At 37.7% G+C, this 267,097-nt stretch overlaps 3 protein-coding genes and 1 pseudogene across 23 annotated transcripts; 2 read left to right on the forward strand and 2 right to left on the reverse strand.

Moving 5' to 3' along the window:
• Positions 1-30,289: 30,289 nt before the first annotated feature.
• Positions 30,290-61,352, reverse strand: LOC131504437 (calcium-activated chloride channel regulator 1-like). The gene is made up of 14 exons (XM_058716714.1): positions 61,176-61,352; positions 56,266-56,406; positions 55,952-56,099; positions 53,278-53,383; positions 47,763-47,940; positions 44,709-44,927; positions 43,910-44,137; positions 41,123-41,297; positions 39,170-39,276; positions 36,928-37,143; positions 35,801-36,062; positions 34,363-34,533; positions 31,656-31,895; positions 30,290-30,794 (listed from the first exon to the last, which is right to left on the reverse strand). Exons 1-14 carry the CDS (start codon positions 61,335-61,337, stop codon positions 30,406-30,408), a joined length of 2,742 nt encoding a protein of 913 aa, XP_058572697.1. The 5' UTR covers positions 61,338-61,352; the 3' UTR covers positions 30,290-30,405.
• A 29,528-nt stretch (positions 61,353-90,880) lies between these two features.
• LOC131504438 (calcium-activated chloride channel regulator 2) lies at positions 90,881-161,728 on the reverse strand. Of its 10 annotated transcripts, XM_058716718.1 has the most exons (21): positions 160,981-161,325; positions 159,153-159,367; positions 157,532-157,619; positions 141,141-141,317; positions 139,782-140,013; positions 138,645-138,878; positions 134,082-134,211; positions 133,704-133,854; positions 132,692-132,829; positions 123,594-123,744; positions 120,362-120,470; positions 119,009-119,168; positions 116,647-116,874; positions 113,396-113,626; positions 112,424-112,601; positions 111,452-111,558; positions 109,216-109,440; positions 106,157-106,427; positions 102,654-102,824; positions 98,867-99,100; positions 90,881-91,419 (listed from the first exon to the last, which is right to left on the reverse strand). In XM_058716718.1, the coding sequence occupies exons 7-21, from the start codon at positions 134,111-134,113 to the stop codon at positions 90,974-90,976; spliced, it is 2,832 nt and encodes a 943-aa protein (XP_058572701.1). In that variant the 5' UTR covers positions 134,114-134,211; positions 138,645-138,878; positions 139,782-140,013; positions 141,141-141,317; positions 157,532-157,619; positions 159,153-159,367; positions 160,981-161,325; the 3' UTR covers positions 90,881-90,973. The 10 variants fall into 10 exon arrangements, with proteins under 10 accessions (XP_058572701.1, XP_058572702.1, XP_058572703.1 ...); XM_058716719.1 differs by lacking the exons at positions 157,532-157,619; positions 160,981-161,325 and adding an exon at positions 161,529-161,728; XM_058716720.1 differs by lacking the exon at positions 157,532-157,619 and having other exon boundaries at positions 138,645-138,870.
• Positions 161,295-231,020, forward strand: ODF2L (outer dense fiber of sperm tails 2 like). Of its 12 annotated transcripts, XM_058716734.1 has the most exons (20): positions 161,562-161,674; positions 163,408-163,508; positions 167,551-167,713; positions 169,772-169,904; positions 172,350-172,409; positions 172,534-172,605; positions 173,344-173,460; positions 177,287-177,472; positions 179,960-180,069; positions 181,248-181,383; positions 186,205-186,315; positions 188,609-188,713; positions 190,995-191,153; positions 192,589-192,674; positions 192,757-192,919; positions 195,732-195,857; positions 198,389-203,859; positions 221,164-221,230; positions 222,515-222,669; positions 228,985-229,872. In XM_058716734.1, exons 3-17 carry the CDS (start codon positions 167,571-167,573, stop codon positions 198,515-198,517), a joined length of 1,836 nt encoding a protein of 611 aa, XP_058572717.1. In that variant the 5' UTR covers positions 161,562-161,674; positions 163,408-163,508; positions 167,551-167,570; the 3' UTR covers positions 198,518-203,859; positions 221,164-221,230; positions 222,515-222,669; positions 228,985-229,872. The 12 variants fall into 12 exon arrangements, with proteins under 12 accessions (XP_058572723.1, XP_058572722.1, XP_058572719.1 ...); XM_058716732.1 differs by lacking the exons at positions 163,408-163,508; positions 167,551-167,713 and adding an exon at positions 228,116-228,210 and having other exon boundaries at positions 161,454-161,674; XM_058716729.1 differs by lacking the exons at positions 163,408-163,508; positions 167,551-167,713 and having other exon boundaries at positions 161,454-161,674; positions 228,985-229,162; positions 229,308-229,872.
• Positions 210,259-210,906, forward strand: LOC131504440 (large ribosomal subunit protein uL22-like; annotated as a pseudogene).
• Positions 231,021-267,097: the final 36,077 nt, after the last annotated feature.

A 267,097-nucleotide genomic window follows, 5' to 3' on the forward strand; every position in this document is an offset into this window, starting at 1 on the left:
CCAAATATCCTTAGTTTCTCTGCAATTAAGTCAAAAGCAGATAAATCTTATGTTTAGTAATTAAATTTTTTTAAAAAATTATTTATTTATTTATATATATTTTTTTCATGAAATGTATTGTCAAATTGGTTTCCATACAACACCCAGTGCTCATCCCAAAAGGTGCCCTCCTCAATACCCATCACCCACCCTGCCCTCCCTCCCACCCCCCATCAACCCTCAGTTTGTTCTCAGTTTTTAACAGTCTCTTATGCTTTGGCTCTCTCCCACTCTAACCTCTTTTTTTTTTTTTTATTCTTCCCCTCCCCCATGGGTTTCTGTTATGTTTCTCAAGATCCACATAAGAGTGAAACCATATGGTATCTGTCTTTCTCTGTATGGCTTATTTCACTTAGCATCACACTCTCCAATTCCATCCACGTTGCTACAAAAGGCCAGATTTCATTTTTTCTCATTGCCACGTAGTATTCCATTGTGTATATAAACCACAATTTCTTTATCCATTCATCAGTTGATGGACATTTAGGCTCTTTCCATAATTTGGCTATTGTTGAGAGTGCTGCTATAAACATTGGGGTACAAGTGCCCCTATGCATCAGTACTCCTGTATCCCTTGGATAAATTCCTAGCAGTGCTAGTGCTGGGTCATAGGGTAGGTCTATTTTTAATTTTCTGAGGAACCTCCACACTGCTTTCCAGAGCGGCTGCACCAATTTGCATTCCCACCAACAGTGCAAGAGGGTTCCCGTCTCTCCACATCCTCTCCAGCATCTATAGTCTCCTGATTTGTTCATTTTGGCCACTCTGACTGGCGTGAGGTGGTATCTGAGTGTGGTTTTGATTTGTATTTCCCTGATAAGGAGTGACGTTGAACATCTTTTCATGTGCCTGTTGGCCATCCGGATGTCTTCTTTAGAGAAGTGTCTATTCATGTTTTCTGCCCATTTCTTCACTGGGTTATTTGTTTTTCGGGTGTGGAGTTTGGTGAGCTCTTTATAGATTTTGGATACTAGCCCTTTGTCCGATATGTCATTTGCAAATATCTTTTCCCATTCCGTTGGTTGCCTTTTAGTTTTGTTGGTTGTTTCCTTTGCTGTGCAGAAGCTTTTTATCTTTATAAGGTCCCAGTAATTCACTTTTGCTTTTAATTCCCTTGCCTTTGGGGATGTGCCGAGTAAGAGATTGCTACGGCTGAGGTCAGAGAGGTCTTTTCCTGCTTTCTCCTCTAAGGTTTTGATGGTTTCCTGTCTCACATTCAGGTCCTTTATCCATTTTGAGTTTATTTTTGTGAATGGTGTGAGAAAGTGGTCTAGTTTCAACCTTCTGCATGTTGCTGTCCAGTTCTCCCAGCACCATTTGTTAAAGAGACTGTCTTTTTTCCATTGGATGTTCTTTCCTGCTTTGTCAAAGATGAGTTGGCCATACGTTTGTGGGTCTAGTTCTGGGGTTTCTATTCTATTCCATTGGTCTCTGTGTCTGTTTTTGTGCCAATACCATGCTGTCTTGATGATGACAGCTTTGTAGTAGAGGCTAAAGTCTGGGATTGTGATGCCTCCTGCTTTGGTCTTCTTCTTCAAAATTACTTTGGCTATTCGGGGCCTTTTGTGATTCCATATGAATTTTAGGATTGCTTGTTCTAGTTTCGAGAAGAATGCTGGTGCAATTTTGATTGGGATTGCATTGAATGTGTAGATAGCTTTGGGTAGTATTGACATTTTGACAATATTTATTCTTCCAATCCATGAGCAGGGAATGTCTTTCCATTTCTTTATATCTTCTTCAATTACCTGCATAAGCTTTCTATAGTTTTCAGCATACAGATCTTTTACATCTTTGGTTAGATTTATTCCTAGGTATTTTATGCTTCTTGGTGCAATTGTGAATGGGATCAGTTTCTTTATTTGTCTTTCTGTTGCTTCATTGTTAGTGTATAAGAATGCAACTGATTTCCGTACATTGATTTTGTATCCTGCAACTTTGCTGAATTCATGTATCAGTTCTAGCAGACTTTTGGTGGAGTCTATCGGATTTTCCATGTATAATATCATGTCATCTGCAAAAAGCGAAAGCTTGACTTCATCTTTGCCAATTTGGATGCCTTTGATTTCCTTTTGTTGTCTGATTGCTGATGCTAGAACTTCCAGCACTATGTTAAACAACAGCGTCGAGAGTGGGCATCCCTGTCGTGTTCCTGATCTCAGGGAAAAAGCTCTCAGTTTTTCCCCATTGAGGATGATGTTAGCTGTGGGCTTTTCATAAATGGCTTTTATGATCTTTAAGTATGTTTCTTCTATCCCGACTTTCTCAAGAGTTTTTATTAAGGGTGCTGGATTTTGTCAAAGGCCTTTTCTGCATCAATTGACAGGATCATATGGTTCTTCTCTTTTTTTTTGTTAATGTGATGTATCACGTTGATTGATTTGCGAATGTTGAACCAGCCCTGCATCCCAGGAATGAATCCCACTTGATCATGGTGAATAATTCTTTTTATATGCTGTTGAATTCGATTTGCTAGTATCTTATTGAGAATTGTTGCATCCATATTCATCAGGGATATTGGCCTGTAGTTCTCTTTTTTTACTGGGTCTCTGTCTGGTTTAGGAATCAAAGTAATACTGGCTTCATAGAATGAGTCTGGAAGTTTTCCTTCCCTTTCTATTTCTTGGAATAGCTTGAGAAGGATAGGTATTATCTCTGCTTTAAATGTCTGGTAGAACTCCCCTGGGAAGCCATCTGGTCCTGGACTCTTATTTGTTGGGAGATTTTTGATAACCGATTCAATTTCTTCGCTGGTTATGGGTCTGTTCAAGCTTTCTATTTCCTCCTGATTGAGTTTTGGAAGAGTGTGGGTGTTTAGGAATTTGTCCATTTCTTCCAGGTTGTCCAATTTGTTGGCGTATAATTTTTCATAGTATTCCCTGATAATTGCTTGTATCTCTGAGGGATTGGTTGTAATAATTCCATTTTCATTCATGATTTTATCTATTTGGGTCATCTCCCTTTTCTTTTTGAGAAGCCTGGCTAGAGGTTTGTCAATTTTGTTTATTTTTTCAAAAAACCAACTCTTGGTTTCATTGATCTGCTCTCCTGTTTTTTTAGATTCTATATTGTTTATTTCTGCTCTGATCTTTATGATTTCTCTTCTTCTGCTGGGTGTAGGCTGCCTTTGCTGTTCTGCTTCTATTTCCTTTAGGTGTGCTGTTAGATTTTGTATTTGGGATTTTTCTTGTTTCTTGAGATAGGCCTCGATTGCAGTGTATTTTCCTCTCAGGACTGCCTTCACTGCATCCCAAAGCGTTTGGATTGTTGTATTTTCATTTTCATTTGTTTCCATATATTTTTTAATTTCTTCTCAAATTGCCTGGTTGCCCCACTCATTCGTTAGTAGGGTGTTCTTTAACCTCCATGCTTTTGGAGGTTTTCCAGACTTTTTCCTGTGGTTGATTTCAAGCTTCATAGCATTGTGGTCTGAAAGTATGCATGGTATGATTTCAATTCTTGTAAACTTATGAAGGGCTGTTTTGTGACCCAGTATATGATCTATCTTGGAGAATGTTCCATGTGCACTTGAGAAGAAAGTATATTCTGTTGCTTTGGGATGCAGAGTTCTAAATAGATCTGTCAAGTCCATGTGATCCAATGTGTCATTCAGGGCCCTTGTTTCTTTATTGACCACGTGTCTAGATGATCTATCCATTTCTGTAAGTGGGGTGTTAAAGTCCCCTGCAATTACCACATTCTTATCATAAGGTTGCTTATGTTTATGAGTAATTGTTTTATATATTTGGGGGCTCCAGTATTCGGCACGTAGATATTTATAATTGTTAGGTCTTCCTGATGGATAGACCCTGTAATTATTATATAATGCCCTTCTTCATCTCTTGTTACAGCCTTTAATTTAAAGTCTAGTTTGTCTGATATAAGTATGGCTACTCCAGCTTTCTTTTGGCTTCCAGTAGCATGATAAATAGTTCTCCATCCCCTCACTCTCAATCTAAAGGTGTCCTCAGATCTAAAATGAGTCTCTTGTAGACAGCAAATAGATGGGTCTTGTTTTTTTATCCATTCTGATACCCTATGTCTTTTGGTTGACGCATTTAATCCATTTACATTCAGTGTTATTATAGAAAGATACGGGTTTAGAGTCATTGTGATGTCTGTATGTTTTATGCTTGTAGTGATGTCTCTGGTACTTTGTCTCACAGGATCCCCCTTAGGATCTCTTGTAGGGCTGGTTTAGTGGTGACAAATTCCTTCAGTTTTTGTTTGTTTGGGAAGACCTTTATCTCTCCTTCTATTCTAAATGACAGACTTGCTGGATAAAGGATTCTCGGCTGCATATTTTTTGTGTTTAGCACACTGAAGACATCGTGCCAAGCCTTTCTGGCCTGCCAAGTTTCAAAGGAGAGATCAGTCACGAGTCTTATAGGTCTCCCTTTATATGTGAGGGCACGTTTATCCCTTGCTGCTTTCAGAATTTTCTCTTTATCCTTGTATTTTGCCAGTTTCACTATGATATGTCATGCAGAAGATCGATTCAAATTATGTCTGAAGGGAGTTCTCTGTGCCTCTTGGATTTCAATGCCTTTTTCCTTCCCCAGTTCAGGGAAGTTCTCAGCTATAATTTCTTCAAGTACCCCTTCAGCACCTTTCCCTCTCTCTTCCTCCTCTGGGATACCAATTATGCGTATATTATTTCTTTTTAGTGTATCACTTAGTTCTCTGATTTTCCCCTCATACTCCTGGATTTTTTTTATCTCTCTTTCTCTCAGCTTCCTCTTTTTCCATAACTTTATCTTCTAGTTCACCTATTCTCTCCTCTGCCTCTTCAATCCGAGCTGTCGTGGTTTCCATTTTGTTTTGCATTTCGTTAAAGCGGTTTTCAGCTCCTTGTGACTGTTCCTTAGTCCCTTGATCTCTGTAGCAAGAGATTCTCTGCTGTCCTGTATACTGTTTTCAAGCCCAGCGATTAATTTTATGACTATTATTCTAAATTCACTTTCTGTTATATTATTTAAACCTTTTTTGATCAGCTCATTGGCTGTTGTTATTTCCTGGAGATTCTTCTGAGGGGAATTCTTCCGTTCGGTCATTTTGGAGAGTCCCTGGAATGGTGAGGACCTGCAGGGCACTTCCCCTGTGCTGTGGTGTATAAGTGGAGTTGGTGGGCGGGGCCGCAGTCCGACCTGATGTCTGCCCCCAGCCCACCGCTGGGGCCACAGTCAGACTGGTGTGTGCCTTCTCTTCCCCTCTCCTAGGGGCGGGATTCACTGTGGGGTGGTGTGGCCCGTCTGGTCTACTTGCACACTGCCAGGCTTGTGGTGCTGGGGATCTGGCGTATTAGCTGGGGTGGGTAGGCAAGGTGCACGGGGGCGGGAGGGGCAGGCTTAGCTCGCTTCTCCTTAGGTGATCCACTTCAGGAGGGGCCCTGTGGCAGCGGGAGGGAGTCAGATCCACTGCCGGAGGTTTGGCTCCACAGAAGCACAGAGTTGGGTGTTTGCGCGGAGCGAGCAAGTTCCCTGGCAGGAACTGGTTCCCTTTGGGATTTTGGCTGGGGGATGGGCGGGGGAGATAGCGCTGGCAAGCGCCTTTGTTCCCCGCCAAGCTGAGCTCTGCCGTCCAGGGGCTCAGCAGCGCTCCCTCCCTTTGTCCTCCAGCCTTCCCGCTTTCTGAGCAGAGCTGTTAACTTATGACCTCCCAGACGCTAAGTCGAGCTTGCTGTCGGAACACACTCCGTCAGGCCCCTCCGCTTTTGCCAGCCAGACTCGGGGGCTCTGCTTGGCCGGCGAGCCGCCCCTCCGCCCCGGCTCCCTCCCGCCAGTCCGTGGAGCTCGCACCGCCTCGCCGCCCTTCCTACCCTCTTCCGTGGGCCTCTCCGGGCTTGGCTCCGGAGACTCCGTTCTGCTAATCCTCTGGCGGTTTTCTGGGTTATTTAGGCAGGTGTAGGTGGAATCTCAGTGATCAGCAGGACGCGCGGTGAGCCCAGCGTCCTCCTACGCCGCCATCTTCCCTCCCTGTTTAGTAATTAATTAATGCTGTAGCATTCCATTCTGCTTGGAAAAGACCTAGAAGTCCAATGGATTCAATCCCAATTATCATGGAAGCAAAACTTTAAAGCTTTCAAAGATTGAAAACTATCTTAGCTACTCATGAAAATTTTGAGACAGATATTAACCATTATTTTAAGTCATCTTCTTGCTAACAAATTGTAATAGGGACAACACAAGCTTATTTGACCTTGAGCAAACCTAGATAGAATAGAAAATTTATATTTAATGCTGATAGGTCTATTTTAATTAAACCAACAAACTTAAATTAGTTTAAACACCAAATATGTTCCGCTTGCATCCACTTCAAAAACAATCTGTTCCCCATGGTCAATTTTTACCTGGGACACCAGTGGGGAAATCAGAAATGGGTAGTCCAAGTGGGTGCTCTTCTCTCCTTGACACCGAGGATGGGAGGAGGAGTCAGTGGTGCCAGTGGAGGAATGGAGGATGGTATAGAATCAGTTATGCAGGCCCTAGGTGGTGCAGAAACAGAAGGCTGAAGAGGCAAGATGCCACCAGCAGGTAGAGAAAGAGGATTCCCAGTTCTAAATCTCATCAGCTGGGACAGAGGAGTAGATGTCATGTTTGTTTTCCTTTCCACCACCAAGTGGAAATATGCAGTCCATGTCAGGCCAGAGAAGACAGGGAATCTCCTCCAAACAAAGGGAGTTTTGGCAGCTTCTTTGCTTGGGAATATTTTTTAAAGCCACTGTCCTGGGGTAGACTAACCACAGTTAGATCCAGTTAGAGCCATTACCCAGGAAATGAGTGAGGGAGAAACCCCCCATGAGGAACAGAGAGAAAGAGTCAGCATCCCCTTCATTAGGGATGGCCTGTGTTCATCCAGCGACTGAGTTCTATCAGGAGGAGGCCTATTTAGACATCCAATATATCAGGAGGGAGTTTAACACATTCTGTTAAGAGGCTTTTTGGTCTGGGTCCTGATTTAGAGTTGTGAGGGCCTGGACCAAGGGCACCTCTACCCATTTGCCCTGTTTCCTGCAGAAGAGATCTAACTGCTAGATCCTATTGAGGCCATGCAGAGTTAAAGAAGATCAGTCCTTTCCCAAATTTTGCAGTCCAAATGGTTTTCAGTGGGTTAAAAAGGTATCCCAAGGGAGAGTCCTTGAGGACCGAAGAGAAGCTCCCAATCTCCTCCTAGAGAGAGAGAAGCTCCATTACCATGAAAATCTCCCCCCGCCCCATTCCTGGGTGGTGTCCCATGCACAGGATATGTCAGAGGTTCCTGAGGTATCAAAGCAACATGAGGCATCCCTGAAACAAAATCACTCTGACCACTGACTAAGCCACTAAGGGTTCCTGAAAGAGGGAGGCCGGCTCTCCTCCTGCTTCCCCAGTGCATTCTAGACTACAAATGTGTGCCAGCGTATGGACCTAGTTGGCCTTGCTGACTTGTTGCAGAGCACCGGTGTGGGGTGGGGTGCTTGCTGTGCTGTGCTGTTGGTGGCCATGTTGCACCACACTATGGCTTGCCTCTTGGAGAAGGCCACAAAAAACCTCCGTTTTTAACCCATGGAAAACACTGGAAAATTTTTACAAAATTACTCAATTCTGCAGTTTTAGTTACTGGAAGACATTGACTGAAAAAAATAAAGACAGAAATCCATCATGATCTAAGCAACATTCCAACACATATAGTCTTTATACCCAACTTCCCTAGGAAATGTTTCCTGCTTGGGTTTTTAATTTTTTTTTTCAACTTTTTAAATTTATTTTTGGGACAGAGAGAGAGACAGAGCATGAACGGGGGAGGGGCAGAGAGAGAGGGAGACACAGAATCGGAAACAGGCTCCAGGCTCCGAGCCATCAGCCCAGAGCCTGACGCGGGGCTTGAACTCACGGACCGCGAGATCGTGACCTGGCTGAAGTCGGACGCTTAACCGACTGCGCCACCCAGGCGCCCCCCTGCCTGGGTTTTTAATTCAGTTGGGTACTGGTTTCTGCTGGCTCCCAGTGGAGGTCCCTTGGCCAGAAGCAGCTGGATCATGTTAGACCACTGGGAGGAAACCTCACACGTGAGTCTTAAGATTGGCAGCCATCCTGGTGACTTAGGTGGCTGTCCCATGCCCAAGACAGACAACTTTATACAAGGACAGGAATAAAGAGAGGGCATCAAGTTTCTGAGTCTTAATACCATTCTGGCCAGGGTACTAACTTCCAGCCAAAAGGCAGGCTTTATCCTCCCCATAGAGCAGCCACAGGTGAGAAGATTACAGCCTGAGCAATTGACATGAAAGTGTTCCAATAAGACCATACTTCTCAAAAGGCCCCTGAAATGAGAGTAAAGGAAGGAAAGACTACTCCTCAAGTTTGCACCAGCTCAGAGTCCAGATGAAAGGAACCATAGCCCCGTGTTTGGGCACCAAACAAATGATGAAGTCTTTGGGGTGATAGTGGGGTTTGTAGTGTCTGGAGCTGAAGGCCAAGAAAGAATTATTGAAGACATCTTTGGTGCAAAAAGGTGATTTTATTGAAGCATGGGGACAGGACCCGTGGGCAGAAAAAGCTGCCCGGAGACCATGAGGAGAGCCTGGTTATATACTATGGCATTAGGTGAGGTAAAGTCCTGGGGATGTTTCCAATGAGATTTTCATATGCTAAAGAAGACTCACAGGATACTGGAGGCCTGTCTATTGTTAAACTGAGGTTGTTTTCCCCTCTAGCAGAGCATTAACATTAAGACAGTAGGGAGAGGTTCCTGGAGAAATGTTTTGCTCTGCCAGCCTCAAGTATTTGCCAATAGGCTGCAGGTTAGAAGGAGATTTAATTTTATCTGCCATTGCCTTCTGCCTTTGTTTCCCACATCATTTTGACATTAAAAGAAGTTCTTAGTGAATTATTTCTGAAAAAGCTGGTCTCACTAGTCTCACCAGCCCCCTGACGTGGGACTCAAATAAGATCCTTGCTTATTCAAAGAAGCTTATAGCAGTGGATTACCCAGGTCCTTTGCTCTTCATACTCCCTTTCCTACTACTCTGGTTTTGGATTTTGTTTTGTTTGTTTGTTTGTTTTGTTTTGTTTTTGTTTTGTCCTTGGTTCACACATTAGTATCTATAGCCTGTATGTGTTTTCACCTAATTAATAGTAGAGTCAGGGAGGAAGACTTTCCTGCCCTTTGAGGTCCTTCTAGCTGGACTTAGAATCAAATTGACATGAGATAGATTAACAGGAGAAAAACAAATATAATAGGTGTACGTACAATGAATCCACACAGACATGGAATTTCAAAGACCATGAGACCACTAAGGAGAGGGGTAGGGTCTAAGGATACCAAGGGGAGGAAGGCCAGTAGCAGGAAGGTGAAAGGAGATGGTTTGAAAAAAAAAAGTTTGCCCTATTATACAGATAACATTCTTAGGTAAAGGGGAGTCTCTGTTAATAGCTCTCTTTTTGGTATAGGCTCTCCTTTCCAATGTAAATTTAGGCAATTGCTGGGGAGGCAGAGAGATTTTCCTGCATCTGCTGGGTTTTGATTACTTCTTTTTTTTAAATACATGTATTTAAAAATATTTATTTGAGAGAGAGAGACAGAATGTGAGTTGGGGACGGGCAGAGAGAGAGGGACACACAGAATCCAAAGCAGGCTCCAGGCTCCAGGCTCCGAGCTGTCTGCACAAGAGCCCGACGCAGGGCTCAAACTCACAGAACCGTGAGATTGTGACCTGAGCCGAAGTCAGTCACCCAACTGACTGAACCACCCAGGCACCCCTTGATTGCTTCTCATGCAAAATAATGTTCATGCCAGGGGCGCCTGGGTGGCGCAGTCGGTTAAGCGTCCGACTTCAGCCAGGTCACGATCTCGCGGTCCGGTCCGTGAGTTCGAGCCCCGCGTCAGGCTCTGGGCTGATGGCTCGGAGCCTGGAGCCTGTTTCCGATTCTGTGTCTCTCTCTCTCTCTGCCCCTCCCCCGTTCATGCTCTGTCTCTCTCTGTCCCAAAAATAAAAAAAAAATAAAAAATAAAAAGTTGAAAAAAAAAAAAATAATGTTCATGCCAAAGTGGCCTATTTGGGGCAGTCTGCCCTTGGCCCCTACAGTGGCTTAACCAAATACCAATTTATTTTTCTTACAAGGCAGTCCAGGGCTGGTACAGTGGCTTAATGATGACATCAAAGACAAGCAATTTCTACATTTCTTCTTTACCAACCTTGAATTGGTGCCTTTTTACTCATGATTGCAAGTGGCTGCTGCAGAGACAGGCCCTGTATCTGTGCTGTAAACAAAGGAATATGGTGGCTTCAACAATGTCTGCTTTTTTATCAGAAAAGCAAATGTTTTACCAAAAACCCCCAAAAGTTCAATTTCTACTTATTTTTTCAGGCCTTCTGATGGGGTACATTATGCTATTAAAATTGTGGACTATGGACCACCTGTATTGGTATCACCTAGGAGCTTGTGAGAAATGCAAAATTATAGGCACTATCCCAGACCTGATGACTCAGAATTTGTATTTTAACATGGTTTTCAGGTGATATGTATGCACATTAAATTTTGAGAACTGGTGTTCATCACATTGACCATAGTTGGCACATGTTTACTTTGTGGGTCTGACCTTGATGCAAATGCATTATTATTAATCACCTCTCTGATAAGGGAAAACAGATTTATGGTGGCATTCCTAGCACCCATTTAATCCTTCATGCTTAACCTAGTTTCTTTGCTAGCTAGACCTTTACACTTTGCGTTTCTTTGGTAGTGTGAGAAGTGAGATGATTCATTTTCAGAAATACCAACTAAAAGCTGTGCTGTCTAGTTAACAATAGGTTTACAATCAATTGGAAATACATGCAACGCCCCCCCCCCCCGCCTCCCAATGGAGCACCAAACCCTTAGACACTCACTTCCTGGTTCTTCTTCCCCCTCCCCATTTTGTGGGCTTATTTTCATGGGCTTTGCAATGAACATGTGCTAAAGAACTTAAGTCTCTTGTGTCACCTCAAGGAATATACATTTGTCCCAATCAGATTACTTTTTGCCTTACATGGGCATAGGCTACTTCTGGGTAAGGCTGTAACCTCTGTAGTACTCAGCCAATGAGGAATCAAGGAAGGGAACTTCACACTAGGAGATAAATTGCCTGCAGTAAGTGCCCCGAATATGCCTCTCCATCAGACACTTGCTCTTTCAAGAACATTGATTATAAAGCCTTGCTTTGAGAAGAAAAGTTGGCAAGAGCAGATAAAAAAGGCCAGCCAGATGTCCTTGGCCAGCTACTTCCCTTGCATGCTTTTGGCTTCTGTAATCTTGATTGCCTCTTGCATCAGCCAACTGCCCATGTAGCGCAACTGATAGTGCCCCTCCCTTTTTTCCCCTTGAGACCCTGCAATCCCACCCACCTGTGTAGCCAATAGAAAGTTTCCTGGAAAGCTAGCCAGACATAAAAGAAGGCCAGCACCAGGCTCAGCCTTTGGAGGTGACTCCACTGGCTGACACCAGTGCAAAATAAACAGTCTTTTCTGATTCCCCTAGTGTATGTCACTTGTCTCTTCCTGGATACCGCATATTTGCTGTAACAGCTTCACTGTGCTCCAAGTCTCAGTGTCCCTCCTTTGATTGGGTCAGTGGGCTTATTTCTCACAATAGGCATGGCCTTGGTTCTTGGTACAGAGTCAACTTGTGCCATTGATGTTTTTATGACTTTTTATATATTCTTGTAAAACCTGATTAGATTCTTCTCTTCTTTCTAGTTGATCCTTGCCATGTAGGGTATGGATGGTTAAGAGAGGAGGAGGAGTTCTCTTTTGTTGAATATTTGTCCAATTAATTATTGGTTGAGCTGCTTGTCTTTCTTCTTTCTACATATATGTGCATCAGAGTAATCATTCAAAGTTATTGAGCTCCTTGTATAGGAGTTGTTTTGTGCATTGGGTTTCCCCTCTAGATAGAGTTAAAAAATTTAACCTATTCCTATATACTTTGAGATATTTTATTTGGAAAGTTGTCAAAAAACGGATCAATTTTAATTTTCTTTTGGGCAAAGTGACTTTCACACATGAGTCAACAAAATCTGTTCCCTTTCTTTTTTAAAAAAGTTCAAGTTAGTTAATGTACCATGTAACATTTCATCACTTATATATAACAACCAGTGATAACCCCAACAAGTGCCCCCCTTAATGCCCACCACCCAGTTAGCTGTTGGCCCTTCAACAACCCTCAGTTTGTTCTCTGTATTTAAGAGTCTCTTATGGTTTGCCTCCTTCTCTGTTTTTATCTTATTTTTCCTTCCCTTTCCCTATGTTTATTAATTTTGATTCTTAAATTCCACATATGAGTGAAATCATATATTTGTCTTTCTCTGACTGTCTTATTTTGCTTAGCATAATACATTCTAGTTCCATCCACATTGTTAAAAATGGCAAGATTTAATTCTTCTTGATCGTTGAGTCATATTCCATTGTGTATATATACCACTTCCTCTTTCTCCATTCATCAGTGGATGGATACTTGGGCTCTTTCCATAATTTGGCTCTTGTCAATAGTGCTTCTATAAACATTGGGGTGCATGTGCCCCTTCAAATCAGCATTTTTGTGTCCTTTGGATAAATACCTAGTAGTACAATTGCTGGGTCATAGGATAGTTCTATTTTTAATTTTTTGAAGAATTCCCATACTGTTTTCCAGAGTGGCTGTACCAGTTTGCATTCCCACCAACAGTGCAAAAGTGTTCCCCTTTCTCCACATCCTCACCAATATCTGTTGTTTCCTGAGTTGTTAATTTTAGTCATTCTGGCAGGTATATAGAGATAGGTCATTGTAGTTTTAATTTTTATTTCCCTGAGTAGAAGTGATGTTAAACATCTTTTCATATGTCAGCCATCTGGATCTCTTCTTTGGAAAAGTGTCTATTCACATCTTCTATCCAGTTCTTCACTGGATTGTTTGTTTTGGGGCTGTTGATTTTGATCAGTTCTTTATAAATTTTTGATACTAATCCTTATCAGATATGTCATGTGCAAGTATCTTCTCTATTTCCATTGGTTGCCTTTTAGTTTTGTTGATTGTTTCCTTCACTGTGCAGAAGCTTTTTATCTTAATGAGGTCCCAGTAGTTCATTTTTGCTTTTGTGTCTCTTGACTCTAGAGACATGACTGGTAAGAATTTGCTGCGGCCGAGGTCAAAGAGGTTGTTGCCTGTTTTCTTCTGTAGAATTTTGATTGTTTTCTGTCTTACATTTAGGCCTTTCATCCATTTTGAGTTTACTTTTGTGTATGGTGTAAGAAAGTGGTCCAGGGTCATTCTTCTGCATGTTGCTGTCCAGTGAGACTGTCTTTTTTCTGTTGGATATTTTTTCCTGCTTTGTCAAAGAGCAGTTGGCCATACATTTTGGGTCCATTTCTGGGTTCTCTATTCTGTTTTATTGATCTATGTCTGTTTTTGTGTCAGTACTGTACTGTCTTGATGACTACAGTTTTTTAACACAGACTGAAGTCTGGAATTGTGATGACTCCAGTTTTGGTTTTCTTTTTCAACATTACTTTGGCTATTCAGGGTCTTTTCTGGTTCCATACAAATTTTATAATTGTTTGTTCTAGCTTTGTGAAGACGCTGGTATTATTTTGATAGGGATCGCATTGAATGTTTAAGTGTGTAGATTTTTTTGGGTAGTATAGACATTATTTCAAAGTTTATTTATTTGAGAGACAGAGAGAGAGAGCACAGGGGAGGTGCAGAGAGACAGGAGAGAGAGAATCTTAAGCAAGCCCTGCCCTGGCAGTGGCAATGGCATGGAGCATGAAATGGGGCTTGAACCTGTGACCTAAGCCAAAACCAAGAGCTGGATGCTTAACTGACTGTGCCACCCTGGTGCCCCAGGGTAATATAGATATTTTAACGTTTCTTTTTAAAAGCAAATTTCCGGGGCGCCTGGGTGGCGCAGTCGGTTAAGCGTCCGACTTCAGCCGGGTCACGATCTCGCGGTTCGTGAGTGAGTTCGAGCCCCGCGTCAGGCTCTGGGCTGATGGCTCGGAGCCTGGAGCCTGTTTCCGATTCTGTGTCTCCCTCTCTCTCTGCCCCTCCCCCGTTCATGCTTTGTTTCTCTCTGTCCCCAAAAAAAAAAATAAAAAAAAAAAAAAAAAAAAAAAATTAAAGCAAATTTCCTTGGGACAGTGATTACAGAGAATATATCCATAACTTCATAAAGTTACAATGACAATACCATAATACAGAATGTTTTAAAATTTGCTCCTGGATTTAAAAAAATGCAGTTGATAAGTAATATGTGTCTTCATTAGCATGTCATGGACTCTTGGGTAGGGTTGCCTGCAAAGCTGGATAAACAGAATGATGGTATAAAAGGAATAGGGTCTAAATGAACTGTGTGATTAAACAGAGGACAAAGACTAATTTAGGGCCGACACAGTAGGAAAAGGCTGTGAATTTTGTGTATTGACGACAAAATGTCAGGTATTTCAGCACCTCTATATCGCCATGAATAAATAAACAGAATATTATCCTGTGGGAAATATCCCTCAGTCATATGATTTGAAGGAAGTTTTCTTTCAGTTTATGACTCAAGAGTAATGTGAGATTTAGAGGGGACTTAGAGTGACAAGGAAGATAAATGTTGGTCCAAAAATCCAAGGAACTTCACAATGAGATATCACTTCATACCCATAGGTATGCTATTATCAAAACACACACATGCAGAAAATAACGATTGGTGGGAGGGAGAAATTAGAACCCTTCCTTGTGCATTGCTGGTGGAACTGTAAAATGATGCAGCTGCTATAGAAAATTCTGTGGTGACTCCTCAAAAATGAAGCACAGAATTGTCATGTGACCTTGCAATTCCATTACTGGATATATACCCCAAAAAGTTAAAAGTAGAGACTTGAGCAGATATAGGTACACTCATATTCACAGCAGCGTTATTCGTAATAGCCCAAAGTGGAAGCAACCCAAGTGTCCATCAATGGATGAATGGACAAACAAAATGCAGAGTATACATACAATGGAATAATATTACTCATCTTGAAAAAAGAAAGAAATTCTGACACATGCTACAACATGGATGAATCTTGAAAAAAAAATGATGCCAAGTGAAATAAGCCATTCATAAAAGACAAATACTGTATGGGATACTTATATGATATACCTAGAGTAATCAAATTCATAGAGGTAGGAAATAAAACAGTGGTTTCCAGGGGCTAGGAGGAAGGGGGGGAATGGGCAATTGTTGTTTTATAGATGTGGAGTTTGAGTTTTGGAAGATGAAAAGTGCTAGATGTACATGGGGGTGATAGCTGCACAACAATATGACTGTACTTAATGCAACAGAATGGTACATCTAAAGTGGTTAAAATCATAAATTTTTAAGTCATGCATATTTTAGCAGGATAAAAAATTAGGAACTTAGGAGGGTAAAGGTTTAACGTTTTTCTTTTATGTCACATACTTAAGTTAATAAATTTAGCACTCAGCACAATGTTTTTTTCCTTTATTCAGCAATTTGAGAGCAACCGGAATTTCCAGTATTTCAACAAACTTTTCTTGAGTCCCCACCAACTATAAAGCAGGCACTATGGTAGGCTTTAGGAACACAAAAGCAAATCAAATATAGTCCTTGGCTTTAATGAAGTCACAGATGAGCATGGTAGAGAGACATGGAAATCAATGACTGCAATTTAGTGCAGTGCAATATGTAACAAATATATATGGCATTGTGGTTGAGAGTGCAGGTCCAAGAATAAGATTGCCCGAATTTGAATGCTGGATTAGTCATCTTTACCAGTTCATGATCTTAAATAAGTTGCTAAAACTGCGCTTCAGTTTCCTCATCTAAAAAATGGGAGTAGTAACAGTTTCTACCTCACCGGCTTATTGTGAGGGTGAAATGAGTTCATATTGCAAAGTGCTTAGAATAGAGACTGGAACATGGTGAATTCTTTTTAACTCTAGCCAGCATCAGAATCATGGCTAGGGAAGCAGTAGCAGTGGAATGTAAGGAAGAGATTTTATCTGTTTTCTTCACTGCTAAATCTCCACTGCCTAGATTACTTGATATATGATAAGTGCTTAAGAAATGTTTTTATTTCGTGATGAGAAAAGTGAGGTTTAGAACAAGTACAGAGAAGAGAGTTTGAGGCCTGTGGGGTAGGTGGTTTGAGAAAACGTCAAGAAGCAATGCCTCAACAGGATTTTGATAGTTAACTGTGTTTTCCTTGTAATAATGGGGAGCAGGCATTCCTGACAGAGGGAACAGAATTGTAGCCATGCAGCTAAAATAGCATCGACCAGCTGGGGAACAATAAGTCTGGTATTGTATAGTAAAGGATAAAGTGGGGAGTGGCCTGAATGGAGGCTGAGAAAATAGAGAAGTATATATTTAAAAAATTATTTAGTCATTACTAGATGCCTGATAATATGCCAGGTGTCAGAGTTGAAGTAGTGACCATGGCACTATTGTACCCCCCCCCCCCCCGGGAGATTATGTGAGAGACCTGAAATGCCATGTAAAGGGGTTAGACTTCATGGGGTTAACCAGGGAGTTGATGAAGAACCCTGAAAACTTTTAAGGAAAGCTTTGACCTGGTTAGAGTGTACTGATAGGTAGATCTCTGGGAGAGAGAGAGGGTGGGCCAGGCAGTGGCTGGGGTGTCCTGCTGCTGGTGCCAGAGGGCCGCTCATGACAAGATTTTGCTCTTAGACACTTCTCTAAAGAAGACATCTGGATGGCCAACAGGCACATGAAAAGATGCTCAACGCCACTCCTCATCAGGGAAATACAAATCAAAACCACACTCAGATATCACCTCACACCAGTCAGAGTGGCCAAAATGAACAAATCAGGAGACTATAGATGCTGGAGAGGATTGTGGAGAAACGGGAACCCTCTTGCACTGTTGGTGGGAAAGCAAATTGGTGCAGCTGCTCTGGAAAGCAGGGTGGAGGTTCCTCAGAAAATTAAAAATAGACCTACCCTATGACCCAGCATTAGCACTGCTAGGAATTTACCCAAGGGACACAGGAGTACTGATGCATAGGGGCACTTGTACCCCAATGTTTATAGCTTTCAACAATAGCCAAATTATGGAAAGAGCCTAAATGTCCATAAACCTAATATTTTAAATTAACACTTAAATATTAGAGTGAAGTAAAAATAATGTCAGAAATATTAGATTACCTAATACACACTTTAAAAACACTTTTGGAGGAAATTCTCCAGCAAGCAAAATAAATAAAGATGAATCAAAAAGATATGGGTGGTGGGGATTAAGGAGGACACTTGTGATGAACACTGGGTGCTGTATGTGAGTGATGAGTCACTAAATTCTACACCCGAAACTAATATAGCATTGTACGTTAACTACCTAGAATTTAAACAAAAACTTGGAACATTAAAAACAATAAGTTTTGGTAACTAAATGCTGGTAAATAGTAAAATTTCCTGTCTAAATTGGCAATGAACAACAACGAAAAAAATCTATCAATTTATAATTTAAACTCTAGAAAATATCAACAAAAGGGAGGTTGGTATTGGAGTGCAGAGAGAGATAAGAGGCTGCTAAGGCATTTTTGTTGGAAGTGAGGAGATGAAGGAACAATAGATATTGATAAGCTTTTGAATTCTATTACTATAGGAATACATACATGAATACTAAGTATAATAATGGGTCTTAATCAGTAGAGATGACCACCAGAAGTCTAAAAGCACAATGTATCATTTTCAAACCAGCAAGTAAAATTCAGTCAACCTAATGGACGTCAGGAAAGAAGGGGAACAGAAGAAACAAAAAGGAAATACCTGAGATAGAAAATATGAAAGAAGATGCCAGAAATAATTTTTAACAAATAAACCTCATGTGAATTCACTAAATTCACTTTTAGTAAGACAGGGACTCTCAGATTTGTGAAAAGATGTAGTAACATGCTGTCCACAGAGCCACATTTTAAATCATAATGTTATATTTTATAACAATTCCAAAAAAGAGAAAATCAGTTGACCCTGATTTTATTTTGCCTCATTATAATTTTGCATAGTAGCTCACTAGCTCAAAGATTGCAACCTCTTTCCCAACAGAACTCCTGTCTCTATCTTCTCTCAATATATTCTACAGCATAATCTTTCTAAACAAAACATGATTTTGTCCTGCTGTAGCTATTTTACTATCATTCCCCAGTTGCCTACAAGAAAAAGCTCAAGATCTTTGGCATTTTATTTAAGGCCTTCCTTGATTTGTAGCTTAGTTACTTCCTCATTGCCTCCCTACTTTACAGCTCCCTGCCCTTTCTTCTTTCTGCTTTCGGCATACAGAAACGTTTACATTTCTAAATGGAACACTCTGTCTCTCATTTTAATGTCTTTGCCTATTTGGCTCTTTCTGACTGGAATTTCCTTTTTCTCCTTCTATTTGTCCTTCAAGACTTATATGAGGTGCCACCTTTTCTGTGATCTTTCTCCTTTATGCTCCTATAATTGTATGACATTATATCATATCACATGAAATTACTTTGTGTCCCTCCCTAACTAAACTGTAAGCCACTGGAAGAGCAAGGACCATGCGGTCCCAGCTTCCAGCAAGGTACCTGTCATACGGTATAAATTGTGCTAGGATGGATAAATGAATTCAAGTCAGCAAATATGTCAGATGCTAGATGGTGCTAGACTCGGACCAGTAGGTGAGAATCAAAAATTAGGAAATAGGTTCTGTGTATAAAGGTTACAATGAACAGTTTATTCAATTCAAAAAAGAGGATTGAGATAAATTATTTTCTGAAATATTAATTGTATTGTTTGAGTGTGTTAGGCATACTCTTTGGCTGCATGTGACAACTCAAATAAAACCAACTCAAATAAGTTAGTCATATATTTTTATATATGGAAGGATACTAGGCACATTGTACTGCAAAGGTGAGGTTGTCACCTAGAGTTCAGGTTCTGTGGGAACTGGGGAAACTAGGGATGCGAATGTAGCCAGGTTTTTGCCCATCTCTTGGTCTATTGGCCTCATAACCCCATAGCAACTTACCCCTTTCAGCAGGGAAAATGTACAGAGACTAGTCCTGAGCCTCACAATACATAGCTTTGCTGCCAGAGAGACATTGATCATCTTCCCTAGTTCTGGTTCAAAAAGCCCTAGAGAAGAGTTCTGATAAGTTTGTTATGACAAGTACTTACCCTGAGCAAATCAACAATAGCAAGGAGAGCAGGGTCAGATAGCAATGATATGAGAAGAGGGGAATTCTCAATCCTTGCCACTCGAAGTGAGGTCCTCTGGTATCATTAGAAATGAAGAATCTTGGGCTCTGAATCTACTGAACCATAATCTGCATTTTAGCTAGCTCCCTGATTACTTAAATTTGAGAAACACAGGACACATTGACTGGGAATAACTGCTCTCTATTTCTTTTGAGGTTGGGAATAGTAGCACTGGTTTTAAGTTTTAGGAGATGTTTCAAGGACATGCCTGCAAGATCATCCTGAGTATTTTCACATAAAATACAATATTTTGAAAAGTTTTGGAATTTTCTTTTGAAGCAAATTTTACAGAGAAATATTATTCACTATTTTTTCTGGTATAGTTTGTCATATTTGTAAAGAAATAGACATTTCAATTTCCTTTACTGTCCCATTGTTTTTATAGTAAACTTACCTACTCTTATTGCATAGCCCAAAGACTAATTATTGGCTCCTGGAAATCCCCATTTCTATACCAGTGACCTGGTTTCTGCTTGGGCCCCACTCTTATGTTTTTGCCAGATGGTCCTAATTAAACAGTTGGACATTGACCATGATAACTCCTAGAGTGGCCCTATGGTGGTATCAACACACTTTCTGAGCCTGTATAACAGTAACCTATGTCAACCAGTCAACAAATATGAGACTCTGGGTCCTCAGTACTCAGGGCTGTGTAGTGATGTAGAGGCTCCTTCTGGAAGGAATAAAATGGAAGAATTCATTTGTACATCAAGCTAATAACAGGTTGTTGAATTTACCAATCTTCTAGAGCATTCTAGATGAGGTCTAAAGACTAAAGAAATAGATATCATTGAGCTTGGTTGAATTATTATATGACCTGAAATCTCATTGGCCTGGATTATTCCACTGGTACAGTAATTTTAAGGAATGTGGCTGGTTCTGTCTATGTGAAATCATTTCTTTTTCATTTTTCTGAAAGATAATGTTCCAAAGCAGCAACTCTCCATTTGATTTATATTGAAACTGGAGTAGCCAAGAGCCCTCTCCAATTGGTTCAAAGATTTACTGAAAGGCAACTGATTTTTTTTTTTTTTTTTTGCTCAGGAAGTAAGTCCCTGAGAGAACTTGGTTGGAATCAGCCCAACTTCAGATTAAGGACAATACAGGACTAATATTTGTAAAATGCAAAATGCAATGCAAATTAAGGAACCAGTATATAATTAGTTTTGCTGGCAAAATTTTCAATCCAGATCAGATTCTGAAACTATCTGGGGGATGATTTCCTAAAGTCTGGAATGGTGTCAGGTGAAAACACCCTAGTTGGCAGATGCTTTAGGCTGTGGTATAGGCAGTGCCAGCCAATCTGCTATTTCTTGTTATTATTTGTAGAGTATATTATAGCCTTGATTGTCTGTAATCAATCAGGAATAAATAATGTCACTGAAATTTCCAGATAACTGAAACCTAATCCATAGAGTTTGAAACTTAATTTTAACTGTTTTCATGCCTATCTTTCTAAAAGAGAATATATTATGTAGGATGTACTGGTGATAGCTTAGGTGATGTAATGGGATCTGAGTGAATGCATGTGGCAAAAGTCTTTATCAATGCCCTCCCGTAGACACCAGGTTCATATAGTCTAAGTCTTTATCCAAAGAGTCAGATTTTATTGAGGCACACACATATTTTCACAGAGGTAAGTGCCATATTTTCAATTATTTGTAGTGATCAATATCAAATAAATGCATATGATAATCAGTGATGGGGCAATGGAGTGGAGAAATCTCATTTACTTGGCATCTTCTCTGAGTGTTTCTTGGACTTGCCTCTCTGTGGCATCCTCCTATTTAATGTTAGAATTACTTCAGCTGCAAACCTGGGGTCATCATGCTCCAAATCAACCTTGGTCTCCTCTGGAGACCACTACAATGTTCTGGGAAGTTTTCTAATCTCTGTAGAGGTGTGTGGTGTCCTGTGTATCTTTAACATGCAACAGGGGCCCCCGAAGGCAGAGATGTTGTCCTGTGCTGCAGAGCTGTAAGTTCTCCATTTTCCTCATTTCTGGCTCTGTTTTGTCTTCCCAGTGCTCACTCTTTGTTGCCACTTTGAATTTCTGGCATCACTCTTCTGATTTTTGTTTCTCAATATGCTTTGGCTTTTGTACTATGTAGATTGTTTCCTTTTTATGTGTAAAATCTTTGTTGTGATTATAAATAATATTTATTATATAAATTGGAAAACATTACAAGGTTTCAAGAAGGAAATTTTAATTACCTATTATTTTATATATACATACACTTTTTTTCTTAAACTATTAAGACTATACTGTGCATTCAATTTTGTAAACATTTTTAAACTGGGCATATTAGGGGCACCTGGGTGGCTCAGTCAGTTAAACAGCCGACTTTGGCTCAGGTCATGATCTCACAGCTAGTGGGTTCAAGCCCCGCGTCAGGCTCTATGCTGACAGGTCAGAGCCTGGAGCCTGCTTCAGATTCTGTGTCTCCCTCTCTGCCCCTTCCCCACTCATGCTCTGTCTCTCTCTCCTTCAAAAATAAATAAATATTAACAAAATTAAAAAAAAAACTGTATATATTGTAAACATTCTACCAAAAGACTTTCTTGGAATGAGGATGAAGTTGATGATGGAGGTGATAAGTAACTAATACTGACTTAGTGATTCTTCTGTGCCAGACCCTGTTCTAACTACTCTACTTGTATTCGTTCAATTAATCTCCACATCAATCCTATGATAAGATTATTATTCCTATATTTCAGATAGAGAAGCTGTAGTACAGAGACATAAGTAACTTTCCCAGTGTTCCATAAGTGAATGGTTATATATTTTAAAGCATTTTTTATGTCAGTAAATTCTTTCATAAATCCCACTTGAAGTGATTGAGTAGAATTCCACCACATGAATAGCTCATTCTTTACTATTATTGTTAGACGTTGCAATTGTTTCCAGTTTGGGTATCATTCAGATAATGCTTCTTTGAACATCTTTGTTGGCAATTTTAGTTCTTTCCTCATGATATATATCTGGACATAAACTGATGTTTCAAAGGGGTGAAGATATTTATGGCCCTTGGCGTTGCCAGTTGCTTTCTAGAAAAATAGTGCCCATTTATAGTTCGTGAGGTGGTACATGAGAGTAAACACCTCATTGTACTTTATAAGCATTAACATTTAAAGATATCTTTGTTAGTTTGAAAAGTACGAATAGTGCTCCATATATGCTTTTAATTAGTAGTATGGATTTTGTTGTTTCCAATCAATGGGATTGCTCATAGCACACAGAAAACTAGGGCTAGAAGATACCCTTATTCCCAGTTGAGGAAATTGAATGAACCAATCCATCCTAGTACTTAGGATCTTTGTTGTTCTTGGTTACCTTTGTCACAGCTTATTATTCAGAACTGCTAGTTCACTATCAGATATGCACATTTGATACATGAGTTCCTACAAATATCCAGTGAAACAGAGAAACAGTTCAAAGTACTGGACAACTAGGTTATGTTATATTAGCAAATTTGATCCACATACTGTCCAGTGTTAAAACAGAAAAACAAAACAAGCAAGCCAGGCAATGATCTCTATACTTTAAGTTATTAGCAAATTTGATTGGCAGTCAATTCTAAGTTTTTTTTAAATGTTTATTCATTTCTGAAAGACAGAGAGACAGAGCACAAGCAGGGGTGGGGTGGAGAGAGAGGGGGACACAGAATCCGAAGCAGGCTCCAGGTTCTGAGCTGTGATTGACAATTTTAAAGTTAATAGTTATGTTGAGAACAGTTTCTTGTAACAGTTTTGTGAGTCTGCAGGGGTTTCCCCTTATTTCCTGGTTCCTGGATATGTTGTAAGTGTAGATAAGGAAGGTACATAAAACATTGAATTAAATATAAAATGTTTCCTGTTTATGGAGCATTGGCTATAGGATTAAAAAGTTAGGTCTATAAAGGGAACATTTAAAAATTATTTTCTGAAAAGTAAAATGCATGAAAAACTGGTTAATGTGTGGTTTTAGTTATGTCAGATAAACTAAAATGCTGTTAAAGTTCCTTGTACTATTATTCTAGGAATATTTACTCATCTTGTCTGGGTCAGTTGCTTTAGTTCCAACTGTCTTCAATAATATAGGGGCAGATCTATGAAAAGAGAAAGATGATTCAAAGGAATAGAACTGCCTGAGTTCTAAATGGTGACTTTGTCACTAACTAGCTGTGTGAACTTACTGAATTTGCTGGACTACTCTTTGCCTCTGCTTCCTCATTTATAAAATGTGGATAATAATATTACCAACCTCGTAAAGTTTCTGTGAAGAAAAATGAGATAATAGAGCAGAAGCTCTTAGAGCAGTATCTGGCACATAGTAAGTGCTAAATAAATGTTTGCTATCCTCATTATTACTATAAATAATAAGTATTCTTGGGTTTTTTTTGTGTATTCTAATTATTACTAGAAGGAAAGTCACTTGCCTCCTCTCTCTTCATCAAGCTAATGTTTTATGCTTAGCAATAGTGTAATTGCAACTATGTTGCTGAAGCCAGCCTGCCAATGAATCAGCCTGGAAGTTCTTGGCTATGGGGAAAAGAACTCTGTGAAGATATGAGGCTTTACAGTGTTGATCCAGTTCACACAACTAAGCTTCTGTTTCATGAGGAACTATGGTAAACTGATTAAAGAGGTTGGTCTCTAGATTTCAACTAACTCTGCTTAAATACTACTTAAGTCACTTATCAGTTGTTGCAGGAAACTTACTTAATTCTGAGCCTTAGTTGCCCATCTATATAGCCTTTTGATATGACATTTCTTCCCTTTAGAGGACCTTGCTCTGGCTCTTTGATGGCTGTGTCTCTCTCAGGTCTGGCATCACAGGCAAGATCTGTGTAGTCACATATCAGGGCCCTCTACTCAGAAAGGTCCTGTGCTTGGTTTAATGCTTTGCTGTAGTTGTCTTGAAATCCTTATTAATTTTGTCTTTGAGCTTATGTTTTGTAAGTGAAATCTGCTGGGACAATGGTTCATGCATTTAAGTAGAGGAAATACATGCACTATGTGTATCCAACATTCCTTGCCACCCAATTTGCATAAAGCACTCACGATGTCTCGTAAGCATAGAACTTGGCTGAACCCACAATGCATTGGAGTTCAGTGAGACTCAAAGTGAGTACCAGGTGAGCATGTTACGTCTGCAATTGAGTAGGTGGTGCCCTGACAGTCCTGAGAGTCTGTACTTTCAGTTCAACCCAGAACTTTTCTTTGAACACAGAAAGAAGGCAATGATATTCTAAGAAACATAAACAACCAAGAAATTGTATTGTATTTTTTTCTTATTCTTGTTACTTCCCTTTATTAGCCAACTACTTATGTTGAAAATGGTGAGATAGAAGGAAAGGGAAAAATAGGGTAACCGTAGTTCCTTTTTCTTTTTGTCCTGCTTACTCACAGGTAAGCGAAAGGTGGAGAACATATATATAACAAGATGTGAAATAAAAACTGACTTGAGTCAGTTTTGTTCAGTGTTTTCACTGTTCCGGCAAGAATGAAATATACATGCATGTACAAGCTACAAAATACAAATTGTGTGTTCCACATACAAGTTAAGTGTTCTTACATTTGCATTTAGACCTCGCATTGTACAATATGAAAATGAATAGTAAAATTCATATATGTACTTTCAAATAGTGGTTTATCTTTATTTGGAATAACTTTAAATAACAAAAATATCACAGAAAGCTGAGAAAGACTATGGAAGAAAGGAAAAAGCTTTATATTTTAGGAACTTTTTAAAAGTTTATTTATTTATTTTGAGAGAGTATGTGCGTTCACATGTATGCACAGAGCAGAGAGAAAGAAAGAGAGAGAGAATCCCAAGCAGGCTCCACACTGACAGCATGGGCTGATGTGGAGCTTGACCTCACAAACTGGGAGATCATGGCCTAAGCCAAAATAAAAAATTGGGCGCTTAAGTGACTGAGTCACCCAGGTGCCCCTTAGTAGCTTTAATAACATTATTTTTTACTGCTGCTTGAACAAGGGGTATTGCATTTTCATGTTGCACTGAGTCCCCATAATTATGAAACTGGCCTGTCCTCTTTTTCTGGGGTAAAGAGTCCAGAGGGCCAAGGAATTATACCCATCCAGTGAATGACCCCCCTTCCCCACTTCTAAAACATGCTACTCATGCCTGAAACCTGAAATTCTCTGATTAGTTAATGGCCCTCCTTTCATGGTCTTTATGGCCCAGAACTGACTTTGGTGCAAGGATCAGTTCTCCCTAGGGCAGAGATTGCATCAAAGGTGTGTGCACTTCCAGGCTAAAGAGACGGATAAAGAGCAGCTATCGATATTGTGCATGGGCTTAAAGAGGCCATACCCGTGAATGTGAGGTCCCTCAGGGTGAGGACTGGAGTTGGGAAGAGTAGGAAAAAAAAAGGGTCGCTTCATGGCCCATCTGTTCCTGGGCTGCCATGTTCCAGGATGACATTGTGAAGGTCCAGGAATGTTAACTCTGAATCTGGGTTTTGAAGTCATAATGACGGTATATTTGTGAAGATAGGGGATAAACACATTTTTTTATAGCTTGTTAGCCCAATTTGTAATATTTGCATATTAAGACATATTTTAGGTGGGTCATCAGTTTGTGCTTAATATTAGGTCAGGACCTGGATGTGAATATGCAAAGCACTTAGTGCCTGACACTTAGTAAAATCCTAATAAATTATGGTTGTTATCAATATTAGGTAATATACCAAATGATGATGGGGATAATGTAATGCCTTCCCTCTTCTTGGCCATGGCCTTGAAACCCTATCATCTCTCCCTCCATCAGTGCTTCTTCCTCACCCCCTGAGTCAGTGGGGGTGATGGTAGTAATGCTAGTACTCTGCTTTCCAACCCCCAAATACTAAATGAAACCTTCCTCTAAATAGCCTGATTGTCTGGCTCCTCAAAGTATTGCTCTGGGTCCCATAGCTATGCCCTATGAGTAGGACTAACTACAGTCCTATGCCTGCTGGAATCACGCATGAGCTTGCTATGGCCACTAACAGTATAGATTGTGCTATACATTCTGCAGCTCTTCACGTGTGTTTTGGTTTTTTCTTTTTCTAATGGATTTGAAATTATTTTTGAAATTTAGGAAAAACTTATGTCTAGTAATAATTGAATAGGCTAAGAAGATCGATTTAACATTTTCCCCTTTTCATATTGAGTGCCAAGAACTGGGTTAAACAGATTGTCTAAATTACAATAACTATGTTTTGCTTAGGCTTTCTAATTCAATGAATTTCCTGTCCTCATTATTTCGTTCTTACCTGGATTTTCATCTTTGACTATTTTGGTGAAATTTTACCGTAAGCTTCCTTGAACACTGTTTTATAGATTTGTCTTCTCTTTCTTAGTTTTAATCAATCCCTCAATGTTGAAAATGCTTGGACAGCATGTTCTTTGGAAAGGTTTTGGCATTTGCTCAAAAGTCTGAAGCCTTGTAGAATTATTTGAGAGCATGTAGAATTAATTCACTGAGGCCACATGTCAGGTAGTTTTTTTTAAGTATAATTTTAAAAACATAGTGCTTATATTCTCGTCCTTATTCTTTTGCTGATCTTGATATCACCAAGTAATTCATTGAGCAAATGAAAAGAATTTGATCCCCAGAGTCACTCCAGATTGCGTGTGGCAGTAGAGTTTGCCCAACATGAAAGATGGAATAATACTTGTAGAAATGGAAGTTTGATTAGGATTATTATGCTTATCTTTCTCTTGGTTTTCCCTCCTTATTTTATGCTTCTAGCCAGACATTATGAAAGTAGAAGTATCACTTCCTTTGGCAGATACCACACCACATGTGGACTGGCTACTACATCATGGGTTCTTAAAATAGATGCTTCCCCTGCCCCCATAGCAACTACATATTGTGCATCGTTAATTTCCCACTTGCTTGTTTATTGCCAGCTGCCTATAAACTCCTTGAGAGCAGAAACCCCACCTGGTTTGTTCACTGGTTGTATCCTTGGCATTTAATGCAGTGCTAGGGACATAATGTAGATACTTAAAAAAATATTTGTTGAATGGGTAAATGAATGCCTCAAGCACACAGACAGTATGTTTAATGCAAAGCTAGAGATTTTCCAGGCAGGTGTGATAACAAGATAAGTAGAAGTAGATGAGGGAATTGAAGGGGTTGTCAAGGAAGGACTTGAAGTGACACACCATATAGGGGCTGTACAGCAAAGGAGAGAAAGGGCTGGGTAAAAAGAGGCAATCAAGTAATGAGAGAGCATCATGAAATTGCAGAGACAGTTTAGGAGGATAGGAAGTGAGGAAGAGGGTTAAGAGCTTGTCCCAGAATAGGCTATTGTATTTTAAGATTTCATAGGTGGGGTTGTTCTATGCAATTATTAGGTCCAGATTGGACCTTAGAAGTATTAGGTCACACCACATGGAATTGCCAATCATTTTTTAATTTATAAAAAGGCACTTTCATGATTCAGACTAACAATTTGTTAAAGTTTAGTGGAGATCAGGTGAAGATCAAGGAATTTTGAGGTTAAGATATTGATTGACTCATTCATATAGATTATGATATCAGACAGAGAGATTTTAGGAGGCAAGGGGAAGAAAGATTGTTACCCAGGCACCTGTCTTGGGATTGGTAGGTGACAGTGAAGGAACAGAAATGGATGAAGGCTTTAAAAAACAAACAAAAAAACCCCATGAGACCAGAGGAGTAATGGCCTAGGTTGGAAGTTGCAAAGGGAGCTTAGAGAATACTTCTCCCCACCCATCCCTAGTTCTTGGGTACTGGGAGAAGTCTCTTCTAGAAGAAAGGGAGTCTTCCAAGAAGAGTTCAAGCTCAGTTAAGTAACAAAGGCGGAGAAAGCATTCACAAAGGAAGCAGAATGAAGCTGTGGCTCTACATGAAAAAAAATCTATGTAGGACACAGGCCTTTATTTGAAAGTTCTATGTTACCAGTGTCTTGGATATATTCACCAGATTTACCCACTCACTTAAGTGGCCTAGGAGAAACTAAAAAAACTAAGGTCATTTTGGGGTAATGATGGCATAAGGCAAAATTTTGGTACATTTTACCACGTATGACTCCAGATCTATTTTGCAACAAGCTTCCCTACATTCCCAGAGTACATAAGCATGTTTTCCTTTGCTCTTCTCTACTTTCTGCCTTATTTACATGCTGGCATTTACCTCCTTTCCTTAAGTAACATTATATATCCCTATGAAGTTCCCTTCTATATTCCATAGTATATTCCATTGAGTTTGTCCAAATGGGAAATTAAAATCTCAGTGAGTGACTTAGACATTTTCCAAGCTAAACCCTTGGTAGCCATGTTCCATGAGGCTGTGTTGAAGACTTCAGACCCACTTTCCCACATGGGGCAGGTGAGTGGCCCTCTGGTCAGGCACGTGTCCCAGTTTGGTTTTATAACTGTTCAAAGAAACCTTCGAATTGACCTTCTGTCCATTTGCTTGGCAGAGTACCTGAAAGTGCCCTTAATCAACAGTACTGAACTCTAGGACATTGGTGTGCTTCTAGCCTCAGAACACTCTGCCATTCAATTACTATAACAAACTTGCATATAAGAACAATTTGGCATAGAAAATGGCCTAAAGGACATACAATCCATGTCTCCGAAATTTATCTTTGGAGCAAACTCAAGAGCTACTTGCTAGATTTGGGTTGTTTGGGTCAATGTAGAGTTGTCTTTCCTAAACAATGCTGGGGTATCACTCTATTGTAACACCACAGTGAAGTGTGATCACAGTGCAGGATGTTGTGACCAACACTATATTAAACTTGTTGCAATTATTATATGGATGCTGCTGAGGGCATAGCCCTTAATATCACGGTACCCTAATTTATTAAGCATCCATTGATGAAACTTCACATGGCTCCTCCTGAGCCTCTGGTGTGTTTTCCATTGTAGACTCTGTTAATTTTGTTACTCTGCAGGGCTCCTTTGTTCTGCCTGCTTGGAGGTTCAAAATGAAATGTGTGATCTGATTGTATCGATTGTATAGAATGTTATATTAGGTGTTGGATGTACTGAACCTTCCACTTGTTTTTATTATATACTTATTTCACTTCATTTAAAAATTTCCTTAATCCTTCTATTATGTTTATTGAATGTGTCTCTGAAGTGCCTGAAATCCTATTTTGAAAGAAGGAAGATCTATATAGAAATAAATTTGGGGCCTTCAGTCAGAGAGCCACCCACATCTTGAACTCGTCATGCTAATGAACTGAGAACTTGAAATACCTTTTACAAGGATACTTCCCCTTGAAGGCCCTGGAATTTGTGATTAGTTGTATGGCGGCTGCCATACTGCTAAGTTTATTTGGCTCCTTTTCCTTTTCCTCTCCTTTTCCTTTCATCTGTCATAACTTTCCCGACTTTATCCAGTTCTTCACGTGGTCCTCAAAGTCCCTCTTCTGAAGCGTAGCTCGGATGATATCTGCCTCTTCATTAAAAACAAATCCTCAGATATTTTTTATTGCTTACAGGAAAGAGGCCAAATCTTACTCATTTGTTTGTACTCAGGACTTAGAATGGGCCTAGAATATAATAGGCAGCTGATGAACATTTGTTGAATGAATTATATTACATAAGATAATGCATATAAGCCATTAGTAGAGCATTTGGTACAAAGCATACACAGTATAATTCATTTCTCAATCACTTTGCCTTCATATCAGGCTTGAACCCACTTTTCCCACTTCACGTCCCACCACTGTGGCTTTAAGCATCACTGACTTGTAATTTCATGCACATAACATACATATCTATGCCTGTGGAGATTTAATAATTCTACTATTTCTTTCTACAATGCAATCTCTTCTTGAAATGCATCCTTGCCAAAATTTAGGGAAAAGAATACACATTCCTGGTAATGTTGGTACTAACCTAGTTGGCCATTTCTGGCATCTTTCACATGAAATTACATGTTCTTCTTAATTGGAAAAGCTCCTTAAAATGAACTAAAACATACTTTCATTAATAAATGCCTGAGCAATGATAAAACTTTTGTATTTGAATGGATAGTTTTTATTCATGCATAGCCAGTTGTTTAACATTTTATTTCATTATGTCGCCCTCTACAGGAAAGTTTAAAATACATTTTGGAAAATTTTATAATCAAAGAAAGGATGGATGATTTATTCATTTCATGAAAACTCAGCCCAAGGCTACTGACAGCTGCAATTCTCCTAGCCACTTCCACATAATTTTTAAAATGTGAAGGCCAGGAATGGTGCTGTTGACATTAATTTCAGGACAAGGAAGAGAAGGACTAGGTATCTCTGGAGGAATCTCGGGGGGGATAAACAAAGACACTCGTGCAATGTTAGAGATTTCTGACTTCAGGTTGGCCTTATCAACAGCCTGAACAGCAATGAAGAGATCTGTGCCATTTTCAAAAGTGATGTTTTCTGGTGTAAACACAAAGACTTCCTCAGAGTTGGCCTCCTTCGGGATGAGATCAGATGTGTTCACTTGAATAGAATCATTGAACTTGTCTCTCAGATCAAGAATATTTGCACTTATTCTAATGATATACTTGTGAGCTGAAAAGAAAAAAAAGTTTGTGGCATGTGATTCTCAAGTTGTAAAGAAGTTTAAAAGTCTATTAGGAACTATATCACCATCCCCTATGTTCCAATGAATAAATGTAATTGATGGTCCATATTTATAAGTATTAGTATGCTTTTTACATTCTCGTTTGTGTATTTTGACAGAGTGATAAATATAAAACTGGATCAGGCATGACCTAAAGCCTTGGTCCGTATTTCTGTGCATGCTGCATGCACCTGACTGAGAAAGGAAGTTTTAAAATTACTGCTTATTGCTTTATTACTTATAGAGGAGATTTTGGTAGTGGTGGTTCTCAGACTTTAATGTGCAAATGTGCATACAGAACACCCAGGGATCTTAAAATGCAGATTATGGTTCAGTAGGTCTGGTTGGGGGCTGGGGTTCTACATTTCTAACAAGATTCATGTGATGCCCATGCTGCAATCCAAAGACTACACGGTGCAGCAAAAATCTAGTAGGTTTCTTCCAAAGGCCAGTTCTGTTCCTTAGTAATCTATGCTCCACTCCCAATCCTTTCCAGGAGTTGTTTCTAAAAATGGGGTTTATTAAAGGACAGCTTGGCAATATTTCAAAAACAAAACAAAACAAAAAACAAAACCCTAAGGATTGCCTGTTACTGGTTGAAGCCTCTTAAAACTTAAAGTACGCCAGTTTTTTGGGTTCCAAACCAATCATATTTAAAAATCCTAACCTTTCATTTCAGAGGACATTCAAGAGCCCTCTTGCCTTCTGCCTTCCACATGCATCACAACACACCCGCCTGCCTCACCTTCTTTTGCACCCCTGCGTGGCTGCTAAACTCCTTTACAGGGTGCATACCACATTCTGCTTACCTCTTCCATGATCATAATCATCTCCAGGAGCTGTCCAAGTCAGATTAATAAATTTGTACCCGTGGATTTTTGCCTTAAGGTCAGTGATTTGGCAAGGTGGGAAGAGATCAGGTATGGGAGCCTGTGGGACACCAGAGGCCACAAATGAACCTCCTGAGGATGTTCTGCTGAAACACACTTGCTTGCTTTGAGGATCATTCTTATTAATTTCCGGTCTGGGTGGATTCCATTTTACTTCACCTGCATTATATTACATTATGTTATGTTATGTTACATTACACTGTAAGCATTGTATGACTATACTTCCTTCTCTTTGGTTATCAGAATGCCCTCTTGCTACTCTCCCCTTTGCCTTGTTTCCTCCCATACACAAAATTAATTTTAACTATTTGGTATAAAGATCCCAAATCAGGTTGCATCTGGGGAAAAAAAACAGAGAATCAGACATTTTCAGGAATAACAATTCTCATAATTTATTTTCATGACATTTGTCCTGGAATTGTTTCTCTTCCCATCTCTTTGTCTATCCTGATTTTACTCTTCCTCAGTCAGTTTAAATCCTACCTCTGTTTTAAGATTTTAAGAAATCTCTTGCACCTAGGTAATACTGTTGGTTTTATTATTTTTCCTATTTATTTGGTAATCATCTGGACTATCAAGAATTGCCTTGATTATTTCTTCTATACATTTTTCTTTTCTCCATGTTCATGTTTTATCTTCCTTATTAGATTGCAGATTCTCATGAACTGTTTTATGTTGGGGTTCTAAAACGTTATGCTTTTGGAAGACTTCTTATTTTCTCATTGAATGCATGGGAAATTAGTGCCTGAAGCAATCTCAATTTTTGTCACATTGTTGTTGAAAGGTTTTATAAAAGTAATCCTGGAATTCAACAAATACCCTGCCCTGCTCAGTCAGTAGGGTTCTCAGACTGTCTTTTCAATAAAAATATTCCATAATACCCTAACATGGCATTAGTCAGAATTTACTCTCTTATAAACTCTACTTCCTTAGCCCTTAAAATTTTTGTCTGTAGAGACAGATTGATTTTCATACCCATCAGTCTCGTCTTGGGCAAAGATGAAGTGTATACGATAGCAAGTTCAGAGTTAGTATTCAATTTAACAATAGAGACTATCTCTCTTGGTATTAAGATTCATCAAAGGATAGAGGGAAAAACACTGACTTTCCAATGCCAATCCAGGTCCTGCCACAGTTAGTTCTATCACAGTTAGACCAATAGTCTCCCTAGCCTCTGTTTCTCCATCTATAGAATGGGATAATTAGGAGAAAGTAATGTCCTAATGTGAGTAAAACACTGAGCATGAGGCTAGATATAGCCACCACACCGATCTCCCCTTGCCTTCTTCCCCTAACTCAGAAAGACGAACAAATGAAAATAAACTCAGGTGAAATATATAAAAGAGCTTTGGAAGCAATAGTGTCTTTTAAAGTGTTTTTTTTTTCTTTTCTGTGATCGCCTTTGCATCAGATACCACATGTCCTAGAATCCTCCTTTTACTGAGCACACACCCAACCAAGTAAAGAGGACAGTGGGAAGCTACTCGGAGGAGCTGTTCTTATAATACACCAGCACCAACACACTCTGCCCAAGACAGAGTAGAAATTGATGGAAAACAGGTCCTGGAACCCATGAGGACTAGTCTTGGTCCCAGTTCTAGCTCTAGTCTAGAGGATGTGTTTATTACCAAAGGTGGTATAGGAATGTCTGTTTCTTGGTACATAATTTCCCCGCACGCTTGCATGTGGGCTCTGTGTGCTGGTTGGTTGTAGATTCATCTACTAGTCTCCCTGGTCTCAGCAAGAGAAAGGAGACAGTGGACTTGCGATACTGATATATATAATAAGCCCTAAATTTCCTTATTCTATGGAAATGCCAATATCAGTGGAAAGAGCTTCATTAAAAAATATTTAAAAATGGGGTGCCTGGGTGGCTTAGTTGGTTGAGCATCCCACTTCAGCTTAGGTCATGATCTCAGGGTTTGTGAATTCGAGCCCTGCGTCGGGCTCTGTGCTGACAGCTCAGAGCCTGGACCCTGCTTCAGATACTGTGTCTCCTCCTCTCTCTGCCCCTCCCATGCTCATGCTCTATCTCTCTCTGTCTCTTAATAATAAATAAATGTTAAAAAAATTAAAAACAAATGTTTTAAAATTTATTAAAAATAATAGCAAACATTTATTGAACATTACTATTTACCAGCAACAGCTTATTAGATGTATTTCCTTGTTTGTTCCTCACAGCCACCATATGAGGTGGTTACCATTATTATTCCTATTTTACAAGTGAGGAAAATGAAGCACAAAGAGATTAACTAAAATACTTTATTTGCTAGAGGGCTCTAATATGAACCCAGGCAGTTGAAAGCTACTTTCAATCTATTGGTTTTCAAGTGGAGGTTATTTTGCCGCTTAGAGGACAGTGGATGATGTCTGGAGACATTTTTGATTGCCATGACTGTGGGGGTTGCTTCTGATAACTAGTGAGTAGAGGGCAGAAATGCTAGTAAACATCCTACAATGCAAATGACAGCCCTCACAACAAAGAATTATGTGTCCCAAAATGTCAGTAGTTTTAATACTGAGAAACCCTGAAATTAAATTACACCATTCTCCTCACAGGCTTAATGGTTTTCTCTTGATCTCAAGCCTTTTACTCACGTCAGATGTGTTATTACAAACTTCTTACCATTCTCAGTCCAGCCAGGTATGTACATGGCTCCATTCTGCTGGGGTATCAACCTCTGACTGGCTGTGTTTATTCCTCCAAGAGCCCACACTTTCACACTGTATCTACCATTTGCATCGTAAGCTGTAAAATACCTTGAATAGACGCCATCATCCTTAGTAGCATCAGCACCTTGACAGGGAAATGAAGGGATTAATGAATATCCTAAAGGCACCTGGGCATTTGTATATTTCCAACTTACATGAAGGTTAAAATTTTTCAAAGCAAGGATAATGTCACACTATCTCCAAGAGAGTTTAGGATTTGACTGTGTTAAGAATGAGATCTACTTTTTCTTTGTGTGTGTGTGTGTGTGTGTGTGTGTGTGTGTAGCTTTATGTGTGTATATTTTGTCTTCCTGAATTGTTATCTTTCCTTTTGAAATCTGACATCATGCCGCGTGTCTCTGCTACATCCAACATAGCACCAGGTAACTATTCAATAAGTATCTTTTGAACTGAATTGAATTGCTGTACATTACTGGGGAGAAAAAAATGTTATATGATTATTTTTTTTAATTCATGACTTCTCACTAGGGTAGATTTAGGTAGGCAATTCATTTACAGAATTTGTTCTAGTAAGATTAGTTGCAGCATAGTCATGTTCCTTCTAAAAAGAAATGTGGAATTCTCTTTCTCTTACTCTCTGTGTTAGATTCTTTAAAAAATAATGGACAGGGGTGCCTGGGTGGCTTGGTCGGTTAAGCGTCCGACTTCGGCTCAGGTCACGATCTCGCGGTCCGTGAGTTCGAGCCCCGCGTCAGGCTCTGTGCGGACAGCTCAGAGCCTGGAGCTTGTTTCAGATTCTGTGTCTCCCTCTCTCTGTGACCCTCCCCCGTTCATGCTCTGTCTCTCTCTGTCTCAAAAATAAATAAACGTTAAAAAAATTTTTTTTTAAATAATGGACAATAATTTCACTTTGGGGGCAAGCTAATACAGAGTCTACATACACAGAGAAGTAACATATGACTGCATTTGAATTTATATCTGCTGTTTTCTAAATACGAAAGCCTCAGTTTCTTCATCTGTAATGTATGGTTTATATCTCAAAAGTGTGTGATGAAGATAAAAATGAAGATAACGTAAGATAGTTATTACTTTTCCTCCTTCCCTTTTAGGGAGTGTGCAATATCCTCTGACAACTCCCTAGAGTCTCTCAGTTTATTAAGCTTAAGCCACTAATGTGTTTGGCCTTTGTGGAAGCAAAAGGTAGGCCTGTCTTCATGTTGTCCAACATTTTAAAATATAGGAATTGTGGGGAAGCAGAGAGCTCTCCCAACCAGACCCCCAGTAGTGGACTCCCCGCTTCTAACTATCCTCATCAGACCATGCCCTCTTTCTGTTTTCTTGGTTGCTTTTTGGAAAAGAAAGATGTATTTTCCAATTTTTTGAATGGTTACCTGCTCCATTGTCCAATAATTCCAGGGTAACTGTTTTACCATTCACTGATTCTATTATGGCTGTGACAGTGGCCCTGAGGATCGGTGAGGCTCCTTGATGAATCTTTGCATAAACTGTCATAGCGCTAGGGAATTTTCCTGTGTTTTTGTTAATTTTAGAGGTCACTGTAATTGGAGGCACAGTAGCACTTGATGGACGGGAAGTGACAGTCAGAGTCAGGGTTTGTGAGCTTGCTTGCAGACTGTAACTCCAAATGCCAACCTAATCAAAACAAATGGAGACATTTCCAATTAATAACCATAGGTGACACAGACCTGACTTCAATGCCACCTATAGGAAAAGCTTATCTGATACAAGCATTTTACAAGCATATCGAAGAAGATCTTTGATATTCTGTCAGCCAAGGGAAACTTAGGTACATTTGGAATGACTACATTGTTCTTATCGTCAAGAAAATTGTAATTTGGGAAAATGAGGTCAGAAAGTTGTGTCCTTATCATTGCTTGGTTTCTAAAAAGCAGTATCAAATAATTGGGTTCCTGAAGTAGAGAAAGTGTTTTTCATGATCCCATAGTTTCAAGGACCATTTTGCATCTTGACTCCTACGTAATTGAAAGTTCTCCTTTTAGTACAATGGAGAAAACATCACCAATTTCCTTTCTCTTGATTTGCTGTCATACTAATGAGACAGAGAATTAGATGGAGAATTTTCCGTGTTCTCCCTTTCATTCAATACTAACTCTCCTTTTAGCAACCATGCACATTTAAAAAGCTATGATTTTTAAGAGTCTCTTATGATTTGTCTCTCTTCCACTCTAACCTCTTTTTTTTCCTTCCCCTCTTAAAAACTGAGAACAAACTGAGGGTTGATGGGGGGTGGGAGGGAGGGGAGGGTGGGTGATGGGTATTGAGGAGGGCACCTTTTGGGATGAGCACTGGGTGTTGTATGGAAACCAATCCGACAATAAACTTCATATATTGAAATAAATAAATAAATAAATAAATAAATAAATAAATAAATAAATATAAATGAGAATGTATTTCAAAAAATAAAAATTAAAAAAAATAAATAAAAAGCTATGATTATTTTGTCCAAATGTGAGAAGGATAAAACCTGGCCCCATACCTTGGCAGTGCCTGGGATTTGGAGGTAGGCCATTTTGGTGTTTGCGTCCACTACAAAGCCATCCTGTTTCTTTTTACTAGGATCCCAGAGAAGGATTTTGGGAGGCTGTTTTGTCCAGGTGATGAGAAATAAAGTGTCTTTCCCCACAGTGCTGTCCACAAGCACTGTGCCGTTCATCCACTGATTGTTCTGGAGGGTTAATCCCTTACTCTCAAGCTGTTAAGAAAAACAACTCTTTACATACTGGAGAATACAGCCCGCATCACACAGTCTCTTCCACTCTGCTTTCAGCTCTCAGTTGCCCCATTAAAAGCTTTCAGTGATGCCTGAGTTCTTGGTTTGGTACTTAGGCCTAGTCATGATTGAATTTTAAATTACCTTTCTTCCAATCTTAGCTTCCAAGATGTATATTCCTATACCTAAACCAGACTACTTCGCCAAATGACACTCATGAATCCATGACTCTGACTTTATTATACTCTGCTTTTCCTGGAAATCTGTATGTTAATCTCCTTTTGTTCAAGCTTTATCAATCCTCCAAAATTTGGTTCAAATGTCACTTTCTCTGTGAAACTTTTTCTGACGTCCATCTGACTTACTAGCTGAGAATAATCTCTCCCTCTTGTGAGTTCCCATAGAATCTTGATTCTATCAGTCCTTTGATATTCTCAGAGTGTGTTTTGCTTTATACCTACTAGTGTTTATACCTCATCTTGTTTACTAGACTATAAACTCTTAAGGGGACTGACTGGGACTTTTTTTTCCATCCACATATGGATCATTTGTATTGCAAATAATCAATTACTAGGTCAAGTGTTATTGCAGGCCCTGTGAAGATAAATGAAGTAAGTCAAGGGCCAAGGCAGATTTGCTGTTTGGAGCAGAATGAAGGAATGGTAGAGCAGGAACTGAAGTGGGGAAGACTTAACGGGACTTTTACAGAGAATGTGACCTCAAGGATTGTCTCCCAGATAATTATTTCTCATCCTTAAACTGATATCTATGAGAAGGCAGGGTGACCTGTGATGGGATCAGATTTTCTAATTTCATAGGTAGTTTTGATCTTGGATGTGGAGAAATTGAAGGGCTCTTAGATCTGATTTTTATGGCAGGTAGGTAAATGAGTTCTGCTCATTTCTCTATCTCTCTCCCCGTTAGGTTTCCAAAACACAAAAATAATGGTCAGAAACTGCCTGATTATGAACTTGTCCTTTCATCAGTTTAATTACTTTTTTTTCAGACACCATCCTCCAATTTCCAGACTGGACTCCTGAGTTTAATTTTTTGAATCTGAGCTAGGATTACCCAAATGAGTATAGTCTTCTCTAATTGAATAAATGCTACACTGGTAGCCCAGAAAGCCTGTTGCTTCAAAATTTGTCATTATTTGGTTTTGACATTATAGTATTCCTTTACGTTTGTCCAAATTTTCACAATAAAATTGTGAAATCACGATGAAATTATCACAATAAAACTCACAATTCACACACATGTGAGTTCTGATTGTTCACTCTGAGGTTTAAAAATTCATAGGAGTAGCTTTTGAAACTATTCAAGGAAAACATTTAAAATACATTTGTTCTTTTCGTAAAAAATAGCCTCAAGACTTTTGAAAGAAAATTTGGTTTTCTTGAAATTTTAGAACCAGAAGGGTCCAAGAATGTTTTCTGGTTCATACCTGGCTGAGGTCCAGAAAGATGAAGTTCTTAACCCACAGTTATAGAGTCAATGGCAGGCCCGGGCCCAGGATCCAGGTGTCTTGACTGACATCATGGGCTTTTCACAGAACAAAACACTTTCCACCCATTATAAGAAACTCTTGGCAAATATAAGGGGTTTGAGGTAATGGAAAAATAGAGCAAGTAATCCCCGAACACTTACTTGTTCCAGAAAATTTGTTTTAAGATGATCTACTGTGAAGAAAATTCTGACCCAATTATATTGCTATGGGTGCTTGTTAGCAGATGTTAAAAATGAATTCTTGGACCTATTATATTTTATGTTGCTGGTTTCCATGAGGAAGTCAGTTGGCATTGTTTCCAAACAAGTAAACACTAATTGCTTTGTTTAAATAAGTAGTGTTTTATTTTAGGAATAATGTCTAATGTCAGGCTGAAACTTCTATTTTTAATTTTAATCTACTACGAGAAGAATATAGTACTTAGGAGTTTTAACCATTAAACTCTCCATCTTGGCTATGATTATTTATAAACATGAAAAACCAAAGAGTAAAAATTCTGACCTGGATAGAGCGCTGGGAGTCAGCTCCATTTCCAGATGAAAGGGCTCCAAAAGCATCAATGAGGCCGTTGTTCTGAGCCTGATCTGAAGCATATGTCTGTAAACCTCCTAAAATGCAATTACATTATCAGAAGTTGTTTTCTAGAAAGCAAGTATTTGCAGCATTTTAGCTATTGTTAAGACAGCAGAATATGTGAAATATTTTGTTGCATTATTAAGGTATTAATTGATCAATATCAAATAGGCATCCAGATGAACTCAGAAGCTGCTACTAATTTTTTAATCATACTAAATAATAGCTTCAGCAACATCTCAGTTGCCCAACTATGTCAATTATTTGTAAAGCAGCCATGGATCTCTGATAGGTCAAAAATAATATCATAAAATTTCATGTTTTAAAAGTCATGCACTTTCATATAAGAGAATTCATTAAGCCTTATTCCAAGCCTATTGATTTATTCTTATTTTAGACATAATCCTAACAAGCTTCAATTTTGAGTTTTCCCCTAAATCATAAAACATGTATATGTAGCAACAGCAAGAAATAACAGCTGACAAAGAACAGTTATAGAAAAGTGTAATATGTAGTAAAAAAAAAAAAAAGATTATAAACCAGGTCTCGCAGTCTTGGGCTATTTAGAACATATGTAACTAAGATAGTTGATGTGAAAGTACTTTTAAACAATTAATGCCATCCAAAGTTTAAGGTAAGTATTTTGGTAATGTTCTTGGAACCTCACTCAGATACCCTTACCTAGACAAGTGAATCTCTCCCCAGCTGCTCTGCGTGTTAGCTGCTAATGGCAGATAGCTACCCCTTTGTCCAGAGAGTTGGCTTACCCAAAGGGGCTATACTTGCCAGAGAAATAACATGCCCCTTCACCTCCAACTTGCCTCAACTCTTCATAGCCACTGACTGATGGACACAGTGCTACAAAAGGTCAGCCCTTTTACCTCAAGATTGCACCAGGTGTGTGATGCAATTCCAGATCGAAAGCCCACTGTGGGCTTAGACTTCAGCTAGACTCTAAATCCATTTCTGTGCTTACGTCTTTCCCCTGCCCTATCCTACTTCCAATTCTCCTGTTCTCCTGAGGGCTCTCCTTCTATCACTCCCTGTCTCAGGCTCTGTTTCTAGGAAACCCAACTTAAGACAAGTAAGCAGTCTTAAGCAGATAGGAGCAAGCAGTCCTATCATTTTACCTGCCTCAGAAGGCAACTCACATAATAACTGATATGCATAATCCTGGCCCTAAGTTAAAAAAAATGTGCCCATTTACTCTGCTAAAGAAGCCAGGCATATATGGAATCTGTGTTAACCATCTGTCTCTGTATGTGAGTTAGAAGCACAAAATATTAATGTCTTATGGAGAAACTGCATTGTTTTCTACATTTTCAGAGTGATCTTCTCTCTGTGTGGTTCAGTAGACCCTTTGCTCTACCTCTGCTACTCCTTATTAAAGTCTCTGCTTGGAGATCATCCTCCTGGAACCTTCTTCCCTCAATAAAGTCAAGGCTTTCTATTCTTTCTTTTTATTCAAGTGCTTTCTACCGCTAATATGGTACTTGTATCATGGTATTATGTGGTTAGTGGCTTGTCATCTGTCCCCCCTGGGTCTCTTGGCCAGCTGAAAACTGGAAGAGAGTGGTTCCTGGGTAACCTATTAGATTCTATCCAGTCCTCACAAAGTGTCTGGGAGGAGAGACCTGCATCCTAACTAGAGTGCTGTGCTGATTCCCATCTTCCTCCAGACTGCCCTAATCCTAGAACCAAGGCCTTAAAATAAATGGGTAGAGTTAGTTCTAATGGTCATTTGGGAGGAAGGGCAGGTAGTTGGTTAATAAGATTATCCCTCTCTCTATATATCCCACCCTTCTCCTTCTCCTCAGTTCACTGGAGCTTGCAGTGCAGTAGAAGCGGCAATTCAGTGGGATGCAGCAGGCCACTCTTCACCTGTCATTTTAGACAGCTCCTCTAGTTCTTTTGCTGCAGAGGGTCCTAGGGCGACTGTGTGGATGATGGCTCCGCTTTGTTTCACCTCGTTAAAGCATGAGCTTATCGTGTTATCCTCCCCATCAGTCAGTAGCACGATTTCAGATCCATCTGTTGAGTATTTCTTCCTAATAACCTGAGAACATAATTCAGGGCATGAGTTATCAGGGTGCCCAAGGTGTTGGGAAAACTGCATTTAAAGGGAATGAGAAGAGAAATTCCAGAGGCAATAAACGAGTGCCTGAGAATGGTCACATATCTTTCTATCTTGAAATGATTAATTTTAAATCAACAACTTTCATGGAACTTGACAGTAGTGTTTTCTCTTGGTTACCCTGCTATGGAGCAGGCTCCGTTAAGAGGGATACAAGACAGTTCTAGGGATGGACACCACTGTGGAAGCAGCAAAGGAGGTTTTTCTAGTTTCTTTCACATGATCTCTCCTTGACAGGCTTTCAGAGGTCCCCAGATATTCTCAGAAACTACCTTCACTGAATGAGAATAATATTTTGGAGATATGAGACTCAGGGCAGATTTTAGCTTATAAAATGGTTGGCATTGGTTCTGACTGGTAAGTACCAGGGTCCCGTGAGTTGTTAATAGTTTTTAATATTCCCTCTAATAAAAACAAATAATTTCATTACTATTAACCCACAGTTCCTAGTTGTCTTATGACATCTACGTTTCAACCATTCCTTATGACACAGATTATAGCTTTTTACATTGTATAGAACCAACCTTTTACCAATGTTGGATAAGTTATGATAGAAGGAAAATTAGATTAGAAAATAGTGATGTTCATTTCAGAAGAGGAAGGCAAGAGTCCACTCTTCCCCTAAGAAGAGTAGAAGGGAGACCCAGAAGTAGGGGAGACAAGCAATCAAGCCTAAGCAATCTTCTCTGGACCAGACTGTCAGAAAGGGAAGGCACCTTAAGTAGCTTGAAATGAAAGCTAAGAACAGAGGGGACTTCTGCCCCACTCTGTTTGGACTCTGAGAGAGGGCTGCCACACAAGGAAAGAGGGAAGAACTACGACTGCTGCTGCATGTAGGAGTCCAGAGCTCACGATCCTCTCAGCCATGGCTGTGGCCTTGATTTGACCAAGTTGCAGAGCCTGAGAGGCCAGGGAAAGGGCTTCATTTGGATTCTTGTGTCCTACTCCCCATCACTGCTACATGCCATGGAAAACATGCAGAAGTTCCCACATACACCGTAGGGAAGACAGAAGTTGGCAGATAAGAGAACAGGTCATCTTGCCAGACAGGCTGAGGGGTGTACAGTCTGCTCAGGGGCTGAATGGAGGACATGGGGTGCTCAGGGCTCTGCTCCAATAGTGAGAGCCAGAGTGGGGCTGAGTCAGCCAGGAAGGATCACCAGGCCCTGATCAAACCTGGAGAGCAAAGTCCAGTGGGCACTTCAGCAGATACAAGAGCCCAGAACAGACCTGACATGGGTCCTGCAGCAGGAAACAATGGGGAACTTAAGGACAGAGTAGGACCCAAAGCCCTTTACCTCATCACTGTAAAGTCACATATAAGCTCCTCCCACCCCACATCTGGACTCCATTGGGCAAGAGGAGCATGTAAATTCCAGTTGTGTCTCTCACACTCTCTCTCACCCATCTGAGAGGAAAATGCAGAACCAGAAGTTCTGTCTTCACCACCAGGCCATCTGGCATTAGTCATCTCCCCTAAGGTTTTGCATAGCAGGAGTTTAGTCTAACACATCAGCGATTTCAATGTCAGTTCCCCTCCTTCATTTGGTTCTTTAATCAAAGCTTGGGTGAGTGGTAGAGGCCAGAGAATCCAGATGCACACAGGCATCTGGAGAAGGGATCTGCAGCTGACTGTACAAACAATGGAAACCACTTTTAAAGAACTAAACTTCAAGGTGGAATAAAAGGTCTAGAGGGACAGACTGAATGTGAGGAAATTGTCCACATGCAACAGTGTCTGTTGTCCACATGCAACAGTGTGAGCTGGGTACTAACTATTCCTGCTGCTGCTTGGGAATCTGGAACAGCCCCAATGATGTATTGTGCTCCACAGCAGGCAGAAGGCCGACCTGCCCAAGATGCCACAGATATTCTGAGACCTTAGCCAGCCAGCTTCTCTCAGCCTCTTATTCTTTGTTTCATGGGGCTAAATATCTTCTAAAGAAATATTCAATATTGATTGATATATTTGGAGCAATTAAGAATCAGGTGCTATCAGATAACTCAGTTCAATTTTATTTATTGAGAACCTTCTGTATAAAAGATATTGTGCCAGCAGCCTGGGAGGTAAAGAGATAAGTCCTGTTCCTAAAGAAATTTTGCTTGAGTGAAGTGCATGATTAGAAAGTAAGACAGAAGACCTAGAAGTCGTAAGAGATTTTTTTTTAAAGTTCACAGTGTTTAGAGAGATTCTCTACAGTTGAAGGAATCAGGAAAGATGTCAAGAAGTAGGTGGTGTCTGTGATGGATCTTTGAAGAATGAATGGGATTTGAATTACAGGAGAGGGAGGAGAAAGTATTCCAAGTGGGGAGCCTAGCAAAGGTGTGGAAGTGCTGAAGGACAGGTGATCTAATTTGCTTAAACATAGGACACCTGGAAGAGAATCCCTGCCATGTAAACACAGAAAGGTAGGTAGGCCCCATATTATGATAGAACTTAATATTAGAGGAAATTTGACCTAATTTGTTGAAAACAGAGAGGTGTTTAGGAAACAAATTGTAAACATTGACAAATTATAGGGAACTTGTCTTACAGCAAATGCCGATCGAAGCCCAGAGCAGATGGACGTTCCTCCTGTGGCCACGGTTGGTAAGCTTTTGGTGAGTGCATTCCTTTCCGCATCACTGTTTATCTGTATGAGTTCACTTTGTACATGGGCAACACTGTCAAATGTCACCATCCCAACCCAGGACCCTTGCTCAACCGTCTGCAGAAGGAAAAGTTTGCCGGCTTGGTTCAGTCGATTAAGACGGTCACCATTCTGAACGAAGAAGTAGAAGAAAGGCAGTCAGTTGAGTTTAGATGAGCGGACTAATAACAGAACAGTCTAGAGGAAATTTGGAAGTAGCTCCCTCAACACATAGTAAATGACAACAAGCTTATTCAAGGCCTTTATATTAAATTAGATTTCTGTATTAAATTTCTCCTTTATATTTAGTAACATCTTTGGGTAGAATTTTAGGGCCTTTGTATAAGTGGCCCTAAAAAGCAAACCAGATTTGGCTTTAGTTTGATCATTAGATTACTGCTTTAGTAACAGTTCTATAGATCTACATATTATCAGTGAAACATAAAAAATGTTAAGGCTATGCACTTTATCAGATCAGTGCTCATAAATTGAAAGCTAATTTAATTTGGCAAATGAGACACTTGATGCTGAAATTTCTGTTGAATAGAGTTGAGGTCGGTGTTTCTGATGGTCCCGTTATTGTTGTAACTGTTCTGACCCTAAGGGTTGTGTTTATTCCCAACCTGTTACAAATTGCAGTCCAGATCATAGCATATGCAAATGTGAGACCAGAGTCCAGAAGAGCAAGACCCAGTGAACATACCGCCATGCTTCCAGACTTATCAAGGACTAAGCACACAATTCTTTGTCCTATCTGCAGCAATGAAAATGTGGGCGTGGGTGGCTGTGTCGTCATAGGAGTGGTTTTCTTAAAGTCCTCAGAATCGCTAATCACTTCCCATGTGCTTCGGAGATTGCATTTTTGGTTTTGCAGGTTTGGGGCTTCTTTATTGTGGTTTTTTTCTGTACAGAATTCAACCACCTGAAATTGTCAATAAAATTATAGAGATAAATAGTAGAGAAGGGTATTTAAATCCCTTGCCCTCCTTCCTAGTCTGCCCAGCTAACCCATCAACTTGGCTTAATCCCACAATCACTCCAGAACACTACTGGGGAAGTTCACAGTCATAATTCAGAGTTCCAATCTCATACCATGTCTTCAACCTTATTGGATCCTTAGTGTTCGTCAGCAGTCTAGATCTGCTCTTGGCTTCCTTCCTACTTCTAAACTTTGCCATTTCAAGCCATCACCACTATCTACAAGCCACCCATTTCTTAACATTTCTCTGCTGGTACCATCCTATCTCTCCATCCTCTTACTTCCCACTCACTTACCAACACCCTACATCCCAGCTCTTTCCACTAAGATGTTCCACAGGCTCCTCAACCTTCGTGTGTTCATAATTGAACGTATGCCCTTTCCTTTAACTCTGCTCCTCCTCCTCTTGCATTTTCTAACTTAAAAAAAAAATTTTTTTTTAACCGTTTATTTATTTTTGAGACAGGGAGAGACAGAGCATGAACAGGGGAGGGTCAGAGAGAGGGAGACACAGAATCTGAAACAGGCTCCAGGCTCTGAGCTGTCAGCACAGAGCCCAACATGGGGCTCGAACTCACGGACCGCGAGATCATGACCTGAGCCGAAGTCGGCCGCTTAACCGACTGAACCACCCAGGCGCCCCTGCATTTTCTAACTTAAGTCACCACTATCCACACAACCACCTAAGTCAGGAAATCCTATCGTCTTCCCTCTACCAAATAACCAAGATCCATATATTTCACTCTCTCTCCAGTTCATCATTTTTCTCCTTCTCCATTGGAATCTCCCTCATTCAAGCCCTCATGGTCCGTGACTCAGACTATTTTGGTCTCCTATCTGACTTTTCCATCTTGTTTGCCCTCCAGTTGGTCCACTGCGCAGCTTCTAGAAACATCTTCTTTCTTATTTCTGTACTCAAGACCCTTTGGTGGCTAATCATTGTTCATACACTGTAATCTGGACTATTTCACAGAACAAGGAGCAATCTGTGTTTAGATTTTTGCATCACTCTACATCCTCACTCTGCCTGTGCATCCCAAGTCTTTTAATTTCCCCCCACTGTGATCCATAAATTCTCAAACTTGCCTTGTTTTATATCTCTATGCCTTTGCTCGTGGTTCCCACTTTGTCAAGGAATTTCTTTTCCTCTGTCTTCTGCATTGTGAACTTTACCTTCATTTTCAGCCAAAAGGTCATTTTCAAATTGTTTTTTCATTTCCTACCTTCCCTCCAGAGAATTTCTACTCAGCCCTTTGGCTTTCCAATACCCCGTGGATGCTTCAGTAAGATCCCTTTAACATCGTTAGTACACTTATTCGGCTATAAACTGAATATAGCAGAAAACTGACTCATTAAATTTTGCTTCCTCAAAACTTGGTTCAGTGTCTGATACATAATAAAAGCTCAATATAAGTTTGTTGTTTTTTGAGTAACTCTAAAATCTGCGTGTCAGGTTTTTTTTTTTTTTTTAATCTGCAAAAGGGTAACAGTTATTATGCAAGAATTATATGAGAACATACGGAATAGGGTCCATACTAACACAGTCAGTAAATGAAAGTTTCCTCCCCTTTCTTAAGTATTTACATTGCTAGCATTTGGGGGGATTAAAAAAGGTGGCATAGTATGCAAAGAATGTGTAACCTCATTCCTCCTCTCAGACTATTATTTGCAGTATTATCATTCAATTAAAAATCCTAAATATCCAGGATTCTAGTAATATAGAAAGTAATAATTAGGTGTAAAGCACTTATTTTTTTCTGTTTTCATTCTCCAGGTCATTTTGGTAGTGTTTCCATAATATCATTATGGCTACATATTAGCAGGGGTTCTGAAAAACTTGTATGTGAACTCCAGGCAGAGGTTCCTAAACCTGATCATGCATTAAATTTAACTTTGTGGTTAATCTAAAACATAATGAGGGCCCTCTCTTGAAAGTTTCTGAATAAGTCTAGAAATAAACTGCAAAGCCAGAGTGAAGGATGGGCCTTTTGGACCATGGTACATCACATTTTTAAAACTTACACCACATTTTTATTGACAGAATCTTGCAAGTTACTTCGCCTTCTATTTCAAAAGGAAAACATAATTTTATATGAGACTGAAAGACAGGAGAGTCTCCCCACAAAGTCTCTCCACTGATTTTAGTTAGTGATAAACTGATGCATTTAGTTTTAGTTTATGCAAATTTGCTGATATATATATTTAACACTAGTAAGGATAATTTGTCAAATTTATTATATACCAGTTGGTCATTTAAAAAAACATTAGGACACATTTAAAAACTACTTAAAACTATTAAAACTATGTTCAAACCCCTTATAGGCAGCAACACTCTTAAAGGATTGAAAATTTCAGTTAACAACCAAAAGCAAATATGCAGACTGAAAAGAGATCTCTGCAAATTAAATTTAAGGCTACTTTTTATTAATGAATAAAAAGAAGTGTCTAATTCTCTTGGGTAAATTTCTTAGTTAACCAAAAATTGTTGTGCTTGTCTGCCTTTAAGGATATTTGAGATGATTCTAAGCAGTGAAACCACAGGCTCATGGGAGGGAGATGATGGGAGTCTCACTAATGGACCTAAAGAGGGGGTGCGGGGTGCGGGGGGGAGATAATGAATTTATCGCTGATTTTGTACTCCCAGTTTCTCCCACAGAGAATCAGCTGCTCACTGGTGATTTCCTAAAATTTGATCCTTTCTTGCAGCAATCAGGGATAAGATACTTCACTAAATTCATAAGTGTCAAGAAGACAAAAATACAAGAACAGAATACTTACAGAATCAATACTTTGTGCAAACATTATGGAAGCCTTCACAGTCTGCGGGCTATAAGGTATGAACTCACATCCTTTTTCATACAGCCCTGTTACTTTGTCGAGTTTGCACGATTTGGTGACACAGCTGCCTCCCTGACACTTGTTTATTACATTTTTGCCAGTAATATCTGCCGAACATCTGAAAATACATTAATACGTTTAGGTGCTGTAATCATTTTGAAGGGTTATTAGACTCTGTGGTCAGGTTGTTCTGATGTCTACAATTTCCTCTTATAAACAAATAGATCACCTTAAATAGCAAAATTATTAAATTCTCATCAGAGTCATTTTTATTTGCCAGAAAGTATCTGAAGAGTTCCCCAAACGGTATCAGAATTTGTTTCTTTGCAGCAGAAAAGCTAACTCTGGCTTATGGCTGTTGTCAGAATTAATAAACTTCCAAGTCCTTAGCTACCTCCTAATCTAGGACCCTCATTGCTAGAAAATCAGGAACTCTCTTTTGTTTCCCTCAAAAGGCTTACAGACATTTCCTGTTTTTCTAGTTATACAATTTTTGATATTTCTTATATGTTCGTAGGTATTTTAGATTTTTCTTTATATGCTTATGAGTTTGTGGCTATTATAAATGGACGACTTTCCCCCAAATTTTATTTATTAAACATTTTTTGATGTTTATTTATTTTTGAGAGAGAGAGAGAGAGAGAGAGCGCGTGAGCAGGGGAGGGCAGAGAGAGAGAGCGAGACACAGAACTGGAAGCAGGTTTCAGGCTCTGTGCCATCAGCACAGGGCTCAAACCCAGTGGGGCTCGCAGAGCGGCTCAAACTCACAAAACACAAGATCATGACCTGAGCAAAGTCAGATGTTTAACTGACTGGACCACCCTGGTACCCTTCGCCCCTACATTTTATTTTTTAAACATATAAGTAATGTATCAACACCACAGAAAATTTGGAAAATAGCAAAGGAGCATAAAGAAGAATATAAAAAAATCATGTCCCACCATTAGAAATAAGCTACTGTTAACATATTGAAGCATTCTCTTCTCTATATATCAACATAGCATTGCACATATAGCTTTGCTTCCTGCTTTTAAAAAAAAAACTTGGTATGTTAGTATACTTAAGATTTTAATGTATTATTATAATTCATAATATCCTTTTAAAATGTGACTTTAATAGCTGTATGTTTTGATACTATAAAATGAATCTAGCCTAATTTATTTAATTTGCCCCCCCCCCCAATTAGTAGAAATTTGGTACTGATTTTTCAGTACTAAAAGTAAAACTTCAATGAATAAATAAAATTTCACATGAAGTTTTGGCTCTGTTTCCAAGTTTGCTACATGATTGATTCCCAGAGTAAAAGTTTGAACATTTTAAAGTCTGTGGATACAACCCATTCTGTCATTTCCCTTAAAATGGATTTTTAAGCATGAAATTACTGGATCAAAAAATAGGAAAAGTTTAACAGATTTGATATGTGCCATCAAATTGCTTTCTAAGGAAAGTTATGCCAGTTTATGCCTCCAACAACCATCTGTGGGAGTGCTCATCCCGCTGAAAGTAGCTTTACTAACTAGGTAATAAGTGATTCTCATCCTAGTCACATTTGTACCTCTTTGATTACTAGTAAGTCTGAACATTTATTATATGTTTATTGGCCATTTTTATTTCCTCATTTGTGAGTTATTTATTCTTCTCCAGTGTCTATTTTTCTATTAGGGGGTTACCGTTTTGTTTTTGGTTTTAAAAAGTTCTTTGTGTGTTATAATACTAAGCTCTTAAAAGTCTGGTTTCTTAATGTTCATAGATATGTTTTTCTGTTGTTACCTTTTTCTTTAATTTACGTTTGATTTGTGTACAACCAAAATTTTAATTCATATGTCACCAAATTTATTATTCCTTTAGTTACGTCTTTTTCCGATTCCTGAATGCATAGAAAGAACTTCACCAAATAACAATTCAATATTTATTAATATTTATCTAGTTTCTTACTCATTATACTTAATGAGCCTATCCAACTGGAAAGAGGGTCTGTTAATTTTTTCCCCACACAGTTAAAAATTGCTCTGATATCTTAAGAAATTCTGCCTTTCCTCATAGATATGTAATTCTGGCTGTATTAAATAATAAATTATTATATATGTGTCTATTAGACCCCATTGTTTTAATTAATGTAGCCTTAGAGTATATTTAAAATTCAATAAGTAAAATGACCACTTATTACTATTCTTTTCAAAACTCTTCTTAGCTACTATCTACTGAATAATCTCTAGGATTTTAAAAATGAGGTAAAAATAGATGTATTTTAACTAGTTTCATAAAATCTATGTATTGATTTGTGTTGAATTTACATCTTCCATGAATTCAAAGTCTCTCAACTTATCTTGATATTCTTTTAAATTCCTTAGAAGGATCTCACTGTTTTATTCTAACATGACTTTCACATTTCTTAGAGTTGACCCTACTTAAAAAAATTATTTTATTTATTTTTTAAGTTTTTATTTTAGTTACCTGGTGCTTATCACAACAAGTGTGTGCACTCATTCCTTAATCTTCATCACCTATTTCACCCATTCCCTCCACCCACCTCCTCTCTAGTAGCCATCAGTTTGTTCAGTTAATTAAGAATCTGTTTCTTGGTTTCCTTCTCTCTCTCTCTTTCCCTTTGCTCATTTGTTCTGTTTCTTAAATTCTACATATGACAGAAATCATATGGCATTTGTCTTTCTCTGACTTATTTTACTTAGCATTATATGGTCTTGATCCATTCATGATGTTGCAAATGGCAAGATTTCATTCTTTTTTATGGCTGAACAATATTCCATTGTTCCAATATTCTTTATTCCTTCATCTATTGATGGACACTTAGATTGCTTCCATAATTTGTACATAATGCTGCTATAAACATAGGGGTGCATGTATCCCTTTGAATTAGTGTTTTTGTATTCTTCGAGTAAATACCCAGTGGTACTATTGCTGGATCATAGGGTAGTTCTAGTTTTGACTTTTTGAGGAACTTCCATGCTGTTTTCCAGAGCAGCTGAACCAGTTTGCGCTTCCACTAGCGGTTCAAGAGGGCTCCTTTTTCTCCATATCCTCACCAACACCTGTTGTTTCTTGTGTTGTTGAGTTCAGGTATTCTGACACTGTGAGGTGATACCTCTCCCCTACTTTTATTACACTTTTAATTGCTATCTTAAGTGGAGAAGAAATTTTCCATTATATTTTTGAACTCGTTATTGTTAATCTATGGAAAGGTAATTTGAATATTCATTTTGTATCTGGTCCCCTTATTGACTTCCTTTGTCAGTTTTAATTTCTATTTATTTCCTTGGGTTTTCTGAGTGGACTATGTCTCATCTGCTTAAAAGCAATTTTCTCTCTTCCTTTTGAGTAGCAGCTCCCTACTGCCCCACTGTTTTTAACCTCTTCAGTTTAAGGTGTTATTGCATTGGCTCCAACTTTCTAAACAAAGTTAGAATATGCTAATAGTGGTCATCCTTATTCCTTGGAATGTCTCTAGCATTTCCCTATTAAATATGAAAGGCTATCAGTTTTCAGTGAATGTTCTGTATCTTATTAAAGAAGTAACTTTCTGTTGTGGTCACTACCATCATTTTTTAAAATTGCTCCTAGCCCTTCAAAGCAATAAAAATATTTGGAAGATAAGAAGCAATAAACATTATTAATACACTATAATTAAATTTTTGTTAAGAGGACATGGTGATCATGTCAGCTTTGCTAATGTTATCTGTGGAAGAACATGCTGTATATGTAAATATGTCTAGAATATCTCTAGGAAGGACTAATAAGCTTACTAATAAGTTTTTCTCTTGAGGGAATATACAGCATTCAACTATGTAGAAGCTTAGAAAAGAGAAGTGCGGAAGGCAGGTGTTGGGTTTGGGATGGCATGCATTGGCTAAGACTGTAGAGGTCGGTCCAATGTATGATCACATCAGGGAAGGGCCCCTGGGTGTGGTCTGTGAGGTGCAGAGGGAATAAGCTAAAGGAATCTGGTGGACTGTGCCTGGTTCTAGGAGGCACGTAATGTCTATTTATGCCTGAGGTTATGTAACAATGAGGGAAGATACAACAGAAGTGGACCTAGCTAACAGAGTTTGAATGTAGTAAAGAAAGGCGAAATGGTGAGTAGTAATGCTCCTGTGGGAGAAATGGGAAGCCAAGATTGAGTGCTGAGCCAAGTGCAGCTCCCCTTGGAAACAGTTGCACCACGTAGGACAGTAACTGAACCCAGTCCTAGCTCCCGTCCTTGAACAGCATCAGGCAAACAGAACTGGAAGCAGAAGTGGAGAGGAGTGTTGTACCAAATTTTAGTCTTTAAAAATGAGTTGTTGTTTTTAAACTCGGGCATATGTGTGCAAGGTTATCAAACTCCTCTGAGAATCTATTGGCATCATTATTTTTCTTCTGTACTCAATATGCCATATTAATTAGTTACCTAATATCACAATATTTTCAAATTTCTGGAAGATATCCTACTTGGCCTTAGTATGTTTGTTATCCCCTTAATTCTACCAGATATAATTTACTATCCATTAATTTAAAATCTTTGTAGAAAACTGTATCTACAGAATTATTTTTCATACCATCTGTCAGGTTTTAGTGTCTAAATGATGCTACCTCTTTAAAGTAAATTGGGAAGTTCCCTGCCTTTTATGTTAGTGCTAAAGCAGTTTATATTCACTGAAATTGAACTCACCCATAAAATAATGGCAGCCAAGAGTACTTTTCAAGTATTCGTTTTGCTTTCTATTGACAGTACAGAAAGTTTAATTTAAATTGGGATAAATTTTGTTTTGTTTTAATATTTGGGTTGTCATTTATGTAAGTTCCACAGTCCCTCCCAGGCCCATTTGTACTGATCAAGTCCACATAGATACCATTCTGCCCTCAAGGCACTAAAGAATCCCATTAGGCTGGCTTATGTCCCTGATTCTGATATAGGGAGATGGAGACACTGAACATGGTACCTGTGGATTTCTTAACGTTGCACACACACACACACACACACACACACACACACACACAGAGGCAAATGATTTGTAGCTGCAGAGTAGACAATTCAACTAATTGAAGCACTTATAAAGGGAACAAAAGAAGTAGTTTTGTGGGAAGCTGAAAAAGAGGGCGCTAAGAGAATGAAAGATAAAAAATATAAAAAAACTGATATTTTTGAAGTCAATTCATGGAAAAAAATGATTGCAATTTTATAATAGTTTGGGAAGGTGGCTCAGTCAGTTGAGCATCTGATTCTTGATTTCAGCTCAGGTCACGATCTCAAGGCTTATGAGATCGAGCTCTCTGTGCCCCCCTTGGGCTCTGCACTGACAGTGTGGAAACGACTTGGGATTCTCTCTTTGCCTCTCTCTCTGCCCCTCCCCCATTCACACACACAAGTGCCCATGTGTGCACATGCTCTCTCTGTCTCTCAAAATAAATAAATAAGCTTAAAAATAGGTTGGGAAAAATTAAATTAAAATACACATACCTTACTGCTTGTCTTTTTCCATTGGAAAAGTAGAATTTCTGGTTATTATTGTATTCATCATATACCCCCCACCTCAGATGAGCCCATTCATGGACAAAGACCCTTCCTGTGAGAAAATAGTTTAAACACCGGATTACAATAAGAATGACAAAATTATCTTCTCACACTAGGAGAAGGTAATTTTTCTGAACATCATTATGCATTGCTATGTTAATTTTTTTCAGTTAAAGGTTTGATTTCCTCAGGGAAAAAAAATCTAATGACAACTGCACATTTCTTTAAAATATAACTACTTATTTTGCCTCACCAAATGTTAATCAGGCACTAGTAGGTGCCAGGCAGTTATTCATACAAAGACGAAACAACTGCCTTGTCCTTACACAGCTCACAGTCTAGCAGATGACACAAATGATCAGATAACTAAAATCCCTAGTGGTTCAAGTATAACGATGGAGCCCAGTTCAGGCTGTTGTGGGAGCCAGAGGCATTCATAGGGCAGCCAGACCAGCATCCCCAATATGTCCTTCTCCCTCATGGTTCATATCTGGTTAACCCTCAAGGTCTGCCTACTATACCTCTGGCTTTTTGCTTTGACCTAGTCTCCTCTTTCCAATCTTACTGCTGCCTACTCCTGAATCACTGCAATGGCCACCCACTGGCCACCATATCTCTAGTCATAGATGGCTCCCCTATGGTGCTCAGGTTAAGTCCAGCATCTCAACATGGCATACAAGATTCCTGATCCAGGCTCTGCTCCTCTCTGAAGCCATATCTCTTGCTGTTCTTCATCCACTACCAAAACTCTAAAATCACAGTGAATTCCTAAACTCCTTTTGCTGTCTAGAGTCACACCATGTTCTTGCTCATCTCTTGTTCTTTTCACATAGTTTTCCTCTGACTCAGAATACTCTTTCCCTCTTTCTCTGAATAACTCCTACTCCTCTTTCAAAATCAGGCTTATCTCCACCTAGAAGCCTTCTCTGACATCCTAAACCTGTCCATATTCCCCTCCTTTGCACTTTCATTATATCCCATTATGACACTTTATCATGTTATATTTTCATTACTCTTTAATGCTAGTCTGTCACACTAGACACATCTCCATGAGAATAGACACCATGACTTCATTGCCGTGCCTTGGCAAATAGTGCCTAGAACTTAATAGGCACTCAGTGAGTATTTGAGCTTACACTCAGCTCAGTTTTTCTGGAATGTAAATTCCTAGGTAGGCTGAATTTGGACAGTTATATGAAGGGATGTATGCTAAGGAATACCTAGAATCTTAAATTAAAGATTTAGACTATTTTGTCAGTGCTGGGGAACAACTGATGACCTCTTAAAGGGAAGGGAAGGTTGTAGGAGAGCAGGCATGGAGGCACAGTACAGAAAGAAGAGATTATAAATGTGGTGACCATGATGGCTGAGGTGGGCTCAGGAGTGGGATGGGCACTTAGGTAAATCAGTTCAACACATATTGAGCCATAGGTTGGGAATTTTCTGTTCCTGTTATGGAGTAGAGATGGAATGTTGTAAAGGAACAAGAGAGAGGTACATTTGTTTGACACCTCTTTCTGATAAGGTCCATAAGTGCATTCGTGTATTTGGGGGTGGGGTATTGAGGTGCTAGTACTCTTTTGTTTGTTTTCTCTGCCTTCCCTATTTAAATGAAGAAAATCAAATGGGTCCTAATCTTTTCAAGATAGAGAAGAAACCTAGTACTAGTTATTAGTTACCTTAATTATCTAAAACTTATTGCATTTGATTATATTTGGAAAGTATATTATAATACTATCTGATAACAATTTCTAAAAATTAAAAATTTTGTACTTACACACGTGTGCTAAACATGAAGAATTTAAATTTTAACTGGGAAATACACTATTCTGAATCTCTATTTTTTTTCCAATATATGAAATTTATTGTCAAATTGGTTTCCATACAACACCCAGTGCTCATCCCAAAAGGTGCCCTCCTCAATACCCATCACCCACCCTCCCCTCCCTCCCACCCCCCATCAACCCTCAGTTTGTTCTCAGTTTTTAAGAGTCTCTTATGCTTTGGCTCTCTTCCTCTCTTCCTCTCTAACCTCTTTTTTTTTTTTTTTCCTTCCCCTCTCCCATGGGTTTCTGTTAAGTTTCTCAGGATCCACATAAGAGTGAAAACATATGGTATCTGTCTTTCTCTGTATGGCTTATTTCACTTAGCATCACACTCTCCAGTTCCATCCATGTTGCTACAAAGGGCCATATTTCATTCTTTCTCATTGCCACGTAGTACTCCATTGTGTATATAAACCACAATTTCTTTATCTATTCATCAGTTGATGGACATTTAGGCTCTTTCCATAATTTGGCTATTGTTGAGAGTGCTGCTATAAACATTGGGGTACAAGTGCCCCTATGCATCAGTACTCCTGTATCCCTTGGGTAAATTCCTAGCAGTGCTATTGCTGGGTCATAGGGTAGATCTATTTTTAATTTTTTGAGGAACCTCCACACTGTTTTCCAGAGTGGCTGCACCAATTTGCACTGAATCTCTATTTTAAGTGAAAAAAGTTATAATAATTTATTTTGCTTGTATATGCTTACTCAGATAATGCTATTATTGATCTACTTTGAGAATAAAATCATTAAATTGTGAGAAATATACCAGATTATTTTATCTCTAGCCCTACCTTGTGGTCCATATTGAGCAAGCTTTTTTCCCACTAGGAAGTCAGGAGTGAAATGAATCCTTTCCCCTTTTTCTCCACAGTTGCCCATCTGCTCCGTGTAGGGTTCATCATTACCTGGAGCAGTTGGTTCAGCAACTAGAACATCAGCCTGAAATTTAACAAATAGTCATTATTACAAAATTCCGCAAATGAATTGACCTTTTTCATGCAAGAGTATTTTGAAACAATTTCATTTGATTCTAGAATATTTTGATGAAAAAAAAATCTGAATTAGAGAAGGAAATTGAATTTGAAAAAAAACTTGATATTCTCACATTTTTGTAGGTCTCGAGTTTTGGTCTCACATACTCAGGTTTTGTCTTCCATTTTTCAGGAATCAAAATGGCAACCTTTTTGAAATAGAATCTTCTTTCTGTAGCTTCAAACAGATATGGAGATGCCTGGGTCACCATGTCCTGGGAAAAAAGAAAACACATATAACCAGCACATTTATGACAGAAAATAGGCAAAACTGTCAATCATTCAAATTTATATCCATATTTCACATTTCCAAAGACTAGTTATTTATCAAGATGGGAAGGGGAAATGTGGAAATAGCTTTTATTAATAATAATAGCTGATCTTTTCTGAGTACTTACCACATGCTGTGTATTTCAGTATAATGGTTGACAATGCAGACTCCAGAGGCAGACACTAATTGTGGTTCCACCACTTATGGCAGGACATCAGGCAATTTCCTCAAGCTCCCCTGAACCTCAGTTTCTCCACGTGTAGAGTAGAAAATATTCTAACGACTAGCTCATAAATTTGTTGTGAGGAGCAAATGAAGTCAAGGAAGCACTTAGAACCATGTTTACTTAGCAACATGAAATGTTAACATTTCAACATTGTGTTACCACTATGAAATGTTAGTTATTGGTTTCATTTCATTTGATCTTTTGAGGATCAATAAACCTTTAAGGGAGAAACTGACAGTTCGAGAGTATAGGTCTCAAAGTCCCACACCAAGTAGTACTGGGAGAGAAACTCAAATTAAAATGAATGCAACTGTAGCACTGCTGGCTCCTGTAATAATTTTGGGGTTAACTAAATGATATGAGAGTATTTATTTTTAGTATAGTACTAAGTGTTCAATATAAGGAAGTGGCGTAATTAATTTCTCTTCAAGTTACGCCTGACTTTATTTCTCTAAAATGAAAAGAGCTGTAGTGTTAAATTATAAATGCCTCTGCACATTCCCTGAGCTGCTTCATGACAAGGCGGTAGAGAGGGTATTATAAGAAATTTATTATAGAAAGGAGTATTGGGTCTACTAGGACTGAAAAACACTGAAAGGTACAAAAGCAAGTATAGACAGAGGAGAGAAGAGGGCTGAAGACTGAGCCCTCAGGCCCCCAGCATTTAGGGGTGAGGTGAGGAGAAGCCAGCAAAGGAGATCCGGAGGGAGCAGCAGGTGCATGGGAAGGAAATCAGAAGGAACTGCGTTTAAGTGGCGAGAGTGTTTAAGGAAGGAGAGATTCCTCATCGGTGTCTAATGCTCTTGAGCAATCAAGTATGATGAGGACTAAGAACTGAGCAATGAATTTGGCTACCTGAGTGATCCATTTTAGTGGAACAGAGATGATAGCTCCATATGAATGAGTTCAACACACTAGGGGATGAGGAAGCAGAGACGGTGAATACAGACAACAGGTCAAGTTTTTCTGTAGATTAAAGTGGAATGGAGAAATGAAACATTAGCTGAAAGAGGACTTCAGGACAAGGGAGTTTTGTTTGGTTTAGTTGTTTTTTTTTAAAAAATGGAAACTATTATAACATAGGTATATGCTAATGGAAAAGAACTGATAATTTAAGAGAAAAATGGGTCATTGCAGGAGGAATGTCCTTGCTGGAGCAGACCAGAATGACTAGAGTCCAGTGCCTGGCAGGGTTGGCCTTAGGGGCAGAAACAGGTCATCATTACATGGGGAAGTACTTGCCCGTTGATGCAGAAGTGACTCCTACTCTTCCACTTCCTAACAGGATAAACTTGGGAATTTATTTTATGTCTATGAGCCTTAGGTTCCCTCCCTTCAGATAGTGACAGTAATGGCTGCCTGGGCAGTTTTATTAAAGTTCTTGTAATTTGCATTTCCTTCTTCCCCCAAAGCCAGATTTTTAACAATTACTAGGATAATATAATATTGTCTCATTTAAAAAAATAAAAACACTGGGGGCACCTGGGTGGCTCAGTCGGTTGAGCATTGACTTCGGCTCAGGTCATGATCTCCTGGTGCACAAGTTTGAGCCCCGCATCGGGCTCTGTGCTGACAGCTCAGAGCCTGGAGCCTGCTTCAGATTCTGTGTCTCTTCTTTCTCTATGCTCCCTCCCCCACTCATACTCTGTCTCTCTCAAAAATAAATAAGCATTAAAAATTTTTTTAAAATAAAATGAAAAATAAAAACACTGAGTCAAGATCACCAAAAAGTTGAAAAGTAGGTATAAAACTTCCTACATTAGAGTATTATATTACAATTTGACTTGTGAAACGTGAATTTTCATTATCTCCAGGAAGAATGAGCAGCATGAAATTTTCTTGTCTTCCATGTTTTAATAGAAACATTAATAAGGAAACTTTGCTTCATCATCTGTTCCAGATTTTGAGAAGGCGGCTTCATATCCAAATAGACATTTAAACTTAAGAGGTTTGGAGAAGGTTGAGGATAACAGTTTATAGGATGGGCTGGTAATGCCTTAAGGGCAGGGATAGTATACTATTCACCAGTGGATTCCTGGTACTGACATTTTGTAAATGCTCTATGAATATTTGTTGGATGGATGAACAAAGAATGAATGAACGAAGCGGTTTCATGAGTGGCAAACTGTCCAGGAGTGCCAAGTCAGGGCGTGCCTGGGCTCCCACGCATTGAGAACACCCCAAACTGCTCCCATTCAATATCTTTAATGTGTGTGTGTGTGTGTGTGTGTGTGTGTGTGTGTGAGAGAGAGAGAGAGAGAGAGAGAGAGACAGAGAGAGACAGAGAGAGAGAGAGAGAGAGACAGAGAGCTCTCACACAAGCAGAGAGCGAGTTTCTCCCTTAGTCTCTCTCACTCTGTCATGTGTGTTCTGTTGTTTCTACAACTAAAACGGACTAGAATGTAGGTGCCGTGGATAGAACTGCTGCAGCGCCATCTGCCGGTCCTATATATGGAAAAAATGTTAGGGACTGTCCTGCTAAAGCCGGTATTTAAGAGCTGACTTAGAAGCTTCTGCCCACAAGGGCTTGAGGAAGAGAATCCCCTTAGAAAGCAGAGAGTGAGGGATGGCCAGGAAAGGCAGCAAAGCCAACAGTGAGCTCCCTCAACTCTGCAGACCTGGAACATCAAATAGTGAGGAACCCACTTTTGTTAACTACTCAGGGACACGGAGTACACTATTGTCCTTAAAAGTGTTCCTGTTACAGAGAAGATGTAGAAACCAACTTATACCCAACTCATTTAGGACTCCTACCAGGAAGCAGATTTAATCATTGTAGTGAGAAGTACATTTCTCAGGAAGAAAATCCCCCTAAGATAGTGAGATGAAAGAGCTTTGAAAGGTTTAAAGCACAATATAAATACAAATGACCATTGTCATTCAAGATAAGGCATCTGTGTCCTCCTCCTGGTATTTCCTGAGCCCTACTGACTATCCAGCAAGAGACAGAAACATTGCCAGCCACATTTTTTCTTCCATACTTTGTCTGTTACTTTAAGTGGCTACTTCATTTTTGCTCATGCCTAAATTTAGAGGTAATCAAAAACCTACCGAAGGTATCTGATTTGAGGGATTTCAAAAGATGTAAATTTCTCTTTCACCAATGGTGGTAGACCTCATAGTCTTCCACTTAAACAGGTAAGCTTCTCCTCCCCCATCAACTGCTGCACTTCTCCAACCCCAACCTTCTCTTGGTGGTAGAGATGGCCCTTTTTCCAAACTCCATATTTCTGGCCTTGCTTTTGCTCAGAGCAAAGAAACTTTGGGGACGACCTTTGGGGCCCTTACACTATTAACTTCTGAACTCACACTTAGGAACTTTGCCTAGAAACAAGCTTCAGTCCCTTTGGCTTGGTTAAGAGGGAGGAACTCTTTTGATCTAGAAGGATTAAAAGTGGGATTGATGATTGATGGCTATACCTAACATTTACTGAGCTCTTATTATGTATCAGGCATTAGGCATACATTTTTGAAGTTTTTAAAAAAATTTTTGAGATAATTTTAGACTTACAGAAGACATGCAAAAAATTGTACAGAGTTCCCATATACCCTTAACTCAGCTTCCCTTATATGCATGCATTGTTAAACTTAATCATGACAAAGTCCTATGAGGAAGGTGCTTACTATTATTCCCATTTTACAGACCTACACTTTTGCCTTTTATAATGCATTTCCTTCTTAAAGTTTGCTGTTGTATGCAACCTCTCTAATCCCTCCACCTTTTAGCAGTTAGATGCTTCCCTAGTTTTTCCTTCCCCCATGGGAGAAGTAACAAGTGAGGTGAGCCTGCCCAGCAGCCCTGAGAGGGTCCCTTGCATTGGAGCCGGTAAAATGCATAGTTTCCTCTCATTGGAAGGGTCAGGATTGTTCTTAAGTCAGAGATTTGCATCCTGGGCTCCTGTATTAAATAGGATCACAGAGAAGGGGATTACAATTAGGAGAATAAAAGGAGAATCTGATATAAACCAATGGTAAAATCCAGTCAGTGTAGACATCATTTATTAAGCACCAATGATGTATCAAACTCTGAGTTATGTGCACTGCATTTATGGTCTCATCTGTCACAAGAATCCTAATAGTTTAGTGTTATTATTTACATTTTACAGCTGAAGAAACATACTCAGACCTGAAAATAATGTGGCAATGTCACACAGCTGGAGTTAGAGAACTCATGTTTGCTCTACGACAATACTACGCTTATTTTTTTTTAAAGCATAGAGGCGCCTGGGTGGCTCAGTCAGCTAAGCGTCCAATTTCGGCTGTGGTCGCGATCTCATGGCTCGTGGGTTTCAGGCCCTGTGTTGGGCTCTGTGCTGACAACTCAGAGCCTGGAGGCTGCTTCGGGTCCTGTGTCTCCCTCTCTGTCTGCCCCTCCCCCACTCGTGCTCTGTCTCCCTCTCTCTCAAAAATAACATCAAAAAATAAAAATAAAAATAATTGGATAAAAAATGTTTTCAAAGCATGGATAATTATCATTTTGAACCTACCTTTATTTGTTGAATGAGTGTTTCATCTTCTGGCACATTAGGGTCGATTGCAATGACAATGCCTTCATAACCATTATTATTCAGTTGAATGAGTGACTTGCTCACAGTGCCTTCCAGGAGATGAAGGACCAAGATGAAAACAGAACACTTAAATGACCCCATTGCTGCACATTGCACTTTGATTTCTCTCTTTGGAGAATGCTGCATTTAGAGGTATCTTTCTTAACCTCTCTCTCTCTATATATATATATGAATATATAGACACACATTTTTCCAAGTTATCAGAGGTGGTTTATCACAGTGTTTAACCCTTTGACCCAAAATTCTTTCACCATTGCATTTGTCTCCAATATAAGGAACCATACATATAGCTTAGTCTCAAATTCTGTGTACTTTCAAATATTTCATTTTGAAAGGATTATTAGCCTTGTCTACACCTGTGCCAGATGCTGGGAATGAGGGTGGGGAGCCCACATCCTGTTCCTTGGAGGAATTCACAGGTGACAAGCAGCTCGGCCATTAAAAGATATTTACTTATTACAAATGTTTGCTGATCCAGGGACACTGACCCACCCAACACCACCCTCCAACCCTCACCTCCCCATGGAGGCCTGACTATTCTGCATATTCAGTGAGCACTATTAAGTGTAAGTCATATACCCAGTTATCTATGATGGTGGTCTTTTTTTTTTTTAAATCCTCATTGATCTTGACATAACCTCATCACCTCTTGATGCTTTCTTACACAATCCACTTGCAACAACAACAACAAAATTAGAAAGTAACATAGATATTATTGAATGTTTTATAATGGAGAGAAAAGATAAAATTTATATATCACTGTGCAAAGCAAATTCCCTCCAGTTTCCTCATCAGACCTCTATTTTTCTATTCCACAGCTCATGGGTCAATATAATTCAAATTAACAACATTAAATTATTTTTTGAAACTAAATTTCTCTCAATATGAATTATGGACTTCCACCTACTTCATAAACTCTTTTAAATTTGTCAAACCTCAGATGGAAACTCAAGTTGGTCTACCAATTTACTGTATTCAAATTACTTGAAATATCCCTTCATCCCAAGACTTCATTTGTGATAAGCATCAATTTCACCTTGTTTATTCCCTTTCTTTGATGTTGGCTCATAAAAGTTAGGTTAGTACTTACAGCTAATAAATAGAATTTATCGCTCAAGTACATGTCTTTAAGCAATTGAAAGTAAAGCATTGAAGTAGTGGGAATATCTAATTATAAAGTGGTTGTCCAGATGATCTAAATATGCTTTGGTGCAAAAGTAATTTATTTCATGTGTACTGAAAAAATGTATGCGTTTATCATACATCAAAATTTTTGATTCTAAAACATCTCACACCCCCAACTACATATGTTTTTCCTGGGTTCCCTAAAAGACAAAGTCTAGGGCAAGCTTATGTGTTAATAATTGGAGAGTTTAATCCCAGAGCAGAGCAGTGAGAGTGAGGGAAAGGGGGAAATAGTCAGGGATGGCTGGGAAGCAATAAAAGGTGAAATGTTACTAAACTGGCCACTGTGGTACAATGAAGAGACCCAGCAGGCCACCCTGCAGTTGTACTTGCCCTGACATTTGGGATGTCTACTAATGGGCTCTAGAATGAAACCATGCCTTGGAACAGTCCATGGGAAGGAGGAAGAGGAAGTATTTGGCTTCTCATCTCCTATAGGTGATCAGCTCCCCTGAACTTACTGGCTTTGTTGTCCAGCCCATTCAGCAGTAGCTTGGAAAGAGCGATTCCATGCCTTGTGGTGTATAAGGAGCTATATTCCAAGTGGTGCCTGGTTGACCTCCGGCAGTGGAACCACTTGGGCCCTCAAGGAGCAAGTAGGTACTGAGAAGGAGTGAGTAACTGAGGGTCCAGTGCATGGATGAGGCCACGAAAATCTTAAGGGGGTTCTGTAAGATTAATCCAACACAATTTACCCCTTGAACTGCTCATATCCACCCTTCTCCTTCCATAATATTTAGCTCTAATATTATAATGTAGAGGTGGCATTTTTTTGTGTGTGCGAGCCCACGCTATTTTGCTTTTTCTTTAAGAGAATGTACAAGTCCAATCATTCATAGAATCTCCTACAAAGTGGTGGCCAATTGCAATCTCCTAAAAGACCTAAAGCAAGTCAGTTATTGAATAAATCAGTGTCTGCTGCTAGGACTTGTCTCAAGACCATGTTAATCTTAAAATAAAAGTCAGTCATTTTGCTAGCAAAAATGGGTTTATTCAGGAGTAACTGAGAATTTTATTTTACTTTATTTATTTATTTTTTAACATTTATTTATTTTTGAGAGACAGAGAGACAGAGCATGAGCAGGGGAGGGGCAGAGAGTGAGAAGGAGACACAGAATCTGAAGCAGGCTTCAGGCTCTGAGCAAGCTGTCAACACAGAGCCTGATGTGGGGCTCGAACCCACGAACCATGAGATGATCATGACCTGAGCCAAAGTCGGATGCTTAACCGACTGAGCCACCCAGGTGCTCCATAACTGAGAATTTTAATTTGGGGCATGCAAGCTATAGCAAAACCATAGGCAAGTCAAAGAAAAAAAAAAGGAAGGGAGCAGTATTTTATGAAGATTGAGAGGGTTTGTTTCAAAGGAAAGTCCATTGGAGAAATTGGCTGAGTTGCAGTTACAGTTGATTTCTTATAGGAGATGCCATGTAAGTCTTTCCCTGTTGAGGCCTGTAATGGATGATTCTTTCCTGTTGATGATTCTCTACTGGGGACTGTAATTAACAATTCTTCCTGTAATTGACATTGAGTGGTATGGTTCCCCCTTTCAGCCTCTGCTTCTACCCTCCTGATTCCATTTTTAGTGAGGCTTCCCTATATTAATTTTCACAGCCAATATGCATATTTATCTCCTTCCTTTATCACCAATTTCCCTCACTTTTAGCCAGCATTTTGGCTGATCTGTATTGTTTGTTCGCCTGTTGGTGTAACCAGAGCCTTCATTCCTGAGGGGTGTGAGCCTTTAGTTGCCCTGCCCTTATTGAATTGTGGCTTTTGCAGTTATCTATGACAAAGTTGTGAGAAACTTAGTTTAGGTGCTTCCCCAGATTTGCTTGGCCTTTCCTGTTCACTGGGCCTTGGCTGCTTGCTCAATTGAGAGTCTATGCTGCTGCCATGACCACCTCACCTCCTCATGTCCTCCTTGTCTTGTCTACTTCTCCAGGGAGAGGGCCTAGTTTAGCATGGCCTCTATTGGGCTGGACTGGCAGCTCCACTCTCTCTGGTGCCCATGTCTGGTCTAAACTGATTCACAGAGGCTTTGGCTCAGATAAAGCATTGCACCATGGCAAGTGGGATCTGGCTTTGTCAGAGGCAGGGCAGGTGGGCCAGAGGTGCACAAACCAGAGGTACAGGGAGTTAACACCCTGAGAGACAAACTTTTGCCAAAGGTGTAGAGTATTTCCAGCACCCAGAAATCTCTTTTGTGTTCCTTTTCAGTCAGAAACCCCCAAATGGTCATCACTATTCTGACCTCCATTGCCACATAGATTAATTATTCTTACTTTTGAACTTCAAATAATAGAAATATACAGTACATCCTCTTGTATCTGGCTACTGTCACATAACATTCACTGCATGAAATTCAGCCAGGTTGCATGCAATAGTAATATGTTCTTTATCCATTGCATTGCATTTTAAGAATATAACACTATTTACTTACCAAATGCTGTTGACGAACACTTGGATTATTTCCTGTTTGGGACCATTGTAAGTAAAACTTCCATAAGCATTGATTTCATGGGTATATTCCAAGAGTGGAATTGTTAGGTCACAGGGTATACATATGTCTAGCTTTAGTTGACCTGCCAAACACTTTTCAAAGTAGTTATACTGATTGCTCTGCTTTTCTACCAGTATGTAGTACTGTCAGTCCTTGTGATTTTAGCTACTCTAAGAGGAATGTAATCATATTGTACTGTGGTTTTAATTTGCATTTTTCCCTGATGACTAATGTTTTTAAGTACCTTTTCCTATGTTTTTGGTCATTTGGATGTCATCTGTTGTAAAGTGCCTGTTCAAATTTTTTTGCCCAATTTTTAATTAGGTTGTCTTATTGATTTATAGTAGTTCTTTACATGTTCTAGGTCCTGAGTCCTTTGTTGGATATATGTATTGTAAATTGCTTTTTCCAGTTTGTTGCTTGCCTTAATGGTGCCCTTGGATGAACAGAGGGTCTTAATTTTAATGGACTCTAATTTAATCTTTTGTTTTATGGGTAGTGTTTTTTGCATCATATTTAAGACAGCTTTTTCAAGTTCATGAAAATATTATACAGTATTCTGTTATGTTTTATTGTTCTACCTTTCATGTTTAGGTGTGTGATCTATCTCAAGGTGTTTTTTGTATGTAGTGTAAGGTAATGTTCATAAGTTTTGTCTTGTTTTGTTTTGTTTTGTTTTCCTTTATGGATAGCCAAGAGGCCCAGATCATTTATGGAAAAGACCATACTTTCCCCCATTGAATTGTAGTTGTGCTTTTATTCTGAATGAGGTGCTTGCAAATGTGCAGGTCTGTTTCTGGACTCTCTTTTCCGTTTCATGGGTCTATGTAGTTATCTTTACCTCAGTAGCATATAGTCTTAATTACTGCTGCTTTGTATGTCTTGATACCTGGTCGTCTAAACACTCCAGATTTGTTTTTCTTTAAGATTATTTTGGCTATTTTAAGTCCTTTACATTTCTTTATTTTTTTTTTCTTTTCCTTTTTTAAATTTAAATTTTAGTTAGTTAACATACAGTGTAATATTGGTTTCAGGAGTAGAATTCAGTGGTTCATCACTTACGTACAACATCCAGTACTTATTACAAGTGTCTTCCTTAGTACCTATCACTGATCTAGCCCATCTCCCACCCACCTCCCCCCATCAACACATAGTTTGCTCTCTGTCATTAAGAATCTCTTGTAGTTTATTTCCCTCTCTTCCCTTCCCTACCCCCTTTCCATATGTTCATCTGGCTGTTTCTTAAATTCCACATATCAGTGAGATCATATGGTATTTGTCTTTCTCTGGTTGACTTATTTCACTCAGCATAATACATTCTAGTTCCATCCACATCATTGCAAATGGCAAAATTTCATTATTTTGATGTCTGAGTAATACTCCATTACATATATATACATATATATATATATATGTAATATATATATTACATATATATATGTTAATATATATATATTACATATATATATATTATATATATAATATTATATATATAATATTATATATATATAATATATATATAATAATATATATATATTACATGTTATATATGTTACATATATTACATTATACATATATACATGTACATATGTACATATATACATTACATATATATATATGTTAATATATATACATTACATATATATATATATGTTAATATATATATTACATATATATATATTATATATATATAATATTATATATATAATATATATATAATATATATAATAATATATATATTACATGTTATATATATATATTACATATATATGTAATATATATATAACATATATATGTAATATATATATATAACATATATATATATATATATATATATATATATATATATGTACACACACACACACACACTATAGAGAGCCCAAACGTATATATATGTATATGTATACACACACACACACACACACACACACACACACACACCACATCTTCTTTGTCCACTCAACAGTCAATGTCCATTGACTCTCTATAGAGAGAGTTACTGCTCTCTATAGTTTGGTTACTCTCTATAGAGAGTTATTGCTCTCTACAGTTTGGTTACTGTTGATAATGCTGCTATAAACATTGGGTGCATGTACCTCTTCAAATCTGTATTTTTGTATCCTTTGGGTAAATACCTAATAGTGCAATTGCTGGATTGTAAGGTAATTCTATTTTTAGTTTCTTGAGGAACCTCTATACTGTTCTCCAGAGTGGCTGCACCAGTTTGTATTCCCACCCACAGTGCAAGAGGGTTCCCCTTTCTCTGCATCGTCACCAACACCTGTTGTTTCCTGTGTTGTTAATTTTAGCTATTCTGACAGGTGTGAGGTGGTATCTCACTGTGGTTTTGATTTGTATTTCCCTGATGATGAGTGACGTTAAGCATCTTTTCATGTGACTGTTAGCCATCTGGATGTCTTCTTTGGAAAAGTATTCCTGTCTTCTGCCCATTTCTTAACTGGGTTATTTGTTTTTTGGGTGTTGAGTTTGATAAGTTCTTTATAGATTTTGGACACTAATCCTTATGTCTTTTGCAAATATCTCCTCCCATTCTGAAATCTGCCTTTTAGCTTTGTTGATTGTTACCTTCACTGTGAACAAGCTTTTAATCTTGATGAAGTCCCAATAGTTCATTTTGCTTTTGTTTCCCTTGACTTCAGTGATGTGTCTAGTAAGAAGTTGCTCCAGCCAAAGTCAAAGAGATTTATGAGTGTGATTCCCTGTAGTGTTTTGATGGTTTCCCACCTCACATTTAGGTCTTTGATCCATTTTGAATTTATTTTTGTGTACAGCGTAAGAAAGTGGTCCAATTCTTCTGCATGTCACCATTCAGTTTTCTCAGTACCATTAGTTGAAGTTACTGTCTTCTGCATTGGATATTCTTTCCTACTTTGTCAAAGGTTGGTTGAACATGTGGTTGTGGGTCCATTTCTGGGTTTTCTGTCCTGTTCCATTGATCTATGTGTCTGTTTTTGTTCCAGTACCATACTGTCTGGATGACTACAGCTTTGTAATATAGTTTGAAATCCAGAATCATGTTGCCTCCTGTTTTGTTTTTCTTTTTCAGGATTGCTTTGGTTATGAGGTGTCTTTTGTGTTTCCATACAAGTATTAGAATTGTCTGTTGTAGCTCTGCAAAAAATGCTGGTGGTATTTTGGGAGGGATTACATTAAATGTGTAGATTGCTTTGAGTAGCATAGTCATTTTAATAATGTTTGTTCTTCCAATCTATGAGCATGGAATGCTTTTCCATTTCTTTGTGTCATCTTTGATTTCTTTCATAAGTGTTCTATAGTTTTCAGAGTATAGATCTTTTACCTCTTTAGTTAGGTTTATTCCTAGGTATATTTTGTTTGTGGTGCAATTGCAGGTGGGATCGATTCCTTGATTTCTTTTTCTGCTGCTTTGTTCTTGGTGTATAGAAATGCAACAGATTTTGGGGTGCCTGTGTGGCTCAGTTGGTTGAGCATGTGACTTTGGCTCAGGTCACGATCTCACCATTCATGGGTTCAAGCCCTGCATCGGGCTCTGTGCTGACAGCTCAAAGTCTGGAGCTTTCTTCGGATTCGGATTCGGTGTCTCCTTTTCTTTCTGCCCCTCCCCCGCTCACACTTTGTCTCTCTTTGTCTCTCAAAAATAAATAAACGTTAAACAAATTTTTAAACAGATTTCTTCAAGTTGATTTCACATCCTGTGACTTTGCTGTATTCATGTATTTGTGGAATCTTTTGGGTTTTCTATTTGGGTCATCTGCAACTAGTGTTTGACTTCTTCCTTGCCAGTTTGTATACATTTTATTTCTTTTTGTTGTCTGATTGCTGAGGTTAAGCCTTCTAGTACCATGTTAAATAGTAATGGTGAGAGTGGGCATTCTTGTCTTCTTCCTGACTGTAGAGGAAAGGCTCTCCTTTCTTCCCCATTGAGGATGATGTTAGCTGTGTCTTTTTGATATATGGCCTATATGATGTTGAGGTATGTTCCATCTGTTCCTACTTTGTTGAGGGTTTTTTATCAAGAATGGATGCTGTATTTTGTAAATTCTTTTTCTGCATCTGTTGATAAGATCACATATGGTTATTATCCTTTCTTTTATTGATGTGGTATATATCATGTTGATTGATGTGCGAATATTGAACCAGCCTTGCAGCCCAGGAATAAATCCCACTTGATCATGGTGAATAAGTTTTTTAATGTGCTGTTGAATTCAATTTGCTAATATCTTCTTGGGAGTTTTCACATCTATGTAACCAGGGATATTGGCTCGAATTCTCCTTTTTAGTGGAGTCTTTGTCTGGTTTTGGAATCAAGGTAATGCTGGCTTTGTAGAATGAGTTTGGAAGTTTTTATTCTGTTTCTATTTTTGAAATAATTTGAGAATAATAGGTATTAACTATTCTTTAAATGTCTGGTAGGATTCCCCTGGGAAGCCATCTTACCCAGGACTCTTGTTCGTTGGGAGATTTTTGATTATTGATTCAATTTCTTTGCTGATTATGGGTCTGTTCAAATTTTCTATTTCTTCCTGTTTCAGTTTTGGTAGTTTGTGAGTTTCTAGGAATTTGTCCATTTCTTCCAGATTGCCTAGATTGTTCCTGTATAATTTTTCATAGTATTCTCTTATAACTGTTTGTATTTCCATGATGCTGGTTGTGATCTCTCCTCTTTCATTCATGATTTTATCTACTTAGGTCCTTTCTTTTTTCTTTTTGTAAAGTTTGACTTGGGGCTTATCAATTTTGTTAATTCTTCCAAAGAACCAGCTTTTAGTTTCATTGATCTGTTTTTGTTGTTCTTTCTATATCCTTTATTTCCGCTCTAATCTTTATTATTTCCCTTCTTCTGCTGGCTTTAGGCTTTATTTGCTTTTCCTTTTTTAGCTCGTTTAGGTGTAAGGTTAGGTTTTATATTTGGGACTTCTATTGTTTCTTGAGATAAGTTTGAATTGCAATATACTTCCCTCTTAGGACTGCTGCATCACAAATGTTTTGGACTATTGTGTTTTCATTTTCATTTGCTTCCATGTATGTAAAATTTTTTTCTCTCTAATTTCTTGGTTAACCATTCATTCTTCAGTAGGATATTCTTTAACTTCCATTTATTTGAGGGCTTTCCAAATTTTTTCCTATTGTTGACTTCAAGTTTCATAGTGTTGTAATCTGAAAATATGCATGGTATGATCTTGATCTTTTTGTACTTGTGGAGGGTTGATTTGTGACCTGTGATGTGTTCTGGAGAATGTTCCATGAGCATGCGAGAAGAATGTGTATTCTGCAGCTTAAGGATGAAATGTTCTGAATATATCAGTTGAGTCCATCTCGTTCAGTCTGTCATTCAAAGCCATTGTTTCCTTGTTGATTTTCTGCTTAGGGTATCTGTCCATTGATGTAAGGGGGAAGAGGGGCTAAAGTCCCCTATTACTATTGTATTATTATCAATGAGTTTCTGTATGTTTGTTATTAATTGGTTTATATATTTAGGTGTTTCCAAGTTGGGGGCACACATAATTACAATTGTTAAATTTTCTTGATAGACAGACTCCCTTAATTATGATATAATGCCCTTCTTCATCTCTTGTGACTGTCTTTGTTTTAAAATCTAGTTTGTCTGATATAAGTATGGCTACTCCGGTTTTCTTTCGACATCCATTAGCATGATAAATGGTTCTTCATCCCCTCACTTTCAATCTGTAGGTGACTTTAGGTCTAAAGTGAGTCTCTTATATGTAGCATTTAGATGGATCTTCTTGTTGTTGTTTTTATCCCTTTGGTACCCTGTGTCTTTTGATTGGAGCATTTAGTCCCTTTACATTCAGAGTGATTACTGAAAGATAAATTTAGTGCCATTGAGTTACCTGTAGAGTTGGTGTTTCTGGTGATGCTGTCTGGTCCTTATTAGTCTCTGTTGCCTTGGTCTTTTTTTTTTTTTTTTTTTATCTACACTCAAAGAGTCCCCCTTAAAATTTCTTTTAGGGGTAGTTTAATGGCCACAAACTCCTTTGGTTTCTTTTTCTGGGAAATTCTTTGTCTCTCCCATTTTGAATGGCAGCTTTGTCAGATAGAGTATTCTTGACTGCATATTTTTTTTCCATTCAGCATGTTGAATATATCTTGCCACTCCTTTCTGGCCTGCCAAGTTTCTGTGGACACAGCTGCTATGAACCTTTCTTCCCTTGTAGGTTAAGGACTTTTTTCCCTTGCTGCTTTTAGGATTCTTTCTTTTTCTGTGTATTTTGTGAAATTTGACTATAATATGTCTTGGCGATGGCTGGCTTTTGTTAAATTTAATGGAAGGTCTCTGTGCTTCTTGGATTTTGATGTCTGTGTTCTTCCCCAGATTAGGGAAATTTTAAGCTCTAATATGCTCACATAAACCTTTGGCCCCTTTTTCTCTCTCTTTATCTTCTGGGACTCCTATATGAACGTTAGTCCATTTTAATAAGTCCTTGAGTTCTCTAAGTCTGCCTTCATGGTCCCTGATCTTTGTTTCTGTCTTCTTTCCAGCTTCATTATTTTTCATAATTTTATCTTCTGTATCACTAATTTGCTCTTCTGCTTTGTCCATCTTCTTTTTTATGACTTCCATTTGGGTTTTCATCTTTGTTACAGCATTTTTAGTTTTGTCCTGACTAGATTTTAGTTCTTTAATCTCTGCAAAAAGGGATTCTCTAGTGTCTTCTATGCCTTTTTTTCAAACCCAGCTAGTATGCTTGTTTTAAATTTTAGTTCATATGTCTTACTTATATCTGCCTTGACTAAATCCCTAGCCATCATTTCTTCATGTTCTTTCTTTTGAGGTGAATTCCTATGTCTTGTCATTTTGGAGGAGGAAACAACAACAACAATAATAATAGAATAAAATAAAAATTTTTAAATTAAAAAAATCACATAAAGGAAGCTAGATCTTAGGTGTGTTTTGGTCTGCTTGTTAAAAGAAGCTTGATAGAAAAAGGAGAAAAGAGAAAAGAAGAAAAACAAATTAAAAATTAAAGAAATAAAAAATTTTGCCATTTCTGTATCTGAGAAACAAAAGAAAAGAAAACAACAACAAAAACAGAAGCAACAACAACAACAACAAAAATTTGAACAATCAAATGAACAAACAAAAAAACCCAAAGGAAGCTACATCCAGTTTCCCCTAGAGCTGCAATTTTGTAGTACTCTATGATCAGTAGACTTAATGCCTTCAAGGGGTTTGTGTTGGATTTCTGGGGGAGGAGCCTGCTGCTCTAATTCTCAGGTCCATTAACCCTACTGAAGATGTGCCTGAAGGGGCTTGGTTTAACAGCTCCATCTCTACTTGGTGGCACTCCTTAGCACACTGGGGTCAATCAGTGTTGGCAGGCTATGGTGAAAATGGCTTCACCCCACTCTTTAGTCTCCAGAGGAGGAAATTCACATCCTTATTGATGTGTGATCAGTCACCCCTCCTGTGTCCCCCAGTTCCATCAGCTCCCTACATTTCCCATCTGTGTCCGAGCTGTCAGCCTACCAGACAGTGCCTCTCTCCAGAGTTTTATCTTGGGTGGCTGTGTTTTAAAACCCCGCACTTCAGAGACCCCCACGATTTGGACCTGCAGTGATTTTATGGGGGAGGTTCTCACCACGCTGTGGCTAGCTTGTCCCAGGAAACAGCTATCCCACCATGCAGTGGCAGTGGCTCAGAGTTTATGGTAAATTGAAACACATAGATGGTGCCAGGGTTTGCTGCCCTCAGCTGGGATCTTTATTTCTATATGGGTGAATGTGGAGGCTTGATGTTGCCCAAAGGGTCTTTTGCCTGTAGAGAGCCTGTATCACCTCTACCAGATGCACTCCACGCAGGGGAGCTACTTCTCCCTGGGAGACCCAACGGATCCTCCAACTGGACTGCTACCTGTTCCCAGGGCTCCACCCTGTTTCCTCACTAGAGCACCACCAGGGGCTGACCTCTGAAACTTGAGACTGTACTCTGTTGTTTATAAAAAACTGATGGTATTGAAACCCTCTCCTTTTTCCCTATTAATGGTATGGGGAACAGTTTGCTTATGCAGTCCCCTGTGGTGTTTTCATTCTTTCTCTCTAGCTGCTTTGAGGAGGAGTGCTTTCTTATACAAACCCAATGTGCTGCTCTCTCTCACGCGCACTCTCTCTCTCTCTCTCTCATCTTTCTCCTCCACAAAAACTGCTCCTTCTCTTCTTTGACACCGTGGCTCTTCTGTCCCCTAATTCACCTCTTCAAACCACATAGCTGCAATGTTCTCTCTTTCAAATTATGCAGATTGGGGTGCCTGAGTGGCTCAGTCAGTTAAGCGACTGACTTCGGCTCGGGTCATGATCCCACGGTTTTTGCTTTAGGGCTGCACGGGGCTCTGTGCTGACAGCTCAGAGCCTGAAGCCTGCTTTGGGTTCTGTGTCTCCCTTTCTCTCTCTGCCCCTCCCTGGCTCACACTCTGTCTCTCTCAAAAATAAATAAATGTTAAAAAAAATAAAAAAAATAATTATGCAGATTGTTCTGTTAATCCCCAGATTGATTTCCTAGGTGTTCAAAAGGATTTGATGCTGATCTAGCTGTGTGAGAGGGATGAAAGGAGCCTAGGATCCCCTTAATACTCTGCCATCTTAACTTCTCCTGCAAGTCCTTTGCATTGCAATACAAAATTTAGCATCAGCTTTTCGATTCCATGAAAAAAAAATCTGTTGGGTCTGATAGGATTGCACTGAATTTATACATCAGCTTGAGGAGAATTGACATCTTTATAATGCTGAGACTTTCAATCCATGGGCATGGCATGTCTCATTTTAAGTTTTATTTAATTGATCTCAACAATATCTTATTGTTTTCGGGGTGGAGGTCTTGTTAATCTTTCATTAGATCTACTCCTAGGTTGTTTTGGGGGGTGAGCTATCCTAAATGGTATTTTTGTAAATTTTCATTTCCTACTTGTTTATTGCTGGTGTATAGAAATATAAGAGATTTTTATGTATTGACCTTATATTCAGTGAGTTTGCTAAATTCTTATTTTTAATAATTTCTAGATTCTTTTGGATTTTATGTATAATTATGCCACCTATGAATAATAACCTGTTTCTTTCTTTTCAACTTAGGTCTTTTACTTTGTTTCCTTCACTTATTACACTTGCTAGGTTTTCCAGTATAATGTTGAATACAGATGGAGAGAATGGATATCTTTTCTTCTGTTCCCAATCCTAGGTGGAAAAGCATTCTATATTTCACCATAAAGTATGCCATTATCTAGAGATATTTTATAGATATCTTTATCAGATTAAGAAAGTTTCCTATTCCCAGTTTGCTCTGAGTTTTCTTTCTTCTTTTTTAACATTTACTTATTTATTTTGAGAGAGGGAGAGAGCACACAAGCAGGGGAAGAGCAGAGAGAGGGAGAGAGAGAATCCTAAGCAAGCTCCATGCTGGCAGCACAGAGCCCATTGCAGGGCTCAATCTCACGAACTGTGAGATCATGACCTGAGCCGAAATCAAGAGTCATATGCTCAACTGACTGAGCCACCCAGGTGTTCCCTGAGTTTTCTTTTTTAAAATTATGAATAGGTGCTGAATTTTATCAAATGCTTTTTATGCATCTATTGAGGTGATTGATTTTTCTTCTTTGTTATGGTAACATGGTGACTTACAATGATTTTTCAATGTTAAATCAACCTTATATTTGTAGTATAAATTCTATTTGATCATGATGTGGTATCCTTTTAATTTGCTAATATTTTGTTTAGGATTTTTGCATCTATGTTCAAGACAAAGATTGGTCTATACTTTTCCTTTCTTGTAATGTCCTTGCCAGGTATTAGTATCAAAGCTATCTGCCTCAAAAAATGAGTTGGAACAAATTTCCTCTTTTTTTCTATTCTCCAGAATAGTTTGTCTAAAACCAATATTATTTCTTTAATTTCCTTCTATTGCTTTCATTTCATCATGTAAGAAATTTTGATGTGTTGTATTTTAATTATCATTCAGTTCCAAATATTCTCTAACTTTTAAGTTCTTTTTTAACATATGAGCCAAGTAGAAATATGTTGCTTAATTTCCCAGACCTTTGGAAATTCTATAATTAAGCTATTATTGATTTCTAGCTTAATTTCACTGTAGTCAGAAAATATACTCTAAAATTTAAATACTTGAAATTTGTTGAGACTTCCTTTTTGAATCAGATTATGGTTTATTGTGGTAAAATCTTCCATGGGCACTTGAGAAAAATGGGCATTCTGTAGTTAGGTATAGCATTCTAAATATGTTAGGCCAAGTTGGTTAACCACATTATTCAGATCTTCTTTATTCTTATCAATTTCTTGTCTATTCTTTCAGTTATTGATAGAGTTGTATTAAGATCTCTAATTATGATTGTGAATTTGTCTATTTATTTTCTTCTTTCTCTTTTCTCTTCTTCTTCTTCTTCTTCTTCTTCTTCTTCTTCAGTTCATTCAATTTTTGCTTTATATATTTGAAAGCTGTTATTTGATGAAATAAGTTTAGGGTTGTTATATCATTATCATAAAATGTCTTTTCTGTAGTACCTAAATTTTCTCTAATATTATCTCTTGCATCAAATCTACTTTTTTTTAATGACATTGCTATGGTATACTGGTATTTTGAATACTGAAAATAAAAGCAAAATAAACACAACACTAGCTCGCACAGCTAGTACAATGTCTGGCACATAAAATTTGTTTAATAAACAAAGTCTATTTACACTTCACCTTCTCTCCCACTTACCCCAAATTTAGCCTTGTGGGGAGAGATAGGAGAGAAACTAACAGGATAGAGAAAGCTGGAGCATTAAATTAGATTGTATCAAGTAAGAATGACCAAAGTATATTGTAAGGATATGGAACTTAAGAGTCAGTTTTAAGGTGTTTGCCATATAGGACCCCAATATGACTCCTGCCTCCAACTCCTAGTTCATTACCTCTTTTAATAATGGTAATAATAAGACCATCAAGAAACAGGTATTCATATACTGTTGATGCAAGTAAAATTGGTGTAACTGCTTTGAAGGGAAATGTTGATCAAAATTTAAGTGCGTGTATCTTTCAACATAACAATTCCACTCCTAGGAATTTACCCTACAAATATACTCACACAGGTGCATGGGATTACACTTGAAAGGGACAAACTCGTAAGATTATATGCACAAGGTTAATATGAACTGTCCCTAAAAGTCTACTTTATAATAGCAAGAAACTGAACTACTCAAATTTCTTTTAATAAAGGAATAAATAAGTAAGCTTATTTATTTCAAGTCTACTTTATCACATCCTACTTAACCATCTGTACTTTTTATAATAGCATGTATTACTTTTGTAATTGAAACAAGTTTATACATAAAAATAAAAATTTTGGATTAAAGACCATCTTTTTGAAATACTTAACATATTGACATAAGAGTCCTCTCTTCTTTACTCTGAATTTCTAATTTTTTTCTTTACTTTTCTATTTTTTATCCAACTCTTTCTTTTCCTTTTATCTTTTTCATGCTCTTGCTTCTTGTTTCCTATCTTGGCATGAAGTGAGGTCAGGTCAATTTTAGAAAAGTTCCTCTTGGCTGTTTGTTAATTTATACTGCTCCTGCTCCACAGAGCCAAGGAGGTAGGAAAGTAATTACCCACTGTACTGGATAGCTTCCTTCTCCTTGTGCCCTTGCGGCAATTGTTTTCAGAAACAGCTTTTTTTGATAAGACTCAGCAGCCTGTAGATGAGAGGGAGTGGGAAATAAAATTGGCCGCCAGCTGGGTCACTCTCCACCCTACCCAGAAACCATCCTGCTGATAAGAGTTAGATATATTCTAAGTGCAAGAGGGAGGCATTCTTTTGAGCCTTGGGGATCAGGCTCTAATTACCTCCATGGGTATGAACATATGTTTCTATGCCCTTGAGTGCTCCTCTCTCTATCATCATGTACTCTATAATCAGTATCCTTAACTTTCATATCTTATTTTGTCTCTTTCTTTGGGCCTGATCTGTGCCTTTTGTGTTTCCTCTGATACACAATAAATCAGATTCTCATTTCCTTAGCGCCCACTTCTCATCTGGCTTCCCCACTGCTTCTGTTCCCTGTTTCCCTATATTTTACATTCATAAATGACCACACGTATCTTAATATGTAATAAAACACACTCCTACTTTATATTCATTCCTCCTTAAAATTTTTTCATCAATTGGATTTTTATCAACCTTTTGAATTTGCATCCTCTATCATGGACCATCTTTATTTAAAATATTTTTTCTCTTCATTCTTGTCTTCTCAACCTCATTTAAATCTGACTCACAGGTTTTTTTTTTTTTAAGTTTATTTGTTCTGAGGGAGAAAGAGAGAGAGAGAGTGAGAGAGTGAGCACGTGCAGGAGCAGGGAAGTGGGAGAGATTGAGGGAGAGAGAGAATCCCAAGCAGGCTCCATGCTGTCAGCACAAAGCCTAACTCATGGCTCAGTCTCATGACCCATGAGATCATGACCTGAGCTGAGATCAAGAGTTAGACACTTAGCTGACTGAGCCACCCAGGCACCCCTGCCTCACAGTTTTGTGTTGCCCCTTCCCCCTTCACTAAAGTCACTTTTTCTTATATTCATGTATTGAATATCCCTACAAATGACCCCTTTCACTTCTGTCTATAAAGCAAGGTTTCTCAACCTTGGAACTATTGACATTTTTGGCTGAGTAATTCTTTGTTGTGGGGGCTGTCCTGTGCATTGTAGGTTGTTTAAGCAGCATCCCTGGCCTCTACTCACTAGAGAACTCCTTACCTGTGATAATCAAAAATGTCCACAGATATTGCCAAATGTCCCCTGGAAGGGTAAAGTTACCTCTGTTTGAGAAGCATTGCTGTAAAGATTGCTAACAGGTAAAGATATAATAAATTCATTCATATTAAGTTTCTCTCGAGGTAAAGTTTATGTCTGATAAAATGCACAGATCAAGTGTACACAGATAAATGAATGTTGACAAATGCATAACCACCATCCCAATGAATGTATATAAATTTTCATTGCTCCAGAAAGCCTCCCTGTGCGCCTTCCAGTCACCTCCAACCCTTCTGTTCTGAGACAACCAACCACTCTTATGATTTCCATATCCAGAAAATATTCTTATTCTTGAACTTTTTAATAAGTGGAATTATACAGTATGTGTTCTTTTGAGTCTGACTTAGTTAACTCAAGATAATGCTTTTTAGATTCATGCACATTGTTGCATGTGTCAGTTGTTTGTTTCTTTTTGTTGCTGAATGGTATTCTCTTGTGAAGTCATACAAATAGAAACATTTGTTTTATCCATTCTGTTAATAAAAACTTGGTTGTTTCCAGTTTGGGGTTATTATGAATAAAGTGGCTATAAAACTCTTGAGGAAGTCTTTTGGTAGACATCGTTTCATCTCTCTTGAGGTGGAACTGCTGGGTAAAAGGTTAGATATATGCATAACTTTTAAGAAACTGTCAAGCAGTATTCCAAAGTGCGTGCACACTCACCAATATCAGAAACTTCCCATTGTTCCACATCCTTGTTGACATTTTCTTGTCAATCTTTATACCTTTGCTGGTGGGAATGAAGAACTATATTGTGATATTTATCATTTTAATTTGTTGGTGGCTAATGGTGTTGATAGCCTTGGTGTGTATGTGCTTATTGGCCATTTATATATCCTCTTTGTCAAGTGTCTGCTTAAATCTTTTGCCCATTTTTTGAGGCACCTGGGTGGCTCAGTTGGTTGAGTGTCCGACTTCAGCTCAGGTCATGATCTCACAGTTCGTGAGTTTGAGCCCCGCATCGGGCTCTGTGCTGATGGCTCAGAGCCTGGAGCCTGCTTTGAATTCTGTGTCTCCCTCTCTCTCTGCCCCTCCCTCACTTTCTCTCTCAAAAATAAATAAACATTAAAAAATTTAAAAAAATATTTTCCCCATTTTTATTGGGTTCTTTATCTTTTGTCACTGATTTGTAACATTTTTACATATTCTAGATCTGACTTCTTTGTCAGACATATGTGTTGTGAGTATTTCTTCCACTCTGTGGCTTACCTTTTCATTATTAACAGTGCCCTTTGATGAGCACAAATATTTAGTGTTGATGCAGTCCAGCTTATTTTTTTCCTTTTATGTTTAGTGTTATCTCTGTTATAAGAAATCTTTCTACACTATACTTATGAAGATATTATATTTTTTCTACAAATATATGTCTTAATTCATTTTTATACCTATGATTCATTGTGAATTCATATTTTTATAAGGTAGGAGTAAAATCACTTTCCCAAACATATGTTTACTTGTTCCATCATCATTTATTGAAAAGAAATCTCCTTTATCCATTGAGTTGCCTTCCCCCATTGATTTGCCCCCATTGATTGCCTTTGTAGAAAACCTGTTGACCATATGTGTGCAGGTCTATTTCTGGACTCTATATTCTGGGATATGTTTTATGGTATAGCACATGATCTAACTTGGTGACTATTATTAGACACTTAAAAAGAATTTGTACTCTGCACTAGTTGGTTGTAGTGTTTTATAATGTTATAATTGGTTGATAATGTTGTTCAAATTCTTGTTCCATTGTTGAATACTGTTCCATAATATTGAATTTTCCTATCTAGTTGCCACACTTTTTGACAGTGGGATATTTATGTCTCCAAGTTTGATTATTGGTTTGTCTATTTCTCCCTTTAGTTCTGGAAATTTTTGTTGCTGTATTTTGATGTTTTGTTTACAGGTAAATGCAAATTTAGGATTGCTATATCTTATCAGTAAGTTTATTTTTTATCATTATAAAATGACCCTCTTTTTTCTCCTTTCTCAAGGCTTATTTTGTATTATGGTAATATACTAACACCAACTATCTTATGCTTAATGTTTGCATGATACACCATTTCCTCTTCTCACTTTTGACTTCTATGTCTTTAAATTTAAAATGTATCTGTTATAAATTCCATATAGTTGGGGGATCCTGGGAAGATGGCGGTGTAGGAGGACGCTGGTCTCACTGCGCGTCCTGCTGATCGCTTAGATTCCACCTACACCTGCCTAAATAACCCAGAAAACCGCCAGAGGATTAGCAGAATGGAGTCTCTAGAGCCAAGCGCAGACAAGAGGCCCACGGAAGAGGGTAGGAAGGGCAGCGAGGCGGTGTGCGCTCCAGGGACTGGCGGGAGGGAGCCGGGGCAGAGGGGCAGCCCGCTGGCCAAGCAGAGCCCCTGAGTCTGGCTGGCAGAAGCAGAGGGGCCGGATGGAGTGTGTTCCGACAGCAAGCGGGACTTGACATCTGGAAGGTTATAAGCTAACAGCTCTGCTCAGAGAACAGAGAACAGGAGGGCTGGAGGACAACAGGAGGGAGAGTTGTTGAGCCCTGGACGACAGAGCTCAGCTTGGCGGGGAGCAAAGGCGCTCGCCAGCGCCATCTCCCCCGCCCATCCCCCAGCCAAAATCCCAAAGGGAACCAGTTCCTGCCTGGGAACTTGCTGGCACCAGGCAAACACCCAACGCTGTGCTTCTGTGGATCCATCCCTCCGGCGGCGGGTCTGACTCACTCCCGGTGCTGCAGGGCCCCTCCCGAAGCAGACCTCGGAAGGAAAAGCGAGCTGAGCCTGCCCCTCCCGCCCCCGTGCACCTTGCCAATCCACCGCAGCTAATACGCCAGATCCCCAGCACCACAAGCCTGGCAGTGTGCAAGTAGCCCAGAGGGGCCACGCCACCCCACAGTGAATCCTGCCCCTAGGAGAGGGGAGGAGAAGGCACACACCAGTCTGACTGTGGCCCAGCGGTGGGGGCAGACATCAGGTCTGACTGCGGCCCCGCCACCAACACAAGTTATTCAAGACAGCACAGGGAAGTGCCCAGCAGTCCTGCAACACTCCAGGGACTATCCAAAATGACCAAACGGAAGAATTCCCCTCAGAAAAATGTCCAGGAAATAACAACAGCTAATGAACTGATCCAAAAGGATTTAAATAATATAACAGAAAGTGAATTTAGAATAATAGTCATAAAATTAATCGCTGGGCTTGAAAACAGTATACAGGACAGCAGAGAATCTCTTGCTACAGAGATCAAGGGACTAAGGAACAGTGACGAGGAGCTGAAAAGCGCTTTAAACGAAATGCAAAACAAAATGGAAACCACGACGGATCGGATTGAAGAGGCAGAGGAGAGAATAGGTGAACTAGAAGATAAAGTTATGGAAAAAGAGGAAGCTGAGAGAGAGATAAAAAAATCCAGGAGTATGAGGGGAAAATCAGAGAACTAAGTGATACACTAAAAAGAAATAATATACGCATAATTGGTATCCCAGAGGAGGAAGAGAAAGGGAAAGGTGCTGAAGGGGTACTTGAAGAAATTATAGCTGAGAACTTCCCTGAACTGGGGAAGGAAAAAGGCATTGAAATCCAAGAGGCACAGAGAACTCCCTTCAGACGTAACTTGAATCGATCTCCTACATGACATATCATAGTGAAACTGGCAAAATACAAGGATAAAGAGAAAATTCTGAAAGCAGCTAGAGATAAACGTGCTCTAACATATAAAGGGAGACCTATAAAACTCGTGACCGATCTCTCTACTGAAACTTGGCAGCCCAGAAAGGAATGGCAGGAGATCTTCAATGTGATGAACAGAAAAAAATATGTAGCTGAGAATCCTTTATCCAGCAAGTCTGTCATTTAGAATAGAAGGAGAGATAAAGGTCTTCCCAAACAAACAAAAACTGAAGGAATTTGTCACCACGAAACCAGCCCTACAAGAGATCCTAAGGGGGATCCTGTGAAACAAAGTACCAGAGACATCGCTACAAGCACGAAACCTATGGACATCACAGTGACTCTAAACCCATATCTTTCTATAATAACACTGAATGTAAATGGACTAAATGTGCCAACCAAAAGACATAGGGCATCAGAATGGATAAAAAAACAAGACCCATCTATTTGCTGTCTACAAGACACTTATTTTAGACCTGAGGACACCTTCAGATTGAGAGTGAGGGGATGGAGAACTATTTATCGTGCCACTGGAAGTCAAAAGAAAGCTGGAGTAGTCATACTTATATGAGACAAACTAGACTTTAAATTAAAGGCTGTAACAAGAAATGAAGAAGGGTATTATATAATAATCACACGGTCTATCCATCAGGAAGAGCTAACAATTATAAATGTCTATGTGCCGAATACAGGAGCCCCCAAATATATAAAACAATTACTCACAAACATAAGCGACCTTATTGATAAGAATGTGGTCATTGCAGGGGACTTTAACACTCCACTTACAGAAATGGATAGATCATCTAGACACATGGTCAATAAAGAAACAAGGGCCCTGAATGATACATTGGATCAGATGGACTTGACAGATATATTTAGAATTCTGCATCCCAAAGCAACAGAATATACTTTCTTCTCGAGTGCACATGGAACATTCTCCAAGATAGATCACATACTGGGTCACAAAACAGCCCTTCATAAGTATACAAGAATTGAAATCATACCATGCATACTTTCAGACCACAATGCTATGAAGCCTGAAATCAACCACAAGAAAAAGTCTGGAAAACTTCCAAAAGCATGGAGGTTAAAGAACACCCTACTAAAGAATGAATGGGTCAGCCAGGCAATTAGAGAAGAAATTTAAAAATATATGGAAACAAATGAAAATGAAAGCACAACAATCCAAACACTTTGGGATGCAGCAAAGGCAGTCCTGAGAGGAAAATACATTGCAATCCAGGCCTATCTCAAGAAACAAGAAAAATCCCAAATACAAAATCTAATAGCACACCTAAGGGAAATAGAAGCAGAATAGCAAAGACACCCCAAACCCGGCAGAAGAAGAGAAATAATAAAGATCAGAGCAGAAATAAACAATATAGAATCTAAAAAAACTGTAGAGCAGATCAATGAAACCAAGAGTTGGTTTTTTGAAAAAATGAACAAAATTGATAAACCTCTAGCCAGGCTTCTCAAAAAGAAAAGGGAGATGACCCAAATAGATAAAATCATGAATGAAAATGGAATTATTACAACCAATCCCTCAGAGATACAAGCAATTATCAGGGAATACTATGAAAAATTATATGCCAAAAAACTGGACAACCTGGAAGAAATGGACAAATTCCTAAACACCCACACACTTCCAAAACTCAACAGGAGGAAATAGAAAGCTTGAACAGACCCATAGCCAGCGAAGAAATTGAATCGGTTATCAAAAATCTCCCAACAAATAAGAGTCCAGGACCAGATGGCTTCCCAGGGGAGTTCTACCAGACGTTTAAAGCAGAGATAATACATATCGTTCTCAAGCTATTCCAAGAAATAGAAAGGGAAGGAAAACTTCCAGACTCATTCTATGAAGCCAGTATTACTTTGGTTCCTAAACTAGACACAGACCCAGGAAAAAAAGAGAACTACAGGCCAATATCCCTGATGAATATGGATGCAAAAATTCTCAATAAGATACTAGCTAATCGAATTCAACAGCATATAAAAAGAATTATTCACCATGATCCAGTGGGATTCATTCCTGGGATGCAGGGCTGGTTCAACATTTGCAAATCAATCAACATGATACATCACATTAATAAAAGAAAAGATAAGAACCATATGATCCTGTCAATCGATGCAGAAAAGGCCTTTGACAAAATTCAGCATCCTTTCTTAATAAAAACCTCGAGAAAGTCGGGATAGAAGGAACATACTTAAAGATCATAAAAACCATTTATGAAAAGCCCACAGCTAACATCATCCTCAATGGGGAAAAACTGAGAGCTTTTCCCCTGAGACCAGGAACACGACAGGGATGTCCACTCTCACCGCTGTTGTTTACCATAGTGTTGGAAGTTCTAGCATCACAATCAGACAACAAAAGGAAATCAAAGGCATCCAAATTGGCAAAGATGAAGTTAAGCTTTCACTTTTTGCAGATGACATGATTTATACATGAATAATCTGATAGACTCCACCAGAAGTCTGCTAGAACTGATACATGAATTTAGCAAAGTTGCAGGATATAAAATCAATGTACAGAAATCAGTTGCATTCTTATACACTAATAATGAAGCAGCAGAAAGACAAATAAAGAAACTGATCCCATTCACAATTGCACCAAGAAGCATAAAGTACCTAGCAATAAATCTAACCAAAGATGTAAAAGATCTGTATGCTGAAAACTATAGAAAGCTTATGAAGGAAATTGAAGAAGATATAAAGAAATGGAAAAACATTCCGTGCTCATGGATTGGAAGAATAAATATTGTCAAAATGTCAATACTACCCAAAGCTATCTACGCGTTCAGTGCAATCCCAATCAAAATTGCACCAACATTCTTCTCGAAACTAGAACAAGCAATCCTAAAATTCATATGGAACCACAAAAGGCCCCAAATAGCCAAAGTGATTTTGAAGAAGAAGACCAAAGCAGGAGGCATCACAATCCCAGACTTCAGCCTCTACTACAAAGCTGTCATCATCAAGACAGCATGGTATTGGCACAAAAACAGACACATAGACCAATGGAATAGAATAGAAACCCCAGAACTAGACCCACAAACGTATGGCCAACTAATCTTTGACAAAGCAGGAAAGAACATCCAATGGAAAAAAGACAGTCTCTTTAACAAATGGTGCTGGGAGAACTGGACAGCAATATGCAGAAGGTTGAAACTAGACCACTTTCTCACACCATTCACAAAAATAAACTCAAAATAGATAAAGGACCTGAATGTGAGACGGGAAACCATCAAAACCCCAGAGGAGAAAGCAGGAAAAGACCTCTCTGACCTCAGCTGTAGCAATTTCTTACTTGACACATCCCCAAAGGCAAGGGAATTAAAAGCAAAAATGAACTACTGGGACATCATGAAGATAAAAAGCTTCTGCACAGCAAAGGAAACAACAAACAAAACTAAAAGGCAACCAACGGAATGGGAAAAGATGTTTGCAAATGACATATTGGACAAAGGGCTAGTATCCAAAATCTATAAAGAGCTCACCAAACTCCACACCCGAAAAACAAATAACCCAGTGAAGAAATGGGCAGAAGACATGAATAGACACTTCTCTAAAGAAGACATCCAGATGGCCAACAGGCACATGAAAAGATGTTCAACGTCGCTCCTCATCAGGGAAATACAAATCAAAACCACATTCAGATGTCACCTCACGCCAGTCAGAGTGGCCAAAATGAACAAATCAAGAGACTATAGATGCTGGAGAGGATGTGGAGAAACGGGAACCCTCTTGCACTGTTAGTGGGAATGCAAATTGGTGCAGCCACTCTGGAAAACAGTGTGGGGGTCCTCAGAAAATTAAAAATAGACCTACCCTATGACCCAGAAATAGCACTGCTAGGAATTTACCCAAGGGATACAGGAGTACTGATGCTTAGGGGCACTTGTACCCCAATGTTTATAGCAGCACTCTCAACAATAGCCAAATTGTGGAAAGAGCCTAAATGTCCATCAACTGATGAACGGATAAAGAAATTGTGGTTTATATACACAATGGAGTACTACGTGACAATGAGAAAGAATGAAATATGGCCCTTTGTAGCAACGTGGATGGAACTGGAGAGTGTGATGCTAAGTGAAATAAGCCATACAGAGAAAGACAGATACCATATGGTTTCACTCTTATGTGGATCCTGAGAAACTCAACAGAAACCCATGGGGGAGTGGAAGAAAAAAAAAAAAGAGGTTAAAGTGGGAGAGAGCCAAAGCATAAGAGACTCTTAAAAACTGAGAACAAACTGAGGGTTGATGGGGGGTGGGAGGGAGGGGAGGGTGGGTAATGGGTATTGAGAAGGGCACCTTTTGGGATGAGCACTGGTTGTTGTATGGAAACCAATTTGACAATAAACTTCATATATTGAAAAAAATAAAATAAAACAAATTCCATATAGTTGAATCTTGCTTTTTTTTGAATCACGTCAAAAAATCTCTGCTTTTTAGTAGTTCTATTTATATTTAATATAATTATTAATTTAGCTGGCTTTCAGCCTACCTTCTTGCTATTTGCTTTCTGTTATTTCCTTCTGTTTTTTGTTCCTTTATTTTACCTTACTTGTTTTCTTTTGTGTTAATTGGTTAGTTTTAGTGTTCCATTTTATCACATTTATTAGATTTTTAGATATACCTTTCTCTATTATTAATGGGTGGCAAGGGAATTATAATATGCCTTCTTAATTGATCCCAGTCTACTTGAATATACAACTTTCAACAGTGTAAGTCTGTTCTGCTCTTACTGTCATACATCTTACTTCTTTATGTTATTAATAACACAACACATTGTTTTTATTTTTACTTTAAACAGTCAATTGCCTTTTAAAGGAATTGAAAGTAAAAAAAGAAAACCAACAATATATTACATTTACCTATCTATCATTTCCAATGATCTTCATTCCATGCTGTAGATCTGTATTTTCACCAGACATTTCCCTTCAGCTTAAAGAAATTACTTTGGTATTTCTTGCTGATGAACACAATTGCAGCTTTTATCTATGTGCCTTTATTTTGAAAGGTATTTTTGCTCAATATAGAATTCTGCATTGACAGATTTTTCTTCTATCACTTAAAGATGTCATTTTGTTGTCTTCTGGCCTCAACTGGTTCTGATGAGTAATCAGTCATTATTTCTATTATATACTGAGGTGCTATTTTTTTTTTTTTGCATAAATCCTATGTTAGGTTTACTGAGGATCTCAGATCTATAGGCTGATAGTTTAAGTCAAATTTGGAAAAATTTCAACCAATATTTCTTTGAATATTTTTATGCTCCCTTTTTTCTTCTTCTACTTCTGGGACTAATTGTTAGTGTGTTAAACTTTTTGATAGTGTTCCACCTATCATTTTGGCTTTTCCATTTTTAAAAAATGAAATGCTTCCTTCAGTTTGCATGATTTCCATTTTTATTTCTTCAAATCATCTGATCATTTCTTCTGTAGTACCAGTCTGTTGTTAATCCATTACAAAAATCTTCTTTCATACATTGTATTTTTCTATTTTAGTGTTCTCATTTACTTCTTTTTAGAGTTTTGGCATCTTTCCTGAAATTTCTTCTCTTTTCATTACTTTTTCCTATTTTTACCTATAACTTACTATATTTATAATAGTTATTGTAAACTCATTGGATGCTAATTTCTAATCTGGATAAATTTTGGATCTTCTCTTAACAGATTTTGATTCTTATTAGTTACGGGACACATTTCCTGCTTGTTGGCATGTCTGTTAATTTTTTATTATATACTGTGTGATGTAGAGAATCAGTATATGTTTTCTTCTAGCAGTAGTTAATTATTGGTGAATCATCTTGATTCTGTGGAGACTTGGTTTTAGGCTTTGTGAGAGCAGATCTATTTCAGTTTTGCTCTTGTTCTACAGCATAACTCTTAGTCTGGGGACTTGGTCCTTATCCCTAATGTGGTCCTCCTGGAGTTTCAATGAAAACACAAGGTTCTTACCAACCCTCTGTAACTTGAGTAAACTTTTTTCTCCCTAGTACTGGGCAGTTACTGAAATCTATGTTTAACTCTTTTAGCCTCCAAGCTCTTGTTTTCTATTAGATTCCTTTGCAGCTTAGGACTCACCTAAGGATTGTGAGGATACAGATTTGAGAGCTTCCCCTTGTAATTGCTTCCTTTTGGGGAATTTCTCCCTCAAATTCCAACTGCTTTGGCAACCCAGAACTCTTACCTCAGCTTGTCAATCCAGTAAGACTGACGCTTTCTGCTTGGGCTCTATCCAGATGCTGTGAGCAAACTGGGAATGCCTTCAGAAGGAAAAGCTAGTTAAATATGGGTCTCACCTAGAATTCTTCCCTTTTTTCAAGGGTTTTTACCAGTTTCTACCTACTTTTTTTTTTCTTTTTTGGTGTCTAATACCTTTAACAAGTTGTGATATATATATATATATCTATATATATACCTAGATATAGATATAGATATAGATATAGATATAGATATATAGATATAGATAGATAGATAGAGAGAGAGAGAATTATACCTGTTAGCAAGAGGATTCATTTCATATGAACAACCCTGCCATTAGTGCAATTGGATTTGTCACATTAAGTTTTAAGTGAATGCTATTTTTCAGGATCAACTCTTCTACGAATCATTATATTATAGCAGAGGGCAAATCCTAAAGCAAATAAAGTAACTTTTTTTTGGAAGGCTTTCTGATACTAACATGCATGTGTAAACTATATTTGGGGGGCAGTCAACAGTGCATACATAAATAGCAATCTGCTCAGGGCATAGACTCTATTAACTCATCCCCTAGAAATTTTCTACCTCCTACTTCTCTCTTACTTCCATTCAGATTTAAACTTCTTTTGCTATCTTTCTTTTAAGAGTAGAGAAAAAAATAGAGGGGATATTCTCAGTTTCCAAAACAAATTTCTATTTATTGAATAACAACAACCATACTGGCATTGGAAGATAATAATAATATCTACCTAGTCTTCTCTTCCCCCTCCAGATAACTGACTGGCTCACATTTTTCCTCCTCTTACGATCTCAGATCAAATCTTCAATGATGTCACTATTCATGTGGTAGTTCACCAGTGACCACAATTCCTCATATTCCTTGGCTCAACTCTTGTCTGTTTTATTTCCCACCATTTGGTCAAGATCAATGTCACATCCTTTTTAGTGGCTCTATTCTATTGATGATTGCTGTGATCTCTAAATCAATATTTTACCACATTTATTATATCTTTCTTGTTGTCTAATGCCTCATTCCCTCATTACTGAACATTTTTGCTTTACCTGCTTTATGAGATCACCCTTTCTACCCTGCTACAATGCATTTCAGCTACTCATGTTAACACCTTTAATCTATTTTGTTTTGCCTCTTTCAATTCACTAATTTTGGGAATAAAGTCCATTTATTGACTCCTGTACACACAAGACGGAAAAATAAACAAATCCGGTTCCTCAAAACTAGACTTGTTCTCTTGTTAACTGCTCTTAAAAGAGTTAAATATTTCTAGGCATAATCCTCACGATCTTCCCACACCTTCTTAAATACAGAGTAAAGGAGTAGTATAAGAATGGGGCTCTACTCCTATATACCTCTGCTGCTAATCTGCACAGTGCTCTCTTAACCCTTTATTTTCCTATCTGTAAAATGAGGAAAACACTTAAAGACTTAAAACCCACCATGCCCTATCTCAGCATTCTATATTTCCAGCTCATGGAAGCTACAGAGAAGAAAATCCCAGACTAGCAAGCATGATGGCAATAGAGGAAGAAGGGACTGACTGCCAAGTGGGGGCTTGAAGTCTGCATCTGGAAAATTTTAGGCACTATGAGATTTAGAACATTAACAGGTCACACGTGGGATGTAGTATGAACTGCAAGGAGGCAGCCTGGGTGAGAGATTTTCTGGCCATTTTACCCCTCAGCACTGCTTTGAGTCTCCGACTCAGGCTTTATGTGTTCTTTCTCTTTCTTCTTGTCCCAGTTACCCAGTTTTCTCCCCCCTTCTCCAGAACTTAATCTACTTTTCATTCTTAATTGGACCTGGTTATAAAATAGATCTATTCCACTTTATTGTTTGTATTTATTCAATAAATTTTTAAAGTTATTTAATATAGAAAGCAAATGATTCTACTGCTCAATAATCTTAAAACCATAAGGATATTAAAATTAGATGAAAGAAGATTTTTATTTCCTTGTGACCTGTGTTTCTCTCTATTCACCTCTGACCCCCATAGGTAAATAACCTTTGATGGAGAAAGGATTCCTAGAGTCTTCTTTCTTTCTTTCTTTTTAAATGTTTATTTATTTTGAGAGAAAGAGAGTGAGAGAGGGGCAGAGAGAGAAGGAGAGAGAGAATCTGAAGCAGGCTGTACTCTCAGTGTAGAGCCTAATGTGGGGCTCGAACTCACAAACCGTGAGATTATGGCTTGAGCTGTAGTCAGGTGCTTAAACAAGTGAGCTACCCAGGTGCCCCGTAGAGTCTTCTTTAAACAAAAGATAGAATCAGTTAATCATTTCTAAAGGTCAGTATGTCCCCCCCACCCCATGGCCTCTTCTTTGCTTGAACTCAGATAAAACTGTGTAGACCATGTATGTATTAAAATAAGCTCAGAACTATGTCTCCTTCTTTACTTAAAGCCTTATGAGTGCTATAACCATTTTTTTTATTAAATAACACTCAAGGCAATAACTTGGAAAGCTGCTTTGATGAGAATAGAAACTTATACGCAATAAATTCAATAGACCTCTGTTATCAAATCTGTGTCAGGGGACAAGGATAATACCCACATGTTAATGTTTACTCTTACAGTGAACAAAGATATATCTGAGCATTAGCAGTGGGATTTGATCTTAGTATAGTTAACCAAATGGCAAGAAGTGAAGAACTTTACAACAGGGGCTTCATATATAAAATGCAGCTTGTAAGAGACTCTTAAAAACTGAGAACAAACTGAGGGTTGATGGGGGGTGGGAGGGAGGGGAGGGTGGGTGATGGGTATTGAGGAGGGCACCTGTGGGATGAGCACTGGGTGTTGTATGGAAACCAATTTGACAATAAATTTCATATATTGAAAAAAAATAAAAATAAATAAAAATACCAACAGGAAAAAAAAAATAAAATGCAGCTTGATCTTTAGTCATAAGTAAGCAACCTGTTCTGAAAAGATAAGGAATGAAAAATTAAGCAAAGTAACTGAACAATTGCTTCATATAGACAGTTATACCAAACTCCTTTTCTCTACTTGGGGCTATTTTTCCTCTACAATAAAACAAGCTTTTCTTGATTCTTTAGTTCAACTTTGCCCTTGCCTTTGCTTTTAAAGACATTACCTTGGTGACTAATTTTTATTATTTTGTCCATAGCCAAAGCTTAAGGGTTTCCTAATTTCCTTCAAAAATGAGTGTTATAAAATATTTTTTGGTGTCTGTTTAGCATATAAAAATCTGACCTGTACTATACAAAAACTCAAAGCATTTTTAATAGTTCTGATGTCAATTTGACTTTATTGGTATGTTTTTGTAAAGTGCAAAGGCCATGGATCTTATATCTAAGAAGGAAGGCACTCTATACATTTGTTTATATTAATTTTGTTCCATTCTCTTTCTTGTCTGCTCTCTTTTTCCTGTTTAAAATATAATGTGTTACAGCTATAGTGAGGCAAATGATTCCTATTGAACTCACTGCTGTCAAAACTCCTTTCAGTATAAGATGGTCTCTGGCAAGTACAGGAGCAGAATTTGGGGGAATAAACAGAGATACCTGGGCAATGTTAGATACAGCAGACTTTAAGGAGTTCTTATCTATTGCTCGTATTGCCACATAAATTCTGTGGCTTTCTTGTGTCTCTCCATCAGGTTGATGGTCAGGTCCATTTGTGAAAAGCTTTGGTGAGAATGTAAATATCTCCTTGGTGCCAGCTTGCTGAGGACTTAGTAGCTTTGATATATTCACTAGAATGGCATTGTTAAAGTCATCTTGAATTTTCTGTAAGCTTTGACTCATTCTTATTTCATAGCTGTTAGCTGAAATTAAAAAATATAAATAGAAAGGTTAAGTCACTTGGGTAAGTTATCTAGCTTATTATAAATGACTAACGAGAATAGGAACAAAAAGTCAAAATACCTAGAAATAAACATAACAAAAGATTGCGTATGAACAAAACTTTAAAACACTATATAAGAACTCATATTGAAACCTAAGCAAGAGGAAAAGCTTATTATGTTTTTTGAATAGGAAGATTCAACATAATAAAGATGTTATTTTTCCCTAAGTTATTTTGTAAATTTTACATGATTCTATTGAAAGTGCTTCTAGTTTCCATTTTAACAAGCTTATTGTAAAACTTGAACAGAAAATAAATAATCTGGGTTGGCCATATAAAGTCTAAAAAATAGCAGTGTGGAAGGACTAAACCTATATGATATAAAAACACTATAATATTTCTATAACTAAAGCCTACAGTTCTGGTACATGAATAAACTAATATCTAAAAGTAGGCCAAAATACAGCCAGGAATTTAGCATATGATAGACACAGAATTCAAATTAATGGGGGGGGGGGGGAATACAAATTTCTTGATAAATGGTGTTGTGACAGCTGGGTACAATTTTGTAAAAAAATAAAATTGGATCCATATCACAAACCTTTTTTTCAGGATAAACTCCATAATTATCAAAAAGTTTGGAGTAAAAAATAAAAACATTAAGTATTTCGTAGGAAACAATAGGTAAATTCCAGTATGGTCTTGAAGTAGGAAAGGCCTTTCTAATTAAAACTCAAAATTCAGTATCCATAAACAAGAAATTGATAAATTTGAATACATAAAATGAAAAACTTCTACATGGGGAGTATCCTCTTAAGAAAAATATAAGCATAAATGTTAAGTGACAAAAGTATATGTTACTTAAGTCAACGGTAAAAGTTTAATTCTGAGTTCTGGTAATGGCTAAGTGGCTTCTATTAGACTAACTCTCCAGTAGATAGTGGGTATGAACTCTGAAGAAAGCAAAAAACAGAACAACGACACAAAGCCATTGAAGCACTGGATTCAGATAAAAATAGGCAGAAACAAGAGGAGTTACAATCCGTAAAAAAGAAAAAAAAGGAAACCAGAGTAGGAATGATCCATGTTTATGCAGCTTTTCCTCTGAAGGCACTTCCCTCTCCTGTACAGATAGCTGGATCTGAAAGCTACCTTCTGGATCTGGAAATCAGAGGACAGAGGAAGAGATTACCAGAAGGGCTAAAAATTGAAGGAGCTGGAGAAGGACCAGCCCCAACTCTATATACTTTTTTCAAGTCATCGGGAGATGTCCAATTATTCATGTAAGGGTGAAACATTAAGAACTCAAGAGACAAATAATAGCTAGAAGGCTGAAAAACTGAGCAGAGTTTTATATAGATATATAGGTATATAGATTTTGGAGTGTGAGTGTTGCCAAGTTAGAGGAGGTTATTAGCCCTTAAATATCCATTAAACACTGGAAGAGCCATGCTTTAAGAATAGAGATTGTGTGTGTGTGCGTGTGTGGGGGGGTGCCTGTGGCTCAGTTTTAAGCATCCCACTGGCCTATGTCACGATTTCGCCATTCCCAAGTTCAAGCCCCGCATTGGGCTCTGAGCCTGGATCCTGTTTCAGATTCTGTGTCTCCCTCTCTCTGCCTCCTTCTCCACTCACCCTCTGTCTATTTCTCTCAGAAATAAACATTAAAAAAAATAGGAGATTAAGAGTGGATTGGACGCAACAGAAAATAATCAGTAAGCTTGAAGACAAGTGCACAGAAATCAAACTGTAGCACTCAGGAAAAAAAGAGAAAAACCAAACATAATCTCAATGATCTTTGTGACCCACTGTCCTATCCATTTAGTGTCGGTATTGTTTGTTATGTTATGTTATGTTATGTTATGTTATGTTATGTTATGTTAATATTATCCAAGAAAGAAAGAAGAAAAAGAATAGAACAAAATTTTTTTGACGATATAATAGCTGAAAATATTCTAAATCTGGTCAGAAAGAATATTCCACAGATCCAGGAAACTCAGCAATCCCCAAAAAGAATATATATGGGAAAAACACACTGAGACACATCATGGTCAGTCTATTGAACACCAAAGATAAAAATAATTTAAAATAGTCAAAGGGAAAAAAGACACTTTACACTTAGGAACATAATAGTAAGAATGATAGTTGCCTTCTCATAAGAAAAAAATTGAAAACAAGACAATGAAATGACCTATTTAAGTACTGAAAGAAAAATCTATTGCCCAAGAATCCTATATCTAGTGAAAATGTACTTTAAAAAATTAAGGTGAAATAAACACATTTTCATATAAATGAGTCCTGAGAGAATTTCACTCAAAGACCTGAGCAACAAGGGAAATGATGCTGGATAAAAATTCAGACCTACAGCAAGGAAGACGACTAGAAATGCTGACAATCTGGGTGACTAAAAAGGGTCAATTTCTCTCTTTAAAATTTCTTAAAAGTACAAGTGATTGTTTATAACAAAAACCATAGCAATGCATTGTGGGCTTTATAAAAATGTAGACATACGATAAATGCCAGCAAGACCGCAAAAGATGACAGAAGGGTACACGGAATTATATTTTTGAAAGATTCTCACATTATATGTGAAATGGTAAACATTAATTCAAGGCAAACTGTGCTAAGTTAAGAAAACTGCATGTTATAGAACAGCCAAATTTGGAGTAGCTGAGGGCAGAAATTTAATTGTTTTGATGTTCCGTATATTATTTTTTCAAACTGGAGTAAGATACACATAACATAAAATTTATCATCTTAACCATTTTTTTATGTGTACAGGTCAGTACATTTTTATGTGTTACATTCACATTGCTGTGCTGTTTTGATTTTCAACCCATGTGAATGTATTACCAATTCAAAAATAAAATTAATAACAAAGAATCACTAGATGCAAAAAAGGAAACCACCTATAGTACTAACACTCTAATAAGATCATAATTCTTATCTGAAATGGCTAAAAATACATTTAACAATGGACAAAGCAGCTCCAAACAAAGATTTTGTTCTAAGGAATGAAAGCCATAGGACATTCCAAGTTTTAATTAAAAAATGAAAATTTTCTGATGGCTGTGTTTTGAACAGTTTCCAAATCTATACTACTTTTTAATAATGAGACTATTTCTATTTCCTGGATAGTAATTAAAGGAAAGCACCCTTAGAGAAGGTTGTAAGAAGAAAATAGCCTCTATATTCAAATTTATCAATCAGCCAATTCCCTCTGGGTGCTGAGTTGGAGCACTGGAGCTGAGTTGCTCCCTGCTGCAGTTCAAATACAGGTGGACAGACATGGATAAGAAGCGAGGCTGACCATCTACTCCACACTCACAGTGGAACATATCCATTGTTCCTATGTCTGTGGTTCTCTATGGAGAAAGCTCTCCATGAGGTTCTCCCAGAGTCTTCTCCTGGATAATGAAACAAGTAATATTTCATAAGCCTTAGCATTTACAAAGATTGTCCACATGTACAGCCCCCCTCTGTGAAATTTAAAATAAAAAGATGGGGAGTCAGGAGGTTAAATGTGGTGACATGGTCAACAGTTAGAAAGTTGTATCGCTGGAACCAAATTCTTTCTTCTAACTCCAAATCCCATGCACTTTCTACCATGAGTACCTACTAAACTTTATGCAGGACAGCTGTGAAACTGCAAAGACTGAAGACAAACTCAGCCCATACATTCATGGAGAGGCTCCTTCTGTTTACAGTAGTTGTGTTGCCCCTGTCGCTGTGAGAAAGAGAAATCAGGCCACTTCTGCATCTTTGACCTCTTAGGTATGTATCTCTCTGGGTTTCATCTCTAACTCTGCTTTAACAGTATATTTTAGCCAAGACAAGGCCTTGGCAAGACACTTAAACTCTCATGTTCATTCCCTTACGTTTGAAACAAGAAGGTCAGACTAGCTTGTCTTTAAGGTCCCTTCTGTCTCCAAAATGTTACAAATGCTGGTATTTCCTAAGCAATTAATATGGACAAGGCACTATTTTAATCCCTCTTTGTGTTTTACCTTATTCAATTCTCAGCAATGCTCTGAGGTAGCTATTCTTACTATCTACTTTTGCAGATTAAAAATCAGAAAGTGAGAGAAATTAAGTAACTTGTCTCAGGTTACACAGGTAAAACATGCTGTGTCTGATTCTAGAACCCAGTACCTTAACACTATGCTACGCAGCCTCCCACTAGACTACACTCCTTCCTATTTCTTATTTCCCAGTAATTGTTCTTTTCCAGTTACCAAGGCTTACATCTTCATTAGCAACTTTACCAATAAATTCCTAGTATGGAAAGCTCTGGGCTTAGACTGAGGACAGAGAGAGGAAGTTGAAGACTTGGTCCCATCTTTAGGGAGCTCTCTCTTTACTAGTGAGAACAATTCAAACTACCTCTCTTCATTTGACATCTAAGCTATCCCCTAAGGATTGTTTTAGGTTTCTTCTACTAAGTGTTCTTCCAGCTCGGAAGCATAACTGAAGGTTAGGGGAGGGGATAATGGGAAGAACAGTTGCTGTCACTGCAGCTTCCTCAGAAACAGCACATTTTTAACAATTTTTAAAGACAATGTGTTCAACAATGGTTATATAAGAACATGATGAAAAGATGTCTGAGGAAGAGTGTGCAGGTCAGGCTGTTAGGCATGTAGGGAATATAGTGCAGGGAAGTAGGCACAAGATTGGTGATTTTTTTGTTATCCAAAGGCTCTGCCCAGGCTCCTGGGATAAGAACCTGACCTCTCCAAACCGTACAGATGGCATGGTGTTAAACTGTGTTTTTGACTATTTTTCCCCCTTAATATAGGATTATAAATTCTTGGGAGTGCAATGACCATCTTAAATTATGTTTATATAATGTTTAGCACTGTGCTGAGTATTAATAGTTACTTAGTAAATATATTTTCACTTCAATTTCTGGAAAGATATACAAAAGAAATTAACTTTATAGCAAAGATATGTCACATGCTTGGTGCTGAATTTTAACAACAATTTAACAACTTAACAGACTTATAATGAAAACTCAAGGAAGTAACCCGTTTCCATAATGCCTAGCCTGTATACATTCCCAGACATAATGGTGATCTGCTAATGTTTTATTTATAACATGTAATTGGTCATCTTTTTTAGGACATTGTGTATGGTGAAGAATGGGCACCTGGATATACACTGATATGCTTGTGCATATATTAGATATTCCTTTACTGCTAACAATGTTTTTAAGAATAGTTACATTTTTTATCATTGTTAACCAGAGACATACCCCCATTATTTCTAACTCTGGTCATAGACGTGAAGACAACGCCTTTCCAGACAATAATTTGGGGGGGAGGAGTCAATAAAAGCACATGTTTATGAATTAAATAGGAATCTACTTGCCAGTTGGTCTATTCAGTACTAATTGGTCAATTTTGCCATCGCTGAGCCGCCGAATCCGTTATGACTGAGTGATTTCAGCAACTTAATACACATCCAGCCATCTCCCAACATATCTTTTGTGGTTTATGGTTTTGACATCATAATAGCCAGATCTGCTTCAGTCATCCCTCTCATCAGTGAAGTTATGTGGAGATCTCTCTATTCCCTTGATTAATGCCCTTTGTGATACCAATTCTAACACCCCATATGGTTGTATTTCTTCTTTCCAAGCCATTAATAACCACCAATACCACACACTTTCTTTCCATTCTTTTAAAAAAAATGTTTAAATGTTTTTTAAAATTTATTTTTGAGAGAGAGACAGACAGAGCACAAGTAGGGGACAGGCAGAGAGAGATACACACAGAATCTGAAGCAGGCTTCAGGCTCTGAGATATCACAGAGCTCAATGCAAGGCTTGAACTCATGAACTGCAAGACCATGACCTGAGCCAAAGTGGGATGCTCAACCGACTGAGCCACCCAGGCACCCCTCTCTCTACTCTTTTAATTTAGTGGTGTAGTTGAAACTCCTGGGGCACCAGAAGAACAGTTCCCAGTAGGGATGGGAATTTGAGCTTTTGCCTCATGTCGCACACTGCATTTCTGAGGCAGTGAGGAAAGAGTGAGGACACTAGGTGGCAGGCACCACTCTTACCTTTAAATACAGATGGGAGTGTTTATGGCTACAGAAGACAACAGCAATGCAAACGAGGAGCCCGGGAAACTTGGCATACTTTCTCTTCCCTTTCTGATTTTTATGTGTCACTTCATTTATTCTTTATGATAACTTATGAAATAAATATTTGTAGTCCTATTTTCCATATAAGGAAACTGAGGCCAATAGAGGTTAAGCAACTTGCCAAAGATCAAACAGCTAGACTTAAAGCCACAGAAGGAAGAATTTTTTTCCTGAGATGTGAGTTACAGCTTTTTCCTTTATACAAGGGGCATATCCATCCCAGAGTTTCAATCATTTCATATCTCCAATCTTTAAATTAACTGAATTCTTAATTCAGAATATATTTTACTTCCTTCTCCTCTGGCAAGAAGAGACAGAGTTTGATAAAAGAATTAGAAGACAAAGCTACAATATTGATGTTCCTCAGTAGCACAGAATTATTTGTAATTGAGATGCTTTCTGGTGAATGTAGTAAATGGATAGAAAATTTTAAGCCAAAAAACAATGGCCCAAGTTGGAAGCAAGACTGGCAAAGGCCCAAGGTGTTTACTGTTATTGACTGATAATGACAAAAACCTTTCAATAGAGAATGTTGGTTCCTATAGGAATCTCAATCAGAGGCAACAGGAAATAAACCATTTAATGTGTAATCAATGATAACCATGTTTTGGTGATGGCAAAGATGTTTAGAAAGGCGATTCTTGCAGAAAAGTTATTATGTTGAGTTGCTATGAGGGTCAAGGAATGATGATGGAAGCCTGAAGGCTGGCGCAGGCCTTAGAAAAAGGAAAGTTAAGAAAGAAGTTCATCAATGTCCATCCAAACAAGGCTAGGAAAGGCCAAATAAGGGATCTGGTTCTAGTTTCCCTGATGAAAGTGAGGTTCAGAAATGGGGGCAGAAAATGCACCAAGTTTTGCATAACTTATGGGAATTATTCCCCTAACCTTGACTTGTAAATCTTCGAATTCATTATTCACTATCTAATCTTCAGAAAACTAAATAACTCCAGTATTTGGAAGTCCATGTTCTGTAATGCAGGACCCATTTCTGTTGACTAGACTACTCTTGCATATGGTATTTATGTTTCCAATCAAGAGTTCTAGATGATGAGTGTCAGTTAGTTTACCAGAGCCTTCTCAATTCTGGGGAGCTGACAAGCTCTTGTCCCTAGACTCTCGTTCCATGTAATGCCTTATGAACAACTCAGAGCTTTTCATAACAACTCCCTTCAGTTCTGTCAGCTCTAAGCCCCCAAAGCATTTTTACCCAACTAACCCCTGGCATAGTTATTAGAAATTCTACCTTATAGAGAAACAGATAGTGAAACCAAGAAGCCTACCCTGGCCCTGATCATAGTCTTCTCCAGGTGCTGTCCATGATAAAGTCACCTCCTCTTCCACTTTTACAGCTTCCAGGTCAATAATTTTGCATGGTGGAAACACGTCAGGATGGGGGTCAGCCAGAACTCCTAGCACGGAAAAGGAGCCCCCTGAACTTACTCGGCTAAAGCCCCACTTTTGCTCCTCCTCATGCCTGCCCACTGATTTTCTTGGGGCATTCATCTGAATGTTACCTGTGACCATGAAAAGAATGGCCAAAACAACAAATTAGAATCTCCTGAATAGCTTGGTTTTGAGAGATTATTGAGAGACATTTTAAAACCTTTTTTTCTTTAATACATCTTTAGAATAACTGAGTTTATTTATTCTATAATTCATCCATCCATCCATCCATCCATCCATCCTTCCATTCACTAAATAAGTATATTGAGGGTATATGCTCTGCCAGTAATCACAGACAAAACAGTATCTCAAAACTATAAAACAGAATTTATAGTCATACTAATACAACCATGTTTATAACTTATGATAAATGTAGGAAGGAAAAAAGGCAGGGTGCTGTGAAGAAAAATAACACAGGTACGTAATTTATAGTGTTATCAAGGAAGTAACATTTAAAAGTATCATAAAGGGTGAGTAGGAGTCAGTCAGGCAAAGAGCGGAGGTAATAATATCTTAGGCAAAGGGAACAGGTTGTGTAAAACTCTGAGGTACTAAAGAGCTTTGCAAATAAGAAAAAATTAAAGCAAGGAGGAGAATAGTTTGAGATAAGACAGGAGAGAGAAGCTCACGTAGGCAGGCCACTGTAATGATTTTAGAGTTTAACTATGGGGAAGCAAGGCAGTGACATGGTCACATTTACTCTCTAACAGGTTACTCTAGCTGCCTTCATTGGAGAATGGGTTCTAATGCAACAATCAGCGGGCCCTTTAGATAGCCACTACAATAGTCCAGACGGGGAGGATGGCAGGTTGGGCTGGGTGACAGCAGTGGGGAGGAGGGCAGAAGTAGGCAGTTTGAGATGTAATTTGGAGATAAATCAATAAAAGCTGGTGTTGGATTTGAATATGGAGTCGTACAGGAAAGAAAGCTGGTGGAAAAAAGAAAAAGAAAAAGAAACAGCTCCCAGGTTTCTAAAATATGCAACTTCAGAGGAAAAGCAGGCTAAAGAGAAGGAGATTAAACATGTAAGTTACAAGGTTTGTGATTCCTCTAAAACATCTAATTAAAGATGACAAGGAGCCAGTTAGATATGTATTTTAAGCTCAAAAAAGAGGTTTTATCTAGATTTAATAATTTTAAACTTGTGAATTTGGAAGATATAGGCATATAGGTATTATTAAAGCCATATGGATTAATGAAGTTACCTAATAAAAATGTCAACTATAGTGTTAAATAGCATTTATTGACTGCCTGGCTCACTACGTGCCAAGTACTTATTTAAGTACCTTGTGTGGATCGACTATTAAATTTTCCTATCACCATTACAAGGAGGGTACAATTATTACCCCTCTTTTTCAAGATGATGAAACAGAAGTACACAGAAACTAAGTAACTTGCCCCAAATCACAAAGCTAGTAAATGGAGGAGCGAGGTTCCAAACCCAGGCAGTGTGGCTACAGGTGATAGGGTAAGAAGGTTAGGCCTGAGCTCTGAAAATTGCCAACAGTTAGAGGCTTGGTAGAAAAGGAGGAACTGGGAAAGGAGCCCAACAAAAAAATTCCAGAGAATAAGAGGTGATCATAGAAACCAGTATATGACGAAGGAGAAATCAGTCAGCTGTGGCAGACACTGCTAAGGTCAGATAAAATGAGGACTGAAATGCATTCGTTGGCTTTAACAGCAGTGTGGCCGTTGGTGGCTGGGGCCAGAGCACTTCCAGTGGAGTGATTTGGGTGGAAGTCAGACTGCGATGAATAGAAAGTGGTAAATTAAAGGTGAGAAAGTGCAGATGGCAGGATTAGACTAATGTCAAGGATGTAGACTAATGTCAAGGGAGGTAGACAGAATCTGAAGGGAGACCAGTTAAAATAGATGTAATAAATCATGCTTGAATGTGGTTCAGAGGGGCCAGAAGAGTGGGACCGTGCAAAAGTGAGCTCACAAGGCCTCTGGATGGGCAGGCTAGATGGGATCCAGAGCAGAAGCCAGCAGAGACACTGGTCTTTGGAGAGGAGAAGAAGGATGCAGACATTACTGTGTCTGGAGATTTAGTGGTGTGAAAATAGAGCAGCTCCCTTTTTTTAAGTTTATTTATTTACTTTGAGGGACAGAGGGGGCTGAAGGGGCAGAGAGAGAGAGGGAGAGAGAGGGAATTAGAAGCAGGCTCCACACGGCATCAACATAGAGCCCAATGCAGGGCTCAAACTCATGAACCGTGAGATCATGACCTGAGCAGAAATTAAGAGTCAGATGTTTAACCAACTGAGCCACCCAGGCGGCGTGAGCAGCTCCCATTTTTTAACGAGGTGTGTGCTCCAGGTGATCATCTAAAAGTGATGTGATAAATGTTATGTTTGGTAGGAATGCTTAGGGAAACCTACCTTTTTCTTTCTATGCTGCTAAGGGCATCTCCAAGATACACAGATAAAAGCACAGTTGTATATTACTTTTCTAATCTCTATACACTAGATGCTAATATGTGTGTGTATCCTTTAAACTCACAGGTTTCAGAAAGATAGCACACCAGACAGTAGCCTTCAAGCTCCTCAGTAGGAATGCGGCCTTATTCTACCTGTTCTCCCAAGTTCCTAGTTCCTGTCACCTAGTAAGCCTTCAAAAATGTTTAATGTATAAATGAAAGAGGGAATATTTATTTACAAGTAAGGTATTATAGCTACATATGAAATCATATCTATGAAGTAAAACCACGTTACCTTGCAATTTGATTTACATTGGTTTCAAAGTAACCCAAAATAAATATATGAGAGAGTAAATTATATTTTAGACATCACTAAAATTATCAGGAGATGCAAATTCACTGGAGCACCTTGATTATTTTCTACTTAAAGAACAAAAATATAGAATCATGTGTCCAAATGATTAATTATTGCTGATAAAATACATTAAAATTAAGCAAAAAGATTCTGCAGTTTTGTAAATAAGAATGTTTAAAAATGTTTTTTGAGATTGTTTAAGATGATTATAGCATATTTTTGTTTGTCTGTTATACTTTAACCACTGCTTTCCTTCAGGAACTATAATAATGGTGTTAAGAAAGGATGTGTATCTTTTACTTATTTGGTGCTTTTATCTTGAAGGAAGACAGGTCATTTTCAGGAATAACTCAGTTGTCTGTAACATCCAAATCCATATTTATTCAGGAACTCATTTTTGGTGTGGATCGTCTGGGCCATTTGTTTTTTTCTTTCAACTGCTAATAACTTTTGCCTTTTTTTTTTTCCTGAAACCTCTATAAAGGAGATACAGGAGCTGTAACTGAGATAAAACACAATAAATCTCTATCTGTTAGTAATTCTGGTGAAACAGCCACAAGAAAGAGGCCAAACTAATGGCTGCAATGAAGACATAAAAATATCTGTAGGAATTATCTATTACCTTCCTGTTATCCACTATCATGAATCACTGAGAAGTGAAGAGATGGTCAACAAATTATGCATTGACGTAAGCATAAAGAGTTTTGAAATTCCAACTCTCTCTTTCCGTCACTCCCCTCTCTCTCTCTCTAATACACACACACACACACACACACACACACACACACACACAGCAGAGATGTATACATTAAACAAGGTTTATTCAAACACCAGTGCTGATGATTCTTACCATTTGCTATGTAACCTGGTACGTACATAGCACGATTCCCGGGAACAGAGTGGGCTAGGCCACTTATGCTGGAGGAGTAACTGACATGCACTTTCAAGCTGTAGCTACCATTTACAGCAAAGGAGAAAAAGTACCTCGAGTAAATTCCATCATTTTTTATAATATCAGCACCTGCATATATAAAAAAAGCTCAATGTCAACACTGTCATCATAGTTGATTACTAATGTTTAATTAAAATAAATATGCTTTAAAATAAAAAATAGGCTTTACTCCCCTGGTTCTTCCCATTTTAGTATATACTGTCATGGTTCTAGTTACTTTTAATATTAAAATCCAGTGGCTCCTTAATTTCTCCCTGTGATTCCTAAACCTCTGAAAAATTATTCTCTAAAGGTGAATGGACCCTATTTCAGTGCTAATAAAACATTTAATTATCAACTTTAGAGCTCTCCTTATCGTTATAAATAATACTAGTTTTTCATGGAAACCAAGCATATTCTTTTTGTTTATGAGAGAGACCCTTTTGAGATAAAAGCTATTCTGTTCCTAGGAAATAAATAGAGATGCACATATACACATTTGATAAAATTGCAAGGGGTTTATGAACATCCTGCAGCCCTCATTGGGGGGAAAAATCTGGTAGTTGATTAAGTCGTGTGAAATTATTTAATTTTCTCATTAGAGGGTACATGGAACTGTTCTAGATTCTAAGGGGCTTGCTGACTTGGAGGTTGACAGGCTTTGTTTCTGTCCACTGTGCTTTGCTTTAGGAGGCATTCTGAAAGCTTGGCCAGTGCTAGGTTTCTTTCCTTTTACGCTGATCCTTAGAGAGCAGTTCATGTCCAAACCAAGTCCATGACTGAATGGGGGAGGCAGGAGGCCTGGGAGAGTTAGACTACAGGGTAGCAGTGGACGGCAGAGCTCAGCCCAAGTGCAAAACACATTCACTCTTCACGTGCAGATGACCACCCTGGGCAAATGGCTTGTCTTATCCTAGAGTCAGTTCATACCACATACTCCACTTTGGACCCTAGCCCTGTATCACCCCTGCAGTGTTCCTGAATCCCCACTGTGGAGGCAGGGCTGCTCCTTAGCATGAGAAAAGTAGGAGTATATTTAATTAAAATACAAAGTGCTAAGCAACTTATTATCATAGTAGGTTTAGAAAATTTTCTTTTTATTTTAGAGAGAGAGGGAGAGGGAGCACAAGTGGAGCAGAGGGGCAGATGGAGAGAGAGAGAGAGAGAGAGAGAGAGAGAGAGAGAGAGAGAGAGAAAGAGAATCTTAAAGCAGTCTCCATGTGTAGTGTGGAGCCCTATGTGGGGCTTGATCCAATGACCCTGGTATCATGACCTGAGCCAAAATCAGGAGTTGGACATTCAACTGACTGAGCCACTCAGGCATCCTGGAAAATTTTTTTTGTCTATTGGAAGGAAAGAAATGAAATCTGGTATTTAGTGGTTTACTGAGGAATCAGGTCTACCTTTGTTAAGAAATGATAAAGGAAAATCTTTCTGCCACAGTTACCACCCCCACCTCCCTTAATCCCTGAGTCAGAAAGAAATGGGAAAGAACACTACCTCAGGTGTCATGGGACTTGATTTTGAGGTCTGGATCTGCCACTCAGTAGCTGTGAAACAACCTCTCTGAGCCTCAATTTTCTCATCTGTAAAACAGGGACAACTCATCTCACAGGGCTGTTGTGTTGAGTATTTCAGAGTATTCATGAGAAAGTACATTTTAAATTGTAAAGCATTTCATAAGTATACATTTTTATTATTGTTCATTAATTTGGAAGCAGGTAAATACTGCTTCCATTATAAAAAGAAGTGTTAGCTATGTATGTGTGTTATAAGTATTGGGTTTAAAAAAAAAACCCTAAATTTACACTTTGATGCCTAAGCAATACTCTCCATTGTTTCTTTCATTAGAGCATAAATGTAGACAACAAATAAATGAAATGGTTCCAGGGAATAAATACAAAAGTTGTTGAGCTGACGCAGGTGATCTTTCCAAAGAGTACAGGAACTATTCTCCAGGCCAGCCCACAGACTGAAGCAAAGGAGAAGTGTTCTGCAAAGTGCATTTTTGGACTATATACAAAAGCTAAAAGGTGTGGCCATGGATAAGCAATCAGAGCATGAGAAGCTCATTTGGATCCATTCCAACAGGCAAAATGAGAGGACTTCTCTGGTGTCCCTCTGAGATAGACTTGAATTGAAATCTTTCAAAGGAACTTTTGTTTCATAAATGTCATACAAGTTTGCCATGGCGGGATGCTAATGTGTTGCCAAACCTAAGATTCTTGAAAAAGAATGTATCTTTGAAACACCGGAGAGCAGGAGTATGGTTTTATTAGTAGATCAAACACTTGGGGCTGTCAACATAGACTTCGAGGTAAATTCTCATTCTGAGGAAAATTCTTATTCTTTAGGGAAAGAACAGAACAGGAAAGATAAAACAACAAAGGAGTTTGTTTTTAAAAGTCAAAAAGAGTCCAGGTGCTGCTCTTTCCTGGCCTGATGCTGTGCTGTCTGTGATGTATGATGATGAGGCTCTGAACGCCATGTGCAGAATGAGTGCTTGAAGTCGGGTTTTGCTTTCTTTTACTTTGTTTTCCCAGTGGTTGGTAGGAGAATCTGTGGTGTGATTCCACTACGCTTGCTGGCCTGGTGGTCTCATGAGCAAATCGCACATGCAAACACACTGGCTCTGCCCTCCTATCAACCCTGCTATTTAGCTAAAGAATAGTCTAGGGTTATCTCCTGGGTCACAAGTTCCAATTTCCAATTTTCTCTTTATAGCTCGGTCTGAGGAGACTACTACTGCATCTCACTTCGTGGGTTTTCATTTGTTATTTTAATTTTCTGATCCTATTATTTCAGTGACTAATACAGCTGGTGAATCTTAGAGGAATACGGGAATTGCCACAAGGACGTATAAGCCTGTTCTGTGTGACCTCATTGTGTTATTAGTGTCACTGGCCAACCAAAAGCCAAGACCTAGGTGTCAAGCTACTTCCTCCCACCCTTTTGCTCACCCCACAGCCACACCAAGGACCCTCAAGGGGACTCTTCCCAAGTTCACATTCTCTTTCCTTGTGCAGATGTGACCTGCAGCTACTCAGTATGTCAGTGATTCTCTGAGGACTTGAGACCCTCAAAAGATTGGATGAGGGGCGCCTGGCTGGCTCAGTCGGTTAAGCATCCAACTTTAGCTCAGGTCATGATCTCGTGGTTTGTGGGTTCGAGCCCCATGTCGTGCTCTGTGCTGTCAGCCTGCTTCAGATCCTGTGTCTCTTTCTCTCTGCCCCTCACCCTCTCTCACACTTTGTCTCTCTCCCTCTCTCTCTCTCAAAAGTAAATAAACATTAAAAAAATTTAAAAGATTGGATGGGAAAAATAATTGAAGGAATTTTACAGATAAGCTTAAGATCGATACTGCAGCACCCTGGCACAACACCTCTTGAGAACATGAAAAATGACAAGACATTGCCTGTTACCTGCTCCATCGTCAAAAAGTTTCAGCACAACAGGATCTGCAGTCTCTGGCTCAATTGTAGCCGTTACAGTGGCATTAAGAATGGGATAAATCCCCTTTCTTACATTTGCGTAAATCATCACAGGGTGGGGAAACCGGGGGCTGTCTCTTTCCACAAAGACTTCCACAGTGGCAGGGGGCATGGCTGAGCTGGAGGCGCGAGAGGTCACCGTCACCTTCAAGGCTTGAAGAGAATGGTGGGTATTGTTCAGTGTGTAGGTCCAGAGCCCAGGCTGCAAAACAAAGCTTTTTTGTTTTGTCAAGTGTGAAGAAAAAAAAAAAAAAGCATCCCTCAGTTTTAAAGCATGAGCCTAAGCTTCTAGGGTTTTACTCCTTGTTTTGTTGATGTTGCATTTTTTAAAGGAATTACAAACAAATGTAGGAAAAATGATATCGGTGAGGGTATTACAATTCACCATTTACATGGCTTTCACAGCACAACCCACTTTTATCGTTAGGTAACTCTTCAGGGAATTTTATCATGAACTTATTTGTTGGGAGGACACATTTTGATTCATACTTTTAGAAGATAATGATGAGTGTCCAGCCTGAAGTATTTTGCAAATATTAATTTGAGCCCCTTCACCCAAAAGAAATTTCAATGTTTTTATTCCTTTTCTACAATTGAGAAAATTACAGCAAATTAAGTAAACAATTATGATTTATGTGAACACCTGGATTTAAAAAGCGATAGCATCCTTCCTTCCCTCCATGTCCCTCAACCCCCACCCCCAATATACAGAAATCTTAAGCAACAAAACCCACATACACTATTAGAGACCAAGAAAAAGAGCAATATTTTTAATAAGTCAGGATCCTAAAATGTCTGTGTTAATTTATAGAAATATTGCTAAATACCATTCTAAGAAATTCTAAATACCATTCTAAATACCATTGCTAAGAAATTTATTCTTTGGATGAGATTATACATGAATGTTTTCTTTTTCCTCATTCTTGCTGTTACATCTTATTAAACCCTGGACATAACAGGAGTAATGAAGTAGAGCTTGAGGGAAAAGAGAGAAAGCAAGGGGTTAACTTGTGACTCAGTGTGGAAAGTTAAGGTATCACCACACCCTACCCAGCCTTCTTCACTGGAATTCATGTGCGTGGCCATTTTCTTGTGAAGTCATGATTCGCAATAATTTTTTTTTTTTTGTAATCATAACATTAGTAATAGACATCTAGCACAGATCTCTGTATCAAAAACTTCTCTTTGGGTGTAATATGTGTTTTGCTACAGGGCCCCTAAGAGGTCAGGCAAAGGGAGCAAAAAGTAGGTAAAGTGTTCTTGGCCCTTGTACAAAGAATATGATGTAAAAAGAACGCGATGAGTCGGGAGAAAAGTAAGGAGGAGCAGAGCAGAGGATGTTTGGCAAGAGGGTTAAGAAATAAGCTTGGGCAACAGTCAGAATGTCAATGGCTTGATATGTAATAGTAACCACATGGATTTTATCCTGAGACCACCAATGAGTTTTGAACAGGAGACAAGGTTTGGTCAGATGTATGCTTCAGAACAATCACCGGGGTAGAGGTGAAACCCAGAGGCAGGGAAGCCACAGCACAGGTTTCCACGGTGACCTGGGAGCAGGAAGGGCCAAGGATGCTAAGGACTGCACTCAGGCAGTGCAAGAGTGGGCCTGAGCAATCCCCCAGCCTACTTGGACCCTTTAGTGGTTCCCTTTACCTTTAGGGTTCAGGTTCTTCTTGCCTTTCCTGGCATACAGAGCCCTTGCTGACATAGCTTCTGTTTATGTGTTTAGCCTCATCACTTCCTCTCTTTCCTGCCCCCAAATCTCCACCCTACATGCTGCTGTATAGTTCATCCATGTTGACCTACTCTTCTATGAAGAGTTATAGAATTATAACTCTTTAATTATAATTTAATTATAATAAAATAGAATTATTTTTTCTGAGCCTTTCTATGTGCTCTTTCCTCTGCCCAGAATGTCGTTGACACCTCTGGCCCCTTTATTCTCCATATTTCCGTTTTGATGTTTTTACTTCCAGGAGGCCGTTACCTTCCCCAGAAGTCTGTGCATCCCTCCTGGATGCTCTGAGTACCCTGTTCTTATTCCTATCATAGTGTTTTATTGTAAAGCACCTAGAACAAGATCCATCACACAGCAGATATTCAAAAATGTATGTATTGCATATATTCATATTATAAATTCTAGCTAGATTTTTCCCCAAGCCTATAGATAACTATGTCTAGGTGAACTTTATAAAGAAGAAAGTAAGCAAAAAGAAATTATTTATACTGCATACATATTAATATCTACTGTTGAAGAGAGAAGACTTTGGTATCCATTATTTAAATTTTTAAAAAATTTTAATGTTTATTCATCTTTGAGAGAGAGAAAAAGGGAGAGAGAGAGAGAGACAGAGAGGGTGAGCACGAGTGGGGGAGGGGCAGAGAAAGAGGGAGACACAGAATCTGAAGCAGGCTCCAGGCTCTGAGCTGTCAGCACTGAGCCCGATGCAGGGCTTAAACTCACAGACAGTGAGATCAAACCTGAGCCAAACCCGAGTCTGTGAACTCAGGGACCTCAGCCAAAGTCAGACGCTTAATTGACTGAGCCACCCAGGCGCCCCTCCATTATTTAAAGTTTTGAACAAACCTTGTTTTTTTCTCTTAAATTAAAAAAAAAATTTTTTTGTTTATTTATTTTTGAGAGAGAGAGAGAGACAGAGTGCAAGAAGGGGAGGGGCAGAGAGGGGGAGACACAGAATAGGCTCCAGGCTCTGAGCTGTCAGCACAGAGCCCGATGCGGGGCTCAAACTCACAAACCATAAGATCATGACCTGAACTGAAGTTGGACGCTTAACCGACTGAGCCACCCAGGCACCCCTTTTTCTCTTAAATTTTTAACATTCACAAAATGCCTTTGTATAAAGTAAAATTGTGATGTATCAGAATAGCATTTCTTTACATAATGCATTTAATTAATTATGTGATTCAGTTGAAAGTCATGTGCTTGACCAAATGTTGTCATTATGAACAAAGCTCACAGCATCTACCTCAGCAGTTCCAGGAATGCAGAGGCGAGCAGTCCGCAGAGCTGGGTTAGTGATAAAATCACTTGTGTAGTATTTTCTTCCATTAGGATCAACTAATGCAATTTCAGGGGGACCACTGGTCTGCCATGTGACAAGAAAGGTAGTGTCATTGCCCACACTGTTATCCACAGTCACGGTGTTTTTCAGTTGATGGTGAGGTTTAACATTTTCACCCATACTTTCAAGCTGTTCAAGAGAATACAAATATACATGAAAGTTTCTAGTGGTAGGCGTAAACATCCCATCTTTTTCTGTACTTCCAGGACAAACAAAAATACATTGGCAAAAATAAAAATTACTGAATTCTGACAGGTACTGTATTTATATAAATCACTTTTCACAAAATACCTCGCCAGTGCAAAATATTGCATATTATAGAAGTACGGAAGATATAAAATATTGTCATAGTTAATACAAATGTCTCTTCATTATTTTTTACCAATTGATTTTAGCTGTTCCCAGACTGTCTGTTATCCAAATCAACATTAGCTTCAGATCAGCAATTGACAGGCTTTAAAAATTTTTTGTTTGTGAATGTGCTTCAGTGGTTTAATTTATATATTATCTCTCCAGATACTTTTATATATTTTAATAAGAAATAAACGCTGAGTTTCAGGGAGCTTGGGTACATTAGAAGAATTATTTAGCCATCTGCAATAAGCCACGTGAACACGTGTGTGTGTGTGTGTGTGTGTGCGCGCGCTCATGTAGGTGCACGCATGCAACACTTACAGAGTACATACAAGTGATGGCACTGAGCTAAATGCTTTACATATATTACTTCACTTAATCCTTTTGAAAACGCTTTAAGGTGACTACTGCTGTTAGCCACATTTCAGAGATGAGGAGACAGAGCCTTAGAGAAGTAACATGTGCAGTGTCACATACAAGGAGGTGACACGGGAATAGAGCCCAGGCCAGCAGACACCAAGAGACCCTACGTTGAATCACTGTGTATCCACAACACACACAAGCGTAAAAATAACTTTGGACATTTTTATTTATTAAATAAATACACTAAGTAATGCGCTGCAATATTGCTCAAACTCAGAAAGCATAAAAAATTCACTGGTGGATGACAGCAAAGACACTGTGGATTATTTGTTCAAATCCATCTTATAAGTATTTGTAGACTGCTGACTACTGGGGCACATTCTGTGCCCTGGGCCTGAGCTGCTGAAGGGGATATAGTTTCTGTCCATAGTCTAGTGGGGCTAATGACATACGCTGGGGAGAGGTGGCCACGTTTGAGAACATAAGGCAAATTTCAGCCATATGAATAATATTTTGTTAAATTTTTGAAAACATTTTTAAACGCTTGTTTTTATTTCATAGCATTAAAGAAGAAGTCACAGGGTAGGAAGATTATTCAGAAGAGCCAAATGTAATCTAATTTATAAATACATGTTCTCATTTATGATTCCCCTTTTTTTCACTTCTAATGATAAAATTGTGGTTATTGTCTTTGCTGTGTACATATAATCTTCATGTTAAATATTTTCTAAGAATAATTTAACTGACTTCATTGCTCACATCACGTCATTAACTTGGCAGGTTAACTTACCATCTGTGAGGAAACAGCAGATGCAATTTTGTTCAAACCCTCAGTTATGTTCAAAATATCCTTAAAGTACTTAGAAAAAACTTGGCCCTTTTAAATGGCTTGATTAGAGGAAGCCTTTGTGAGCAAAGTCAAGTAAATTGTAGTAGTCGAAGAAATATTTAAATTTGTTTAGAATTTAATGAAATAGTTGATGTTTTTAACACAAGGGAGGAGCTTCAAAGAAGTTTTTAAAAAAGCAAAAAAAAAAAAAGTAAAATGGATTTGGATTGATGGAAAGTTATTATAGAACTAAACCTAAGAAACAGTTTCTTATTTGTCATCTTGGTCTTACCTCTACACACCCCCCCAACCCCACCCCATCCCCATTTTGAGCCACTAGGAAGGAGCAAGTTCTGCTTACAGACTTTAAAAGGCCAAGGTAGCAATTTTCAGGAAATTACTACTAGGGTTGAGAAAAACAGGCATCAGGTAACAATGAATCCTGGCTCTGGTGACACCAAGAAGCTCTTTTAAAAGCCTTCTGTGCAAGAATTGTTACATATTCCAATAAGGTTAATGAGTGAGTTAACACAGTTCATTTGTTTTCCTTGCTTCCTTCTCCCTGCCCCCCAGCCCCATTGAAGAAATTCTGACCTGAATACGTTGTTGAAAAATGTCTCCGGTTCCAGAGGGGATTCTACTGAAAGCATCAATCATGCTATTGGAGTTTGATTTATCTGGAACAAAGAACTTTACACCTCCTGAAATACATGATTGGGATGTTAACCATTAAAATGTGTAAAATAAAACAAAAAATAATATGTGAGGTTTTTTGCAACAACCTTTCCCACGTAAGAGGCTTAGTTTTGGGGAAGGAGGTGTAGCACTTGGCTGGCATTGCATGGCATCCTGCCAGCCACATGGTGAGCAGCAGAGGTGAGTAGTTTTGTGTGTTCTGTTCACGGCTGTAATGTCAAGGTCTACACCTCTGTCTGGTACTTGATAGAAACTCAATGAATATTGTTTGAATAGTCTTGTAATGAAGGTGATTCCTAGACACTCTAGGTTCATTGCTATCTGCAGTGCTATATGTTTACACTTATGCTTACATTCTGAAAACATTGTTTTCAAAAATAATTCAATAAAAACCTAACTTTTAATTTGTAAGTCAGCAATACTCATTTTTATTGGCTATAAGGAATATAAGATAAAATTATTCCATGCCTCATTTAGAACAAAAAAAAGATATGGATCTTACAATTTGGTATGTGTCCTTATCATGAAAGTTAGTGTGTTTACTCTTAAATATATTTTTAGCTCTGTGATTATACATGCTCAGATTAGTTTAACAAAAAATTATAAAAATTATATTTTCATTGGATGTATATGATTGGCACCTTCTAAGGAAAATCTTTAAAGGTCAACAAAATTTTGGCAGATTTTAGCAATGATTTTTGTGTTGTTTTCCTTAAGATAGCTGTTTTCTATTTGTCTTTTTCCAATTAAGCCACACATTCTATTGTCATAATATGAGCTTCATGGTTGGGAGTATTCAAGTTAAAAGGCTTTGAATATTCAATTTAAAAGGAAATGCTCTAAAACATAAGTGTTTACAAATATATTTACCTGTATGATGTGATAATTCCTCCAGGTTTTCGACCACAGATGAGCCCAGAGCAATGGAATGAATGGTTGAACCACTGCTGAGCACAGTAAGTAAGCAATTGCCAATGTGCTCATCACCTCCACTGGTCACTAATATCATCACAGAGCCATGGGCTTTTCCATTCAGTTTTTCAACCACCTGAACGTAGAGTATCAGTCATTTGGAAGGAAATGTAATTCAAGTTGCCATTGAATGGAAGAATTCACTCATTCCAAATTCCCATCAGTAAGGCATATGCCTCTTTGAGATCCTCTGTGGTTGCTGCACTCCAAGCCCATCCCCATTCCATCCTCAACTCACCTCATCAAAGGACTTGTCACTGTACATGCCATTGCTGGATTGCTTGTACAGAGAGACTCTTTCTGTTTGAATCATCACAATATGCCCCTAGTTTAGAAGAGGGTCCATGATAGAGGAAATGGGGCACATTCTTGTATGTTATCTCTGCCTCTGACATCCGGTGAAAGACCAATAAGAGGCCTTAGAGAAGTGGTTCTCAACCTTGGCTACACATTAGAGTTAGATGGGTCTAGAATTACTATAAGCAAAAGCCAGACATTACTGATTTTGACTGGAAAACCCAAGCATAAAAATGGCTACAGTTGGGCCAATCACCGAATGCAGAGGGTCAGTGTTAGAAATTGTCCAGATGATGCTGAAGTTCCCCAGCCTTGGCCAGCGTATTTATTTATTTAGTCATTCCTTCAACTAGCATTTATCGAACAGCTAATATGTGCCAGGTACTTTGCTAGGCACATGGGGTTTAATGGTAAACAAGACATGGTTCCTGACCTTAAAAATAACCCATTGTTACTTTCCTATCAGTGTGATGACCACACTGTAACAGATTGCCCCATATCAGAAGGAACCTTAGCTATAAAATGAAGGAAAGGAAAGTGATGGTGATTTGGGCATCGCGTACCCAACTGTACCTCAAATCCCTTCTTAAGCCCTGAGCAGACGCTGGTTTGTGCTTCTGCTGACACAGTCGAAGGCAGATGTGAAACCAACAGCTTTCGGTCATCATCACTGTTAATTTGGTGTAGTTGGGCTCTGATCTCCCCTTTGCTGTTGAAACTGACAATGCCCACAAAGGTATGAATTTCAACAATCTGCATCAAGTAAAATTCTGCTGCCTGTTGCAGTCGAAGGAGTCTGTCAGCCTGTGTCCCAAAAAGGAAAAAATAAAAATAACAACCTTTGGTTGGTAGACAAAAATATGACTCAGCAACCTGGCAAAATCTCTGCCAATCATTTAGCAGTGTCACATTGTAACTTTTTGAGTTTTATAGAGTGACACTATGCTGGAATTTTGTTTTATTAATTGCAGGCTCGAAAATAAATGTTTTTCAAGGAGGACAGAGGGGTTGAGAACCCTACCTCCAACAAGCTGTTCATATTTACCGCTCTCTAAGAACACATATTCCCACTATTTCTCTCCAACTCAGAATTCGAGATCTATGAAACCAGTTTAAACTAGATTTGTAACTGCTTCTTTTAAAATCCAGTCTGGGTAAGAGGAAACGTAATACTTTTCCTACTTATTAAAATAGGATTGTATGAGATACATACATGGCAGTAGAGATAAACCTGAGTGTTAACCAGTTGAAAAGTAATATTAGTGACCAGGTTTGGGCATGTGATGTTACTGATGTTCACTAGGTTCACTAGGCTGTGGGAGCAGCAAGCTGAGCTTCAATGACCCCCCGTTCAGTGATGACTGTGGTCTCTTTCTCCAACTTAGACATCTCCCTTAATATCTGGATCTACATTTCACATTGCTTCAGAAGCATCACAAATTTAATGTCCCACAGGTATCTCAAACTCCACACACTTTGAGTTCATTGGCTCCCTTTCCAAATGGGAAATGATGCTTCCGAAGCAATGCGAAATGTAGGTCCAGATATCAAGGGAGATGTCTGAGTTGGAGAAAGAGACCACAGTCATCACTGAACAGGGGGTCATTGAAGCTCAGCTTGCTGCTCCCCCAGCATCATTAGATTGTGAGCATTGTGAAGTAGAGACTATGTTCTGTCATCTCTGTGTCCACCAAGCAAGCACAGTCCAGGCACCTAATGAAAGAATGGCTATGATGGTTCAAGGACAATATTGGCAAGAAAAGGAAAGGGAGTTTGCTTTGCTGTGAGTGTGTTACTTTAGGTTTATTTCCCTTCTACTAACTTCACATCTTCTCTCAAGTACAACTATCCCTTTCATTCTACCTATTCTTGCTCAATAGAGGTAGCTAGCCAATATAAATAACCCTGAGACCATCTTTAGAAGATCATGGCCTAGTCAACTGTAGGTGGGCAAGATTACAAAATTATCCAGATGCTGAATGTATTAGTGGTGTTCCTAATATTTCAGAGACAAATTGAAAAAGGCAAATTTTCCAGGACTACTGATCCAGAGAATATAAGAGGATAGACTCTTCCTTAGGACAAGTTCTATGATTAAATAATACTGCCACTTTTGAACCAAAAGCTTCATATTCATTTTTTCACTTATTCCCCCTCAACAACTTTATGAAATAGATGGTGGTGTGCTGGTAAATGTTTTTCAAAAACTGGCTTTCTGGCAAAAGAGGGAGAGACACCCTGATCTGTTGCAACTGAAAATCTCTGTGGGATTAACTACTCCCACCATGGTTGATTTCAAGTTGTCAATGTGATGTCACTAAAAGCAGAATTGGGAAGAGATGTTGACCAGATACAGGTGACTGGAAGTAATCTTAAGAGCACAGATTGGGGGTCAGCAGACATTTTCAGAAAAGGGCTAGAAGTTAAGTTATTTCAGGCTTGATGGGCCATATATTCTCTGTTGCAAGCACTCGATTCTGCTGTTTTAGCACTAAAGTGGCCATAGACAAGATATAAATAAATGAGTGTTGCTGTGTTCCAATAAACTTTATGGAGACTGAAATTTGAATTTCATGTAACTTTCACATATCATGAAATATTACTCTCTTGACCTTTTCTAAACCATTTAAATCGTAAAATCCATTTTTAGCTTGTGGGCTATGCAAAAACAGGTAGTGAGCCAAATTTGGCCCATGAGCTGTTGTTTACTGACTCTGGGCATAGATAATAGTAAAAAATAGTAGAAGAATATTTAGGAAGTGATGACTTTTGAGCATTTATTATATGTTAACAATTTTATTTAATTATAAATCTACATGGTTTAATTTTTAATAATGGCTGTATTTAACTACTGCTTGCAAATTTCCTAAAAATTTAACTATTGACTTTAAGAAACCAGTATCAGCTGCTCCTGTCACCACACTAAAAGTAGCTATTGTAATCCCTATTTTACAGATGATAAAATAGTTCAAGAAAGTTATTTTGGTCTTGACTATAGAAGACAGTAAGTGAAGAAGCCAGGAATTAAAGCACATCTGCCTGGTTCCAGAGATTAAGCTTTTAACCACTATCTGAGAGCTATGAGATTTTCAAAAGAGGATTTCTTTTTTTTTTTATTTTTATTTTTTTTAAATTTTTTTTTTCAACGTTTTCTTTTTTTTTTTTTATTTATTTTTGGGACAGAGAGAGACAGAGCATGAACGGGGGAGGGGCAGAGAGAGAGGGAGACACAGAGTCGGAAGCAGGCTCCAGGCTCCGAGCCATCAGCCCAGAGCCTGACGCGGGGCTCGAACTCACGGACCGCGAGATCGTGACCTGGCTGAAGTCGGATGCTTAACCGACTGCGCCACCCAGGCGCCCCTCAAAAGAGGATTTCTGCAAGGCTCCTTGATTACTACATGACTGAGGTATGGTTTTCCATCCATGGTGACATGGGAAACATAAACACAATGGATATGCACACTCTCTGCAAACCCATAGTCTCTTGCCTCCGCTAGGGATATGTACCAGTGAGTGAAATGTGGCCAAAGGAAATTTTGTTACATGTCAGAGTTTTAGAAAAAGGTCTTGGTTGGAAAAAAGTTGCAATTAGTAGCAAAACTCAGGGCTAGGAATTACCTGTGGCTTTCATTTATCTGCTTTATCTCAATTTCTGGCCTACATTGTGAATTTGTTCTTCTAGTCCCTAAGAAAAGATGAAATGCATGAAGATTCCAAACCTTTGGCCTCCCCTCCTCTGCCCTTACCCTCTGGAAATAAAAAGAATTAAAAACTGATAGAAAAAATGGTGAATGGTTTACAGCCATTAATTACCAAAATGTTACCTCTTCCATTTTACTGGACACATCCAGCACTAAACAGACCACTTTGTCACCAGCCTGAATAAAGGAGAATACAGGAGGAGGTGGAAGCCCAGTCCCATTCATGGGAAAGCTATGATTGAAGTCAGCAGAGTCTGTGATTACATCCCATGCACTTCTGAGGCTGCACATTTGGTTCTGTAGGTTTGGAGCTTCCTGATTGTGGGTATGTGCATCGCAGAATTCAACCACCTAGAAATAGAACAATGCCTATCAGAAAATGAAGGGACTCTTCCCATATTAGACATACTTCTCATTCTCAAGCAACTAAAGGTAAAAGGAAAGGTGAGCTGAAAGATGAGAAATTAGAAGTGCCATAGCAGTCCTTTATTACTTCAAGAATGACTTTGAGTTTACAAATAAACCTTGGCATCCTTTGCTTGAAACACTGGCACCTCGTGGTACTTGCAATCAGTCTCTATTATCATCTATTTGCACTTGGATAACAGAGAGCAGACCGTGTATATATATCTCAGTCTTAGGAAAACAAAACAATCTCCCGCCTTTTTTTTAGTACGATAACGTGTTAAAGAAAACACCCCAGAAGATATTGTCTTGGTCAGCCTATTCCTTGAAATTGTATTTAATGACCCGCCTGCACCTTTATTTATTGATCAGTCAACATAAATCGATCTAGTTCAAATATTGATCTCGGTAACAATAGGATGAGGAAAAAAAAAACAACTTAAACTTACTTCCTGGTCTTTCTCCCCATTTTTAAATATAGTTATGGTCTATTTAATAATACTGAACATATGTCACCCCTTTTAAAGGTATGTTTCACATTGCAAAATGATGTGTTACCACCTCCTCCCAGTGGCTATATTCCTGTAGAGTAGCTACTTCGTGCTAACAGAAACATGGGGGCCTAGAACTAGCAGACACCTAATAGACTTTCCAGTTCTATCTCTATTTTCATAGAAGAGGAAGGTGAAGTTTCAGAAGGTTAATAATTGCTTAAAGATATTCTCAGTAGCATGGGGAGACAGGAGTAGAACCCATTTTTGCTGTCATAATTTCTTTGTTTTTAACTCCTTTCTGTTTATTTCATGACTATGAAACTTCTTGGATTGGATAGTAATGATTAGGTCTTTCAAAGGTTCACAAAGATAATGCCTAGTCACAAACATTGTGGATGAATACATGGAATCAAGTTGGGTTCAGATATTAAGGCTATAAATTAAAAATATAATGGATCAGACAAGAAAAGTGAAAAATCACCTTAAAGTTACAGAAGGACTCCTAGCCTTGACTAAAACCAGACTGAAGAAAAAAAAAAAGTTTTCTAAAGAAAAGAATGTGTCCATCTAAGGGACACTGGTCAGCCGTGGAAACAGAAAACTTCACAGGGGCATGTGCCCATGTGCTCCCAGTACCATGGAAGGGAGATGATGCACAGATGTGAATTTCAGGTCTTTGTGAAGATGGGTGGATATATCCAGTCATGAAGGCTGATGCCATTAAACCTCTGTACCACCAGTCTTCCTCCTTTCTGATTCCATTCTCTCAGAGAGGCTTCTGGGGACAATTTGGCTGTTTCATGCTGCTTCCTCTAGAGAGAGAATGAATTGGCTAGAGGATGCAAGGATTGGATCCCCATGACAGAGTACTATTTTTAAACAATAAATTATTTAATAATAATAAATTATCAATAATAAATTATTAATAATAAATAATAAATTATTATTTAAAAATAGTGTTCTGGATTCATACACTAGGCTCTTATCAGTGCGGAATACTGACAAGGTAAGTTTCTGAACCTGCAAAACTAAGGGTTAGTTGACTTGGTAATACCTGGTTTTCCTTTTTAATTTCTTTTTTTTTTTAGATGTTTATTTACTTATTTTGAAAGAGAGAGTGCACATGAGTGGAGGAGGGGCAGAGAGAGAGGGCGAGAGAGTCCTTTTTTAATTTCTGTACTATGCAAAACAAGGGAAAGAACTAGGAAACAAAATAAGAGTCGTTTGCTACTTCAAGTGAGAGAAATATAATTGTGTGTTTTATTACTTTTACTCATACACCTTCCTGTGAAAGCACCACCATATGAGCAGTTTATTTTGAGGTTTCCAGAGTACCCTTGTTAAATCACCTTCCCCAGAAAGCAAATAATCACTTTTCTAAAGGAATATATTTTTTGGCAATCATCTTTGGGGCCTCAGTGTTTTTTGTTTTATCTGTGAAATAAAAACTAGATGAACTCTAAGGCCCTCAAGCTCTAAAACATAGTGAATCTTAATGTCTTTTTGTTTAAACACTTTAAACATTTCAGGCCATCTTGGGAAGAGATGAAGGCTGTAGGAGATTTTCATTCCAAGGCCATACTTACAGAAGATAAACTTTGCATGAACATTATCGATGCAGTTGCATTTTGGGTGCTATTGTATATAAACATACATCCTTCTTTAAAAAGTTTACTAATAATACAGTTTTCTTGGGGGCAAGGGCCTTTTTCACACACAAAAATGCCTGTGATGTCTGATGAACACCTGAAAATAGAAAGAGAAATTGGTCTATTTTAGAAATACTTCTGTTTCTTCTTCATTTGGTTCATATAATAATTTGTTGCAAGGCTTGTAGCTTGCAACAAGCTACACATAAAACATTTTAAAAACTATTCTGTTAAGAAAGGTCATTAATTTAGAAATGCACTCCACATTGTTTTAAAGCATTTGAGCTGCATAAGAAATTCTGTATCACCAAAGGCTTTAACCAACTAAACAGGGTCAAAGGAAAAGATACCAGGAAATGGACGTGAACTTTTAGAGGCCCAGGAGACAGCATGACCAATAGTATCCTGAATCACAGTGTCTTTGAGCTCATTGCCATTGGACAAGAGAGCAGAAGAGAATGAACATGGGATGAGGATATTTAAAAAGGATTCTTTCCTAAATGAGCAATCTCAAATTCTACCAAAGGGAATGAAAAACAGCACAACCTTCAAAAGAGGAATATCTTCCAATTGATGATCAAATGATAATTGGTTGATATCTACCAAAATTACAGCAGAGGGTACATTTTGACCCAGTAATTCTTGGAAGCTACTCAACAGACATATAGATCTGCCTGCATACATGAGAAATTATATATATTTATATATATATATTATATATATATATATATATAATATATATTTATATTTATATTTATATAATATATATATATTTATATATTTATATATATAAATATTTATATATATATAATATATATATATATGGCATTATGACCTGCAGTACTGTTGGTAACAACAAAAAATTGGGAGCAAGCCACTTGTCCAGCAATAGGAGACTGGTTGAAAAGATATAGTATATCCATACAATGGAACATTAAGCACTTATTTTTAATTAAAAAATTAATGAAGAGAAATATATATTCATATTTATTTGGATTTGCTTAAATAAATACTAAAAAATAAACCAGAAACTAATAAAAATGGTTACTGGAGGGGATGAGAGGGAGCCGGGTGAAGACAGTGGTGGTAACAAGATACCTTAGAGTATAACTTTTTATATTGTTTTCATATCTGAACCACATAAGTATTTACCAACTTTTAAAAAATGAAATAAAATTTAAAAATAAAAGGATCTCTTTCTTGTCAATTAGGTTTTAGCTGCCATTATCAACTTCATTTTAGAGTAAAAAAAATAAACAAGGAATTTTAAACATGAGAAAAAGTACCAACCTTGTTACTTTAATTTGATTTTGCCCATTTATATAGAAAGGTTTCTCATTGTTGTATTCATCAAACACACCCCAACGGAGATGGGCCCATTCGTGGACAAACACCCTACCTGTGGAAGAGAGAGCTTTTGTTTTAAGTTCCTAAAATCTCAGCAGTGGGCTTTGCTAACTAGTGAACATGTAACATCACTTGACCATATACACTTACTACAAAAGGTTGAAGTGCAATTGCCTCCCGCTTTTCTCTTCCTCACCTATTTCCATCCCCTACTTTACCCCTGTCATAAAAGAGGCAGTCTGAAATTATGCTTAGTCTTTGTAGATGCAAACCAGTGATTTACTTTGTGCACATCTATATGATACTTGTGATGAGTCCCACATTCTCTCATTTCCCCAAGTGAAGCTGCCTAACATGTTTATATTTAGCTTCATACAGGCTTACAGTTTCAGGATTTAGGGGAGAGGGAAAGAAGCATATGTAAGTACAGTGGATTGAATGTTTACATCCCCCTAAAATTCATATGTTGAAACACTACTGCCTCATGTGATGGTATTAGAAAGTGGGGCCTTTGGGAGGTGATTAGATCACAAGGGTGGAGCCCTCATGAATGGGATTAGTGCCCTTATAAAAGAGACCCCAGAGAGCTCCCTCCTCTGCCTTCCATGTTAGGACACAGATGGTTGTCTATGTATCAGGAAGTGGGTACCAGACACTAAATCTGCCAGGGCCTTAATTCTGGACTTCCCAGCCCCCAGAACTGTGAGAAATAAGTCTCTGTTGTGTAGAAGGCCCTCAGTTTTGGGTATTTTGTTAGAGCAGCCCAAACAGACTAAGGTACCAAACAAGCAAATAAAGATTTCCTGTTCTTTAGTCTGGGTTAGCCAAGCATGCCTATTTTTTTCTTGTAAGTAATTCTCCTCTCTAGAGCAGTGATTGAAACTCTGGGGCCAGGGAGGGATGAAGGAGTAAAAAAGATCCTAAATGTCCTCTCCAGCTTGGATGGTCCTTTATCTTTTATTTTATCTCTGATCCTCCATGTTTATATTTGTCTCCAGCTCTTGGCCCAGGGAAACCCCCATCCTCAGCATCAAATTCTTTATATCTTTATCTCCACTTCTCTAAATCTTGCATTTCCTTCATTGTTCCCAATCAAAACCACTCCCCAATAAAAGCTTTCCAGATTAACTCCCTCCCAAAGCCCTTTCTTTTATTCTGAATTCTTTTAAGTTCTGGGAACCCAGGAATTGTTTACAGAGTTGACTGAGGCTGCAGCATATTGTGCAATTTCTGGACTGTGGGACAAAGGAAGGGAGGGGAACCATCTAAGCTGAAAGTATTAGGGAAAAGTTTGTGCCTAGTCATGGAATTTAGAAGTGTTGATGAAGTCATCATCTATTTGTGCAGAGATTATCAGCACCTCATAGTTACTGGGGAAAAGACATTTTTATAAAGTGTTTTACAAAGCGTATTTTATACAGTGTGTCGCTCCAGCTCCTGTTCGCTATACAGAGGATAATAAAATCTATATATATTTAAATGGGGGTAAAGTGAAAACATAATTTGAAAGGCACTACTGTATGTTAAAATCAAAAACAAAAAACAAGCATGGGATAGTTAGCCCTTGACTTGCTGATCTGTTCTCTGTACAGTTTCTCCCTTAGATCTCACCCACTAAATGCCAGTTTCCAAAGCTATGACTCTGACTTCTCTCCCAAACTCCAGCCGTCTATAATCACCACAGGTTGAGCCTATCACAACAGTCCACTGCTCCCCACAATCAACTTTCCTAGATCCAGAGTTGTGAATTTCCCCTTTAAACAGGTCCCTCCTACTTCTGTCATAAACCTGGTGTGTTCCTTAATGCTGCTATACACCCCCCCCCCCACCCCATCCCTGGCCTTTCACTCTGTAGCAGTCAGACCTCTATTTCTTTCCGCTCCCCCCCCCCACCGCCCCGGAATATCTCCCATCACTTAGAGTTGCTAGGATTAAATAACAAGAGAAGCAAACAGCACAGCACCTGGCACATAGAAAATTCTCATTGTTCTTTTTTTTTTTTTTCTTTTTTTAACCCAAGTTAGTTAACATATAGTGTAATAATGGTTTCTGGAGTAGAATTTAGTGATTCATCACTTACATGTAACACCCAGTTCTCATCCCAGTAAGTGCCTTCCTTAATGCCCACACCCATTTAGTGCCCCCCCCCCCGCTACATAACACCCTCCAGCAACCCTCCGTTTGTTCTCTGTATTTAAGAGTCTCTTATGGTTTGCCTCCCTCTCTGTTTTTATTACTATTTTTCCTTCACTTTCCCTATGTTCATCTGTTGTGTTTCTTAAATTCTATATGATTGAAATAATATATTTATCTTTCTCTGACTATTTTGCTTATCACGATACACATTCTAGTTCCATTCCACGCTGTTGCAAATGGCAAGATTTCATTCTTTTTGATCGCTGAGTAATATTCCATTATATATATCATATATTTATCATTTATTATATATCTGTATATGTTTTTCATTCTTAATACTCTTTCGTGTCCTCATCTCACTGCCCCCACTCTTTTCAAGTCTTATTGCTTTTTGCCTGGACTTCTAGTTATTCTCCTGATACTCACTTTCCCTCTCACTGATTTGAAGGAGTCAGATCATCCATACAGCCAGGTTCATCTTATACAAACACTTTTTTACTGATTTCACTCCTGTGCTCTTAAACCTTCAGCAGTGACTTGCTAATTTGGGCGTTTGAGGCTCCGCGTCACCTATCCCCATGTGCATTTCAGCATTTTCTTCCACTACTTCACTCCCCACGGTTTCTGCACTATCAGGGCCATGACTGCTCCCATCTCTCAAATATGCTCTAGATTCTTCTGCTGCCACTGTTTTTATTCATACTCTTGGCACTGTTCTCTGCCATCTTTCCATTTGTCAACATGATATTAACCTTGAAGATCCCCTCCATTGTGAGGCCTTTCCTGAGGGCCCTTAGTGCAAACTATTCTCTCCTTTCACTGAATTCTCATAGCACTCACTGTCTGGGCTACGAATCTGGTGTCCAAGTGTTTCTGGCTCACTTTGTCTCTTATCTTTTCATGGGCATGTTGCCTATCTCCCCATCCAAATGGTAAGACCTTAGAAGGTTTCAGGTTCTCTGAGTTGCTTTTCAGCCTCAAGCACAAAATATTGCAAAAAGTACTGCCCAATGTCTGTTGCTGGATAGGTCGCACTTACCTCGTGGTCCATAGCCAGCTGTTAAGTCATCCTTTAGTAGAAAGTTAGATGTGAAATGAATGTATTTTCCCTCTTTTCCACACCCTCTGTATTGCAGTGTGTAGGGGTCATCTCCATGTGCCCCATACCAGTCAGTCACGATGACATTTGCCTATATTAAAAGAAATGTTTTATAGCACTCTGTATCCTAACAGTGATGTTGGTGACATGAACATATACATTTGTTAAAACACTTTGAACTGCACTCCTATGATCTGTGCATTTTATTGTATGAATTGTGTTCTAATTTGATAACAGATTTAGAAAATTGTATGTCTTATTAGATGGAGTTTAAAATGCATGCACAACTAAATGTCAATAAAATTACTTGGCACTTTCAAAAACATCCCTATTTTCAAAGCTTTGCAAATGCCCATGGAGCTTTATTATTTCCATTTGACCTTCCCATTTTCCAGATTAAAATTTTCTGAAAAGTCAACACTGTAAAATTCTGACATTATAAGACACTATAAAATGTAACAAAAAGTTGCACAAATGTTCAGAAACAACAAATGTCATTCATAATTGCACTGTAAAGTGTTATAGCCTTTTGTGAACAGCTTTCTGTGGGTTACTTCATCAGTAGGAGACAATAAGATGTGTTTGTTTTAAGCCTTTCCCTTTCATTCCCATTCCCATTAGATCAGCAAAACAGTCACTGTCATGAGGTTGCATTTCATCTTGTACCCTGACAATTTCAGTTATTATTGCTAAAACACAGTATTTTAAGTCCAAAACTAAAGTGAATATCTATTCAAATAACCATCTAGAGAATATAATTTTACAGACAAAATTGTTTCTTTTATTTTTAGGAAGAAAGATAACATGTCTCAAGACTTTCCCTTAGAAGTATGTTGTTAACTTTTTTTTTAAAAGCTGATTTTAGAACTAAGATCTAATATGATCCTATAAATATAAATCACTTTGTCACTATGTGTACCATATGTGTAATGTTTTATATGTGTGTGTGCATGCCACTGAGTAGAAGAAGGTAATATTTTCAGTTTTATTTTGCATTATTTCTACAGTGTTTGAGGTTTTTTTTTGCAATGAGCATGAATTATTTTTATAATAATCAACATTTATTTTTAGAAAGATAAGAATTAAAGCCAGGGCCTTTGTCAGGCAGAACCTGCAAAAAGGGCCACAGATGTCATGCCCTTATGCCCTTGGATAGTTTTCATATGGACAAAACCTCATTCCTGTGTCTCAAAATTTGTCCTGAATCTAAAAGGAAGGGCTCCACTAGGGATGAAATACTCAGAGGCTGTTTGGGGGTCCATTCTACTATAGATCATAGTAATACAGTTCTTACCTACCTTTTTCTAACTGCCCCCCCCCCCATCTATATTAGACTGTGGATTCACAGGGACAGGAACTACCTTGCTTGTCCTTGTGTCCTCTATAGGGCGTAGCATGGCCCTGTATATGATGATCATTCACTGTTTGCTTAATTGACATTATGAGGCTAAAGGAATTGGCATCCAATAGACATATGAACAGCATTCAATGATTATTCTTTCCTTTAATGTTTTGGCCCAGTATTATTCTCATTTTGTTTTAATTCTTTATTTCTCAGCCCTCCATTAGGATCAGGAGTATGACCTGGTTTTGATGTTAGTTGTCTCCAATGCTTCTTTGTTTCACGGAAAGTCAAATTGATTAATGCCATCTGTATAGATAGCTGGAGACAGCATAGCTTGGTGCAGAAAGCACGGGTTTGGGAAGCAAATAGACGTGGATCGAAATTCTGGCTTTGTAATTTACTGTTTGACTTGGGATAAAATCCTTCCCTTATTTGAGTGTCTGTTTCCTAACTTGTGATAATAATTTGGGATAGCAACTAATTTTAGGGTGTGTGAGGACAAAACAATATACATAGTATGCCTGGAGCTTAGTTGAAGCTTCAAAACACTAGCTTTCTTTCCAGTTTATCCCAGTTCCTCTCTTTCTCCTAGCTCCATGGCCAAGCAAATTGTCAAAAGCTTTCACCTGGCCATAAATCGAGTGTCTGAAGAGCCTCTTTAACTTCTTCAGGACACCAGCATGCTATCTAGATTGCTAGTCCATTTGGTTACTGAGTGACTTCAAAGAAGAACGGAGAATTAAAATAATCTCAGGAAATTTCATGCCAAATGGCACACATGAAGAAAAGGCAAAGCTACACCACATGTCCCAGCCCTTCTGTCTGAGCTGTGGTTGTGGATCTGGAATCCACTCCGTTGCTGAAGACCTGAGCTAAATAAGTGCACACTGCCTCTGTTCCTGCCCCTTCTCGTGGCTGCCAGGGCTGCTGTTCACAGTAACTTCGGCCAGTTGCCAAATGTGTTTAACATTTGTTTACAGGACAGGATCGGAAGATGGCGGCGTAGGAGGACACTGGGCTCACCGCGCGTCCTGCACTTAGATTCCACCTACACCTGCCTAAAGAACCCAGAAAACCGCCAGAGGATTAGCAGAACGGAGTCTCCGGAGCCAAGCACAGACGAGAGGCCCACGGAAGAGGGTAGGAAGGGCGGCGAGGCGGTGCGCGCTCCACGGACTGGCGGGAGGGAGCCGGGGCGGAGGGGCGGCTCTCCGGCCAAGCAGAGCCCCCGAGTCTGACTGGCAAAAGCGGAGGGGCCGGACGGACTGTGTTCCAACATCAAGCGCGACTTAGCCTCTAGGAGGTCATAAGTTAACAGCTCTGCTCAGAAAGCGGGAAGGCTGGAGGACAAAGGGAGGGAGAGCTGCTGAGCCCCTGGACGGCAGAGCTCAGCTTGGCGGGGAACAAAGGCGCTCGCCAGCGCTATCTCCCCCGCCCATCCCCCAGCCAAAATCCCAAAGAGAACCAGTTCCTGCCAGGGAACTTGCTCGCTCCGCGCAAACACCCAACTCTGTGCTTCTGCGGAGCCAAACCTCCGGCAGCGGATCTGACTCCCTCCCGCTGCCACAGGGCCCCTCCTGAAGTGAATCACCTAAGGAGAAGCGAGCTAAGCCTGCCCCTCCTGCCCCTGTGCACCTTGCCTACCCACCCCAGCTAATACGCCAGATCCCCAGCACCACAAGCCTGGCAGTGTGCAAGTAGCCCAGACGGGCCACGCCAACCCACAGTGAATCCCGCCCTTGGAGAGGGGAAGAGAAGGCACACACCAGTCTGACTGTGGCCCCAGCGGTGGGCTGGGGGCAGACATCAGGTCGGACTGCGGCCCCGCCCACCAACTCCACTTATACACCACAGCACAGGGGAAGTGCCCTGCAGGTCCTCACCACTCCAGGGACTATCCAAAATGGCCAAACGGAATAATTCCCCTCAGAAGAATCTCCAGGAAATAACAACAGCTAATGAACTGATCAAAAAGGATTTAAATAATATAACAGAAAGTGAATTTAGAATAATAGTCATAAAATTAATCGCTGGGCTTGAAAACAGTATACAGGACAGCAGAGAATCTCTTGCTACAGAGATCAAGGGACTAAGGAACAGTCACGAGGAGCTGAAAAGCGCTTTAAACGAAATGCAAAACAAAATGGAAACGACGACAGCTCGGATTGAAGAGGCAGAGGAGAGAATAGGTGAACTAGAAGATAAAGTTATGGAAAAAGAGGAAGCTGAGAGAAAGAGAGATAAAAAAATTCAGGAGTATGAGGGGAAAATTAGAGAACTAAGTGATACACTAAAAAGAAATAATATACGCATAATTGGTATCCCAGAGGAGGAAGAGAAAGGGAAAGGTGCTGAAGGGGTACTTGAAGAAATTATAGCTGAGAACTTCCCTGAACTGGGGAAGGAAAAAGGCATTGAAATCCAAGAGGCACAGAGAACTCCCTTCAGACGTAACTTGAATCGATCTTCTGCATGACATATCATAGTGAAACTGGCAAAATACAAGGATAAAGAGAAAATTCTGAAAGCAGCAAGGGATAAACATGCCCTCACATATAAAGGGAGACCTATAAGACTCGTGACTGATCTCTCCTTTGAAACTTGGCAGGCCAGAAAGGCTTGGCACGATGTCTTCAGTGTGCTAAACACAAAAAATATGCAGCCGAGAATCCTTTATCCAGCAAGTCTGTCATTTAGAATAGAAGGAGAGATAAAGGTCTTCCCAAACAAACAAAAACTGAAGGAATTTGTCACCATGAAACCAGCCCTACAAGAGATCCTAAGGGGGATCCTGTGAGACAAAGTACCAGAGACATCGCTACAAGCACGAAACCTACGGACATCACAGTGACTCTAAACCCATATCTTTCTATGATAACACTGAATGTAAATGGACTAAATGTGCCAACCAAAAGACATAGGGCATCAGAATGGATAAAAAAACAAGACCCATCTATTTGCTGTCTACAAGAGACTCATTTTAGATCTGAGGACACCTTTAGATTGAGAGTGAGGGGATGGAGAACTATTTATCATGCTACTGGAAGCCAAAAGAAAGCTGGAGTAGCCATACTTATATCAGACAAACTAGACTTTAAATTAAAGGCTGTAACAAGAGATGAAGAAGGGCATTATATAATAATTACAGGGTCTATCCATCAGGAAGAGCTAACAATTATAAATGTCTATGCGCCGAATACCGGAGCCCCCAGATATATAAAACAATTATTCATAAATATAAGCAACCTTATTGATAAGAACGTGGTCATTGCAGGGGATTTTAACACCCCACTTACAGAAATGGATAGATCATCTAGACACACAGTCAATAAAGAAACAAGGGCCCTGAATGATACATTGGATCAGATGGATTTGACAGATATATTTAGAACTCTGCATCCGAAAGCAACAGAATATACTTTCTTCTCGAGTGCACATGGAACATTCTCCAAGATAGATCATATATTGGGTCACAAAACAGCCCTTCATAAGTTTACAAGAATTGAAATTATACCATGCATACTTCAGACCACAATGCTATGAAGCTTGAAATCAACCACAGGAAAAAGTCTGGAAAACCTCCAAAAGCATGGAGGTTAAAGAACACCCTGCTAACGAATGAGTGGGTCAACCAAGCAATTAGAGAAGAAATTAAAAAATATATGGAAACAAACGAAAATGAAAATACAACAATCCAAATGCTTTGGGACGCAGCGAAGGCAGTCCTGAGAGGAAAATACATTGCAATCGAGGCCTATCTCAAGAAACAAGAAAAATCCCAAATACAAAATCTAACAGCACACCTAAAGGAAATAGAAGCAGAACAGCAAAGGCAGCCTACACCCAGCAGAAGAAGAGAAATCATAAAGATCAGAGCAGAAATAAACAATATAGAATTAAAAAAACTGTAGAGCAGATCAACGAAACCAAGAGTTGGTTTTTTGAAAAAATAAACAAAATTGACAAACCTTTAGCCAGGCTTCTCAAAAAGAAAAGGGAGATGACCCAAATAGATAAAATCATGAATGAAAATGGAATTGTTACAACCAATCCCTCAGAGATACAAGCAATTATCAGGGAATACTATGAAAAATTATATGCCAACAAATTGGACAACCTGGAAGAAATGGACAAATTCCTAAACACCCACACTTTTCCAAAACTCAATCAGGAGGAAATAGAAAGCTTGAACAGACCCATAACCAGCGAAGAAATTGAATCGGTTATCAAAAATCTCCCAACAAATAAGAGTCTAGGACCAGATGGCTTCCCAGGGGAGTTCTACCAGACGTTTAAAGCAGAGATAATACCTATCCTTCTCAAGCTATTCCAAGAAATAGAAAGGGAAGGAAAACTTCCAGACTCATTCTATGAAGCCAGTATTACTTTGATTCCTAAACCAGACAGAGACCCAGTAAAAAAAGAGAACTACAGGCCAATATCCCTGATGAATATGGATGCAAAAATTCTCAATAAGATACTAGCAAATCGAATTCAACGGCATATAAAAAGAATTATTCACCATGATCAAGTGGGATTCATTCCTGGGATGCAGGGCTGGTTCAACATTCGCAAATCGATCAATGTGATACATCACATTAACAAAAAAAAAGAGAAGAACCATATGATCCTGTCAATCGATGCAGAAAAGGCCTTTGGCAAAATCCAGCACCCTTTCTTAATAAAAACCCTTGAGAAAGTCGGGATAGAAGGAACATACTTAAAGATCATAAAAGCTATTTATGAAAAGCCCACAGCTAACATCATCCTCAACGGGGAAAAACTGAGAGCTTTTTCCCTGAGATCAGGAACACGACAGGGATGCCCACTCTCACCGCTGTTGTTTAACATAGTGCTGGAAGTTCTAGCATCAGCAATCAGACAACAAAAGGAAATCAAAGGCATCAAAATTGGCAAAGATGAAGTCAAGCTTTCACTTTTTGCAGATGACATGATGTTATACATGGAAAATCCGATAGACTCCACCAAAAGTCTGCTAGAACTGATACATGAATTCAGCAAAGTTGCAGGATACAAAATCAATGTACGGAAATCAGTTGCATTCTTATACACTAACAATGAAGCAACAGAAAGACAAATAAAGAAACTGATCCCATTCACAATTGCACCAAGAAGCATAAAATACCTAGGAATAAATCTAACCAAAGATGTAAAAGATCTGTATGCTGAAAACTATAGAAAGCTTATGCAGGTAATTGAAGAAGATATAAAGAAATGGAAAGACATTCCCTGCTCATGGATTGGAAGAATAAATATTGTCAAAATGTCAATACTGCCCAAAGCTATCTACACATTCAATGCAATCCCAATCAAAATTGCACCAGCATTCTTCTTGAAACTAGAACAAGCAATCCTAAAATTCATATGGAACCACAAAAGGCCCCGAATAGCCAAAGTAATCTTGAAGAAGAAGACCAAAGCAGGAGGCATCACAATCCCAGACTTTAGCCTCTACTACAAAGCTGTCATCATCAAGACAGCATGGTATTGGCATAAAAACAGACACATAGACCAATGGAATAGAATAGAAACCCCAGAACTAGACCCACAAACGTATGGCCAACTCATCTTCGACAAAGCAGGAAAGAACATCCAATGGAAAAAAGACAGTCTCTTTAACAAATGGTGCTGGGAGAACTGGACAGCAACATGCAGAAGGTTGAAACTAGACCACTTTCTCACACCATTCACAAAAATAAACTCAAAATGGATAAAGGACCTGAATGTGAGACAGGAAACCATCAAAACCTTAGAGGAGAAAGCAGGAAAAGACCTCTCTGACCTCAGCCGTAGCAATCTCTTACTCGGCACATCCCCAAAGGCAAGGGAATTAAAAGCAAAAGTGAATTACTGGGACCTTATGAAGATAAAAAGCTTCTGCACAGCAAAGGAAACAACCAACAAAACTAAAAGGCAACCAACAGAATGGGAAAAGATATTTGCAAATGACATATCGGACAAAGGGCTAGTATCCAAAATCTATAAAGAGCTCATCAAACTCCACACCCGAAAAACAAATAACCCAGTGAAGAAATGGGCAGAAAACATGAATAGACACTTCTCTAAAGAAGACATCTGGATGGCCAACGGGCACATGAAAAGATGTTCAACGTCGCTCCTCATCAGGGAAATACAAATCAAAACCACACTCAGATATCACCTCACGCCAGTCAGAGTGGCCAAAATGAACAAATCAGGAGACTATAGATGCTGGAGAGGATGTGGAGAAACGGGAACCCTCTTGCACTGTTGGTGGGAATGCAAATTGGTGCAGCCGCTCTGGAAAGCAGGGTGGAGGTTCCTCAGAAAATTAAAAATAGACCTACCCTATGACCCAGCAATAGCACTGATAGGAATTTATCCAAGGGATACAGGAGTACTGATGCATAGGGGCACTTGTACCCCAATGTTTATAGCAGCACTCTCCACAATAGCCAAATTATGGAAAGAGCCTAAATGTCCATCAACTGATGAATGGATAAAGAAATTGTGGTTTATATACACAAAGGAGTACTACGTGGCAATGAGAAAAAATGAAATCTGGCCTTTTGTAGCAACGTGGATGGAACTGGAGAGTGTGATGCTAAGTGAAATAAGCCATACAGAGAAAGACAGATACCATATGGTTTCACTCTTAGGTGGATCCTGAGAAACATAACAGAAACCCATGGGGGAGAGGAAGGAAAAAAAAAAAAAGAGGTTAGAGTGGGAGAGAGCCAAAGCATAAGAGACTGTTAAAAAACTGAGAACAAACTGAGGGTTGATGGGGGGTAGGAGGGAGGGCAGGGTGGGTGATGGGTATTGAGGAGGTCACCTTTTGGGATGAGCACTGGGTGTTGTATGGAAACCAATTTGACAGTAAATTTCATATATTAAAAAATAAAAAAATAATAATTAAAAAAAATAAATAAATAAACTGCACCTTAAAAAAAAAATAACAACAAAAAAAAAACATTTGTTTACAGCATGCAGACATAATCATGGATGCCTGACTCTGAACGACAGCCTGTGAGAGTCCTTCGAAGGTTAAGTTCTTTTAGGTTGGAAAAGAAAAGGTAGCCACTCCTCTCCTCCCCCCTTTCTTCCTTCCTCCTTATCACCATACTCCTAAAAAGTGTCCTGGACTTGGGCTCATGTGAAATTCTGTGAATTTCCAGAGCTCCTATTCCTGGGAGCTGGAGTGCAGCTTCAAGACAATGGGTGTGACGGATTACTTGCTGCAATCAATCCTTCTCCAGGGCAGGAGAAGTCAGTCATATTTTTATGGCTTATGTTTCTGTCTGGACATGCGTGTCTACTGCCCCAGACAGGATGGGAAAAGAAGGTAGTCGTAACTGGAACTCTTCCCTGCACAGCTCATAGTCAGGAGGATAAAACCTGCTTTTGGGCCTTAAGCAGAAATTTCAGAAAGGAACCTGTAAGTTACAAAGCAGAGACCTTCTGAGAAGCTACTTGGGCAATGGTATTTTGCTTATTTTTTGTTCCATAATTTGCACTCATTTGTTGTACTTCCATGTATTTTGTGAACAACAATCTGCCTAATAATATTACTTGCATATTAACATCAGTTATTTGTTTTTTGCTTAAGTTCTCACTTTTAACATTTGAACACCATGTATATTGGTTGCTTTTTCCCAAGTTAAGTTCAGTTAAGAAAATCTTGAATTCTTACCTTTTCATATAATTCTTGTTTTACTTTGCTGTAATTATTAGCTTTCCACGTGGTGGGTATTAAAATCTTTATCTTTCTGAAAAACACTCTTCTCTTGGTAGCATTGAATAGATAAAAAGAAGCTTCAGTTATCATTTCCTATAACCAAAGAAAAGAAAAGCTTACCTTGGCACATGTAAATCTTTCATGTTTTGGTTTCCTGATTATACTTGAGTGAGTAATAGTAAAGCATAATGAAAAGATTTTAAAGGAGCCCATTTCTTTTAGAGACAGCCTTTAGACTTTGGAAAACCTTGGGAGCAAAATAAATAAACCTCAAATAGTTAACTGGAAGAGATTTTTAGGACACTAATAGTGAGTCTGGGCTTGCCTAAATAATTTTTCCCAGTTTTGTGAAAGGCTTTCAAGCTTTACCAGACAAATCCCTTTCATGTCACTCCTATGGGCATGTTCAAGACCACACCTTATGATGATACCAATTTCTCTTAAGCAATACCAACGGAAGCTCTAAAGTAATGGAGCTATGATCCTTCTGCACCACATTAAGGTGAAAATAGTCAATTACTTTACAGAACATTCAGGTGAAAAGAATTTTGCTCTCAGATTCCCTTTTTGTCTGAGAATTCTCCATCTCAGGATGAAATCCAATAATTTGATTTTAATAAGCAAAATCATGCTTATTCATCAGTTAAACATCTGGTCTTTGTTACCACAATGGGTTATTTTTTAAGCTGCTACCCCAAAAGCAGTCATGTTAGGAAAACAAAAAGGCTAAAATTAGTAGTAACCAACAAGAACAAATCAAGAAGGGCTAGATCAACACTCTGAGCCGAGACTGTGCAGAATTAGATGAACAGACTGGTTTGGCCGTAATTATAATTTTGGGTACTTAAAAGAAATGCTGGTCTCTTTACTACTCAAATACAAATCAGGGAAGGTTGTTAGCTTCTTAAAGAAGGCTACAGTCCTGTTCTAATAGGATAATGGTATTGACTTCACGCTTGCCACTCACCTTAATGTTTGGGATGAGGTTCTGATCTTCAGATACCTGAGGATTGATTGCAATGAGTAATCCATCATACCCATTGTCTTGAAGCTGCACTCCAGCTCCCGGGAATAGGAGCTCTGGAACTAGGGCCACCAGGAGAGTCACAAACTTCAGGCTGCAAACAGGACCCACATTGTCCTGATGGGTCATGTTGTAGAGAAGTGTCCAGTTTACTCACACTGGTCTTCCTGGTTGTCAGTGGGGAAGCGGATAGTTTCTTCCTGAACTTGGAAGGTCCCAGAACTTGCAATGAAGGAGGTGCCTTTTTTTGCAAAACCTGGGTGGATCTCCCTGAGACCTGCCTCTGCATGTCTTTTTTTCTCTAGGCAAAGCCACACTTACCTGTTCTGTAGCTGAACTTCCTTTTGAATCATGGTTGGGCAAAAAATTACTCCTTATTCATTGTAGATCTTCTCAGAAGGAAGAGGGGAAATAGGACAAAAGGCGCTTGAAAGAGGGAGGCCTGGTTGGGCTGAAAATCAGAGAATTGGATTGTTCAGTCCACTTTCAGCAGAAACACAGAAATCCGTAGTGACTTTTCTCTCCTCATCCTTGACAATCCCTTCCATCAGCACAACAACTTTTCTATTGCACTCAAGTCATTTTTTGATTGTTGTAAGATTCCCTTGTCTGCTTATTTTGAATATTTAGAAATTCATCCTGCAGCCCTGTCCCTGGGGCCCTTGGAATAGGTCGTCTGGGCAATCTCTCAGCTGATGGCTGAGGGGAAGGTATCAGATATCCCCCAGGGAGGGCCAAGTGCCAGGAACCTGAATGCCTGTGTGGACCACAGAAGCCTTTTCCTCCGCCCTTGCTGCCTTTTCTCTTTGGACCAGGGAAGAGAATAAATTTTTCCTTCAGCAACCCTCTCCTGAGGACAAGGCTGTGAATCAGTCTAATCTTCCATTTTTCCAGGACCTATCACAGGGTCTGCACATAGTAAGCATCATACCTATTTTGCAAGTGATTAATAGTACCTGATAACTACCAAATAATGCTTTAGAGTTTACAAATGAACCCATTTAAATATCTATTCCCTGATGCAAGCATGATTCTTATTTCTATTTTTCTTTCTTTTTTTTTTTTTTTTTTTTTTTTGGTGAAGACACTGAGTCTCAGAAGGATTGAAAATTAGCCAATGGGGGAAGGAACTAACTTTTATTGTGTGATAGGTTTTACGATGCCTATTTTTTCAAAAAAAAATTTTCTTAATGTTTATTTATTTTTGAGAGAGAAAGAGATAAAGCGCAAGCAGGGGAGGGGCAGGGAGAGAGGGAGACACGGAATCTGAAGCAGGCTCCAGGCTCCGAGCTGTCAGCACAGAGCCCAATGTGGGGCTCGAACCCACGAACCGTGAGATCATGACCTGAGCCGAAGTCAGACGCTTAACTGACTGAGCCACTCAGGTGCCCCTACCATGTCTATTTTATGGGTGACAAAAGCTAAAGCTTAGAAAATCTAATTTGTTCAAGATTGTACAAGCATTGTCATAGTGCTAGAATGAGACTGACTGGCTCCAAATTTCATTGTTTTTCACTATATTATGTTTTCTTGCATTCTCAAGGAACTGGAAATAAAGTGACCAGAGCTGTGACATTGAGGGATAGTAAAGGAAATTTTTCTCCTGCTATCTCTCTATTTGGAAACTTGTTTCCAGTCCTGCCCTGGAAGCCTGAGCTGAGCTTCCTAAGTCAAATCCCCTCTTTCATGCTTTCACAGCATCAAATACCTCTCCTTTGAAGTGTGATTATAGTTACAGTGTCACATTCATTTTGTGTAATTTGCATAGTTGTCTGCTTTCCATGAAAGGCATATGAGAGAAGGTATCATGCCCTGTTATTATCACTACCTCCTGAGCACCTACCTCAGTAAACTCTCAATCAATATTTGTTGAATGAAGGAATAAATGGAGTCAGGAGAAGAAAATAAAAGCTTGATTGCAAAAGAGCCCTGGATTATAGTGTGGAAATGCTCCCCCCTGCAACTTTATCTCTTCTAGAAGTATCTCTTCTATAAGTATCTCTTCTAGAAGGTACCTCTTCTCTGAAGCAGTTTTCCTCTTGCTCCCTCTTGTCAGAAGGGGCTTGGGTATTGGTGCTCCCCAGGGTATGTAGGAGAAGGGAATGTCTCTGGTAACCACACAGCTGTCAGAGTTGCTCACTGTACAGCTAGAGGTCAGCTTAGCTGTCTTGTCTTCCCAGGCTAATGCCCAGCTGTGGATTTTTCCCCCACACCTCTCCCTGTGTTACAGAGTGGAAGCCCAGAGGTGTGGTGACTCTGAAGGATTTGCCCGTAACTGTGACTCATCGATAAACAGTGAAATTTATTTTCAACTTTTCTTGGCAGTTTATTTCCTTGTGCCAATCTCTTGTGCTGAGATTATTGGCATCAGTAAAACAATATGCTCGGGGAACCTGGGTGGCTCAGTTGGTGAACCGTCCAACTTTGACTGAGGTCATGATCTCACGGTCTGTGAGTTCGAGCCCCGAGTCTGTGCTGACAGCTCAGAGCCTGGAGCCTGCTTTGGATTCTGTGTCACCCTCCCTCTCTGCCCCTCCCCTGCTCACACTGTGTCTCTCTAACTCTTAAAAATAAACAAACACACACAAAAAAACTAAAACAAAAAAACCCAATATGCTCAAAAATTCAAATCGTAAGCCATACTAAGAGTAGCTTTCCACCAACAATCAGATAAGAGTTTCTTCTCGCCACTGTCCACACTTGTGTGAATTGTTCTCTGGCTGAGGGTACCAGTGAGGGCTCTCTCTCTGTCTGTCCTTAACAACAGCTACAATAGCTGCCACAGCATGTGAGGTGGAATGCTGGCTAGCGACTGTGGGTAGCTTTATAAAGAACAGCCGTATGTGAACGGTCTTGTCCAGTTCACCTGAACAAGGACACTCAGGCTTTGCTCTTCCTAGGTTGAGGGCCTAGATATGACATCCATTCTTGTCTACCTGTTTTTTGCTCCATTGCTTTTGGAACCTGATTACCAGGTCTGGCCACTCGACTGGCATCTACTTTCATCATCTGACCCTACAGGATTCCCGGTCATTGACCCATTCTCTGACCATGTCAGAGTGTCACATTCACTCTTGAAGGCCTTTCCCCCACTTCTGTTCCATCGTACTCTTGACACCCTTTTGCTGTCAGCAACTAGGCCTGGGGCCAGGCCAACTAAAGGTCTCTTCTTACCGCCTTCTGCTCTGACCAGGCTGACCGCACAGGAAACAAAAGTAAAAAGCTCTCAAAAACTGTCTTCTGAACATCTTAAACGTCTAAATGACTTAAACGTCATTCCTGAGCGGAGTGTCCACTTCTGATAAAGTGTGACTTTGTCAGCAACAACAAAAAAAAACCCCACAATTTATCCTTGCATCCAAGAAATATTGATTTCACATGTCTATAGATTTTATGATTTCTGAAAAATGAAATATACCTAAAGTGAAGAAAAGTGGGAATACAAGGTTCAGACATTTATTTCAAGCTATAAATAAATTCTAAGAACCTGCTCTGCTTTTATCTGCTTTCAAGAAAATAAGAGTTATTCACTTTCAGTAACTGAAGAATCTAAAGCACATCTTTGTTCGTTGTCTGAATTTGCAGTTCATCCTGGCCCTGGAAGGCCTCTCTATCCATTTTCATGGAGTCTGTAGGTAGAGACCCACAGTCAAAGTGACTAGAACATGCAATTGGTGTCAGAGAAGTCAGGACATCTGGCATCGTGAGGAGTCCAAGGAAGTTTTGGATTATTTCCTCTCAGGCTTTTGTTTCAACTCTTTAGCAATTGCATTTAAAGCAGGAAAGTTCACTATGTGGCAGGGCTACAAAGCTTATGGACCACTTTGGTTTTGCAACATTCGTGCAATAAATCAAAAGAGAAGTAAGACTTTGAATAAAACATAGTTTGCTAGCGACTCGGATGGCATGTTTCATACCTCCCTTATCCCATTTTCTTCAAACTTAGACTCATTTTCAAGTAAAGGAGTGAAGTGGATGGTACAGATAGGGTCTGGGAAGTCATTTGTGTTTTGTTGAGTTACCACCATGTCAGAGCATGAGACTCTTATACTTCTCATTGTTTTCATTCTCCCTATGTGGTCTTTCACCCCCAGACTTTTGCTATTAAGCCTCCTCCCCACCCTCACTGTGACAAGAACTCTGCAGATGAGTTTGTGCATGAAAAAAACCCACCACTAAAATTTGCCAAAATGAATGGGAAACAGCAACTACTTTTACTGATAACTTAGTTAAAAAAAACATGGAGAAAAGGGTATGGAATATTTCTCATTTGCAAAATAGGCACAAAAGCGCCTTCTATAAAACACTCATGTGTATTATGTACCAGATTGCATATGGCATCATGTGGATGTAAGATATTATCTTCATTATTATCATTATTTTCCAGGGAAGAACACGAAGAGAAAGCAGACATGTAAAGGAAAGTGTTTAAAGAGATGAAACATAAACATGGAGACTCAGAGAACAATAAATGAAATGAGAAGCACAAACGCTACATAGTTCTTCCCGAGCCTCCGGTCCTGTTTTCTTTCTGCTCTGATTCTGTCCATCTGTGAAGCTCCAAGGCTCTGCCGGATTCCCCTGCTGCCCCCAATCCCACCATGGAGCAGCACGTCCTTGCGTTTTCCTTCCTCTCCTTTTGCTGTTTCTATTACTCCACTTCACCCCACCAGCCCTGCAAAGAACAGTTCCAACCAGCTGAAAGATCTGGCAATTGGGGGAGTAGGGCTCCCCCTTCTGTTCTCAGGGGGCAGCTACCTGGGGCTCTGAATCTCCAGACAAAACTTGCAGCAAACAGAATCGACCTGCACAGACCTCCCTCCCAGAGTACACCAAAAGCTATCAGAGTAGTACTTTTCAAACTTTAATGTACCTAACAATCACCTGTTCAAATTCAGTTCCGACTCTGTAGGTCAAGGTGAGACCAACATTCTGCAAGGTGAGGCCACCTCCCAGATGATACTGAGGCTGCTGGTCCTTGGGCCACACCTGGAGTAGCTGGCCTCAGAAAAGCTCTTGGGGGATATCCAAGGATTTGCTTTGTGATTGTAGCAGTCTATGTAGTCTTTAAAAATATTTTTTACCTTCTTATGGGAAAAGCCTGTGCTTTCTTCAGACCTCAGGAGAAAAACATTGCATTAATTATGCATTTTTTATGGTGACACCATTGTTTAAATATTCTTTGTAAAGAAACAGCTATAGAGTACAGAGTTAAAGTTTAAAAATAAACCAACAGCACAGAATTTAGATTCTTGAAAGTCACAATCACCTTTCTATGATTAGAGCCCCTGCCTCAAATTTAGTCTATTTTCTTATTGATCATTATATGAGCCATGATAAGATTGTTTCAACGATCTCCAAAATGTAGTTTCAAACAAGTAATTGCCAAGGATGTACCTTATTTAAACAGGGGACTGTTTCCTTCACTGTTATTTCTCCTCCCTCAGTCAGTTATTCATTCAAAAACAAAATTGTGTCAAATACACCTCAATAAAGGTGCTAAAAACATAAAATCATGTTTTAGGTGCCAGGAACCATTCTAACTGCTGGATGTGTGTGAACAAAATAGAGTTTACGTTCTGTCCTAATGGAAAAGGGAGAGAGACAACACACAAATGTGATGGGATATCTAGTGAAAGTGTTATGGAAAATAAGAAATCAGGTAAGGGGAGGAAAAAATGTACTAGTGAAAGTGTTATGGAAAATAAGAAATCAGGTAAGGGGAGGAAAAAATGAGAGGGTAGAAGTTGAAATCTGCTGTTTCGTATCAGGTGGAGCAGGAGGCCTCACAGGTAAGATTATCGGGAGTGAGGAAGGAAACAGGCAAATATCTGAGCGAGAAGTGGCACAGGCAAAGAGAAGGGCGAGTGGGAAGCCCCTGGGGCTGGAAGCTGCCTGGAGTGGAGCCAGGCACAAGAGGCCATGAATGGGGCCCTGAGCTTGGAGGGGCTGTGACACGGAGGCCGGGTCCAGTGCACATACCACAAAGGCTGGCAGCTCATGGGAAAGACTGGAGTTTACCTGTGAAATGGGCCATCAGTGATGGATGTGGACCAGTGACACAATCTTCCTTCCAGATTTCCGTTCTGTGAGGAGGCCAAGGGTGGTAGCAGGGGCCAGTGAGGGGTTTATCGCTGACCACATGTGAGGCAATGGAGTGGACGGACCTCAGACAATGGTCTTGGTTGTCGTTCTTTAGCCTTCCTTCAGCTTTCTAGGAGTTTCCTTTCTTCTCTACAGGGAATCCTTTTTGCTGTTAAGGTGAAATAAAAGTCGTTCAGTTTGTAGGATTATTAAGAGAGGAATCAAAGAATACTTTGCCCAGAAATGCCTCACATAATGCTGACTGACAACAGAAGAGATAAAATGAGGAGAAATGACATGAAAATGATGTGAGGTTATCTATAGTCGAATTAAATAAAAAATATAGTCCAAGTTTATAACATAAAGCTGTGGTTCTTGATGCTTTCTCCATAGGTGTTTGGTAAGTGGTAGATACAGTTATTATTAATTTAATTATCTGCTGTTGTCACCTGGGGTCCCCTGTTCCTCAGAGACTTATGGATAATTGGTTTTTATCCATGTCAATTCAATACCTGAGGAAGACAGGTCCCCCTCCTAGATTTCCACAACTTCTTAAAATTCCTGTTTCCTGGAGCCACAGGAGCTGTCCCTGTGCTTTGCTATTTTGTTCCAAATATAATGTTTTGAGTTTTCCAAAGAAACATGTACATAGGTTGTGAACAATTGAGACTTTATTAGTTTATAGGTGGACCTAGAGAGGTATTTATGTCACAGAAAAATAAAATAAAACACTTCCCAATCACTGAGGGCATCGGCATTCCTTAAGTAATTTTCCACAAATGTGGAGTGCCCTTGGCCCCCCATTCGCCTCCGTCTCTTTCTATCCCGAGGGATCTAATCTCTCCTCCTTTCTCTCTTTTCCTTACTTTCAACAGCAAAAGCTAACAAGTAACTAACCACCACCCACAAAACCCCTGCCTGGTCTCATGCAGAGCCAATGCCCTGCCCCTCAGAGTCCTTAGCACCACTTAGAAACCTGGCAGCCTGGGAGGGCTAGAAGGGATCCCTTTCAACCTCAGAAGGTTATAAAGTGCCCAGGAGGGATTCTGGCCAAGGAGGGTTTTTAAAGACTCTTCTGGCTTAGTCACTGATCTTCCTGAATGGCTTCAAAAGCCACTTCAACTCATTTCTATTTCTTCTCCTCTAAATTAGATGTTAAAGTATTTATTCTGCTAACATTCTTTTTCTTGTGATATGTCACTTCTATTCCCTAAAGTTGCTATGTTCCATTTGACTAGCTTGGGCATAGCTATGGTCTCCGAGCTCTTCCCCTATCTGCAGTACCTAGCCCCTTACTTTGATCCCAGTTTTCTTGAATAACCTCCACATTTGACTGTGACTTGCTTGAAAATTCCAATAAATGCTCTGCTTAAACTGAGAGCATCTTGGATTTCCTTTCTTTTCGGTTACTACTCATCAATTCTTTTTGTGTCTCCCATATGAGTATTTTCTCTTCTGCTTTTTTCTATTCTCCTACAAAAAAAAATAGGGAGAAACTTAAAAACATGGTTAGTACAGTGTATGTCTTTCACTACACAGCTGTTTTTATTTTTTTTCTCCATTAGAAAGTAATAGGAATTTTTTTGAGTGGGGTCTCTTTAGAGGCACGTAACTAGGAAAAAGGAAAAATCTCTCAGTTCCTTAATATAATTAAACATAAATTTAATATAATTGGTTACTAGAAATAGAGTCATCTTGCAAACTAAAAATGTACAATGGATGATACATTTTAGCTAAGATCAGATGTTCACAATATAAAAATATTTTATTTTATTTTAAATTTAAATCCAAGTTAGTTACAATATAGTGTAATAACGATTTCAGGAAAAGAATTTAGTGATTCATCACTTACATATAACACCCAGTGCTCATCCTAATAAGGGTCCTCCTTAATGCCACTTCCCCATTTAGCCCAATACCCTTCCAGTAAGGGTGTTCTCTGTATTTAAGAGTCTCTTATGGTTTGTCTCCCTGTTTTTTATTATTTTGGTTCCCTTTCCTTATATTCATCTGTTTTGTATATTAAATTCCACATCTGAGTGAAATCATATATTTGTCTTATTTCACTTAGCATAATACACTCTAGTTTCATCCACATTGTTGCAAATGGCAAGGTTTCATTCTTCTTGATTGCTGAGTAATATTCCGTTGTATGTATATGTGTGTATACGTGTACATCTTCTTTATCCATTCATCAGTTGATGGAAATTGGGCTCTTTCCATACTTTGGCTATTGTTGATAGTGCCGCTATAAACATTGGGGTGCATGTGCCCTTTTGAAACAGCACACCTGTATCCCTTGGGCAAATACCTAGTAGTGCAATTGCTGGGTCATAGGGTAGTTCTGTTTTTAATTTTTTGAGGAAACTCTGTACTGTTTTCAAGAGTGTCTGCACCGGTTTATACTCCCACCAGCGGTGCAAAAGGGTTCCTCTTTCTCCACGTCCTCGCCAACATCTGTTGTTGCCTGAGTTGTTAATTTTAGCCATTCTGACAGGTGTGAGGTGATAGATATCTCAGTGTGGTTTTGATTTGCATTTCCCTGATGATGAGTGATTTTGAGCATTTTGTCATGTGTCTGTTAGCCATCTGGATGTCTTCTTTGGAAAAATGTCTGTTCGTGTCTTTTGCCCATTTCTTCACTGGATTATTTGTCTCATGGGTCTTAAGTTTGATAAATTCTGTATAGATTTTGGATACTAACCCTTTATCTAATGTGTCATTTGCAAATATCTTTTCCCATTCCGTCGATTGCCTTTTAGTTTTGCTGATAGTTTCCTCTGCAGTGCAGAAGCTTTTTATCTTGATGAGGTCCCAATAGTTCATTTTTTTTTTCGTTTCCCTTGCCTCTGGAGACATGTCAAGAAAGAAGTTGCTGTGGCCAAAGTCAAAGAAGTTGTTGCCTGTTTTCTCTTCTAAGATTTTGATGGCTTCCTGTCTTACATTTAGGTCTTTCATCCATTTTGAGTTTATTTTCATGTATAGTGTAAGAAAGTGGTCTAAGTTCATTCTTCTGCATGTGGCTATCCAGTTTTCCCAACATCACTTACTGAAGAGAGTGTCTTTATTCCATTAGATAATCTTTCCTTCTTTGTCAAAGATTGGTTGGCCGTATGTTTGTGGGTCCATTTCTGGGTTCTCTATGCTGTTCCACTGATCTCTGTGTCTGTTTTTGTGCCAGTACCATACGGTCTTGATGATTACAGCTTTGTAATACAGCTTGAAGTCCAGAATTGTGATGCCTTCTACTTTGGTTTTCTTTTTCAGGATTTCTTTGACTATTCAGGGTCTTTTCTGATTCCATACACATTTTAGGATTATTTGTTCTAGCTCTGTGAATACTGCTGGTGTTATTTTGGTAGGGATTGCATTGAATATGTAGATTGTTTTGGGTAGTATCGACATTTTAACAATATTTATTCTTCCAATCCATGAGCATGGAATATTTTTCCATTTCTTTGTGTCTTCTTCAGTTTCTTTCATAAGCTTCTGATAGTTTACAAGTATATAGATTTTTCATCTCTTTAGTTAGGTTTATTCCTAGGTATTTTGTGGGTTTTGGTGCAATTGTAAATGGGATCAGTTCCTTGATTTCTCTTTCTCCTGCTTCAGTACTGGTGTATAGAAATGCAACTGATTTCTGTATATTGATTTTATATCCTGTGACTTTGCTGAATTCATGGATCAATTCTAGCACTTTTTTGGTGGAGCCTTTTGGGTTTTCCACATAGAGTATCATGTCATCTGTGAAGAGTGAAAGTTTGACTTCCTCCTGGCTGATTTGGATGCCTTTTATTTCTTTGTGTTGTCTGATTGCTGAGGCTAGGACTTCCAACACTATGTTGAAAAACAGTGGTGAGAGTGGACATACTTGTCATGTTCCTGACCTTAGGGGGAAAGCTCTCAATTTTTCCCTATTGAGGATGATATTAGCGGTGGATCTTTCATATCTTTTCTCTATCATATCTTTTATGAAAGATGGCTTTTATGATCTTAAGGTATTATCCTTCTATCCCTACTTTCTTGAGGATTTTTAACAAGAAAAGATGCTGTGTTTTGTCAAGTGCTTTCTCTGCATCTACCGAGAGGACCATGTGGTTCTTATCCTTTCTTTTAGTAATGTGATGTATCACATTGATTGATTTGCAGATATTGAACCAGCCCTGCATCTCAGGAATAAATCCTACTTGATCATGGTGAATAATTCTTTTAATGTATTGTTGGGTCCGGTTTGCTAGTATCTTGTCGAGAATTTTTGCATCCATGTTCATCAGTGAAATTGGTCTGTGGTTGTCCTCTTTAGTAGGGTCTTTGCCTGGTTTTGGAATCAAGATAATGCTAACCTTGCAAAATGAGTTTGGAAGTTTTCCTTCTACTTCTATTTTTTGGATCATCTTCAAAAGAATAGGTGTTAACTCTTCTTTAAATGTTTGGTATAATTCCCCCTGGAGAGCCATCTGGCCCTGGGCTCCTGTTGGGAGATTTTTGATTACTGATTCAATTTCTTCACTGGCTATGGGTCTGTTCAAATTTCATATTTCTTCCTGTTTCAGTTTTAGTAGTTTATGTGTTTCTTGGAATTTGACCATTTATTCCAGATTGCACAATTCGTTGGCATATAATTGCTCATAATATTCTCTTATTATTGTTTGCATTTCTGCGGTATTGGTTGTGATCTCTCCTCTTTCATTCTTGATTTTATTTATTTGGATCCTTTTCTTTTTGATCAATCTGGCTAGGGGTTTATCAATTTTGTTAATTCTTTCAAAGAGTCAGCTCCTGGTTTCATTGATCTGTTCTACTGTTCGATTTCGATATCATCGATTTCTGTCCTAATCTTATTATTTACCTTCTTCTGCTAGTTTTTGGCTTTAGTTTTAGTTTTAGTTTTAGGTTTTATTTTCCCCAGCTCTTTTAGGGTAAGATCAGACTGTATATTTGAGACCTTTCTTCCTTCTTTAGGAAAGCCTGGATTGCTATTTACTTCCCTCTTATGATTGCCTTTGCTTCATCCCAGAGGTTTTGGGTTGTCATGTTTTCATTTTCATTGGTTTCCATGTTCTTTTTAATTTCCTCTTTAATTTCTTGGTTAACCCATTCATTCTTTAATAGGGTGTTCTTTAGTCTCCAAGTATTCATGGTGTTTCCAAATTTTTTCTTGTGGTTGATTTTGAGTTTCATAGCATTGTGGTGTGAAGATATGCAAAGCATGATCTCAATGTTTTTGTACTTGCTGAGGGCTGATTTGTGTCCCAGCATGTGATCTATTCTGGGGAATGTTCCATGTGCACTTGTGAAGAATGTGTATTGTGCTTTAGGATGAAATGTTCTGAATATATCTGTTTAGTCCATCTAGTCCAGTGTGTCATTCAAAGCCATTATTTCCTTGTTGATTTTCTGCTTAGATGATCTGTCCATTTCTGTAAGTGGAGTGTTGAAGTCCACTACTCTTATGGTGTTATTATCAATGAGTTTCTGTATGTTTGTGATGAACTTATTTATATAATTGTATACTCTCATGTTTGGGGCATAAATATTTATAATTGTTAGAGCTTCTTGGTGGATAGACACTTAATTATGATATAATGCTCTTCATCTCTTGTTACAGTCTTTATTTTAAAATATAGTTTGTCTGATATAAGTACAGCTACTCCAGCTTTCTTTTGATGACTATTAGCATGATAGATTGTTCTCCATTCTGTTACTTTCTATTTTTTATTTTTAAGTTTTTTTTTTACATTTATTTATTTACTTTTGAGAGACAGAGCACAAGCAGGGGATGGGCAGAGAGAGAGGGAGACACAGAATCTGAAGCAGGCTCCAGGCTCTGAGCTGTCAGCACAGAGCCCGATGCGGGGCTCGAACTCACAAACCACGAGATCATGACCTTAGCTGAAGTCGGATGCTCAACCGACTGAGCCACCCACATGCCCCTCTATCCTTTTACTTTCAATCTGCAGGTGTCTTTAGTCTAAAATGGTCTCTTGTAAGCAGCATATAGATGGGTCTTGTTTTCTAATCTGTTCTGATACTGCAGTGTTTAGTCCATTGACATTTAGAGTCAGTACTGAAAGATATGAATTTAGTGCCACTGTGTTGCCTGTAGAGTTGTTGCTGGTGATATTCTCTTGTCCTTTCTAGTCTTTGTTGCTTTTGGTCTTTTTTGTTTTATTTCATCTTTTCTCCACTCAAAGAGTCCCCCTTAGAATTTCTTCTAGGGCTGGTTTAGTGGTCATGAACTCCTTTAGTTTTTGTTTGTCTGGGAAACTCTATCTCTCCTTCTATTTTTTTTTTAAATTTTTTTAATTTTTTCTTATTTGAGAGAGAGAGAAAGAGAGAGAGAGAGACAATACGAGTGGGGGAGGAGCAGAAAGAGACAGAAATACAGAATACGAAGCAGCCTCCAAGCTCTGAACTGTCAGGGCAGAGCCCAATATGAGGCTCAAACTCACAAACCACAAGATCATGACCTCAGCTTAAGTTGGACGCTTAATCAACTGAGCCACGCAGGTGGCCCTCTTTTTCTATTTTGAATGATAGCCTTGCTGGATGAAGAATACTTGCTGCATATTTTTCTGATTCAGCACGTTGAATATATACTGCCACTCCTTTCTGGCCTGCAAAGTTTCTGTCTGCTGCGAATGTAATCCTTATAGGTTAAGGACCTTTTTTTCCCCTGGTTGCTTTCGTAATTCTTTCCTTGTCTGTGTATTTTGTGAATTTGACTATGATATGCCTTGGTGATGGTTGGTTTTGTTGAATCTAATGGGAGCTCTCTCTGCTTCTTGGATTTTGATGTCTGCGTCCTTCCCCAGATTAGGAAAGTTTTCTGCTATAATTTGCTCACATAAACCTTCTGCCCTTTTTCTCTTTCTTTATATTCTGGGACTCCTATGATTTGGATGTTATTCCTTTTTAATAAGTCACTGAGTTCTCTAAGTCTTGTATTGCACTCTTTTGCCTTGTTTCCCTCTTTTTTCCTGCTTTATTATTCTCCATAATTTTATCTTCTATATTGCCAATTGTCTGCTCTGCTTTATCCATCCTCACTGTCATGGCATCCACTTGAAACTGCATCTTGGTTATAGCATTTTTTTTAAATTTTTTTTAACGTTTATTTATTTTTGAGACAGAGAGAGACAGAGTGTGAACAGGGGAGGGGCAGAGAGAGAGGGAGACACAGAATCTGAAACAGGCTCCAGGCTCTGAGCTGTCAGCACAGAGCCTGACGCGGGGCTCGAACTCACAGACCGTGAGATCATGACCTGAGCCGAAGTCGGCCGCTTAACCGACTAAGCCACCCAGGCGCCCCGGTTATAACATTTTTAATTTTGTCCTGGCTAGATTTTTACTTTTATCTCCACAGAAGAGGATTCTGTGCTTTTTTCAACCCCAGCTAGTATTCTTAATATTATGGCTCTACATTCTAGTTCAGACATCTTGCTTTTATCTGTATTGATTAAGCCCCTGGCTGTCTTTTCTTCCTGTTCTTTCTTTTGGGGTGAATTGCTTCAGTTTGTCATTTTGGAGGAAAAAAATTAAAATTAAAAAATTAAAAACAAAACAAAAACTCAAATAAAGGAAGCTAGATTCTAGGCGTGTTTTGGTCTGCTCGTTGCAAGAAGCTTGATAGGATAGAGAAAAAAGGGAAAGAAAAGAAATAAGGTAAGAAAATGTTAAAAAATTTAAAAATTATATAATAAAATAGAATAAAATGAAATAAAGAAAATTAAATAGAATAAAAAATAAAACATTAAAAATAAAGTAAAAAATTAATAAAAATAAAATTAAAATTAAAAAACAAAAATAAAATTTTCTTTCTGTATCCAAGAAAGGAAAAAAAAACCAACTTAAACAAAAGCAGAAACAAAAAAACAAACCAAAAAAACCTCAGACTAATAAATGAACCAGCAAACCAAATAAAAACCAAATGAAGTTACATCATTTCCCCTAGAACTGAGACTATGGAGCCCTCTATAGTCCATACACTAAGCAGGTGGAGGGACTTGTGCTGGTCTTGCGGAATGTGCTTGGAGGGCACAGTTGAGTAGGGCTTGGTGTAATGGCTCCGTTCTCCACTATGGGGCGCTGCTTAGCTTAGTGGGGTGAATCAAGGTGGCACATATGGGCATGCGTGGGAGAGGTGGAAATGGCTTCACTCAGGTCCTTAGTCTCTGGCACAGGAGCTTCTGCTCTCACTGACCCACTATCAAGCACCTCTCCTTTGTTTCAGCCCTCTGTCCACCCCTGGCCTCTGCCCTGTTCATGTCTAAGCCGTCCCACCTACCAGGCAGCACCTCCCTTCAGAGTTTTATTTCAGAAGGGGTTATGTTTCAAAATCTTGCATTTCAGGGACCCCTGTGGCTTGGTCCAGCCTCGAGTCTCTGGGGGAGGGTCTCGCTGAGCAATGTCTGGGTGCTGGCTTGCCCCAGAAAACGCTTGCGCAATCGCACAGTGGCAGAGGGTCAGAGATTATGGCAAATCACAACATAGCCAGTGCCAGGTTTCACTGCACTCTGCTGTCTTTGTCCCAATACCAGCAAACGTGGCTGCTCTCCAGGTCCACTGTGACCTTTGCCTGTGGGGAGGCCGTATGGCCTCTACCAAACGCTCTCTAAGCAGGGGAACCACTTCTCTCCGTGTGGCACACGGACCCTGCTGCCTGCTCTGGGGATTCATCCTATTTCCTCACCAGAGCACCACCAGGCACTGAGCTCTAGAACTTCAGATTCTGCACTCCACTGTTTATTGAATCCTGGTAGTAGTGAAACCCTCTCCTTTTTTCCCGTCAGTGGTTTTGGGGAACAGATTTCTTGTTCAGTCCCCTGCGTGTTTTCACTCCAGCTACTTTTAGGGGAGTGTTCTTCTTGCATTCTCCCGATGTGTTGCATTTTTCCCCTTTCTCTGTCCTTCATCCACAAAAACAGCTCCCTACCCTCTGTGGCTTTTCTCTCCCCCAGTTCATCTCTCCACAGCACGTAACTGCCTAACTGCCGAGCTCTGTAGCTCAAATTATGCAGATTATTGTGTTTATCCTCAGATCAGTTTTCTAGGTGTGCAAAATGGTTTGGTGCTGACTGTGTTTCACAGACAAGACAAGCTCAGGGTCTCCAGGCTGCTCTGCCATCTTACCTCCCTCTCCCCGAGGGTATTTTAAAAGCAATGGTTGGGGGCGCCTGGGTGGCTCAGTCGGTTGAGCGCCGACTTCGGCTCGGGTCACGATCTCGCAGTCCGTGAGTTCGAGCCCCGCATCGGGCCCCTGTGCTGACGGCTCAGAGCCCGGAGCCTGTTTCAGATTCTGTGTCTCCCTCTCTCTGACCCTCCCCCATTCATGCTCTGTCTCTCTTTGTCTCAAAATATAAATAAACGTTTAAAAAAAAAAAAAAAAGCAATGGTTGTGAGCAAGTGACAGATTTTTAAAAGAAAATTTTTGGGAAGCATTTTGTATTTATCAATGAAGAATAAAGGAATGAATTTTTTAGTGTCATAATTTATCCTAAATGTCATTATATCATATACATGTTTTATCTCCACTTGGATGAGTTATAATATAGATAATAGGAATGAGTCATACTTTGTAAATTACTTACTAAGCAGGGGATAAAGCAAAATAGTAAAATAGTAAAATTCCAGAGTCTAAGAATATGTTAAAAATGTCTGCCACTTCTGTTTCAATTACATAAATTTTTATTGGCATTCACCTTTAATCCTGTTTGCAATGATCATGTGGAAACAGCAATTAAATGGTTAAGAGTTTGGCTTTGACATTAGACTAACTGGATTGAAATTCCAGCTCTGCCTTTTACTGACTGTGTGGCCTTAGGTAAGTTATTCAATATCGCCATGCCTCACTTTCCACATTTGTAAAATTGTTGCAAAATTTAAATAGTACATGGAGTGGGGCGCCTGAGTGGCTCAGTCAATTAAGCCTCCGATTTCAGCTCAGGTTATGATCTTGCAGTTCACGAGTTTGAGCCCCATGTCAGGCTCTGTGCTGACAGCTGAGAGTCTGGAGCCTGCTTCAGATATTGTATCTCCCTCTCTCTCTGCCCCTACCCCACTCGTGCTCTGTTTCTCTCTCTCTCAAAAATAAATAAACATTAAAAAAAAGAGTACATGTAGTGATTAAAACTCTATTTAGGTCACAATAAAAGTTTAATAAATATTAATACAGGGGCACCTGGTTGGCTCACTTGGTTAAGCCTCTACTCTTGATTTTGGCTTAGGTCATGATCTTATGGTTCATGGGATCGAGCCCTGCATGGGGCTCTGTGCTGATAGTGCAGAGCCTGCTTAGGATTCTCTCTCTCTCTCTCTCTCTCTCTCTCCCCCGCCTCTCTCTCTGCCCCTTCTCTGCTCTCTCTCTTGCTCTCTCTCTCTCTCTCAAAACAGATAAACTTAAGAAAATAAATATTAAACTATATTAATTTATGGCCTTTCTCTGGTGTGTGTGGCACCTTCATGGGCACAATTAGTTGCCTGGACAATAGTTTGCCTCCTTCACTTTCTTGCTGGCAGAAGCTGTCTTCCAAGATGGAGGTCAAAAATGTCTGAGGCTCATTTTTCCAAGCCTCCCTCATATTGGGGCACAACTCTGTGACCTGACTCAAGCCAGTTATCTAAGGATTAGTCTGCTAGCAGGAGGGAGGTGGAGGAGAAGGAGATGGTGATGTTGAGATCGTTTATAGATAATATTTTCTTCCCTGAAATAAATGAAAAATGTCTAGGAAAATCCCACCTTTCTTTCCAAAGAAGGCACTTAGCTGAGGGAGACTCTGTGGCCCTTAGGTGGAAGGTGAAGAGGGCAACCAAAAAGTAAAGGGTAGTAGAGCGGAAAGGTTTTAGAAAGAGCCTGTGTCTCTGATGACACTGTGCCAATCTGGAGAGTGCCTAACTCCAGACATCTTATTGTGTGAGGTAACAAACGCTCCGGTTCTTTAAGCCAACATTAGGTATTCTGTTACTTCCAACCCAAACTGTTACAACTGATAAAGGCACTTAAAAAAATAGCACTGATATTTCTAAAGAGTGCCAATCAGTGTTTGGAAACATGTATATAAGTGGTTTAATATGTGGACTCTATGATATTTTGATAAAAAATTAATATTATTTTCATCTTCTAGGTAGAATTTTGACCAAGCAATTTTCTCTTCCATACAAAAGGATCATGCTGAACTTCAATAAACTAGGGGAAGAAGACCTACTGACAAAAGCCCATCCAAAGTAAACGGGCCTAAAAGAAAATGATTTTTAAAAAAGCAAACAGGACTAATCCTTCAGCTTTCTTAAGTTTTTCTTAAAATGCATACTAGACCAAATGTGCTAACTATGCCAATTTCATATTGTATCCCTGCATTATTAATCTTCTGTTTCCAAAGGACCACATTTTATTTCCTTATGAATGTTTTTCTTCATATTTGACACCTAGGAGTTCATCATTTTCAGAGTGTTGTTTATTTTTTTGTTTTTGTTTTCCTGTTTTATTGTTGAAGTATAACTCACATACAATATTATGTCAGTTTCAGGTGTACAACATATTTTTTTGACAGTTCTATAAATTACTCAACGTTCCTAAGTGTTGTAACTGTCACCATACATTATTATAATATTATTGACTATATTCCCTATGCTGTACTTTTAATCCCTGTGGCTTATTTATTTTATAACTGAAAATTTGAACCATTTTATCCCCTTTACCTATTTCACTGATCCCCCACCCACTACCTCTCAGGCAACCACAAGTTTATTCTGTTTTGCCTTTGTTTGTTTATTTCTTTTGTTTTTTCAGATTTTGCACATAAGTGAAATCATATGGTATTTGTCTTTCTCTATCTGACTTATTTCATTAAGATAATACTCTCTAAGTCCATCCATATTGTCACCAATGGCAAGATTTCATTATTTTTATGGCTGTATGATATTCCATTGTGTGTGTGTGTGTGTGTGTGTGTGTGTGTGTGTCCTTCTTTGTACCTTCATCTATTGATGAACATTTGGGCTGCTTCCATATCTTGGCAATTGCAAAGAATGCTACAATAAATATAGGCATGCATGTTTCTTTTTGAATTAGTGTTTTCATTTTCTCTGGGTAAATGCCCAGTAGTAGAATTACTGGATCATATGGTGTTTCCATTTTTAATTTTTTGAGAAACTTCCATAATGTTTTACACAGTGGTTGCACCAATTTACATTTCCACCAAAAGTGTATGAGGGCTCTCTTTTTTCCACATCCTTTCCAACACTTGTTATTTCTCGTCTTTTGATATTAGACATTCTGACTAGTGTGAGGTGATACCTCATCATGGTTTTGATTTGCATTTCCCTGATAATTAGTGGTGTTGAACATTTCTTCATGTGTTTATTGGCCATCTGTGTGTCTTCTTTAAAAATATGTCTAGTCCATTATTTTGCCCATTTTTAAATCAGATTGTTTGGTTTTTGGTGTCACGTTGTGCATTATTTGAATTTTTTGAATATTTTGAATACTAACCCCTTATTGGCTATATCGTTTACGAATATCTTTTCTCATTCACTAGGCTGCATTTTTCTGTTATTGATGCTCTCCGTTGCTATGCAATTATGTGTGTTCTTTAAATAGTTAACTAATTCTTAAATAAACTTTTAGTTATATTCATAGATTTTCAAACAATACAAGAATAATAGTGTCTCTACTCTCTATGACCACATAACATCTTTATGCCATGACACCTAAATTGCTTAGATTTATTCTTAAAGCTTTTAAAACCTAATCAGAGCCAAATAATAATATATTTTAAGAAGGAAATTTCGCACTCATGCATCATTTTCCCTTGGTCAGCCAAAGAAATGATAATGTCTGTAGGATAGAATACTGAGCTTACAATATAAGGATAAGCAATGTTATTTTCTGTATGATATTAAAACAAGTTATTTTCATTTAAAAATTGTCTATATGATATATTAAATGTTCCATACATGAAATAGTTATAGTGATAGTAAATATTGAACATATGCTACAACTTGGGCTGAATTTGAAAGTCCTTATTTAACTAGTCAAACATCCTGGATTTTTGCAAATTATGGTAATTACTGGAAACATTTATAGTTGAGAAGGAAAAGTAGATTCACTTATGCTACTACAGTTTTTTTAAAAAGACTCATGTCTGAGGCCTCAAACTCTGTGGAAAATATCTGGATGAAAAGAGATAATCAGATCTAGCAGTCTCACTCCTTAGTATTTACCTAAAGGAATTGAAAACATATGTTTACATTAAAACCTCTATGTGGATGTTTATAGCAGCTTTATTCATAATTGCCAAAACTTGGAAGCAACTGGGATGTTCTTCAATAGGTAAATGGAAAAATAAACTATGGTGCATCCAGGCAATGGAATGAGATGTCAAACCATGAAAAACATGGAGAAAATTTAAATGCATATTACAAACTAAAAGAAACCTATATGAAAAGGACACATACTGTATGATTTAAATTATAGGACATGCTGGAAAAGGCAAAACTATGGAGACAGTAAGATCAGTGGTTGCTAAGGATTTGCAGGAAGGGAGAGATGAAAAGGCAGAGCACAGGAAATTTTTAGGGCAGTGAGAATACTCTTATGATACTGTAATTATGCATTATAATGTCATTATGCATTTGTCCAAACTCATAGAATATACAACACCAAGAATGAATCCTAATGTAAACTATATACTCTGGGTGATAATGATGTGTCAATTTAGCTTCATCAATTGTAAAAAATTTTCCATCTGGTGAGAGATGTTGATAATGGAGGAGGTTATGTATGTGTGTGGACAGGGAATATATATATCATATCTTTGAGTGTTCCTTTCAATTTAGCTATGAACCTAAAACTTCTTTTTAAAAAAATGTCTTAAAAAAAGAGAGACAGAATTCTTGATTTTATATCATGTGCTTTACACCTTAAAACAACCATTGTTTACTAATATCTACCACCTATAGGACACCTATGATTTAATGAGACAGGGCTATGTGCTCTACAAATATGACCTCAATCATCACAACAATCCTATCAGGGAGAACTATTCTTTTTTTTTTTTTTTTTTTTTTTTTTTTTTTTAAGAAAAAACAACTTAGAGAAGTAGAGTAACTTGCCCAAGACTTGTAGCTAGAAAACATTAATATAGGTTGGTTTGTTTTCAAAGCCCTTGCTGTAGCCACTGTTATTATAACAACTCATATCAACCTCACCCCACATTTATGTCCAGCCCAAACTACAATGGCTTAGTTAATGCAGAACTGGAGTAGTTGCCTGTCTCAGTGGTTTCTGATAAGGACCTCTTTCAACAACAGGTAATATGTTGCCCACTCCTATAGACTAAATGTTTATATTCTCCCCAAATTTGTATCCCCATTGTGATGATATTTGAAGGTGGGGCCTCTGAGAGGTAATTAAGGTCATGAAGGTGGAGCTTTTCTCTTGGGAGTAGTGCCCTTACAAGAAGAGACGTGAGAGCACTCTTTTTCTCTCTTTCTCTCTCTCGCTTTCTCCCTCCCTCTCTCATATGTGAGCATACAGCAAAAAGGTATCCATTTGAAAACCAGGAGGAGGTCACCAGGAATTGAATTGGCTGGCATCTTGATCTTGGACTTCTCTGACTCCACAACGATTAGCAATAGCCTTCTGTTGTTTAAGCCACCCAGTTAGTAGTTCTTCTGTCATAGCTGCCTGAACTAAGACACCCACTTTCTCTTTAGTAAAAGTGATGCCTTTTGTTCCCCAAGACTTTGCTCAGTCCTTGTTTAACTTACCCTGTGGACAACCTACCTTACGGTAAATGAAGTCAACCTAATTGTAAAACTTAAATAAAACTACAGTAGTCAAGAGAATATGATATTGGCATATGTTTTGATTATCCATTACTGGATGGATAGGATGGAAGGTCCAGAAGTAGACCCACACATGAATGGTCTAATCATTTTCAGGAAAAGCAATAAGTTAATTCAATGTGGAAGAGAAAGGCTTTCAAATAAATCATGGTAGAACTACTGGATATCTATATAAAATCAAGTAAACCTTGACACCTGCTTCATTCCTTATAAAAAAGTGATGCAGAATGGATCATACATTTAAATATAAAAGCTTAGAATCATAAAAGGTCTAGAAAAAATATAATATATTCACAAATATAGAGTTGTAAAGCACAAAAATATAAAAGGAAAAATGTTGATATGTTAGATTGTATCAAAATTGAAAATTTTTGCTCACTAAAAGGTATCATTAATAAAATGAATAGTCAGGGTACAAAGTGGGAGAAAATATTATTATATATATTTCACGAAAGATTTTTTTCAGAAAACATAAAGAACACCTACAAATCAATAATAAAAGGACAACCCAATAAAAAATTGGGGAAAAGGGGCGCCTGGGTGGCGCAGTCGGTTAAGCGTCCGACTTCAGCCAGGTCACGATCTCGCGGTCCGTGAGTTCGAGCCCCGCGTCAGGCTCTGGGCTGATGGCTCGGAGCCTGGAGCCTGTTTCCGATTCTGTGTCTCCCTCTCTCTCTGCCCCTCCCCCGTTCATGCTCTGTCTCTCTCTGTCCCAAAAATAAATAAAAAATGTTGAAAAAAAAATTTAAAAAAAAAAAATTGGGGAAAATAACACTTCATAAAACATATACATATGGTTCATAACTATTAAAATGGTGCTCGACATCATTAGTTATCAGGGAAATGCAAATAATGTATAATGAATGTCACTTCACACCTACTAGAACAGCTAAAATTAACCAGAAAAAGTGGCTATAATAAATGTTGGCAAGGATTAAAGCATTTGAACCCCTCATACACTGCTGGTACAATGATTTTTGAGATAGATATAGCATTTTTTTGTAAAGTTTTTTGTAAAGTTACATGTGTATGTAAAGTTACATGTGTAAAGGTACATGACCCAGCAATTCTACTGGCTGGGTAGATAAGAAAATGTAGATAAGATAAGAAAATCTATCTACTGTAGATAAGAAAATAAAAGTGTATCTTCATAAACTACCTTTCATAAGAATATCTATAGCAGCCTTATTCATGATAATCCCAAACTGCAAATAACTAAATACCTGTCAACAGAGTTGATAAACAAATTGTGATATATTCAGATAACTGAATACTACTACTTCGTAATAAAAAAGAACAAACTACCAAAATAGGCAACAACATAAATGAATCTAAAAAAACATATGTATTGAGTGAAAGGAGGCAGATGCAAAGGAATATGTATTGTATGATTGCATGTATATGAAAATCAAGAATGAGCAAATTAACATCTAATGGCAGAAGTTAGAAAGTGGTTGTCTTAGAGTATGCATGTGTGATGGGGGTGAAGGTAGTTTTGGTTAATGGACTGGAAAGAAATGCAAATAAACTTACTGGGTTCATGTAAATGTTCTAGATTTTGTTTTAGGTAGTGGCTTCATGGGTGTGTATAATTGTCAAAACTCATATTCTGAACACTTAATATCTGCACACTTTATTGAATTTAAATTATACATGAATTTAAAAGTGGCCTGTAGGCTTCGGGAATTAAGTAGTTACTGATGGAAGTCTTTCATGGGAATGGCAGAAATGAAGAATACAAAGATTGAGGGGTGGTTTTGCTGTTTATAATGCACTAAGATGCTTAAAAATGTTAGAAGCTCAGAGGTCCAGAGAGCTTCTATGATTTCCTTAGAAATATATCTCTATGGGTTGCTAGGATGACACATCCGAATCAATTATTAATGCTGTCAAAGACTGAACTCCAAGGTAAGTTGAATAAACAGACTCACTAGGTCTTTTAGGTAAAAAGTTAAGACATTGATTGAGAAGTTGGATCTTGAGAATTGTAATAACCCGTTAGAGTGTACTTAGATAATTCTATCACCTTGACAGACCCTAAAGAGCTCTTTGCTGTCTGAAGAAGTCTTCCTTCTCTATCTTATAAAGCTGGTCTTGTCTTCTTTGAAAATTCAGAAATTACTTCATCTGAGGAATTAACCTTGTGAAGAGTACCTGATTCTCCCCATAATTCACTGCTATCACTTCTTTATATCTCTAGACCAGTACCATCTAGTAAAAATACAATGTGAGCCATATACATAATTTTTAATTTTTTAGTAGCAAACTTAAAAGCTGTAAAAAAGAACAAAATTTAAATTTTAATAATATATCTTATTTAACTCAACATACCCAAAATATTATCATTTCAACAAATGATTATTATAAAAATGAAGATATTTTATTCTTTTTTCATATGCAAAATCATGTTTTGCACTTACAACATGTCTCAAGACTACTCACATTTTAAATGTTCAGTAGCCATAAGTTGCTAGTGGCCTCTATGTGGGGGCAGGATTGATTAATGTTAGCACTGTTAACATTTGGACTGAATAAGTTTTTGTTGTAGGGGCTGTTCTGTGCATTGTAGAATGTTTAGCAGCATCCCTGACCTCTACCTACTAGATGCCAGTATTATTAGATCCATAGATCTACAGAGTTAGATCTCAATACATTCCAGGGCACAGGTAAAAAGTCTGACCTGGGAGAAGTCTTTCATACAAAAAAAAATGTGCAAGATTTTGCTTATTTATATTGGCAGAAACCTATGGAATATGATAATGAATCTCGAGAGTGTTAGACTAGTGATGAAGGAATTTAATTTTCGAAGAGATCGAAATTATCAGTATGGATATACTTACCAAAGACCATGGATTCACCATGCTTGCCTAAGCATCTGGGAGTGGTTAAAGGTTTGCTTGGTTGGTTGAACGTGGGTCCAATGGTGGCCTGCATTAAGTCCAGTTGAGATGCTAGAAATCTCATGATATATTTTAGAAGATTGAGTTAGAAGACTTAAGGAGATAGAATCATTGGAATGGATTTATCATGTGTGACTCAGTCACCTATTGCCAATTGTGTCCTAAAAAGGCCTGGAGGGCCTTCTCTTCACTAATGCATTGAGAAAATATTGTGAGGGAGAGAAAATATTGCTGTCCTCTGAGCCCAGGGATGAAGTTAGGAGATGCTGCAATTAAATAGGATCCCTAATTCCCTAAGGGAAATAATAGGCTCTCAAAGTGGCAGATGCCAAGTGACAGCACTTAACCATCAGGGATGAGATAACTATGGTTACCATTATAGGAAGCAGGGCCAGAACAGTAATCATAGTTGTTAGACTAGGAGGGATCTTTAGCAGTGGGTGATTGATTATGGTGTCCCTATACTTGAAATGAAAAATTGCTAGATCTGATGAAAAGAGACTTGAACTTCATATTTACAACATCTTGGCATTGCTTCTTCATTCATGGCTATTATAATCAGAAGGCCAATTAGTAGGTCCTCGAATGGCCCTTTTCTACCGAAAAAGTAAACCAAAATCCATACCATATTTCTAGGGGGAATTCTAGTGATTATTGCCACCATCAAAGACTTTAAAGATGCTTGAGTGGTGATTCTCACCACATTCCCATTTAACCTTCTATTCAGTCTGGGTAGAAGATGAATGGGTCATCTAAAATGTGGATCCATATGCAGTCTTTTTATCAGGTGACTAACCACAACTTCTTTTTTATTTTTTAATTTTTTTAATGTTTATTTTTTTAAATTCTTTTTCTAATGTTTATTTTTGAGAGAGAGAGAGGGAGAGAAAGAGAGAGAAGCAGAGAGAGAGGGAGACACAGAGTCTGAAGCAGGCTCCAGGTTCGGAGCTGTCAGCACAGAGCTGGTCGCAGGGCTCGAACCCACAAACTGTAAGATCATGACCTGAACTGAAGTTGGATGCTTAACTGACTGAGCCACCCAGATGCCCCAATATTTATTTTTAAGAGAGAGAGAGAGAGAGAGAGAGAGAGAGAGAGAGAGAGAGCGCGTGCAGGGGAGGGGCAGAGAGAGAAAGTGAGACACAGAATCTGAAGCAGGCTCCAGGCTCTGAGCTGTCAGCACAGAGCTTGACCCGGGCCTTGAACTCATGAACCATGAGATCATCACCTAAGCCAAATTGGACGCTTAACTGACTGAGCCACCTAGGTGCCCGGAATAAACACAATTTTTAACACCTAGCATGCAGGTATCACTCTGGCAAATGTCTTTTACTCATCCTAGTATGCACAGAACAGAGGAAGTTGTTTGATTTTATCTGGAAGTGAGAGAATGTCAGAGAATTCATTGCCTTACATAAGGGCTATGTTAGTTCTCTAGTTCTCTGTCCTACTTTAGTGTGCAGGGACCATGATCATTTCATCAACTTATGGATATCACTTTAGTCTACTACATTTAGGATACTGTGCTGATAGAACTTGATGATCAGGAAATAGCACATACCTTAGATGCCGTGTGCAGTAAATTCTTTCCATTGATGTGACTTTGACGCTGTCCTAAAAGAGGCAGAATCTTTTACTCTTTCCCTTGTATTTTGGCTGGTTCTCTGATATATTTTAGAGAGAAAACTGCAGCAGAAGTGGTTCTGTGTAACTTGTGTGGCCTTAGATCTGCAGCTTCTTCCTTTGTTGCCTAGGACACTCACTCTTGGGATGCACCTGCCATGAATAAAAGCTCAAGTTGGCCACATGCAGAGCCACAGGGATACAATACAAGAGGCCTTAGCCTCCCAATTGAACCCACCAAGTCACCAAACATAAATAATCTTGGATATTCCAGCCTCAGCAGCAGTCTGGTTGCAACTGGATGAGAGACACCAGCTGTTGCCACATGGTTGTTATTTTAAACCACTAAGTTCATTAAAATAGCAAAAGAAAGCCAAAACGTGTTGGAAAGAATGTGATTCAGAGTGGAGGATAAACCCTATGAAAATAATTTATTACACAACCAAACTGTGTTTTAAATGGCTTTTTTATTTTGCTAAGTTTTATTTGTATTTATCAAGTATCTTTAATATTTCACTATTTGCTATTTTTACGTTATATATTTCTTCCCAAGAGGAAGGAAAACAAAATTACTTCTCCAATATTGCATTGTTGCATCCTGCACACACTAATGAGTTTAATGTTTATGACATACTTGATGTTTTAAATGCTTTATATTAGAGGTCTGAACACAATGTCCTTTGGGCCAAATCTATCCTGGTATCTATTTTTGTAAATAAAGTTTTACTGCAACACAGAGAAACCATGTATTTATATATCCCCAATGACATCTTTTATGCATCATTGGCAGAGTAAAGTATGACAGAGACTGTATAATTCACAAAACCTAAAATATTTACTATGTGGCCTTTTACAGAGAAAGTATGCTGTCCTCTACTTTAAATTATGAAGAAATCCTTGATGGATTATTTCATAGGTAGTCGGTATTTAATGATATTTGGGGAAATTAATTGGCAGTTTAGGTTGCGCTGGAATGAAATTTTTTTTCCCATTTAAATTATATAAAATAAGGGATCTTTCTACCCCAAAATTCACTATCCAACAGATTTCAAACTTAGATTAGAACAGATTAGATTTAGAGGATGAAGGATACCATATTTACCTGGACAGTTTGGTTAAAATAGTCAATTTGAGTCCAATGTAATCATCTTGAGATTTTTGTAAATGTTTCTCCCTTTGAATGGCTAATAAAGGTGGTCACGTCTAATACCAATGCAATTTAATTAAGTATTTTTAATAAAAGAAGTCTAACTTCTGTGTACAATTATTTTTCTTATTATGACAGGCTAGCAAGGTTAGCTAGAATCCTAGGTAAGTGCTGGAAAGACCCTCAAAATTACGTTCCTTGCCCCAATTCCACATGTCCAACTACCTCCTTTTTTTAAAGAATGGGAAACTGGCCCAGACTAGAGTAGATGACTTGACAGAGATCATGACCCATCAGTAAGAGATGGATCCAGTCCTCAGTGCGTTTTAGCATTTGCACATATGGAACAGTTATGAACTTTTAACTATCATTAACTTTTTGCTGGACGTTCAGCACTGGGGGAAAAAAAGCTTTGCTGGAATCAATGGAAAAGATTCTTCAGTAAAACCAATAACGAGGTATGCCTTGTCATGGTTAAATTGCTCAGTTGATAGTTGCTCTATTTGTGTACTTCATATGATGGTGTGTAATTCTTAACATGAGCATTAAGTTGAGGTGGAGAGTTTTTACTTTTCACTTTAAATCTCGCCTTGCTTCTTCAGGAGTTTATAAATCATACCAGTTGGCTGTAGGTCAGAGATCGGAGATCTGAAAGGCGCCTTGGAGATCACGGTCCGGCTCCCACATTTAACAGAATAAAAGAGCCCTGGGGAAGGATCTCAGCTAAACGGCGGTACCATGTATTTAATTTAAAACTAAGTTTCTTATAGTCGCGGTTGCTTTGGCTTCTTCAAATCTCTTTAAAAAAGCAAAAGCAGAGCACTTCCAGGCCGAGTGTCAGAAAAATTCGGAACCAGTCGGCCTTATTTCCCTTCCTAGGTTGAACTCAGTTAAGATTTTTGGTAACTACACACAAGTGCTGCCTTTTCGTAAAACAAAAGGTTTGGGCGGCGGGCGGGAAAATCTGACCCAGGGCAGCAACTGAACGACAAAGCGCCTCTCCCCATCCCCCCTCCCTCACTCCCACCAATAGTAACAGACGCCGGCACTTGCTTTCCCGAGCCCAGCCAATTGGCTGCGCCGGCTGCGGCTCGGCGGAAGGGGCGGGGCAGCCGTTGCCAGAGAAGCTACTTGATGGTTACTAGCTCTGTTTTCGTCCTGTTGCACCTGGATGGGCACTCTTCCACGCAAGCGGTTCTAGGAATTCGCCTGCTTGCCACCTCGCGTCTTTTGACTTCTTTTCTAGCTTTCACCTACTGCACTTCCCCCTGCGTCCCGCTCTCTCCTAGCCGACCCAGGGCTGGAGAGCACAGGTACGCTGGCCGTGATTTCCACTAACGTTCCCTGAGCTTCATCTCCCTCGGACCCCTTCCTTCCATGGCGGAGCGGCGGCGGGCTGACGTCACGGGGGCGTGCTGACGCAGGGGTGGGGGCGTAGGCACGCTTTGGGGAGGGGGGAGCTTGGGCTTGGACCGCTTCTTTGTGGTTACTGCGGGTACCCTTCGGGGTTCTGGTGGCCGGGGCTGAGTGGGTCCCGGAAGTGAAAGTCTCTCGCTAGACTTTAGCTCCTTTCTGCCCATACCTGCCACTTGCCCCAGACTTGACTGCCTGGGCTGGGAAAAAGGCAGCGAGGCTCGTACTCCTAGGGAGGGTGTGATCCTTGGGACACAGGGGCAAGTTTTAGTTGATGGTTTTATCCAGAACTAAGCCCATACCCGGCCGGCTCTCTTACTCTTTTGGCTGGCTTTTAAGCGACCACTATATAATATACCAGACTGTAGTAGGCCCTGGGGCACCTAAGTGAAGAATACTCCAGGAAGCCTCGGAAATTAAGTCTATGTTCCTTCTAGGTTTCCAGACTCCATAGGAAACCCCTTAAAATGTGTGGCCTTGGGGACCGACCACTTAACGTTCCTAGGTTCAGTTTCCTTATCTGGAAAATGAGGGTAATAATAATCACTTTGGAGTGGTTGTAATAAAGGAGATTAAACCAATGCCAGGTTTTGAGTATAGTCAGTAAGGAGTGCTTGTTGTTGATTGAGAAAATCATAGCCACAGTGGGGCTGGTATTTGGGATAAAGTCTATTTCGGAGACAAAGTTTCCCTATCACTCATAGTAAGGCTTCAGGTGTTTTGGAATGAATGAGGTTCTAGGAGTCCTTTTAAACACCACTTAGTTAAAGGAACAAATCGCAGAAAACCTGTCTTAAAATTAGTTTGATTTCCTTACGCTTACAATAAGCATGTCATGTTCATGTTTGTAATTCTTTAACATCTAGGGACCATTTTCTGCTTCTCTTTTTCTTCTACTTTCACAGTTTATGTGTATAAATAATATAGTTTTTGTATCACCAAAACCCCAAAGGTATGAGAAAATGGCTTTATTTATATTGTACAAATGAATGAGACCCAAGGAACTGAGCACAACAATGAGGTTGATGTAACATCTACCCCCTGGGCTCAGTTCTTTTGCAAGTCCATTGTTCCCCCTTGGGATCTGGTTTAGTAGTACTCAAATTATGACTACCTTGAAGAGTTGTAATGGTTCTGTAAAGAATAGATCTTGAATTGTTTTGAAAAGTTGGTTTTATACAGATAACTCAGGCCTACAAGTGATTTAAGGAATGGTGATTGACTCAGGATGATTTTTTTTAAGATGAAAAAAATTTATTTAAAATTTTTTTTTTTTTTTTTTTTTACTGTTTATTTTTTATTTTTGAGACAGAGACAGAGCATGAACAGGGTAGGGGCAGAGAGAGAGAGGGAGACACAGAATCTGAAACAGGCTCCAGGCTCCGAGCTGTCAGAACAGAGCCCGATGTGGGGCTCGAACCCACGAACTGTGAGATCATGACCTGAGCTGAAGTCGGACGCTTAACCGACTGAGCCACCCAGGCGCCCCAAGATGAAAAAAAATTAAAAAGAAGACCTGGTGGGAAAAGCAGCCACAATAGTGAGCCAAAGGGACCCTACATTTAAAAAAACATTCAAACAAACAAAACCCCCACCTGTAAGTGCTACTTCATCTGTTCAAACTTCCCCACAGCTTTGGCTGGCAAAGGTTATTCTCATTTTGTAGAAGAGAAAACTAATGCTCACTGTGGCTAAGAGGTGTCCATGTTGGGTGGCTCCCAAGACTAAGAACGGGTGAGTCTGGCCCAGTATTCTTTCATTTTAATATGCCGCCTCTGAGTCATTAAGGAGTGGTTAAATTGCATTTAGGCTACTTGTACTCTGTTTGAAAAAGAAGTAATACTTCCAGAAGATTTTCTTTAAATAGTAGGTTAATTGTGGTATTTAAAGGGATAAGTTGTCATTTTCTGGAACAGATATGTGGAACAATCCATTCAGATGGTTGTGGGTAAATGAGGTGTTCTATTTGGTCTGTGCTGACCTCTTGCTATTCTAATTCCTTCATTGTTTTTCATGTTCTTATCACCAGTGGAAACAACTTTTGATTTCTTCAAAATTTTTTCTAGGAAATGAATGTTGGAATTTCATTTCTCTGAGACCCTAGTAACCAGTTTCATTGCTTCTACGTTTCTCCCCCTCCATATACCTAGTCCATTCTCCAAAATACCACTGGATTTACCTTTTAAAGAGGTACTTCTGGTCTGTTATTACCCTGCTTAAACTGATTTCATGGTCTGTCTTAACGCTTAGGAAAAAATTCAAGCTCTTGAGCTTAGCATATAGTGACCACTGTCAGTGTGTCCAGTCTCATCCTTTGTCACTTGTGCTTACAAATCATGTCGCCTCATGATTCCTTCCTCTTGCTTGTGCTTCACCTTCTACCTAGAATGCCTTTTTCTCTTCCTTTTTGCCAAACTCACATTTGTTCTGCGGGACTCTACAATTTCTTCTCTAGTGAACTTTGACTAGTGTGTAGATATAGTGAGAGAAACGAGCAGCATTCCTATACTACTTTGTGTTCTTTGCTGACTATTTCAGTGAATTTTTCAATAGGAGCTGTGTGCTTTTGTTTGAGGCCAATGGGAGCTGGTTTTCCAAGAATTAATGTTTGGCAAAACAAATTCAAATCTGTGAGATTCTTATGCTTTTCTCCAGAGAGATTAGTTTTAAATACATATTTGTCTGCAGCTGGTTTGCTTACTTAGAGCAATCTACATGCTAAGGAAGGTCATGAACTGGGATCTTTCTTTTCCCTGACCGTGGCCAGCATTACAGTCCCTGAACAGCCATTCCTCAAATGCTGGTTGTTGGCCAAAATGGAACATAGTTTAATGAGTGTGGCTGGGTCAGCATAAACCATGACCACGCCTGGAAAAAGCTTTAAGTACATGCCCTTTTGAGAGGGGGCTGGTAAAGTCATCCTTGTATAGGAAATTCAATTCTTTAAACATTAAAATATATTTAAATTGGTAATCTTTAGGGCTTTGATTATTAAATATGTGTGCAGAGTATGTCTGTCTCACCACCAAGTTGTACAGAAGTATAATGTATTTGTCATTTGGCAGTACATTCCACGTAATTGAAAGCATTTTCTTGTGAAACCTCTGCTTTTCCATACAAGAATACGTTTGGTTCACTAAAATGATAGCACTTTTTATAAAGGTGGGACTTTCTATGCTAAAGAAAATTATTACATTGTTTTTTGGCACCCATATGGTTTTGGTTATTATAATACTGTCACAACACAAAAATAGCGGAATACCTTGGAACCTTTGAACAATTTTTATCCTAGAAAATACTTCTACGTTGTAAGAATATCATTGTTGATCATTTCTATGGAAATGTCTGAGACTTACACAGTTCTTTATGTTTTGAAGAATCAGTAATGAAGGTAACATTTTTTTTTGAATGTTGGGCTAAAAGTCATTCTAAAATCTCTTTTTTTACAATGTGTTAACTTTGTTTATTCTTTAAGGTAAGACATGGTTACTTTTTTTTAATAGGTGAAGCAGAAAAATGTTGTATGATTTCATCTTATGATAAAACTTTAGAAAAAATGTATAAGTAGCTACCAATAACCCACAAAGCCAAGTGAGAACTTACTTTTAAAATACTGATGCCAAACTGAATCTTTTAAAATACGTCTACAAATTGAAGACCCCTAATCCTCTTACATTAATTTTTGAACTTTTATTCCAAATATAGGAAACATTTTTCTTTTAACGATCCCTAAAAAGATGGATCAGTGAGGCGAATAACTAAAAAGCAGCTGTCTTGATTCATCACATTAACTGCTCTAAACCTTGAGTCTTCTCTCCTTCAATTATTGCTTTGCTGTTATAAGGCTTGTAGGTGCTGAGGATTCAAATATAAATAAGGTATTCTTTCTTGAGATACCAATGTGCAGAGAGACAAATTCTAAACAAGCGAATGGCTGAGAGTAAAGACCAGTTCCTCTGTGAGTGGGGTAGCTATTGGAAACAAACAACTCAGTACATGATCATACTACTGATTGCAGTGCCTTATCCAGATCATAGTCTTCTTCACTGTTAGGTTTGGCTTTTCATTTGATTTTGTGTATCTGTATATTTTTAAATTCTTCTAGACTTCAGATAGCTCACAATATCATTATGCCTACTAACAGATGTTTCATGTTTGCAGCATTTAAGTAGATCATCTGGGACTATCGGTAGGTTAGTTAGCAGTTCCACTCGTACATGAGTTGCTGGTATTTCAAGAATACGAGCATGCTTTTCATTGGCCTATATCCTAAATATTTGTCTCGGTGATAAATAGAAACTTCAGACAAAAGTAGATGCATTTTTACAAACACTTTAGAAGTGTCTGTAATTTGGAAATATTATGAGTAATTTTCTTTTTTTTTTATTATGAGTAATTTTCAAGCTATAATTTCTTCACATCTACCCAAAGTATTGAAATTTCTTGAACATATGTATTGTATAACGCAGATTTATAAAAATAAACTACAAAGAGGTAACATATTTCTGAAAACATGCAGGAAATCTTAAATATAACATTTGATTTAAGTCAGGGAGTCACATGATCAGGGAGACAGATGAAGTCAGGGAGACACATGATCATATAATGGAGTTATGCAAACACAGCTTTAATGATTGCTAAAGCACTAACATTACTTAAAATGGAACAGTTCTGAAGATATTCATGAGTATTCATATTTAAAAACATGACATCTGGGGTGCTTGGGTGGCTCAGTTGGTTAAGGGTCCAACTCTTGATTTTGGCTCAGGTTATGATCTGAGGGTTTATGAGATTGAGCCCCATATTGGGCTCTGTACTGACAGCACAGAGCCTACTTGGGATTCTGTCTCTCCCTCTCTTTCTCCCTGCCCCTCCTCCACTTGTTCTCTCTCTCTCTCAAAATAAATAAATAAACTTAAAAATTTTTTAAAAATGACATCTCTAAGTTTGAGTGAAAACAGTTGTTTAGTAAAACTTAGAAGTATTGTCATCTATTATCACTAAAGAATATCCTAGATTGAGCTGGGAGATAGGAATAAATTTAATTTTGAAAGATCTACTTTCAAAAGGATAACTTAATCTTCCTTGTGGCTATTGTTGCCAAATACTTTATTTTTTTATTTTTAAATTTTTTTTTCAACGTTTTTTATTTATTTTTGGGACAGAGAGAGACAGAGCATGAACGGGGGAGGGGCAGAGAGAGAGGGAGACACAGAATTGGAAACAGGCTCCAGGCTCCGAGCCATCAGCCCAGAGCCTGACGCGGGGCTCGAACTCACGGACCGCGAGATCGTGACCTGGCTGAAGTCGGACGCTTAACCGACTGCGCCACCCAGGCGCCCCAACCAAATACTTTAAAAGTATATTAAATTTCTGCTCTTCTAGGCGTAAATGACCTACATTTCCTATTGGGTAGATTCAATGAAACTGAGGACCAGAGTTAACCATAGTTTTTATATTTGTTTTCTAGTTTGACTGAATTAAAATATAATACACAAGAAATAGATTAATAAAAATTTCTACATTCTTGTTATGTAGAAAATAACAGGCCTTTTGGAAAACGTGTGTGGGGACTGGCAATTGTTGAATGGTTGTGCAATGCAATTTTGATACTTTTTGAATTAGTATCACAATGAGTAGCAGTTATAATTTCTATTTTGTCTGTGAAATATTACTCTTTATACTTGTTTAGGATTTTTATTTTACAGGGTAATGACAGAAAAAAGAGTTTACTGAAATGATAAGTTTAATGACTAAAATATTTCATAACTTTCAGCTTATGAGAAGTTGTTGTGGATGCCACTTATAAATCCATTTACCAGATTTATGGAGAAATCTGCAATTGATGGAAGTCATTCAGAAAAACTATGTCCTCATTTTAAAAGTACCCCAGAGAATGAACGTTTATTGCAGCCTGCCAGTGAAAGTCATCTCAGCTGGTATTCTCTTTTTTTTTCTTTTTAATTTTTTTAAGGTTTGTTATTTTTGAGAGAGACAGAGCGCAAGCAGGGGAGGGGCAGAGAGAGAGAGAGGGAGACACAGAATCGGAACAGGCTCCAGGCCCTGAGCTGTCAGCACAGAGCCCAACGTGGGGCTTGAACTCACGGACCACGAGATAATGACCTGAGCCAAAGTCGGATGCTTAACTGACTGAGCCACCCAGGTGCCCCTCAGCTGGTATTCTCCATGCTAGCAGGGGATATCTAATTTTCTGATTTCAGGGTTTCATGTTTTGTCTGTAGGGTAAATTATTTGAATCAAATACAGCGTTCTTCCAAGAGTATCTTCTTCAAATCTAGCAATTCGTGTATTTATTTAACCTCATCACAAATGTACTCATTTGGCAGAATTTGGCTGGTTTTTTGGAATCTTAATGAAAGCAAATGAAAATGAAAACCTTACCTATTGAGAATTATTATAGCTAAGGTAAATGAAAGTATAAATACTGTGGAACACTGGAAATGTAGTTGATGAGTATCAATTCACTGTCATTTGGAACATTGCCATATAACAAATACCTGTCATATTTTGCTATCTTCTTTAGAGCAGGAATATACTTGTTATTTGTATGATTCATTGCTCACCAAAATGACAGTCTTAGAACACCATTATTGTGACTATTGCTAGTATAATCCAGCCTCTAGTTTAGCTTGTTTTAAATGACGATGATCTTTGGTCATATATAACCATTCTTGACTTTCTTCTGCCCATGGGTTTTAATAATGGACAGTTGTCATTTATAACTAACCTCTTAGGCCCAGTGCTTAAGAATGCAATCTGCTTTCTGACATAGCCTCTAAGATGCCATCAGTTGTTGATGAGCCATTATGTTATGTTTTGTAAAGAAAGAAAAAAGCTGCCTATTAAAGACACAATGTTTTCTTATCACATGGAATTTTATTTATAGATCGTGAAAAAACTCCTTCAAACTTAGATTTTTTTTTTTTACTTCAAGTAACTCTGTGCTTATATAAAAATGAAATGTATGGTATTCTTAAAAATTTTTTTTTATACTCAAAATCCAACTCTTCTGAGTCACTTTTTGACTCAGAGTTTTCCTTGCTATTGAGAGTATTGGTCATATGGCATTTCTTAGGAGCATCTTTAACTGAAATAAAATTTATTGGTGTTGGGCTCTTAATTATGCTATCTAGTAAGCCTGTATTAGAGTCTTGCTTCTGGAATGTTGCTAAGCATTCTTGCTTCACCAGCTCCTTCAATCCCTCTATGACCCTGCATTCTTAGGGGTTAAAAAGTGTGCATCCCATCTCTGGCATGTGTTCTTGAAAGCACTGGCCATCTATTCTGTAAGTTCTGGGCATGTGCAGGAAAGACTGCTCAGGACTGCCTCTCAACTAACAAAGATTACAAGAAGCATCCTGATTTCAGGGTGTAAAATGTGACCAAAGAAACGTTTCTTACAGTGATGCACAGTAATGCCTACGCAATCAAGAAGGCAAATGTTAACAGTTTTGTTTTGAATGGTGATCATTATAAAGTCAAGTGTGAAGGAGTTTTTGAGATCTGGAGAGCTCAGTTTTTTTGTGTGTCATTTGGTTAGCTTATTTATTCTTTGGAGGTTTTTTTTTTTTGTTTTTTTTTTTTTTTTGAACAGTAAATTAAAAGAAACAGTTTGCGAGTAAGGCAAATCTTTTGGGTTTAGAGTAGGGAGAAGGAAGGGAAGTAAAAAAGACATACACATTCTCACAAGTCATTTTACAAACTAGAAAAGAGATTTTCAATAATTATCAGGTAGCACAGTGAAACATTGCTGTTGGTGGTTTTGTGTTTCACATATCTCAGTGTTTTAAAAACTGTCTGTGTATATTAGGTATAGAAAAATAGGGGAGTATAGGAAAAATTCCATACATTTTCAGTGACAATTTACTGTTACATTTTGGAGAGCAGTTTGTAGAACTGTAATATTTAGTCAAGCTGTGCTATATTTGCGTAAATATGTGACAGATTTAACTTAAATTTTATTTGTACACATCTAGTGGAAAGCAGGACATCCTAAATGAAAAGACTGAACTGGAAGCAACATTTAAGGAAGCTGAATTGGCAACCTGTTCTGTAGAATTATTTTTGCCATTATTTAAGGATACCGTTGAAGAGATTAGTTTTGAAAATGTGAGTACTTGACTTGTGAACATCTTATAAAATGGAAAGCTAGCATAATACTCAGAATGCATTACCTGTGGCCTCTTATTAACGTAGTTATGCTCATATGCTGGTATTTGATATAAAAAATTGCAGGCTTATGATTCTTCTTTATTCCTATGTCATTAACTGCAATTCTTTCCTTCAAAGATAATTCAGGCATGCCCTTGATAAGAAGCTAAGCTAGAAAATGTATACCTTGGTGCTTGACTTACCTGAATTTGAACTAGAGAGTCAACTTTTCCAAGAGTGAATGTAAACTAAAATATTCTGAGAGATGAACAGATCTGTTTTCTATAGTGTTATAGGGAATAGAAACCTGTATTCTCTAATTTCAGTGTACTAAATTTTGAATTAGAGACAAAATAGACTGTATTCTATTAGTTTTATTAAAATAAATGCCTGAAATACTTTAGGGCTTAAGCCCTATTTTGATTTCATTACTTTAATGTATGATATACAATCCTATTTACTATTAATAAACTTGGCAAAATTTACTATGTGCAAAAATGATTTTGTTACTAGAAAAAACTATTATTTGATAATAGCAACATTGTATTTTAGAGTGTCTTAATACTGTATCTTAAAATGTGTATGTGGTTCTTATATTTTGTCAGGCTAATCTTTTTGCATTCAATTTGAAGATTGCTAAACAGAAGGAAAAATTAACAAAAGAATTAGACACTTTTAAACATGTAAAACAAGCTTTAGAACATCTTCTTAGAAAGACAGAATACCAACAAATAAGGACCCTAAGCACTAATTTAATAGATTTGTTTCTCACTTGATGGGTTTACTATTTCTGAAACTGTAGAAATTAAATTATGAGCATACTTTTCATTGGCCTATATCCTAAATACTTGTTTTAGGATTTGAAACTTCAAATTTGGTATATTTGAAATGGAAAGAATTCCTGAATTTTTGTTTGAAATGGCAATCATTAAACTAACCCTGACTCTTAGTATTTCACAAATTGTTCTACATGAAAGCAGCATGTTTTTATACAAAATGTATCTTCTATCTCAAAATTTTTCATTTGTTATATTTCATTTCAGCTGATTACAGTAAAATTTTCTTAGAATTTAAGCTACTTTGTACTACTGTGTTTATATATTCTTTTATTTTTTGAGGGTAACAGTTTGCTGAGAGATAATTCACATACCATACAGTTCACCCTTTTAAAGTGTACAATTCAGTGATTTGTAGTGTATTCACAGAATTGTGTAGCAGTCACCACACTGTGAGAGCATTTTCATCACCACGTCTATCTCCCACCCCCACCAGCCCCTCCTTACCCTAATAGCTACTTTCTGTTTTTATGAATTTACTGATTCTGGACATTTCACATAAATAGAATCCTATAATATGTGGTTGTTCATAACTGCCTTTCATTTAATATAGTCTTCAAGGTTCACCCATGTGGTAGCACATGTCAGCGCTTCCTTTTTATTGCTGAATAATATTTCATTGTATGGCTATACCATTTTTATTTGTCTGTTTCTCAATTAATGGACGTTTGAGTTGCTTCTGCTTTTTGGCTATAATGCATAAAACTGCTGTGAACATTCACTTACAAGTGGTATATACCCAACAGAAATGAAAATATTTGTATGCCAGGCAATCCACTGTGTACCTTTACAGAATCCAAGAGTGGGCTCTATGCAGTCCATGAGCCCTCTGAAAGTATGTGTACAATTTTGCATTATTTGTACATGGCATAAATGCCTTTGGGTGAAAGAAATTCATAGCTTTTTCACCTTCTCAAGCAGGAATATGACCCTTAAAATAAATAAACATTTTCCTATGTTCTCATTTAAAATGTCTACTTAGAATTCTTTTACTGATGTGCTGTAATTCTTTAAAAAAATTCTTGATAGAATTAAGTTTGCTGATATTTTTTAACCTATTTGTAAACAGCACCATGAGTGTCTTTGTGTATAAGATTTTTAAAAAATGTTTATTTCTTTGAGAGAGAGAGACAGAGTGTGAGCAGGGGAGGGGCAGAGAGAGAGAGGGAGACACACAATCCGAAGCAGGCTCCAGGCTCTGAGCTGTCAGCACAGAGCCCGACACGGGGCTTGAACCCACAGTGAGATCATAACCTGAGCTGAAGTTGGAGACTTAACTGACTGAACCACCCAGGCACGCCAGATTTTTGTGGTTTTTATGTCATTGGCTTCTACTGTCTGAGGTGTTATTTAGAAATTAGGTATATAATTAATTTCATAAATTGTGGACACAAAATGATTTGGAACACTCAGGCAAAAATCCATCTGATGACCTTTTAAAAAATCTAAACTGTGCATAAAAGTTGTCCATATTAATTTCTTTAGTGATGCTTATTCTTCTTTGTACTTTTATATGTAGAGAAATATGTTTGTGAGCACTGATTTATAATATTTTTTTTTTTTATAGGTAGAGGACAGTTTATCCAGCATGTTAGAGAAGCTAACTGATAATGAAAATGAAAATACTGTAAGTCTTTTTACACTTTGTGTCTACTCTGACATTTTTTATGTATGTGCTGCTTGTATTTATAAAATTAGTCAACATTATCCAAATTGTGATATTTCTAACTCTTACATTATATTTGCTGAAGAATCTTAAGAAGAAGCTACTTGAAAAGGAGACCTATATTCAAGAACTTTCTTGTTTGTTTCAGAATGAAAAGGTAAGCAGATTCTGAGCTTAATTTATCATTTTTCTCAATATTGACTCCCTCTTTTCCCTCTTTACATTCTGGCGCCCATATCCTCAAAAACAGACCCAGAAATGTTTTTAGATTATTTGGATATTTTACAAGTTTTTATGAAATATCTTTTTTTTTCAGTTTCTTTTTTAAAGATTTTTATGATATTTAGGTCAGATTAATTGGCATAAATCACTATATATTAGGAACTATGCATAAATTTGTATTGTATTTCAATTTTAGTATAAACTGAGGAATTTTGGTGTTTGTAGGAGCATTTTATTTATTTAGTTTTAAATGTTTGTTTATTTTGAGAGAGAGAGAATCTAAAGGAAGCTCCACTCTCAACTCTCAACGTGAAGCTTGATCTCAATATGGGGCTTGATCTCACAACTATAAGATCATGACCTGAGCCGAAATCAAGAGTCGGACGCTTAACCAACCGAGCCACCCAGGTGCCCCTGTAGAAGCATTTTAGATATAATTTACTTAGGATAGATAGGACTTTTCAAAAGGAGATTATCAGGAACCATTAAATAAGAGGGGGGAGGATTAAATAGCCCCATAGTTTATATAAAATATATTTATAATGGGGGAGATCAGGTTAATTTACAGTGGTACTTTGCTTTTTATTAACTTTGTAGATCATGTCTAAGTATGGATAAAGTTAAAGATTTTTGAGAAGTAACACATTTTTTTTGTTTGTTTTCTCTGTTATAGGCAAATGCTTTGAAAGCAAACCGTTTTTCACAATCAGTAAAAGTAGTACATGAACGACTACAGCTCCAAATTCGTAAAAAGGAAGCAGAGAATGATAAATTAAAAGAATATATAAAGGTTATAAATATTCATTCACTTTTATAGTTTAAGTGATAAAATTAATGAACAACTATAAAGCCTTTCCTTAGTTCTGGAATTTGGTGGTTTTGGAAAAATTCAATCTAAGTGTTGCCATGGGAAATACATATTTGAGGCAAATCTTAAGATTTATGGCTCATCCAAAGATTTGATTCCAAATCCCAATATAAAAATGCTCTCTCTCTTTAGGACCAGTCTAGGAAGGATTTCTAGAGCTTGAATATCTTTAAAAATCTTTCCCATTATATAGTTAATTTATGTTTATTGTGGAAAATTTGTAACATACAAAGGAGAAAATTAAAATAACTTAAAAATACCCAAACCATTGTTAATGTTTTGGTATATAGAATTCTATCTATTTTCTACATCCACACATAAATATATACTCTCACATTAGTAGGCAGTCAGTAAACGTTTATTATTTTTGTTTTTGTCATTAATGGTAACAACTTTAAAATCAGTTGACCCAGCTTTGGTATTTAGAAAACTGAGTAGCATTCTTGTTATGCAGTTTTTTTAGCAGTGTAATCAAGGGGAACTTTTTGGTTTAAACTCAGTTTCTGGTTTAAATATTCTTTTGGAAACCTCACAGGCATTTTGAAAGAAGAATTTGAGGTTCCGTGATATGACACAAGCTAACTGAATCTATTGTCATTATTTTTTTGCTGAAGGAAAAGACACTGTTCTCATTTTCAGGAAAGTGTGCAAAGATAGCCCCTATTGAATGTGAGCACATCTGTGTTAAATTTGTTTGCTTTTGCAGGTGTTTGCAACTTGTGGCATGTTTCAAGACTTCACTTGGGATGTTTTGGGTTTTTTTCTTCAAGGAGGAAGAGCTTTTGCCCAGTAAAGGGACATTAAGCAGGCTTATGCGGAATGCGAATTTTGTCCTTTGTCCTTCTACATGTTCTTTTGAGCACTTTCCCACATGGATCCCGTTTGTCCTTTGCGTGGTGTTCTAGGGCATCCCAGATGAGCGGCAGTTGATATTGCCTTCGTCTGTTATGGTATTTACGCCTTCGTCCGTTATGGTATTTACAATAGCATGCATGTGGTCTGACACCTCAGATAAGCATCTATCACACTTTATCTCAAAAGTTTTAATTCGGTCCTCAAAGAGCAGTTGGGGAAGTTTTTGAAAATATGTTTCTTCAATTTAAAAATGGAATATTAAATGATTTTTTAAAGTTAATTTTAGCAATTTTTATATGATAATTTAGAGAGCGAATATAAGACAAAATCTTAAGATTTTGCTGTGACATTCTCTCAATACTTTGAGTTTAAATTCCTTTACAAAAATACCGCTGTTTAGAAATAATTAAAAGAGGTTGCATTAGGTCACTGATTTTTCTACATTTCCTCCAACACAGTTTTGGAATTTAAGGCATTAATTGGGGGATCAGAGTTGAATTCTTCCATTAAGTTTCACAAGGTTCTTTTTTGAATTCAAAGATAATGAACTCACTTTGTTAACATAAATTTCAGTTATTTAGTATTTTAGTTTTGACTCAGTTGAGTCAGTTTGTTATGTAGGTCTTTAAAAATTTTTTAATTGTATTTTAGTTCTGTGAGAACTATCCCAAAGATCCTTTGAACCCAGTTCTTTCTGGATCTTTATATAACAATTAGATATAGAATATTTTCACAATTTAGAAGACACAGAATAAGTATCTTTATAATGGGCAGCATGTATAGTACTTTGGAAATAGGGAAAGACAAGTAGTTGACTTTATGTTTCTGTCCATTTGTCAAAAGACTGTGAGGAGTTATTTATTTTGAAACTATAAAAATAATTTGGTAGTTTGGTATACTCCCTAATAGTGATCAAATGTGAGATAGGATAAGTCTAGTGAGAATGTCCTGGCTAGAACCTTATTCCAAAAAAAAAAAATTATTTCACCTTTGGTGTTGAAAATGGTTTACTGCTGAAAGTGTAGCAATTATTTATGGTGTGATGGTGACACCCTGTGGTTTCTTAGAGGAAGACAGCTGTATTTCCTGTGGAGTCTTCAGTAGACTTGGACTGCTTTTATTCTTGTTTTCCTCCAACTACTTATGAAAACATTTCATGGGATTTTTTTGTTTTTAGTTTAAATACATTTCTAAAGACTATTTAAGAGTGTTTTGCTACTTTTCATAATCTACCTAGTTCACTTTTCAAAGAAAACAAGTCTTTAAATCTTATTTAAGATGTATGTATTTATTTATTATTATTTTGTTTTAATTTTTAATTTATTTTTGAGAAAGAGAGAGACAGACCGTGAGCTGGGGGAGAGGGGCAGAGAGAGAGACACACACACACAGAATCCGAAGCAGGCTCCAGGCTCCGAGCTGGCAGCACAGACCCCGACGTGAGGCTCAAACCCACGAACCGTGAGATCATGACCTGAGCCGAAGTCAGATGCTTAAATGACTGAGCCACACAGGCACCCCAAGTTGTACTTCTTAATCTCAATTTTAGTGGAAGTTAAGAAGCATAGTTTTTATTGATGATGGAGTTGAATAGAAAACCCAGTCTTTTACTGTGACTCCTTTGATTTTTTTTATTAAAATGATTGTCCAAAACATGTTACACTGAAACCTAAATTCTGTAATAATTTAACTATTTTTCAGTATTATACAACTTTGAAAAAATGTAAAAGCATTAAAATCTTGTCTCTAAATTCTTAGATATTTAGTATTCAATTACTTTAAATACAAAGTCTTAAAATAATTTGAAATAAAAGCATGAGAGTTATACTAAATCGTATCCATCATCCATCCATCCTAATATTCTGTCTCTAGTTATGCCACCAAGAGATATGTAAGGAAACTGTGATGCCAATTAACACCATTAAAGTCAATGGACAGAAACACATCCCTCAGCCCCTCAGATGTCTTTTTACTCTTACTAATTCTTATGGATCTGATAGTTATTTACCTTTCTAAGCCTCTTTAGTCTTGGATTAATAACTCCCACAAAGTTACTAGATAAAGGAACACTTTCATTGCCCTTGATGTAATTCTTTGAAGTGTCAAGGCATTCCCCCTAATTCTAGTAAAAATTTGCTAAGTAAGCCTGTGTTTATCTCATCTGTATCTTTTGTGGTCTATAGATTTTGATCATATGTCCTTTAAGCCTTTATCATTGCAACTAAAGAGTCCTAATGTGTGTAGGGAGCTACTGATTCCTTTAAGCTTTGTGTATCTTGTTTGAATTGTCTCCAGCTCAATTATCTTTTTTTGATTTTCATAACTAGTACTATGTATAATATTCTAGATGTGAAATTTAAAAAAAAATTTTTTTTTTTAACATTTATTTATTTTTGAGACAGAGAGAGACAGAGCATGAACGGGGAAGGGTCAGAGAGAGAGGGAGACACAGAATCTGAAACGGGCTCCAGGCTCTGAGCAGTCAGCACAGAGCCCGACGCGGGGCTCGAACTCACGGACCGCGAGATCGTGACCTGAGCCGAAGTCGGACGCTTAACCGACTGAGCCACCCAGGCGCCCCTAGATGTGAAATTTTTAAAAGTTCTAGTTAATTACGAAAGTTTTAAGAAAATGCTTGTGCCATAATCACCAATATTAGTACCTTTAATAAGGATAGGATTAGTTTTCTGTAGGCTTATATATTTTAAATTTTCATTCTACAACTGGTTACAAATAAACAATGGTAAAACTACCTTTCTTTACTGTTATGCTTGTTATTAATCCTATGATTAATCCTTTTGATAAAATCCATGGAAGATTATATATGTTTATAATGTTACATAAAGATCAAGTTCCAAAATAATTTAAATATTACTAATATATATTTTTTTAGAGCTTAGAAACCAAGATAACTGAATGGAACTTAGAACTGAGAAAGAATAAGCATGAAGCTGTAGCAATGAAAGAATCAAGTAGGCAAAAAACTATAGCTCTAAAAAAGGCATCTAAAATTTACAAACAAAGGCTTAAACACTTTACTGGAGACATGGAAAACCTTACTTCCCAAATTAGAGATCGGGTAAGTATATATACATTCTTTGTTTACTGTCCTATGGTCTTAGTTTATGTAGTTAATGTCATAATGCTTAATATAAATCTTATTCTTCTCTTAATGCTACTGACAGTAGAAAAACTTTACTCTGTTGCTTTAGTCTTTATTTTGAAAGATTATATAAAATATCACATTTGCATATTGAAATTTATCAGTCTTTCCTTGGGAACTTTATTAAAGGATATATTAAATGTGTCCCAAAGCATCTAATGCAAACTAAGGGTAATTCTTCATACATATTCCCCCTTGGAAGCGGACAGTATACATTAGCATATTAAAGGCCCCGAGTAGGCCTTCAGTAAAGTAAAACAATAATGAGGAGTATTGAACTCATAGTTTCTCACCACTTATTAACCACAGAACTCTTGTTTTACCCACAAAACAACTCTTGGAATGGGTTCTAAGGAACACCAGTTTGGGAAATGCTGATTTATGTTATTAAACCATATGACTTTATTCAGTAATTCACTTCATTTGAACTCTGTAATGCACTTAAAACCATTTGCTGACGTAAACACACCATGTGAAAGTTATCTTTGGGTGTAGTACGAAGTTGAAAATTGGACTTAGTACTTTGTTGTTTTTGATGAATTATTATATTTCTTCAATTAGCAGTTAATAAAATATTTACTCTTTTTAATGTCTCACTGGTATTGGACCTCGTAAGAACTTATGTTAAGGCTTATAGCATTAGGATCTTTTAGAATTGAAAGCAGACTTGTATAAACTCTGTGTAAACAAAGCAGCTTAATATTTTATAAGCTCAGGTGTTAACATTTAAGGATGATCTACATTCAGAAGAATTTATCTAGACAAAAAGAATTGAGGAATAAGTTCAAAATCCAGAAGGTTATAAGACTTAGTTGAATACCTGAAGTGTTATTGAGTGGTGAAAGCCAATCAAGCCCTTCACATCCTCGGGGTTTTCCTATTTAAATAGCATCATGTCGCTCCTGCTCCAGATCACGGTATAAGAGGGCTCTTCCACTTGTGAACCTTGTGACTTTGGGTAAGGCACCCAACCTCTCTAACCTTCCGTTTCCTTAACTATAAAATAGGAGATGGGCAATATCATTATCTCATATCACCGTAGGGAGGAATAAGTGAGAAAATACATGTCAAAGCACACTGCCTGGTGGTCCTACATTTTTTGCCATATTGGCCTACTTTCTATTCCTCTAATGCATAGAGATTTGTTGTTTGCTGTTATCTCTGGCTGTAATGTTCTTCTCGGGTTCACAATAGCTGGTTCTTTTTTTAATCATTCAGTTATCTTTGTAATTGACATCTCTTCAGAGGGGCCTTCCTTGACCACTCTGTTTAAAGTAGTCCCCCAACTATCGTATCATGTCTTAAATTTTCTTCATAGCATTTATTTTACGGATACAATTTCTAAGAATCTTTATGTTATAGTATATTATCCAACTTACACTTCACACACACACACACACACACACACACACACACACAGTCCAACTTAAACTTCATAGTGCAACCTAAAATTCTTTTTACACAAAATATGAAAGCAGAATACTAGGCTTTATTCAGTGTATCAACAATATTACTATAAAAAAGTGTAAGCCAAAAAAGTAGTTGAATGATGGAAGTAAAGAAAAAAAGCCCCCAATAAATATCAGTGGCTATCATTGCTTCTTCTGGATCTTCTGATTAATAATTATTGGCGCTGTTGTCTTCCTAGTGAGTTTGTTGTTCTATAGAATGTGGGCAGGGGGCACAAAGACTGTAGCTCACTAGGTGGGTTTGTAAAGGGTAGATTCATTTGACAGCTATTTATTGAGAGTCTTCTTTATGGCAGGCACTATTCAAGGCCCTAGCAATGAATGAAACAGACAAAAATCTACGTCTGGGAGCTCACATTCAAAATGGATAAAGCCATCACTATAATTTTCATCTCTTTGCTAACAGTAACAGTATCTGAAGGCCAATGGGAGTGACCTCTACCAAACAGCTTGACATCATCATAGCAATGAGAAATAAGGCATTTATTTATCCATAATAAGCATTACTAAATGCTGTGGAATTGTGGAATTGCAGAGAGTTTCTGTATTTACCATTGAGGACTTCTTTCTCCTCTGATGCTTATGTGGTTGTCAACATCTTCTATACATAGAATGCAAAATGAAAGTTCAGGAAATAGGAAGGAAATTATCCTCATTAATTATGAAACATTGTTTGAAAATAGTTATATTAACATCCTTAAAATGTGTTAGAACTACCACTGTGTGCATATAAAGCAATACTAATTAAAGATACTATCAACGTTTACTTTAAAAGCTTCCTATGTTCGGAGTTGTACTCTAAAATTTTCTGTATCAAGAGTTCCATCCTTTATAAGATGAGCATTTCCTTGTTTATGTTTATTTGTGTTTAGGGCTCTGCACAAAACCAAAGTGTTATTTAATTACAAGATGAGTACTTGATGTATTTTTTTAGGAAGCCAAGCTGTCCGAAACAATTTCAGCTTCCAATGCCTGGAAAAGTCATTATGAGAAAATTGTGATAGAAAAAACTGAATTGGAAGTTCAGATTGAAACAATGAAAAAGTAAGAAAAAAGTTTAGAAACTCTTTAGTGTTTAATAAGTGTTTTTAGTTCTTTCCTCTTTTAAGTGGTTTGCATTTTGGTTCTTCTGGGTTACATGTGGTAAAGGTTGTCCGTATGATTTGATATTCTTGCTATTTATAATTCTGTAAACTTTTCTTATTCTATTACAAAAATGCAATAAAATGATTACCTTTTAAAAAGTGCATTGGCTAGGGGGCCTGGGTGGCTCAGTCGGTTAAACGTCTGACACTTGATTTTGGCTCAGGTCATGATCTCATGGTTTGGGAGTTTGAGCTCCACATCTGGCTCTGTACTGATAGTGCAGAGCCTGCTTAGGATTCTCTGTCTCCTTCTCTCTCTGCCCCTTTTCCGCTTGTGCACGCTCTCTCTCTGTCTCTCAAAAATAAATAAAATAAACATTAAAAAAAATGCATTGGTGTTCACATTTTGAACTTTGTAGGTTAATATTTAGTATCTGAGTATGTGTCATCTATTATTTGCAGTAAATGTGAACACTGCTTTGTCTTAAAATGGAAGTAATATTTCTCTACTGAGCAAGAATGTATAAAAATATATAACGGAGTTTACAATAAAAACATAAATGGTTTCAAAGTCCTAAAAGTTATTGTTCCTTTAAGTGCCTGAATTATGTAACAAAGAAAAATCAGTGATTCAAAATGCATATCTTTTATTCAAATTTATTACTGATTAACAATAATGAACCCTGAATATCTGTTTTTAAATGTTTTATGTTCTGTATGTTCTCTTCAGTTTTATCATTGTAAACTAGCATGTATCATTTGCTTCTAAAGGTGAAGTATTGCCTCACTTGAGCCTTTTATTTAACTTTGTCCCTGAGATTGTGTATATGTATGTGCATGTGTGTGAATGAGAGACAGACAGACTACCTTTGGATGACAGTTTAGACATTTTATTGAATAGTGAAGAGAACGTTGTGTAATTTCTCATTGGCTTCATGGATGGGTAATAATTGCTAATCAGTGTTACTCAGGTAGTAACCTGATAGATAACTGCTTCCTGTTTACCTTGGTCCATGGCTTGTATTAACTTTTGAAACAGTGCACCCTACCAAAATAATTTCATAAGCACACTTAAAAAGCATTATTTAAATGAAAGTTTCTGTGACTTTTATGAAATATATCATTTATCTCACAAAGGCAAATTACTAATCTTTTGGAAGACCTGAAGAAAGTAGAAGACGTTGGTAAAAATTCATGTGAAGAAATTCTTAGAAAACTTCACTCAGTTGAATATGAAAATGAAACTCTGAATCTTGAGAATACAAAATTAAAGGTAATATGTGTTCCTGTGTGTATGTGTATATATTGTCTAACGACAACATAGTAGAAGTAGCTGGAAATAACAGCATGCTTAGGATAGTGCTGTTGTGTCATTTTGTCCTTTATGTTTGTCAGGGTATTAGAGTATCATTATAATATGCAACTTATAAAACTGTATATTCATATCATAGATATATACATATTCTATATATCTGTACATACACATGTAGACACGTACTTGTGTATAGATTTGTGTTTATAGTTGTATACACAGATATGTGTTAAAGTTGTTTTCAGCAATATTAAATAAGACTTGTGAGGTTGAGCAACTGTTTCAACTTTTTAAAAAACTGTTCTCCAATTTTATCTGTTGAATCATCCAAAATTACATTAACTTTAATGTGTAAGATTTTTTTCTAGGTGTCATGGTTACGATAGGATGTAACCTCAGGCCTGGTTTGTTTGAAACCAGAAAGTATGTTCTTGGCTGCTTCATAACCAGAAAGAATTTTCCAACTTAATCAAATCCAAGGGGTGATTGGTTTGTATGTGTACCAGAGAAAAATGGAGAAGTTTTTTTATACTTTCTGAGAAAAAAATGTTTGAGTTCTCAATTAGAGATACATGTAACCAGATGAGACTTGATTAAAGATGACGGCATCCTTTTCAGTTTTTTAATACAATTTTTGGAGGATAGTAAATAGAACACAGAAAAGAATCTCTTTATGTAAAAGAAGGCCAGAGTTGGCAGCTCAAAGCTGATATGGCATCAGAGAACCTAGCCTCTTTTTAGCTCTCCCCATTGCCATTCCTAGGTTATGACCCTCATGATCCAAAATGACTGCTGAAGCGCCAGTCATTATAGCCAAGTTTCGAGCAGAAGGATGCAAGGGGAAAAAGATGAATTATTTCCCTCCCTTTTTTTTCATCTCCTGTTTCACTTCCTCTCAGGGAGAATTCCTGTAAGTTCCGTACCACTCTACCTTCTACTTATTCAGGTACATGGCCCCAACTAGGTGCAGGGGAGACTGGGGAACATAGTCTTCTGGTTATCCTGGGCTCTAGCCAAATATGAATACTCATTATTTTCTGCAATTTATTCATGTTTTCCTCTATCTGTTCCTATAGTTTTACTGTATTTCCAGTTTGCAATTATTTTTCCTGGTGATATCTCAGAACTGCCTTAGTTCAGCTCAAATGCTACTTCCCCCACAGTCTTTTCAATTAGGATGAATATCTCTTTTTTCAGCTCCCATCTTTGTGTGCCCAGAATGCCCAGGGAAGGTGTGACATACACTGAGGTCTCAATGTTTATTGAATGAATGTTTAAAATGTTTTTTCTTGGAAGAGGAAACAATTTTATTTATTATGTTTATTTCCTTAATTTCCTTGATAGTCTTCAGAGAGAAAGGATTAGCATAATCAATATTTCATCCATTATGAATCTAATTTTTAATCACGTGGTAAATGGAATTAATTTTAAATTACCTGGTATAAAAATCATTGGGTTAAAATTTACATCTTACATCCTTTGAATAATTTGCAAACATGTATTTTTAATTGATTATTCTCTGGGTTTTAAGGAAAGAAGTTTAGGTGTGTTTGGCATATGTTATTTGCAATGCAAAATTGCCTAGATGTATTTTGTTACTTTTAGTGACCAGAATAATTTTAGATTTTAATGTTTCAAATGAAAAAAAAAATTGAGCTGATATTGCTTTCAAGACCCAGTGACCTCTTCTCTTGAAATTGCAAGAGTTTATTTGGATGGTTATAAGTTCTATTTGTTCATTATAAAGAGTTGGAAAAACAGAAACACATAAAGGGAAACATTTAAAAATCTCTTGTGATCTCATAACTGAAACTAAAGTTACTATTTTAGCATATAGTTTTGGGGATTTTGGACCACTTCCAGTGTTTTGCTGCTATAAATAAAAATGTGGACAGTTTCCTTGAGTCTTTTTGCATATCTGTTTTCTTAGGATACATTTAGGATAGAATTGTAATTATATGGTCAAAAGGAAGGCTCATTTTTAGTGTTGGTGTTATATATTTCCAAATTACCCATCATAATTGGGTCCCTATATTTTTTCCAGTACTAGACAATTTTAAAAGAGATCTCTCCAAATTTGATAGATGATCTCATCTAGTGCTGGGGCTTTAAGTACCAGGTATATCCTGGGGGCTCTCAAATTTATATCTCTAGCCTAGACCTTGCCCCCGAATTCCAGACAAGTATTCTACTGCCTACTTGAAATTTCCACTTGGGTATTTAATAGGTGTGTCAAAGTTAGCATGTTTAAAATAGACTTCCTGTAGGGGCACCTGGGTGGCTCAACCCTTACGTGTCAGACTTCCACTCAAGTCATGATCTCACAATTCGTGAGTTTGAGCCCTGCATCGGGCTGTCTGCTTTCAGTGCAGGACCTGCTTCAGATCCTCTCTTTCCCTCTCTCTCTGCCCATCCCCCCCACCCCTCTGGAAAATCAACAACAACAACAACAACAACAAAAATAGAGCTTCTGTATTCCCCCAAATAGCTCATCCTACAGTTGTCCTCATCTCAGGTAACAGCAATCACCCTTCTTTTACCTGGTGTCATCCTTGACTCCTTTCTCTCCCATCTGCTTCCCGTCTGTCAGCAGATCTACTACAGATAGATCTAGGATTTGACCATCTCTCCCCAGCACCACTGCTACTGTCCTGGTTTAAGCCACCAGCATGTCTCACAGTTACAGTGACTTCCCAACGCCTCTTTATTTCCACCCTTGCACCTGCACTCAGATTACAGTGCAGCAGTAGAGTCGTTCCCATAAAATGTAAGTCACACCATGTCACTGCTCCACCCAAACCCTCCAGTGATACCTGGTTAATAAATACCTGCAAAGCATTATTCCACCTGGCTATCCATTACTTCTCGGGCCTCATCTTTCTACTATCCCCTTTGGTTTCTCCCTTCCTGCCACACTGACCTTCTTACAGTTTTTCCCTGACTGGCCAGGGCTTCTCCCACTGTTGCCTTGCTCTATGGGAATTCCCTCCCCTCAAAGACCCACACTTTCAGTGTTTGCTCAAAAGTCCCTTCTGGAGACCTCCCTGGCCCATCCCCAGTTCGTGTATGGTGTGTTTTACTTCATGTTCTCGTTTTGCATTCGTCTATCCCTTGTTTTTGTCTTTCTATACATGGGGTATGTGAGCCCCATGAAGGAAGGGATTTTTTGTTTCTTTTTTTCATTAATAGAAGAATATCCAGTGCCCAGAGTATGTTTTAATGACCAGTAAATATATTTTTTCATGTATTTATTGATGATTTACATTTCTGCCTTTATGAATTACCTACTCACTATCCTTTAGGTCTTTTTTCTAATTAACATGTAAGAACTCAGGTATTAATCTTTTGTCATAATTAGTTATTCTCTTTTACATTTTGTTTGCCTCTTAAATTTTTCGAGGGGGCAATGAAGTTCGGGGAGATGCATTTACACATATGTATGTATACATATTTTTTTTCTTTTATGGCTTCTGTTGAGTCTGTCACATTTCTGCATATCTTACAAGTAAAAAGGACTGACTGCTTGAGATCCAGACTATCTTTTCAAGGATGTTTGTATAATGGACATCCTTGGAGATAGCAATGTTTTCCTTACCAAAGGGCAGACATGCTTACTGCCTGTTATGAGAGATCTGGGTTCCCTAAACTCAGGGTTGCGCCTCTGTAGTGCCTCCCCTGAAAGGTGTGAGTGTCATCTGACCCTCACTGCGTTGCCCTGTGGGAGCTGGGGCTTAGGAAGCTACCGCAAATCTGGCATCTGGCTACTGCTATTGCTGCAATGAAGTTTTGTGTCTCTGACCCAGGAGTCTCACATCCTTTGCTAGCATCCATGAAACTGTTCCAGGCTAACCTGTAAACTTGGAAGGTAAAATCCCAAACCCTTAGAATGCTTGATATCTTTTTTTGATCTATGCTTAGTAGGGGTTTTGCTATCCTAAAATCAAAATTTTAGCTGTATCTTCTGTGAAGAATTTTAAAGCTTTGTTTTAAGTAAGTATACAAATATATTTTGTAAAAATAAATACAAAAAAATAATATTGGGTGGAGTTAAATAGTTAATCTATTTTCTTTCTAATAATTAAACAGTTGTCTTATTACCATTATTTAGTGATCCACATTTTTCTCATTGACTTAAAAATTCAACCTTTATCATATACTAAATATAAGTTTGGTGTATTTTTCTTTGTCTTTTCCATTGACTTTTAAATTCTAAAATTATATATATATATTATATATATATGTATATGTATATTTACATACACATACACACACAGTAAACTTAAAAATTTTAGTTCTTTATACATCCTAATATCTAGTAAGTACTGAGATTCTCTACCTTAGTATTTCTTTCAGAATTGTATTAGTCTTTCCCATTTATTTTTCCATATGAATCTTAAAATTAATTTTGTTATATTCCCCCTCCTCCCAACTGTTGTATTTTTGGTTGAAATTGCACTTAAAGTGTTATTGTTTTGAAAAAAACTGATATGTCACTAGTATTGAGTCTTCCCATCAAAGAACATGGTCTTTCTATTTTCCAAGTCTTTCTTTGTCAGGAAATTTTAAAAGTTTTAAAAATATATGTCTTACATAAGTCTTGTTATAGTTATTCATTATTACTAACTTTTTAAACTTCTTAAATTTAAATGGTAATTTTATGCAATAAAGATAATTATGTTATTAACTTTGTTGATAAATGAGTTATGTTTTTATAACCCTGTAGCACCAGAGTATAAGTGAATTCTAATGATTTATAAAATCTATTTATATATTCCTTGCTAGACTACACTTGCTGCTTTGAAGGATGAGGTTGTTTCTGTTGAAAATGAACTCTTAGAATTGCAAGAAGTAGAAAAACAACAGAAAGCCCTTATTGAAGTATATAAAACTCAGGTGACTATTGCATTCGTTTTAATGTTAAATTTTGTAGACAATTTAAAACACTGCATTTTTAGTGATCTAAATTAAGGTGGAGCTATTATTTTGTGATAGAATATATGTCCCATCTATTTCTTAACGCCTCGTATATTTTTATAAGTAGATGATTCTGCTGATTCCTGATTCATACATTGACTGTGTATATACTGGGTATTCCTAAAAGTAGATCTAGGGGCACCTGGGTTGCTCAGTCGGTTAAGCACCTGACTTTGGCTCAGGTCATGATCTCATAGTTTGTGAGTTCGAGCCCTGTGTCGGGCTCTGTGCTGACAGCTCAAAGCCTGGAGCCTGCTTTGGATTCTGTGTCTCCCTCTCTCTCTCTCTGCCCCTCCCATGCTCACGCTCTGTCTCTCTCAAAAATAAATAAACATTAAAAAAAATTAAAAGTCAATCTAAAATTAATTACGTAGGTGTAATGTAAACCTTAGGTACAATCTTGTTACACTTAGTTATATTTATTTGTCATCTTATATATGTAATGGTACTGATGTAGAATAATGACTCCCTTCTAGGGTCATTAAAGCTCAACACTCCCTCTTTCCCAATAAAAAAAGTAAAATTCTGATTTACTCACATGAAAGACCTGGAAAAGAACATATGAAAATATATATGGAATACAGCATGTGTTCAGTGGCAATTTATAGAAAACCTTATGTTTTGGAAATGTAGTATTCAAGAAAATATGTATGAGAAGATGGGACTTATACAGGTCCTTGAACAATGGTAACAGACTAGTCAATAAAGAGCTTGATTTTACTGGATGAGAGAGCATTTTAATTAAAGAATAATGAACTAAAGGTAAAAGCTTAAGCAGGGCATTGTGTAGATAGGTAGGAAGGAAGTACATCTGGATGGTTTAGATGGGAAAATGAAGTTGAGACATCCAGTTAGAATCTTGTAGTCATGGGGCTCCTGGGTGATTCAGTTGGTTGAGTTTCTGACTCTTGGTTTCAGCTCAAATCATGATCGCAGAGTTCATGAGTTCAAGTCCTGCGTTGAGCTGCACGGTGATAGCATGGAGCCTCCTTAGGATTCTCTCCTTCTCCCTCTCTGTCTACCCCTCCCCTGCACTCTCTCTCTCTCAAAATAAATAAAAATAAACTTAAAGAATATATATTGCAGTCATGTGGAGCTTACCAGACCAGAGGTAAGATGGAGGCCATAGTGGACTGCGGGACACATTATGGAGAATGACATCTGGATCCTCCAGCTGTGTGTTTGGCTTTAATCCCTCAGCAAGAATACTGTGCATGTTCTATGCTCTGGGCTTTGTATGAAGTGCTTAGATTTTCTTTTTTTTTTTTTTTTTTGAGCATTTTTAAATTTTGGAGTGTAAAATAATTGGTATGGAATTGGTAAAATAATTGGTATAGTTTGGATCAAATGTTCTTTTTTTTAAAAAAAAAACAAAAACGCATTTTATTTTGTTGTAATAAATCTGACTCTTCCCAAATAAATATGCATGTGGACATACATGTCAGCATATTTCAATTACTCCTTAGTCTTCAGATTTTTTTTTTATTATTTTTTTTTAGTTCTCCTTAAAGTTCATTGACCTGCAAGTATAGATCTCTCTAATATTCAGTCTTAAGGGGAGAGACTAGAAGTATTGATGGGAAAAGACAGCTAAGTCATAAAAGGATTGTAGTTTGGAATAGAGCACTGATCTATTCTTATATTAAAGCAGGAATAACATTAGATAAAGATACTGAGGGTATTGATAGGAAAATAATGATTTGCTTTTTATTTTACATTATAGTCTTTTTTTTTTTTTTAACATTTATTTATTTATTTATTTATTTATTTATTTTTTTTTCAACGTTTTTTATTTATTTTTGGGACAGAGAGAGACAGAGCATGAACGGGGGAGGGGCAGAGAGAGAGGGAGACACAGAATCGGAAACAGGCTCCAGGCTCCGAGCCATCAGCCCAGAGCCTGACGCGGGGCTCGAACTCACGGACCGCGAGATCGTGACCTGGCTGAAGTCGGACGCTTAACCGACTGCGCCACCCAGGCGCCCCAACATTTATTTATTTTTGAGAGACAGATCATGATCAGGGGAGGGCCAGAAAGAGGGAGACAGAAGATCCAAAGTAGGCTCCATGCAATGAACATAAAGCCTGATGCAGGGCTCAAACTCACGAACCTTGAGATCATGACCTGATCCGGAAACAAAGAGTCAGACTGAGCCACCCAGGTGCCCTTACATTGTGGTCTTAATAATAAAATATGTTACTCTATTTTCAGATACAAAAGTTGCAAGAAGCAGCTGAAATGGTAAAAAGCAGATGTGAAAATTTGCTACATGAAAATAACCTAATAACAAAAAACAAAAATAAAAAGTTAGAGAAGGTGAGTTTGATGTTTTAAGCAATAAAATAATATTTTATTTATATGTTTTGTACTTTATGAGTACTATACCTATTCTTTCATTGTGGTTGTTTTCTCTAGTTTAGACCTAGGAATTATCTGTCTTAAATCTCTGTAGGAGTTTGTTTTCTAAAGAGATAATGTTTCTTCCAGGCTTGAAATGTTTGTATGAATTTTTTTTAATTTTTTTACTTTTTCCTTAATATTTTGAAAACAGCATAAATGTTTAATTTTTCTGATATAAGAGCAGACTTAACATAGCTCAAAAAAAAAAAAATGGTTATCACGTAATCCCTGAGCTTCCTCAACCATAAATATGCAAACTTGAATATCTCTCGTTTTTAATCCCACCTTTTTGTTTCTGGTACTAAATCTTTTGTGTCTAAAAAGCAAAGTAAATATTCTCTGCTAAATGCAGAGAATATTTGGAGGAAAAATAAATTAAAAAAACAGCATCATTTCCCGTTGTCACCCCATTGCAACAGAATGAGGGGAAGGCCAGTGTTGGCAAGTTAGGATGTTTTTGTGAATATTTTTAACTTTTTAAGTGAAACCTCATCCCTCTTTGGGTCTTGTCATGTTGTTTTGGTAAGGAAGCAGTGGAAGTCCTAGGACACTGACTCCTAGCTGGAGAGATCATGGGATGTTACCAGTCACTTCCAACTGAGTATAATAAGGTGACTATCTCTGGGTTGCCCCCACATTTGGGATCGAGATGTCTGAGTGAGGCATGAGTGTGAAAAAGAGGTCAGCCAGAGTGGGCATTCTGCTGGTTAAACAGAGATAAAGATAGCCCACCTAACATGCAACTGACTACTTTCTTGCGATTACTTTTCACCTATTTTTAGAAGCATGTCTAGCATTTTATGTGTTCTGGTCTCTTTTTCTCATGAGACATACCACTGCAAAGGTCTCTTTTGCTAAGCAGCACTGTAAATAAAAAGCCTATTAAAAAAACCTGTTCAAAAGGCTGATGCGGCAGAAGCCTGTAATTTTCAGATACCACGAGGTCACAATGTCTTCTAACTGGTATTAAACCAGAAGTCTTTTTTTTTTTTTTTTTAAGAAATTTCCATTCATTTTTTTTTTTTTTAAGTTTATTTACTTTTGAGAGAGAGAGGGAACACGAGGGGAGGGACAGAGAGAGAGAGACAGAGCGAGAATCCCAAGCAGGATGTGCACTGTCAGCACAGAGCCTGACATGGGGCTTGAACCCATGAAATGTGAGATTATGACCTGGGCCAAAATCAAGAGTCAGACACTAACTGACTGAGCCACCCAGGTGCCCCTAGAAAAGTCATTTTTTAAGATGAAATTTTTCCTTTTCCACTGTTGACTCTCATGGTTTTCTCATGGGCTCTTAGATGTTTGGGAACCCAGAGGTACACTTTGTTCTTGCTTGACCTTTTGTGAGTGCCAGGTGATGCATGGTAGCTCTAGGTGTTCCCTGTCTCAGGGACAGAGTCTGGCTCTTGTTTTTTCCTTCCTGTAAACATCCTAAATGCCATATGTCTTGTTATTTTTTCTTAATTAGCCATGTAAGCATTTCTTAGGTTTGCTTCTTGTCACATTTCCACAAAAATGCCACAGTGAGGTACCGCACTAGCCAAAGGGATGAATGTAGATAAAATTAGGGAGACTTGCTCATAGAAACACTAAGGATGAAGTTACAGTCTACTGAGTACTGATGACATTAGCTAACTAGAAATAATATATAGTAAACCCCACCAACCTGAACGAAGATGAGTGCAGCAAGGCTGTTCTGACTAAAAGATCTGAGTTACAAGACTGAATGACAGAGAGTGACGATTACTTTAGACTGATGGCTGGGTAGTAGAAAACTACCACACTAGCTTTACTAGTAATAACTATGCCTGAGTATAAATTACAGGATTCAGGAAGTTTGCTTTCCTCAGTACGTTAAACATTCTCCCTGCAGGCTAATATTATATGCATTTACTCAACAAACTTATTTTCAACTACTTTTTAAATTTTAATCCCAGTATAGTTAACATACAGTGTTATATTAGTTACTCAACAGACTTTTTGCAAACTAAATTGCAGCCCGCTTTTGAGTTATATGTTCTTAGTTGGCAGAGTCCAAGTTCATGTTTATTCGTATTTATTTGGTTGAATCATTTTGTTTATAACGATTATACCTAAAATACTCATTGTATTACGAGCATATATAGTATGTAAGGTAGTGAAGACATTAATGCTGAATGTGTGACCTTGCACTTATTTCCCTAATGCTCCAACTCAGATGAGAGGCCAGACGGAGTCTCATCTGAAGGAGTTAGAGCACGTCTGCGATTCGGTGACGGCGGCGGAACGGAGGCTTCACGAGTGTCAGGAGGGTGTGCAGCACTACAGGGAGAGATGTGCGGACAAGGTGCACACCGTTAGGGAGCTTCAGGGCCAGGTGTCCGGCTGTCATTTTGCTGTCTTCTAGATACGTTAAAGGAATACTCTGGAGTGATTTCACCAGTTGAGGGCACTCATGTCAGGGGTTGATGTGTTTTGCTTTTTTGTTTTTTTTAACTCCCATTTAAGTCAATTTATCAGTTTATTGCAGATGCTGTAATATTTTGCAACCTATTCTTATAGTATTTTATCGTGGAAAATTGGTAACTAAAATAGCTCATTTTATTTGTATAAATCTGTATTTAGACATTTGAGAACACAGTAATAGCATGAGAAGAGCAATACTATGTTTACATATACCTTTTTGATATCATGATAAGCTAAATTATTATAATTTACTATACAAAAATTAGAATTTATTTTCATTAGAATTGTGCCTCAAATTCATTTGGATTATTCTCAATTATTTTTTTTTTTTTATTCCCATCAGAACAGGGATCATCGATGCCCTGTTAGTCACCACATAGCCATCTCCTTTTTTTTTTTTTTTTTAATTAATTTATTTTGAGAGACAGTATGCTCATGAGCAGGGCAGGGGAAGAGAGAGAGGGAGAGAGAATCCACATACCATCTTCTAATTCAATACCTAGCACAGAGTAAGCTCTTACAAATATTTTTTTAATTAATTACTCTTTCAAAGAAGTATATGCAAGGAGGGAGCAAGTCTTTTTATTTATTTGCAAAAACAACTCCCTGTCTATCTTCCAAATGTAACCGGGATTTTAATTTTGAAATGCATCCTGTTTTTGAAAAAAACATGCAAATAAAACTTTGCTAAATTTAAATTCCCGAAAAGAGATTTTTGTAGGAGAATGCCAAATCTACATAGATAACCCAAATTATAAATTAAATTATGAGAAAAAAAATTATTTTCAAGGCTTCTTAAAATAAGTATAGCTTTTGAAGCAATGGGAAGAGTATTTGGTCTTGGCATGAACAAGTTGTCTTTGGTTGATTTGTTCATTTTATTTTGCTTCTCACAAATACAGCTTTCACTCATAGTTAACTTCATAGATGTTCAATTATCATTCACTATCTTGAGATGAAGCAGGAAACTGTAAGAGTAACTCTAAATATGCAACAATAGGAGATTAATGATTTTTAGTCTTCAAATTTACTTAATAAAATAAACACCCTTTTTCAACAAAGCATTGTTCAGAATGTTTTAATTGCCATCTTTCAGAAAAAACCTTCTAGTAGATGATTTCCTATGAAGACAGCATAGTTTTTTTTTTAAAAAAAAACTTAATCAGGAATTTAAGAACTTATGTTTTAAAAATGTAATTATTTCTTTGAGTCTCTCTGTGTAGGAGTAATAATATTTAGGCCTTCTTGTTTCTTTAATGATTATTCTAACACTAAAGTACATAGATTTCTTTGGAAGTTGCTTATAAAGAAAATAACCAAGAAAACTTTTCCCCCCCTTCTTTTAGGTTGATGGAAATCATAATCTTCTAAAAAAGCTTTCTTTGGAAGAGGAAAATTATCTTATTCAGTTGAAGTGTGAAAACCTTAAACAGTAAGTATTAAATTGACTTAAAATTGGTGTTACATTTTTCTCTATACACTATAATTTTAAAATATATGTTTTCTGCAAAAAGAAAATTAGAACAGATGGATGCAGAAAATAAAGAGCTTGAAAAGAAACTGGCAAACCAAGAAGAATGTCTTAAGCACAGCAATCTTAAGTTTGAAGAGAAATCTGCAGAACATACAGCATTGGCCAGACAGCTGGAAGCTGCTTTAGAAGAAGGAAGACAAAAGGTACAGATGGCCTTTATTTAGAAACTTTTTAATTAGTTTACCAAAGAGTCGTCTTTTTAAACAGACAATATCTCATCTTACCAAACCTACAGTTATTGTTTTTATCCTGATGACAGGGTGAAGAGAGCAATTACATTTTTGTTTTTTACCTACTTTTCCCTTTTGGAGCTAAACAGCTGTATTACTGGTACAGAATTACTTCACTAGGTGAATGATGATGTGGCAGGGTAGAGGGCAGAGATGGAAAACATGGAAAGAATTCCCCCCTCCTTTTTGTTTTTGTTTTTTTGAATAAAAAGCAGTTGTGCAAATTATCGAACATTTTGGTTAGGATCTGGTGAGGTGTAAAGCTCCACTCCCTTTTCTTTTCGCCTAATATTATTGCATAAATACATACAAGAATTAAAGAAAAATTGAATTCCAGTTAAATCCATTTGGTTCGCATTTAATAAATATCTTACTGTGTGTTGGGCACTCTGCTAGTATTCGAGATGCAAAGATGAATAAGACCTTGTTAGTTCCCAAGCTCATCGGCAGTTTCCCTGGTGTAATCAGAAACCCACATGTGGAGGGCAGAGAGAGACCGTAGAAAGAGATGCACCATTCCTGGTTGGAAAATGGCAGGTTTAATAAGCAAGGGAACATGAGAGTTGTCTTGGACAGCCACAAGATGAGTAGATTTCCACAGCCACCTGACAGACTCTTAAGTTTATAAAGAAGCCCTTTAACTAGGTTCAGTCATGTACCCAGACCAGAAAATCTCAACATCACATTTCATTCTCAAGGCTATTTACCTGGAGCAGCTACTGGGAGCAGGGAAGGAAAGCAAAACACATACCTCAAGGACAGGGGAGAAGGTGGGGAACCTCCAATTGCCCAGGTCCAGCTCATGGGTTACCTGGAGGTCATGTCTTTTTTTACCATCTCCAACAGACCTCGCCCCAGCTCTCAGGACACTCATAGTCCAATAGGGAGATAATAGGCAAGCAGACAAACGTCATCCAGCATGTAGGTGCTACAACAGAGGGAGGGTGCAAGGTACACCAGAGGATGTCGTTAGTTTAACTGGGGGCGTTGGGAAATGATTCAGGAGGGTCTTAAGGAAAAAATACATTTATCAAATGATTTGAAAATGTAATCTTGAAAGGGCATAAAGTGGTCTTTGGATTCCAACAGGCACTAGGTTTGAATTCTGGCTCTGACTGGGTTTGAATTCAGGGTGACATTACACCCTGACCCAGAGTGAGTCACTTCTCTAAACTTTTAGTTTCCTAATTAGTAAAATGGGGATGATGTGTTTCCTCATCAGATTAAATGGTGCTAAAAAGAGATCCTCTTTACCATGATGACTCTCAAATGTGTATCTCTTCCCCAGGTTTCTCTCTCTCCTGAAATCTAGACTCAGATTTTCTGCTACTTACTTGACATCTCTACTTAACATCTCAACCTTAACATGTCCACTACCACATTCTGAATCTTTCCCTCTAAACTCTTTTCCACCCATGTCTTTCACGAACTTGTGAATGGCAATTCCACATAAGTTAGATAAAATCTGATGTCCTTGAAGTGTGGCTTATACATTGCAAGTGTCATCTATCTATCTATCTATCTATCTATCTATCTATCTATCTATCTATCTATCTAGATTTGTTTTAATTGTGGGAAACCAATTTAAATTGACTTTGAAAGGCACAACATTGAATAAAAACTAGGTAGCAAAATGTATTGCCAACGGTAGGAATGTAATCCAGATTTCTCAGCCCCATCAACCTTTGAGAGGAAAATAAATGCCTTTATCCTGGGTTCAGCCTAGGTAGACTTCAGAAATGGTAGGTGTTCTCAGATTCCTTCTCAGAAGTGTTGAGAGTTCCCCAGAGATGTGTCTACGTTCTCCTTTCTCTCCTGCTGCACTGGAACATGGGGCTGTCCCTAGTTCCTGCCAGGTGAGGGTGCCAGCACTGCCCTGTCACCGTTGTCCACAACTGAGGACATTGTCAAGGGCTCTTTCTCCTACAGCTTTACATCCTGCGAGCATCCCTCACTCACAATCACCTTTGGAACTTGTGCAAAAGAAATTTTTGTAAATTACTTTACAATAACTTAGAACTAAATTTACAGTAGGAATATAGTTAGAGGACAGTCCTTCCTACTAGCTCCTTACTTCTGAACTAGCCCTGCCTCCACTCTTACTCTTCTGGCTCCAACTCAGAATTCTTGCAGAAAGGCTCCCACATATCTGAATCATTGGATGAACATAGCTCAGCTAGACTTTCTGCTAAAATAAACCATCGTAGAAATAGAAAACTCAAATTCAAACCACTTTGTAAGTGAATGAATGAAAAAACAGTTTCTTGTGTGTGAGTGACATGTATACATCTCCTGCTCTGACCCAATCTCATCCATCCAATCTGTGAGCAGCACTGGATGAGAACCTTCTATGCTCTGTCAGCACTCTAGACCCCACGGTGAATATCCATACAGTAGGATGGCAACTGGCAAGTTGGCCTCAGTAGGTTAAAAAAATACAGTATTGGGAAAAACACCTACCCAAGTCACAGAGGAGTGCAAATGTGTGTACTTCTTCCATCTCAAGCTAATTTTGCAGATATTTTTAACTGCAAAGAGAAATAAGCATACTTATGCTATATGTATTTTTTCAAGATAGAACATCTTTAGACATTTTCTAATTAAGCTAATATACAGTTAATATCTGTTCAGAAAAAAAGAGGTATAGTATAACTATGTCAAGTCTTTAAGTCATACTTGAAAGAAAGCATATTTAGTTATTTTACTCTCTTAATGAAAATTATAGGTTTCTGAAGAAATAGAGAAAATGTCATCTAGAGAGAGGGCTTTACAGATTAAAATATTAGATCTGGAAACTGAGCTTAGAAAGAAAAATGAAGAACAAAGTCAACTTGTTTGCAAAATGAACAGTGTAAGTATTTGTAGGGCTTAATATATTTTCATAAGAAGTAAATTAGCATTTAACATTCTTACTGTATAGTTTAGTTAAAGTATGAAGTGAGGGGATTGCTTTACTGGTAATATTAAAAATAACAAATTATATAAATCATAAAAATTTAAGATGTCATGATTATGCCAAAGAATTATTATACTGCATCCTTGGTAGCTTCTATTACATTTCCCCAAGTCTCATCAGGCCCTTTCCTGCATATTACTTTTGCATGACGACTGTTTAATGAAAGTTACAATCTACTTAGGAATTTCTGGTATGAATTTTTCATTTTTTTAAGATACACAATTTAAACTATTATGAGTTAGATTTTGATATCTGTCTTGAGTAATGAATATTATATTTTAGAAGGTGATGAGTTTGTGTTAAGTAAATATTCATATTGTTATATCTGCATATGAGACGGGTGCTTTGAGCCACTCAGCCATGAAATGAGAATACCAAATTGGTCGTGTTTAATTAATCTTCTAATGTCTTTTCCTAAATATTCATGAAAGTAGTCAATTGGCATAAGGCACTATGAGAGCTAGCACTAGTCGTGACTAAATTACTTGAAAACTATCTACTTGGTGACATAGAAAATGATGATACTTTATCTTTTCTGGGAGCCGGAGACACCACGAAAACTATTTTTGTATTCCCAAGTGTCTAAAAGTTGAAAACGTGAAAGATTCAAAAGTTAAATGATTTTTGGCATGCAATTTTAGTTTCATTTTATCACCATCAAAAGTGCCATGGCAATTTAATCAGAACAAACGTTTCTCAGTTTTAATGTAGCATGGGCCTTCCCTTTATTCTAAATCTCTTTTATTTATAGATTGATTTTTTTAATGTTTTTCCCACCATCAGAATTTTTGATACTATAAAATATGTGTAATTAAAGTTCTAAAAAAAATAGTAAGATAAGTTGGGTTTCTCTACAATTTCCCAGTACTTGGTTAAAGCTTCCAAAAGAAAGAAGTTTAAGATCTGAGATTCTGTTAAATCTGATAATTTTTACAGGAGTAAAAATCTAGAATTCTAAACATTGGTTTAGACATTACTGAAAAACGAGTCTATGTATTTTGTCCTTTCAGGGGACAGTTCTGTGGGCAGGTCAGTATTTATTTTATATACATATCTTAGCTCCAGTTGAATTGGAAGCACCCTGAGAGCCTGTCCCATAGTTGATTATATCCTGGTGTCTTCCACAGCACCCCGCCCAGGGTAGCAGGCTTCTTCAGATTTCCTGCCCAAGTGCTTCACCTGGGGCAGAGTGGATATGCAGACCCAGGCATGGCCCCACCCCCTTAACCCAGGCCATCCTTTCTGAAGCCTGAATGTCTCTGAAGTCTAATGCATTATCCTATAATCCACAAACATTTCACATTCTACCCTACAACATAAGTGTGTTCATATTAATATTTTTCCCTCCAAACTGTTGGGTAAAACTGATGTTCCGCAAAGATTCACTATATTCATTCTATGATTTTGTGTAGCCCATCCTCACACATTGTTTCATCCCATGCCACTTCCCTCTCCCAAGGGGCATTACTCAGTTTCAGAAGGTATCAGGTATCATTGAATACCTGATAGGAAGGAATGCAAAGATTTCTTTCTCTTTTGAAGGTGTGTACATTTTAGTTGGAAGCTAGATGGTATCTGCAACTTACCTATCTGAAGTATTTTCAGTGAACAGATCGATTTGGGAATTTGTGTGCAGCTGAATATTTTTAAAAATATATTGGGCTTTGAGGGGCGCCTGGGTGGCTCAGTCGGTTAAGCGTCCGACTTCGGCTCAGGTCATGATCTCGCGGTTCGTGAGTTCAAGCCCCGCGTCAGGCTCTGTGCTAACAGCTCAGAGCCTGGAGCCTGTTTCAGATTCTGTGCCTCCTGCTCTCTCTCTGACCCTCCCCTGTTCATGCTCTGTCTCTCTCTGTCTCAAAAAAAAAAAAAAATAAACGTTAAAAAAAAAAAAAAAAAAAATATATATATATATATATATATATATATATACACATACACACACACATATATGGCTTTGAATTTTTTCCTCAAATAAAGAACACCTATAATATTTAGAATTCTTTTATTTTTTAAAGATTTCCAAAAATGTTCATATTATAAAAACTGGAATTTTTAAGGCAGCAGAAGTCTTATAGTATAAAATAGAAATTTTTAGGCAGAGAAAATGGCAAAAACTAGTATTAAAATAGGTCATGTTAAAGGTAGTGAAAATTAATTATGATAGTTTCAATAAAATAGTATCACAGTAAAGATCAACCATGTATGTACTTCAGTCATGCTGAATTTTAAAGAAAAGTGAGCTCTAAAATAAGTAAATAATGAACATATCAAATGTTAGAATTCTCTCTTCAAAATTAAAATTGTGTATTTAATTACTGTATATATAAATTTTACATTGTGACTCTCCTTTGATATGAATGTCATTATTAATTGATCCTTTGATATGAATGCCATAATTGATTATGTTTGTTTCTTCTTTTATTTAGAAAGCACAACACCAGGAAGTATGTTTGAAAGAAATACAACATAGTCTTGAAAAGTCGGAGAATCAAAATGAGAGTATTAAGAATTATTTACAGTTTCTTAAAACTTCTTATGTAACAATGTTTGGATAAATTGTTGGATTTATTTTCTATAAGCGATAGGATTTTACTTTAAGTCTAAAACATGATTGGGTAATAAATAACCTTTAATTTACGGGTGGGAGTAGTAGAGTTTTTATGTACATTTTTAAAATATAATTTATTATCCAATTGCAACTTTAAGATATAGATGTCAGTATTCCTTTTTGCCAGATAATTTCCACTTAGCTCTAGTTTAATTTAATACTTATTTAAATGATACTGGTTTTTAGAATGTTTTTCACGTACACAAAAGAAACCAGAATCTTGTTTATAGCCACCATTTAAGTGAATTTGTAATAAAGCTAGGCCGATTATGAGCCAAATACATGATTTTGAATAACCCATATAATTTGTTTTACATTGTGGCGCTATATATATATATATATACATATATATATATAATCAAGGAAAATATTCTGGATATTAATTTTTAATAATGGTATAAGTACATACTTTCTAAAGATTCCAAATGTCTCAATGTACTTAATACCGTTTCAAGTATGATGCGATTCTAATTTCTGTGAGGCTTTTAATATAGAATTTTAAATTATAGCTATTAAATGCCAACTGATGGTGACAGATGAAAACATGTTGTCCCGCACTGTTTCTTTATAAAGAATGGGCATTTGGGCTCTCCTGTGAATTCAGTCTCTTTTGTGTTTAATTTTTTATTAGTGATTGTCTGGTGTTATCAGTGTAAACATTCTAAAGCCCCCTGAGTTTACTAAAAGATTACAGGGGAACAACTTGTCCCACCCCTTCCTATAGACAGCTCCCTTGGGATGATCAAAATAAGCACTCTTAATGCCAGGAAGCTTTAGGATAAGGTCTTTATTATTGTGACGACATAGAAGAGATACCAAGAGCTTGTTCCCACTTTAATCCCCCACTCTATATGCCAAGGCAGGATGCTCTCAAAGGGGGCCGATGTAGTCAACAAGAAATCCAGTAATAGCTCCTCTCAGACAATGGCTTGAGAGCTGTTCATTCAAAGGACACTCATGTCTCAAAAGATCATTCAGAGAGGCAAATTGTCTACTACATGGTCCAGCCTCTGGACAGAGGAGTCTCCCTGAGATGTTTTATCCTCTTCTCTGATCAGAAATGCGATTCTGCTTTTCTCCGGTCTCCCTCAGTCCTAAGACTGCCATACGGTCTACAGGAGTTACTTGCCAATGACCCGACTGCTCGATAGTATTTTTCTTAAAATACCACAACACAGTAATTTCAGGACCTGGCCACATTTTTTGCCCAACAATTGCTAACAACATTAATGTTGCCTTTTTTTTTCTTTCTTTTTTTTTTTTTAAATCATAGTACTTTTGCTAAAATGCATACTTACCCTTGTGGTCCTCTCTTCACCTCCTAAAGCAAAGGGAGCTTTAAGAAATGCTCACATGAAAGGAAACTAAGGTTCCTGAGTATTGTTCACTAGACTATGAGCTCACTAGACTGTGAGCTCTTATTCAGATTTTTATTCCAGCCACTAGACAATAACTGGTGTATTATGCTCAGGCGATGTTTGTGGATAGACAGATGGATGTTGAAAGAGAAAAGTATTCATATTCCTATTTTACATTTGAAAAAAGTGTAAGCATAGAAGGATTAACTACTGTGGCTGTGGTATAAAACTCTTAACTTTTAAAGTTGGCAGCTGAGCTCAACTCTTCTGATTCTGAAGTTAAAGTTCTACATACGGTGCTGTTTTCCTGTCGCAAGCAATGGTGGCAGCAGCAGCACGGCTATTATTCACCGAGTGTTTGCTATGTGCCAGACAAAGCTCCCGGTGCTGAGCATGTACTAGTTCATTGAATCTTTACATTTAACACATAGGTGCTATTGACTCCATTTATTTTTCAGGAAACCAAAACACAAAAAGGTTTCTTGCCCAAGATCACAGAGCTAGTAAGTGGCAGGCATCCACAGTCTCTGCTCTTAACTATGACCATACTACCTTCATATACATGTCATAAATAAAAGTAAGGGTTTCTTTTAACAATCATGCATTTACCTTATCTATGAATATTTTCTTTTTATTATACTTCTAATTTTTACCAAAGTAGTTTGGGCATGTAACATTTAAAAATTAGTACCTACAGGGGCGCCTGGGTGGCTCAGTCAAGTAAGCGTCCAACTCTTGATTTCAGCTCAGGTCATGATCTCAGAGTTTGTGAGTTTGAGCCCTGCATCAGGCTCTGTGCTGACAGTGCGGAGCCTGCTTGGGATCTTCTTTCTCCCCCTTCTGTCCCTCCCCGCTAATGCTCTTGCACGCTCTCTCTCTCGCTCTCTCAAAAATAAGTAAAAAAAAAAAAAAAAAAAATAGCACTTGCAATGTTTCAGATAGACTGTGGAAGAAAATGACTACCGTGGAGTCTCTGAGGCTGGTCCTAAGATGCGAGTGACAAAAGACAACAGGAAGCTTGCCAGACCCTAGAAGAACATTAGCAGTCTTTGTACTTAATGTTTCCATGTGATGCATTAAGTATAGACATTGGGCTCTACTGGTGTGTGAACCAAACTCAGCATTAGGGAGGCCTAGAGTCAGTGCCCTGGTGTCCCTAAGCAGCACCTCTACTTCCAGCTTTCCACCATCCCACAAAGTCCTTGTCCCACAGTGCTGACAGCCTGGCAGGGTTTCCTCTTTATCCTTGATATTCAGGGACTCAAGACTTTCTTGAATGCTAAAAGATGTTTTCCGTTATTTATGTGATTATTACCTCTCCACATGTTCCTTTCCTCCTCCTTGTTTTGTCTCCTGGATCTGATCTCCGCACAACTTGCCTTTTCCCTCGGGGTCTGTCACAGGGTTTCTTGTGAGGTATTTCCACCTGACTTTTCTGACCACTAATGTGGTTCTCAAGGGAAGTCATTCTCTTTCTGTTGGATATTGAATTTCTAATTAATAAATCATGTTTTTTAGTTCCTGAAAGTGCTGGGTTTTGTTTTTTTGTTTTTTGTGCTGTAATTCCATTATATTTTCATTAAAATTCTCATCTGTTTCTTCCATTGGTTCTACTACAGAAGGAATCTCAAGTTTCTGACCTGCTGGCCATCTTTCTTTCCAGACCCCATAAGTGAGTTTTAATTTTCCTTGCCTACTCATGGTGGTGGTTCCCTCAATACCTGCCAGCAGGCCACCATGCACATTTCTTGGGCAGTGGCAAACCAGGTGGTGAAAGGTGGATGGCTTCAGTTCTTATGGCCTGAGACCTGCTACCCTCTGCTGAAGGGCTGTGAAAAACCATTCTTCTCCCAGATGTTTTCAGTCACGAGCATCAGTTCTCCTCAACTACCAACATTGGAAGCACTTTGCTCCACAGAAGAGCCCACTTCAAGGTGTTCAGGGGTTAGCAAGTTGCACCAGACAACAAGCAAAAGTTCCCTTTGGAGGGGAACCACCGGCGGTGTGTGCACCTAGAGTAATGTAAGGCAACTTGAAGAATGAATTCGATCTGTATCTGCCGGCTTGAGATTTGTTCATAGTTTTTATTTTTATAAAATGTTTAACCTTAAGAGTGACAGAATTATGTATTTGGTATGATTCACTTTCCATAATCAAGCATCTCTATTTGTGAATGAGTTCACATATGTTGGTATGAGCATGGAGGAAGGTGTAGAGAAGCCTACATGCCTTGGTAGGGATGGAGGAAATAGTAATAAGTTTTCACTATTCCAATGAGATTGAACTACTTTCAATTTTTGGCTAATCAAATAAAAAATTTTGAAGGTTGGAGGACAGGCATGCTAGGGAGTGGAAGAGTAGGACTGGTAGGAGGTTGAAGAGTAGGACTGGTCTGAGAATGAAATACTGGAATTGGATTTTCATAGGTGGAATAGTTTGGGACAAGGAAAAAGGGAGAAGTTTGCTTGAGGTGGAGTGGAGGTCACCGGAGCACAGGATGCTGTGTAACTGAGAAGGCATAGACGTTGAAGCCATCTAGAATGCGGAAGGGATTGGGTGGAACTGAAGAGCAAGCATCCCGGTTAAATGTGGGCAGATGAGTAGGTCACTGTGATAAGGAGTGGATGTTTTAAGACTCTCCTGGTGGTTTTGGTTGCATTTAGAATAAAATCCAAAGTCCTCAACATGACCCTTAAGGTCTTGCATGTTCTGGCCCTCATGTCCATGGCCTCAAGGCTCTACCCACTTCCACACCCTCTCCAGCACTCTCCTCCTCACCCTCTATGCCCAGTTGCACTTGGTTTCCCCAAGACCAACTTCACTCCTTTTTTTTCTTTTGAAATACTCTTTCTCCTACTTTGGCCTGACTAGATCCCCTTCATTTTCTCATATAGCTTCCTACTCTTTTCTTTCATAACTGGCAATTTTTTATTTGTTTGGTCATTTTGCATTTGTCTCACTGGATTTTAAAAGTGGTTAAATCTAAGTACATATTTGTACACTAAGTACATATTTGTTGGATGGATAGGTAGGTGGAGGGATGGTGATACTGCCATTACTTCTGAACTTCAAGGTAGGAGGAGGGGTATGGAAAGGTATGGAAATTACAGAGTCCAGAAGAATGAATAGCATTCTCTCCTGCAGTCTGCAGGGGAAGCAGTTTCCTGGGTGAGGCGGCAGGTTTCCTTTCATGTGCAGGTGGAGTCTGAAGAGACTCAGGATGCAGACCTTGTTTATAATCACATGTGTGTCCCATAGGCTACAGTGGCGAATGGGAGGGAGTTGGGACTAAGGGAGGTGGAATAGGTTGCTTCAGGTAGTTTGAAGAGGAATGTTTTTTTTTAATAAAAATTAATAAAAATCCCATATGTTGTCTTCTTTTCTTCTGATACTACTGAATTTGGATAGTTGCTTAAGTGCTAGGTATAACTTACTGTTTTTGATTTATTTAACATTACAACTGTTGTGGTGCTTTTCAATAACACTTCCACAAGAGAAGAAAATATTAAAAATAAATAAAAAATATTTTCCTTAAAATTTAAGATTTTCTTAAAATTGGAAAGTTAAGGCATATTAAAAAATTAGGTATCTTGCTTCTTTCTTTGGCATGGCTTGGGGTGGGGTTAGAGGGAAGAAGGACTGTTATAAGTGCTCCATATCGTTTGTTGTTATTAGATAGAGTTAATATTGACAACACACTAAGTTTTAAACCAGAAAAATTAAAACTCTGATTAGCTGTCATACTTTATTTTATTTTTATTTTAGAGAGACAGCGTGTGCAAGCCAGGGAGAGGGGCAGAGGGAGAGAGAGTGAGTCTTACTCAGACTCCCAAGTTTAACGTGGAGCCTGGAGCAGGGTTAATCCCATGACCCTGGGATATGACCTGAGCTGAAACCAAGAGTGAGACGCTCAACTGACTGAGCCACCCAGGTGCCTCTTGCTGTCATATGTTATTTTAAATAAATATTTTAATTACAAACTGTGACCACTTTTTGCAAGGTTAAAGTCACTTTAAGCTTTATCACTTAAGCTTAAAGTCACTTAAAGCTTTATCACTTAAAAAAAATCCATTTTTTTAAAAGAACAGAATAGAAAAGGCATCTGAATCTAATATGGTAAGGCATATTAGAATGATAATTTCATTTGTGTAATTAATGGTAACTAAAACTTCTTGAATGTCACCTGAATACTATCTAAAACTTTTTTATATTTAAAATATTTTGTTTTATTTCTACAGATGAGCACAGTTAATTCTTTAAAACTTCATACATTTTCATTTCCATGCAAGAGCCTAACTTGAGTTTTAGTATTTTGAACTTGGCTTATTGAGAATTCTATTTTAGCCTTTCTGATACTGTTCATAAAGTTAAAATAAGAGATAAGAATTTTAATTTTAAATGAGTTGACTTCTATTAAAACACCAAGCCTAACCCTTGAGAATATAGTAGACACAAAGATTTCTATACTTTTCTTTTTTTCTGCTCAACATATAAACGGGTCTTACAAATTAATAAAATACAAATGTCCATCAGATAAAATGGCCAAAAGATAAAAACAGAGAAGTCATAAGAAATACCAATGGCCAACAAATATGTTTACAGGATGTTCAGATTTAGTCATAAAGAAATGTAAATGAAAACAAATCTTATCTTTCCCTACAGTAATTTTAAAGAGGTTGTTCCTAGTTTTGAAAAGATGGGGTAAAATGAGAATTCTCACATGGTACTCATGGGACTTACTGTTCCGTTTATCTCTGGAGATACCATAATATATTAATTATTGCTCCACTGTTGGATAGTTATGTTGTTTGCATGTTTTCTTTGTTACAAACTCTTCTGCAGTGAATTTCATCATGCATCTAATTCTTACTTTAGGATAAATGCCTAGATATGAATTATAGTATCAAATGCCATGAAAAATTTCCAAGTTCTTGAAACACAATTGTTTATGCCATTTGCTACAGTAATTTGCAACTTAGGCATTTATTCTAAGGTAATAATTAGATGCTGGCGGGAACTATTTCTGTTGTGCCATTCTGTTGCTTAGCCAATGCCTGGCACCTAGTAAGAACACTTAAATCTTGTCATTCGACATTCAAATGAACAGCAATGTTGTCAAGCCATCTTTCAATTTTAGTTAAAACTGTAAAGTGGGAATGTGAACATGCTCTGAAAATTACAAGGAGTTTTGAAATTGTAAATATTAATATTTGTTCATAATTTTAGAAGTGCTATACTTTTGTTTCTAATATTTAGTTGATGTCAGTTCAAGTAATACCTAAAGCTGTTTATTTTCCTACATGTCTATTTATTTGATATTCATTTGCATTACTTTTTTTTTTTTTAGTTTAAATAATCTCTACACCCAAGTGGGGCTTGAACTCACATCTCTGAGATTAAGAGTCACATGCTTTTCCAACTGAGCCAGCCAGGTGGCCCGATTTTAAATTTTTTTATCTTGTTAAAAGTCAAGTTAGGAGGCATCTGGGTGGCTCAGTCAGTTAAGCATCCAACTCTTGATTTTGGCTCAGGTCGTGATCTCATGGTTTGTGGCATCGAGCCTTGCATGGGGCTCTGCGCTAACAGTGTGAAACCAGGGTTTCCTTCTCTCCCTCTCTCTCTGACGAGGCCTCCCACACTCACACATGCATGCTCTCTCTCTGTCTCTCTCTGTCTCTCTCTCAAAATAAATAATAAACTTAAAAAAAAATGAGTAGATGTCACCCATTCTTTAAAAAAAAAGTCAAGTTAGGTTGTAGTTAGTATACAATGAATTCTGGATACAAATCTTTGTTGGAGATAGACATATAAAATATTTTTGACTTCTTAGTGAGTTGTTTTTTTACTTTCTTCATTCTGAGTTTTTGTAGTGTTTGTTTATTTATTTTGAGAGAGAGGGAGAGAGAGGCGGGGGAGGGGCAGAGAGTGAGGGAGAGAGATAATCCCAAGCAGGCTCCATGCTCAGCATGGACCCCAAGGTGGGGCATTGATCTGAAACGTGAGATCCTGACCTGAGCTGAAATCAAGAATTGGATCCTTAACCAAGTGAGTCACCCAGCGCCCCCATCTTTACTATTTGAGAATATTGTATATCCTTTCCCTTACTTCGAATTTTTAGAAAGATCTCTCAGTAATGTTTTACAGTTTCAATTAAATGCCTTGCCCATATTTTTTTAGGCCTAGGTATTTGATTTTTTGATCTTCCTATCCATAGTATTATTTTTAAAATTTTATTTTTATATATATGTTGTGACATAGCAACAGAGTTCATTTTTATATGCTTACCTTATATTCAGTTATATTGATGAAATTTAATTCTAATAGTTTATATGTTCTTTTGGATTTTTTTTTGTATACAATCGTATCATTTACAAATAAAGACTCATATTTCTCCTTTCTAATCATATGTGTTTCTCTTATCTTCCTTAGTACACTGGATAGGACTTCCTATACAATTTTAAATAGAGATAATGACAGCAGATACTATTTTCTTCTTTGAAATCTTAGGGAATAGCTTTCAATAATTCATTGTAAGTATGCTGTTTTCTGTGGGTTATTGTAGATAGATTATCAGATTAAGAAATGCCTTTCTATTTGTAGTTTGCTATGGGTTTTAATTATGTGAATGAATATTGGATTTTATGAATTGCTATTTTAATATATTTTTCAAAATATATGATTTCCTCTTTTTGGTTAATAGTGTTAATTAGATTAATTGATTTCAAATATTAAACCATGTTTGCACTTCTGAAAAAAAACCCATTTGTTCTTCTTATATTATCTTTTTTGTATATTGCTGGATTAAACTAATTTGCTAATATTTTCTTCATGATTTTTACCTCTCTGTTCATGTGAGAGCTTGGTCTGTTATTTTTTTTTTTTTCTTAAAAACATTCTTGTCAGTTTTAGTTATGGGGGCAGTGTCCTACAGCAGGTGGGCAATTTTCTCTATCTCCCTGAATAATATTAAATTTGTGAAGAGTAAAGGTATATAAAAATCTCCCATCATTATTGTATATTTTTCTATTCCTCATTTTAATTCTGTCAGTGTTTTCTGTATCTATTTTGACCTATGTTTGTTGCATACAGATTTAGAATTGGGATGTTTTCCTATGAGTTGACTCCTTTTATCATTATTAAATGTCTTTATCTCTAATAATGCTTCTTGCCTTAAAGTATGTTGTCTGATATTAGTATAGGTATGCCAGCTTTCGTTGTTTAGTGTTTGCATAGACAGTTGACCCTTGAACAACATAAGCTTGAACTGCATGGGTCCACAGGTATTTTTTTTTTTTAATAAAGTACTGTAAATGTATTTTCTCTTCCTTATGATTTTCTTAATATTTTGTCTATTTTATTGTACAAATACATTATATTATACATAATACATATGACATACAAAATATGTGTTGACTATTTACATTATTGGTAAGGCTTTCAGTCAACAGTAGGCTATAGTTAAGATTTGGGGGAGTCAAAAATTATACATGAATTTTGGACTGTGCAGGGGGTCAGTGCCCCTAACCTGCATGTTATTCAAGGGTCAACTGTATATCTTTTTCCATCCTATTATTCCCAACCTTTCTATAGCTTTGTATAGCTTTGTTTGCTTGCAGCCTTTTCAGTTTGACAATCCTCATTTATATATTTTAGCCTATTTATATTTAATTTTTAACATAATTAGATTTAGTAGTCTTTTTTCTTTTTCTATTCGATCCACTTTTTCTCTAATATTTCTATGACATTTTCTCTCTCCTTTTTTCAAGGTTTTATTTAGATTCTAGTTAGTTAACATACAGTGTAATACCAGTTTCAGTCGTACAATAATAGTTATTGAACACTTCCATACAACACCCAGTGTTCATCTCAACAAATGCATTCCTTAATCCCCATCACCTATTTCACCATTCCCCCACCCACTTCCTTCAATTTGTTCTCTATAGTTAAGAATTTATTCCTTGGTTTGCCTCCCTCTCTGTTTTTTTCCCCTTTGCTCATTTGTTTTGTTTCTTAAATTTGATTTATGAGTGAAATTATATGGTATAATATAATTCTTCCTCTGACTAACTTCACTTAGCACTATACTCTCTAGTTCTATCCATGTCATTGCAAATGGCAAGATTTCTTTCTTTTTTATGGCTGAATAATATTCCATTGTATGTGTACATCACATCTTCTTTATCCATTCATCAACTGATGGACACTTGGGCTGCTTCCATATTTTGGCCATTGTAAATAATGCTACTGTAAACATAGGGGTGTGTGTTTCCCTTTGAATTAGTGTTTTCCTATTCTTTGGGTAAATTCAGTAATGGAATTACTGTATCATATAGTAATTCTATTTTTAATTTTTTGAGAAACCTCCATACTGTTTTCCAGAGTGGCTGCACCAGTTTGCATTCCCACCAATGGTGCAAGAGGGTTCCCCTTTCTCTACATTTTCGCCAACACCTGTTGTTTCTTGTGTTGTTGATTTTAGCCATTCTGACAGGTGTGAGGTGATATCTCATTGTAGTTTTGATTTGTATTTCCCTGATGATCAGTGATGTTGAGCATCCTTTCATGTGTCTGTTGGTCATCTATATTTCTTCATTGAAGAAATGTCTGGGTTTTTTTTGTTTTTTTTTTTTTTTTAATTTTTTTTTTTTCAACGTTTTTTATTTATTTTTGGGACAGACAGAGCACGAACGGGGGAGGGGCAGAGAGAGAGGGAGACACAGAATCGGAAACAGGCTCCAGGCTCCGAGCCATCAGCCCAGAGCCTGACGCGGGGCTTGAACTCACGGACCGCGAGATCGTGACCTGGCTGAAGTCGGACGCTTAACCGACTGCGCCACCCAGGCGCCCCAAGAAATGTCTGTTAATGTCTTCTGCACTTTCTTAATTGGATTATTTGGGTTTTCTTGGTGTTGAGTTGTAGAACTTACTTATATATTTTGGGGGCTTAGCCTTTATTGGGTAGGTCATTTGCAAGTATCTTCTCCCACTTAGTAGGTTATCTTTTAGTTTTATTGATTGTTTCCTTTGCTGTGCAGAAGCTTTTAATTTTGGTGTAGTCCCAATAGTTTATTTTTGCTTTTGTTTGTCTTGATTCAAAAGACATATCTAGAGAGATGTTGTTATAGCTGATGTCAGAGAAATTATTGCCTGTGCTGACTTCTAGGAGTTTCATGGCTTCAGGTCTCAGATTTATGTCCTTAATCCATTTTGAGTTTATTTTTGTGTATACTATAAGAAAGTGGTCCAGTTTCATTCTTTTTCATGTAGCTGACCAATTTTCCCAGTACTATTTGTTGAAGAGACTATCTTTTTCCAATTGGACATTTTTTCCTGCTTTGTTGAAGATTAATTGACCATGTACTTGTGGGCTCCTTTCTGGGTTTTCTATTCTGTTCCATTGACCTATAGGTCTATTTTTGTGCCAGTACCATACTGTTGTGATCACTACAGATTTCTTTGTGATATAACTTGAAGTCTGGAATTGTGATGCTTTCAGCTTTGCTTTGCTTTTTCAAGATTGCTTTGGCTATTCAGTGTCTTTTGTGGTGCCATACAAATTTGAGGATTGTTTGCTATAGCTATGTGAAAAAAACTGTTGGCATTTTGATAGGGGTTGAATTAAATGTGTATGTTGCTTGGGGTGCCTGGATGGCTCAGTCGGTTGGGCGTCTGACTTTGGCTCAGGTCATGATCTCACAGTTTGTGAGTTTGAGCCCTGCATTGGGCTCTGTGCTGACAGCTCAGAGCCTGGAGCCTGCTTCAGATTCTGTGTCTCCCTCTCTGTCTTCCCCTCCCTGACTCATACTCTGTCTTTCTCTCTCTCTCTCTCCAAAATAAATAAATTAAAACAAAAAATTAACAAAATGTGTATGTTGCTTTGGGTAGTTTTGACATTAACAATGTTTGTTCTTCCATTCCATGACCATGGAATGTCTCTCCATTTCTTCATGTCATTTTTAATTTTTTTCATCAGTGTATCATAGTTTTCAGAATACAGATCTTTCACCTCTGGTTATTTTATTCCTAGGTATATTATTGTTTTTGATACAATTGTAAATGGGATTGAGTCCTTAATTTCTCTTTCTGCTGCTTCATTATTGGTGTGTAGAAATGCAAACAGATTTCTGTACATTGATTTTATATCCTGTGACTTACTGAATTCATGCATCAGTTCAAACAATTTTTTGATGGAGTCTTTCAGATTTTCTGTATAGAGTATGATGTCATCTGAAAACAGTGAAAGTCTCATTTTTTCTTTGTCATTTTGGATGCCTTTTATTTCTTTTTGTTTTCTGATATGCTGCAGCTAGGACTTCCAGTACTATGTTAAAAAATAGTAGTGAGAGCTCTTTCGTTAAGCAGCCTGAGGTGATCTCTGAAAATGGTTCACTATTCACTTGACCCGGAAAACCTGACAAAATCATGCAAATCAAGAGGTTCAAATCTTTGTGTTCACTTTAAGAACACATGGGAAACTGCCCAGGCCATCAAGGGTATGCACATCCAAAAAGCCACCAAGTATCTGAAAGATGTCACTTTGCAGAAGCAATGTGTGCCATTCTGATGCTACAATGGTGGAGTTGGTAGGTGTGCCCAGGCCAAAGAGTGGGGCAGGACACAGGGTCCGTGGCCCAAAAAGAAGTGCTGAATATTTACTGCACATGCTTAAAAATGCAGAGAGTGATGCGGAACTTAAGGGTTTAGATGTAGATTCTCTGGTCATTGAGCACATCCAGGTGAACAAAGCCCCCAAAATGCAGTGTAGAACTTACAGGGCTCATGGTCAGATTAACCCATACATGAGTTCTCCCTGCCACATTGAGATGATCTTTACTGAAAAAGAGCAGATTGTTCCTAAACCAGAAGAGGAGGTTGCACAGAAGAAAAAGATATCCCAGAAGAAACTGAAGAAACAAAAACTTATGGCCCGGGAGTAAATTCTGCATAAAATACATGCAAATAAAAGTAAAAACAGAAAGCAAAACAAAACAAAAAAATAGTGGTGAGAGTGGACTTCCCTGTCTTGTTCCTGACCATAAAAGAAAAGGTCTCAGTTTTTCCCCATTGAGTATGATATTAGCTGTGGGTTTTTCAAAGTGACCTTTATTATGTTGAGGTAGTTCCTTCTAAACCTACTTTGTTAAGGGTTTTTATCATGATTGGATGTTGTACTTTGTCAAGTGCTTTTTCTGCATCAATTGAGATAATCATATGGTTCTTATTCTTTGTTTCATTGATGTGATATATCACATTGATTGATTTGTGAATATTGAACCACATTTGCAACATAGGAATAAATCCCACTTGATTGCAGTGAATGATTTTTTTAAATATATTGTTGCATTTGGTTAGGTAGTATTTTATTGAGAACTTTTGCATCTATGTTTATCAGGGATATTGGTCTACAGTTCTCTTTTTTAGTGGAATTTTTATCTGGTTTTCATATCAGGGTAATGCTGGCCTCACAGAATGAGTTTGAAAGTTCTCCCTCCTCTTCTAGTTTTTGGAATAGTTTGGTATGGGGTGGGACACCTGGGGGGCTCAGTCGGTTAAGCATCCGACCCTCGACTTTGGCTTATGTCATGATCTCATGGTTAGTGAGATCAAGCCCCACATCAGGCTCTGTACTGACAGTGTGGAGCCTGCTTGGGATTCTCTCTCTTGCTCTCTCTCTTTCTCTGTCTGCCTCCCCACCCCCCAACATGCTCGCATGCTGTCTCTCTCTCAATAAAAATAAATAAATAAATAAATAAATAAATAAATAAATAAATAAATAAATAAAAGAAGAATAGGTATTAACTCTTTAAATGTTTGGTAGGATTCACCTGTGAAGCCATCTGGCCCTGGACTTTTGTCTGTTGGGAGTTTTTTGGTTATTAATTTAATTCCTTTGCTGGTTATTGTTCTGTTCGAGTTTTCTATTTCTTCCTGTTTCACTTTTGGTAGTTTATATGTTTCTAGGAATTTATCCATTTCTTCCAGGTTGTCTATTTGTTCACATATAGTTTTTCATAATATTCTCTTACAATTTTATCTCTTTGGTTTTGGTTGTTTGTGTTTCTATGGTTTCAGTTCTCTGTTCTCTTTTATTTCGGATTTTATTTATTTGAGTCTTTTTCTTTCTTTTTTTTTTTCTTTCTTTCTTTCTTTCTTTCTTTCTTTCTTTCTTTCTTTCTTTCTGTTTTTATGAATTTAGGTAGAGGTTTATCAACTTTATTATTTTTTTAAAGAGCCAGCTTCTGGTTCATTGATCTGGTCTATTGTTTGGATTTATTTTTAGTTTCTTTATCATTTATTTCTGCTCTAATCTTTACTATATCCTTCCTTCTTTTGGCTTTAGTCTTCATTTGTTGTTTTTTTATAGTTTCTTTAGTTGTAAGGTTAGGTTGTTTATTTGAGGTTTTTCTTGCCTCTTAAGGTAGGCCTGTGTTGCTATATACTTCCCTCTTAGGACTACTTGTTTTATCCTTTTTCTCTCCTTTGATTTTTCTTCTATATAAAATATGTTTTATTCCAAATTTCTTTCTATTAAAGAGCTGTAGACATTAAAGATGATTAATTTTTTTTGCCAGAGAGGGTCTACCTTTTTTCTTTAAGCAGATTAAGTGAGGATGGGCTGGTTACTTTATTTTTTTATTTTTTTTTTTAATTTTTTTTTTCAACGTTTTTAATTTATTTTTGGGACAGAGAGAGACAAAGCATGAACGGGGCAGGGGCAGAGAGAGAGGGAGACACAGAATCGGAAATAGGCTCCAGGCTCCGAGCCATCAGCCCAGAGCCTGACGCGGGGCTCGAACTCACGGACCGCGAGATCGTGACCTGGCTGAAGTCGGACACTTAACCGACTGCGCCACCCAGGCGCCCCTGGGCTGGTTACTTTTTTTTTTTTTTTTTTTTTTTTTTTAAATTTTTTTTTCAACGTTTTTAATTTATTTTTGGGACAGAGAGAGACAGAGCATGAACGGGGGAGGGGCAGAGAGAGAGGGAGACACAGAATCGGAAACAGGCTCCAGGCTCCGAGCCATCAGCCCAGAGCCTGACGCGGGGCTCGAACTCACGGACCGCGAGATCGTGACCTGGCTGAAGTCGGACGCTTAACCGACTGCGCCACCCAGGCGCCCCGTGGTTACTTTAATCCAATCAGGTAATGACCTCTGGTCATCCCTTTTCCAGTGGCATATCTGTTTTGGAATTTGAACTGAGACTGTGAGGGTCTTTTCCTCTTAAGCACTGATGACTGCAGGTAATTCTGCTCTGTTCACAGGTTTTCAGGTTAAGATTTTAGCCAGTTACCCCACACAGGCTTCAGAATTCAAGAAATTGCTTGATGAGGAAACATGCTGTCTATTTGCCACCCTTCAGTCTCCACCCCTTTGCCCCCCATTTTCCACAAACCACTAAAGCTCTGCTGCTTTCTATGACCCCCAGAAGCAGTCTTCTCCCAGGGGCCAAGGCTGAACTCCCAGTTTCTAGCCATGTCCAGCATTGGTAACTGCCCCCTCACAAAACATAGCTACCAAATACTGAACACACAAAGATGATTAAGACCTATTTTCTTCCCACACAACAGAGCTTCCTAACCTTTTCCAAACCATGACACATGTGGAAAATAATATTTTTTAAACGTCAAACTATAGTAAATAGAGGAGGATGTTAATAGCTATAAATTTCTGGCCCAGAGCTCTTGCCAGTATAGGTCTTGGCCAGATCACTCCACTTTACAAGTTGAGAAGATCAATACTTTCACATTTGCAACCTATGTGTGGCACTGGTTGAGACCCTTTGCCTTAATAAATTCATTCATCTTTTCTGGTCTTTCTCTTATGAAAGACTCTGAATACTTTCTCACACCCCTTGTCAGAGAACTAGTACGAACTCTAGATGCCTTTTGGATCTGGGATGATATGTAGGTGTGCCAGAATCCCTGTACCCTTCCTCAGTCTGTGTCTCTATTCCATGGGTCATCTAGACTACTTATAGCCTTTAATTGGAAACATAAATTAGCAACTTATTCGCCTGTTTGCCACCTGTTTCTCTTCTGTTCTTTCTCTGTATTACAGATTTTCCTCATCCAGAAGAACACAGAATTTCCATTGTAAGGAGTGCAGTATAGTTGGTTTTGTAATAGCTGAGATAAAGTTATTATTTGCAATGGGAAAATGACTGAAACAAAATGACATGTATGGTTGAGTTTATGTTTATTTGTTATTTTATTAACTCTTTAAATTCTAAGTCTTTGGATAGCTTAGTATTTTACAGTTGATAAATAAAGATCCTCTGCAGTTCTTAGAAAATCTTTTGGTTTATAAAAATGTAAACTTAGGTCTACTTCACAAACAAATGTTTTATTTAATTTATAAATAGTTGAACCAGGAATATGTTGAGAATTTACTGTGATACTTAGCTGAGGAATGATGCCTTATTAGAATGTATTCCCACATTAAAGTTTGATTGGTTCAATGTGATGTCCTTTTATGGTATGGTAAATATGTAGAGAGAACAATGGCCTATGGTGATGGCATTAATTCCTGCCACAATTACATTATATGGACAATGTAATCACTGTAAATACTAAGAATACTGGAATGGTGAGGACAGCAATATTCCCTAAACTGGTTTAGAGTTATCAGGTTGCTGCTGGTGGTAGAAGCCTTATAAATGGAACATAGCAGAAAAATAATGAAACTTTATGGGGTACAGTAACTTCCCAGTCCTACAAAGTTTACAAATGAATTAGCAAACCCCAAATTGTTAAAGGCAAAGGATCCAATTACGATTCTCTGTTTAACTGCTAATAATGAGATCATTCTGTAACTATATACTTCAGTTCATGATTTTGGGATTCCTAAGTAAAAAGAGACATTTTTACTAAAATAAACAAATAATAAAGTTAACTGGCATACATTATTAATTAGTAGATTAATAAGAGTATAAGGAACCAAGGTATACTGTAAGATGAGTTAAAGCACATTTAATGTTTAATGATTATTAAGGCAATGGGAGAAGGTATAAATAACCCCATTTCTCAATTAATTTAGGCATTTGTATCTATCAGTATAAGTTTTACAGTTTTCCAACTGCTTACACATATTTCATTGTAAGATTATTTCTAAGAATTTTGGATTTTTTTGTATAGATCAAGAATTGTTACCTTCTTATTAGTGATTAATAGTATATACGAAAAGTATCATTTTTATCTTCTAGTTGTATTACTAATTAATTCTGTTAGTATTCCAATTGATACTCTTGCCTTTTTAAATAGGCAGTATAAAAATTGTAATTAACAATATTAATAGCTAACACTGTACTTTTATTGAGTATAATTTGTGTTTAAAATGTCTTTCTACAAATGACTTATTCATATCAGGATCCAAACAGAATTCACACACTGCATTTGGTAGACATGTCTCTTGAATATCTAATAGTTCCCCTTTCATGACATTTATTTACAGAATAAATTGGATCATTTGCCCCACAGTTTCTTATAGTCTATTTGGCTGATTACATCCTGATGGCATTATTTAATATGTTTCTGCATCTTCTATATTTTCTGTAAACCAGTAGTTAGGTCTAAAATCTTGACTGAATTCAGTTTTAAATCTTTTTGGCAAGAATACGTCATAGGTGGATACTGTATACTCTTTCAATTGCATCACATTAAGAGTAATGTAATGTCTGGTTTTCCTACCATTATTACCATTAAAATGGATCTGTGGATTCAAGTGATATCAAACTGATTCATTCATTAAAAAGAATTATGTCAACTTTTACCAAATGCTTTTAGGCAGCCATTGATAGTCATTGCCAAGATCCATTATTTTCACTAGGGAATCTTAAAATGGTGATTTTCTAATTCTGTTATTCTTCTGCATTTATTCATTATGACTTTTCTAAATTTTGTAAATTTTCCTTATTTTGTCTGTTCTGTCATATACTATTGCTGATGTATGTTAAAGTCTCCCACTGCATGCGTGTTTCTGATCATTTGTCCTCCTACCTGTATTATTTTTATTCTACAAAATTTGATGCTATTATTTGCATATTATTATCTACTCCTTTTAAAAGGAGTGATGGTCTTAGGCCATTCACTTTTTAATCTTTTGTGGGTAGTCACAAAGCTGATGTATTATAAATTATACTACTTAAATAGGCTTCATTTTCTATGCCTTTTTGTCTTGAATTATAATTGGATAGTGTAAGTATTGCTACCTTTACACACCTTTTCTTCATATTTGCCTGATAATTTGTGCCTCTTTCACTATTTTTGTTTCAATGCCTTTTCATGGAGATAGGAGTTTGCTACTTTTTCTGTCCTCTCCCCTTCCCAGTCCTTAATAATTTAGTATAGGATAATTTAGTCTGATAATAAAACCACTTGTTGGTCTTATAATAGTGCACTATAAATATTACTTTAAAATAAAAACATATGTAAAATAGTCATTTACATTTATATATTTTTTATTTTTAACTTATTTCGTGGGGTTCACACCTAACCTGGGAACCCTGAAACTGGTAATTAAAGCATGTTTTGAGACCTCAAAATTACTATGAAAAAGATGGTCTTTCTTTTTGTTAACAGGTCAACTGATATTTGATAAGGAATATGAGGTTTCTTGATTTTTAGGATAGATTTTTAAAAATGCTATAACACAAAACAAAATGTTATCATTTTAGTTTTCCTGTATGATCTTAAGATGATAATTCCCGATCTAGGTCCAGTCTATTTTGAAACTTGTTCATATCATATGTGAAGGTATTTTTTAAGTTTCAGTCAAGGCAATTCTTTTTTCATGCCTTATTTTTCAGTTTCTTAAGTGATTTTGATTCAATAAGGTTTTCAACTTAATTTTATCATTAATAACTTAATTATGGTGGTAATAGTGTTTATTTAAAAGCAGATTCCAATGGTACTAAGGAATATGATGTTAAAAAGTGTTACTTCAGCTGCTTCTTACTCTGGATTCCACTCCCCAAAGTAGCCACTGCTAATAGTTGCCTATTCGTAATGCTCAACCATTAAAAAAAAAAAAAAAAGCCTGATTCTTTAAGTAATTTAGTCCAAGAAAGAAACAGTATCTGGTTCTTTCATAAATAACAGGAATTAATTTTAAATACTTTTAAATTTTAGTGACCCACAAAGCTAGAGATACTGAATAACATTGAAAATGTTAGTTAATGCTGAAACGGCCAAGTAAACATTTTTCTGTAATTTATTTTCCATTGTCTATTTTAAGTAAAAGCATAAGCTACCCTTTTTAAAAAAAAAGACATTTTTTCTATATTCTAATAGGTATAGCAAGTTTCACTATTCATGTAAAAATCAATATATAATTTTAGTGATTTCAGTTCTATTTAAAAATGAAAGTATGGTTTATCAGTGGTATTTTATGTTTTTCATCTTAATGCAATCCTTTTAAGGCCATACATTCCAGTATCCAAGTTTTAAAGTAGTTTGTATACACCCAACATGCAAGGCCATGACTTTAATCATTTCCTCACCAGAACTTCAATTATGCCAAGCACTTTTTAATTATCCTGCATCCCACAAGTCTATTCTTAGTAAAAAGTCTGACTTGTACAGAGGCAGTATATTCCTCTGTGGCAAAATTCAACTTACCACTTTGCAACCCCACCCATGAAAAAGCCCTGTGAATTAAAAGCTACTAAATTAAGTGTGTATTTTTAACAGCTTCAATTTTCAAGTCAAGTTTGGCATAAAAGTTGAAGACATTTTTTTGAAGTACAAAAATGCTATGTTGGCATTTCATGGTGTTTTCAGAATGCAGTTCGTTTTTTGGGTTGTTTCCTTTACAAAGTTTCTTATAACATCGATTTTTTTTTTCTAAAGGGAATGTGTTTAATCATTTGCCCTATCGCTTTTTATTTTTATGTTATTTAAAGAAGAAAATTCTGAACAAAGAAGAACAGTGATAGAAAAAGAACTTACATGTGAGGACAGATCTATAGGGTAGGGGAAAAGGTTTGAGGCACAGTGGGTGGCAGGAGAAACACTGAGCTGAGTGGAGCTGGGTTTGGCATTTCATGCACAGATTAAAACCTGTAATGCAAACCCTGAAATTAAGAGAAAGTAAACTACATAAAATTATTGTATTGGTTTACTCTTTTTGCTTCCTAGTAATGGAAAATCTGTTTTGTTCAATGAATGCAAATATGATACAAAGTCATTCTAGGAAATGCTTGTATAAGGTTAATGCTTATAAGAGATGCTAAATACCTAATACTATATAATATATTAACTCAAGAAACAGTTCATAAGAACCTCTTACATGTAAAGCCCTATACTTTTTTAGGTTATAATGTAGCTCCAATATTTACTGCCTCATGATCTACCTTAGGTAAACGCACTGTTCAAAATCTGAACTTAGGAAATGTGGGCTCAATCAACACAGTTTTCCTTGTTTTTCCTTGCCTTCATCTACACTAGAGACTGGACTATCTAAAAACCCAATTCCCCATTTTGCTTTGCAGCTAAAAGTTGCATGCTGAGATTCTGACCAATGAGGCGTAAAGGGAAGGTCACTGGTGCCACATGGTGTCTTTCTGCCAGGGAATCTGCTAGAGCTGTTGTCATCACTAAGAGTGCTACAGCTCAATGCCAGGAGGAGCCTGGTTGTTGACCCAGGTCAATGGCATCCTTGACCACCATACTAGGTATGGACTCCCTACTCTGGGACTTCCTGTGGCATGAAATAAACCTCTTCTTGTTTTAATCACCTTTTTGCTGGGGTTCCTTTTACTCTTAGTTGCATGCATTACTAACTGGCTCAGTGAAAAAATTAGTTTGGCAATAAGCATGACAGTGGCCTTCCCGTTCCAGATTGTGCTAGCCAGTCTCCAAGGTGGTCCACAACAACTCCCATCTCCTTCACACCCTCATGTAGTCCCCTCCCACAATCTCCGAGTGTTGGTTTAGGATAGGCTTCTAATAGGATATGGCTTCTAAAGCCCTGTGACACTGTAAAAATTAAATTAAAAATTTAACAGTATCTCTAAAATGACTTATACTTTCTTTTTATGGAATGTCACATCTTTCTTTTTGTATGACCTATTTTCTGGTCGATTATAATATATATCCTTTAGTAGAATGAGAAAATTTAAATCATTTTCAAAATTGATTTCTGGGAAAACCACTTATATAATACTATACACCAGGCTCTTTCCTGTGTTCTTTAACTTCATTTACTGGCTTTTTTCTTCAAGTGAATTTTGAGAGGTTATTTCAACCACTTGGCATTTGGAGAAATTGAGGCAGAGAGGTTAAAAATCCTGCCCAAGGCCACACACGTAGGAGGTAGAAGACCTGGGATTTGAGCCCAATGAAGCTGGTTCCAGCATTTGTAGTCCTCTCACCACATAAAAATCACCTGCAGTTCTAGTAACCAAAGAAAACTGGCCTTCCTTCTATAGATATGTATCTACATTTGCAGTGTGTAAGTTATTTACTTTATTTAGCATAACAAGTCAGTTCCTACTGGCATTCACAGTTCCTTAAGTATCATTGTTCCTCAGAGTTTTCAGCATATATAAAAATGCTGGATGTTACCTGCTTTCCGCTGGTGAAGCCAGCTCTATCAGTCAGTGTCCACCCAGAGTGAACATACTTCAGAAAAGTAGTTACGAGTATGTCCAAGGAAATGAAGGACCAAAAAAGGGAAGGCGTGTTCACCTAAAGATTGGCTGGAGGCTGGAGGCTGGAGGCTGCTACCATGCCCAAGACAGGAGCAGCAAAAAGGCAGATGTTGTTGCCTAGACCTCAGGAGCCACTGTGCTCCTGACGCTGCTGGAACCTAACTGCAGCTGACTTACAGGAAGCGGGGAGTTCTGCAGCACTGGAAATGAAGCTAGGCAGACTTTATTACATCCCACGATTCAGCAACCTTTTGTGAAGCATTCTATTACACTGTGGAAGTCATCAGGGTTATGTTTCAATCACAATGCCTGAGAGGCTAAGTTTAAAACAACCACATTGACAATCCTACACTTCCTTGGCTATGTTCTTAATATAGAACCTCTTCTAAGGTTCTTGGCTTGACTGGAAAGAAAACGATAATTAAAATAAGTTAAAAAAAAAATCCTACTGATGTTACACAAGTCCAGGAATCCTGCTGTCCAAACCATGTTGCCGGTCAAGGGGCTCAAGGTTGCCTGGTGCCCTGCCGTGTTTGTCGGAGCTACCTCCAACAGGAAGTCCTCCTCATTCCCAGTCTCTGCCAGTGTCTCCCATCGGCGATTCTCTCTGAGATACAGCTGGAAAGAGAATATGGAAGAGACTGGAGTATGCAGACTTCCAGTTCCCTGCAATGGAAGAAAAACTTAGGATAGAAACGGAGCTGAGGGCTAGTGGCCAAGGAGCAGACTGGTCTTAAAAATGTTGACCTCCTGGGGCGCCTGAGTGGCTCAGTTGGTTAAGCATCTGGATTGATTTTGGCTCAGGTCATGATCTCATGATTTGTGAGACTAGGGACCCATGATTGAGACCCACATTGGGCTCTGAGCTGACAGCAAGGAGTCTGCTTGGGATTCTCTCTCTCTGCCCCTCCCCTTTTCTCTCTCTCTTGCAGAATACATAAACATTAAAAAAAGCAAACAAACATTGACTTCCCCTTGACCTGTTTTCCTTCCTTTAACATGCTTTGCCATGTTGTTAAATATTCCACAATTAATGGCCGTATCATATTCTCTATTATTAACACTCTGATTAAGATTATTTGCTGCCTTTCTTAGTGTTAATTTTCCTCATTTTCTTTGAAATTTTAGTTGTATGACTTATTTTATGTGGGAGTTTACATCTTCCTCTTCTCCAAGCCTCCCCAGTCTATCAGTTTTTTGGTTGCCTCTACCACCTCTAGCCCAAGGCATGATCTTAGTCGGTGGTTCTGGCTTCTGTCCCTTGGTGATTGGAGATATCAGAGAGATCCAGTCATTAAGCTGGCGAAGAGTAACACTGTGCTGGCTTCCAGCTTTAGTAAGGACACCTGACTCTGTCATTCCACAGAAGTCCAACTCTGGGCTGCCTGAGGCCTCAGCTCCTGCTTATTGCTGCAGATTATCTATTGCCCTACTTTTGAATATGTCCATGACTTTTCTTTACATAAAAACATCTATCATTTGTATGTTTATAGTAGTGGGAGGAATGTAAAGCATGAATACTTAGTGTCATAGTAATGACTAATCTGTCTTAATACATTTAGTTGATTTGCTTTGGTTTCTTTAGGTAAATGATCATATTACCCAACAATAACAAGAACTGGAACCACCATTTAATCAGTACTTAATACATGGTGGGCACACTCTGCTGTGTGCTTCAACTACATGTTAGGACTTGGAAATGGGCAAGATTCCTGCTGTCTTTTCCAGGGGTAGCTGTCAGATTGTGAAAACAAATTGCAATGCAAATAATTCTGTTCACATCAATGCAAATGAATTTTGACTGGTAGATTGTAGATCTTTGTAAGTAAAATTCTCATTGAACAGGTCTTGCCATCATATCTGTTCCCTCAGTAATTGAAGAGTTGAGTAAAATCTTTGGTACATGTCTGTTTTATATTTGTGTAAGAGTTGTGATTTTACTTTTTTGAAAATTACACTTTAGCAGACATGATATCTTCTAATCTTCAAAACCTGAGAAATAGCTGTTATTCATATTTAGTAGATGAAAAAACTGAGATCACATGGTTTACCTGCTCAATGTCAAATTAACTAGTAAGTGGCCAAGCTGGGATTTAAACACCCAATTTTGCTATCTTCAAGATCTCTGCTCTTATAGTTTATTGTTTGCCTTGGAAAAATTCCATTTGCTCAGAATGTTTTTTTTTTTTTTTTTCAAAAATATATTGGGTGGGAGGGAGGGGAAGGTGGGTGATATGCAATGAGGAGGGCACCTGTTGGGATGAGCACTGGGTGTTGTATGGAAACCAATTTGACAATAAATTTCATATTAAAAAATATGTTAGCATCAAAACAATAACTAATATTTATTAAGTGTTTACTATGTGTTATGCATGAAACTGTTTATATGGTTTAACTCATTTAATAGATGAGAAAACTGAGCTTAAAGAGGCTCAATAGGGGCGCCTGGGTGGCTCAGTCGGTTAAGTGGCGGACTTCGGCTCAGGTCACAATCTCGCAGTCTGTGAGTTCCAGCCCCGCGTCGGGCTCTGTGCTGACAGCTCAGAGCCTGGAGCCTGCTTCAGATTCTGTGTCTCCCTCTCTCTCTGCCCCTCCCCCGTTCATGCTCTGTCTCTCTCTGTCTCAAAAATAAATAAACGTTAAAAAAAATTTTTTTAAAGAGGCTCAATAACTTGATCAAGGTTTTCCATGCTATTTCTAGTTTTTTCCGTCTTCTAATGCAGTAGTTTTCAGCATTAGTGGCATGTAAGAATTATCTACAGAGCTCTTAAAAATCAGTTTATCAGAATTTCTTAAAGGATTCCTAGCTGATTCTAATATATAGAATCATTATATAAGTGGGACCTTTTAACACCTTGCTTCCCTAACTAGCTGATACTTAAGAGATTTATACAAACCTGCAGTGCCCGTTTTTGGTTTTTTTTTTCCTGATACAGCTTGGAAAAGGAATAATGGGGCTGAGATCTATGTTATTCTGAAGCTTGAGTGTCTAGGAGTGGCCAGAGTTTAAATAGAAGCATTTGGAAAATTTCAGGTCAGCCCAAAGTCAAATCATGACAGGAGTATAGCACATTGAGAAACCATCTCACTGGTAAGTAAATGATTTTTACATTGACTCCCCAAATCAATAAGATCAGCCTTGTAGTACCAACCAATAATACTTATAAACATCAGTATTTTTAAAGGAAATGTTCTCTGTGATTTAGAAAATTATTTGGATACCCTATTCATATTTTCTAAATTTTTTTTTAAAACATTTTTATTTATTTTTGAGACAGGGAGAGACAGAGCATGAACAGGGGAGAGTCAGAGAGAGGGAGACACAGAATCCGAAGCAGGCTCCAGGCTCCGAGCCGTCAGCACAGAGCCCGACGCGGGGCTCGAACTCATGAACTGTGAGATCATGACCTGAGCCGAAGTCAGCCGCTTAACCGACTGAGCCACCCAGGCGCCCCCCTATTCGTATTTTCTACAAACTTCCTCATCCCCCTTGACCACAGAGGCAGACAGGGTGGCTTAAAAGCCATTAGCAATCTTTCATTCTTGCCTTTTTCTGCATAATGGCTTGAAAGCTAGGATACTCAACTTTCTAAGAGACTACCCACTGGAGGTGACTATGTGACCGAATTCTAGCTGGTAGTATGTAAATCATTGTATGAAACTTTGAAACTGCTCTTTTAAAGGGATAAATTAAGGTCCCCTGACCCTGATGGGAGATGAGGCATGAGGCAGTATAGCAGCCATCTCACGACCATGTGGAGAAAAGCCACATGCCAGGCATGGGGGAGCAGAAAGATAGGACTGACCCTGGTTTGTCAATGATCTGGAGCTGCAGTCCTTGACAGCCTCACATAAGACACTTTATTACCTAAAAGAGTTAGCTCTCTTAATTACTCAAGCCATTTCAGGTGTTGTGCTTACAGCTAAAGTTAGTGTCCTAACTAATAATTGCCAAAACATGGATGTAATAACGCATTGTTTGGTCATTTTATTTGAAAAACCATAGGCAACCAAAAGTTTATGAAAGCAAAGTAATGTTCAGTCAGTTGAGTTAAATCCAGTAGGGAATCTACACAGGATCTCCTAAGTCAGATGTTTCTTTTTTGGTTTCTTAAATCAGCCATGTATGGTGATGTCTCCATACCCTAGTTTTCATTCTTATCTCAAATTAACTGGTAAGTTGTAACTAAAAATATGTAATGTTACATTTATTAAACAAGGCGGCAATTAGAGGTGGTTCTAATACCTTAGCAGCCTAGTGTAGACAAAGTAAAACAAAAGCCTTTAAATGCCTCCCGGGTTAAGAAGTCAAAACCTGAAGACAACCAATCACAACCAACCAACTAGGCTTTTCCAAATAAAGCAAATGCTTCACCTATAGCCAGTCAGGCAATTTCCTTGCTTTCTTCTACCTCTTCACTATAAAAGTCTCGCAGGTAGCTCCTGTCAGTGGAGCACTCCTAATCACTTCCTGTTTGGTGCTACCCAATTAGAAACAATATTTGCTCAAATAAGTTCTTAAAATATTTAATATACCTCAGTTTATGTTTTAACAATACCCAATACAACTAAATACAACTCCTATTTCTTTCTCTTTAATAGTAAAACATTACAAAACCTAACAGTAGTTACCAGCTTTCTTTTCTTAGATTCAATTGTAACGCAAAAATCTGGAAACAGAATCAATTTGATGTCTGATAACATAAAACTGTCAGGTAACTTAGGGCTTTACACGTCTTATCATGAGAAACATTGATCAAACTCACAATGGCATTGTTAGAAAAATGTGCCATTTTGTTGGAGCTCCTGACTGCCTTTTTTTTTTTTTTTTAACTTTTCATATTCTTCCTTCGTGAGTGTTCCACTCAATCCTCAGATAGTCTGTTCATATTTCAGACTACTAATATGGTAAAGTCTCTTATTTCTTGTGACTGAAGAATAATTTAAACAGAATATTTAGATTAAATCTAGGATATTTAGTTTAAAATAGTGAGTTTTTAGATAGAAAAATACTATGATTGACCTATATGATGTTTAGACAGTATAGTACAATGTACTTAACTCTAAAATTTTTCTGTACATACAATCTTTAAAAAAAAAAATAATTCAGAGTGCATACTCTTTCCTGCCCAACAGAGCTTACTTTTTGAGGGAAAAAAAATTGAGGGTGGGATGGGGGAGAAGGAAAGATGCATATAAATCATTCTACTATCTTTTTTTTTTTTAGTTTTATTGAGCTACAATTAGCAAATAGAATTGTAAGGTATTTAAAGTGTACTGCATGATTTGATATACGAATACATTGTGAAAGGAGTCCTCCTGTCTAGGTAATACATCCGTCACTTCACATATTTATCTTTTTTTGTGTGCATGAGAATATTTAAATTCTATTCTCTTAGCACATTTCAGTTATATAATACAATGTTATCAACTGTAATCACCATTTAATATGTTAGATGCTCAGATGTTACTGATCTCACACCTGAAAGTTTGAGAAAATTTTCTTAAATAATTGTTATGTCAACAATTTCAGCCTTTTCATAGGAAGAAAGAATTTACTTCTCAAAACTGCATAAATTGTTATGGAAAACTCATTCTGAGTAGTGCAAGTAACCCATCCTTTTCTATATGGATTGTCCTTATTCTCTTTATTAGTAATGGAGAGACACAACCATTACAGTTTTCTCAAAAGAGATGAATAAGCTGTGGGAGGTGTTTTGGAATGAACATGTCATTTCATCAGAAGCGCTTTATAGAACACATTGCACTGATGTCTTGCACCAGTGGAATTTTCTGTCAGAATCTATGATCCCATTCGGTCTAGGTTGACGATATCAATGCTGCCTGAAAGGATTGTTCATAGGATTTCACTCCACCCAATACAGAAATGTTTTCCTTGTTAATGGAGCTATGGAATTTCTTTGGTGTCATCTCATGGTGTGAGGTTTACATACATAGTAAGCCATTTGTCACAAAGTTCATTGATGAAGAGATACATTCTCATGTGTTATTTTTAATTTTTGAGTGTATATTACTGCCATTCTAAGACTTTAGGTATTCCAAGGTCTCAGGAAAATAGACACAAGGCACTTTGTTGTACTGAACACATTTTGGTCAGCAGGGAAGGAGCCAGGAGCAGTAATCTACAGAAAGAGCCTGACTTGGGAGTGTGCACACAGGACCAGGACAAGGTCCAAGAGGAGTAAGAGTCAGCCTTAATTCTAGCAAAGTTTGGACATGAGTATTCAATCAGATGAGTGGGACACAGCTGTGAAGTAGACAGAATAGAAGAAGGAGATGCTAGCTCTCCAGCTTTTTTCCATTTCCGTTATAAGCTTATATGCATCCAGCTCCTCCTTCCTTCCATCACTCCAGTCACACTGGAATTGCTGACCCTCCCGTCTGACCCTAAATCCTCCGCTTTGCCCTAAATCACAGCCCCTCAGTGCACATTCAGAACTGGCTCAGAAAATCATCTCTCCTTTCTTCTATGTTTTAAACTTCTCATTTTCTACAGCACTTACACATATTTAAGGTTTCTCAACCCCACATCTTGGTTCTCTTTACCACCCATTCTCCCCTTTCTAAGGCAGGGCTTCTTTAAGCAGTTCTGAATGTTTGTCTCTACTTCTGTACCTCCCATTCTCTCCTCAACCCACTAAGCCTAACTTCTGCCCCCATAGCTCCATTTTGCAGCTGTTCAAGTCACTCCAGATTCACCAGCCACCTCCTCATGCAACGTGCCGGCCAACTGATCAGCTCCTGCTCCCTGTCAGCCTCATCTCCTGCACTTGCCTCCACACTCCTGATCATCCATCCCCACCAGCCTCCTCTCCAATCTTCGAGTCCCCCAAACCCTTGCCCACTTCCAGGCTTTTGCACTTGTTCTCCCTGTAGCCCGGGATTCTCTCCCTGGCTGGGTCATTAGCATCCCTCAGGTCTTGGCTCAGATATTCATTCTCAGAGAGGCTTTCCTCAGAACACGCATGGGCTGTGACCTTGGAAACACCATTTAACCCCTCCGTGGTTCAGTTTCTCATCTATAATTGAGGAAATAACTGCACCTATCTCCTAGGATTGCTGTAAGGATTAACTGATATTATACACATGTAGTATTTAGAACAAGACTTGATATACAGCAGTAATTTAAGATTAATTATAAGTAACTGTTTACTATTATAGGTAACATCTTCATGTTATCTCCCTCTTCTTCCCCTTTGTCGCACTTCTGAGCTATGAGTACATTATTTGTTCGCTTATTGTGTTAGCATGGTAGGATGCAAGGTCCAGAAAAGATTCATCTGCCTTGTTGGTTTGTCTACTCTTTACAACTTGCTTGAAAGTGGAGCGTGGTAAGGCTCAATACATTTGGCACTTCAACCTCTCTCTTACCTTGTGCTGCATTTGTCATTGTCGATCATGCTATTCTTCCTGAAACCCTTTTGTGGTTTGTTTTGTTTTGTTTTTGCCTCCTTGTCTTCCTCTGCTCATACCTTTAAATTCCAGGATGTGTCTGAGAGGGTACAGGACAGAACAGGGGCATGGAAATGGGTGGATGAGATCTGGGGAGATGCTGCTGCCCCACACAATGAGCTGGGTTCACAGCTCTGGCAAGAGGAGGGAAGAATGGGTGGAGCTGCTGGGCATAACTGAAGAGGGAAACCTAAACTGAGCCGGCATGGGATGGAGTCAGGAGTGAAGGGCTTGGGCTTGCTGTTAAGGCTCTTAATTGATTCAGCATATATCAAGCACCCCTAGGTGTCCAACTGAGCTAGGTGTTAGATTTTTTAAAATATAAACGAAGATCTCAAATATATAGCTGCATAAACAAATTCTTGTAATTTACTATAGAAGTGCTTTGTAAAGGTGTGAGCAAGATACAATGTTGGTAATGAGGAGAGGGTGATCATTGCTGGGAGAGCTGCAAGATTCAAGAGGAGCAGAAATATGAAATGGGCCTTAAATTTATCACATCAACTGGGGAGAGAAATTCTAAGCTGAGGAAATGGTACATACAAAAATACAGAAAGATTTCTCATCAATATTTAATATGGAGGATGGAGCTGACATGAAGACCCACCTCCTACAAAACATATGGAAATTTTTAGTATCCCTGTGATTGTTATAAAGGTGATGTGACTTTTTGAGGATAAAGTTGTATATGCATTTTAAATTCATTTTATTTTGGAGTAAATCCCTCCTCTAATTCAGGGCTTGCTGTGAGAGATGGCTACGAGGCAGTCTTGAGGCTTCTGAATACTGAATTCCAACTTTTATGATAGTTCCAGTTTTAGAAGGGAGAAAGGATAGATGGGTGGATAAGTGACTTGACTGGATCGGTAGATGGATAGATGGGAGGATAGGAGATGGATGCCAAGGAATCCAGTAGAGAATTGGGGTGGTGTTGCTTTGAGGGATGTACCCAGATGTAGGGGTGCCAACATGGTAGCAATCCACATGTTCCTAAGCCTGTTCCTGTACACAAAATTGTATTTTATTATAATAACAGTAATTATTGAGTATCTACTCTGTATTAGATATTGTTCTAGGTTCTTTTTATAAATCATCTCTAACTACCCTGGAAGGATAGTATGAAGAACCTGAGACTTGGAGAATTAATTAACCACCCAAGGTAACACAGCAAGTAAATCTACTTAAATCTAAAGCTCATGTATCAGGAGGACAATTCCTACTTTTTTCTAAGCAAGGACACAATTTATGTCTATTTGCCACTTTCAAACTTAATCACTGCTCTGCCACGACAACCTCTCCAACTCATGCTGTAAAGAGCAGTGAAGAATGACACAGCCGTTTCATTTTTTGTGATGTTTCTCCTTTAGTATAACTGGTTCTTCTTCTAGCACTGAATGACATTTGCAACATAAAATGCTTTCTTCTGTGTCTAAACATGCCCCACCACAGTCAATTTATTCCTGGAATGTTCCTATTTCATGCCTCTCCAGACAGAATTATAATACTGTATCCGTTGTGCTTTCTGTTGTTTGCAACTGAACCCTTCTGGTTGGGCTATGGGAATTATTGCCAGCTATTAGATGCTTTACAGAATTATGGGAAAAGCTCTAAGAACAGACTCTGTACTGAGCTTCTAGGAACAGCTCCTACTAGTTTCCAAAAATCACACAGCTTCTGCATGGCTAAGAACCTCACAGTCTTTTCCTGACATTTTTTCAGGAAACTGATGACGAGAAACCTTTGCTACTAACCAAAGGCATGAGATGAAAGCCTCCCACCCTTTCTCTCCACTCAGGAGCTGCTTCATGAGCATGTAACTTATGCAGTTGTTCAAGATCCCACGCTGAGAAAGATACCATTCTTGAGACTTCAACACTCTGAGGTTGCCATCTTGAAATTCCTACTGTATCTTCAAATTTGTGTTTTCGTTTAGGACAGTGGATTTGGCACTGGGAGCTTGGAACCTCTCAGCTCCTTCCTCCCGCCACCTCCCTGTGACAAGTTCTTGGCCAGTCTGTACCTCATCCCCTGGCACCGCAAACCTCCACGGTCCAGCTACGTTAGCCTCCCGGGCGTGGGAGTGAGAATACAGAAGACGGAGATTGGTTCTGGTCAGGCGCATGCGCCCTGGGGGATCTGTGGGAAGAGCGGGCCGCGAAGTTCTAGGAAGTCCTCCTGTCAAGCTGATGACACCACCAAGGTTTAGGTGACACGGTGGGGGGCGAGTCTCTTACCTGCCTCTGTCCTGGTGCTTAGGACGTCTGGCCGTGGAAGTGACAGCACTGACAGGTGGCCCATCCTCTGGACTGGGATGGCAGGTCTTGGGAAAGAGAGATGCCTGACTGGACTCGGGGAGGTTTCAGTCCTGCAGCAGGTGAGAAAGGAAACCCAGCAGCCAGTGTGCAGAATTGTGGGCAGGGCCCCTGCGTGCGGGAGAGGAGTGTCTGCACTCATAACCCGAGTGCCCCCGCCATTCTGGGAGTGTGACATTAAATGACAAAGAAGGAAAAAAAAAATCCACCTTGACAAGTTGTGGGAAAGACCACAGAAGGAAGGAAAAATTTTTTCCTGCCTTTTGTAAAAGGCCCACGCATTTTCATTTACAGCAAGGAGGTTGGAATGGATACTGAGAAAGACAGCCTGCTTTCTCTGCCACGATTACCTACATCGTGACTCTGGCAAGAGTTGTACCCCGTTTGTACACTAGACTCCATGGAGCAGGGCTGGATCTGGCTCAACAGTCTTTTATCCCCAGTTCAGGATACAGGAACCTGTCACATAGTAAGATCCCAATATTTGCAGAATTAAATTGTTAATCATCCATTTTTTATATGTTCAGGTTATTAACCTGTATATCTAACGGTGTATTTTCTCCCGCCATAGTTCATATTAACTGGAGATCTTCACTAATGGTGACAAATTCATATTCAAATACAGTGGGTTAGTTGGAAAAAATAGGTATATGAATTATACTCAGTGATTTCATGTACTGGGCAGAGCTAATACAAATATGGTACCATATGTCCATTGTGTTTAGTGAATTAAATCACTTATTATGCCGTTATGAAAACATTAATAATGTTTACCCAGCCACAGAAACCACCAATATGAAATTAAATTCCTACTAGTCTTCATCTTTTGAATTTCACAAACTGGAATTAATTTCAAAGGGACCATGCCTGGCTGAAGTGTATTAAGAGTGGGGAAAAATCACTGAAAATTCTATGGAAAAATTAGTTTTATTTAAAACAGGAATGCCCTGAGCAGAATCAGACTTTTCATATACTTCTCACCATCTCCAAAATGGAAAGTAAGAGTATTTCTACCAAAAGGTTTTAATTAAAAAGGATTTTGGCATGTGTGTGTGTATAAAAATATCTCCTAATTACAAAGATGTAAAGTTAAAGCTTTTACCTGAGATTTAATTAATAGTCTCAATTGTGTAGCTATGGATTAAATGATGGTGAGGATGGCTGGGAAATTGTCGGATGATCAGATCATCCAGAGCAATTCAGGAAGCAAAACTACACCTCCCAGAACTTATCTGGCTCTCCAAGAAGTGGTATGGGGCAGAGGGCTTACCCCAAAGATTCTTTAAATTTATAGGATCAAAGAGGTTGTTGGAATCTCTGGCCTTAGATGTTTTGTTCAGGGGCTGCATCATGGAAATCTGGCCTGACAGCCTGACAGGTCCTGAATTAGATCTAGTTATAACTCAGAGCGTATGAGTTACTTAATGGGAATCAATGAGGCAATTGTGTGAGTATCTGGTTGTGATAGCCTACAGGCACAGTCTGGCCCTTGGGCCTAAATAGGAAATAAGGGAATTCTGGTTCATTCAGGAAAGGTGGAACAGAGAATGTTGACTTTAATTATCCTGATAATTTTGTCTTTCATATCAGTTTGACTACAGGATTTATCCTAATCTATTGTGCCTCCAAATTAAATAGTTACATTGACAAAGTGTAACTATGATACAACTATAATTTATAACCGCAATAGATGTTATCTACCCAGGTAATCCAGGGTAATCTTCCTATCTCAAACCCTTAATTTAATTATATGTGTGAAGTCCTTTTTGACCCTATAAAGTAACATTCATAGGTTCCAAGGGATTAGGACTTATGTATTTGGGGGGGCGGGGGTGGGGGGGAAGGTGACATTAGTCAGCCTAACATGCACTCTATTTGAAAATGTGCTGAGACTCAAACCTATTTACTACCTACTACTCCTGAACAGAATATCGAAGGATGGAGATTCCAACGACCTTTCTGACTACCAATAAACCTAGATTTCTGATGAAGTTTATTTTAAGACAGTTGTTTGGGGGAATATCTGACAAGATAATTTCTGTTTTTAAGTATCCAGACTAATTTAGATAGTTTTCAAAGATCCTGAGGGTTAGACTTGAATTAAATTTTATTGTGGTCATTTTTTTTATGTTATTGAACTTCCTAAGTTATTATGTGTTTCTGCATGTTTTTGATCAGCCATGTGGAAGCTATAAGACATTGATTCTGGGAATGTTTCAACACTGTTTGATTTTTAACATCTTGGGACTGATGGGTTATGTTTTGAATCAGATTAGGGCTGAATTAATATATTTTTCAATGAGTTTACACCTAACAGATCATTTAAGACATTTTAAATGACTTTAAACATAGTTATTGGATTATTATTGTTGAAGCTTAAATGAAATGGATTGTTTCAGAATCCAAACTTTATTTTTTTAACTATCTTTTTAATGTTTATTATTTGTTTTTGAGAGAGAGAGAGAGAGAGAGAGAGAGAGAATATGAGTGGGGGAGGGGCAGAAAGAGAGGGGGACAAAGACTTTGAAGCAGGCTTCAGGCTCTGAGCTATTAGCACAGAGCCCAACACGGGGCTCAAACTCACGAACACGGGGCTCAAACTCATGAACTGTTAGATCATAACCTGAGCTGAAGTTGGATGCTTAACCATCTGAGCCACCCAGGTGCCCCAGTATCCAAACTTTAAATACAGGGCTATCCCATCTTTTCTTGCTTCATGGGACATTCTGAATACTGTGTATCTCATTATACAATTTTCTTTGTCTTTTTCTTTTGCCGTTGTTGAATATTTTGGTGAATTGGAAAATGTAGCTTTCAGAACCACCTCATAAACTTTCTTGGACTTGAAATGTTTTCTGCTTCTATTTTAAATGTTAGCTGTAACACTTGTGAGTGTACTTGGAACTTGTAGTTCTGGTTATTTTAGTGGCAACATGCCTATAATCTGCTTAGCACTTCTACTGAGCACAGACTCTGCCAACCACAATGCAAAGCAGAAGGGTGAATATAAGGATATCTGAAATTTGGTCTGCCTTCTCCAGACCATGATCTCTGGACTGGAACCTGGACCTTGGTCTTTAGTATCTATTATAATCTCTAGCACATAGTCAGCTCATGGTAAATGTCTGTGTTTTGTTTGGTTAAAAAAAAAAGTTTAATTGAGGTATAATTGACAGATAACATATTAGTTACAAGTGTACAATTTAATGATTCGATATTCGTATATATAACAAAAATGATCCATCCCCACAAAAAGTCTAGTTACCATCTATCACTATACACCATTCCAAAAAAATTTTTTTTCTTGTGGTGAGAACTTTTGAGATTTGCCATCTTAGCAACTTTCAGATATGAAATACAGTATTATTAACTACAGCCACTGCTGTACATTATATCCCCATTACTTATTTATTTTATGACTGCAAGTTTGTGGCTTTTACCCCTTCACCCATTTTGTGCCCACCTCCATAAATATCTGTTCAACGAGGAAACTTTTTTATTTAAGTAGATGTTGAATGGATAAACTGTATAGAGATTGAGCTACTTAAGAAATCAGATAACTAAGATAGAATGCTTCTATCTTCAAATCACTTCAAAGTGATGTGCTGGAAGCGTGAACAGGGTGTATTGGGACCCACCAATTCAGCCAAGGAGAGTCAGAGAAGGCTTTGTAGAGAAGGCGTGAGGTTCTGGAGGAAATGAGTCCAATTCACCAAATAATCGCTTCTATGAATTTACTTGTTTGTTTTCACTAATTTAGTTTTGATGGGCTAGTTTTCATTTTGTCTCCATAGCAGCATTTGAAGGAATGTTGAGTTTGTCTCTGCCCTAGCTCCTTGCTGCTCACACTAGAAGGAACAGGGATGGAATGACTACTTGGGAAGAGACAGGAAGCAGTCAGCACACAGCACAGCCCTACCAGAAGGAAGGAGGTTACACAGGTGAGGCCAAATGGGGCAAAATGTGTGGGGAACAGAGGAGGAAGCTGGATGCATCTTCTAATTTATAAGAAGAATGTATTTATAAAATTACAATTGAGAATATATTCTTTATGAATGTATACTCCATGAATTTTTCCTTTTTCTTGTGCTGACATCTTGCTTCTCGTTGAGAAACAATGTGTGCTGACCCTTCTTTTCATCTATCCCCAGTAGAAATCCCTTTTCTCTGTCCCAGCTTTTTCCAACTGCAGCAGCAGGAATCTTTGTAGAGACAAATTAAACATTCCTTAAAACGCTGTTATGAAAACAAAATGAAAACTGGTCAACTGAAAGTTTACATAAATGTTTAAAAGCTGTTAAAACTGTCCCATTGAATGTGAATTGTTGTAAGCTTTATAAAGAGTTCAAAGGAATAAGAAAATTTCACAATTTGGCCTGGTGGAAAGTTGGGCTTTCTGCAGTTGATTTTTTGGCAAATTGACCCAGAACCAATCTTGAAGAATTAACCCACATTTACCTAGCAAAAATGAGAAAGGGCATTCCAGGTACAGAGACAAGAACCAGAGAAATGTTTGGCAGGAACAGGTACATGTATTTATTCACCAAATACTTTACAGCACAGCACTTGGCTTTGTGAAGTGAATAGTCCTACCCTCATGAAGCTTATGTTGTTTCTTTTGTACAAATGTCTGTCAAATTATTGGTTTTAAAACACACACACACACACACACACACACACACACACACACACACTCCAGAGAGAAACCTTTTAGCTGTTGGATAGAAGTTGTGACAGTTAAGGAGACAGTAGACACAGAGCATAGAATGATCATAATTGAAATGAAACATACTAAGCTTTTGTGTGAAGAAGCTAGAAAAGATCCAAGAAATTGAACAAAGTTACAATAGGAGAATAAAAAGCAGAAATTAATGAATAAGACAGTAGTAAAGTAAAAATTAATAAGTAACATCAAAAGCCAATTTTATAAAAGTTGGTAAAACAGATAAATGGCATGTTCTGATGAAGAAAAAAACCATAACAGATACAAATGTAAATATTATGAACGAGAAGGATATATAACCATAGATAGAGATTAAAAATGTAATTAAAGGGGCGCCTGGGTGGCGCAGTCGGTTAAGCGTCCGACTTCAGCCAGGTCACGATCTCGCGGTCCGTGAGTTCGAGCCCCGCGTCAGGCTCTGGGCTGATGGCTCGGAGCCTGGAGCCTGTTTCCGATTCTGTGTCTCCCTCTCTCTCTGCCCCTCCCCCGTTCATGCTCTGTCTCTCTTTGTCCCAAAAATTAAAAAAAAAAAAAAAAAAGTTGAAAAAAAAAATAAAAATGTAATTAAAATTACCATCTACAACTTTGTCTGTAAAAAAAATCTAGATAGAATGAATTGTTTAAGCTAACCAAAATCAACATAAGAAAAGGTAAAAAATATGAACAAACTAACAACCATAGAAGAAATTTAAAATGTTTTAAAATATACTTTCTGAGAGACACTAGAGTTAGTTTTTACTGGTGAATTATATAGGTAATCAAAAACATCAAACTGTGTAACCCAATTTCAGATATGATAATGAAAACATTCAAAATAAACTATTGAAATATATTAAACCAGAAGCATTTATGCAAAATATTAGTTTATAATAATAAACTGTGATTTAGTAAGGTTTTCCCTCTGCAGCTCAAAAATGATTCAGAGTAGGAAATTCATTAATACAGTAAACTAGGGGCGCCTGGGTGGCTTGGTCGCTTAAGCGTCCGACTTCGGCTCAGGTCATGATCTCACGGTCCGTGAGTTCGAGCCCCGCGTCGGGCTCTGTGCTGACAGCTCAGAGCCTGGAGCCTGTTTCAGATTCTGTGTCTCCCTCTCTCTCTGCCCCTCCCCTGTTCATGCTCTGTCTCTCTCTGTCTCAAAAATAAATGTTTAAAAAAATTTAGAAAAATACAGTAAACTATAATAATTGGATGAAGGAGAAAAAAACTAAGTGCTTATTTCTATAGATATGAAAAGATAAAATTTCTCATTGCTTCCTGATAAAAACTCATGACAAACTTATAATAAAGAAAAATTGCTAAAAAGAATTTTTAAAGATATGATAAAATATACATATAAAAATCATAAATACATCACATAAATATGATAAAATTAAGATATAACAAAAATAATTTTTCACAAATCAACACCAACTACAAAAACAAAAATCATGCCTACTACTAAAATGTAGCAGCATTCTCATGAAATTGAGGAATAAGACAAGGGAACAGTTATTAAGGCTGTTCAGAATATTTCGTTTCTTTTCCTTCCAGGTATCTGATTGAATTGCACTATTCTCAACCCCTTTGACATTAACATTTGATGTGGCTCATTTTAGCCAATGGGTTGCTGCCACAGGTCATGTGGCTTCTTCAAGGTCAGACTAATTATTTCCATCTGGAAACCTCTGCTTCTCCCTGCTGTGGTGATTATGGAAACATATGTTCAAATGGAGCGTGGGTCCCTGAGTGACCATGATGAGCAGAGTGCCCATTAATCTGTGTTGAACATGTAAATGATGGAGAAATTAACCTTTGTTGTGCCAAGGCACTGAGGCACTGCAGTTGTCTGTATTACTGCAGCACACTTAGCCCACTCTGACTGACATAGGAACCTATGACTCCTAAGTTCTATATTCTCATTAGTACTATTTCTATTTTTTACCTTAATTAAAAAAATTGTGAATTGCATTTTTTTCTTGTGTGAGATATAGTAATTTTTTTCTTAATGCAGAGCCAGGTGTCCAGCAATAATTATTAAATTAATTTGTGTCATGTTTATCATACAGTAAAATCCCATAGATGTGGTTGTTTTGTTTTTGAGCTCTCCTCTGTTCTGCTCTTCCATTTTTATGTATGCCAGAACTACATTGATTGTGATTATGAAGGTGGCTTTGGAATTAGACTCTCTAGCCTAGAATTCCATTTATGTTATTTACTAGCTGTTAATTTTAGACAAATATATATTTTCTAGGCCTCAGTTTCCTCCTCTAAGTATTGTATATTAAAAATATTATCTACTTCATAGGGTGTGAGAGAGAATGAAGTGAGATAAGGTATGTAAAACACTTAGCACAGTGTCTGGTACACAGTAAGCCTTATGCTTCTTGGAGAATATTTTAGCACTCTAACCAAAATTTGAAATAGCTTCTTAATTTAAAACTTTTTCTTTTCACTCATTTTTAGTTATTGATGAAGGTCTGGCAAATATGCTATTATTTATGAGCCAACACAGTCTGGCGGCCATAACAAATCAGAGTTCGTAGTTCCTGAATGACACAACAAAAGAAAAATAAATGAATTAGAATAGCTAACTTTTTATTAAAAAGTTTTAATCAATGACATAATTGTCTAAAAATTGCATTACCTGTATTATCTTGAGGTTACAAAACAATGGTAAAATAAAAAAAAGAAAGAAAGAAAAAAGATTGTGAGGAAGTTTACTTCTGACCAAGATGGAGTAACAGGGATCATATTGTTCTCCCTACCAGTAAAACCAAAAAAAAAAAAAAAAAAAGGACAAAATATAGGGAAGAGTAGTTTTCAAAATACTGGACATCAGGCAACAAAAGATAGTGATCTCTGAAAGACAGGAAACAAGATGAGCTCTATGATTACCCCCTGCTTACCACCTTGGAGAGTTTCCATGCCATAGTGCTGGAAGGAGGAACACGAGCTAGCAGTGGACTCTGTGAGGTGAAGAGGTGAAGCTGAGATCCAGGAAACTAAGATGGCTAGAGTTCACAGGAAAGTACTGGAAAGGAAAGAGCTGCACAGAGAGAAGAGGACAGAGATCTGCAAAGGGTTCTCCTTAATCATCTGAGTACTGATTAGCACTTACCTGTGAGGACACTACCTGAAGAAATGCCTAAATATGTTAGAGGCAGCAGTGCCCAATGCTCGAAGAGAATAGTATCCCCTCCTACCAGCCAGACTGGAAAATCCCATGATTGACAGGACATTGGGTTTGGTGCACAGAAGGATCTTGCCTTAGTGGTAGAATATAAGTAACTCTAGACTAAATGTTGCTTTGGGCCAGTCCAATAAAGTGTGAAAGGATAAAACTGTTCCCGAGTGACTTAACTGCATCCCAGGACACAGCTCTAGAATATTTACAGGAGCACAAAAATATCAGCACCCAACAAGATAAAACTCACAATATCTGCTAGTCATTAAAAATTACAAGTCATGCAAAGAAGCAGGAAAATACGAACCATACTAGGAAAACAAATCAATTAGTTGAAACTGACTCTAAAGATTTAATACAATCTCAGTCATAATCCCAGCAGGTCTTTTGTTGATATTGATAAACATCTAAAATTCATATTGAAATGCCAAGGACATAAAGTAGTCACGACAACTTTGAAAAGCTTGGAATTGAAGAGCCAACATTACTTGATTTCAAGGTTAATAAAATGTAACTGTAATCAAGACAGCATGGCACTCATGTAAAGATAGAGAAATAGATCACTGGAACAAAATAGAATCCAGAAGCAGACCCACAAATTTATGGACCACTGATTTACGATAGTCTTTTAAACAAATGGTGAGGATGGGGCGCCTGGGTGGCTCAGTCGGTTAGGCATCCGACTTCGGCCCAGGTCATGATCTCGCAGTTTGTGAGTTTGAGCCCCGCTTCGGGCTCTGTGCTGACCGCTTGGAGCCTGGAGCCTGCTTCGGATTCTGTGTCTCCCTCTCTCTCTGCCCCTCCCCCGCTCATGCTCACACTCTGTCTCTGTCAAAAATAAATAAACTTAAACAAATGGTGAGGGGGGAAAAAGAACTTCATCTATACACCATTTACAAAAAAATCACTCAAAATGGGTCAGAGATCTACGTGAAAAACCCAACACCATAGAACTTCTAGAAAGAAACGGGAGAGAAAATCTTTGCTGCCTTGAATTAAACAAAGATTTCTTAAGATATGTCACCGAGAGCAAGATTTATAAAAGAAAAAAAAAATGACATACTGGACTCTGTCAAATTTAAAAACTTATGTTCCTAAAAGAAAGAAAGAAAATGCAAATCACAGAAAAAATACTTGCAAATCATATCTGGTGTATCATAGATCTGATATATTTGGATAAATTTGTAGCTGACATAGATAATGAACTTTCAAACCTCAATAATAAGAAAGCAGATGACCTAACTAAAAATGGGCAAAAGAGTTGGTCAGACACTTCACCGAAGAAGATAATATGAATGAAAAATAAGTCCATGAAAAGATACACGTCATTAGTCATTAGGAACATGCAATTTAAACCACAATGAGCTAGCAATACATGTTATTAGAATCACTAATATTAAAAAGACTGACCTTACCAATATGAAGGAACTGGGATTCCCATGTCCTGCTGGTGAGCATGTAATATGGTATAAGTACCTTGAAAAACAGTTTCTCAGTTTATTAAAAATACTTTTACTTTTCACTTAAAACTAAGTAAACTTATACTTACCATATGACCCATCATTTCACTCCTAAGTATTTACTCAAGAGAAATGGGAGTATATGTCTGTATGTATTAATTTGCTGGGGCTGCCATAACAAAATACCACAGACTAGGTAGTTTAAACAACAAATCTATTTTCTCACCATTTTGGAGGCTAGAAATCCAAAATTAAGGTACCAGCATGCTTGGTTTTCTCTGAGGCCTCTCTGGCCACCTTCTTGTGTCCTCACATGGTCTTTTCTCTGTGCATGTCCCTCCCTGGTGTCTCTCTGTATCCTCATCTCCTTTTCTTACAGGGACATGAGCCACATTGGATTAGGGCCTGCCCTAATGGCCCATTTTTAACTTAACCATTTCTATAAAAGCTCATGTCTCCAAATATGATGCCATAGTCTGAGGTAATGGGGGTTAGGACTTCAACATATGAATTTTAGGGGAACACAATTTAGCCCTAACTCTATACAAACACTTGTATGTACATAAAAGTTCACAGCAACTTTATTAGTAATCGCTTAAAAACAACCCAAACAACCCAAAAGTTTATGAACAGATGAATAGATAAACAAACTATGGTATAGCTATATAGTATACTACTACTCGGCAATAAAAAAGGAATGAATTTTTGATATATGCTACAGCATGGATGAATCTCAGTTATGCAAAATGGGGAGAAATAGCCCTCCCCCCAAAAGAATACTTATTACATGATTACATTCATTTAAAATTCTAGAAAATGCAAACCACTCTGTAAGGGCATAAAGGAGATCAGTGGTTTCCTGGGGTTCTGAGTTTTAGGATCACACACAGGGGACTAAGGAATTTTGGGGGTGATGGGCATACTCCTCACCTTTATTGTGATAATGGTTTCATGGGTGTGTATATCATATCAAATCTTGCAAGTGTGCACTTTAAATATATGTCGTTTATTATATGTCAATTATACCTCAATACAACTGTTTTTAAAAAGATTGAATCTAAAAACATAGTGAAGCCACTCTCTTGGAGGTCAGATTTCTGTAATCCTCAAGTCTCTGGTGCATAGATACATACCCAGAACATTTTTGAAAAGCATTCTGGAGTGGCTTTGACAAGGCTGAAGCAGTGTGGCTTACTCAGATACTTAAGTTCTTTACTTTCTGGGTGAACTTAGAAACCTTCATTCAGAGCCTCTTGGTTTTACTTAAGACACCACTTCAATGAAGCTTGAAAAATTATGAAAAATACATTTGGAAAGAGGAGGCGGTGCACACATATTTGATGGTGAAATATTTGATATTTCCTAGTGAAAAGTGGCTGCCAATACAATAGAAAGAGAAAAGAACTTTGAAAACTGGTTAGAATCTGACTCTCTGAAGCATTAAATAATGGTGAGCATTCATTAAGGTAATGGAAGCCAGTACTTTTCTGTTTCATAAGCAAGGTGAGAATGTAGAAAGATTTCTGGCAAAACTAAGATGAAAAATGTTGTAAATACCAAAGAGACAATTTTAAGTTCTGCGAAAATATATGAAGGTGGCATACCATGCTGAGTCACAATGAAGTACTTTTGAGGAAAGTTGTAAAAATTACAGAAAATACTGAATTTGAACTAAATAAAACATTGTAAAGAATGTGCAAGGGTATCCTGGCATTAAAAGTAAAATAGACAGGTTCACTCTAGTCTTTTTCCTTTACAAATTTTCATGTTTCTTTGGTTTCCTAAAGTACTTTTGGTGTTTAAGTTGACTGAAAGGAAAGAACAAGTCTTCATGTTTATGGCTCCAAGTTCTGGTTTCCAGTCAATTCACATATGGCTCAGAATGTTAATAATTGAAAGTTGATCTCTTTTGACTGCTTTCCCACTTTATGACTTAAACTCATTCTTTGTCCATAAATCGTGTCCTTTCAGGGACGGTTTTGGAATTAGGCTTAGAATTGTGGCAGGATGACTCTTCTGTTGCTGAAAATTACATCCACGGTTTAAAGCATTTTATTATGCTAAACTTATAAGGAAAAATTTTGAAAGATCACATTTTTAGGAACTGTTAAAGAGGAAATGGGCCATTAAGTGATATTGCTTGGAGCAAATGAAAGCACCAAACACCCCAACAGACTGAAACAAAAGTTTCTTTACAGGAGACATTAATGCCAGGAGCTATGTAGATGGATACATTACATCCAGAGCCCACCCTGGCATGGCCCAGAGAGACAGGACTCAGTTGAGCTCTGTGAGTAGCTCCTGTGCTCATTTCTTACAGTTCAACAAGTCAGCGTGGAACACAGGGAAATGGGACGATACTGGTGGGGGTTCTGCTTAGGGTGCTCTCACCAGTGGGATTTTCTTTGGAATAAATCTGGCGTGAGTTGAACATTTTTTTTTTTCTGGCTACGTTGCTCTTGACAGTGTGTAATCCAAGATTATTTCCTTGGCCTTCCAAAAAATTCCATAAGGTACCTAATGAACTATATAGTAAGTCCTTTTTTTCTTTAACTAGGTAGAATGGATTTTGTTCTCTGCAAAACAGATCCTGCAACTAAGAACCCCATGAGTTAAATATTGCCATTATTAGGGAAACAGCCGTTTTAAAAAAGTGACTCCAAGTACAGTGTTTTCAATATTTTAGAAGCTTCTTTCTGTCTCATATCATAGCTCAAGATGGGTAATTGTGCTACGCCCTACAAAGTCATCTAGGGACCCAGGCTGGTGGGGTGACTCTGCCATCTGCTGAGCACACTGGCTTTTCTCGCTGGTTCCAAGGCTCCAGTTGCCTTCACCTGCACTGTACCATATCCACGTTCCAGGCCGTAGGAAGGAAAAAGAGAAAGCAACTCCATTTTGAAGGACACGAAGCAAAAATTGTTGCTAAAACCTAGTAGCTACAACCAAGACTTGAAGCTTCACCAAGTTTCAAGGGAAGCTGGAAAATGTCATCTCTAACTGTAGTGGCCATTAGCCTCACCTAAACATGATAGATATGGAGAGTTCTCTTAGTAAAAGAAGAGTAGAATGGATGTGGAGAAAATTCCAGGATTCCTTTTGAGAGCATATCAAGCTTTGAAACCTCAGAGGTCCCTCCAAACAGGGTATCACTCTAACCCTTTCTCCCAAAGCAAGGTTACCTGAATGAAGCAGCATAGCAGGGAGAATGTCAGAAAGCATCTTGCTCAGCCCTTCCATCTAAGTAGCAGTGAGACAGGAAGATATCAATAATTATTTTGACACTCTGAATAAAGTAGAAATAAAACATCTAGATTTTAAAACATAACTCTTTCATTTAACATGGAGAGTACCTGCTATGTGTCAACACTATAAAATACAGAAGTAAACAAGACAGTCCTGTTTACTGCCCTTGTCATGTTTACATTCCTAGGATGGAAAACATACACTGAACAATTTATTATGAGTTGATTATTAATTATGATAAGTGTTTTAAGGCAGTACAGGGGATATATAAGTGTGTGTGTAAATACAAATAGAAATAGAAAACACAGGCATTTGGCCTAGGTTGTAGAGTTCAGGGATGCATTTTCTTTTTAAAGAGATATTTATTTACAAAAAAAAAATATGGACACATTTATTGGTAAAATAAATATATCTCTGCTAGTTGGAAAATTGTTTATAGACCTTCCTATAAGGTTTTTTGGTTATAATTAAATTAGGACTTTTGTCATTTAAAAGTAATAATGACACTATGTACTAACTTTACTTTTTGAATAAGTACTTACCTGGTTTAACATGAGGAAGTATAAAAATGTATACAGCCAAAAATTTCCCTCACATCCTTGATCTTAGCCACATGTAGATCCCTAATGGTTGACAAGTTTTGTTGGTTTCTTAGTTCTACTTCATAAGAATTTTTATTCATATACAAGTCAATGCAAATATATTTCTTCTCTTTTTAAAGTACAGGTTAACAACATACTTTGCACATTTTAGTTCTCCCTGCTCTTTTCACTTATAGCTTGGAGGTCTTTTGATATAATACGTTGATGTGAAATATCTTTTTTTAAAACACAAAATCATCATATTCCATTGTATAGATATATTATTAATGCATTTAGCCAGTCCCCTATTGGTGAGCATATAGATATTGCCAATATGTTGCTTTAGTGCTTCAATGAATACTTTTAAGATGTCATTTTATTCTTTTTTTTAAAAATTTTTTTTTTTCAACGTTTTTTATTTATTTTTGGGACAGAGAGAGACAGAGCATGAACGGGGGAGGGGCAGAGAGAGAGGGAGACACAGAATCGGAAGCAGGCTCCAGGCTCCGAGCCATCGGCCCAGAGCCTGACGCGGGGCTCGAACTCACGGACCGCGAGATCGTGACCTGGCTGAAGTCGGACGCTTAACCGACTGCGCCACCCAGGCGCCCCAAGATGTCATTTTATTCTTATGTGTAGGATAAATTTCTAACCCATTTGGGATTTATCTTGGGTTATGATGTAAAGTATAGATCAAGCTATATTTTTTTCTCCACATGGCTTCCTGGTCGTTCCCAGATAATTCACTGATAGTACTTCCTTTTGTCAGTGATTTGAGATATCACATTATTAAAACTAAAGCTCCATATGTATTTAGGTCTGTTTCTGACTGTATATTCTGTTGCATTTGTCTTTTTGCCTACTTGTGTGTCAGCAGTATACTTTATTAATTACTCAGGCCTTATCTGACAAAAGCAAACCCTCTCCACCGTTAGTACTCTCCTTTTGTGAGATTTCCCGACTTTGTGTTGATATCTTCATATAGATTTTAAAATCAATAAATTTTAAACTCTAGTTCTGACAAAAAAACTTGAATTTTACTTTTATTGAAATTATGCTAAATTTAACAATTAACTTAGGGAGGATCAACGTCTTTATGGTAGTGAGTCTTCCTATCCAAAATGCTTTTCCATTTGTTCAAGACTTCCTTTTTTCTTTCAAAGAATACTTTAATATTCTTTTTCTTTAGATTATAAGGTCTTGAACATTACTTTTAGACATTTTACCTATAAATGGGGGTCTTTTCTTCCATTATATTTTCAATTAATATTTATTGTTTATATGAAAATTTTTGTATATTAATTTTGCACCTTCTAATTTACTGAGTTTTTTTGTTTGTAGTAGTGTTTCAGTTGACTTCCTTAGGTCTTCTAAGTATGTTATCATATGATATGCATATAGTGATAACTTTGCTTTTTAATTTTCCCATCTCTAATTTCTTTCTCTTACATAATTGCATTGGCTAGTACTTCTGGTACGATGTTAAATAATAGCGGTGATAGGACCATTCTTGCCTTGTTCCTGAGTAGGTATGCTCTTCTGTTTTCCCCTGAAATATAATACTGATTGGGGGCTAGAATAAAAATTTTATAATATTTAAAGAATTATCCATTGATAAATATGTTCTTAAGAATTTCATGAAGAATGGGTCTTGAGTTTGGTCAAATATCTTTTTAATGTATATGAAGATAACATGATTCTTATGCCTACTAATTGAGAGATAATATCTATAGATTAACAAATTTTCTAATACTGAACCTCCTTTGCAGACTTGTAATAAATTCTACTTGGAAAAGATGCATTGTTTTTATTTTTATTTTTTTTATTTTTATTTATTTATTTATTTATTTATTTATTTATTTATTTATTTTTTATTTTTTAATATATGAAATTTACTGTCAAATTGGTTTCCATACAACACCCAGTGCTCATCCCAAAAGGTGCCCTCCTCAATACCCATCACCCACCCTGCCCTCCCTCCCACCCCCCATCAACCCTCAGTTTGTTCTCAGTTTTTAACAGTCTCTTATGCTTTGGCTCTCTCCCACTCTAACCTCTTTTTTTTTTTTTTTCCCTTCCCCTCCCCCATGGGTTTCTGTTACGTTTCTCAGGATCCACATAAGAGTGAAACCATATGGTATCTGTCTTTCTCTGTATGGCTTATTTCACTTAGCATCACACTCTCCAGTTCCATCCATGCTGCTACAAAACGCCATATTTCATTTTTTCTCATTGCCACGTAGTATTCCATTGTGTATATAAACCACAATTTCTTTATCCATTCATCAGTTGATGGACATTTAGGCTCTTTCCATAATTTGGCTATTGTGGAGAGTGCTGCTATAAACATTGGGGTACAAGTGCCCCTATGCATCAGTACTCCTGTATCCCTTGGATAAATTCCTAGCAGTGCTATTGCTGGGTCATAGGGTAGGTCTATTTTTAATTTTCTGAGGAACCTCCACACTGCTTTCCAGAGCGGCTGCACCAATTTGCATTCCCACCAACAGTGCAAGAGGGTTCCCGTCTCTCCACATCCTCTCCAGCATCTATAGTCTCCTGATTTCTTCATTTTGGCCACTCTGACTGGCGTGAGGTGGTATCTGAGTGTGGTTTTGATTTGTATTTCCCTGATGAGGAGAGACGTTGAACATCTTTTCATGTGCCTGTTGGCCATCCGGATGTCTTCTTTAGAGAAGTGTCTATTCATGTTTTCTGCCCATTTCTTCACTGGGTTATTTGTTTTTCGGGTGTGGAGTTTGATGAGCTCTTTATAGATTTTGGATACTAGCCCTTTGTCCGATGTGTCATTTGCAAATATCTTTTCCCATTCCGTTGGTTGCCTTTTAGTTTTGTTGGTTGTTTCCTTTGCTGTGCAGAAGCTTTTTATCTTCATAAGGTCCCAGTAATTCACTTTTGCTTTTAATTCCCTTGCCTTTGGGGATGTGCCGAGTAAGAGATTGCTACGGCTGAGGTCAGAGAGGTCTTTTCCTGCTTTCTCCTCTAAGGTTTTGATGGTTTCCTGTCTCACATTCAGGTCCTTTATCCATTTTGAGTTTATTTTTGTGAATGGTGTGAGAAAGTGGTCTAGTTTCAACCTTCTGCATGTTGCTGTCCAGTTCTCCCAGCACCATTTGTTAAAGAGACTGCCTTTTTTCCATTGGATGTTCTTTCCTGCTTTGTCAAAAATGAGTTGGCCATACGTTTGTGGGTCTAGTTCTGGGGTTTCTATTCAATTCCATTGGTCTATGTGTCTGTTTTTATGCCAATACCATGCTGTCTTGATGATGACAGCTTTGTAGTAGAGGCTAAAGTCTGGGATTGTGATGCCTCCTGCTTTGGTCTTCTTCTTCAAAATTACTTTGGCTATTCGGGGCCTTTTGTGGTTCCATATGAATTTTAGGATTGCTTGTTCTAGTTTCGAGAAGAATGCTGGTGCAATTTTGATTGGGATTGCATTGAATGTGTAGATAGCTTTGGGTAGTATTGACATTTTGACAATATTTATTCTTCCAATCCATGAGCAGGGAATGTCTTTCCATTTCTTTATATCTTCTTCAATTACCTGCATAAGCTTTCTATAGTTTTCAGCATACAGATCTTTTACATCTTTGGTTAGATTTATTCCTAGGTATTTTATGCTTCTTGGTGCAATTGTGAATGGGATCAGTTTCTTTATTTGTCTTTCTGTTGCTTCATTGTTAGTGTATAAGAATGCAACTGATTTCTGTACATTGATTTTGTATCCTGCAACTTTGCTGAATTCATGTATCAGTTCTAGCAGACTTTTGGTGGAGTCTATCGGATTTTCCATGTATAATATCATGTCATCTGCAAAAAGCGAAAGCTTGACTTCATCTTTGCCAATTTTGATGCCTTTGATTTCCTTTTGTTGTCTGATTGCTGATGCTAGAACTTCCAGCACTATATTAAACAACAGCGGTGAGAGTGGGCATCCCTGTCGTGTTCCTGATCTCAGGGAAAAAGCTCTCAGTTTTTCCCCGTTGAGGATGATGTTAGCTGTGGGCTTTTCATAAATGGCTTTTATGATCTTTAAGTATGTTCCTTCTATCCCGACTTTCTCAAGGGTTTTTATTAAGAAAGGGTGCTGGATTTTGTCAAAGGCCTTTTCTGCATCGATTGACAGGATCATATGGTTCTTCTCTTTTTTTTTGTTAATGTGATGTATCACGTTGATCGATTTGCGAATGTTGAACCAGCCCTGCATCCCAGGAATGAATCCCACTTGATCATGGTGAATAATTCTTTTTATATGCTGTTGAATTCGATTTGCTAGTATCTTATTGAGAATTTTTGCATCCATATTCATCAGAGATATTGGCCTGTAGTTCTCTTTTTTTACTGGGTCTCTGTCTGGTTTACGAATCAAAGTAATACTGGCTTCATAGAATGAGTCTGGAAGTTTTCCTTCCCTTTCTATTTCTTGGAATAGCTTGAGAAGGATAGGTATTATCTCTGCTTTAAACGTCTGGTAGAACTCCCCTGGGAAGCCATCTGGTCCTGGACTCTTATTTGTTGGGAGATTTTTGATAACCGATTCAATTTCTTCGCTGGTTATGGGTCTGTTCAAGCTTTCTATTTCCTCCTGATTGAGTTTTGGAAGAGTGTGGGTGTTTAGGAATTTGTCCATTTCTTCAAGGTTGTCCAATTTGTTGGCATATAATTTTTCATAGTATTCCCTGATAATTGTTTGTATCTCTGAGGGATTGGTTGTAATAATTCCATTTTCATTCACGATTTTATCTATTTGGGTCATCTCCCTTTTCTTTTTGAGAAGCCTGGCTAGAGGTTTGTCAATTTTGTTTATTTTTTCAAAAAACCAACTCTTGGTTTCGTTGATCTGCTCTACCGTTTTTTTAGATTCTATATTGTTTATTTCTGCTCTGATCTTTATTATTTCTCTTCTTCTGCTGGGTTTAGGCTGCCTTTGCTGTTCTGCTTCTATTTCCTTTAGGTGTGCTGTTAGATTTTGTATTTGGGATTTTTCTTGTTTCTTGAGATAGGCCTGGATTGCAATGTATTTTCCTCTCAGGACTGCCTTCGCTGCGTCCCAAAGCGTTTGGATTGTTGTATTTTCATTTTCGTTTGTTTCCATATATTTTTTAATTTCTTCTCTAATTGCCTGGTTGACCCATTCATTCTTTAGTAGGGTGTTCTTTAACCTCCATGCTTTTGGAGGTTTTCCAGACTTTTTCCTGTGGTTGATTTCAAGCTTCATAGCATTGTGGTCTGAAAGTATGCATGGTATAATTTCAATTCTTGTAAACTTATGAAGGGCTGTTTTGTGACCCAGTATATGATCTATCTTGGAGAATGTTCCATGTGCACTCGAGAAGAAAGTATATTCTGTTGCTTTGGGATGCAGAGTTCTAAATATATCTGTCAAGTCCATCTGATCCAATGTATCATTCAGGGCCCTTGTTTCTTTATTGACTGTGTGTCTAGATGATCTATCCATTTCTGTAAGTGGGGTGTTAAAGTCCCCTGCAATGACCACATTCTTATCAATAAGGTTGCTTATGTTTATGAGTAACTGTTTTATATATCTGGGGGCTCCGGTATTTGGCGCATAGACATTTATAATTGTTAGCTCTTCCTGATGGATAGACCCTGTAATTATTATATAATGCCCTTCTTCATCTCTTGTTACAGCCTTTAATTTAAAGTCTAGTTTGTCTGATATAAGTATGGCTACTCCAGCTTTCTTTTGGCTTCCAGTAGCATGATAAATAGTTCTCCATCCCCTCACTCTCAATCTAAAGGTGTCCTCAGATCAGATGCATTGTTTTTAAATGTGCTGCTGGACTTATTTAGAAATTTTCTTCAATATTCATACATGAGATTAGAGATAGTTTTCTTTTTTATGGGCTTTATTAGATTTTATCATCAGTGTTTTGCTTACTTCAAAAACAGAAACTGAAATTCTTTCTCTATACTCTAAAACATTTTAAATAGCATTGGAAATATCTGTTTTTTGAAAGCTTTGTGGAATTCCCCTGAGAGATTATTTCTACCTGGTGTTTTAGCTAGGGAAAATGGGCAGGAGGCAGCAGTAGCTCTTTGATGAATTTCTCTGTTTCTTCTATGGAAATTGAGCTGTTCATGTGCTGTTTTGTTTTATATCTTTTGTAGGGTCAGTTTTGATATTTTTGTTCCTGAGAAAATAGTCCAATTTACTAAGATTTGGTCTTTTTTTTTTTTCACTTTTGTGGTAATTTCTCCCTCAATACTGACTTTATTAGCACAATTTTTCATTTCTTTTCTTGACTAAATTAGCAGGTAGTTTATCTGCTTAGTTGACTTTTTTCAAAGCACCAGGTTTCAGTTTTTGTTTTCTAACTTGTTTTTTTTTATTTAAAAAATTTTTATTTTATTTTTTAGTTTTAATTCCAGTATAGTTAACAAATATATATATATATATATATATATATATATATATATATATATATAACAAATATAGTTATATTTGTTTCAGGTGTAATGTATAGGGATTCAGCAATTCTGTACTCACTCAGTGCTCATAATATGAAGGGTACTCTTAATCACCTTCACCTATTGCAACCATCACCCCATCCACCTCCGCTCTGGTAATCATCAGTTTGTTGTCAATAGCTAAGAGTCTCTTTATTGGTTTTGTCCCTCTTTGTCTTTGTTCATTTATTTTGTTTCTTAAATTCCACATATGAGTGAAATCATATGGTATTTGTCTTTCTCTGACTGACTCATTTCAGTTAGCACTATACTTTCTAGCTCCATGCATGTTGTTGCAGGTGACAAAACTTCATTCTTTTTTTATGGCTGAGTAATATTCCATTGCATATATATACCACATCTTCTTTATCTGATAGATACTTGGGCTGCTTCCATAATTTGGCTATTGTAAATAATGCTGCAGTGAACATAGGGGTGCATGTGTCTTTTCACATTAGTGTTTTCCTATTCTTTGGGTAAATTCAGTAGTGGAATTACTGGATCATATGGTAATTCTATTTTTATTTTTTTGAGAAACCTCCATACTGTTTTCCACAGTGGCTGTACCAGTTTGCATTCCCACCAATAGTGCATGAAAGTTTATTTTCTTCCACATCCTTGTCAACACTGTTGTTTCTTGCGTTATTGATTTTAGCCATTCTGACAGGTATGAGGTGATATCTCATTGTGGTTTTGATTTGCATTTCCCTGATGATGAGTGATGTTGAACATCTTTTCATGTGTCTGTTGACCATGTATATGTCTTCTTTGGAGAAATGTCTGTTCATGTCTTCTGCCCATTTTTAATTGGATTATTATTATTTTTGCTTTTGAGTTGTATAAGTTCTTTATATATTTTAGAGACTTGGCCTTTATTGATATGTCATTTGCAAATATCTTCTCACATTCAGTAAGTTACCTTATAGTATTTTTTTAAATTAAAATTTTATTTTTTAAATTTACATCCAAATTAGTTAGCATATAGTGCAACAATGATTTCAGGAGTAGATTCCTTAGTTCCCCCTACCCATTTAGCACATCCCCCCTCCCACAACCCCTCCAGTAAACTTCAGTTTGTTCTCCATATTTATGAGTCTCTTCTGTTTTATCCCCCTTCCTGTTTTTATATTATTTTTTTCCCTTCCCTTATGTTCATCTGTTTTGTAGCTTAAAGTCCTCATATGAATGAAGTCATATGATTATTTTTCTTTCTGTGACTGACTAATTTCACTTAGCATAATACCCTCCAGTTCCAACCACGTAGTTGCAAATGGTAGGCTTTCATTCTTTTTGATTGCCGAGTAATACTCCATTGTATATATACACCACATCTTCTTTATCCATTCATCCATTGATGGACATTTGGGTTCTTTCCATACTTTGTCTACTGTTGATAGTGCTGCTATAATCATGGGGGGTGCATGTGTCCCTTTGAAACAGCACACCTGTATCCCTTGGATAAATGCCTAGTAGTGCCATGCTGGGTCATAGGGTAGTTCTATTTTTAGTTTTTTGAGGAACCTCCATACTGTTTTCCAGAGTGGCTGTACCAGCTTGCATTCCCACCAACAGTGCAAAAGAGATCCTTTTTTTCCACATGCTAGCCAACATCTGTTGTTGCCTGAGTTGTTAATGTTAGCCATTCTGACAGGTGTAAGGTGGTATCTCATTGTGGTTTTGATTTGTATTTCCCTGATGATGAGTGATGTTGAGCATTTTTCCATGTGTTGGTTGGCCATCTGGATGTCTTCTTTGGAGAAGTGTATATTCATGTCTTTTGCCCATTTCTTCACTGGATTATTTGTTTTTTGGGGTGTTGAGTTTGAGAAGTTCTTTATAGATTTTGGATACTAACCCTTTATCTGATATGTCATTTGCAAATATCTTCTCCCATTCTGTCGGTTGCCTTTTAGTTTTTCTGATTGTTTCCTTTGCTGTGCAGAAGCTTTTTATTTTGATGAGGTCCCAGTAGTTCATTTTTGCTTTTGTTTCCCTTGCCTCTGGAGATGTGTTGAGTAAGAAATTGCTGCAGCCAAGATCAAAGAGGTTTTTGCCCGCTTTCTCCTCGAGGATTTTGATGTCTTCCTGTCTTACATTTAGGTCTTTCATCCATTTTGAGTTTATTTTTGTGTATGGTGTAAGAAAGTGGTCCAGGTTCATTCTTCTGCATGTCGCTGTCCAGTTTTCCCAGCACCATTTGCTGAAGAGGTTACCTTTTAGTTTTATTGATTGTTTCCTTTGCTGTGCAGAAGCTTCTTATTTTGATGTAGTTCCAATAGTTTATTTTTTCTTTTGTTTCCCTTGATTCAGAAGACATATGTAGGAAGATGTTTCTGTAGCCTGTGCTATTTTCTCGGATTTTCATGGTTTCAGGTCTCCCATTTATGTCCTTAATTCATTTTGAGTTTATTTTGGTGTATGGTATAAGAAAGTGGTCCAGTTTCATTCTTTGCATATAGTTGTCCAGTTTTCTCAACACCATTTGTTGAAGATAGTTTCTTTTTCACACTGCATATTCTTACTTCCTTTGTCAAAGATTAATCCACCATATGATTTATGATAATAATTAAAAGACTATATAATAATAACAGTTCTGGGTTTTCTATTCTGACCTATTGATCTATGTGTCTTCTATTTTTGTGCCAGTACCATCCTGTTTTGATTACCACAGCTCTGTAGTGTATCTTGAAATCTGGGATTATGATATCTGCAGTTTTGTTTTTCTTTTTCAAGATTGCTTTGGCTATCCACGGTATTTTGTGATTCCACACACTTTTTAGGATTATTTTTTCTATTTCCGTGAAAAACGCAGTTGGTATTTTGATAGGTATTGCATTAACTCTATAGATTGATTTGGGTAATATGGAAATTTTAGTAATATTTGTTCTTCCAGTCCATGAGCATGGAATATCTTTCATTTGTTTGTGTTGTCTTCAGTTTCTTTCATCCATGTTTTTATAATTTTCATAATACAGGTCTTTTACTTCCTTGGTTACATTTATTCCTAGGGATTTTATTATTTTTTTGTGCCATTGTAAATTGAATTTTTTTCTTAATTTCTTTTTCTGCTACTTCATTATTAGTGTATAGAAATGCAATGGATATTGTATATTGATTTTGTATCTTGCAACCTTATGGAATTCAATTATCAATTCTAGTAGTTTTTTTGGTGGAGTCTTTCAGGTTTACTATATAGTATCATGTCATCTGCAAATAGTGACAGTTGTATTTCTTCATTACCAAAGTGGATGCCTTTTCTTTGTTTTTGTTGTCTGATTGCTGTGGCTAGGACTTCTGGTCCTGTGTTGATTGAAAGTGGTGAGAGTGGAGATCCTTGTCTTGTTCCTGATTTTAGGGGAAGAGTTCTCAGGTTTTCACCATTGAGTATGATGTTAACTGTGGGGTTTTCATATATGGCCTTTGTTATGTTGAGGTATATTCCCTCTAAACCTACTTTGTTTATGAATGAATGAAACTACTTTTTATCATGAATGGATATTGTACTTTGTCAAATCCTTTTTCTGCATCTATTGAAATGATCATATGGTTTTTATCTTTTTCTTATTGATGTGATGTATCATGTTGATTGACTTGTGAATATTGAACCACCTTGCAGCCCAGGAATAAATCTCATTTGATTGTGTTCAATGATTTTTTAAATGTACTATTGGATTTGATTTGCTAATACTTTGCAAATATGATCAACAGATATTGGCCTATAGTTCTCTTTTGCTGTCATGTTTTTTTTTTCTGTTTTGATATATGCGTTCCATATTCATCAGAGATATTGGCCTATTGTTCTCTTTTTCTGTACTGTCTTTTTACATTTTTGGTATCAGAGTCATGCTGCCCTCATAGAATGAATTTAGAAGATTTCTGTCTTATTTCTTGGAATAGTTTGAGAAGAATAGGTATTAACTGTTCTTTAGTAAAAGGTGAAAGATTTACATGATCTGAAGAGAAACCAGGATATTGGTATTAATTTTTTTTTAATGTTTGGTAGGATTCATCTGTGAAGCCATCTGGTCCTGGATTTTCGTTTGTTGGTAGTTTAAAAAATTTTTTTTTATTGTTTATTTATTTTTGAGAGAGAGAGAGAAACACAGAGCATGAGCAGGGGAGGGGCAGAGAGACACTGAGACAGAATCTGAAGCAGGCCCCAGGCTCTGAGCTGTTAGCACAGAGCCCGACGTGGGCCTCAAACCCATGAACCATGAGATCATGACCTGAGCCGAAGTCAGATACTCAATGGACTGAGCCACCCAGGCACCCCTAGGGAGTTTTTGATTACTGACTCAATTTCATTATTGGTAATCAGTCTATTCAAATTTTGTATTTCTTCTTGATTTGGTTTTGGAAGGTTATATGTTTCTAGGAATTTATCCATTTCTTTTAGGTTGTCTAATTTGTTGGCATATAATTTTTCATCATATTTTATAATCCTTTGTATTTCTACATGTTATTTCTCTTATTTTTGTTTTTGTTTATTTGAGTTCTTTCTCTTATTTATTTACTTATTTGCTTATTTATTTGATGTGTCTGGCTAGAGGTTTATCAACTTTGTTGATCTTTTCAAAGAACCAGCTCCTGATTTCATTGATCTGTTCTATTGTTTTTTGAAGTTCTATTTTATTTGTGTTTTCATCTTTATTATTTTTTTCCTTCTACTACTTTTTGGGTTTTGTTTGTTCTTCTTTTCCTAGGTCCTTTAGGTGTAAAGTTAAATTGTTTATTTGAGATGCCTCTTGCTTCTTGACGTAAGCCTGTATTGCTATATACTTCCCTCTTAGAACAACTTTTGCTGCATCCCTTTTTGGACCATTGTGTTTTCATTTTCATTTGTCTCCATGCATTTTTTGATTTCTTCTTTGATTTCTTCACCCATTCATTGTTATTTAACATGTTATTTATTTTTATTTTTATTTTTTTTTTAATTTTTTTTTTCAACGTTTTTTATTTATTTTTGGGACAGAGAGAGACAGAGCATGAACGGGGGAGGGGCAGAGAGAGAGGGAGACACAGAATCGGAAACAGGCTCCAGGCTCCGAGCCATCAGCCCAGAGCCTGACGCGGGGCTCGAACTCACAGACCGCGAGATCGTGACCTGGCTGAAGTCGGACGCTTAACCGACTGCGCCACCCAGGCGCCCCTAACATGTTATTTATATATGTGATATCTATCTATCTATCTATCTATCTATCTGGCATGTTAATGTAACCTCCATGTATCTGTGTTTTTTCCAGATTTTTTCTTGTAGTTGATTTCTAGTTTCATAGCATTGTGGTTGGAAAAGATGCACGGTATGACTTCAATATTTTTAAATTTGTTGAGACTTGTTTATGGCCTAATATGTGATCTATTCTGGAGAATGTTCCATGTTCACTTGGGAAGAATGTGTATTCTGGTATTTTAAGATGGAATGTTCTAAATATATCTGTTAGATACATCTGGTCCAATGTGTAATTCAAAGGCATTGTTTCCTGGTTGATTTTCTGTTTGGATGCTCTATCCATTGATGTAAGTGGGATGTTAAAGTTCTCTACTATTGTCATATTATTATCGATTACTTTCTTTATGTTTGTTATTAGCTGCTTTATGTATTTGGATGCTTTCATGTTGGGTGCATTAATATTTATAATCATTATATCTTCTTGTTGGATTGTTCCCTTTATGATTATATAGTGTCTTTGTCTCTTGTTACAGTCTTTGTTTTAAAATCTATTTTGTCTGATGTAAATATTGCTACACTTACTTTCTTTTCACTTCCATTTACATCATGAATGCATTTCCATCCCTTCACTTTCAATGTGCATGTCTTTAGGTCTGAAATGAGTCTGTTGTTGGTAGCATACAGATGGATCTTGCTTTTGTATTCATTCTATCACCCTGTCTTTTGATTAGAACATTTTCTCCATTTACATTCAAAGTAATTATTGATAGATTGTACTTACTGCCATTTTGTTACTTGTTTTATGGTTCTTTTTGTACTTCTTCTCTGTTTCTTCTCTTGCTCTTTCCTTACACAGTTTTCTGTGTGTATTTGTGTATTCTTTTGTCTTTATTTTTTGCTTATCTATTGCTGTTTTTTTAAATTTGTGGTTACCATTAGGTTTATATGTAATATCTTATGTATATAATGATCTGTATTAAGTTGATGGGCATTTGAGTTTGAATCCCTTCTTTACTACTCTCCCTGCCACATATTAGGTGTGTAGTGTCATATTTTACATCTTTTTATGTTGTGAATTCCTTGACTGATTTTTATAGCTATACTTAACATTACTGCTTTTGCACTTTCTATTTTTCTTACTTTTACTTATGTCCTTTCCTTTTCATTTAAAAATTCCTCTTTAATATTTCTTGTAGGGCTGGTTTAGTAGTCATGAATTTCTTTAACTTTTGTTTGTCTTGGAAGCTCTTTATCTCTCCTTCTATTCTGAATGATAGCCTTGTTGGAAAGAGTATTCTTAGTTGCAGGCTTTTTTCTTTCAGCACCTTGAATACATCATATGTTTTCTAACTTCTTAAGTTCTGCTTTCATCTTTATTGATTTCTTCCTTTGTCTTTCCTTCATTCTGTTTTGTTTCTTTTTTGGTTTCTTAAGTTGAATGCTCCAGTTATTTATTTTCATTCTTTCATGTTTATAATAGAAGTATTTAAGGCTCTGATTTTCCTCTTAGCATTGCTTTAGCAATGTGTTATTTTCTTATTGATTTTTAAATGTTCTACAATTTTGGTTTTGAATTTTCCTCTTTGATTTAAGAATCATTTAACTGAATTTTTCTTAATTCCAAGAGATATTGACTTTTTATTTTCTGATTTTACTGTTCACTAGTAGCATTGAATAGTTATCAGAGAATTTTGTCCATACCATTTCTAGTTTTTGTAATGCATTGAGGTTTTCTTTGGATCTTAGTACATTACCAATTTCTGTACTCTTTCATAGGCACTTAAATAGAAGATGTTATCTCTTTTTTTGGAATATAGAGTGTGACATTTATAACTAAATAAGTCTAATTAATTTTGTTACATAGGTCATCTGTATCATATCCTTAATGTTTTTCTCTCTTGATCTGTCTTAGCCTAGAGAGGTGAATTAAAGTTTCCCATTTTTAGTAAGGTTTTATTTCTTATTATATATTCTTTAGTTACTTGAGGCATATATAGTCATAAATGTTATATGTTTACCATTATATAATTACCTTTGGTATTATAAAGTTCTTTTTTTGCCTTATTTAGTGCTTTTTAACTTGAGTTCTGCCTTCTCTGATATTATATTGTAACTTTTGCTTTTCTTTCTTTCTTTCTTTCTTTCTTTCTTTCTTTCTTTCTTTCTTTGTTTCTTTCTTTCATTTACCTGGTATGCCATTCTTCTCTGATTAGCTGTTCTGGATTATTTTATTTTAGGTGCTTTTGAAGACAGTATAGAGTGGGTTTACTAATCTAATCTTGTAGCCTTCTTACATTTATCAATGTAACAGATAGTTTTGTATTTCGTTATTTTATATTTTCTAAATTTATAGTTTTCAGGTCTTTGAATATAAGGCCTGTTTTTGGTTTTCTTTTCTTTAATGTCTGGGTGTAATTCCACTGATATTAAGAAAGGTTTACCAGACTCATAAATACAGAGAAGAAACTGGTGATTGCCAGAAAGGAGGTGAGTGAGGGATGGATGAAGTAGGTGAAGGGGATTAAGAGATACAAACCTACAGTTATAAAATAAATAAGTTATGAAGATGAAAAGTACAGTGTGAAGAATACAGTTAATAAAATTATAATAATTTTTTATGGTGGCAGATGGTAACTACATTTATCATAGTAAGCATTGTGTAATGAATAGACTTATTTTTTTTTCCTTCCTCTCCCCCATGGGTTTCTGTTAAGTTTCTCAGGATCCACATAAGAGTGAAACCATATGGTATCTGTCTTTCTCTGTATGGCTTATTTCACTTAGCATCACACTCTCCAGTTCCGTCCACGTTGCTACAAAGGGCCATATTTCATTCTTTCTCATTGCCACGTACTATTCCATTGTGTATATAAACCACAATTTCTTTATCCATTCATCAGTTGATGGACATTTAGGCTCTTTCCATAATTTGGCTATTGTTGAGAGTGCTGCTATAAACATTGGGGTACAAGTGCCCCTATGGATCAGTACTCCTGTATCCCTTGGGTAAATTCCTAGCAGTGCTACTGCTGGGTCATAGGGTAGGTCTATTTTTAATTTTTTGAGGAACTTCCACACTGTTTTCCAGAGTGGCTGCACCAGTTTGCATTCCCACCAACAGTGCAAGAGGGTTCCCATTTCTCCACATCCTCTCCAGCATCTATATGAACAGACTTATCAAATCACTATGTTGTATACCTGAAACTAATATAACATTGTATGTCAACTAAACTTGAACCACAAAAAGGAATGCTTTTTTGTTCTCACTGTTACTTTTGTAATTATAACTTTATTAATATTCTTAGTACTTCATAAATCTGACCCAGCCAGGGTTCTCCAGAGAAACAGAGCCAATAGGATGGAAATTCTCTCTCTCTCTGTCTCTCCTCTCTCTCTAAATATAATGAAGAATTAGCTCATGTGATTATGGAGGCTGACAAGTTCTAAGATCTGCATTTGGCAAGCTGGAGACCCAGGAGAGCTGATGGTATAGTTGTAATCTGGGTCCACAGGCCTGAGAATAAGAGAATTGATGGTATAACTTGAAGTCTGAGTCTGAAGTCCTGAAAACAAGGAGACTTGATGGTGTACGTTTTCCGTCTGAGGCTGAGTCCAAAGGCAAGAGAAGACCAACGCCCTAATTTGAAGACAGTGAGCTAGAGAGAGAGAAAGTAAATTCACCCTTATTCATCCTTTTGTTCAGGCCTTGAACAGATTAGATGAGGCCAATTCACGCTAGAGAGGCAATCTGCTTTACTCAGTCTATTAATTCAGATGTTAGTATCTTCCAGAAATGCACCAACAGACATACTCAGAATATTGTTTAACCAAGTATCTAGACATGCCATGGCCTAATCAAGTTGACCCATAAAGTTAACTATCACAAGTCCACCCGTTGTCAATTTGGCACCCATGTGAATCTCTTAAACCATTCTTAATCTCCAAATACAGATACTAACAGCATCATAATTGTACTAACATGATATGACTACCCTGAGTACAAGTAAAAATGCATTAACTCCTTACCCAGAAGAGGGACAGATTCTCTTAATGATGTTTACCCATTTCCTTGATATCCTGTAACCTAAATACTGTGGTGTAAAATTAACTATATTTAAATACTATAAAGCAAAGTTATTACATCTTATGTTACATGATAAGGAAATAAGAGAGGAAAGAAAACAAAGATATTTGCTGCATACACACACACACACACACACACACACACAAACATGAAATATTCATGAAATACTCATGACAGCTACAGTTCTCCTTCTGTAACTGGTCACATGATCAGAGTTTGTATTTGTAACTACCTTCTCCTACTATTATTCTATAGTCCCTTTGCCTCTAGAAAGCACCTAGCTGGTCATGGTTCTTTACCTGGTGGAGTGACTCAGACTTTCATTCCTAAAAGGCCTGGGTCATTAGTAGTTATGCCTGGATTGGGTTCTTACAGTTTTCCATTGACTTTAATCATACAGCATGGTAATACTAACAGACATCTGAAGGGATCTCTTGTATTTCAATACTCTTCCTTATTTCACTGTGGAGTAGCAGTCCAATTTTCCCTTAGTTGTCAGGATCAACCACTCAGCATGATAACTCCCATTTTGTTCTGTTGTTTTAGAGGCATAAGGAGTCCACAGTGGCTGAATGAGAGTTTTAATTTCTAGAAATTATTGTTGTGTCTCCTGGTAAAAATATTCTTTCCTTTGGAACTAAGATCTGTCAGCCAGTAGAGCATAAGATTGTGGGAATAGGAAGATTTTACTTAGGTCATTAGGGTTAATAGTGACTGGTGCCACTCCCAGTCCCTTGAATCCTAGATATGGGAGAAACACAGCACCATATTGGATGCTGATTCAGAACACATACAAGTTCTCCTTTACTTCAGCTCTGCCATGTATTGATACCTACCTGGTGCTATAACTAAATCTTCAAAAGCCATTCTACCATTCTGTCATGCCAGTTGCTTTAGGGTGGTGGGGAGCATGCATGGTAAGACTAGTGAATTCCATGAGTATAGGTCCATTGACTCTCATCTTTTGCTGTGATGTGAGTTCCTTGATTAGAAACAATTCTGTGTGCAATACCATGCTGGTGGATATGGCATTCTGTAAATCCATGCATTGTAGTTTTGGCAGAAGCATTGTGTACAGGAAAGGCAGATCCATATCAAGAGTAAATGTCTGTTTCAGTAAGAATAAATCAATGCCCCTTCCATAATGGATGCCATACACTGTAATCTACTTGTCACCAGATAGTTGGCTGATCACCCCAGGGACTGGTGCCATTTTGGGTATTCAGTGTTAGTCTCTGCTGCTGTCAGATTGGCTACTCAACAGTGGCCATGGCCAGGTCAGCCTTCGTGAATGGAAATCCATGATGCTGAGCTTATGCATAACTTCCATCTTTGCCATCGTGGCCACTTTGTTCATGAGCTCATTGGACAATAACAGGGGTGGCTAGAGAAGGAGACTAAGTGGCATCCATAGAATGGGTCATTTTGCCTCGCCCACTCGATTATTAAAATCTTCCTCTGCTGAGGTCATCCTTTGATGAGCATTCACATGGGACACAACTATCCTTATGGAGATCTTTACCCATTTAGAGAATTTTATCCATACCTCTTCCCCAAATTTCCTTGTCACCAACTTTCCAATCATGTCCGCCAATTCCATCCAAGTTCCTGACCAGCTAGCCAAACCATTGGCCATAGCCCATGCGTTTGTATATCAGTACACATCTGGCCATTTCTCTTTCCAAAGTGAACAACCAAGTACACTTCTCAAAGTTCTGCTCACCAGGAGGATTTCTCTGCACCACTGTTCTTCAAGGCTGTCTTACAAGGGGGCTGTAGTACTTCAACTGTCTACTTTTGGGTGGTTCCTGCATATTGTGCAGAACTATCTGTAAACCAGGCCTGAGTCTTCTCTTCATCTATTGATTATAGGGAAGCATAGGTGCAGGCTGGGACAGAGAAGGAAGTGTAGGTATATTTTTTGTTTTCTTCATTTTTCTTTCTCTGTGTGATTCTATTGATATTAAGAAAGGTTTGCAGTTTTATCCTATTACTTTTACAATTATAGCTTTATTTAATAGTCTTAGTTCTTTAGGCATTGTCTGTGAGTTCCCTTATATGAGTAATGATGAGATTAAAATGTTTCCTATTTTTCCTTGTTTCCCTGTCTCTTCTCCATCACTTAGCTTTAGAATTTACCTTTGTATTGTTAAATGTTTATGTGGGTATTACTTAATGTGTCACCTTTAAATGCTATACTTCTACTCCAGATACTACACAAGAGGGAATCTGTGTTCTTATTTTCCCACTTTCCTTCCGATTTTTTCTTCCAGTTTCTGTTCACGGTATAATTTCTACCTTGGCAAGAAATAAAATATTTGCATTGTCTTATGTCCCTCTAATCTCCAAATGTGTTTTGGTCTTGGTTCTATAGTTAAGTGTATTAAAGCTCACTGACAGTCCTTTGTCTCTAGAAGTTTAGTGAAGAAAGGATGGGAACAATAGTCTTGGAATCGTTGCATGTTGTAATCTCTAGCCTGCAAATTTAAAGTCTCTTTTGGTTTGATGTTAAATCCTTAACTCTTGCTTTCTTTCCTAATTCCTTGCATAATAGATTATATTTTGTTTATATTATATTTTCCTGGTGATAAATGTTACTCTGGAGAAGTCCAAGTTCACTGTAATTATTTCCTTCCTTATAACATACTTGATCTTTTTGCTGGATTGCTCAAAACGTTTTTTCTTATCTTTGGAGATAAGTAGATATACTAGATTATGTCTCCATGTTGACTATTTTGGTTAAATTCATCCTAGTACACTCTGTGTGCTATAGATAGTGTACTTGAATTACGTCTTTCAATAGTTATGTTCTGTTGTTTAGATTTTCTTCTTAGGGATTCCAGTTATGTATATGTTGGATCTTCTGTACCTATCTACAGCTCTCATTTTTTCTGCAATCCCTTTTAGTTCTTTATTTTTTTATTATATTTGTTGTTCTCATTTTATCTTCTATGTCCCTTGTATGTTTTCCATAATGTGTTGCCCTTAATCTTTTTCCAGTTTCATTTTAATTTCTGTGACAGTTTTATTTTATTCTTCTGCTTCTTTCCTCAGTTCTCATAGCTTATGCTTCATCTCCTCTGTTTCAACATTTTCTTCTTAAGATCTGGCATTTCTACTTTGTGACTTTTTCTTATAGAGGAGATTGTTTTTATTATTTTGTGGAAAACCTTTTCATTCATAATTTTATATGTTCTGTAGCAGTGTTGCTCTGCTGAGTGTTTTTTATCTGAATATAAAGTTTGTTGCTTTACTCCTCATTTTTATAGCCTCTTTGTATTGGTGCTGTGTTATTTATTGAATTTTTTGAATTTTCCTCATTGAATGTATTGAATTTTGATTTGTACAAAGATACATTCAAAGTTTTGTAGCATACAAAGATATATTCCTTATGGAATGTATTGAATTTCCTATATCAGCCCTTTGCAAAAGTGGGAAGAGGTCAGGCGATCTTCTATACATACACATGAAAACTAGATGGTTTTCACAAAAGAAAGACTGTCATCTTCTTAGATGACACTAAGCTTCCTGCAAATCTAGTTTATTTTATTTTTATTTTTATTTTTTTTTAGCTGTCACTGGTTCCTCTATTTCTCTAATGAACCAGGTTCAGTGAGGCTTGTTCTGATACTCAGCTCAACTCCGTTCTTACACCTGGTTCAGAAAAGGAATATAGCTTCTTCACAATGTGTCTCTGAGCTTGGGAAGTGGTTTTGCTTGCTTGTTTGTTTCTTAATTTCTGATATCTGCCACTGCTGGACTGTTTCTCTGCTGGGCTTCACTCTACTTCCTCCCATGGGGCTTCTATGCTAACTCGGTTGCTTTGGGCAGCATTTACAAAAATTTTGGAGTCTGATCTCCTGGCCAACCAAATATAACTTTGAATTTTTATTTTTTATTTTGCCTGCTGCCTTTGGATATGTTATGGAAACAAAATGGAACTATTGATTGTATACAACCCTCTTCCTACAGAATTTTAGGATTCTTTTTCTGTTGTTCAGGTATCTACGAATTCTGACATTGATTGGATATTTTATATATAAAACTACATTCCTGTCATGTATTAAGTCATTTATGGATGAGGCTATGAGAATAATTTGTAGATATATATATGGATTAAGAAAAATTAAGTAAAAACATCAGGAAATTATAAGCTCAATAAAACAAGATTGAATTTATGAATCCAAAGTTGTGCAAAGAAAGATGGACTAAACATTTTTCTGGCAACAGTTCTTTTCATTTGATCTTTTGTGTTCTCTTTCCAACATGAAAAAAAAAGTCAACCAAGAAATCAAAAAGCAGCTATACGGTATCATCAAATCCATGTTAAATCCACATATGGTTTGGAAATATTTGAAATCTAGCCACATATAAGCAAAGGCAGATGCTGGACTTTTTTTTTTTTTTAGTTGACAGTATCAGAATTATTAACTCTGTTGGATGATATTAGAAATATTCTCAGTTCCACCCACTAGAATATACCATTGTAATTTAACATTATACCCTAGAATCTATATCCTCTCTTCCTTTCAGATCTCAAGAGCCAGCCCACAGTCCACTGGTCATAATAGGAAGAGTAGGCTTCTGGAACCCATTCTATGCCACATCAGTCTCTTGGCATCTTTGGAGCTGGTCTGGCCACCAGTGGTGTGAGCCATAGGTTTCCAAATGTTTGATGCATCTCAGAGTCTTAGTTTTTTGTTGGTGCTCTGATCATTAGGGCACTTTAAGAGGAAGTTCTAGATTTATTGTTTATCTCTCTATTTTTGCATAGACCACTTCACCTATCTTAGCTTTTAAAATATGAATAATAATGCTTTCTTCCAGAGTTTCACAAACTCCATTTCATGTGGATCTGAGGGTTAAATGAGTAATGCATGTGAAAGTACTTTGTAAACTGTATGATATTAACTAATTGAAAAGTAATATTATTTAATTTTGTTTGGCAGCAGGTAGAAGGGAGGAGATAGCGCAGAACCACTTATTCTAAGTTTCACATGGTAAGCTTCTAAAATTGTGTTTAGTTTTCTTTATTCAGTTCCATGCTGCCAAGTGCTAAATGTCCTAGTGTCTGTTAATTATGCACCAGACCTGGCAATGTAGCTTGACATTTGATCTACACACCTGGCCTGGAGAGAATATCAATGGCAACCATATTCTTAGAATTGCTTTCCTGAATGACTTTTTATCAACACGTTGGCACCAGCTGTGGCTACAAAAACATTCAAAACAGCCATATTTAAATGCTCTAAAATCTGATGAATAGGGTTTTCACTGGACCTGACAAAACTATTGCCAAATGAAACACATGATACCAAGGCAAACTTTTTAACAAATTTTTAAACATAATGGTGTGTAAAAGATTGTAAGTAGATTTTTTTTGATCTGGTGGATTTGTTAGTTTGACTCTAATTAATGTGTCTTTGCAATCTTGACTCTGATTTTCAAAGCTGACTAGATTATAATTCCACTAGGCCTAAACTTGGGTAACATTTTTTCTGTTGTACCAGGCTTGGGCTACATTGACTTGGCTTTATATGTCCAGGTTTCTGAGAAAAAATGGACAACACACTCTGTTTGTTCCCCACACTCTGTGCACACTCTGTCCACACCCATATTTCAGAAACGGGGTTAACATGCAAACTAGGTCATAAGCATTGGATTAGAACTGCAAATAGAAACTGGGAGTCCTGCAGAGTGATAGCCTTTTAAATACCTCTTCAGATCATCCATGGGGTGAGGTGAGAGTGGGGCAAGAAGTCTTGTAGTTTCTAAGAGTCTCAGAGACTTTGAACTGCCAATCTGCAGAAATTCCCTTGAACTATCCATGAAGGTGACAAACACAACTGAGGCAGTATTCAGCCATTCATTTCTGTAATTAAAACTATTGTTGAGAATTTTTTTAAAGTAAGCTTCATGCCCAATGTGGAGCACAGCAGAAGGCTTGAACTCATAACTCTGAGATCAAGACCGGAGCTGAGACTGAGTCAGATGCTTAACTGACTGAGCCACCCAGGTGCTCTAATAAGAATAGTTCGATAACACTACATTTACCACTGTGAATCAGGCAGTGTGCTAAGTTCTTGGCATATAGTATTTTACTTAATCTCATAACAACACTATGGGATAATTATAATTACCTCACTTTACTGATCAGATAACCAGAGACACAGCAACCTGAAGTGACTCTTAAGGTCTATCCACAGAGCTTGTGTTTTCAATCATTATGTCTCCAAATTCTTTAATTTAAGCATGCTGTCTGTTTTATTAATTTAGGCTTTGTAATATTGTGGCATGTCAGAACTTCATCACTTTTCATTCAAAAATTTAAGAAAACTAAGGATCTGAGTACATACATATGGACAATATGGACATTTGGAGAACAAATGTTGACTTTCAGACCTTGAATTGGTATTTTACTTAAAGAATTCTTCTGATATATATGTGTGTGTATGTATATGTATGCATATATATTTAGCATTGGGCCAAAGTTGAATTTTCCTAGCTCCCAGTGGATGACGACATTTTGCAAACATTCATTTGACACGCAGACGTGTTGGACTCAGGATGATATCTAAGATTAAAAACGTGGAAAAAGGACCATCCCAAGTTTTTGCTGATCCAAGGCAGTTGTTTATTGTCGTCCTATCCAACCAAACACATTCCTTCTGGAAGTGTTATCAATTTTTAGGTGAAAAGAATTTCAAAATCCTGTATTTGCACACAACTAGCCTCTTAGAAGATAGAAATCTCAATTTGCCCACAACTCATTTATGAGCTAACCTACTTACTATCTGGGTATATTGAGGGTAACTATAATTTAAAAACTAATGTCAGTTTTAAAGTTTTAAAAATATTTTAAAATATTTTATTAACTTTTTAATCTTACAGAGTTTATCTGTTCCTTCATGTAATTTGATTGGCTTGAAATCTAATTTCCTGTAGGTATTTAATTTGATTTAATTTGTGTATTTTAAGTTCAAAATAAACATCTGTTGAAGTTCACTAGTCACACGGATGTATGCAGACATATTGTTGCCTAAAGCTGAGAATATATGAAAGTTAGACATATTGAGTGGCTCAATAAACTATGGTGTATGCTGCCAGATGATTTCTTCCTTGAAGTGGATATGAGAGGGTATTTCTGTGTTCTATTACCATGTATATATTGAATATAAGGCTCATAAGACCTGTATCCAGCTATGGAGATCACAAGATTCCTTTAATGATTAAAATATGATTGTATTTCAGTGGGTGTTTTCTATTTGTGATGAATAATATTTTTGTTATCCATTTGATAGGCAGGTCCTCTTACCCTCATAACTGACTTTGGAATGCAAGGGATTCTGCCACTGAAAAAAATAGAAAGAAAGAATTGAACTCTTATACACTTAATAAGTTACAGTATTTTTAAGTCTTGGATAAAACATATACTATTTCTGACAATATACAACGGTTTAAATATACCAAAGCAATAACATGAAATCAGGATTGTTGTTGTTGTTGTTAGAATGGCCTGGGTTAAGAGACTTATCCTAATAAATAATTAATTTCTGCAACTATCCCTTCCCTCCATCTCCTTCGCAGAGGACCAAGAGGTATGGGGAGGTAGGAAACCTGTAAGTAGGAAGCTGGCTCCTTCTTGGAAATCCCTGGCATTGTAAGAAGTCTTGGTGCCACGTACTGCCACCTTCTGTTGAGATGATCCTACCAGCACTATGTTCCTCCTGGGCAAGATGAGGATGAGCTAAAAGCACAGAAGACCCATACGTCAGGCTTTTGCCATCCTGCATGTTTCACAGAATTCCAGTTCTGGTCAAGAGATATTGCTGGGAAAATCTTTCTGACAATGAGAAGTATTATAGGAGAAGAGCTTGGTCTCTGTTGGCTGGTTTAAAGCAACTAAATTAAGCTTTCTAAGCCTCATGTTCCACTTTTGGAGAATGGGACTGATGTATCATAGGGTTGTTTGAGAGCTGAGTAAAGCAAAGCATGAATATACTTAATGCAGTGCCTAACATATGTTAAGCCTTCACTAAATGACAACTATTCTTTTTATTTTCAGCAAATACATACTATGGCTCAGCCATGGGTTGGCACGTGAAATTCTTGTTCTTTCTAGAAGTCAAGCTGGGAATAGTAATTTATTTGGTTGGGTATGTGTCAAACGCGCTGTGGGGAAAGGTTTTAGAATGCTGTACTGGTGCATCAACAGCAACAACAAACCCAAAGCAGCAAAATGCACAAAATTTTATTATCATGTCCATAACCATCCTTGGAAAGCTTTTACTCATGTGGCATATTTTTCCTATTAGTTGAATTAATGAGTCACCTGTGCTGCAAAAACATCACATGTTTGCTATCAATAAACACTTTCCATAATTTATTTCACCTTTCATTGCCTTTCTCTAGAGAACACCTTCAGAAAATTGTTTTTTTTTTCTTTAAAGTACAGTTTCAATTTACATTTTTAAGCTGTAAATAGAAAGGAATGAAATAGTAAAAATCCACAGGCCTTCTCGATGCGTTTGGTTAAAAGAAATAATTTGGCACTTGGTAGCCTTGGTGATAAGGGAGGAAAGTGAACTGTATTTTAGTTTCCTAAAAATCCACAGATTGCAAAGAGCTTATCAGGAAGCCAATAGTATTATTCTCTTTACTGATATTCCTTAAACTTTCAAGGAAGGACTGGTGTATTATGTTTACACCATGAGATCTATAGTCCTTTGATCAAATATAGCTTCTAATTTCAAAGCATTCTTATTTCTACAGGCATGATCAAGAGACATTTGTAGTACACTCAGGATCTATG

The sequence above is a fragment of the Neofelis nebulosa genome, chromosome 2 (genome assembly GCF_028018385.1).
Source record: "Neofelis nebulosa isolate mNeoNeb1 chromosome 2, mNeoNeb1.pri, whole genome shotgun sequence".
Classification (NCBI taxonomy): Eukaryota; Metazoa; Chordata; class Mammalia; order Carnivora; family Felidae; genus Neofelis; species Neofelis nebulosa.

Excerpts from the sequence above, each read along its gene's own strand:
- LOC131504437 (XM_058716714.1), bottom strand. The coding sequence starts at position 61,337 with ATGGGGTCATTTAAGTGTTCTGTTTTCATCTTGGTCCTTCATCTCCTG. Across the intron at positions 53,384-55,951 it reads TGCTCAATATGGACCACAAG|GAAGGGTCTTTGTCCATGAA; the intron begins GTAGGGCTAGAG and ends ATTTTCTCACAG. Across the intron at positions 31,896-34,362 it reads ACCTGGCTGGACTGAGAATG|GTGAAGTAAAATGGAATCCA; the intron begins GTAAGAAGTTTG and ends AATATAATGCAG.
- ODF2L (XM_058716740.1), top strand. The coding sequence starts at position 161,496 with ATGGTTACTAGCTCTGTTTTCGTCCTGTTGCACCTGGATGGGCACTCT. Across the intron at positions 172,410-172,533 it reads ATAATGAAAATGAAAATACT|AATCTTAAGAAGAAGCTACT; the intron begins GTAAGTCTTTTT and ends TATTTGCTGAAG. Across the intron at positions 180,070-181,247 it reads CAGATTGAAACAATGAAAAA|GCAAATTACTAATCTTTTGG; the intron begins GTAAGAAAAAAG and ends TATCTCACAAAG.
- LOC131504438 (XM_058716716.1), bottom strand. The coding sequence starts at position 133,889 with ATGACCCATCAGGACAATGTGGGTCCTGTTTGCAGCCTGAAGTTTGTG. Across the intron at positions 132,830-133,703 it reads ACCTCATCCCAAACATTAAG|GAAATGATAACTGAAGCTTC; the intron begins GTGAGTGGCAAG and ends CTTTGGTTATAG. Across the intron at positions 112,602-113,395 it reads GGCTTAAGAAGGGATTTGAG|GTGGTTGAAAAACTGAATGG; the intron begins GTACAGTTGGGT and ends CTCTACGTTCAG.